This window comes from Phacochoerus africanus, chromosome 1 (assembly GCF_016906955.1).
Source record: "Phacochoerus africanus isolate WHEZ1 chromosome 1, ROS_Pafr_v1, whole genome shotgun sequence".
Lineage (NCBI taxonomy): Eukaryota > Metazoa > Chordata > Mammalia > Artiodactyla > Suidae > Phacochoerus > Phacochoerus africanus.
In genome coordinates this window covers 186,868,450-187,156,807 of record NC_062544.1, presented here as the reverse complement: position 1 = coordinate 187,156,807, position 288,358 = coordinate 186,868,450, and the positions used below count along the sequence as shown (strand labels likewise).

Sequence of the window (288,358 nt, the reverse complement as noted above, 5' to 3'; positions counted from 1 at the left end):
GCTAGGAGTCAAATTGGAACTGCAGCTGCAGACCTACACCACACCAGGGCAACATGTATCTGTGACCTACACCAAAGCTTGCAGCAATGTTGGATCCTTAACCCAATGATCAAGGCCAGAGATTGAGTCTGCATCCTTATGGACACTATGTTAGGTTCTAAACCTGCTGAGCCACAACAGGAACTCTGACAATTTTTTTTTTCTTAATGGTAAATGGAATAATAATGCATTTTATAATCTTTGAGATCTCAAAGTCAATGGAATATAGTAATGCAATATAATTTCATATAGAGTCAAGGAAAGCAACCTCCCTGTAATCAACAAAATGTCATCACATAATTCAGAAGTTAGAAAGTTCAACTAGGAGTTACCATTGTAGCTCAGTAGTTAATGAATCCGACTAGTATCCATGAGGACGCAGGTTTGATCCCTGACTTCACTCAGTGGGTTAAGGATCCAGTGTTGCCATGAGCTGTGGTGTAGGTCACAGACATGGCTTAGATCTGTCATTGCTGTGGCTCTGGTGTAGGCTGGCAGCTGTAGCTCTGATTAGACCCCTAGCCTGGGAACCTCCATATGATGCGGATGTGGCCCTAAAAAGACAATCATTATTGCATTACTCATCTAGATAAACACTCTGGTCCCTTCATTGATGTTTTACTTCCCTGGATCAACACTGTAGTCCCTCAGGAGTTTGTACATATTTTACTGAACAAATATTGTACACTTTTCAAATATGTATTATTAGTTTTGGGACACGATTCTCCGTGAATCTCTCATGCTCCTCCACATCTTGAAAAGTAAGGCAACAACTGCCATTTGTTTCACTTATCTTTTCAAGAGTGTTTGCATTGCAAACAGCTTTGGAGGATAGTGATAGTGTTCCCCTCCAGAGCAAAGGGCAGGCATGCTTACTGCACAGTATATCAGAATTAACAGCTCCATCTGAAACAAAGGACAGGCATTTTCTTGCCCATTATAAAAGATTCAGATTCCCTACACTCAGAGTTCCTCTCCTATAACACATCCTGCTGCATGTTCAGGTATCATCTGACCCCCTTTGCATTGCCCTTTGGGCTTAGGGAACCATCACAAAAGATGTTGATACTCTTTTGCTGCTACTACTGTGGCTATGAATAATAAATTATTTTTATTATAAAAAAAATTAAAAACAGCTAAAATGCCAAGGACTGGAGAATGATTAGGTAAATTTCTGCACCTCAGACTTTTTAATCTAAGTATTCAAGCATGTGACTTCTCACCATGGCTTTGCCAGAGCTATCCTTTTACAAACTAAAATGTGTAATATAAGTCTAGTGTGGACACATGAAAGCACTTCCAGAGATGTAAGCTGCTTGACCCTCAGAGATAAATAGTAGGTCAATTTAAATTCAAATATAGTTGAGAGTAGGAAAGAAGAATTATAGTGGTTTTATTGTGTAATTTGTCACAGGATATCATGCAAAAATAAATCTATTGTGTTTCTCACAATACTATTATTATAAAAAATTAAAAACAGCTAAAATGCCAAGGACAGGAGAATAATTAGGCAAATTGCTGCACTTCAGACTTTGGGATACTGTGTAGTAGTTTACACCAGTGTTTAGAAAAAATATTCGTGTTATATATATTTTTTATTATATATATTTCTATACATACGTGTATATAGTAGGTACATAATAAATTATTACCATCAACATACTAATGATAGTTAAAAAACCAAAAATATTAACCATTTATTCATTCTACAAATAGTTTATTGAGAATACAGTGCCTAGGCACTAAATGTCAATTTAACATCCATGACAGTGAAACTTTTCTTCTTTATTTCCATATTCTCAAAGCCTAGAATAGTGCTTGGCATGTTTTTTAGGAGCTCAGTAAGTATTTATTAAGTGATTTCAGTCAATCCACATGACAGTATATGAGATAACTGTTTTTGTCGTTGTTGTTGTTGTTTTGTCTTTCTAGGGCCGCACCTGTGGCATGTGGAGGTTCCCAGGCTAGGAGACTAATTGGAGCTGTAGCTGCTGGCATACACCACAACCACAGCAATGCAGGATCTGAGCCACATCTGCGACCTATACCACAGCTCACGGCTTAACCCACTGAGCGAGACCAGGGATCGAACCCTCAACCTCATGGTTCCTAGTTGGATTCGTTAACCATTAAGCCAAGAAGAGAACTCTTGAGATAACTTTAAATTGTCCATAATTTTATTTAAAATACTTTATCATAGGCATTGAACTATAAGCATGTGTACATTAGTTTTTATTTCTAATCCAAACAAACTTGATCAGCAGTTCAATATTCAAAGCAGAAATACACATTCCATAAGTGATTGATAGTAGTTGAAAGGTATTGATCAGGAATCTATACTCCAGGGTTATCCATACCAGTTTTCATATATCACTGTATGATTTTTTAAATTAGAGAGTTCGTTAGTTAACATAAGAAGTGTTAGTGGTAATTTCTCATGAGTGAAATGAATGATGTTCCAACTATGTTGATCTGTTATATATACTTTAGAGACACCTGTAAGTTTGCCTGAATGATGTATGATATCTGGAAAGCCCTGCAGCCTAACATCTCTGGAATAGTGTTTTAGATATCATTATTTATTCCAACTAGAGGAATGGTTGATCTTCATCTTAGAAGAGTGTTAACATCTTTGCCTTGGAGTTTAACTTCCAGGAAAACTGCTGAGAGGTTACCTAAAGAGATAGAGAACTAGTGTTCCTGATCGTCATGAAATATTCGTATGTTTGACAGACACCAGTCTGAGCCATGCTCTCATTGCTACCCATCCCCTGACAGCCAGGTAGTTGGAGAGGAGTCCTGATTATGGCAGATCACCAATATTCACCCAAAAGAACCTAACAATTGTGAGGATACACATTCAGTTAGGTCAGATCACAACAGACAAATGCCAGTATTACCCCCATTTTATAGATGAGAACCTAAGGCTTAGAGAAGCAAGCCTTGACAAAAATAAGCCAGAGGCAGAGCTGAGATGGGAGTTTAAATATCATTCTAACATCCTTTTACTTGCACTTAAGGCTAGTGAAGAAAAAAAAAAAGGTGATACCAAATTGTATTATTTTGTGGGAGAGAAATAACACCAAACCAAAAGTTATGCATTAAAAACCCAGAAGGAATTATGCCAAATTAGTGCTAATAGTAGTTTTATGAGCAATTATTTTTCTACTTTTCCATATGATACAAAATTTTTTGCAGCTAGTAATTTTACAATTATAAAGAGAAAAAAACAACACCTAGACTTTATTTGTTTTCTTTAGAAACATTTCTGGCTGGAGCAAACTGTTCTATCAATATTCCTCAAAATAGAACATGTAGAGATAAAAATACATACATAGGCCAGATAAAACTCTTCTTATGTAATAGTCCCAAAATATATTTATGCTATTGACAGAATTTTTGAAATTCACCCAGAATCCCAATGTGTTATTTTTTCTTTTGTTAGTCTTTTTTCATTTTCTAAAATTAATTTCTTAAAAACAGAATATTGATTTTATTGACTAAAATATAGTGTTACTCATTATTATTTCCAACTCACATCAGAAGACAGTGTTGAAAAGGAATAAAAATAAATCAGACCTCCACGTTCTATGTTAAATTTCCTTTTGCATAGTTTATGTGAATAGGATAATAAAAAACAATGCAAATCTTTCTAAGGACACCCAGGATGAAAAAGGAGGTTATATTTATGTTTTCTGTTGTTGTTAATAATGTGAGAGCTCTAGTGTGTTTCATTTAAATGCTGTTTGGATTTTCTAAGCTGATGAATTGGAACATTATAAATATGTATGTGACTGACACTATGGATGAAAAATGCCAGTATAGTAACAATCATTATCCAAAATTGTTTTTAGTGGAGCAGTTGCTCACTAAGTTTTGCATTAAGTACCTTTGCAATATGTAAGATATTTTTAAATGTAGGCTTTTGGTTAGGCTAAGCAAAAAAAAAAAAGTAAGCCAATATGATAGTAGGATTTTGTTCATACAGTAAGGGATGGGTGGAATAACACCCTTTCTTTTTCTCATTCTTCTTTCCCTCTCTCTCTCTCTCTGTGTGCTTGAACCACATTTTTGTATTATTTTGATTTACTCTGTATGCTTACTCTCTAATGTTTGAGACGTGCTCTGATCTTGGTAACAAAAAGCAACTACAAAAATGTTACAATTCCAATTTCTAGAAACACACTATGTTAACTAGACAGTGCCATTTGGACTGTTGCTATTTCTTCAATAAAAAAGTAAATCAGTACATTAATTATTGTTATTAACCTAATATAATAACAGGTTCATAATAATGAAGATCTATTTTTTTGGGTGTGGTAGTGGTGGATATAAAATATGGAGGAACTCATTTGAGACAGACAAAGAAAGGAATAAAGTTGCCTATAGCACTGCCAGGGAAGGAGACTCTAGCCTTGGTGAGGTTCAACAGATTGGTAGGCACGTACCTCTGGGCAAGATGGGTCACTGAAGTCTCTAGCATTGCTTAGATTCCAAAGATTTTAAAGCTGCATGTTCTAGAATGTGAGAATATAAGCCAGGGGACATTATAAGCCAATCTTTGGCCTGTTAGAGTTAAAAACATCAACTGGACTGCCTGGGATGCTAACTACCTTCTCACTATTTTATTGTGCTGTTCCCCTTTGAAGCTCTTCCACATAAAGCAAGCATTTTGCTATAAATATTGTCAGAGCACTTGGGTTCCATTAAAAAGCTGCTAAAGGAGCCATCATGATTCAGCCATAACAAATCTAACTAGTATCCATGAGGATATGGGTTTGATCCCTGGCTTTGCTCAGTGGGTAGGGGATCTGGCGTTGCCATGAGTTATGGTATAGGTCACAGATGCGGCTCAGATCTGGCGTTGCTATGGCTGTGGTGTAGGCTTGCATCTGTACCTCTCATTTGACCCCTAGCCATATACCTCAGGTGTGGCCCTAAAGAAGCTTAAAAAAAAAATGCTGCTTAATATTTACCAAACCTAAAAAAGGAAATAATTATTATACCATAAATGAAAATTACACTGTTTTTTGCTTAAATAATATAGAGGAAAGGTACTTTATCTTTTAGATATAAATGTATTTGAGTAGTTTTTAAACTAACAATAGCAATGGACTTGCTTTCTGTTTTATTAAAATTGGAAGAAGCTTCAAATTATAACTAATTTGTATCTTGGGTCCTCTTAGGAGAACTAACAACAATTTTTAAATGTTTTATAAGTTTCTTTAACTTATTTTTAAGATAGCTTTTGTGTGTATTGCATTATTTGTTTTCAAAGAAGATGACTTTCCATTTCCCCAAACATGTCTTAAACTGTATTGTGCCATAATTAGTTTTTGCATATTTCTGTCTGAGTACACCGTTAAATTCCTTGATGGGAGAGATGATTTCTGAATTTTTTAATCTTATAATACCAATAATAGAGTCCTGTATCTAGCTGGACTTCAACAAATACTTGCTAAATTTAATTGAATTTACAGATTTAAAAAGAAAGGAAGGACAGAGAGAAGGAGGAGAGGAAGGAAGGAGAAGATAGGGAGGGAGGGAACGAGATTGAGAAAGACAGTATTTAAGAAGGAGAGGTAAGTAAAGAAGTTGGAGAGAGCCAGACAAAGGCAACCATGATAGTAAGAGGGAGAAAATGCCCTTTTAAAAAAGGTCAAACAAACTGGGATTATTTTGCTTATAAAATAACCTCATTATTAGTTTCACATGTGAAAAATTAAGATGGGCTTCCAGGGTAACAGGCGAAATTGACCTGAGATGATGAGGAATTATTTAACCAGAAACATTGTTAGAATGATAGCACAAAATAAATGAAATGGCAGTGATTCCTATGCTTTTGTCATCCATTAGCATTTAGAGAAAAAATTAAACCAGATGCAAGAAAGATTACTTCCTGTATGGGGAGAGCAGAGAACAGGGAAGGATTCCCAGAGAAGTGACAGTGAAAAGGGTCTTGAAGAATATTAAAGATTGGGGTCCTCAAAGTAGAAAGGGATGGAGATGGTACTGAAGGCAGAAGGTTCAGCATGAGCAGAGGCACAGGATGGTGTTGGTGGAGGCAGTGAGTGCAGGTAGGGGGTGTTGAGAAGGGTACAGCTGATAGACAGGAGTTGCCAGGGTTTGAACCCAGCTCCAAATGTTAATTCTTGTCTGTAACTTCAAACCTTAACCTTATATGCCCAGAGCTCATTTTTTCCTGAGTCTTGTAGCACCAGAATATGAAGTTAATAGGGAGTTTTTGTTTTTGTTTTTGTGGGTTTTTTGGTGTAGAATTTCTTTTTTTTTTTGTCTTTTGTCTTTTTTTGTTGTTGTTGATGTTGTTGTTGTTGCTATTTCTTGGGCCGCTCCCGCAGCATATGGAGGTTCCCAGGCTAGGGGTCGAATTGGAGCTGTAGCCACCGGCCTACGCCAGAGCCACAGCAACACAGGATCCGAGCCGCGTCTGCAACCTATACCACAGCTCACGGCAACGCCGGATCGTTAACCCACTGAGCAAGGGCAGGGACCGAACCCGCAACCTCATGGTTCCTAGTCGGATTCGTTAACCACTGCGCCACGACGGGAACTCCATGGTGTAGAATTTCTAATGTGAGAGAAGGAATGGAGTGAGAAAGCTGGGTGGCAGAACCTCCTGGGGTTGTCAGTATTTGTAGAGACTGTCTGGTTTCCTCTCTCTTTTCAAAACTGTGCCAGTTAAAGCTCAGAGAGATTAGACAACTGGGACAAAACAAACAGCTGGTTAATGCCAGACCCCAGTGGTCGGCCATGGGCTCTGGGGATCTTTCTTTAGGGAGGACACAGTGGTGCCATGGGAAGAGCCCAGGAAGGCAGGGCTAGTTTCAAACCCTGTCTCCATTACTCATTACTGTGTGAACTAGGGAATTTCACTGAAAGATAGGGATAAACTTATTTGTCTTTTGGGTTTGTTTGGTGATGAAATACCATATCATAATGGCTTAGAATGTGATAAATTTCTTCAGCACTCTGTGCCTTGATACCTGCTCTAGACTAAATGTTTATGCCCATCCCACTTCCCATATAAGGACACAATGAAAACACCTCCCTCTATGAACCAAGAAACAAACTCTCGCTATACTCCAAATCTGCCTGCACTTTGATCTTGGATGTCCCAGCCTCTAGAACTCTGAGAAATTAATGTTTAAGCTACCTGGTCTCTGGTGTTATGTTATAGCAGCCAGCAGTGACTATGCTAATAACCCTCGTATCTAATGGGAGGATACCGCCTCATAGAATTGGTATAAGGATTAATTTGGCTAATTCCTCAAAAATCATTAATCCATGGAAAAATTTTAGAACAGGGTCTGACACCTAATTATTGCTCAGTAGATACTAGTTATCATAACCATTCTTATTATTAGAGCAGGATCTGTGATTTGAATCATCCTTTCAGCGCTTCTTAACCATGTGACCTTGGTGAACATCTTGTGCCTCAATTTCCTCATCTGTACTTGATTAATAGGGTTATATGATAATATAATCATCCAACCAAACAAATATAGTGAAGAGCCTAGAGCATGCTCTGTATATGTTAAGCAGCCTATAAAACTGAGAGCTGCTTTTAATTGTCTGAGAACCACCAAAAGATTGCCTCTGGTTGTCATTTTATATTCAAGTGATACAATTTTATGCAACCTACAAAAACTGTAGAATGACAGGTTTAGAATGAGTTTTACTGTAAATATTGAGATGAACTAAAGAGAAACAACACACAAAGGTCTGAGTAAAGAATGATGCAAATCCCAACTCTTGGCTGTACATAGGAGATGGTATTTTTTTAAACATTAAACTGGTATCAGTAAGTGCTTATTCTGAGGAATTAATAATTGCTTCTCTTTGCCCCAAGGCTCTGCTCTCATTAAAACTGAAGCAATCGTAGCTTCAGGGGAAGGTAGATATTCTAAAATAATTACTCAGCTTGGAGCAACTTTTTGTATTATTATATAATTTTTATAAACTTCTTTTTAGGAAAAATGACATATTTCAAAATTAACAAATGTTTTTGAAGATAAACGTGTGTAGATATTATAGGCTTCATAGTCACATGGTTCAGAATTCAAGAAGTATAAAAGAACATCTGGTAAAAATTTTCCTTCCCTCCTCTGAATGTTATTCTCCCACTTACTTTCTTCACAATCAGTATTATTGGTTTTGGTGTCACCCTCCAGATATATCTTGGAGATTTCACAAGTCAGTATATAAAAAGCCACTTCTTTGTTTTTCATACTTTCATTATATTCCATTGCATGAATTTACTATAATTTTTTATTTAACCAGTGTCATATTGAGAGTTATTTAGGTTGTTTCCAGTCTTTCACTAACACAGACAATCCCATAATGACTAACTTCATAAAAAAGTCATTTTCTGAGAGCGTGATTGTGTCTGTAGTATAAATTCCTAAGGCTAAGTTGCCATTCAAGGTCATGTGTATTTAAAATTTGTTTAATATTGCCAAATTTGTCCTCCAAGAAGTGGTATTCATTTATATGCCAACTAGAAATGTATGAGAATTTTTCAAACTACACTCCTTATAAAGTCTACATCAAACATCAGTTTTTGGCTTCCCCAGCTTGATTTGGAATTCTAGAAAAGGGAGGAGGACAATGGAATTATTCAAACAGAATGCCCAGTCTGTTGCCTGGTGCTCTGTTGCCTGGACATTTCCTGGGGTGGTGACCAGCCTTCAGAGAGTTCCCAGTGCCTGTGGCTCTGGGCTGCACATGGCATTCTGGCAGTAGCTGGACAGAGGTTCCAGGACTCTGGGTCTGAGAGCAACCTTGAAGGAACCTCCTCACACCAGCGTGGTATGGAAGGAGCACCTGAGAGTTCCTGGGACCCACACAAGGCTCAGAAATGCTGAGAAGAGGAGGGAAAGAGAAGAGGAGTGATCAGGGACCAGGGAGCTTCAGAGGACAGATGGCCAATCTGTTATCAGTAGCAAATGAAGAAGGACACCTGAGAGATAGCCTTGTAGACCATGTCCTCTTGGACCAAGTGTGTGGGATGGAGGACATAGAGGATGAGATAGCCAGCCAGAGACCAAGTAGGACCAGATACCTACCCCTCCCTGATGACAGAATAGTATGTGAACTTGAATCTCACCTGGTGATGGGACAGGCATTCTAGATTTCCTGCCTCACTTTCTCCTCTCAGATATTGCTTTCCCAATTTGCCCAGTGCCCTACTTGGATCTCTTATTTTACTGTTTCCTTGGGTAATTATACTCCTAGACCAGGATCTACTTCAACTAATTTAAATATAAAGAGACTCATACAACACTCCTGGGAAACTCACAGAACGCCAGAATTCCTGGAAATTAGGTCGAGATGTAAAGAGGCAATGAAGCTGGCCAAAACAAAACAAAACAAAAAAAAAAACAGTAGAAAGCACAGTTACTGTTCTCATTACTCAAACCACAGGAAGCTGGTGAATGGGTGCCAGAAACTGGGCTGCAGCTGTTCTAGAGGACCAGGGACCTTTCGACCAGGCCTGCTTGGAGGAAAACAATTTCTTCCCGTGATTGGCAGGTCCCCTTCATTGCTCGCCTGTCACAGACTTGCTGTAACCAAGAGAATGCCTAGTCTACAGAACAAGTCATGCAAGGCAGTTATCAGAATGGGTTTTGTGCAAACAAGAGATTCTTGCTGACATTAATGTTGAAGTGTTCCATATCCATATGTATCTGTGCTTAAGATCTGCATTTCTAACTTCCTGCTAGATAGAGAAAACAACCGCTCACCTCCTTTGAAGTACACTATTTTTTTTTTTTTAGTGTTTCTTTCTTCTAAATCTAGCCTTGTCCCCTTAAAACTTAGCATTTTTGGATGAGGTCTTTGAAGACATGTTCTTACCACCCCATTTCTGAGTTTTCACTTTGAACAGGTCCTCGGAAAGGGCAGTCTTACCCCTGAATGCCAGTATCATGGTTACTGTGCTTCAGCTGGAAATGACTGGAAAAAAATGAACAATTAAAAAAAGTGAAAAAAGACATTTGAATTCTGAACCAATACCTGAAACAGAAGATGTTAACCATTAATGTTCTCCTCCCTCACTAACCTCAGACTTATTCCTTGTGGATTTTCTGCAAAGGTGAGTTTACAGCCTGCAGGTCCCTTGATAGCATGCAGAGCAGTGGTTCCCCCTGGATCTGAACCACCTTTCTAGAATATTCTATTCATAGTCTCTTTCTACCAATCATTTCCTTATTTACCAGGTGATTTAGCTTTTCTGTTTTCTTCTCACTCCTTTCTCTTTATTCACATGTGTTCAAACATTTCTTCTCTCCATTGTTACCATTCTTCTGTCTTATCGGGTGAGAAGAATGTCTGCCTATATATTTATATGCACATGTATACACACATATATACATACATTCATATGCACATATACATACATACATACACAGGCATACCTCTGAAATAGTGCAAGTTCAGTTCTAGGCCAAGGAGATAAAATAAGCAAGTCGCACGAATATTTTGGTTTCCCAAATGCATATAAAATTTGTTTGCATTATATTGCACTCTACTAAGTGTGCAATAGCATTGTGTCTGAAAATACAATGTACATACCTTAATTAAAGAATAATTTACTGCTAAAAAAATGCCACCGATTATCTGAGCCTTCAGCAAGTGGTAGAGTAACATCAGTGATCACAGATCACCATAACACATATAATAATAAAGTTCAAAATATTGCAAGAATTAGCAAAATATGACAGACACTAAGTGGGCAAATGATGGAGAAATGGCACCGATAGACTTGCTCAGTGCAGGGTTGCTACAACCTTCAATTCCTAAACAGCACAACTTCATCATGCAAAAACTGTGACTATGGAATTGCTTGTGGGAGGGAGACAGCTGGATGGCCATATCTGGGCTCTTCTGTGTGCCCACCTGTAAATGACACAGCAGTTGTTCACTACTCATTGACCAGATCTAGGCCATGGCTCCAGCCTAGCATGAGAGCTGGGACATGGAGGTGGGGAATGCTTGGGGAGCCTCATTGTTTAAGCCTCAGCTCATGTCAGAGGGGAGGGAGGAAATCAGTAGTCCTTGCCATGCCTTTCAGCCCCATCCTTCTCCCTTTCACATTCCTGCACAAACATAAATCAGAGACTATAGAGTATCATGTCTAGACAGCCTTCCCTAGTTTTCAGATGGGGGAAACAAAGTTAAGAGAGGGTTGAAGACAGGCTCAGGGTGCTCAGGAGGCGCCCCACTAGGCTGCCTTTGCCACCTGCTTTCTAATGTAGCAGTGACCCTCCACCATTCCCCTTGGTCTCTCCTGGTCTGTTCACTGGCTCTTTTTCCCCTGTAATTTTTATTATTCTCCCCTCATTCTGCCTCACCACAGATTTTAACTGTGATGTTTAAGACTTCCATGAATGTGTATCTGAGCCTCATATGTACATTTTCAGCTCCCTGCTTCTAAACTTCTTTCACTGGTTCAGACGCTCCAAATTAATTTTCATAAATACATTTTTTATACATAGAAGGCCAAAAGTGAACACACGTTGTAATAAAAGCAATCTTGTGAGCTACATGCGTAAAGGGGACCTTTGTCCCTGGGGGCTGAACCTTAGTTTTCCAGAGCCACTGTGCCAAAAATCATGGTTATAAGAACCAACAGAGAGGTTTTCATTCAAGCATATATGCAGGTGCCTTCGGGTACAGGGAATGTAGCAGCTTATATTAGCTGATGCTGTGAGCATTATCATCTCCTTTTTCTTTTTAATAGATAGTGCAGACTTCCAGAATACCTAATGTGGTAGAATCAGAGCTTTAGGGAACACAACCTAAAGGCTACTGGTAATTATGAAATGTTGACTTCTTCCACCTTGCATGCACTTTTATTTCATTTAAAGAAAATATTGTTTATCTTTTCTTTGGTTACCTACCTGTAGCTTTTGAAAAGCTTATTTTAACAACTGCATTGGCATTTTCCCTGCTTGAGGTCTTCAGATTACATAATACTTTATGAAGTGTTCTCTCGCTCTCATTTTATTTTATTTATTTATTTATTTTTGGCTAACATGCACTTCAGTCTTCACTACTTAGTAAATTTCATGAAGATTATTTAAGACTTTGGGTATTAGGAATGGTGCATTAATTATTTTGCTTTCAAGAAACAAGCTTTTCATAAGAATGGAACATGAGTAATTTCCACTTCTCATTATTTTTTAAAGCTTTTCTAGAAAATGCCCTTTTCTCCCTAGGCATAGAAGCTTGTTGTTTAAAGCTACAAGGGTGAGTGATTTTATTTTCACTATAGGGTTGCTCCTGCAAAAGCCAGATATTGATTCTGTTGTTAGATGTACAGTAAAGTCATTTAAAAAACTTGTTCGTTTTCATTCTTTAAAGATGAGCATTTTAATGTGTGTCTCTGCTCTTTCTGATAAATCACTGCCTAACTTAAATTCTCTACATCATTTCATACGTGTGTGTGTGTGTGTGTGGCAATAACAAAATGGAAAAGGAATTTGGAGAAGTGGATACAAAAAAGATTTCTCTTGTATCAAATCTTATGTTTTTTTCCCCCTAGGGTTTGAGTGAAGCCATTTTTCTCAAATCCCTACCAGTGAAAATAAAGAAGTTGTAGAAGAGATTTTGTCAAGAAGGCTTTTAGTTAATGAACTATAGCATTGTGTATCTATCCTGAAATTATTAAAGAATAATGGAAAACAATACTTCTCTCTAACAAAGAACAGAACCTTTATATGACTATATGATAGAAAGGTTATGCATTTTAAATAAAAATGTTTACTTCAGACATCACTCAGGGGAGTGCAGTTTGAAACATTTGTGAAAGTAGATTTAGCATTCTCCATCAAATTTAAGATACACATGCCTGTAGATGCAGAATGTTGGCTTAAGTAAAATTTTTGGTTCACCCATAGAATAGGTTACCTTGCGGGCACAAAAAGAATAGAAACACTGTCTGCGCCACTACACTATGATTCCAGTGTATTTTGCTAAGTGAAAAATCAAGGGGCAGAACAGCATGAAGGAAATGTTACTGGATGTGTTACAAAGAGAGAAATAAGTAAATATATATATTTATTACATGTAATATATTATTGCTATGCTCAGAATACATTTGGAAAGACATCTCAATAATCCCAAAGAGGCTCCTGGGGAGAATTAAGCAGCTGCGTGGAAAATGAAGGAATAAGGGAGAACTTTTACCTTGGTGTTGTGGTGAATGTTCAACAACTAGGTGGGGTTAAGGACTTTGATTTATAGTGTTTGCCAATTTCTGTAGTGTAAATATTCCTACTGCGTCCACTCCAATATGTCAACATGATGTTCATACATGGAGAGTTGGAAAGGGATACTCGTAGTAGCCCTGTGAGCTAGTGTGAGTCATCTCAGCAAAACCCACCTGTAACTCTTTACCATGTTGTACCTTCTGAATTTTGAACTATGTGAATTTATCATCTGTTCAAAAAAATAAGTAGAATCTAAAAATCTAAATGTTCAAGGTGAACTATTTGTTATCTAGTAGCCAGATATTTTAAACATCTAGCCAAGCCTTTGTAATAGCAAGAACAAGGAAATAGACTTAAGAATTATAAGAAAAATATATTTTTTCACCAAAGTTCAAATATTAGTGTTAGTGCTGGGAAAAATAAAGGTAAATCTGAACAGCATTTTGAAAAAGTTCTGATATTCCAAGTTTTTAATCTTTAATATCTTTACTGAATTACCTAAGTATTCGTCCCTGTTTGTTTGAAAAGTAAACAATCCCTGCCAAAATGGAGAGAATTATCTTAGTGTGTCTATCACTAAGCAGCCCCCTGCTGTTCATTTCCTAATCCATTTCTAGGCCCAAGATTGACCCTTCTTGGTACTGGATTACTATTTCCTCTGCCCAGAGTTATTAATTCTCATCCCAAATGGAGGGAGAAACAGAAATTTAGAGGGTGTCTTTTGCACCTTATCCATAACTAACTCCTTGAAGGCCCACACTTTGTAAGCACTGTTCTCTAGCTTAAGGGCACAAGTATGGTCATGCCTTTTCTTTGAACAAATCACGTCTTCCAAACCTCTCATGTAATAAATTTTCAGAGATCTTATTATCTCTCTTTGTTTCCCAAATGAATCAAGAACCCCAGGAACTTACTCTGCCTAAGGAGGCCAGCTGTGCTTCCAGAGGTCTCAAGGAGAGACAATCTTAGAAACTGATCAAACTGGTTACCCCAGTTTGGGGGTACCATCTCTTCTATTGTTGCCACACTGTGTTAAAACCCAGTTAAAACTAGTTCTGCCCCATACATCTTTGCACACTCCTGCAACAATGTTTATGTTAGTCACTCCCCTTTCTACCCAGAAGTGGACCATGTGGGGGCCTCCAAATTATAAATCTTTCATTTATACCTTGTCTTAGTGTCCCATGGACATTTACAAGGCTGGTGTGTCCATCGCACAGCTGTTGTGAGTTTTGGCTGCCAAGCATTCACAACTGCACCTTCTCTAAATTACTTACCTTGAAGAAACAGGAGCATCTTATCTCAGAGGTTACACTTGAGCCTTCCAACCCTGGGCAATCCATAGCCAGTCACTGAGTGATACCAGAATACAGAAGGCTGGTCCCCTTGCCTCAAGATGAATTGACTCTGAAGCTGGCACATGGCCTAGAACACAGTAGAGATTCAATAAATCTAAGTTGATGAATGAATATATAACGAGATACCAAAAATATACTGCAGAATATATTCGAAGCAAATATTTTGCTAAGACAATGTGTCAATATTTTCTTCATTGGTTTCTTTTATTCTTTTTCCTTTTTTTTTTTTTTTTTTTTTTTAAGGCTGCACCTGCAGCATACGAAAGTTCCCAGTGAGGGGTTGAATTGGATCTACAGCTGCTGGCCTACACCACAGCCACAGCCACACCAGATCCAAGATACATCTGCAACTTACACCACAGCTTGTGGCAACACTGGATCCTTAACCCAGTGAGTGAGACCAGGGAACGAACCTTCCTCCTCATGGATACTAGTTGAGTTTGTATCAGCTGAGCCACAGTGGAAACTCTTTCTTTGGTTTCTAAGTTACCAAACATGGTAAGGCATATATTCCCACTAAAATCATAGTAAAAGATTTTGTTCGTGTTTTCTTTAAGTACTTCTAAGACTTATTTTTTTAACAATCTCTCTGCACCTCAGTTTTTCATTGTGTGGCTAACTTGGGTCACTGCACCACCATAGCTTTATATTTAAAGCTATGTTCAAAGTGTCCTCCCAATTTGAACTCAACTTGAGCAAAGCTTAAACTGAGAGCACTTCTTTCCTGGAGGTGGAGTGGGGTAGTGGTGGGCAGATGGGAGTTGCTATGTGGCCTTGCATCCATAACTCCTACAGAAGAGGATAGAATTTGAGCAAAGGTAGGTTAAAATCTAATACTATCCAACCAAGAAAACGTGAGAGAGACCAAAGTAGTAATTTTTCAGGTAGAGGGAATATCATTACATGGATTCTGAATTTGGGAGGAAGAATATTTTAGAAGTCAGAAAAAGACCAGAGCTCTTATGAGTGTAGATAAGAGGCTTGAGATGAAACGTATGAGACAAGCAGGGGTCAAATCATCCAAGGTCAAAGCATGAAAGGCTAAAATATAAAAGTGACGTGGCAGCATCATGTACAATAGCCAAAACATGGAGACAACCTATAGGTCCATTGACAATGAATGAATAAAGAAAACGTGGTATATATAAACAATGGAATATTATTCAGCATAAAGGAAGGAAATCCTGCCGTTCCTGACAACATGGGTGAAGTTTAAGGGCAGTATACCAAATGGAATAAGACAAAGATAAATATTGTATGGTATCACTTATATGTGGAATTTAAAAATTTAAACTCATAGAAACAAAAAGTTGGTGGTTGCAAGGGATAAGGGGTTGGGGAAATGGGTGAAGGCCAGAAGGTACAAACTTCCAGTTATAAGATGAACAGGTCCTAGGGATGTAATGTACAGCAGGGTGCCTCTAGTAAACAATACTGTGTTAACAGTTGCCAAGAAAGTAGATTTAAAAAATTCTCACCACACACACATCAGATTGTAACTGTGTGAGGTGATGGGTGTGTGGATTAACCTTATTGTGGTAGTCATTTTCCATAAATACAAATGTCAAAATCATTATATTGTACACCTTAAAATTACAAACTGTTTTGTGTCAACTGCATCTCAATAAAGCTGGAGGAGAATTGACATGGGCTTATTTGAATCTAGCAAATGATCTAGCTACTTTGTAAAGAATGAACTGGAGTAAGAAATAAAAGCCTAAATCAGGGAAGTTGCAGTGGAAATAAAGGATGAAAGAAGAGAGATATTGTGAAGAGTTGAAATCTTTTGGTTGTCAAGAATAAGAAAGAAGGAAAAGGTAAGCAAGATTTTGAGCCTGAGCTGATTGTAAAGGAAGGAGGAAGGAAGAGCTGTGAGAGCAAAGTTGATGAGGACATCTGGGGCCCAGGATGTCTCTGGGGCTTGTGGCTATTGTAGACAATTTGGAATGTGTGGCTGTAGTTCAGAAAAGAGGATAAAAAAGGAGATAGACATTTGGGATCCATCCTGTGGGTAGCAGTAAGTTTTGAGGGGTTCTCTCAGAGAGAATGAATGTTAAGAAATGGGAGAAAAACTTCAGACTCCTAGGGATCTTTAATGTGCAATTATATCTTGGAGTTTCTGTGCCTTATTTCTACTATGAGAGACTGATAAAGTCTGAATATTTATTTCTCAGCTTTCCAGTTTAAGCAAAAAGGAGAAATAATTATTTTAGGATGCTTGCAGCTTGCAATATGATTAGAAATTTAGTAGTATATTTATGAGATGTGGATGTTTTGTTTTGAGAAATGCAGAAAGCAGTTCAGACAATAAATACTGCTATAAATAAACATATACAATAGGCAATCCCAAAGCATCCTGATTTTGGAAATCAAACCAACAACCATCTAATACTTTTGGCAAGAAGAGAGGAGGCTAAGGCCAAATGAGAATTGGAAAGAACAGATGGCTGTCCTTAGGTGATAAATATTTAACATGAACCATAGCAGGCATTTCTCAGTAGGATGACAAGAACTTAATGACCTAAAATTTATTTTCACTTTCTTTGCTTCAATGAAAGGAAACACCCACCTCCTCAGACAGTGTATTGTGATAGGAAAGCCTTTGAAGATAAAATATTGACCTGAGCTCTGTTGACAAGGTGGAAGAGGACTGCAAGTCATAGGTACCAAACCTTTTGTGTTTATGGGGCTCTCAATGTCTCAGCATTTTTTTTTGTCTTTTTGTCTTTTGTCTGTTGTTGTTGTTGTTGTTGTTGCTATTTCTTGGGCGCTCCCGCGGCATATGGAGATTCCCAGGCTAGGGGTCGAATCGGAGCTGTAGCCACCGGCCTACGCCAGAGCCACAGCAACGCGGGATCCGAGTCGCGTCTGCAACCTACACCACAGTTCACGGCAACGCCGGATCGTTAACCCACTGAGCAAGGGCAGGGACCGAACCCGCAACCTCATGGTTCCTAGTCAGATTCGTTAACCACTGCGCCACGACGGGAACTCCTCAGCATTTTTTTCCCCACAGCATCTTTAGGCCAAAATAAATACTTGACAGTTCACTGTTTAAGTAGTTAGAGCCAAACAGCTTCATAGATATTTATGTCCTAGTAACTGAGTAGCCATTTGAAAACTAATACACAGGAATTTAAAGAAAAAAAAAAAATTCTATTCTTTTTTTTTTTTTTTGTCTTTTTAGGCCCACACCTACGGCATACGAAAGTTCCCAGGCTACAGGTCGAATCAGAGGTATAGCTGCTAACCTGTGCCATAGCCACAGCAATGCCAGATCCAAGCCGCATCTGCTACCTACACCACATTTCACTGCAGCACCAGATCCTTAAACCCACTGAGCCAGGGATGGAACCTGTGTCCTCATGGTTACCAGTCAGATTTGTTTCCGCTGAGCCACAATGAGAACTCCCTGTATGTTGTTCTTGCATAACCACAATCACCTCCTGATGTGACCTGGGCCTCTGTTGGGCACTGCACAACTTCTCAAACCTTGGAATCAGACTGGGTCCATCTATCCTCACTGCCTGTTCCTTGTATTAATTTTTGTGCAGTGCTTTCTGCATAAAACCGAACTTCTAGAAGATGATGTCATCCAAAGGAATGTTGTATGGCCTGAAAATTAACTCAACCTTGTAATTCATGGGCTATGTGACAGATGCTAAGTCTCACTGTGTTTCCTTTAAAAATGTAAAAATTCCACAGCTTCCCTGTGAATTTTCTGCATTGTCTTGAGATGGCACAGAGTTGGGACACTGTAGCTTTAGAGAATTAGGAGGTACTCAAAACTCAGAATGGGATCAGAGAACAGAACATTTAGATCATCTCTTTGGATAATCAAGTGATTTCTTCACTGTAAGAAGCTAAGATTCATTGAGTTCATAAGAGGCCTCATAATTTGTTCCCAGTTATGCATCAACATGAGTTTGCATAACTCCTTTTCTAAAGAATATAATTAGTTTTCAAAATAAAACAATAACCTCTTATCTTAAGACCCCAGGAGAATTCTTGAGTAAATTAAGGCCAGATTATGTCAGTGCTTTGATGGGCAGAATTCAGGAATCATGTTAGGTCTGACAAGGTGTGATTTGTTCCTCTTGGAGTATATTGAGCTTGTTCCTTTGGCACTTTGTTAAAGGACACAGTGTCACAGCTATTATCTATTAGAGGGGAAAGGAAATGACTCTGCATCTAATCACTACCAAGCCTGGAGATATTTTATTAGATGAATGAAATATTAGGCTTCTACATCACCTTAATTGTGTTCCAAATTGGATCCCAAAATTAAATCCTTGTTTCCTGCCTCTTATTGCTTAACTTGCTTTTTTTTCCCCACTGCTGTGACAACAAATTCATTGTAAGCTATAATTTATCAATTGTCTAATGTGATCATTAGGTAGAAAGACAAGATTACCTCTAGCTTCTAGAACAATTATGAAACTTATTTTCCTTTTCCCATTTTCCCTGAAATCAACCTGATTCTAGAATGTGTCATCTGCAAAAGGAAGAATAAAAGGAAGTAATTATTTTTTGAGTGTCTGCCTATTCTGAACTATGCACTTTTGCTACCTCAGTGAATTTAGAATTTACAAGAACCCTTGAAATACACAGAACTGTCTCTTCTTTACTGGTGAGGAAAACCCTTTTAAGAATTAGTGAGTGCTTGTGTGTGAATTCAAATATCAACATCTATGTCTTTTTACTATATACTGTCTCCCCTTTCTAGGACACTTGAACAATGCCACCAAATGATGCAAACCCCATGTCTGAACTTTGTCCTCCTATCCTACTCTCACAAGCCCAGTGTCAAGCTAAGTTAGGGTTTGGATAGGGTTACAGGTTGAGACCGTCCCAATAGCCAGTGTGCCAAAGTTGTTCCTCTTGTGTTCCATCATTTTCCTGAGTTGAAATCATAAGGGAACCAACACTTAGAACCTTTGCCAAAGAATCCAAAGAAACCTGAACCCAGGGAAGATTGAGTTTGGTACTGGGAGAGGCCGTAGAGATCACCTAACGCGGTTCTGTGATATTATTGTAAGAGAATGAGAACCAGGGTAGTTAAGCTATTGTCTCAAGTTAGTGAGGATATGGGGTTAAAAACCCAGGTCCCATGACATCCAATCTAGAGGTCTTTCTACTGTGTCACAAAGTCTTTTGTCTGTAATGGACTTCTTTTTAACAACACAGCAATACATGTCCATTATAGAAAAATGAATATAAATATGTAGTAGGTAATAAAAATAGAATTTACTCAGATTCCTACCACTCAAGACAACCACTTTTGTTGACTTCTTTCTATGTGCATATGTTCACATATATTTTTTAAATGTAAGTCTGCCATGTATGGCAGCTAGTAATCATTTTTATCTTAATATTTTGTAAGTGCCTTTCATGTAAATAAGCAATATCATAATTTTTTATATCATAGTATAGTATGATACATGAAACCTTTTTGTGGGTTTTAGTTTCTTTCTAACTCATTGCTGTTTAATAATATTTCCATAAACCTTGTTATGTAAAAGATATATATCTATCTACCTATCTATCTACTCTGTGATTAATTTCTCAAGATATATTTGTAGAAGTACAACTCCAAGGACAATGCATATTTATTAGAGTTCTCCAGAGGAACAGAACCCATAGAATTTACATATAGAGAGAAAGAGATTTATTATAAAAAATTGACTCACAAGGTTAGACTGAGAATTCTCAAAATATGCTGGTTGATTCCACAAGTGGAAGATCCAAGAGAGCCAACATTGCATTTCCAGTCAGAATTCCAGCAGACTCAAGACCCAGAAGAGTCAATGTTTTAATTTGAGTCTGAGGGCAGGAAAAAAAACTGATGTCCAAGTTCAAAGGCCATCAGGTAGGAAGAATTCTCTCTTCTCGGAGAAAGGTCAGCCTTTTTGTTCTGTTCAGGCTGCCAATCTGGCTAACACATAAAATTATCCCAAAGTGTGAACAGCTTTAAAATTTCTGCTTTGTATTTCCAAGTTGAGCTCAGAAAATTCTGTCCTAATTCAGAAGGCAAACACTAGCAGTAGAACATTCCACTGTCACCCATCCTTGCCAATACTAGTCTTATCATTCTTTTGAAATCTTTGTCAGTATACAGTCAATCTTTATTACTCATGAATTCTGTATTTACAGTTTGCTTACTCAGTAAACTTTATTTGTAAGTTTAAAATCAATATGCATGGTACTTTCCTGGTGATTTGTGGACATGTGCAGAGTGGTGAAAAACTTGAGTCACATAGTCCCAGTTGAGGTCAAACAAGGTCATGCTCTGCTTTCTTGTTTCAACTTTCATGCTGTAAACAAGTGTCTTTTTCGCAGTCAATTTAGTGCCACAATTTTCACATTTTTGTGATTTTGTTGGTAATTTTGCTATTTAAATGGTTCCCTCATGTTTTGCTGAAGTGTTGTTTAGAGTTCCCATGTGTAAGAAAACTGTGATGTGCCTTCCAGAGAAAATATACTTGTTAGACAAGCTGCATTCAGGCATGAGTTATAGCGCTGTTGGCTGTGAGTTCAATGTTAATGAATCAATGGTATGATATATCCAGAAAAAAGGGAGAGGAAATTCACTGATCTGTGTGTGAGGCTGCTCTGGACAATGGAAAAGTAATGTCTGCAGTTCATGATGAGGCTATGGGAAAAAAATGGAAAGACAGCTAAATTTGTGGATTCATGAGATGGTGACTGATATATTTTTTTTGGCCACACCCGTGACACGCAGAATTTCCTGGACTAGGAACTGAATCTGCACAACAGCAGTGGTGCGAACACCTGTAGTGATAACACCAGATCCTTAAACCACTGTGCCACAAGAGAACTCCAATGGTGAATGATTTTAAAAAGCATAATAGACAGCATTGTCGTGAGACTGAAGAACAAAGAAATTTATGGTTATGTTATCCAATGTCAGGATAATGTTCTCAGCTAGTGTTTTATTATAAAGAAACACTGCATATGATTAAACAAAAGTATACATTTATTAGTTGAAGAAAAGATTGTGACCAAAAGCTTTCAGGAACCTAATCCTGTATTTCCCCTAGGAGTGGTGGTGCAGTATTATTCATTTATTATGTTCAGTTATTGTGACTTTATAACTGTGAATTGTGATTTCCTGTTATTTTAATTTACATATCTTTTATTATAACTGAAATTGGCCTTTTTATGTGTAACAACTATATATTTCTTCTTTGTCAAGAGGTATATGTTGTAGTACAATGTGGAATGATATCCTGGCTCTGTGCTAACTTAATATCAAGATATCTGGGTTCTAAAATATTTTCTTCCATCATACATGTATGATTGCTATTACTTTCTGAGCTTTTCTTGTCATATAAAATGAAGGTATGAATGTTTTCCAATTCTAAGATTTTTGGCTTTATAGTCTATAAAACGAAGGTGTTATATATTCCACAACAACTCTAAATTTACTTCCACCATATGCATTTGGGGATCAATGACTATTAGAATCTTTCTGGAGGTAGAGAATAAGTGCTTGGATAGTATCTACATTCTACAATTCTATCTTGAAGGGCTGATGTGTCTGAAGAATTTTAGAGTGATACTATTCCTGGGAGTTGTTTTATATGTATAATTTCGGATGATTGGGCTAGCCTAATTTCTTGGCACTTGTTGACTCAAATTAGTGAACAAGATCTGGATTCTCATTTCATCAAATAGAAAATCCAATTTTTATTTTATATTATTATAATATCCATTAGATTATATTTTTATTTATATTGTCACTGTCTCTAATTGTGCATTATTACCCAGAAGACAAATATGTTTACTTCTTAATATAGTTGATTTATCACATAATGGCTGCTAATAAGTGAAGTAATTTATGCTAATTTCAGCTAAAGAAAAATACAATCACCAAAACTTATGCTTCAGATGCTTAATTTCCAACCAAAGTAAAAATAATCTTAAATGTGTAGTATGTAGAAAACAGCAGAAATCCATTCTTATGATAAAATTTGTATCTGTTCCCCAAGATACCAAATTTTTTAATCTGATCTTCTGTATCTTTCCATATAACCAAATGTTTCTTACCTCCCCTTAGCTGCCTGTTCAAACTTGCTTTCTTACAATCAGGCCCAGAATCTATACATTCTTTGTATAGATTTTACTTGGGTATATCTAGTCTACCAGGACACATAATAAGTTTTCAGAAGCTGCCACTCCACAATTATAGTTTTTTCTTAGCTTTTTTTTTCCAGAATTTTCAGTGATGCTTATATTCAAATGGTCTGATATTAATGAAGAAAATTATATATTCTAGGAAATGAATTGATTTATATAGGTATAACATTGCTGTTTGAGGGCTGTCTGGTAGCTTTTGAATACCTTCTCTATATTTTGATAATTTCCCACACTTTGAGTTTTGCTTCTCTATTGGGGAATCCATTTAGAGACTCTTTTGCCCCAGAATCCAGATTCTGCCATAAACACTCTGGAAGACATTCAAAGGTAAGGAACCCAAGTATGTCAAATCCATTTCTTTCTAGAATGGTAGCTGGAATTGCCACTTTTGACAATATAAGTCTCTTTATTGGCCTAAGCCCTGTGTGTTCCTGAGTGCTTAACCTTCACCCTGTTTCAGCAACCTCTTTCATGAACCTATGAGTTACCCAATATCCTTTCACAAACTATTTCTCTACTTAGATTAGGCAGAATGTATTCTGTTATTTGCAAATTAATTAAAAATATTTACAGATTTTTATCAAAACACTATACATGTAGTTGTTTAAAATAAAAGTATTATATAAACATGAGCCCTTTTCCATCTTTCTTCATTTCCAGTCCCATTACCCAGAGACATTCACTTTCAACAACTTAGTTGACTAGTCCAGTATTTTCCACTTCCCCATATATAAATTATATGTATATATAACTTTTTATTTATCACATTTAGATATCTGTTGACTATGGATTTCCCTTTTTTATATTCACCTCTCTTCCCTTCCTCTATCTTCTTCATATCTTTATAAAATATTGCTTCAATTATTGGTCAGTGTTTACTATGTAGATATGTTTATTAGTAAGCCAATTAGTATACTATTATTATAATTTTTTTAGCTTTTGCTTTTCCTGGAGTTAATGATTGCCTTGCTTCCCACCTTGTTTTATTTGATTTTTAATATATGTATTTTCAAATTCACTGTCGGAACACTCAAATACTCATTACTGCTATTTGTTCAAATAGATCTGATAATTTGGAGACCTTAGTCCTCTTCACTGCTTTAGTCTGTGCTGGTTCCTTTCTAGTCTGAGGCAGGCTGCCCTGGGGGGGTGCCGTTTTGTAGCTTCCTTGTGTTGGATCATCTATTTTCTAGGCACCAGTCTGCCTCTTTCCTGTTTTAGGGCAACATTTTGCTAGAGTACCTTACAGTATCTTCCTGAAAATGGATATATGAGATTTTGAGTCCTTGCATTTTTACAAATTCTCTACACACTGCTCACACTTGATCATTTGTGTATAAAATTGAGTGTTTTTTCCATAGCATTTTTGTATGAGTAGCACTTCCCTTTTTAATAAGAATCGATTTCCTTAATTGCTTTAAATTATCATTTTATGCAAATTAATTATTAACTCATGGCCATTATTGAAGAGATTATAGCTGGTGTTTGGAGTTTTAGGTGGGCATTTTCATATTTGAATATATTTTCCCACATTTAAAAAGAGCTAAATATTGTGCAGTGTCAAGTTTGTGAAATATTTTGCATATCATCAAAATAATGTGAACAATGTTAATTTGCATCTTCAAGACCCAAGAAAATTTAGTGAACTGTAATAACAATTGGATTTGTGACTTGATATCTGTTGTTCGTTTGGGAGGATTAAAACTCTGGTTTGGATATTGTCATTTCTAACAAAAACTCCCAGATAAATACTGAGATTTATAGGTGTTACGATGACTCTTTGTGCTTCTACTTACTGCCCAAAGTGCTGTCCTCTTCCATTAATCCAAAGACTTTTTGAAATGGAAAGTTCAAAAACTAAAACTTTAATATTTAAATATTAAGATTAAAAAAAAAGATGTAAAAAGTGTTAAGTAAAATATAACAGGTAGTTTCTGTGAAAGTAAGCTTAGATCCTGTAGAAAATTTTGGGTCAAGCTATATAAGCATCTCTATGAAAATAGTAATTTTAAGTCTAATATTTTATTTTCATATATTACATCACTCTGTATTCTAATATATCCTTATGCAGTATTGTTCACACAGGAGGCACTCAATAAACAATAGTATGTAGAACAAATGAATGAATGAGAGATGTAGTAAATGTTTAAATAAGAAAGTTTAAAGAAGTTTATTTTTGTTTTTGTTTTTCGCAGTGGAACTCATGTAAATTATGTTAAATTTGCACCAGTGGTAAATTAGAAACTTTCAGTATATAAAGATTTCACTCTCTCCTTTTTTTCCCTCAGCATCTTACCTAGGCACTGAATTATATGTCTTGTCGCCATCTCTGCCACTTGATTGTGAACTTTAGGAGAATTAGGTCTGTGATTAATTCATCTTTCTATTTATCTCAGCAGCTACCATTTTACTCTGCACACAGAAGGTGTTCAATCAATGTCTGTAGAGTTAAGGCACTAATGGATCTTTGGTTGACTGTCTACCAAGCTCAACAATGTGATAGTACCTCTCTAATAAAGCAATGAGAAATGGAAGCTGCATGGGAAAAGATATTAAGGTAAATGAGGAGACAGTATTGTACAGAAAGCATGGATAAACATAAGGACATATCTTTTAAGAATTCACTTAAAAATTTCACAATAGCTTAATGCCCTGAAGACACTTTTAAATAATACAAGGGGGATATTGATTTTAACCAAAGAGGAACTTGATTAGTGTCCTGCTTTTATTAGGATTAAACAATACCATTCAAAGAATGTTCTTTCACAAAAGCCTTTTTAAAGAAACATTTAGGCCTTTTGAAACATATCCATGCAAATACTTTAGATTCGGAAGCATTAGAAAGTTTAAAAGGTAACTTTCTCTCCATGAAAAAGTGAAAAAATGAATTAATAGAATCTGAATAAAAGTAAATATGTTAATTTGAGGAGAAAGTTAAAAATCAGAATGCCAAAGGTTGACATAGGTCTTGGACCTCTATGTTAGGGAATTTAATATCTACGAAACCTATTTGAGATTTGCCAGCTCTTTTATCATCTCAGTGTGTTTATTCTAAATGAGTACTGGCTCATTCTAATTTCTTGTAATAACACTGATATGAGGCACCATAAAATTCACCTCTAGAAATAATACCTACTCAAACTGCCATCTTTTCTTGCTTACCTCTTCCTCTCAATCTCCTTGGCTGCTAGGCAAAATGCAGATTCCTTGAGGGCAGGGTTTGCTTACTTTATACAAACCCCATATCATGCGAAATGCATAGGGCACTAGGAAGTATTCTTTAATGTCGATTGAAGTGGGACCTTTTAATATTCCTATTCTATTTGATTACTTACAAGTTTTTCTTTTACAAATCAGAAGTTCAGTGGTTATGAGTTTTGTCAGCGACTTAGCTGTTTAGGACACTTTGAATGACCCCTGGATCATTGAATTCAAAGAGAGGACAGAAGCCATGATGAAGGGTCCACTGACATCAGTTTGTTTTCTCCTCACACAGGGAATGTTCGTACCCTGACATAAACTGTACCCTGTTTCCAAGTAGGTGGGATGCAGATGTATGTGAATAGTTCAGAGCAAGTTATCTGCAAGTCCGAATAAGCAACTCCAATTTCATGACTCTGAGTTAATAGGGTAATTTTCGTAGAAGGATAAGACCTTACCAAACCTTTAGTCACACTTACTGAGCAATAGGGTAAAGTTCAAAACTGAATAAAAAATTACCACCTCCTTTAATCTATTGAGTGCTTATAAATGTTTCGAATCTAGAAACAAATATATTTTTGTACTCTTAAAATTTTAACATGGTTCTTTTCTTCCTGGACTTCTGCTAAAAGGGTTAAATGAGAGGAAAATATGTTTATGTATTAATAACTTAAAATGAATAAAAGCTACTTATAAAAAGCATTCCTCTTCATGCTGTTCTTTGCAAATTATAAAACACCGACTTTGGAAAATTAGTTAAGCCTTTTTATCTAATTTCTCTGCTCCAGTAAGCATGTTCTAAAGTATCTATTTAGTAGCAAATTTTAAAAATTAAATACTGGAGTAATTTAAATGAGTGAAAAGAATAGTAGTATAGTTCAAGTGATATCTGTCATTTTCAAGTTTTAGACTGTTAAATTATTTTTCTGGGATGATCAAGAAAATAAAGTTAATTTTCTTTTCAATAATGCTTTCTTCTGATTAAGAAAATAAATATTAAGTATAAAAAATTAGAAAAGCAGAAAGTCATAAAGAATAAATCTCAATAGCTTGCTCATATCCTGTGATAAGAATGTAACTTAAACATTTTTGGAGAGCAATTTGGATTATCTATTTTTAAAAGCATGTAATCTATATAACCTAGCAATTACCTTCTAGGAATTTAAGAAACATCTGTTTCAGCAAGTGAAGAAATATCTGTAATGAAACATTTCTCTTAATAGCAAAGAATGCAAAGCAAAAAAATGTTCATTAACAAAAACATAGCAAAACAAGTTATGGGTGTACATTATTTAGAACTTGAATCATTTAACAAATATTCATTGAGAGCCTACTCTATTATGTTAGCACTGTCCTGTGCTCTTGGATATAGCAGTAAACAAATAAATTCTTACCCAATGTAGTTTATGTTCTAGGGAAGAAACAGACAGTAAATATAATTAATTAGTAAATTGAATAGACTAGTAGGAAGTGAGCAGTTATGTAATGAATAAAAAGAATGAGGTAGATATAGGTGTATAGACCTGAATATATGTCCACAATGTATTTATAATTAAAAAATAAAAATGTTTGTTCCTGTATATCACAGCCCTTTTTTATAAAAAAAATAAAAAATATATCTGTGGATGTGTGTGTAAATATTCAGAAATATATCTGTGTAAACTTAGGAAAACACTGGCAAAGACATACCCCAAACTGCTCGTATAACCTAATAACTCCAGTGTGAGATGTGAAAGGGGAGAGTACACAGCAATATTTATACATATGGTAGTAGACTTGTAAGTAATTTCTTTTTTCTTTCCATATTTTTAGTATTTCTCAAATAAAAGTAAAATTATTTTTATCACTGCTCTGATAAAATAAGTTTTAACCTTTGATGGTCCTGTTTTCAATATTTATTTGAATCTCTGATGACAAAGAAATAATCTCATGGTTCTGATAGTTTTAGGTACTCAATAATACTGAGTTTTGAAATAAAGCAGGAAGCCTACACACACCAGAAAGAATTTACAGGGAATTGATTATCTGAAATATATCTGGTTTAGAAGTAATGCTATGGAGTAGTGAAGCTAATTTTCCTTTTAAAATCAGACTAACAAATTCCAGAACTTTTCTATTTATGTTATATTAAGGCCACTTAAAATAGTATTTTATAATAAAAGTATACAAGTCAAATTTATATATTTTTTTCTCTGTATTTGGGAATTATACTCTCAAATATCTACTCATGTCTTAAAAGTTTACTAAATCTTGGGAGTTCCTGTTGTGGCTCAGCTGGTTACAAACCCAACTAATATCCACAAAGATGCAGGTTCGATCCCTGGCCTTGCTCAGTGGGTTAAGGATCCGGCATTGCCGTGAGCTGTGGTGTAGATCACAGATCAGATCGGATCCTGCGTGGCTATAGCTGTGGCATAGGCCAGCAGCTGTAGCTCCAATTCAATCCCTAAAAAAAGTTTATTAACTCTTGACTAAATATATGAAAATACCATTTAGGTCATTTTGAGTCTTTTAAAGTAGAAAATCACGTCCCCCTGCTCTTTTGGTATGTAGAAATGAGCCCTGTATCATCATTCAAATATCAGGATTCAGTTTGGATTTCATTTATTGATATGCCATCCTGTTTAACTAGCAATGAATTTTGAATGTGATGTGCATATAATCAATCTACAAATTATGTATAAGTAAAATAACCAAGTCAGCAAAGTGTTTTGTAAAAATAATGAATAGTCTTTCCTTCCAAAAATTACTAATGTTTCAAGAATGATTAAGAAAGTTGTTAGAATTCAAAATATAAAGACAATGTGAATGACTACATTGAATTAGAATAGATTTGTGTCTGTGGTGAGGGGAGTCGAGTAAGTCTTTAAATAAATTTAAAAATTAATTTCCAAGCTGGAAATGTCAATTATCAAAAGTTGTTTATCATTAGAAGTTACTTAATGACTCTTGATTAATGATTTTCTCAAAATTAACTCAATCTCAAAAGCAGTCATACAGTTTAATGACAGCCTCACTTTGCTGAGAAGATATGTTCCAATTTCATTTCTCTAGTGTTTTTATATTTTGTAGTTTATTGTAGATCCATGCATCGCCTTATGAGCTATGACATTCTCTATTGATCTGTTTATTCAATGGTGCATTTCTGTTAATTCTAGAGATCTTAAAATACTGGTATAGTTCTAAATTTGATAGGAAGTGAAAACAAAGGAGTTCATGCAGCCCCTACTCAGTAATGAGGATAAATCCATGACAACTCTGGTAATATTATGAAACATAAATGGAAATTATGGAGTGTTTGAGGTAAGGTTAGCCTGCCCTAATATGATATGGGTTAGCAATAGTTCTGCATCATTCTAAAGACGAATACTACATGCGAATAAGTAAAGTTTTGTTTTGCAAATGCACAGATGCACAATTTACAATCAGTTAATTTTAGAATACGGATATTAGCCACACTGAGCATTAGCCCATAGCTGGGACTAGGTAACACAAAACTATTCAGCCCCTTTTACCAGTGTGACTTTATTCAGGTAGTTTGGCTTGTATGTTTAATGAATACCACCTTGGGGCTGTTAGTTGGCAGAGGTATTTCAGCTTTACAGATAACATATAAAATTTTAAATGCCATATTCAGGGGACATTTATAAGAGTGTTCTCTGCTGTCTCTATCATTTCCCACCCATCATCAAAATTTGACAGGTAGCCTTATGATGAATACTTTAAAGGACTGAGAAAGTTATCTTTCACTAAGAAATGCCATCTTGGGGATGAATCAGATTTTGGATTAAAGCCAAAGCTTTAATTATGGATGATATTAGGAATACTATTCATATCCTGGGTATGCCAAAATACCTTAGTTGGCACATTAATGAGTAAATTAAGTTTATTATGGGTTTACTAGAGAAGATTCTGATTTCACTTTGATATTTTGCTTTACCTGATGTCAGTAATGACAGTAATGGTAATGAAAGCTACCCTAAGCATGTGCTATATGAAAGATCGCTAAATGTTTTATATGATTATTTTTTTGACAAGAATATACTGTGTTGTGAGGTAGATACTGCTATTATTTTCATTTTATACGTGAGGAAATGGATACTCTTTGTAATAGTTTTCTCCTGCTTCGTAACATATCACCACAAATTTAGCAACTTAAAACAACATCCATTTATTAGCTCACAGTCCTGTGAAGCAGAAGTCCAGACATGGGATGACTTGGTTCTCTGCTTACAATGCCAAAATCAAGGTGTCAGCTGGACTGCTTTCTCATTCAGAGTCTCTGGGGAAGAATCCAGTTCCAATCTCAATCAGGCTATTGGCAGAATGCAGTTCCTTGAGAATGCTGAACTAAGTGAGGTCCCAGTTTCTTTGCTGGCTGTCAGCTGGGGTCACTCTCAGCTCTCAGAGGCTTCCCATACTCCTTGCCATGTGACCTCCTATCTTTAAAGAAGGGATTGGGAATGTCCCTGTCAAATTGCAGGCTTCTTTCTCTCTGACTTCAAGACTCCTTTTTGAAAGGAGTCAGGTAGTCAGGTCAAGTCGAGCCTTTCTTTCTTTCTTTTTTTTTTAATTACTCAATGATTTTTTATTACATTTACAGTTGTACAACAATTGGCACTACTGTAATATCACAATGACTCAGCTCTCGTTTAATACCCTCCCCCTTGAGTGGGAGTGTGGATTGTGAATACCAGAGGATAGTCACTGCCATGATTGGATTGTCATATGGCATAGTTAGCTTAAAGAAAGTCTAGTCTTTTTATTTTTTTAAATTAAACATAATTTAGTGTTATATGACATAAAGGAACATTTGACTAGGTGGACAACTGTATCACATGTCTCCATGGGAAGATTCTTTTTTTTTAACAGTTCAAATAACTACTGATTTTTTTTTCAGTTGTACAATGATCATCACAATCCAATTTTATAGGATTTCTATCCCACACCCCCAGCACATCCCCCCACCAAACTGTCTCCTTTGGAAACCATAAGTTTTTCAAAGTCTGTGAGTCAGTATCTATTCTGCAAAGAACTTCATTGTGCCTTTTTTTCAGATTCCACATGTCAGTGATAGCATTTGATGTTGGTGTCTCATTGTATGGCTGACTTCACTTAGTGTGATAATTTCTAGGTCCATCCATGTTGCTAAAAATGCCGTTATTTCATTCCTTTTAACGGCTGAGTAATATTCCATTGTGTATATGTACCACATCTTCTTAATCCACTCCTCTGTCGATGGACATTTAGGTTGCTTCCATGTCTTGGCTATTGCAAATACTGCTGCAGTGAATGTTGGAGTACATGTGTCTTTTCGAGTCATGGTTTTCTCTGGATAGACGCCCAGGAGTGGGATTGCTGGATCAAATGGTAGTTCTAGTTTTAGTTTTCTGAGGCATCTCCACACTGTTTTTTCCACAGTGCTTGAACCAATTTACAATCCCACCAACAGTGTACTAGGGTTCCTTTTTCTCCACACCCTCTCCAGCACTTATTATTTGTAGACTTTTTGATGATGACCATTCTGGCTGGTGTAAGGTGGTACCTCATAGTGGTTTTGATTTGCATTTCTCTAATAATAAGTGATCTTGAACATCTTTTCATGTGTTTTTTGGCCATCTGTATGTCTTCTTTGGAGAACTGTCTGTTTAGATCTTCTACCCATTTTTTGATGGGGTTGTTTGTTTTTTTGGTATGGAGCTTCAGAAGGTGTTCATAAATTTTGGAGATTAATCCCTTGTCAGTTGATTCATTTGCAAATGTTTTCTCCCACTCTGTGGGTTGTCTTTTCGTTTTGTTTAGGGTTTCCGTGGCTGCATAGAAACTTTTAAGTTTAATCAAGTCCCATTTATTTATTTTTGTTTTTACTGTCATTAAGAGGTAGATCTGAGAAGACAATGCTGTAGTGTATGTCAGAGAGTGTTTGGCCTATGTTTTCCTCTACGAGTTTTATAGTGTCTGGTCTTATATCTAGTCTTTAACCCATTTTCAGTTTATTTTTGTGTATGATGTTAGGGAGTGCTCTGATTTCATTCTTTTCCATGTGGCTGTCCAGTTTTCCCAGCACAACTTATTGAAGGGGCTGTCTTTTCTCCATTGTATATTGTTGCCTCCCTTGCCATAGATTAATTGGCTGTAGGTGCGTGGGTTTAATTCTGGGCTTTCTATCCTGTTCCACTGATCTCTATTTCTGTTTTTGTGGCAGTACCCTACAGTTTTGATGACTGTTGCTTTGTGGTATAGTCTGGACACAGGGAAGAAGTAGGGTGTTATACAAGAGCTGAGTCATTGCAATATTACAGTAGTGCCTACTGCACCCCAATGATGTAAATAACTGTCCTGGGTAAAAAGTGGTGGCACCAGGATATGAACTCATGGCTGTTCAATTCTAGAGCTTTCCCATTTTGCCATATAGATCCTGACAATTAAATTTAAAGCTACAGATTAGTGGGGATTATCTGGCCACTGTACTGTTGTTGAATAGTGCCCCTTGGAGTTCTGGAGTGGTCCTGGCTAGGTCATATTATTTCTTGCCTCATTCTGAACTCCTATCTGTTTTATAATTTTTAAATTTTATCACTGTGGTACATGCACTTAATTTTAAAAGTGAGAGGGTACCATAACCTTTATATTTTATCTAAAGATAAATATAATTTACAGAAAAGCTGCAAAATTTAGAATCCTGTATATATATCACCAAAGTTCCCTAATTGTTCATGTTTTACTGTATGTTTACCTTATCAGTCTGTCTGTATACATGCACATGGCTTATTAATAGCTTTATTGGGATGTAACTCACATGTTAAAAGTATACTAAAATTCAATGATTTTTAGTCTACTTACAGAGTGGTGTTATTTTAGAATCCTTCCATTATCCCTCAAAGAATCCTTATATTCATTGTCAGTCATTCTTCTCCTTTTCACACTTAGCCCCAACCCACCACTAATCTTCTTTCGGTCTCTGCAGAGTTGCTGATTCTGGCCATTTCATATAGATGGAATGTGCCACTGCTGACTAATTTATCATGTCATTGGTTCAGGGGCAAAACTAAACCAAAAGTGGTCCAAGTCCCAGTTTAACAAATAATGGCAACGTTAAAATCTTTTATAAAGCTTTGTGTCCAAATCCTTTGATATATAATTCCTAGAACTACTGGGTTTCTAGAGTTGACATATTAAGATTTTTTTTTTTTCTTTCTAGGGCCATACCCGCAGCATATGGAGGTTCCCAGGCTAGGGGTCAAATTGGAGCTACAGCTGCTGGCCTATACCACAGCCTCAGCAACACCAGATCCAAGCCATGTCTGCAACCTACACCACAGTTCACTGCAACACCAGATCCTTAACCCACTGAGCAAGGCCAGGGATGGAACTTTCAACCTCATGGTTCCTAGTCAGATTTGTTTCCACTGTGCCACAATGGGAACTCCTGACATATTAGGAATTTACCTATTTCCTTGACTTCAATAAATTGTTCAAATATCTTCAAAGTTTTAATAAATTATACCTGTATTTATTTTTTAAAAAAACTTGGTTTTCCTTGGGATTCAATAACAATACTCATTACCATTGAGCAATATTCAATAACAGTAATCTTTATTGTTCTTAGATGTAATTTGGATTCATGACAATTTTTTAATTTTCTCTGTAAATATGTACCATAGAAAAATTCTTTATTTTAAATATTTAATCAAAATAAAGCTCCAAAGAAATGTGGCCTTCAGTGATTGGCTTCTTCCATTTAGTATATTTTTGAGGTTCATCCATGTTGTAGTACCTACCCATACTTAATTTCTTTTTATGGCCAAATAATATTCTACATTTACATTTTGTTTATCCACTCCTTAGTTGATGGATGGCTAGGTTTTTTTCTACTTTTGATTATTATGAATAATGCTTCTGTAAGTGTTTGTGTACAAGTTTTGTATGGACATATGCTTTCTTTTGGGGGTATATACGTAGAAGTGGAATTTCGGGGTCATATCTAACTCTAGATTTAACATTTTGAGGAGCTGAAAATACGTTTTCCCAAGCAGCTGTACTATTTTACTTTTCCATTAGGCGATGTATGAGAATTCCAGTTTTTCCACATCCTAGTCAACACTAGGTGTTATCTACCTCTTGAACTATAATTTTCCTAGGGTGTTTGAGGTGATATTTCATTGGGTTTGATTTGCGTTTTCCTCATGACCCGTGATATTTAGCACCTTTTCATGTTCTTATTGACAGTTTGTTATCTTTGTAGAATTGTCTATTCAAGTTCTTTGCCCATTTTTAATCAAGTTGTCTTTGAGCTGTAAGTTCTTATGTATCCAAGACTTTATATATCAATAGTGTCTTTTGAAGTACAACATTTAAAATTTTTGATGAAGTCCAATTTATCTTTTTCTTGGTGCTTTGTGCTTTAGGAAAAGCACCTAGTTGTATCTAGGAAAACATTACCTACTTCAAGGTCATGAAGATGTACACTTTCAAGGTGTATTATAGTTTAGTTCCTATATTTAGGTCTTTTGTGTTAATTTTCCTCATGTAAGGTAGAAATCCAACTTAATTCTTTCACATGTGGATGTTTAGTTGTTCTACCACTATATGTTGAAAAAGCTATTTTTTTTCCTCCAATAAATTACTTGGCATTCTTATTGAAAATCAATTGTTCATAAATGTTATGATTTCCGGACTCTAAATTCTATTCCATGGAGCTATGCCTCTCTTTATGTCAATACACGCATTCTTTTTTTAAATTTTAAATGATTATTTTTTTCCATTGTAGCTAGTTTACAGTGTTCTGTAAATTTTCCACTGTACAGCAAGGTGACCCAGTCACACATACATGTATACATTCTTTTTTCTCACATTATCATGCTCCATCATAAGTGACTAGATATAGTTCCCAGTGTTATACAGCAGAATCTCATTGCTTATCCATTCCAAAGGCAATAGTGTGCATCTATTAACCCCAAATTCCCAGTCCATCCCACTCCCTGCCCCCCCCCCACCTTGGCAACCACAAATCTATTCTCCATGTCCACACGCATTCTTAATTGCATTCTTGATTACTATAGTCTTGTAGTAAGTTTTCAAACTGGGAAGTGTGAATCTTCCAACTTTTTTCTTTTTCAAAATTGTATTGTCTGAGTCTGTTATATTTTTACATGAAATTTTAAGATCAGCTTGTCAATTTCTACAAAAAAAAAAAAAAAGCACCAGCTGGGATTTTGAAAGGGATTGCATTGATTCTGTATATCAATTAGGAGAGTTTTGCCATCATCATATGAAGTATTTCAATTTACAAACATGGATGTCTTTCCATTTATTTAAGTGCTTTTCGATACTTTGCAACAATGTTTTGTAGTTTTTGATGTATGTGTCTTGCATTTCTTTAGTTATATTTACTCCTAAGTATTTTATTCTTTTTGATGTTATATTGTTTTCTTAACTTCATTTTCAGTTTGTTCATTGCTAGTGTATAGAAATTCAGTTAATTTTTGTACATCGGCCTTGTATACTGTAACCTTGCTAAATTCATGTATTGTTTCAATATATTTTGGTGGATTCTTTAGGATTTTCTACATAAAAGATGATTTCATATGCAAATAGAGAAAGTTTTACTTCTTAGTTTCCATCTGGAAAAGCACAATTTACCTAGCTAGAAACTTCCAATAATGCTTTTACATCAAACATTTTTTTCTTCTGGTCCAAGATTCAGTCAAGGATTATGTGCGCTACTTGCCTAGAGCAGTTCATTAGTTAATCTCCAATCTTAAAGTTTTCCTCAGTGTTTTCTTTTCTTTTGTTGCCTTGATATTTTTAAAGAGTACAGGCTAGTCATTTGATAAAATGTTTCTCAATGTGGATTTGTCTGATATTTCCTCATGATCAGATCCAGGTACTGAGTTTAGGTAGGGAATCTACAAAAATGGTTCTGTGTTCTCAGTGAGATGTATGATGTTACTTTGCCCCATTTCTCATGATGTTAAATTTGAACAGTTTGGTGGAGTGATATCTATCCAAATTTTCCACTGTGAAGTTAATAAATATCCTGTCATGTAAGATCTTGCCTTTCAACAAACTTTCATCCATTTGGTTTAGCATCCATTAGTGATTCATTCTTTTTTTTTTTTTCACTTGAAAATTTGGGTTTTAATCTTTCCTTACAAAATGGGAAGATCTGGCCACACCGTACCCTGTGCTGGCAGGGCAAGTGATTCCTCCTTGAATCAATTATTATTACGATAGCTGCTAAATGATACTGATTGCAGATCTTGAAACTTCTCAGCCTCCATAATCATATAAGCCAATTCCTCATGATAAATATATATTTATAAGCATATGATATAATATATATATTTTATATATGTATATCCTATTGGTTGTATTTCTCTGGAGAACCTTGACTAATACAAATATATTAATTTCTAAAGATATTTTGTTATTCTCTCAATATCTCTTTAAAATAACTTCTGGCTCATTTTATAAATATTGTGTCTTATTTTATATCTCTGGAGAATTAATTCCTTTTTTTTCTTTTACATTTTCTTCTGTTCTCTAATTTGTCTCACTTTCCTAGAGTTTCCTTGTTTGTTTTGGCTTCTTTATTTTTTCTCAGAGGCCCAAATGGCTGTTAATTCTTTCATTTCTGTTCATATTTAAGACAAAATTCACTAGAATACTGACTCCACATGCATAGTTGAAACTTATCTACTGGTGAGCTTACTACAAGGTGATCTTAATGAGTTCTCCAAATGTGAGTGTCTATCTATAGATATTTTTTCTTAGGATATGTCAGTTTCCCCAGAAGAGAATCTACCTTATTTCCTCTTGAGGATGAGGTCTACTGCTGGTATTCTGAGAGACAAGCTATGAAAGGGGTTAGAGGGTGTTATAAACTGAACATTTATGTTCCTTCAGAATTCATGTTGAAACATCAATCCTCAATGTGACTGTACTTAGAGATAAGGCATTTACGGAGGTAATTAAGGTTAAATGAAGTCATAAGTGTTGGGCTCTGATATAATAAGACTAGTTTCTTTATAGGACAAGATACCAAAGAGCTCTCTCTCTGCCATTTAAGGATATAGTAAGAAGGCAATTGTAAGACAAGAAGAGATATCTTACCAGAAAGCAGCCCTGACAGAATCTGATCTTGGACTTCCACTCTACAAAACTGTGAGATGATAAATTTCTGTCATCTAAGCTGTCAGGCTATAGTGTTTTCTACCAAAGCAGACTAATATAGAGTGTGTCTCTCTATTAACACCTGTTTTTAATATGATGCTTTCATGCTTCCTGTGTCGCCTTGACTATATCTGATTCTCTTGAATTTACTGTCTTATCTCTGCAAGACTGAACCTTGAGCTCTCTGTCAAGGAAGGGGAGGTATATATGCCCAGCCGTGCAGGGTGTGGGAATAGATGTGGAGAGTTAAGTGCCACATTTAAACACTTTTGACAAATCCTCATGTTTTCAGCCCCACTTTGCACCCCTCTAATCAGAGTGACAACTCAAATTTGTGCTTGTTTGGGGTTTTGCAGCTTGAATTGTCTTTTTTCTAGAAATATTTTTTGCCTTTATCTACTGCCATTTCCTGTCTTGCTCCCCTTTCCTTGGAAATATGCATCTCTTAAAATTTCCTAATCGTTGTCTTCTAATCGTCATTTTCTAACAGTCATGTTAATGGAGTCCCTTGTAGCGATTGTACACCAAAAGATCAATCCTTTTTACCAGTTCCCTCAACCTACAGAGCCATTTATTGGCACCCCCAACAGCAGGCTGCAGGATGAACACTGCAGAAACTGAGAAAGAGATCAAACCCAGGCCAGACTTCTGCACCAGAGAAGGGAAGGAGGAAACATGTGTCCCATGATAAAGCCAGTATTTAGACCTTGGCATCTTGTGGGAAATAGTTGGCCAGATAGTGTTAAGAAACAGTGATAAAGAACAAAAGAGGGTTGCTATCTGGCTCTGAGATATCATTCATACCCTCCCCTAACTTTCCTCCTCCCCAACAGCAGAGGGAAAAACTCACAGGAGGTAGAGGGAGGAAATGTGGAAAGAGCAGATTATAGCTCTTCTTGAAACTGCATGAGAAATAGCCTGCCTGCAAAAGGGAAAAGGAAAAAGGCATTTAACTAGATAATGAGGCTCAATTTTAAGAATAACGGACTCTTTAAATGCCAAAATGAGACTATTTAAATAATAAAAAGGGACTAAAAGATTAGGGACTCTGAACAAAAATACATTCCAGAGAGTCATTGTTTAGCAGAAAAGGGATGTCCCACATGGCTTCATTGGAGGCAATTGTTTTTTTAAATATTATGTTTATATACAAATAAGTTGAAACTAATAAACAGGTTAGTTTGTTTGTTTTTGGCCCCCAAGCCACAGCAGTGACAACCGTAGATCCTTAACCACTAGGTCACCAGGGAACTCCCTAACAAACAGGTTATATGGTGAAATATAGCTTCTCTAGAGTTTACATATATTCAAATCAAGTAAAGAGAATATATTGAATAGATTTTCAAAGCACTCTAAATTTGTTTTAAATACTTGGGGCAAAGGAATTGAGTCAGGAATAGACTGGCTTAGGCCAGGTATCTGCCCAAAATCCAATTAGATGGAGTGGGAAGATGAGGAGAGAGGGCAGAGTTAGGGTCCCAGAGGAGAAATATTATTCTGGGGCCGTATTTATCCATGGTTCTTGGAGTAGGTGAAACAGGCCTGGGAAGACATCCTCAAAATTAGCGCTGCAGCTAAGTGTCCATCAGCATGTTGGCAGTGATGGCATCAGAGGTAAAGTATCAGGTCCACCAGAAACCAAATATTTTCCTTCTCTGTGCAAATAATTGTGTAATCAAACAAAAATAACTTAGCGATTTGCTCCAGGAAATAGTTGCAGTGAGCTAAGTTGAGGAACCAACTAAAATAACTTACTTATCAAGACTGATACTTCATTCACCTCATTGTGCCGTGCAACCCAGAGCTATCATGTCATAAACTTTTCTCCAACTCAATCAGTCCTCTTCTTTGGCATTATCCACCTAAAATCTCCCAGCCTAAGTCACAAAATGATTCAAATATTTTCTTCTGGCTTCCCTCTTCTAAGGACACTATCAGGTTTCTATGAAGGTGATTCTCTCTTTCATTGCAGTAAGTCTGATAAAACAAGCTTTGCTTTAGCAGTTGGTTCTTCTGGGGATCTTTTTGGATGTCAGCAGCTGACATAGAGAACTATCATCTCTGGTTTTCTCCTGTTTTAAATTAATTTCCACATTTTATTACCACTTTCTTCCTTGAGGAGTTATATGTGGTTGATATTTGCAAAGCAAAAATCACTTTTTTTGCAGAAAAGCTTACTGAACAAAGATTAATTGATGATCAGGTCACTTTGCTGTGTAGCAGAAATTGACAGAACATTGTAAATCAACTATAATAAAAAATAAAAATCTTAAAAATAATTTGTGACAAATTGTATCTTAAAAAAGATAAGACATTTTGAAATAAGTTTGTCTGGAACTAAACATCAGACAATAGTCAAGTCTACTCAAAATATTAATCATCTTTTTAGTTGAAATGTAGGTTGAATATTCAGAAAAATAACAAATGAGCAGAGATAATGATTAAAGAGTCACCCATGAGAAATTTTACAGCATTAATATCAAGAGTTAAAAAACAGTAGGAATCAAAAGCATTGTTAATACTGCCAGTTTTGTCTAATTTCCCATTCAAATAATTTTTGAGTACATTTTTTCCTGATGTATTTTTCTCTTCCTCCTAATCATTGACTTCCTACCTGGCGAATATTAGTGAAGGGTAAATAAAGTTTCTGCAGTTAACAAATTTTGGCCATGGCCCTTTTTGTTTTCTTCATATTCCAATATCTATATAGCAACATTGAATACAATGTTCAGTAATGTGTCACTACCTCCATCATAGTATCTTTATTTTTACTAAACATTAAAGTATACTCATGAGCATATTTAAAAGCTGATGCCAAATGAGTACAAACAGGGTTGGCTCCAGCAACCTGGGGCAGTATTTCATGTGCAAGTTGTTCTTGGGCATATTCAGTGGAGAGAGCTGATAGTATTGTTTCCCCTTCATGTGGGCCATTATCAGTAAGAACACAGGAAACTGTGTGGGGGTTGGTTTTCAAAACATCTTTGCAAAGCATTAACTAAGCCACAAAATTTCACTCTTTCTTTCTAACCATAGCTGTGTTGTAACAGCATCATACGTTATTGCATTAGATATCACTGACACACAGGGATCAGGAGATAGCACAAACTTTTTTAACCTCAATTTACAGTCCCTGGTTGGGTGACTTTGAGCAAATACGTAAAGTTACTTTTTCAGCCATAATTACTTCAGTTGCTGTATGTGAAGAATATCTGATAGTAATGAAGATTGGAAGAAATATCTTTATAACCATGCCTAGCTCTTAATAAATGGTAGTTGTTGATAATCTATTCAATTCAATGTACAGGCACACAAAGACCGGAAGGGGGTAACTCATTTGCCAGTGAAGAATTTGAGAAATGTATAATAAATCTGGAAAAGCCAACTTATCACAAATGGAGCATCTGTAATGAAAAGGCAAGATTTTAGGAGCTAGCTCAAACCAGAGAGGAGGCTAGCCTGTCACACCTCTCCTGAATCATTCATTAGAAGATTCTGTAGTAGAAACAGATTTTGCATTGTGTAAAGGAAAGGGAGATATCAAGTTTGAAACTTTTCTTTTTGTTTTGGCCTTCAAATAATCTCATATAAATATTTGAATGACTCATTGGAAGATGACAAAGGAAATTCTAGAAATGTAACTTTTCAATTTTAGTCACATAGAATGCACAGCAAAAACTTTTCACAGAGGAGCTTTTTCAAATCAAGAACTTTGGGGAATTGAAGTCCTCAAATGGAACCAACTTGTCAGATCCTTCATGACTCACAAGACAATTTTTTACTGAGATGGCAAGATATCGAACACACTCGTCTTAAAACCTCAGGGAGGGCAAACAAGTCTGTTATTTTATTGATTTGTTCAGGGAGGCGGTAGTTTAGATTCAAACTGATTCTGTGTGTAGTTGGGATGCCAGTTTGATCTGCGGCTGTGTGCACTCCTGAAGCTAAAACATGACCAGGCATGTCTGAGGGACAAGTGACACTAGTTCACCAGGAATCTATTTATATTAGGAATGAAGCATCTCTTAGGAAATAAATCATCCTAAGGGGAAGAAGAGTCAGATGCCTGAGACTAGTCCAATGGCAAAGACTCATCACCCAACAGGCAATTTTGTATATAACATGGTTTATGTTGCTTAGGCTCTCAGCTTCCTTCCCAACCTCCCCCAATTCCCTGGGATTCATATAAGGTTAAGGAACTATAATTTTTTTCTAAAAAGCCACAAATATGTTTGTCTTAGCAGCTCATTAAGTACAAGTAGCCTTTTTTGTTTACACATGTGTCATCATGTAACACCAAAGGCTGAGAAGAGAGGGCTCAAGCCCCATCCACCACCTCTGTTTCTGCATGAAATATAGACTATCTTCATGGAGGTGAGGACTCCAGGGAACCAAGATCCCTTTGGCCTCTTTTCAGGGCACTAGACAGTGGTGGCATACCTTGTGAGGGTGAAGCAGTGACCCTCAAGAGCTGAATCACCTGTGAGTTATGAGCTGTGAGTCACTTTCACCTGACTACACAGATACAACACAGGCCCCAGAAGTGAGAGAGGAAGAAAATGGTTGATATTCACTCACTTAAGTAATTGTTGACTGATTGACTATGTTCTTGGAATCATTGGACAGTGTAGGGTGGGACAACTTTTTAAGAACCTGGAGGTCCTTCGGTAGACATTGGAAATCCAGTGTCTATGAACTATGGAATATACTTCCTAATATTGACTCCAGGAGACTGAGGTCTTGTTTGTTTTAATTACTAATGTATCCTCAGAATCGGCACTGGGAAGAGATACTTAATAAGAATTAATAAATATTTATCATATTTGTTGAATAAATCTCATTTACTATCCTGGGCAGATTGTTTGATAAGACATGGTGTAATTGTTAATTTTACATGTCAACTTGACTGAGCCACTGGAGTGCCCAGATATTTGATATTTGATCAAACATTTTTCTGTGTATGTTCCTGTATCTGGATGAGAAGAATGCTTGAATCAGTGAACTGAGTAAAACAAATTGCCTTCCTCAATGTGGGTGGGCCTTGTCCAACTTGTTGGATCCCCGAGAGAATAAGGGTTGAGCAGGAGAGAATTTACTCTCTGCCTGATGGTCTTCAAGCTGGGACACTGGTCTTCTCCTGCCTTAGGACTGGGGCTGGAACTGTATCACTGGCTCTCCTGGGACACCAGCTTGCCAACCACAGATGATGGAATTCTCACCTCCATAATTACACAAGCAATTTCCTTACAATAAATCTCTTTATATTTGTAAAGAGATTGGTTCAGTTTCTCTGGAGAAACTAGACTAATAGTCACAGATTATATGCAGATTATGCAAATAGCTGCTGCAGAGGAACTCCATTTCTGTTCTAGGTATTTTCACGATAGGAATCTATCTTGCAAACAGTTTCCTGCAGTTTCTTTGCACCATTAATTGGTCAGAAGACAATTTTGCCGTAAAATATACAATAACGAAAGTAAAATAAAAGAGGGACATTAGAAGGGACATAATGAAACATTAAGAATAATAAAATTTTAAAGGATTTTATTGTTAAAAATGAAAATACAAAAAAAATGATTAATTTAAAATGGGTGTAGATTCATGGTTATAGTTGTAGTCAGTTATATCTTAGAGCAAATTATGATACATCCTTTCTCCAAGTCAGTCATTAAGGACTCAGGATCTAAAGTCAGAAATAAATAAAAAAAATCTGCTGTAAGAGTATTCAGATGGACCCATAAATCTGAAGTAAAACCAACAGAGGAGATTGCTGCTGTTTCTTATCAATATATATAATGTATGTAATTGGCAGTATATACCTGGACTACATTTAAAAGTTCCATCACGTGGAGTTCCTGTCACGGCTCAGTGGTTAACGAATCCAACTAGGAACCATGAGGTTGTGGGTTCGATCCCTGGCCTCACTCAGTGGGTTAAGGATCCGGTGTTGCCGTGAGCTGTGGTGTAAGTCGCAGACATGGCTTGGATCCCACGTTGCTGTGGCTGTGGTGTAGGCCTGCAGCTACAGCTCCGATTAGACCCCTAGCCTGGGAACCTCCATATGCTGCAGGTGTGGCCCTAGAAAAGACAAAAAAAAAAGTTCCATCGAGTGCCCAGTCCTTATGTTTCACCAAATCATCTAAGCCAGAATCCATGCCAAATACCAAAATTCTGTCTACATCAGAATCAAGATACAGCTTATAATATTGTGTGATAAATTTGGTAAAGACTTCATTAGAGAATGACCTGTTGTTGAATGTTGTAGCTAAAGAATGGATAATTAACTCTCTCAAAGACTGTTGTGAATCAATAGTGGCATCTTTTATATTTGCCATAGCTTGGTAAACTTTTTTTTTTTCATGCTTGGGAAGGATGACCAAAGTAGTTGCAAACTGATATGTTATTTTTTGGTATGGTATGCAGTCTGGCTCTACATCCTCTTATTTCACATTGCTAGTTAGCTTATTTATCACTGTATTTTTTATCAAGTCTATTTACATAGTTGTATCTACTCATCCCTGTATAGATCATTATGAGGCTAAGACTTATGTAACAAAAATAGGAATACTGCAACAATAGGGAAATTAAAAGACTTATCAACCATTTGAAACAAAATTGTCAGATGAAATTGTCAACTGTTATTTTATCTTTAACAAAAAATTTGCCATTCAGCCAATTAGTTGTGCAGTAAAACTGCCTTTGGCAAAGATGTTTACTGCAAAAATACTGGACTCATCTCATTTCCTATTATGGAATTCCTTGAATCAAAGGAAACAGAATCCAAATAATTAAAGTGTAATTTCAAAAGAGATTCACAGATTTGATGACTATGTTTTGAGCTACTATCGCTGTTCTAGCTAGTCTACAAGTTGTATTGAGTGTCACTCCGTTTCAAGAAGTAACTAGTGAATACACAGAAATTATATCCACCCAGATGATACATTAATATCATTGAAATTTGGAAACCTCTTCCCTCTGTGGAAGTGTATTTTCTTTCATGACATTAATGAAATCAATGGCCTTTGGAGAGGCATTTATGTCCTAGGTAGTGATTAGTCCCTAAGCCAAAATTGAGATTTATCCTGACTGAGAAGTCCCCACACTGAGTAGAATGCTTTTTCCTCCTCTTTCTTCAGAGAGTTTGTGAAGGAATGACATTATTTCTTCCTTAAATATTTGATGGAATTCACCAGTAAAGCCATCTGGGCTTGCTATTTTCTTTGTGAGAAAAATTTTGAGTTACTGTTTTAATTTCTTACTCGTTACAGACTTATTCTGATACTCTATTTCTTCTCGAATATATTTTAGTAATTTGTGTCTCTTTAAGAATTTGCCCATTTCATCTAAATTGTCTAATTTAGTGCATACAGTTGTTCATAATGTTCCTTTATACTGTATTTTAATTTTTTAGTTCTGTAGTAATGTGTTTCTTTCACTCTCAATTTTGTCAATTTACTTCTTTCCACTTTCATTCTTGGTAAATCTAGCTAAAGATTTACCAATGTTTTAAACATTTCAAGGAACCAGCTTTTTGGTTCCCTTGTTTCTCTTTATTGCTTTTTCTGTTTTTTATATTATTGATTTCTGCTCTGATTTTGATTGTTTCCTTTTTTCTATTTGCCTTGTATTTAATTTTCTCTCGTTTTCCTAGCTCATTGGGAAGCTTAGGTTATTGATTTTAGATCTTTCTTCCTTTTTAATAAGTGCACTTAAAGTAATACATTTCCCTTTAGCTGGCTCCCACACACAATTTGAGAAATTTTATTGTGATATACAATTTATAAATTAAATACCTACATGTGTGACTCCACTTTCAATAAGAGAGAAAGGGGGGAAGGGAAATTCCAGATTTATTTTAGTAATTTGATGCTTTTAGTTAGTAAATTTACTGTTCACTTAAAAGGGGAGAAATGAGTGAACAATACCCTCATACATCAGTGGATGCTAATAGCTCTGAGAACTTGAAGTACATTTTCTTCCAGGACATTGTCCCACAGTGCCAGTTCTTTCAGAGCCAAGTCACTGAAAAACCAATTAAAGAGTGCAAATATAGTTGCTTTTTAGGAAGCCTTCCATTATTCACTCCTGTCAACAACACAGATTATGACTTTTGTATCTGCTAATAATGACAGTGTGAGTGGATCAGACAGGAAGAAGAAAGAATTTAATATGCAAAGGAAGAAAGGGAATTAAATAGTGCAACTTCCTTTCATCATGCTATTACTTCATCTTAAATACTAATCCATACAACTGGATTTCGCTGGGAAAAAAATCTTTTTTGCAGTCACTAGAGTGACCCTTTAAGTGTATGTCAAATCATGTCACTTCTCCAGGCAGATCCCTCCAGTCACTCCCATCTCACTCAGAGTGAAAGCCAAAATCTTTATATTGTCTTACAAGGCCCCATAAGATCTGGGCCTTTTGGGTTTTATCTTTGGTTTCTCTTTCCTTATTCACTCTGCTCCAGTCACAGTGGTGTCTTTGCATTTCCTCCAACATGGCAGGCATCCTCCCAAATGTGAGATTTATATGTGTTATTCCCTTGGCCTGGATTGCTTCCCCTTCTCATATCCATATTGCTCTCCTTACCTCCTTCAGGGCTTTGATCCAGTGTCTCCTTCTAAGAGAGTTCTTCCCTGATTACCCCTTTTAAAATTGAGCTTACACCCAACCTGGTCCCCCTTTAGCACTTTGTTTTTCTCCTTCGGACTTATTACTCTAAAGTACTACAGGTTACTCTTATTTAGTTTATTGTCTAAATGGCTAAAAAGAAGGTCCTTGGGCACAGCAGCTATCGTCTGTTTTGTTCCCAGCTATATCCATGGCACCTAGAACAGTTTCTAATACATAGAAGAAATTCAATATACTTTGGTGAATAAACAATTGAATGAAACCTATGAATTAAGCGTGTTGAAATTGTAGCAAAGCCAATAACACTAAAAAACTGTTATAAATCTCCTGAATATGACATTTGCCTGCTTGTTATTCTATAGAAATTTGAATGTATGATGGGTGTTAATTTGCAAATTCTATAGCTCTTCATTTCTCTAAGTCACCCAATTTCTGCTCTAAACCCCTGTCTGGCCAAAATAGTAGGAAACCTACTATTCATCATCCACCTTCCTTCTCCTTTGCCAGAATGTGTGAAGTCCTGGGAATCTAATGAGGTCTGGAAAATTTGGCAAGGGCTCTCTGGTTTCTTCTAGTGCTGCCTTGGAGGCAGTCTGCTAGGCTACCTCTCTGCCAAGCTTTAACAGCATAGGCTTTGCCAAGTTTAGAGTCTTGATGTCTTGGATCTTGGCTCCCTAGCTTCACGTTTTGCATCATGCCTCTTGCAGTTTTGCTACCTTCCATGGTTGCTGCGAGGGAATGAGGCAAGTGCTAATTCTCTTAAAACCCCCAAATACCTTCTCCTTGGAAATCCTGGGCTGCTAGTACCTTTTCTTCTTCCCTCTAGAAGAACCCTGTGTGATCTCTCTTTAAAAGCCTTTAAGAAGGTAATTTTGGTTTCTCTCAGGCAGGGTGAGAATGGGAGATGCTAAAATAGTCAGATTTTCTATTTAAAAAAACCATTTTGTAATAAATGATTTCCTTAGTTTTACCAAAGAAACGTTCTGAGGTGAGATTAGGGGCTTTGCCAAGAGTTAACTGAAAAATCACACGAGGACCCACCTCCTGAAATAAAAGAGAACATTGGTGGTTGAATGGCTAAACAAATCTAATTCATACCAAGTTGTTTTATAAAACATATAATGAGAGGTAATAATAGTACAAATTATAGATTTAAAATAAATCTTTCAATCTCTCTTTCTAGATAGATAGATAGATAGATAGATAGATAGATAATTATGCTAAGTGTCAAGGTGAGTTCCACATTCAGTGCCAGTGTGTAAACTGTTCATTCTGTCAATTTCTGGTTTATAACAAAAAATACAAAGAAAGTATAGAAGTGGGAGTATGTAGAAACCATTTCAGCATTGGTATATTATGGTATCCAGGTTCAAGATCAGCAAGCTCATCTTGTTTAGTAGGATATATAGATCAGTACAGATGCTGTTGAACATGGGTGATGATTTGCTTGTGGTTCAGTTGAGTACTAGAAACACATAGTATTTTAAAGATAGTTTATCAACCATAATCCAAAAGTATACAGAAATCTGAGAAAAGGTAAGTATTAAATAGTCATAACTTATTATTTTTAGTTATTTTAATTCAGAATTTAAAGATTTACAGTTTAACATTGTAAGCAAAGTTGGATAAGTAAAATTTATATTATTTATACTTAACCCTAATTTATAGATGGACTTTTCTAAACCTAGTTCACTGAATTTATTACCTTTTTTTTTTCGATTAGAGAAAAGGCTTGTTTTTCCTGAATGTGGTAATTACATATACGTGATTACTAAGAAAGGAAGATAAAAAATACTTCTACTTTTAATTGGAAAAAATGATGTCTCATGTATGGAGTTTAGTTTTGTGATCATTATTTATGGAGAAGTACTAAAACGTCAATGCATTACTTGTGATATACTGGCTAATGAAATAACAAAATCATAAACATGTAAGCAGGTTTTGCATTCATGGCGTAAAGAAATATGGTCAAACCAAAAAGAATTACTTGAAAGAAAAAATATTGAAATGAAAAGCTGACAGAAGTATATTTCAGTATTTCCCACATATACATTATGTTTCACAAATGAAGGTTAGTTCTTTATGAGCTGCCTATAATACAGCACTACATACAATTGCTGAGACTTGGGCAAAAGACTGTAGTAAAGATTTTTGCTTGGAAATTTTGGGTGACTCTGCCACAAAGAAGGTAGTTGACATACTTCCCAGTGACACTGCAGCCTATTCAGGAAGGGGAGAAAGATGTAGAAAACCAAGTCAGAACAAATAAAGCTGGCAAAGTATTTTTCACTACAACTTGATAAATGAACAGATATTGCCAACTCTCAGGGCAATTTTTTAAATGTATGTGATTTGAACATAGTGGTGCTTATTCTGTCAGCAAATATGGCTCAGGGTTTAATTTTAGTTTGGGAATAAATTCTGATGACATAGTTGCAATGACAGGAGAATAATCTGGAGTAGTTGCCCAAATTAAGGGGTTTGTGTCAGAATGCAAGTCAACTCACTGTTTCCAACATTAATAAAGTCTTACCTCAAGGGGAAATAAAATCAGTTGCATTAAACAGCAAGCTAATTAGTAAAAATGTGAATAACACAAACACAAATACGTTAGATTCCAAACTATTCCATTTATGATATGATAAGGAAGCTTATTGTAAACAACTATACATGTTTCATGGTTATCCAGGAGGAAAGTTCTACCTAGAATGCTTGAGTTATGAAACAAACTCTTAATGTTTCTGCAATGTAAGAAACCAGTTTGGTCTCAGTGTTTTATAGATCTTCATCAAGATGCCAGTCTTGTTTCTTTGATATCTGAGATATTTTTAATGATATTTAATTTTTCCACTCAAGGAATGAATGAAACATGTTTTCACATAGAAAATGAGACTAAAGCCCAAAATGGAAACTAGAAGCTTAGAACAACAGAGTTTCTATAGATTGTTACAGCGTGTCTTGTAATTGAACAGTTTTCTCTGAATTAAGCAAATAAACTTGATGAAGCCCATCAGCTAAATGAAATTTATGTAGGTTATTTTTAGAAGTGGAAAATGAGGAACTGGGCATGTTTGTTCTAGGATATGTATATACATCAATCACATAAGAAATTACTATTATTCTATTCACCTTGGCCTTTCATTCTCTCTTGCTTGGCTCTGCTCTGTTTAATTTCTAGAAAGATTAAAATAGCATAAATAAATAATATGTCACTTAGTATTTATTACTTTTCTTTGTTAAAAGCATTTCGCCTTTATAATTTTTTTTTTTTGGTAAATCCAATTTTCTTCCTCTTTGCCATATGTGCCTAGATAGTCTTTGAAGATAATGGTGATGATAATGGTAGTAGTGATGATGATGCTGCTGGTTAATGATACTGCTGTAGATGGACTAAAAAAGCCTGAAATATGTATCTTTTTTGTTCTCTTCCTAGAATAGCAAATTTTACATTCAAGTGTACCATTTGACTGTCACAAAAAGTGACACATTTAGTCTTTTTAGCTACCCTGTATAATGCCACAAAAGCTCTTAAAAGTGGCATTTTACTTACTATCCCTTTTTGCTTTTGCTTCTCTGTAAATTTCTCTGCAGTTAAAAAAAGTCTGATTCATTTATTCATTTAACAAACTCTTATAACCTGTGAAGGCTTATTATGCCAACAGATGTGGCTCTCTCTAATCCTTACTCCCTTGAAAAAAGGAATACTTGGAGTTCCCTTCATGGCTCAGCAGTTAACGAACCCGACTAGGATCCATGAGGTTGAGGGTTTGATCCCTGGCCTTGCTCAGTGGGTTAAGGATCTGGCCTTGCCATGAGCTGTGGTGTGGGTCACAGACATGGCTCAGATCCTGCGTTGGTGTGGCTATGGGATGGGCTGGCACTTGTAGCTCCAATTCAACCCCTAGCCTGGGAACCTCCATATTCTGCAAATGCGGTTCTAAAAAGAAAAAAAAAAAAAAAGGAATATTGATGCTGTCCTGCTGATGAATGCAGATACATGGTACCATATCCTAGCTTAATGACCCATATTAGAACAGAAATATTGATGGTTAGAGATTCTGAAACAAATCCTAGTTCTAATTTTTGTCTAGTTCTATAGATCAGTGAATTACAAGATCTGTTCCCCTATATTTAGTCTTGAGTCAACACCAACACGACATACACCTTTCTCTCCTGCCTCCCTCTAGTCACTCTAATATGAATGTATCTTTTCAGATACTTAACTTTTATAGATTTGAAAGACTTGTGCGGAGTTCCCGTCGTGGCTCAGTGGTTAACGAATCCGACTAGGAACCATGAGGTTGCAGATTTGATCCCTGGCCTCGCTCAGTGGGTTAAGGATCTGGCATTGCCATGAGCTGTGGTGTAGGTTGCAGACACAGCTTGGATCCCACGTTGCTGTGGCTCTGGGGTAGGCCGGCAGCTACAGCTCCGATTAGACCCCTAGCCTAGGAACCTCCATATGCTGCGGGAACAGCCCTAGAAATGGCACAAAAAAAAAAAAAAGAAAAAGTAAGGAAGAAAGACCTGTGCTGTTGAGATGATTTTCCAGTTGGGAATGGAGGTGTCTGGACTTTACATACATTGGGATGAGGAAGATGAATTTAGGGTGTAGATCCCAAAGTGATTGCCCTGCCTGCAGCATATGATCAGTTTTTTGTTAGGCCTATTGTGAAGTCCATTGTCATTGATGGACATGTTGGGCTCCAGAGAATGTCTGTAAAATGAGATTCTGGTAGACTTATATGAAAAGCTGTGCAGACTGAAGGTGATGTAGCAAGATCATTGGTTTGATGGTCATAAAATTTAGGATTGAGCCAGCAACAATACTTACTAGCTGGGTGAACTCAAGGAAGTCACTAACCTCTCTGAGTCTCAGTTTGCTGAGCCATGGACAACTTATGAAGATTATATGTAATAATATAGGAAGAGATGTTTTACACAGTATGCACAAGAAGTACTGCTTCATACTCATAGGTACTCTAAATTTCCCTCATGAGTTCATTTTGCAGTTTACCCCTAAGGCTGCTGCATCAGCCAATAGCTTTCAATGAGAAATAACCTTCCATGAACCTTGTATAATCTAGTTATTCTTGACATTTTTAGTATTTTTGAATCTCTTTTTTGGGTTCCTCAAAAAGACTCATTTCAAATTCTATTTGAATGCTTTCTGGTGCATGTGCTTTTCCTCCGCTCAGGGATCTGCTCTTGCTGTCAGCTAGTTGCTTAGCACAGAGCTCCAGGCTGCCTGGCTGTGGCTTTACTCGGGGCTCTCATCACAGAGCTGATCCCTGCTTGACCTCTGATGTCTCTGGATAATCTGTCCTCTCCTCCATTTCCCCACCAAGTCCAGGGGTCTGATTTACCTTTCTCTCCAGTTGGTTAGAAAATACTATTCTCTTTAAAAAAATTAAAAATTAAAAAATTAAAAATAATTTTAAAATTTAAAATTTTTAAAAATGTAAAAGTTAATTTTTTAATTTAAAATTTTTGAAAAGACTAAAAAGGAAAATGCTATACTCTTAAATGTTAAAAAAATGAAAATTTTAAAAAATAAAAAAATTTCCAGTGGTTAGAAAATACTGTAATCTTAAAAATAGTAAATAATGAATAATAAATTTTTTATAATGAAAACATAAAAAAATTAATTTTTTAAAAGTTTTATTGAAGTATAGTTAATTTACAAGGTTGTGATAATTTCTGCTGTACAACAAAGTGACCCAGTGATACATTATACACATATCCATTCTCTCTCAGACTAAAAAAGACTAAAAAAAAAAAGGAAAGAAAATACTCTTTACTTTCTTCTTTGAAAGAAGAGTGTAAAGTCACCTAGTGGAGAAGTTTCAATTGATCTCTACTGAGAGCATTGTTATAGACTTTCCGCACAGAGCCATCTTTTAGCTACTTCACTCTCACTTTTAGCCTGCTTCAGTTTTCCCTAGTACAGACTATACTGCTGAATCTGATCTATCAGGCCAGGTTCTTATTTATAGGGATTATTTTTTCAGAGACCCCACTGGCGTTCTCTCCATCTAGGGTCTCTTGTCCCTAAGTATAGATTAGCTGCAGTTTGTCTTCTGCTAGCATCCTGGGCTATATGCAGACTAGAGGATATGCTTAGATACTGGTGGGTATACCAATAAACATCCTTGGACCAAAGTACCAGAACCTTACCTAAGACCCCCATTCACTAAAAATAATTTGAGTGAAAATAATGGACTTGATTGGAAAGTAAACATTGCATATAACTATGTAGACAGTATCAGAACATGTTATCTCTTCAAAAAAACCCCAAAACTCCTTTCATGCTAACACAGGTCCTGATGGATTGACTCTATTGTTATTATAAAAAGTTATTCTGTTTTTTGTATCTAATAGTTCTTGCCTTAAAGTCTGTTTTTTTCTGGTATTAGTATAGTCATTCCAATCATCTTTTCGTTATTGCTTGCACATTAATCTTTTCCTGTACCCTTACTTTCCACCTATTTTTGTGGTTTTGAATCTAAAGTATGTCTCATATAAACTAATCTAGTTGGATCCTTTAAAAAATTATCTGCCTTTTGACTGAATATTTAATTTATTAATAATTAATGTAATTACTGATAAGGTAGAATAGTAACACATGACCAATCACATCTGTTATTCATCCAATTGTAAAAGGTACTGTCATCTCCAACTTTACATGCAACCAATGACAAAATAAAATATTTCAACTCCCAAATAGCATAACCTTGGTAATTTCCCTTTTTCCCCTTTAAACACTTGTAATTTTTATTTGATCAGCCAGTCCAATTAAGGTCTGACTCTCAGGCATCTTTTCCCAAGTAAATGTTTTCTCAATAATTTCATCTGAATATTTACATGAAAGTGAAGTGGTATAAAGTGACTTTAAAAGAAAGTTTTATAGCTGTTTAAATAGAAATCTATCCACTATATATATATATATATATATATATATATATGATGAGTTCTCTATGTGAGTCTGTTTCTATTGTGTGGATAGGTTCATTTGTGCCATATTTTAGATTCCATATATATATATATAAAACATCTTAGAATGAAAATACAGCCTTTACTACTGTTAGCTAAATACTGTTTCCTACATGAAACTTTGAGCCTGAAATTTACCATCTCTTTCTTAAAATACACTTACAAGTATTAGCTATGTAATAAAGATATCCTAGTATAAACTAAGTTTTTTTCCTTTTTTTCAGTTTTGCAAGTGACCTTTTAAAAATTAAATTATAGTTGATTTAAAATGCTGTGCCAAATTCTGCTCTGTTATACATATATATATATATTTTTCTTTTTCATATTCTTTGTCATCATGGTATATCCCAGGAGATTGGCTATAGTTCCCTGTGCTATTCAGTAGGACCTTATTGTTTATCCATTCTGAATGTAATAGTTTGCATCTACTAACCTCAAACTCCCTGTCAGTGTCTCTCCCTCTCCCCTCTTCTAGGCAACCACAAGTGTGTTCTCTATGTGAGTCTGTTTCTATTGTGTGGATAGGTTCATTTGTGCCATATTTTAGATTCCACATGTAATTTATATCACACGGTATTTGTCTTTCTCTTCTTGACTGACTTAATTTAGTATGATAATCCCTAGTTGCATCCATGTTGCTGTGAATGGCATTATTTCATTCTTTTTTATGGCTGATTAGTATTCTATCATGTATATGTACCACATCATCTTAATCCATTCATCTGTCAATGGAAATTTAGGTTGTTTCCTTGTCTTGGCTATTGTGAATAGTGCTGCTATGAACATAGGGGTAAAGATATTTTTTTGAATTATAGTTTTGTCCAGATATATGCCCAGGAGTGGGATTGCTGAAGCCTATCTGCTGGCAGAATGGGAGGTGGTGGTGGGAGGAGGAGAGTAGAGGAGGTGGTCTTTTGTTCCATTCAGCTCTTCAACCAATTGGATGAGGCCCCCCGCATTATAGCCAGCATTCTGCTTTACTTAAAGTCCACTGATTTAAATATTAATTTCACAAAAAACCTTCACAGAAACACCTAAAATAATGTTTGGCCAAATATCTGGACACCATGACCCAGTTAAGGTGACACATAAAATTAACCATCACACCGAGTATATGTCCAATTGTGCTTATACTACAGTTACCTCTTTCTCTCTCATTTCCACTCTGCCCCAGTCAAGACTTAGGGGAGAAGATTATCTGTTCCCAGGTGGATTTGAAGGTCCAAATATGAAAAAGAAAAAGGAAAAATCTAGGAGAGAATTTGTAAATTGAAGGGCCAGAATGAGAATCCTTAAATCCCAAAACCTCATCTACTGCTAGAATTGCACTTTAAAAATAGGATCAGGTAGAAGTTACATGTGTGATAGCATGGGATATGAAAATTCTGGCATAGAATCTTGAATATTGTGGCAAGTGGCAGCTAAGTAAATGTTAGCTGCCCTAAAAATATACAAAATATTGGATTTCTATCTAATGAAACACCCACTGTTACGGTTTTTAAATCAGACCTAGATAACATATGCTTATTTTTGTGTAGATTAAAGAGCTGTGGAGAGTTAAGTATGAAAGGAACAGGGCCAGGGATTGTGCATATACCTTCCCCCCAAATTTAGAGTATTAGAACAACAATGCATGATAAAATTCATTTGCTTTTTGTAAATTTATTTCCTCTCACCATTTTCACTAGTGGGCCATTTTCTTTGTTTATCCATGATAATTTACTGAGAGAAAAAGACACACAGCTTTTTAAAAATGTGTTTTAGACAGATAATGGTTTTAAAAGCAAGGAAAATATATCTAGTCATTGAATAGGTGTGTGCTTGCAAAAGGGAAATAAATGAACCTTTTAAAACACAATTTTTCATCAAAATGAGTTTTACTTCTAAAAAATGATGGCAATATACCCTGTGGATACTTAATATAAATTCATTTGAAAGGCATCCTAGATCTTTTTACCCAGTGATCAATTGCTTTGTCTTTATTTTTATTTTAGAAAGCCAGAGAGAGAAGCCATAATTCTTCTGAATAATACAGACCAATATTCAGCTATTTGCTTGGATTTCACAGTTCTGTGTGAGATAAATATATATTCATATTGGTTCCTTATTTTAATCCTTAATTTGCACAACAAAGCTTTGCTATGTTACTAGCTTTCTCTGTTATACAATTGGCAAAGAGAATATCATTAACTAACTCTGACCATATTGGCAATAGATTGAGAAGCTATAAAAGTGGGATCTATAGAACTTAATTAAGATATTGTTTTCATTGTTTATATATTTTTATCTAGGTAAAATTCAATTTAATGTTTAATACAAAGTCTACCAGCATATTTGTATGTATATATACAAACATATCCTCTAATACTGAGAATAGAGCAAGATCGGCATGTTGTTAACATGGTATTTTGGCCATAGGACTCTGGAATTGCACAATCATTCCCCAGAAAAATATCTGGAAGGTGATAAATGAATAGAGCAGTAACTAGTTAAACAAAATAACATCTTTTTATAAATTGAGTTTCTCTGCCCTAAAAAACATTGGCAACGTCTAGTAAATTGAGCTGGGATTTAGGAGAAGTTACACCCCAGCTAGATACGTGAGTAGGTGCCATCCTACTGCACACAGATTTGAAATTAGGAAATAACCATTCCTATAAAACAAAAAGGCACACCTGCCAGCTCAGGAAAATGTGGAGACAAGAAGCAGAGAAGAACACTTGCTCCTTTTGGCCAGAACTGGGTAAGTCTAGACCACTGGACAGGCAGACCTCCCAGACCAGGGCACAGTCTCCTGAGCAGGAAAGTAACAGAGGCAGTGTGTGTGTGTGTGTGAGTGGTGTGTGTGTGTGTGTGTGTGTGTGTGTGAGAGAGAGAGAGAGAGAGAGAAAGAGAGAGAGGTAAGGGGGAGGGCGGAGAAGGGAGGAGAGAAAGCTGGTGCCCTTACCACTTTCCACATATGTAAGGAGGAGAATTAGGAAAAGTAAAATCAAAGCCTCCTTGAAACCTCCACCCATAAAAAATGCAGTGGAGGCAGTAACCAGCATCTTTGTGGTTCAGCCCTCTTTCTTGGAGCTGGAGGAAGAGGGAGGGCAGAACTGCTGGCTCAAAGTCTGGTTTGGTCAGGGGAAGGAGTGAGGAAGTAGGCAGAAAAGAAGCCTAGAGCAATCCTAAGACTAACCTCTGTCCCATTGAAGAGTTCTTCCCTCAGTGAGATTTTTTTTTTTTTTTTGGTATTCATGAAACATTTTTTCAGTCCAATAATGTTACTTTTGTATTCGAAGCTTTTTAAAGTTTTTTTTTTTCCATCCGTAGAGACTTAATCTCAAGGAGTATATACTCAAATTTCACACTCATCCACTTAATACTCATTGAGAACAAAATTTTGTTTTCGAGGAGTATAAAGAGGAATTAAGACGAATCCTACTCTTGGAGCAACTTGCATTCTAGCCATTGTCAAAAACAACAAGAATGTAAACAATAAAATGAAGTATCTTAAAATATTTATAGCTCAAGGACACTGAGAGCTTGGAGAAAGTGTTTAAAAATTTTAGCTATAGTTGGAGTTCCTGTCGTGGCGCAGTGGTTAACGAATCCGACTAGGAACCATGAGGTTGCGGGTTCGGTCCCTGCCCTTGCTCAGTGGGTTAACGATCCGGCGTTGCCTTGAGCTGTGGTGTAGGTTGCAGACGCGGCTCGGATCCTGTGTTGCTGTGGCTCTGGCGTAGGCCGGCGGCTACGGCTCCGATTCGACCCCTAGCCGGGGAACCTCCATATGCCGCGGGAGCGGCCCAAGAAACACCACCAACACCACCACCAACACCATTTTAGCTATAGTGGACATCACTCTAATATTTATATTTTAAGTTTTGGAGTAACCTTTTAGAAATTCTGAACAGAACGTAGAGTACTTCTTTTGAAGAGGAAAAAAAACAGATAAGCAAATATACACCTGCATGGTTCAAATATTGATGCATCTGCTCCAAAACTCTAAAACTAATTAGAAATTTTGTTTCATGACTGCAATTAGCCTTTAAAAGATGGGCATCCATTAACACAGTTTGGTAGTATGATGACAAGCAATTAGTTATAATTGTTCTATTCTGGAAAGAAATAATAATTGGAAACAGATGACGTCTAAAAGAATTGAAAATAAGCTTGTGAACTCAATTTTTAAAATTTGGTACAGAGAATTCATTTTAGGAATCTTCCTCTTTAGATGTATGTAAGACAAGATAATTCTTTTCTTGCTTTGGGGCTTTCTAGGTAGCTTTTTTCTACCCTTTTTTCATCATCCTTACTCCACAGAATCTCAATATAACCATTTACATTTCCATTGTAATGTAAAAAAAACCAGCGAAGCTGAGAAAAATTCTCTAGAAGATGGAATTAATTATATTTATTTGAAAGATTTGAACAATTAGTTGGACATTACAGAAGGCAGATAGCAGTTCATTATAAAAAAGATGTTCCTGAAGACCAGGATGGGTCAAAAAGTTTTTGCAAATGTTTCTAATCCCTCAATTTGTGAAATGTAAACTGGAAAATCCTTTATTGGATAATGTAGAGTTGATAGAAGCATTCGTTGGTTGCTGCTGAGGAGCCAGACTAGTTGCTATGTAAGGTTTCTTCACTCACTGAATGAGCTCCTGTCCTTGAAATTATTATCTAACAAAGGAATTATTTCCACTGTGCTCTCTCTCAGAAAGTTGTAGTACCTATACAATTAACTTCTTCTGCTTTGTTGAACTAAGCCATCCAGGTAATCATGAACCTATACACATGCGCTATTCAGTGGAAGAATGAAATTGGGACACAAACTTAAATGTGAAATAGTAAGTGCCATTAGGAAATCCTTTTATACCAATTACCTCCAGTGTACTGAAAAAGAACTGAATGTTGTTTCACAAGGGTGGATGCACCTAAATTTTTTTAGAATGCGAGCTTGGTATGGTTCTGTTGAGTTAAAGTGTGGCCAGAAGTTAGCCATTTTTGGCATATGTGCACAAAATTCCCACAAACATAGCTCTATTGATGATTTAAAAAAAAAATCCTTGCATACTTCCTATACTTCCTAACATAGTACGTCTGCTAGAATGTTTAGGTCATGGGAGAGAGTGGCTCAGCTCTCTGGGGATTATATAAGAGGCAAGGAAGTATCACACAGGTCAAGTGAATATATTTATGAGAAAAAATAGCAATACCACTATTAGACATATCATTGCTAATAGCTATTACAGCTGTTGCCGCCATAGTAAGTAGGTAGTCCCAATTTTGTGTTTAACTCATTATTCCATTGTCAATTCAGATTCCCTCTGGCATAGGTAACCAATATCAACTTAGGTAAACCCCCTCTGGCCACACTGCCCATAAAACCTGTACCTCTTAAGATCAGAAAATCAGATTGCAATTCAAAATAGGCTATCTCTTAGAAATATTATGATACATATCTTGAGATCCTTACTTACAGTACATTTAGCCATTATTCCTCATAGCTACCCAGTATCCAGTATTCTTATGAAACCCATGATTTTCCTTCGTTAGAATGTTTTTGCCTGCAAAACATTGATTCAAACTAGTCTAAACAATAAAACAATTTATTAACTGTCATAACTCCCCAGGTTTTCATTCCCTTATAACTTGTGTCCATTTCCAGCACTCTTGCTCTAATTAAAGTTTTTAATACATTTCACCTAGACTGTTGTAATTGCATCCCACCTAGTAATTCTGTCACCACATTTGTGGTTTCTCATAATAGGCATTTATCCATTCACTTGAAATTCTGCATGCCTACTATGCTTTCTTGGGGCAGGGGGAACACATCATTGAATAAGTTAAGTTGCAATCCCTAAATTTAAGGAGCTGTATTAGTTGGGACAAGCTAGGCTATGGTACAGCATCAAATGGAATCCCATAGTTTGATGATATAAGTCTATTCTCTCTTGCTATATACATTCTCTTTAGGGTGACTGTAGCTCTGCCCCACATCATACTTACCCCAGGACCTAGGCTGATGCAGCAGCCTTTATCTGGGAATTTGCCTGCTGGTGCGGCACAAAGAAAGAAAATGTAATGAAGCACAAACTGGTTCTCAAAGTTTTTGGCTACAAGCAACACATATTAGACTCACTTATATTTCATTGGCCAAATCAAGGTGCTTGACACATCTGACTACAAGGAGTAGCAGAAGTATACATCTCTTCCAGGGAAGGCAATGAAGACTGATAAAGAGTAAAGCAGTCAACCACATGATCTTAAAATTTAGACAGGGGTTAGTAAACTATAGCCTGCCACATACTTCTGTAAACAAAAGTTTTATTGGGACACAGTCACACCCGTTCATTTACATGTGATCTATGCTGCTTTCAAATGGATTTACTCTCTGGTCCTTTACTCAAAACATTTTCCCACTCTGATTTTGAGAGGCAGAAGCTTACATCTTTCAACTTCTAAAGTGCAATGTATCCTACTCTCTTTATTTCATGATTTCATGATTTATTTCATGATTAAAGCCCCCCTTTTTTGGAAGCAGACAAAGTTGGAATTTTTTAAAAAATTCAAGTTGAAGCATTATTAAGAAAACATGTCCTAAACCAGTATTATTTTTAAAGTACTTTGCAACTACAGAGGAAACAGGTCTGATTGAAAAGATGAGGAAAGATTTTTAGAGGAAATGCTACCCAAAGTGAGCATTGCAAGGAGAAAAGATTTTTCTCAGAGCTGCCTTCAAGGAAAAAGTATTGCAAAACGAAGGAAAAATTTGAACTAGGAAAGGAAAGTTTCGGGTATGTTCAACGAATAGTGAATCCTTGATTATGGTTAAATCCTAGGATTGTGAAGATGAAGCTGCCCCTGGAAACACAAAAATATCATCTTGAATTTTAAAATTAGAACCAAATTAATAGAAGAGGCAGCAAGGGTGTTGAAAGGTGTTCAGAGTTTGAATCTTGGCTTTGCCACATAATAGTTGTGTGACCTACCTTGTGCCACCAACTGTAAGCAAATTACTTGACTTCCCTAAGCCTCAGATATTCCTGCCCCTGAATAAGAATAACTGGAACGTCATTGTTTTTTGTGGATTTAAATAAGGGATATATATATTATCTGTCCTGTGCCTGATACATAGTAGATATTCAAAAATTATAGCTATTTTGTTTACTAATATTACTCTTTTTAAGCCATTGTCAATATACTTCTTCAACTTCTTTCATATGCCATGGGTGTGACCAGTGACCCCAAAAAGTAGACCATCAGTGGAAACTGATGAAACTATCTGCTTTTCCACTGCAAACTAAGACACTTGGTGAAAGCATCTCAGAGATTGCTGCATCTTCCAGACAAGCCTTTGAGAACCATCTGCTTTGGTGCCTCTAACAAAGATCTTCAGTATCAATCTCTCTTACCTCTAGCAGAAACTCATCTGATATTTTTTCTTCTCATTCTTTCAACAATTCTAAGAGCCCCAAATTCTGTATTAAAACATTGAATTGGAGTTCTCATTGTGGCTTAAAGGAAACAAATCTGACTAGCATTCAGGAGGACAGAGGCCTTGCTCAGTGGGTTAAGGATCTGGCTTTTCCGTGAGCTGTGGTGTAGGTTGCAGACATGGCTCAGGTCCCGCATTGCTGTGGCTGTGGCACAGGCCAGCAGCTACAGTTCCGATTCAACCCCTAGCCTGGGATCCTCCATATGCCATGGGTGTGGTCCTAAAAAAAAATTTGAATCAGGGGAAAAAAAAACCTCAAAAAACTACAGATCACTGGTTTAATAGAAAGCAATATATAAATATATAATATGTGTATGTGTGTATATATATATATGAAGTCATAATATTTAGTCATGAATTTCCTGTTTATTAACTTTTAAAGACAATGGTGATTCTTTCTATAGAGAGTACATTAGGATATAATACAGACTTTTGAAAAAATATTGGTTTCTGGTGGTGGAGAGTCTTCTGGTAACTTCAGGATCCCATCCAGCATTTTTAAGTTTGGCAAACAGGAGAATACTCTAAAGCAAAAGTTAAAGAAAAAAGAAAATAACTGTATTGAACAAAAGCATTGTATTTTACTTACTCTCTTTATAAAGGAGTGAGTGGACTTTGCCTATTATTACAAGAAAGATGAGTAGCTGTCAGCTTATTCTGTTATCCTTATCCTTGCAATGAAGTTACAATAAAATATTATGCACATTCATCGAGTATCTCAGGGAGCTACTAGATAGTTCAGCAGATTCTGAGTATTGAGCAGAGGAATGGAACTACAGAGTCTGTTTTTATAAGAGAATTTCATCCCAGTTTTTACAAAGTCCTATAAAGAAAAAAAATCAATGAGTGGATTTAGCCAACTAACCACAACAGAAAGAATGAGGTCATGGTGTGTACACATTATAAAGTTTTTTTAAAGAAGTAAAGCAAGTTCATGTTGTTTAGTGATAGTTAAAGAAGAATTCTGGCTGACAGGTATAAGAGGGGGTGGGAAATATTTTTGTGCTGTGTTATTTTTCTTGACAGAGGGCTTTTTGAAGCTCACATTTCAAATTCAGTCACTTCCAGGTTCAAGAAGCAATCTTTCATGTCAACTCAGTTAAACAGTGGTTGTATGCCTAGCAGTTTTATAAAGCAGTGTGTTCCTTCCAGTGGACAGCCTTCCTGACTAGGGGCTCAGGCCAGAGGAAAAGTACAGCACCACTGTTTGACTAGGATGAAAAATACTGAAACCTCTCAGACGTGCCAAGTCAGCTAATGATGGTGCCAACCTCCTTGACTGTTCCTATTGGCTGAATGATTTTCTTAGCTCTGAATGCTTTCTTCACCTTATCTCATCCTCACAATAATTCTGTCAGTTTGGTATTTGTTCCCCATTTTAAGTAACTTACACAAGATCATGAAGCCTATAAGTGACACAACAAAGATTAAACTCTAAGTCTTTTGGCTCCTAGCTGGCAGGCACTCCTAGTCACTATTTCTTTTTTAAACGTCAAACTGTGGTGCACAAAGATGGCACTGACTGAGAATGGTGGAAAAGTTTGCCTTTGGGTGTCCCAGGCAGTGGGGGTGCCCTCTACCTACTGGGACTTACACTATTAGCTCTATCATTAAGTCCTTTCTCTTTTGAACTGTGCTGTCTTATTGGAGGATCTGAAACAAAGGAGGAAGGGAAAGAGTCACAATTCTAGGAGTCACTGATCAAGAAAAGCTTATACTTAAATAATTCCAACCATGATGTAAAGGGTCATTGAAAGTCTGGCCTACATCCTCAACACAGAGATGCCCAGTGACAAAATCAATGCTGTTGTAATCCTTGTGTGGATATTTGGCTAGATGACTAAGCCCAAATGTGGATGAACATGGAACTTCAGCTTAGTACCTCAGCAGGAGTGGATACTTAAAAATTCTTTCCCCATACTTTAAAATGACCAAGTCTTCCTTTGCAAAGTTACCTTATACTACCTCAGTCAATACAACCTGGCCTTTTATAGCCTGAGTGACAGTATAGACCCACCTTGGACTCAATCCAATAAAGTTAATACTAGAAAAATAGAACCTCATTATATCCCTCATCCCCACATAATTTTATACCACATCATGAATTTTGAAGACGGATTTATAGTGAGACGTCAGGGCATATCAGATTTCAGACAATTAATCTAATACTATTGTCATAAGGCATTCTTTGAAGGGAGGCAAGTTGACTGTATTGGGACCAAAGTATTTTCTAAAATCCCACATATAAATTAACCAAACTGAAATATAATACTAATACATTATCTTTATGACTAGAAATGTGCTTTTTTTAGGAATGATGTTGAAATGTCCAGCTAAACTTCCTCTGACTGTAGGAAATAGAATTTTAGACTTTAAAACATTATTATGGTTAAATATTAGCTCAATAGTAAAGCAGCTGTGCTGCTAGTTTTTGCTGATTGTAAAAGAAATTTTAGAATGTTTTGTCACAGAACATGAAATTTTGCTTTCAGACTACAGAGGGAAGACAACTGCAGTAATGAGATTTATGTAGTACCAATGGGGTTTAGAATTTTTATTTTGACAATTTTCATTGTACATCACAAATTGAAGAATCTAATATTATACAGGCCTCTGGAATATATTTGCTGTCATGGGAAAATGGCAGCGTCAGAAAGGGAGGTAGTGAGAACTGTCTTTTATTGAAATTGGATGTGTGGAGGAAGGACTGTAATCATAGAACAGGCACAGAGCCTAGAGATGATCTAACCCTTTGTCTGACAGATTCAGACTGAGAGATGAGATGACTTGTGGTCATCTGGGGGCAAATACAGATTCTAGAACTCAGTTGCTGGTTTTTACCCTTTTAATTCCCCTAAGTACACTAATAGTGGTGCTGGGAATTAGCTGGAGATAAATCGGTGGGCATATTACTTGGTGCACACTCCAAGGTTGTTTAGATTCCATTATTACCATTAAGAATGTGCCCAATAGTGACAAAGAAATAAAAATGGTTTATTTATTCTTGGCAGGTTTTCCAGCTCTTTCAACCGCTAGAGTAGAGCGAATCAATTACTTTTTTGTATTCACTTAATTGATGGTGCCCTTGTGGTCCAAAGGGACGAAAACAAAACCAGAGAATAAGCAATTTATAAGATGGGCACATGGACCTTGATAGGAACCTGTACTTAAAAAATTTTTTAAAGACATAATGTCTATTAAACATTATGAGAAAAAAATGCATAGGATTTGAAAGTCTAAAATGAAGCGTCTATGGAAAGTCACATTACAGGAGGAACCTAAAATTTGTACAGAAATCATAAGTTAACCGAGAAAAGAGTGTTTGAAGCTTAAACACACCCACACACACACCCACACCCACACACACACACACACACACACACCCACCCACCCACAAAGAGCACTTCAGAGCTCTTTAGGTGAGATTAGAAGCATGAAATGTACAGCACACAGTAGATAAAATTAAAATTTGCTAAGCAAATTTAAACAAAAGGGAGCAGTTGTTAAAAGTATAATTTTCAATGAAATACAAAAAGTGACTGAAGGCCTTACTGTTTCCGGTAGTTTTGGTGAAACTCACAAGGGTTCCTCTTGAGCGTGAGGGATTCTAGTGGTGTGCACTGTAAACTGGAAAGCCCGGTCAGAGTCTCAATATGGTTTTCAGCCAAGAATAAATGCTGTATCTGTGGTATCTTTGGCAATTGTTTGAAAGATGTGAGATGATTTTTGTTCATATTTAAAACTCTGCAGCTGAATATAAGATATAATCATCTTGTTATCTGTCTCCTAAAGAGGATGGATAGCTCCCAAATCTTGCAAAACACTAGCATGCCTCACCTATGCCATAACCCTCAAAGGTGTGACAATGGTAGTTTCTACAAATGTGGTAGGGATGAAAAGAGAAATACTTATATTAAAATATTCAGAAAAAAATCAGCAGGCTATATAAAATCATAAGCTTGCATAGGGCAGGAATCTGTTATCTTTTCCAATGTATACACTCAGTACCTGGCATAGTGTTTGGTCCATGGTGGATTCTCAATAAATCCTGAATGAGTTACTGGCTGCATGTAATTTCAGCAAATGAAAGTTCCCCCGAAGAAACATAATGACTTGTGAAGAGTATTGCCCCTAAGTAGTGAGATTATAGTCATTTTCCCTTCTTTCTACTTTTCTATACTTAAATTCTGTATTGAGAAAATAGCATTTTAAACTAGGGGGGGAAAAAGCCTTTTTTATATAAAAGAAAACGAAAAACTATCCTTTTGAAAAGAAAGATGCATTAGGCATTTAGGTTGCATACATTTTCCTGACAGATAATGTTTCTTAATATTTTTGCCTTAAAACCATAATTGTATAAAACTGTGCAAATAGAGAAAATAATTCCAAATCTATCACTGACACCTCGCCTTTATGCATAAGCTGGAATTTAATACCCTGAGAGAGACACAGGATATTTATGAACCTCATTCTCCACAAAGACACTTGGTAAATAATTATTGCTAATGGTAAAGATGGTGCTAAACAGAGGATAGCCACGGCAGCATGAAAAACACAAATGCAACTTGAACCCACCGAGATTTGATTATAATTTTTCACATCCATTATTTTCATTTATCTTGTTTTCTTCCATTCCCTCTCCATTTGAATATTTTACAGTCTTAATCATATTTTTGATGACTTTAGGTTTGCACTCTTTGCCAGGTTACACACAATCTTTAGATGCACCACAGTACTATTGCAATCTCTAATTGAAAACCCAGTCCAAGCAGTTCCCTGTCTCTCTGCCCTCCTCTGAAATCTGTTCTTTTCTCATCTGCTAGTCATTCTCTCATTTTCAGTGTACTTACTGCTACTCTCTCAACCTCTCAGATTCCCCCCTCACAGATCCTCAGTAGGATAATGTTAGAGGAGAGACAGGAGTGGCAAACCAAGTATGGCTTTTTCCCTGGGGCAGAAGGGAAGGAGGCTATGAATATACATGCATCAGTGTTCTTCTCTCTTGATACACTGATTGGCAGTTGTAAAGTTTGAATTGCAATTATATAATTTTATATTATACATCCGATTTCTTAAAGAAAGGCCAAAAGAATACATTTAGAGAACACGGAATCTGAATCAACTCTTTTCTTTAATAACTGGAATTTCTCTCTCTGTCTTTCTATTCCCCCCCCCCCCCGTGTCTCTCTCTCTCTTTCTCTCTCTCTCTCTTTTCTTCTTTTTATATAGGATAGCAAAGATTTGGAAGTTTATTGATCTGGATCAACTCTAGTTCAGATTCTCCAAATTAATGATCTTCTAGTTCAGTGTTTCTAAAGTACTCTATGTGACTATTAAATTTTTTTTGCTGTTTTATTTAAATGTGTATTTGAAAAACATAACTAATTCATCACTATTTTATCCTTAGAAGAGAGTTTGGGGGGGGGGGGTGCTGGACGCATTAACATCAGGTAACTGAATAAGTTAACATGGCAGCGATATTAAGTTTCCTCTGAAAATTTGTATTTAGGTATTTTTAAATTTGCCAATCAAAAAGAATGCAAGTCAAATCAAATGCTCTGCAAGTCTGTCTAAAGCTGGGAAGGGGCTTTGAACGTTACCAAAGAAACCCAGGGCACATTGCCTATTCTGACACTTCCTCTGGCTGGCTGCCTGACTGTTTCCGTCTCCAGAGCAGCTCTGATGATCTCTGTTTGTTGCCCTGCTTTAGCCTAGGCTGAGAGGTGTATCTTAACCTGCTCAAGGATTTACCCTTCCTTCCTTGCTCAAGTTCCTTCATCTCCTAATTCTCTTCTGAGAACCTCTCTCTGCCCCTCTGATGGCTACCAAAGTTCACTCCACCTACCCATCCGCCTAGTGGAGTAAAGGGCAACTCTCCACAAAGAGTTCTCAAGCAATCCTGAGCAAAGAGGCAGATTGTCTTTAACATCAAGAGCTTGGAGTCCTTGGGAAATCAAGGAGTTCATACAAATTTTAAATTTTTTAGTTTGTTTCTGTCACTGCTCTGATGGGCAACCTCTACTCCTCCTCCACCGGAATGTGACCCTGAAGCCAAGACTCTCATCAACTACCTGTAGAGTCTTTCCTCATAAGTGTTCAATAAGTATAACTGAAAATCACTATCTTACAATGATAATGTATGTATTGTTTAATTGTATTTCCAGTTTACAACCCAAGGAACATGGCAAGCAGCTTTCCTGCCAATATGTTCTGTGATTATAAATTACTCCCCTGAAAATTGATAATAACTATTCATTTGAAAAAGAATAGATTTTTTTCCCTTTAAAGTGTGACATTTTAATTTATAAATTTCTTTTTTGCCTTGCCCAGGCATCATTTAGCACTCTCATTTTTAAGATTTGACCGCTTGAAAGGAGCCACAATTGTACAGACAATGGTCACATGTACCCAAATAACAGACTTGACTTTAACTTAGTAACTGGACATGCTAGGGAACAGATACCTTGGCAATCTTATGGCACTTAAATCCACCAGTGAATTATCCACTAACCAGAGGGTTTCAACTCGAATGAGTCTTCTAAGAATCCTGTTAAAATTTGCAACTTGATAAGGGTCCCCCAAATCCTGAAATGAAATGTTCAAATTCTGAAGGGAAAAACAAATAAAAAGAAAAAGCAAGTGCTTTGTCAACTTTTAAAATACTTATTAATTTAAAACGTTTTGTGTATGTTATTTAAACGAGCAGTTTTCACTTTTTTTTTTTTTGGTCTTTTAAAATACTCACACATCTGAACACAATTATTGCAGAGATTCTCTGGGTAAGGAGAGAGGACAAAGATCCTGATAGGATCCTGATTAGAATTATATACAAGGTGGGGGTGGGGAGGGAAGGATTCTCAAACAGATTCTGAAATTCTCTAGGGGTGAAAAGTAGAGAGGGTAGAAAGCTCTGTTTGGGAATGACCAGTTTAAATGGTTAGTTATCTTTAGGCTCCTTGGAAATATTCATATATCATATTTATTAAAATTTCAGAGTAAGAGGCCATCATTCAAAAGATGAAAACTATGATTTTGTTTAAAAATAACTAGGGAGATGTACATAAAAAATGACTTTACATAGTTCAGAGATAGTGAATATATATTTTTTATATGTAATGTTTTTATTTTTTCCCATTATAGCTGGTTTACAGTGTTCTATAAATTTTTCACTGTACAGCATGGTGACCCAGTCACACATACATGTATACATTCTTTTTTCTCACATTATCATGCTCCATCATAAGTGACCAAACATAGTTCCCAGTGCTACACAGCAGGATCTCGTTGCTAATCCACTCCAAAGGCAATAGTCTGCATCTGTTAACCCCAAACTCCCAATCCATCCCACTCCCTCCCCTCCCCCTTGGCAACCACAAGTCTGTTCTCCATGTCCATGATTTTCTTTTCTATGGAAAGGTTCATTTGTGCCGAATATTGGATTCCAGATATAAGTGATATCATATGGCATTTGCCTTTCTCTTTCTGACTTAACATCAGTCAACTCCGATGTTAAGGAAATTGAAACCATTCTCACTGGAAACATTGCTCTTGTAAACTCTATTACTAAATGTCAATTTATCTTTCTTGTTTCCAAGATTTTATCATCAATTTCTGTCAATGGAAATTATTGAATAAAATGACAATCTTTTTAAAAAATTTTTTGAAGCAAAATAATTTACTACTTTTAAGTAACTACAAATATCTCTCTTTTAAGTAAACAATTAGTTCTAATATTTTTAGACATTATAAAATTTGAGTTCTATTTTCCCAAAGTAAAAAAAAGGTCTTAATTTAAAATAAAACCAAATAAATAATATGAGATTATTATTTCAACATTAAATATCACCTTCTCTAAAAGGATTTTTTGGACTACTATTTCCCAATAAGTTTTTCTGTGATATTTTAGAGTTTATTTAGCCAGTCTCTCACAGTATGGTTATCTAAAGGCCAATTAAACTTTCTATGATAGTTTGTTAGCAAGGCTACATTGGCCTTTATAATGTATCCATGGTTTAAACAGCAGCTGTAAAGAACAAATGCATATATACACTGAAATGATTACCTCTAAAGAGAATCCTGGGAGGGGAGGGCAGAGTCTTGGTGTACTGTTTAAATTTTTCAAGTAGATACATAGGTACATTGTTTAAATTTTTTTAAGAGTAGAATATATTCATACACTATAAATATGAATAGCTCAAATTAATTTTGAAAAGAAAAGAAGGCAGTATTCTATTTCTCTGTCTTCTGCTAATAAGTTGTGTAAGTTTGGACCAGACCTTCTCTGAAGCACCTTCCTGCTCCCTAATTCTATAATTCTATAACATACAAGATCAACCTGTGAAATAAAAGAGGCATCAGGAGACCCCAGTAAGCAGGTTTTAAACTCAGTCTCAGTTTTGGAAGATTTCCTAAAATCCTCATATACAGTTTGATCACCATGAAAAACAAAAATATTGGTACCTTACTCTGTTATAATGAAGTTGGCTTACTCTTATTGCTACCAACACATATCCTTCCCAGTTAAATCTTCAGGTTCCTAAACATGACTTACTCAAATTGGAATTTGAAGCTTGAAGAATGGCAGGCCCATAGATTGGTAGTGATCAGGCAGGGACTAATGGCAGGGGCTGTTTCAATGCTAGTGGCTCATCAGCTGGGTCATGTTCAGCCTTAAGAAATCACAGCTCGTATCCTTCATTGGTGAAAGTTTCATTTGTTCCCAGATAGCTCTGTTAGACCCAACTGGCTGCCCCAGATTATCAAAACTTTTGGCTTACTGCATTGTTCAAAGGATTCTAGATCCCATCATAAACTCATTGATAAGGATTATTGTTCAACATTTGACTTTCTTATTGTCAAAAAAAAAAAAACCCAATCTCATTCTCAACTCTTTTAAATTTTATCCAGAGTTCAGCAAGAGCAAGATAAAATAAAGGTTAGAAAATAAATAACATGTCATGATAAAGAAAAGGGATGAGAAAAGATGTGGGGAGCCCAAACATCATGAGTTTCAGAGAAAGTTCTGTAGATGTGCTTTAAGTTTTGATGTTTCTGCTGATATTTGCCCTTTAAAAAAAAAAGCCATAGTTTAATCAACGTGAGAAGGAGGCTTTTTTTTTTTCTCCTATTTTTTAAGCTCTCACCGTGCAGTCCTCCCAGTTTTCTTGCAGCCATGTTTCCCATTCATTTTTTTCGAGGACTCTTTTCCGTGGAGGCAGTGTACACGCCTCCTGTCTGAAGACCAGCCCTTCTGCAGAGGGTCCTGTGCAGAAATCACAAGATGAGAACAGGAAGTAGGTTTAGGAGGATAGAACTGATACTTGGCCAGTTGTTTTCAACTTTCACCCGTGGAAGGATTGAGGGAGGAGACAGCATAGGACTCTTATGCCCAATAGTGTGCTCAGTAACGAAATGTGATTTGATTTACCACACTCCTGCCTGCTTAACCAGGTTGGGGGAGAGACAGGGACAGAAAAGGAACCAGGAGTTTACCACTTTGTACACGTCCTAATTGTTGAAAATAATTTTTCCTGAAATTTCCTGAATAACTTTCCTCTCATGTTTTACAAACAAAATAAAGCTAAACCTCTGATTTGAAAACATTAAATTATTATGACAATAATAAATTAATCAAGAGATGATTATTAAATATTTAAACCATCCAGTTCCTTTGTTTCTCTTCCTGCTGCAGGAAGCCTGTGGCCATCTCTGATGGGCTTACTTCCTAGGCCCTCTCTTCACGAGATGAGTTATACAAGAGAGAGGGAACAGCAAACAAATCAGCAACTTTATTTCTTTTTTACCTTTTTTTTTTAAGTTTACAGTAAAGTGAATACAGTTATCAGAAAAATAAATAGAGTAGGGTTGTGGATTCTTTTAATTTAAATTGTTCATGATTTTGCTACCTGTGGTCTAGGTTTCTACAGATGATCAAAAGTCAGCTTTAGCTTAAATTCTCACCTATCAGTTTCTTTTCAAATGCAATTTAACACATTACTAGGGGAAATGTGACAGCTAAAGTATATCATATCTGCAGACTTTTTTTTATTCTGGGCAAATATTTTGAGGTTCAGAGATAATTTGATGATTTTCTAGAGTAATTAAAAGGGATGCATGACCTCTATTAACTGTTAGAAAAAGTCAACATGTAGAGCTAACTTTTAATCCAACATAAATTACTTCTAGCCCAGCCAAGTGAGAAAAATCACCGTATAGTGACTTTAATCTTCATATAATTTTCCCTATAAGGACATGAAGTCACTTCTAACTTCCTTTCTCTTTTGTCTCTCAATTAAATTGCCACCTAGTCCTATCAGTTTTCCCCTTGAGACTCTGTCCCTTCCTTTTCAGCGTCCAGACCCTCACAGCTTCCTACCTGAACTATAACTGCTTTCTCTTGGATCTGTTGTTCTGCAGTCTTCTCTCCTTCAACACAAATGACAAATTGCCATCCAGCTCTCCTAAAACACAGTTTTACCGTACTGTTTTGAATACTGACATATTCAAAACATTTCAGAAATTACTCAACTGCTTACCAAATAAAGATGGAAAAGCCTAGCTTGTCAGGTGAGGTTTTCTACAATCTTATCCCAATTTCCATTTCCAAACTAAAGTCCCACTATTTTTGAACCTTATTGTCCTCCAAATCAGGTTTGCATAAAAATTCCAAGTTTAGGGAAAGGATATCTTGTTTCCAGTCTGGAATTAAGTAGTAGGTAATTGTGTGACACCAGATGATTAATTTTAATTTTCTGAGCTTGTTTTCTGCAAAAATATGGGGAAGACCAGACTCAAGAACCCAGCAAGGGCTAAATTTGGTGAGAAATTATGTTTGAAGTTCATAATGCTTTATAAAAATACTGATTTCTAATATTTTTGGCCAGTATATATATGCTTTCTTATCACCATAGATCCCTACCTTTTTTTTTTTTTTTTTTTGGCCACGCCTTTAGCGTGTAGAAGTTCCTAGGCCAGGGATCAAACTCATGCCACTGCAGTGACAACACTGACTCCTTAATCTGCTGCACCACCAGGGAACTCCTAACCCCCTGCACTCTTATGCTACCCCAGGCAAACCTCACTCTTTTCTGATGCCAACAAAGCCCCTTTCAGCAATCTTAAACTAAATGGTTTCAATTCCCTCCCAACTAATATATTGCTATTGCATTTCTATGAGTCACACCTGGCACCATTTGTATCTACTTCCCCCACTCCACTTTTCTGGAATACGTAATTGCCCTCATTTCAAAGGTGAAAACAATAACAACAACAACACAGAAAAGATACCAAAGGCATTAGGAACAAACTTTGCTTTTGTGGCAAGTTTGTTTGGACTGTGATGAGATAACGAGTCCCTTTGTGCAGGATTTATGGAAGGCAGAAGGCAATAAAAGAAGAGTCCAATATTTCATTAATTTGACAAAAACATCAGTTCTTTCATCAGGCTCAGGTGGACACCAAGAATCTAATCTGACTTTTCCAGCATTTCTCTCATAACAAACTGCAGTGTTGCCACCCAGAAAATCCCCTACCCCTGAAGGTGTAATATCCCGACCACTTTACAAATAAAATATTCTTGTGCTGGAAAATGATCCTTCTTCATTGATTAGGATGACTGGAGTTAAAAGTTATAGAACTGGAAAAACTGCAGCCATCACCTAATTGAATAGGGAGACCTCAGGCTCTATTGTCTTTAATACACCCCCAAATTTGGTAGCTTTCTTTGTGCAGTAGATATCCAAGTTATTAAACTCTGCCCTGTATTGTTTAAGTTCTATTGATCTTCTGCTCTTTCAATCATTTCTTTTTAAATCAGCTTTCAAAGATTCCTTTGAAGTTGGAAGCCAAAGGTCACTTCCACTGTGAGGAGTTGTATTAAATTGGATTCTTTTTTTAAGCTCAGACCTGGTTGGTAATTGAAGATCTATTTTAGCAGCTGAGAGCTAAAGTCTGGAATATCTGACAGCCCAGGGATGTTGGCTCTCACCTGCCATCTCTGAGCTTGTTCTTTGTCCCCTCACTGGATTTGTGACTCCTAACAACAGTGACTGAATTCACTTGCTAGGGGATTTTTAAACAGAAAGAATCTATTCTTTAAAAGAATTCTGCCAACAGTTTGTTCTTTTGCTTCATTTAATTGGGAGGAGTTAAGTCAATCTTGATCTGGCAATCAAAGCCTTGGGAAATTGCTGTTTATCTCACACCAGCTAACCTTTCTTTTCTTAGAAATTCTTCCTGGATGTACAATTGGGGCAACTGAAGTCAACAGAAGGAGTTTTAATGGGCATTTCAAGATCTAATCTAGAAAAAGGGTCATTCTTATCAGAAAGCTTTTGAAATGCACTTGTTCTCCATCTCACAAAAAAATACTTAAACAACATTTAGGACAACAACAAGGGATGTCTGTTTTCGTCATGGTTTGAGGTGATGGCATTTTCCACTGTTCCTCCTCCCCTAGATCATGCTCCATTCCTCTTAAGACTGGTCAGTTGCGAGAGATTGGGTATTGTTAATGACCCATGAAAGCAAAATAGGCTTTATCTCTGCAGAGCAATGATATCCTCTGCATGAATGGCCACTGTGGTCATCATGAGGCCTCAGGTTTGCTGATTGATGATCTCAGTGCATGACTAGGATGCTGACCTCATGGAAGCATGGAAGCCCCTGGACTCTTTACAAATGCTCATTTTCAGTTTACTCCTAGATTTTATTTGCCTATCATCTCCTCCAATTCCTTCAGCTCTGCAGTTCTCTCTTAACCTCAGTTCTCCACCTATGCTCTGAATATGATTTCTTCTTACTTCATTGTAGCTGCCCCAATTATCAGCCCCCCTCCCCCATGCACATACACAAGATACATGCACATAAATGCCAATACACTTATTCACATTTACAAATCAAACATTATGTAGATCAGGGACTGCTATCAATTTTTTCACTTCCTATTCAAATTTCTTCCTTCTCTGCCTCTCCCCAAGCCTCCCTAAACCAGTGTTTATCATAGTATGGCCCTCAGATCATCTGCAACAGAATTGCCTATGATAATTTTAACAAATGCAGATTCCAGGGCCCCACCCCATACTAACTATATCCGATTCTTTGGGCCTGGTGCCCATGAATCTTTGTTTTCCACATACTTCTAGATAATTTGCCCACACATTAAAGTTTAAGAACCACCTAAACCCTCCCTTCTTTAGCCCTTGACGTAACCCTTTCTTTCTATGGGTGATGAACTCTATACATGTGACACACATGGCCTCCCTGGCCTCTGGTCTCTTTCCTTTCTAATTCTTCATAATATCTTGCTCTTCTAAAAGTATTCTAAGGTCTCCAAAGGGAAGTTGTAATATACCTGCAACAGTACTATCTGATAATATTTTACTATTGTAAAATAATATAATAGGTAATACAAATTATGTAATAAAATGATACTTTATTATATCTCAATGCTTAGCTGCAAATAAATTTGACAGAGTTAAAATGTAATATGTTTAACTCAGTGTTTCAGGGAATGATGTTATTTTAATCACTCTTGGTCAGGTGAGTTCGAGAGAAAGAAGAAAGCATTGTGTGGGTAAAGTAATGCACTTGAAAGGAGGAAATGGGAAGGTGAATATATCTGAAGCAACTTTTCTTAAATCAATAGTATAGTTGTACAATAGACAATATAACTGCAAGTCTGCAAGTACAAAGGTAAGGTAGCCAAGATACTTGATGTTTTATAAAGACTAAATACTGCGACAGAAACTATGTCTCATAATATTTCATCAGCAATGGAGAATGCAAAAGAGACATAAGAAATGCAGTCTCTGTTCTTACAGAATTTATAATCTATTTAAGCTGCTTATAGAAATCAAACATTATGTATATCAGGGACTGCTGATTAAAAATTCTGCATATTGGAGTTTGACTGTGGTGCAGTGGGTTAAAAATGCAACTGCAGCTGCTCAGATTGCTGTGGAGGTGCAGATTCAATCCTTAGCCTGGCACAGTGTGGTAAAGGATCCAGTGTTGCTATAGCATAGGTCACAGCTACAGCTCAGATTCGATCTCTGGCCCAGGAACTACCATATGCCACCAAGTGTGGCCCTAAAAAAAAAAAAATTAAGTTCTTCATATTGTCACATCAATATGCTTGTAAAATCTGATGTGATGAAAAAGGAATAGTAAAATATTGGTTGTTCTCTCAAATTTAAAATGCTTAGTGAAAATACAAAATGAGACTACTTGGTTTATTTAGATTCTCTTTTATGCTTTTTAAAAAAATCACTGTAGGATTAATCAGCTAATAGTCATCCATTGAAGTGACAGTGTTATTCATGATTATAAAATTCTAACAAAGAACATTGGTAAATATATTTAATAATACCCTTATGGTGGAAAGATACACAACTTTTTAAAAATTTGTTTGGGGTGATGTTTAATAGCATGGAAAGGCTCACAATGTCAAGATAAGTAAAAAAAACTCAAGAAACAAAGTTGTTCAAATAATTTTCTAAAGAAGTGTATATATGCTTTTCAAAGAAGACTAAATGGAAATGAAAATCACAGTGACTATTTCTGGATAATTGAATTACACAGTCTATTTTTCAATATTTAATACTGAACATTTATTATTTATATAATCAGCCATAAGAATAAGCTTTTAAAGGTGGCTTCACTATATTAACAGCTCTATGGTCTTAAAAAAGATAATTTTTCTATCTCCAAGTAATATGTTTTTTTTTTTTTTCCCCAAGAAATGTCTTTTAATCCACACACACAAAGTCTACATGTACACAAAGACCATACATTTCTGTTACCTTACCTTCTCTTACTCTTGGGCAACGCAGTTGACTTCCTCGGATGTCATTTTGTTCTATCTTGTGCCAAGTCAGGTACTTAAAATAATCTGATGGAAGCTTTAAAATGAGAGAAAAGAGAAATATCATCTGGCAATATATAGTTCTCTTTTAAGTGTACAAATAATGTGAACTCATACCAAACATTCAACCATATTGAACTGCAGGTATCTAATGGTGTGGCCGTCATCTTAGTCCAATCTAAATTATGTATTTTCATTCAGCTTTGCATCTCCAACACCTGCAACTGATTTACATTTGATGGCAAATGACAGCAGAAATAAGTTTATATACCATTCGTGGACCACTTTATCCCCACCTCTGATAAACTGTCCTTTAATATTTATTGAACAGCTCATGAGGAGTCTTGTTCCATTTTAAAATAGTGGTAACTATCAAATGCTCTTCATAATATAAGCCCCAAGTAATCCCTCTAACTTGCTCCAATTGTACAAACTTTGCCTTTGAGGCTACACAGAAGAATCTCTCCGCATGTGACTACTATTTTAAGTGTCTGATAATAGTTGTCACCTTCTTTGTCATTTAATTATTACTCACAGATCATGATTTACAAATTATTGAATATCCAGGAAAAATGTAGTTCTCCTTGCAAAGAATTCCAGTTTATTGACATTGCTCTTAAATGTGTATCCAGTATTGAATGAAGTATTTCAGGTCTGGTCATCTTCCTTGTTCTGAACAGTATATTACTGATTAGATCACATGTGGGGCAATTTTATGTTGTTTACATTACTTAGGTTGTAGTGAATCAAAACTCCTGTTATTTTACATAGTTTATGATAGTTTCAAGATTAATACAAACAAAAAGGCATATTACTCAGAAAAGAATATTATGTTAAATGCATACACCATATATTCATTCTTCTGTTAGCTGGTGTTATACAGACCTATAAACAAACCCAGCGTACTTGATTTGAAGAACATTATAGTATTGGAAACAACTGCATTCATCTCAGAAAGAAGCATTTTGCATAGTTTATGCTTTGCTTGAGCTGTACATTTGTGTGACCAATACTAATATAAAAATTATTTCCACCATTATATGAACATAGGAAGCTCTAGACTAAGCCAGACTAAGAATTTCTCTTTACTACAGAACTTCTCCAAGGCTTTAGTATCCTAGCATGTATTGTGAGTCTGTACTGCAAGGTGTTCCCCTGGACTATTAAACCATAGAATCTTTTATTCTTAGAGCACCATGTGGGACTAATGCATCCTGTAAAGGAGAGTTTGGTAAAACGAGCCTCAAAAATAAATTGGGAGGAGATGACTTTTTAATAATCACTTGTCTTTGATCTTTTACCTTCATTACTACTCACTGAATAATCATGGTTGTTCCATAAATATTTCAATATCTTCATTATAAAAATAACAAAAGCACTCTACCTTATTAACAGCAACACTAAAAAGTGAATGCCTGAGCAATTCATTGAGATAATCTGCGGATTTGCTAACATACTTTCAAAGAATTCACTCATTCTTCAGAACTATTCTTTTAAAAAACAAGAGGCACAAATACATTTTAGGTTATTGAAAAATGTCATCCCTGGGCTAGTCTTAGTTGTTCTGTATACATATCTCTGGGAGCATCTTCCCCAACCTGTTATATGCCCTTGTAATTTTTTTGCTTGCTTCTCTGATAGGATAAAAATTTATTAGAAGTCAAATTCCCTGGAGTTGCCACACCCCATTGCTTTTTTTGTGCTGTTTCATGAGGCTCTTGCTGGGAAAAAAAAAGTATCTAAGCTCAGGATGAGTTTGAGAATAAAGTTTCCATTTTTCAACTGACATCTAATGTATAAAAACCTGCCTGTTGGTTTTTTTTAAAGGGTTATATGGTTGATTTTGGCATTTCTAACATTGTAGGAAATCGAGCCATTGCATTTCTTTGTTCTTTGTAAGGCTATTAATGTGTTACAGTCGTATGACTGTAGTTTCTTCTTAAAGGAATGGTGAACATTTGTGACCCTGTCCTTTTTTATTTTTTAATTCTGATGGACCAATTAACTAATCTGTTGGTTCAATAAATATTTTCAAAATTAGTAGGCTTCATTTCCATTTGTTTATTTATTCAAAAATATATACTCTGTCAGACACTAAGGACAAGAAGTTAAATAAAATATGGCACTTGTGCTTGAAAAATTTATTTTCTGTAATTTTGGAGTCAGACATATAAATAACTCATCTTGATCCAATGGGTTAAGTGGGAAAAAATTCTGAACAAAGGAAAGGGATAGAAAGCACATATGATTCCATTTAGGTGGGTTAGAGGAAAGCCTTGGAAGCAGTGAGTTTCAGAGGAGAAAGTTTTATCTTGTGGACACAGGACATTCAGAAAGAAAGGAGATAAATCTTAGACTAGAGACAGAATTTGAACCTAGTGGGGGAAAGGAAGGGATTTTTGTTCCTCTGATCATTATCTTTTCTACTCATCTCTGTCTCCATCTCTTTTGTCTTCCTTCCTCTACCCTAGCTTCTTTCTCTTTCCTCTGAGTTGGGACTGAGCATATCAACCTTTCATTTTCCCCCCAATTACAAGGATAGGTTTAAGAAATCTCCACACTTATTAAAAAGTGTTAAATGTAAAATACATTTTTAAACTTATCATTAGATAAATAGCTAATTAAAAATATTTACCAGGGATGATATTCCAGAATCTGAACGTGAATATAATGTTCTGTTCCTCGAGAGAGCTGACCCAGGGTGTGAGTCACTCACATGGGAGCTATAGGATGAATTAGATGGACAGATCTCCTGACTGCTTGCATTTTGACCTGAGGAGCTGAGTGAAAGAAAATGCTTATAAAGTCTTTAAATATAAGTATCTTTGTATGAAACAACAAATTTCAAGAACCAACTTTTCCACTTAGAGAAGAGAACAATGATACACTGAGAATTCTGTCATAGTCCTAAGCATATTTTTATGGCTAATAGTCACTTTGGGGGATTCGGATTCTCCCCAAAGGTAGAGGTGCCCATATAGAATGCATGTCTTAGAAAAGTAAATCTAACAGGACACGCAGATACATACATGCTTACAGGATATGAACAAGGAAGTCAGCCCTAATATTGTCTATCACTCCTGGTAGAACTACCACTGGAGACTTGGCACAAACAAGCATCCTTAAACTCCCTACTGGTTTTCACATTAATTTGGACCTTAAATTTTTCCTGAAATTTCCTCCAAACCTCATATTTTCTCAGATTGGTGGCAAACATATTAAAAAGTCAGGGTCTTTCATCAGTTTTAAGCACTTTGAAATACTACTCAAACTTTTCACTTAAGAACCATCAAGCTCTCTCCATATTCCCATTGTTATGCCTGAGATACAAAATGTCTTTTTTGCTCTCCCACACTAATTCTCAAGTTTATTATTCATTGTTATTCTCACATTTTTCCCTTTCTCCTCAGCAGTGGTTATGAGTTTCTCTTTCTGTAGTTGGTGCTGTACATTATTTTAAGCCAACTTAAAAATGATTATCTAAATATACTTTTCCATGTTAAGTAAAACTAGAAGTCATATCTATTTCTAGCCTCTTTCTACTCTTGATCATTTTTCAGGCTCCAAGAATCTTAAGAGACAGCATTCTATGTTTTATGGCACAGTTATTATGTAGTTCTGTAGCAATTTTGCTTACAAGAAACTGACACATCTCTTGTATATTGAGGTTGCCTTCAAGACAATACAGAAATGTCTTTCATTTTTCATTTATTAGCTGCCATGCTACAGAAGAAGAGCTTAGCCATTACATCATATTCTAAAAAGAGCATAACCATGCCATTAAGAAAATAACACAACTCTGCCTTGTTATCAAGGAGAAAATTATTCCTCCATCTGCCACTAAGTAATAAATCAAGGATTTGGTCTTAATTATGTAAAAAAGTCAGAAAATATATGCCTCTCAGATTGTTCCCACTTGAGCAATGCTTTAATAATTTGAATATTGTTTCTTCAAACTAACAAACATTAGAAGGATAACATTGCATTGTGTAAAATTTATTATTCCTGAAACAGGTAAATCTTTCTATCTATAGCCAGAATTTTGGCCAACAATCAGGGAGGGAAAAAAAATGGGGCAGAATGGAATAGAATTTGAGGGGATAAACAGAGGCTGAAAGTTTAACTGACTTTTTTTGTTTCACCTATCTTTATGTCTATATGCTAGCCATTTCTGCCAAAATGAAATCAGAAAAATAAGGATAATGAACACGACTGAATACTTCTCCAATGATGTGTGTTTTGTGTTTCTAAGCTCCAGTGATGGTTACGTGAGAGACTGACTCAATTTAAAAAAAAAAAAAAACCTGGAAGTCTCCCTCTCTCTTTATTTTTAAACCTAAGATGTGAGAAATGATCTTATTTTGCTTAAAGCAGAGCACATGGGAAAAATAAGTACATATAACTAGAAGATCTGATAAGAAAGATCCAGTCAATAGAGTTTTCACTGTACGCTTCTTACATGGTTCTGTAAGGCCAGGCACAACAACCTCCAGGTAAAATCAGGTTTACAAGTGAGTGAAAATTATCTTAGATTACATTGGATGATTGCAGTGTTTAAACTAGAAGAACTAGTTGTACCATTATCCTGACTGCTATTAGATATTTATTAATAATAGAAGGTGATTAAAACCTTGGTAACACAGGAGTTCCCATCGTGGCATGGCAGAAACAAATCCAACTAGGAACCATGAGGTTGCATGTTCAATCCCTGGCCTCACTCAGTGGGTTAAGGATCCAGCGTTGTTGTTGCAGACATGGCTCAGATCTGGCGTTGCTGTGACTGTGGCTTAGTCTGGCAGCTATGGCTCCGATTAGACCCCTAGCTTTCGTAATACAAGTAAATAGGCAACTAACATCCCCACTAACTCTTCTTTCTTTTTTTTTTTTCTTCATAGAATGGAATGAATTGGATGTGGTTTTGAGTTTCAGCTAAGGACAGATTATCTGAGAAGATACTAACCAGTAAATGACTAGTCTGACTCTCTTTCAGTGTGATTTCTCTTTTGGGGCTCCAAAGTCTGGAATCTTCTCCTGACATTTTGATATTCCTCTCCGGCATCACACCAGAGGGCAGTGGGGAAGGGCAGCATGCTGCGATCTTGGAGTAAAAACCTTTGGGGCATTCTGAAAATCTTTGTCCCACTACTTCTATCTTAAGTTCCATGTGGAAGTTTTCTTTGGTCTGCTATTTTGGGAGAAATATCAGCAAAGTAAGATAATTTCCAATCCTTTAGTTTAAAAAAAGAAAAGATGGAGCATCTTTTCAGGTTATGTAACTAACACAGACTTCTATTCCATCTGCCTTAAGGTGCTCATGGCTGAATCCAAGAAGGCAAGACCTCTGAGTCCCTAGGAATCTAAGATAGCTACTGCTGTGGCCTCGGGTCACTCAGCACCTCTAGTGTTCCTCATCTTTAATATTCAGAAGATAAAGTGGATTCTGCCCAAGTGCAAATGTTTTCTGCTTTGTTTTGTAACATTCTTGTCCTGATAACAACTGTTACTAATATAATAATTTTATAATTAACATTTCTTGAGCATCTGTTATGTGCTAAGCATTGTACTAAGAACTTGACATAGCTTAACTCATTTAGTCATTACAATCACCAAAAAAAGTGGGTAACATTATTATTTTGATTCTATCGATTGAAAAACTGAGGCACAAAACTGACATAACTTGCCCAAGTCATATAAATAAATGACCAAATGTTCTTAATTACTAGGATTCAAACAATATTCAGATAAGCTGCTCTGATTCTTTAAATAACTGTAAATCCATATCATTTATTAGGGTGCATTTGTTATTAAGGAAACATTTATATTGATTTTTCTTATTCTAATTGCTCAACTTAACTACATATAAATAATTGCACTGGTTAATAGAACATGTAACTATGAGCAGTGACTACTTACTGAAAACAAAAGGTAAGCCTTAAGTAGTAGAACCTATGAAAACACTATTCCCGATAACATCAAGTTGTTTTTAAAACTCTCTCCTATCTCCCCTTCCCAAGGGAAAAAAACCAGACTTGCAGGTTAGTTGGTATATTGGTTTACTCATTTTTAATCTTTCTGCCTGCAGTGAACAAGCAGTTATCATAAATTACAACTCTAAACCCTTATGAAAGAGAAATTAATTTTATTAATGCTGTAATATAAAGCTGCCACAGAGGAGGTGCCAAGGCTAAAACTGTACAGCATTTGTCATAAGTGATTTATACTATCTTTAAAATAGGTGGCATTATCTGAATTGGCCATCTATTCTTAGTTTTTAAAAGTGTAGACTGGCCAACAAGAAGTCAGGTGAGCTGAGACTGCAGGATGGAAAACAACAATAATATAACTTATCAATTCATGAGCCCCTTTCATCAGAAGATTGCAGTGTCCTTTACAATCACGAGTTTATAAGCCTCATAAATTGTTGGCTGCAATGGGTGCTATCTGTTTAATTAAAATGTCAAGTTGGTGATTATGTAGCTTTGTAAGCAGAGTGAAGGAGGAGGTGGCAGATGGCTTAGTTTCTGGGGTGAAGCCCAGCTCTTGAGGTAAAGAAGGCAGTGTTGGACATACACCATCCAGGGCCAGGGACTCCTTTCAGAATGCAGTGTTATAAGAATTGCATTGCCTGTGACTCCATTTCTAAATGTCCCATTTATATCACTATTAAATGATCAGTGTTGCATCATTATAGCATTGTATTTAGGAAGGAAGGAAAGGCTCAGTCATATTTTCAGGTAGCAAAGGACACTCCCCAAATCCTCAAACTCCTTCTCTCTCCTCCCAAAATATTAAGCCAGGTTCTCAAATCTGGTGGGATCTTGCTAAAGCCAGGCACTTCTGAGGTTATTGGCTGGAGGAAAATTACCAGGGACCTAGAGCAGTAAATCCAGTGAAAGGGGAGTTCCTGTCGTAGCTCAGTGGTTAACGAATCCGACTAGGAACCATGAGGTTTCCGGTTTGATCCCTGGCCTTGCTCAGTGGGTTAAGGATCTGGCATTGCTGTGAGCTGTGATGTAGGTTGCAGGTGTGGCTCAGATCCCACGTTGAGTCAAGAATAATAGAGTAATGAACTGTCCTGGAAAACTGTATGTTTTACAGATATCCCAAAATTTTCAGTACCCAAATCCTAGGAGTGTTAAAATGTATCTAAGATATATCTAAAATTATTTAGATTGTTGATTCTAAAAACACAGAAAGACAAATCATAATTTTGAAAAATACAGAGTTGTCATCTCTCTATTTCTATATGAATGGGTCAGATGTTCATTTTATGATGGCCTTGTAGTCTTATAAATTTTGCTTGTCCCTGTTGTTCCAGTCCCATGTGCATTCTTATAAACACAAATAGACCCCTAAATTAAGGTACAACAAAAGTAAAAGAACCAACAAGTATCAAAGTTCTCTAGAGGGAAAACTTGTAAACTTAGTACCTATTAGTGGGTTTGTTGATGTTTATAGAAGAGATATATTCAGATACCAGAAACAGCAAAGATAGACTGGGATACCTCTATGTTCTCTTTCAAAATTATATTTAGAAGTTTTTAGAACTTTCTGTAACCACATGTATAGCTGCTATTTATAAGGTTTTCAGTACTTGAGGAATGTTTTACTACTGCCTATGATGAAACAATTTTGAAAATTCAACTACAGAACAACACTACAAGGGAGAAGAATATAGACACTAAAGGACAATATGTGATTATTGTCCTTTGCTAACTGAAAAATATGACTGAGCCTTTCCTTAGATCTTGTGAATAGAGATAAAACTATGAAATTCTGAATGAAATTGACTATATTAGGAAAGTAGATGGCTATGACTCTTGTTTCATGATGTGAAGAAATGTGATTAAACAAATACTGGCACTAAGGAAACCTCTTTTCCCTTTTTTTGGTTTTCTTTCTCCCATCCTCTCTTTCCTTCCTTCTCCTTTCCTTTCCTTTCCTCCCTCCCTTCCTTTATCCTTCAAAATTTGAAGACCGAAGTTTACATTTTAGCCTGAGAATCACTTTTATACTGTCTCTAAAATAATTTTATAAAAATATACTCATTTTAAAATAATAATGCTGATTGTAAAGATCATTTTTTAATGGAACTCATAAATAAGTTTCCTCTTGGTATAGCATATTAAAGGATGTTAGTAAGTAGAGGAAAATAAAGTTTAAAATTGTTCACAGAACTTCTACCCATTTAAAAACTATTGTTTCATATGCCCACTTCTAATTGTGACACAGGTTTTAACATTAAAATCAACATAACATTTAGACACTGCTTGAGATGTACACAGTTTGCAGACAAAAATAAGATGTGTAATAGAACTGTTTCAGCCTCTGAACCCCTCCCTAAGCACAATTCCTATCTTAACTGTAGGCAGTAAATTCAGGAAGCTATAAGTAGTTTTCACACACTCATAAAATCACAATGTGATTGGGGGTAAAAACCTCACTTTTTTAAAAATGGGAGCCAACTTAAACACCAATATAAGGCAAAAACATTCAAGAAACTTTCAACCCCCCAACTCTGTACTGTCTAATTATCAGCTTGCTTTGAGAAACATTTATGAACCAGCCATAAAATTTAGGAGTGAGGAAACAATGATTGGGTTTGCCTCTTATTTAATCTGATTTGTGGCTTTATTGCTCTAGTAAATTTTGGTAGTAATTTCATTTAAATGTAACTAATAGATACAAACTAGTGGAAACTAGTAGCTAATAGATGCTAACTAACAGATATTTTCTTTTGGCTGTCTTATCTATTTTCCCCTGAAATTCACACATGCTCTCTTAAAGAGCCCTGTGTAGCTGAAAACATACCACTGTTAGACAGCAGGTCCAGCTCTCTGTGACACCAATGATCTCCTGAATTGTACTTGTAGCCAGTTGCCTGGTATAGAGGAAAAGATGGTTTCCTTCTCCAAACAACCATCATCAGTAACATAGGTTGCATGAGTTTCCATTTTTCAATGAGATTTAATCCAGCAACACTACCTATGTTTGTTTTCTCTTAAGGAATGACTAAGGCTACTTTTAATAACATTTTTTTTTTTTGGCTTACCTTTCAGACATGTCTTGCTGGGACATAAAGTTCTCTGGCCTTCATAAAGCTATTTTTCTGTAGACATTTTTCATCCTGCTCCCAGGAGGGGCTATGAGAGCTGTCCACCAAGAATCTGCAGCCTCTTTTGGGGGTCTTCCATGTATTCACCGTGACCAAGGAAACAAGCTGTTACCTAGCAACCTAACCCTTTAGGAGGTATTGTTATCAATCTCTTAGCACTCATCAAATGAATCCCTATGCTCCTGGAGCAGTGTAAGGGTGAGCGTCGTTTCCAGGGAGTTGCGTAAACTGTGGCAGAATTGAACTTTGACTACAGAAACATAAATTATAGCAGAGGGAACAAAGGGCCCTAGCATCCCTGAAAAGTTTTCTGTCTTCAGCTCCATTATTTCTTGAATTGTTTGCATCTGGCTTGAGTTTAGTTGAAGTGGTTTTCATGCAATGTATCCTCAGTATTTGGTTTCTTCTCTTCTGTAGTTTCAGAACAAGCAGAGAGAGCAAAAGGGAAGTTATCAAATTCCAGCTTGTATCTTGCTCAAATAAAACACCTTTGAGTTGAAGATAGGCAATTCTGCCTTGTTGAGCACAAGAAAAAAAAATAGTAGATTTTTGTTTCAAGACAAAATTTTATAACCTATCACAGAAAAGGAGGAGAATATCATAGTATATTGTATGCTCATTGATCCAAAAAATCTGCTCAGAATGCCTACTATTTGTATAGATAGAACTATGATTTTTTTTTTTGTCTTTTGTCTTTTTAGGGCCGCACTTGTGGCATACGGAGGTTCCCAGGCTAGAGATCAAATTGGAGCTGTAGTTGCCGACCTACACCACAGTCACAGCAATGCCAGATCCAAGCTATGTCTGCGACCTACACCACAGCTCAGGCAACACCGGATCCTTAACCCACTGAGTGAAGCCAGGGATCAAACCTGCAACCTCATGGTTCCTAGTTGGATTCCCTTCTGCCGCAGCATGAAAGGAACTCCAGCACTGTGCATTTTTAACTTCACGAACTGATAAAACAGAAGTTCTCTAAACCTGCTATTTGCATACCTCCTTCCCCCTAAATAGAAAAACATTAGCTGTACTTTTGAGGACTGAGAGTTTGTCGTTTGCCAAAAGCACAGTAAACAATTTCATGGCCTTTACTGCTTCAAAACGTAAGACATTTGGGAAACCATTTTATTCAAAAACCTCATTTCAAAACAAGGTATTTTGGCATTTCTTGGAAAAAGCGTTATGTTTCCTTTTTTCCTTGCAATGGTAATCTATCCAAAGACTAAAAAATTTTCAGTAACCTTATAGATGTGTTTCATACAGAAAAAGTGAAAAACATGTTCTCCTCTACATTAAGTTTCTGTTAGAACTTTATTTTACACACAAAATGCTTCAGGCTGAAACTTAGCTTAAACACCTCCTATGCTAAAAAATGTTAACGACATACTTGATAAAGACTCACAAATTTATTTGTTTCTGTCCAAGTAAGTATATTTTTTCGAAACTGTTAAATATCTGAAATATTGCACCTCAAATTTTCTAGGTATTTTTCCCATGATAAGGATAGTGATGCCAAATGTTAGACGTTTCTTGTACCTTTGTCTTTTCTAAGCATCCTTGGAATTTACCCAAGTCCAAATGTTATAGACCAGTATTATCCCAAAAATGAATTAGATAAGTTGAATAAAATCACAATTATATCTTTTTAGCTTTATAGCTCAAAACAACTACCCCATACCTCCACTGCCTCAAGCAAAAGCTGTCCATATGTCAGTGTCTCAATTCTGACTTGTCCAAAATCCTCAGATCCAGTCTCTTCCCTAGTCCCCCAGTTTATTCTCACACCTTCTCTCTCTTCTAACTTCCAAGATCTCTGCTCCCCTCCTGCTCTCACTTAGCATCAGAAAATAATTTCTACGGGGTACCATCATCCATTGATCTACCTATTCTCATCTACCTGCCTCTTTGCTCTGCTTTCTCCTTATTAACAAGTGTGACATCAACACCTCTATTTTCATTTCTGGGCTAGATTCTATCCCTTCATCTCACTCAAGACCACTGATTTAGGAATTCTTCAGCATCATCAGTTTCTCCCCTCTATTGAATCATTCCCACAGAGGTATAATCATGCTATAATTTTGCTCATTAAAAGCAGAAACAAAACCAATCCACTGTTTGGTCCACTTCTCCCTCCAGCTTCTCCCATTGCTTCTCATCTGTTACAGCATAGGGGAAAAACTTTGCAAGTGTTGTCTATGCTTGCTGCATCCAATTTTCTTCCCTGTCTCTCTTGAACTCACTCAAGTAATGTTTTCACTCCACTGTTCCAGTGAAACTACATTTGGCAAGGCCACTGATGACCTTCAAGTCACTAAATTCAGTGGGCAGTTGCTAGTTCTTATTTTCTTGATCTATCCTCTGCATTTGAAACATGAAGTTACTCTCTCCTCCCTGAAGCACTCTCTTCATTTGGCTTCTAGGACCCCACACTCCACTAATTTTCTTTCTGCTTTTACTACTCCCTACTCATCCTCCCAATCGCTTAATAAACTGGTGCGCCCAGAGCTCAGTCTTTAGACTTCTTTCTTTAACTCACTCCATTAATGAGCCTCATGGATTTCAAAACAATTTATATGCTAATGATGCCAATATTTATAACTCCATCCTAGACTCCTCTCTCTCTCATGAATTCCAGACCTATATATTTACTTGCCTACTTGAAACTCTTCCGAAAGTTTTATAGTCACCTCAATCTTCATATTACAAAAATAAATCTAAATCTCCCATCCAGATCAATCCCTTTCATTCCCTCCAGCTATTCAAGCTAAAAATCATGAAATTGCCCTAACTACTCTTTCTTCCAAAAATCACATCTAATCCAAATAAAATCTTATAAACTCTACCTTCAGAATGTTTTTAGAATCTGACCACCTCTCACCTACTCCATGGCAACTATGAGATCCCATATTTCCTTTTTTTTTTTTTTGCTTTTTAGGGCCACACTCATGGCATATGGAAGTTCCCAGGCTAGGGGTCTAATTGGAGCTACAGCTGCCAGCCTATGTCACAGCCATGCCAGATCCAAGCCACGTCTATGACATATACCACAGCTCATGGCAATGTCAGATCCTTAACCCAGTGACCAAGGCCTGGGATTGAACCCCAAACCTCATGGTTCCTAGTCGGATTCATGTCCACTGTGCCACAATGGGAACTCCAAGCCCCATATTTCTTATTTATCTATTTATTGAACCATATTTGATTTAGAATATCATGTTAGTTTCAGGTATACAGAAAAGTGATTCAGTTTTATATATGTGTGTGTATATATTCTATTTCATATATACATTAAAATCCAGATACAAAAGACTCTGAAAAAGAATGTATATAAACATGATTATAATTAATATTATTATATATAATGTATATATACACGTTCTTTTTCAGATTATTTTCCATTGTAGATTATTACAAGATTCTAAATATAGTTCCCTGTGCTATATAGTAAATTCTTGTCATTTGTCTGATTTATATATAGTGGTGTATATCTGTTAATCCCATACTCCTAAACTATTCCTCCCCCTACCCCTTTCCCCTTTGGTAACCATGAGTTTGTATTCTGTGTTTGTGAGTCTATTTCTCTTTTGCAAATAAGTTCATTTATATAATTTTTTTATATTCCACATATAAGTGATATCATATATTTGTCTGTCTTTGTCTGACTCACTTCGTATAATAATGTCTAGATCCATCTATGTTGCTGCAAATAGCATTCTTTCTATAGCTGAGTAATATTCCATTGTATATATGTACCACACCTTCTTTATGCATTCATCTGTTGGTGGGCACTTAGGTTGCTTCCATGTCTTGGCTATTATAAATATTCCTGCTATGATCATTGGTGTGAGATCCCATATTTCTTAGCAGTATTATTCCAGCAGACACTTTACTGGTCTCCTGCTCAGGCCATATCTCCCACATTTTCTCCTCAAACACAACACCCAGAGTGATTCTGTTAATGTACAAGTCATTCTTCTGATCAGACACTTTCGTGGTTAGTCATCTCACAAAGTAACATCAGCATCCTTACAAGAAACTACAAGGCATTGATGTATCTTATGTTAAAAAAAATAAGTAATCTCGGAATTAAAAATACTTTGGAAATGTCTTCTAAACAATCAAGATTCAAACTAAGATTTCTTGATAACTTCCAAGTTGACTAATATCAGTTAAGAACAGTGAAATGGTTTTTACATACTGTTAGACAATTAATTTCGAAAATCCTTCTACTCTTCTCTTAAGCTTCAGTTAAAAGAAGAAGTATCCTGGAGTTCCCTGGTGCCTCAGTGGGCTAAGGATTCAGTGTTGTCACTGTAGCAGCTTAGACCATTCCTTTGGTGCAGGTTCCATCCCTGGCCAAGGAACTTTCTCATGCCACTGGGACAGCAGAACAAAAACAAAACCAAAATCAAACAAAAAAACCCCAGAAGCATCCTAGATTTGGAATGCGAACTGTTTTTTTTTTTTTTTTTTTTAAAGGCTACCATTTATAAGTACTTCTCTGATGGAATATTTTCTCAGTATTATGAATTCAAAACAAAAGGTAGAATTTGTGGAATGTGAACTGTTTTTTTTTTTAAAAGGCTACCATTTATAAGTACTTCTCTGATGGAGTATTTTCTCAGTATTATGAATTCAAAACAAAAGGTAGAATTTGTGGTACCTTAAGACAGTGGCAGCAGGCTAGTCATCAGATCCCTGATATTTCTTCTAAAAATGATACAAAACAAAAAGAAGGGAAAAGTGTATCTACCCACCCATACAAAAAGCATGTCTTCAGCAGATTTTGAGAACAGAGAATATTAAAACCTCAAAATAACTATGAATTTAAAAAGTTGAGTGTGTCCCTTATGTCCTAGCCCCAGCCTCATTGCACTGAACACTTTAGGCCAAGTAAAGGCAGACCTAGAAAAATTGTGGGAATGATAGAAAAAGGATGGAGTCTAAAGTAGATCTAAAATAATCACCAAAAAGATTAAGTCCAGTCTAAACAGAAAATATTATGAAAGCAACTGGGAACACCAGAGCAGGGACTGCAGGGAAGAGACTTCAGTGTATGCAAGATGTGAGAGCACAGGTGTGTTGTAAAGGGGACATCTTTGAAACATACAGCTTTCGGAAGAAAAAAAGGCAAAATGGAAGTTAAAACTTCCCTTTCACAACTGGGAGGTGGAGAGGAAAAGAAGAGAAAAGGGGAAATCATAAGGTCTTATAAAACAAAGTAGAATCACTAAATGAGAGGATTCATAATCCCTCCTGTGATAGATAGAACACTATCCCCCCAAAAGAGGTCACCTAATACCTGTAACCTGGGACTATGTTAATTTATGTGGCAAAACAGAAGTAAGGTAGCAGATGGAATTAAGATTGCTAACCAGCTGACCTCAAAACAGGGAGGTTTTTTTGGATAATCCAGGTGGACCCAATGTAATCACGGGTGTCCTTAAACATATGAAAGAGGTAAGAGCTAGTGTCAGAGAAAGACTCAGCCAGCCATTACTTGTTTTGTGGATGTAAAGAGTCCACATGCCAAGGAATGCAGGCAAAAGCATTATCTATAAAAGAAAAAAAATTGATACACTGATAAGAAAAAGAATATATGTATACACACACACACACACACATACATAGACACACACATACATACATACATATGTACATGAGTGGTTCACTTTGCTGTATAGCAGAAACTGGCACAACATTGTAAATCAACTATACTTTAATTTTAAAAATGTCGAAAATAATATCTTACACTCTTCAAGAGACACTTGTAAAAGAACAAAAAGACAAATCACTTGGCAAAAATACTTGCAAATGACACATATATCCAGAATTTATAAAGAACTCTCAAATTCAATAATAATAAAGTGGGAAGGAACTTAAAAAAATGGGCAAAATGTTTGACCAGAAATTTAACCAAAGTGCATATGTGGAAGGTGAATAAGCACATGAAAAAAATGCTCACCTTCATCAGTCATTAGGGAATGCACACTAAAACCAAAACAAGGTACCATTACACACACACTAGAATGGTTAAAATTAAAAATACCAAGTATAGGGAAATTGAAACTCTCTTATACTTCAGATGGGAATGCAAAATAACTTTCGAAGACAGTTTGACAGTTTCTTTAAAAGTTAAATGTACATCTACCCTTAGATCCATTCTTTCCACAACTAGCTATTTACCCAAGAGAAATAAAAGCATATGCTATAGAAATATTTGTGCATTAAAGTCCAATTAGCTTTATTTGTGATCATCAAAAACTGGAAACAAACCAAATATCTAAACAAAAGAAGGGAATGAATTAAAATTATGTTGTATCATACTATGGAATATTACTCAGTAATAAAAAGGAATTCACTAATGATGAAAATGAAATCTAATCTATACTAACAGAAAGCAGATTGATGTTCGGGAATAGGGTAAAGGGTAGGGAATATGATATCAGCTACCTAGTAGTAGGCAAAGACTACTATGCAGAAAGAATAGAGGAAGGATAGTTAGCTAGCAATTTGTACATGTTTTTAAGATTTTGGTGGAAGTATTTAAGGCTATCATGCCAAACACAGTGACTGCAACATCATGGGCATGAAATAAGTGTTGGTTAAGTGAATGAGCAACAGTACAAGGATCTCAAGTCATTCTAGTTGTAGGGAAGATGGAGACAGCCCATAGCTGAAAGGTGGCCATTAAATTGGGACATACTTCATATGTTACCATTGGGAAATGTTTCTGTGTTTATATAGGCATTGCTTATAGAAAACATTTCAAGAGCCTTCTTTCAGTAGAAATTCACTTTAGTTACCAACAGATTCATCTGGAATCTTCAGAAAAGGAAGTGTATATTTTCCTATAGTACTGTGAAGAATAACTGATTGAGAAACAAAGGAAAATCTGGGGGAAAAAAAAAAAAAAAAACCTCCATGACCTGTTTATAACATAGGTGTATGGATCCTGCCTCACGTTCTATTCTTTGGGGAGAAAATAATCATGGGATATGCATTCATTTCCTTCCTGGAATGTTAAACTGGAAACAAATTAAGGTTTTGCCCTTTCTTTCTTGTGTGGAGTGAAGAGTTATGTGCTCAGTGTATCAAAATTTTGAGCACCTGGCCACAGTGTGGCACATACTGGTATACATACTACCTAGGTACTCATTGGTGAGGTGAAACCAATGAATTAGAAGTTCTTTGACATATGACTTTTCTAATTAGGAGAGAACAAGATCTTACCTCCAGAAAAAATAGGCAGACCAAGGACTTTAGTTGCATCCATTAAAAAGCAAACTAAGAGAGTTCTAAACTTAAACTGAAAAAAAATGTTATGAGTCAGTAATGATTAATAGAAAGTATGATATGGGTCAGGTTTCTGTCATTTTAGATCTTTTTAAATCTTGCTTCATGAATTTTCCATTAGTTATATGAGTGGGTCACTTTGCTATACAGATTGACAAAGGCTTATATATTTGCATGTGTATTTTATATATGCATAAAATATAAATTTTTAATCTAAAATTTAATTTACATTTATTTAAAAATAGCTCATATTACAAAGTTATGGTTTCCATTTCTGAGGATTTTATAATATTTATATGCAAAAATTTTTAAATTAATTAATTGGGCAGTTCCCATTGTGGCTCACTGGGTTAAAGACCCAGTGTTGCCTCTATGAGGATACAGATTTGATCCCTGGCCTCATTCAGTGGGTTAAGGGTCCACCATTGCGAAAGCTATGGCAAAGGTCACAGATGTGGCTCTGATCCATTGTTGCCATGACTGTGGTGTAGGCCAGCAGCTGCAGCCCCAGTTCAACTCCTGGCCCCGGAAACTTCCATATGCCACAGGTATAGCTGTGGAAAAAGATTAATTTATTAATTAATTGTCATTGAATTGACAATTTTTTTTCCCAAATAATGTAACTGAAACCAACAAAAATACTGTATACTTCTCATCATTTCTAAAATTAAAATCTCTTAAGTAATCTAAATAGGGAAAACACTATCTTAAAATAAAGAATATTCCTTTAAATTAACAAAATGTCTCTTTATAAAGTTCTACTGTGTTTTCTTTTTTTTCCCTGTTTGCCCTTGGCTTTGCTGATACTAACTTGTGGACCTGTGGTCTTTGTGAGTCACTGCTCTGGAGTCCATTCTATGAAGGAAACAGGCTGCTAAAGTATACATAGAATAGGAATTCTATTTATTTAGCAGATTTATCATCCTGAAACTCACAGAGGGCCACAGGGCATGTCATGCTAATATAACTCATGTGTTATGATATGATAATATCATGTGTACACAAGGGATTTATGTGAAATATGAAGAAAGACTTTCTTGCTTTCAGATAAATAATGGGATGAGTTAACAGCTCACCTCTGGAGACCTAAAATGTGAGTACAGGATGGTTCTGATAAGAGGTGAAAGAGAATAAACTAAATAGTATTCGGGGTTGTCTCAAATCTGATGCTATAGCACTGCTGATTCTTGGAATATTAAAAATTCTCACATATGTATATTATCTTTTTTTAGCCTAATGCATGCTAACTGGTAAGTTCTAAAGATTATACCCCCTACAGTAGAAATGGCAGAGCCAAATGCCAATGAAACTCACTTGAAAAATTTTTCATTTGCAAAAAATATGACATAATATGTGCCACAAGTTCTACTTAGTTTTGCCAATGCTTGTTAAAATTACTGATGTTTCCCAGTCATAATGAGTTACTTTTTTAGGGGAAAGGAGATTAATAAATTTTCAACATTTAATGAAGCATCTGTATATTCTATACTTTTACTGCTCTCTAGTTTTTAACCTCCAAATTTTGTTTCATATACTGATGTTGGCATATATCACATTAACTTTAAAAAAAAAGGCTTATTCCTAAAAACACATAATGTTTTCATTACTTTCCTTTTTGAATTCAATTATCCCGTCATTACACTAAAATCACTGTTAAGTACCTATTGACAGTCTGTAATACAAAGACTCCATTTCTGGCTTTATCGTGTTGAACACCTTGCTTTATGTGTTAATGTGAGATATCTGGTCTGTACAAGTAAGTCTAAAGGCATCAGATAATTTCATTGAATTTGAAATCCTTTTAATTAAGTGAAACCACTCTGTAGCTTGACAGCTGTGAGAGAAGTGACTACATGCAATTAATATGATAAATACCAAAGAAAAATCAAATTATATTTATATTTTAAATCATTTATATTTGTAAGCAGGATTCATTGTTCACTCCATTTTCCAATGCCAAAATTTGACAGCATAAACATGGTGAATAAGGCCAAAATGCTGAATGGTCATTGATCATTAAATCATAGGATGAATCAGTTTTTATGAAGAGCTTTTATCTCAAACTATTTTTCAAATTAATTAAAAATTCTATCATGGTTTATTAATAAAAGGCATTTAGCTTCTACTCTGTAAGCTAGGCACTGTGCTAGGTGACAGAAGTACAATAATAAACAAGTCATATTTCTTTAAAGAAACGTACATTATAAAGGTAAAAGAAGTAGCAAGAAATTATATTAATTAGCATGAAAAGAGCTACAATGAAAGTAACCATAGAATAATATAGAGTCACTTAGAAGGAACACTTAATGCTTTTGGAAGGAGAAATGTCAGAGACAACTTACTTGAGGCTAGGCTGACACTGGGAGTTAAGCAGCAGTCAGGTAGCAGGAAAGAGAGGTGTGTTTCCAGAGAAGAGAAAGCACAGGTAAGAGGCTGGAGGTGAGAAAGCACTGTAATTTGGACATCTTTGGTAATTTAGTGTGATTGAAAATGAAACCAAAATTGAAAAAAATTTAAAAAAATTAAAATGAAACCAAAGTCTTGTTCTTTGAAAAGATTAATAAACTCCGTAAGCCTTTATCTAGTAACTAAGTGAAAAAAAGAGAGGACACAGATTACTAATATCCAAATTAGGGAAGGGACATCATTACAGATGCCATAGATGTTAAAAGGGTTTGAACAACTCTATGCCCACAAATTTGATAGCCTAGATAAAATAGGCCAATTCCTTGAAAGACATAATCTGCCAGAAATTGCACATGAAGAAATAGACCATTTGAATAGGACTAAATTTATTAAAGAAATTTAATCAGTAATTAATAGCCTTCCAAAACAGCATCAGGCCTGGATGGTTCACTGGTGAATTCTACCAAACATTTAAAGAAAAACTTATACTAATTCTGTACTATCTCTTTCAGAAGATAGAAGCAGAGAGAATACTTCCTAATCCATTTTAAAATGCTGGGCATTGACCCTAATGTCAAAACCAAAGACATTACCAAAAAATAAAAAAACCTACAGGCCAATATTTCTCATGAATATAGATGCACAATTTCTCAAAATATTAGCATATTGACTCCAACAATGGTACATATAAAAAGAATTATCTACCACAACCAAGTGGAACTTATGCCAGGTAGGCAAAGGTAATTCAACATTCAAAAATCAATTAATGTAGTCCATTACATTAGCAGAGAAGAAAAATTACGTGATTAAATCAGTAGACACAGAAAAAAACATTTGACAAAATCCAACATCATTTGTAATAAAAACTCTCAGTAAACTTAGGAAAAAGGCAGTAAAAGTCTATCTTATAGCTATAATTTAAAATTTAAATCAGTTTAAATTGTATTATACTTTCGTGTCAAGTCACGTGTTTAGATATTGTTTTCCTACTTAATTAAATCTTCAAACTTTTCAACAAAGTAAATATATAGATGATGATAATAGCTAGCTAGCTAGAGAGAGAGATAGGTGGTAGATTTTTAGTCAGGTTTATCAAGGTATAATATATATATAATAGCTTCATATTTTTTACTGTTCTATTATATAAATTTTTAAAAAACACATATAGTCATATAACCACTACCACAATCAAGAGGAAAGCGGTTCTAAAAAAAAGAGACCTGCTTTGTAGCACTGGAAACTATATCTAGTCACTTATGATGGAGCATGATGGAGGATAATGTGAGAAAAAGAATGTATGTATGTATGTGTGACTGGGTCACTTTGTTGTACAGTAAAAAATTGACAGAACACTGTAAACCAACAATAATGGAGAAAAATCATTAAAAAAAAAAAAAAAGAGGAGAGCACTTCTATTATTCCCCAGTTTTTTCTTGTGTACATTCTAGTCAATCCTTTCTCCTCATCTCTATTTTCTGGCAACTATTGATCTGTTTTCTATCCCTACAGTTTTTCATTTCCCGAAATGTCATGAAAATGTAACCATACAGTGTATAACTTTTGAATCTGGATTCTTTCTCTTACTATAAAGCATTTGAAGTTTACCCATATTGATGCATATACTGCCAGTTGTTCCCTTTTATTTCTGAATAATAGTCCATATGTATACGTGCATTTAAGTCGTTACATAAATCCAGGGGTAGGATTATTCACTTCCCAAGTCAGCATGGGCCCTAAGTTCAATTTTCTTTCACAGCCAAGATTTTTGAAAATTGTCTTGATAATCTTTGCCTTGTCAAAGTTAAAATCTATGAGTAAGATTATGCATATACACAAAAGAGAAGACCATATCAAATCAAAGATTAAAAGGAGATGGCTTTTCCAACAGTTTGGTTTGAGGAGGGATATGTAGAAGAGTGACCAGGTATCAGGGAAGAAGGTATCATGGAACAGATGGGGCTGTAAAAGGTCCAGTTCAAGCTAGTGGGCAAGATCCACTCTGCCTCTGAGGTCTCCAGTGGAAGCCTGGGAGATGTTATGGGAAATAAAGTGATATGCCAGTGTTCAAAGGATAATTTTTTAAAAAAATTTAAAATTATGATTCTCATTCAGATTTAAAATTAACACATGCTAATAGTGTTTTAACTCATCAATGCGTTTCAACTCATTAACTGGTAAGATGTTCCAGTCAGTTCAAAGGGAAATCCAAAGAATATATTTATAAATCAGAAATGTTAAAATGAATGTGCAAATAGAAGAAAACCTAGCTTCTTCCACAGTGAGGGAAGTCAGTTGGTCCACTCTGGGACAGAATTTGCATGTCATGTCTATAGACAAAAACTATTCTGCATTTTATCAGTGTTGCAAAATATCTCCCATCAAATTGGAATCAGGTAAGACAGAAAGATGTGCTGTTGACAAGAGCCGGGCAAACTCCTGCCCACTGGTCAAATCTGGCCCACAGTTACTTTTTGTAAGGCCTGTATGGAAGAGTTGTTTTTGCATTTTTAAAGTGTTGTGAAAAAGAAACAATAACAACAAAAAGAATAAACTACAGAGGCATGTAGATGAAGTTTGCTGACCTCATCTGTTGACTCTTGCTATCATGCAGAGATCAGCAAAATATGCCAGTGGGCCAATCCAGATGGCTGCCTGTTTTGTAAGTAAAGTTTTATGGAAACATAGACACACACACACATGCATTTTTTAATTTGCTGTCTATGGCTGCTTTAGTACTACAATGGCAGAATTTAAAAATCACAATGAAAATATTGACTTTCTGGTCCTTGATAAGAAAAATTAGGCTATGCCTCCTTAGGCAACATACATGGTTCTACAATGAAACACAAATTTATTCCTTTTTGAAAGATCTTTTACTTTTCTTGTCTCCATTCTTCTGTTTCTTTTGCTTGATTAACCCTATTTTTCCTTCCTGTCATCCATAATTCTTTCTCATATTTTCCTCCTCCTTTAACTCTTTCTCCATTAAATAAAGTGGAACTAAAATATATTTTAAAAATAATTTATTAAATGAGTTTTTAGATTCCTTCTTAAATCCGAAGTAAAAATAGATCTTTTTTTCTCACCACCACCTCCAATGCCCTGAGTATTGGAAGTTACTTTTCACTATGTTATAAACGAGTGTATGAGTCAGTGACCCTTAAAGAAAAGGACCTGTTATCTGAGAAACAAGAATCAGGGGGCCAGTCACTTGCCTTCTCTAGGCAAAACGAGGAGTATTTGTTCACATTTTAGTAGGTGAGAATTGAGAGAGTGACTTAATCTTTTTTTTTTGCTCTTGAGGGGCCACACGTGCAGCACATGGAGGTTCCCAGGCTAGGGATTGAATTGGAGCTACAGCTGCCAGCCTGTGCCACAGCCAACACCAGATCAGAGCCACGTCTGCAGCATACACCACAGCTCACTGCAATGCCGGATCCTTAACCCACTGAGCAAGGCCAGGTACCAAACCTGCAACCTCATTGTTCCCAGTCAAATTCATTTCCACTGCTCCACAACAGGAACTCCTGATATCATCTCCTTTGAATGGCTCTTTACTCCCACTGTTATGTACACAAAGCAGTGTGAAGTTGAGACCGACTACTAAAAACACATCAGCATTTTAAAATAAAAGTATGTAAATATGATATAGATTATACCATAAATAAATAAAGAGCAATGTCAGAATTTTTAAAAGCCACTATATTCACAAGCAGTGAGGAGATTTACAAAGAAATGTTTTCTGTCCCTCTTCCCTCTGCGGATTCTCTTTTGTCTCCCTAATCCCTGCCTAGTCTCCTGTACATGTCTTAAATGTCATTTTTCTCAAAATATCATCCTTGATCCTCTTCTCTTCTATTTCTACATTCTATGCTTGTTATCCTCATCTGCTCCTCTCATTTTCACTACCAACTATTAATTCCCAGTCCATATCTTTAACTGGGGAATAGAACTAGAGCTATAGGTGTTACACATACATATGTATAACACATGTATTAAATTGCCATCTCTAGTTCAATGTTATTGGGTTGAACTCAGCACAACATCTCCCATCTCCGCATAACTTTTATTTCTACATTCTTCCTCATCAAGCATAAACTTAAGGAACAACCCATACTCCTTTAACCCCATTTTCAATCAATCTTAAATTGTTTTTATTGCAGGGGAATATACTGATATCTGCAACTGACACTGAAATACATTTTTAAAAATGGATAAATTTATAGAGAGATAGATGAATAGGTATGTGATAAAGCAAGTATAATAAAACATAAATTGTGGAATTAGGTAGTTGGTATGTGGGTATTCACTATAAAAGACTTTAAGCTTTTTTTTTAATGTTTCAATTTTTTTCATAAATGTGTTAGGGAAAAAAACTCTTTCAGTTTGCCCCCAAAATATCTTTAGTCACTGCTATGGCTTTAACCTAGACCCTCATTATCTCTCATCTAAATGATCCTGTTTGCTCTTCTTGGGTACTCCTAAAGGAAAGTTCCCTAAAATGTTGCTATTTCAAAATGTGGTACACAGACCAGTAAGCAGCCAGCACATAACCTGGGAGCTTGAAGGAAATGCAGGTCCCACCAGATATATTAAATCAGAATTCACAGTTAAGAAGATCCCCAAGTAATTTGTATAAACACTGAAGTGTTAAAAAGCTCAGGTATATATGATAACTCTATCCTATATCATTCCCATGCCTCAAAGCTTTCAGTGACTCCCCTAAAGGGGATATCTAGGACCCTGAGTGTGGTTGCCTTGTTTTGGCCTTTCGAATATTTCCAAGGCACATGTATCTTGTCTCATTCTGTTTCCTCTTTCTGTAACACTCTTCCCATTTCTTAACTCTTCACCTAATTCTGTCCTACTTGTCCTTCAAGATAATGTAGTCCACATTTGCTTTCTTATTATTTTGGAAATGTCTTTATTGTATTCCTGTATTGTAATTTTTTTGAAATAAGAAGGTATTTGTTAGTTTTCCCAGTAGGCTGTGAACTTCAAAAAACAAAAAAATGTTATCTTATTCATGATTATATTTCCAAGCATTAGCACAGTTCTTGCTGGTACAAGTGCTTATTCGACTTAACCCAAAAGGAGATGACTCTTCCTGAAGGCGTATAATTCAATATGGAGTGGTTGTTCAGAAAAAGATAACTATAAGATAAACAGACAAATAAAAACAAGGTATTATAACTATACTTATTTAGCTAGATCTATCTACTTCAAGTTCTTATATCTACTTTCCAGATCTCTGAATGTATTCATAATAAAACAGCCATTTCATTAAATGTGTGTATTCTGAATTACAAATAAAAAACCCATACAAAATCATTATATATAGCATCTATTAGAACAGGGCTGGGTTTTTTTTTGTTGTTTTTTGGTTTTTTTTTTTTTGCTTTTTAGGGTCTCACCCAAGGCATATGGAAGTTCCCAGGCTAGGGGTCAAATCGGAGCTACAGCTGCCAGCCTGTGGTGCAGCCACAGCAACTCGGGATCTGAGCCACGTTAACAACCTACAGAGACGGTGGGTCAGATATTCCACAGCAACGCCAGATCCCTGACCACTGAACAAAGCTGTTGTTCAGTGGATACTGCATCCTCATGGATACTAGGCAGATTCATTTCCACTCAGCCATGGAGCCAAGACGGGAACTCCAGAACAGGGCTAGTCTCATTGAGATGTGATATTGCTTTTGTTACATTTAAAGAGATCTTCTAAGTGCTTGTTTTCCAAAGGTGATAGCAATCATATTTTATCAGTTTTCATGCATGATAGATGAATGTACGGTGTCATATTTATCAACAAAGACAATGAAATGTCATTTAGATACTCATTGAGCAATCAGTCATCCATCAACAAAGCATAATTCAAATCTCATTTTGACTTTTGCCAGTGAGATTATTACAACTAAATGGAAAATTAAATATTTTGTCTATGTATCTTTTTAGTAAGGTAGATCAGAGCTGAAAGTAAAAGAACAGCAAAACTAACTTTTTTTTTTTTTGTCTTTTTTCCTTTTCTAGGGCCGCTTCCCCTGGCATATGGAGGTTCCCAGGCTAGGGGTCGAATCGAAACTGTAGCTGCCGGCCACGGCCATAGCCACAGCCACAGCAACGCAGGATCTGAGCCACATCTGCGACCTACACCACAGCTCACGGCAACGCCAGGTCCTTAACCCACTGAGCAAGGCCAGGGACCAAACCCGCAACCTCATGGCTCCTAGTTGGATTCGTTAACAACCTCGCCATGACGGGAACTCTGAAACTAACAATTCTTATTACAGACCATGAAAAAAATTTCTTGATTTAAGCCCTAATCCCATTCACCCACCAATAAAAAGCAGTTTTTGGCCATGTTAATAGAATAAAATATACATATATTTTAATTTAAATATAAGTATGTTGGCAGAATTCATCTAACTTGGAAATAATATTTTAGATTCCAATCACATAGAACTAAATATGCTCATTATTATTTTATATAGAACTAATAAACTAATAACACTGAGAAATGAAGATTCTTCCTTCCAACCTCCTTCCTCTCACCATATTTATTGAGCAGTTATATTGAGCAAAACATTGTGCTATGCTGGGTTCCAGGGAGACAAAGATAAAGCATCTCTTTGTTCATTCCACAAATATTCAGCACCTTCTATGTGCCAGGCACTGGTTTAAGCCTTGGAGATATAGCAGTTAATGGACAAAGTTCTTTGAGTTTATATTCTAGTGGATGAAACAGACAGGTAAACAAATGGGTGAAGCATACAATTACAAAAAGGTCCTCTGAAAAGTTTAAGACAGGGTAATGGTATGGCATATATGAGGCCAGGGAGCAGGGCAAGGATGCTATTTTAGGTAGAGTGGCCGGGAAAGTCCTCTCTGAGAAGATAGTATTTGAACAGAGAACTGAAAGAACCGAAAAGGTGAATAATCAGAAGATTGAGAGTGGAGAGAGGTAGTCCTGGCAGAGAGAATGGCAAATGTAAAGACTCTAAGATGAGACTGAGCTTGGGGTGTCTTCAGCAGAGAAAAAGGCAAAGCTAGTGGAATGCGGCAGGCCACAAAGAGTGTGCTAGGACATAAAGTTGGGTAGGTAGACTTGATCTGAGGATCGTATAATGAGTTTCAATTTTATTTAAAATGTGCTGGGAAGACACTCAAGATATTTAAGCAGGGAAATTTTGTGAAATGATTCTTTTCTTGGAATGATCCTTCCAACTACTGTATAGAGGAAGAACCATAGAGAACCCAATGGAAGAAAGGCATTTGGTTAAGAGGCCATTACAGCAGTTCAGGAAAGAAAACAGCTATGTCTTAGATTTCTCTCCATGTAGGAAGAGAGAAATAGTTAACTTGGAGATATATTGTAAAGGTAAATTGATAGGATTTGTGTTTGATTTAGATTTAAGGGAATCGAAGGAGAATAATGAAAGAAGACACCTGTGTTTAAGTGATGACATGAATAATGAGCTAAAATGGCAAGAGGAGGCAGAAATTTTTGGGGAAACTGAGATGATATAAGATGTCCCTTACACACCAAAGTGGAAGGGGCAGGCAGGCGATTTGATTTGTACAACTGGAGCTCAGAGGACAGGTCAGGGCTGGAAGTACAATTTGGGAGTTATTCGCATATAGATGATATTTGAAGCCTAGAGGCTAAATAACATCACCTAAGGAAGAAATAAATGAAAGTAGAGCTTAGTGCTGACCCCATTCAAAATATCTATAGCCAATGAGGAAGACTGAGATGGTGCAGCCAGTGATATGGAGGAAACCCAGGAGGCAGACCAGGTTTCATGGGCTAGTGACCCATGCAGCCCACATTGCTTCATGCTCAGAAAGTCCCCATACTTGGTTGCTCAGCTGCCACCAATTCTTAATAATTTTATCTTTGAACTTGAGTTTTGTAGGTGAAGTTTAGTGGGACAATGGAGCGTACAGGTGGGAAGAGAAGATACACACAATATGTGTATTCACTGTTCCTTGACGCCTCATCCATATTCCTGATGCCCCATGAGCAGAGTTCCAGGGGACCCAGGATGCTTGGATGTTCAGTGAGACTCAGACTAGTACAGGTAAGCATTTTACACTTAGAACAAACAGAGCAGGTGCTGGTGTTGGCTTCCTCAGCCTCCAGAGGCTGTGCTTTCTGTTCAGAATTTGCTTTTAGAGCAGACAGAAGCAGTGGCATCTAAGAGACATGAACAAGCAAAGAACCTTATTCTATCCTTTCTTACTTATGTTACTTCTCTGTACTAGACAACCACTTACACTGAAAATGGTAATGTAGAAGGAAAGGGAAAGATAGAGGGAGCCACAGAGCCTTTTCCTTTCAGTACTTCCTTTCTCATCCATAAGCCAAAGATGGAGAGTATTAATGCATGCATCTCAAGAAGTGAAATAAAAATAATTAAGTTAGTCTTGTGTAGCATTTCCATTGTTCTGGGAAGAGTACAATATATATGCATGCATAGGCTACAGAATATGAATTGTATAATTCATACAAGTTAAATGCTCTCATATTTTCATTAAAATACATAATATAAAGTTGAACAGTAAAATTCATGTGGATATTTATTTAAATGCTAAATTTTTCTTTATTTATGAAAAACATTGAAGACAAATTTTAAAAAAAAAAGCACACCATGAGAAGTTGAAGTAGAGACCGTGGAAGAAAAGAAGAAGCTTTATGGTTTGCTACCTTGGGCACTTTTTTCCTTGCTTTTTTGAACAAAAAAGCCCAAGTTTTCATCTTGCTCTGGGCCCACAAATTATGTAGCTGGCGCTGCAGGGAGAATGGTATCTTGGAATCCAAGTGAAGAAAGTGCTTCCAGGAGGACGGAGGGATCTGTCAACTATGTCAAATGCTGCTGTGAATTGAGTGAGATAAGGACAGAAAATTGATCATTACCTTTAGCATGAAGTCTATCCAATTATAGTCAATTCTATCAGAGATGTTGAAGTATATATGTTTATAATAGTTTAACAGTAGTGAAAATAAAGGAGGCGATTTATACATTCATTTTTATTTGTGATGTTTTCATTTAAATATATTAGTTTTATTTATTCTAATTATGTTTCAAGAATAAATTACCATGTATTCAATGATAAAATGGAATCACCCTAGAAGTTAAACTATTTAAGAAATATAACTAAATTATGTACTGTTTATATCTTCTGTTGGGGCAGATTTAAAGTGCTATTTATTTTTCTTTCTCTTTTGAAAATTTTCTTTCTGTTTTTATTTTTCTCCTTTACTTTGATGGTACCTACACGGGAGGGAGTAAATTTTTATTAGATCAAATTTGGCACTAAAAAATAGTTTGTTAAATAAAAATATGTTTCCTGCTTTGCTAGCAACATAAAAACAAGTAGATGAAATACAATGACCAAAACTTTGCCCTCCTCCATATTATTATTTACATAAAAATAAAATTTTCCAGTTCATTATATAGTACCTTAAGTCAGCCACTAGATGGCAGATGTTACCATATTCAACAAATACTTTCTTGAAAGGAAACCAGTTATAAGCACTTAAAAACTGAGTTGCAGAAACATGAAGCCCTACTGACTGATTCTCTCCATCCTTCCTGCTCTTGAAGAACAGATTCTGGGGGCTTGATTTCTATGACAGTTTTCCTTGCGTAGAGATGGAAGGATTAAGGCTTTCCCCTATGCATGTACAAGATGGATGATTCAGAAAGCAATTCTGGAATCCTGTCAACTCCATAAAATATAAAATTAAATCACAAAACTGAGTAACAAATTGCATTTATATTACTATGAAGATGAATGGAGATGTTGTGTGGAATATCTTCAACTAAAGCCAAATGGATAACCACACTGATCTTGAGCTTATATCTGACAAAGAAGGATCTGACATAAATATCACAAAGCAATGCTAACATATTTGTTACTATGTTAACCTAATTAAATAGCATTTTTAAAAAATCCTTTGATAAATTATTTATTTGATCACTATGTTGGTTATTTATTCCTTATATGGCAGTTCCAATTGAGGAGTACAGTGAGGAGGAAGAAACCTGAGCTGTCAGAATAATGTCATACCGCAGCATTTAATGTTGTCCCCAAGTATAAAAATTGTATCTGGTAGAACTATAACTCTAATTAACCAATTTCCTTTGGTGAAATTGCATATTACTTGTATTTTGACTGATGCCTTGAAGTATATTTGAGCAAATTAAAACCTTTTTAAGTTTATAACTTTCCTAAGGTAACATTTCATTAAGATAGCTGTGAATATCCTGCAGTATTTCACACCAGGTATCTGTTTTGGGTAAATATTGGAAAAATAGTAATTGATTAACATGATAGGAAACTTTGGAACTTAAAAAATAAAGAATCAGGGTCTGAAAATAAACCATATTCCCTACTGATACCCTCTGTCACTCCTAATACCCTTTTTTTCTCTAATTCCCTGATATATGCTTTCTCCTTGATTTTTCCTCCCACCTCTCTGCCTGTCCCTTCTCAGTCTTTTCCCTGGGTTTCTCTTCTGCCTGTTTTTTTAATTCTTTTGTTCTCAGCATTTTTCTTATTCTTCTTCTCTATTGCTCTATATAATCTTGAGCATTTAATTCATTTCCAGTGTTTCAGCAGCAATGAATACGTAATATCTTTCCAAATCCTGTGAATCAGTATCATATAGGGGTTATATTTAAGTTCTACTATTATGTTGCCTGGGTTCAAATACTAGTTTGACCACCTAACAGTTAGGTGATGTTGATAAATTACTTAACCTCATTGTCTTAGTTTTATGATTTGGAATTTGAGAATGATAATAACCCTAATGTTGTATTGTCAGGTTAGAATGAAGCAATTCATGTAATGCACTTAGCACAGTATCTGGTAAAAAGTGAGGACCTAGTAAATAGTCCATCTAGGGCTGTTTCTCAGAAAATAGAGCAATATCCATTATAGAGATCCTCACTCTGATATCTTACAGAAACCCTAACATGAGAGATCCAAATCTAAGAAATCAATATATTGCCATCCCTAAATCAGTTTCTCCCAAAGCTGGGAAACTTGAGGGTTTAATATTTAATGTTGTAGCGGTTTTCCTCTAAAGTCAAGACCAGAGTACCTACCTTATCCATAACATTTAGCACTACGTTGCAGATACTAACCAATGCAATTAGACATGAGAAAGCAGTTACTAGAATGTGAATGGGAAACAGATAAAACTATATTTATTAAGAGAAGTTATGATTATATATCTAGAAAGTATTAAAGAATTCATGGAAAAATATTATCGGTAAGAGAATTTGAATAAAGTAACAGGTTATAAAATAAGGATGTAAAAATTAATAGCATATACATGTATGTATACCTGTTTAGAAAACTATACATAAACGTGTATGGATAAACAAAGACAGACTACGTAATTAAAGAGAAGAACCCATTTATGATTTTAAAAAGTAAAGAGAAAAAAATAACATGAACTTAACAAGAATATCCAAAACCTAACATAAACAAAATTGGAAATTGCTTTTGAAAAAACTAGATCTTAACAAATGGAAAGACATCAATTCTGGGAAAGAAGGAGAAAAGCCAACATCGTAAAGATGTAAAGTTCTCCCTAACCTAAGGGCTGAGAGAAAAAGCCATTATCAGATTTTTTTTCACAATATTATAAAGCCTCTGTTATTCAAACAATTCGATATTACCACATGAATAGGCAGGCAAACCAGAGGAAAAAATAGAAAATCCAGAAATAGATTCAATTTCACATGGAAATTAATATACATTATAGGTGGCATCACACATTACAGAGTAAAAGATGGACTTTTAAATAAATGTTGTGATTACTGGGTAGCCATATGGAGAAAAATTAAATTGGATCCATTTCTTATACCATAAGCCAGGATAAATTCCCAACAGATCAGATATTTAAATCAAAGGTATAAAAAAGAACCATGCATATATTTGAAAAAGCACTTGTGAATCCTTTTATAATCAGGGGATGAGAAAATACTCCTAAATATAATTCAAATCTAGAAGCAAAGAGAGAAAAGATTGACAAATTTTATCATGTAAAAATTTTACGGTAAAAATAAAGCATACCTTGCACAAAGTAAAAATATACAAGTGACAACCTGAGAAAAAAATTTACAGAGTATACAATAAAAGGTAGACTAATGTGTAATGCAAAGGTATCTCTAATGCATAAAAAGCTTCTAAAAATTGAGTTGAAAAAGGCCAGGGACCCATCTGCAGACATTTCATAGAAAAAGAAGTGCAGATTTCCCTTAGCTGTATGAAAAATTGCCCAACCTCACCTACAAATTGATATAATTATTCACTAGGCGATGGGTACAGGAGTGTTCATTACATCCATGTATATCCAGTAGAACTTCAGATGCCTACTCATATCCTATAGGATAAAGTCCAACTCCTTAGCATGGCATTTAAGACTTTTTAGAATTAGAGGTCTGCCTAATTGTTTAACTGAATCCCTTATCATTACACAACACCGTAACATTATGTTGTGGTTGCATCAAAGGTTTTACTATTCCACAAACATGGTATTTAGTTTTTCATACATCCATGACCTTGCAGCATGCTGTCTCTTCTGTCCACCATGCCCTTTTCTCTGTTCTCTGCTTGACAAAATTCTACCCTACTTCAAAATAGTTAAAGTTCAAGTATTTGAATTTGCTTCCTCCTTTGAATTCCCATCACACTTCCCACAGGCATCTATCTATTAAAGCCCTTCTTACACAGTTCTACAGTAACTGGCCTCTGCCACAGACATAGGGTACTTTCTTGCCCCAGTTTCCTTAGTATTTCCAGTACTTAGCATGATGCCTGGCCCCAAAGAGGCATGTAATACATTTTCTGAATAATATATTTTTTTATGCACTTCCCACAAAGACTTCAACATTTCCTATATAAATCTTTCAGGACAGATGTCAAGGGGGAATAGAAGCTAAAAAACCAGATGTCTTGCAGATTTTGTTAACTTAGCACCCCTGAGTTTTGGCTATTAGTCAGGACTCTTTTAGTTAAATGACAAAGATTCAGCTTGAGCTAGCTCCACAAATAGGCAGTTTATTTGCTCTGAAAGGCAAACCTTGGAAAATACATTTAGCCTCAGAACCTGAGTCTCTCTCTCCCTCTCTCTCTCTTTCTGGCACACACACACACTTCTTCCCATTTCTGTTTGCTGTCTTCATCATAGGTCACATCTTAGGTCTGTGAACTCCTTGAAGCAGGAACTGGTAGCAGATAACTCTGGATTTATTTTCATTTTTTTGGCCACACCTATGGCATGTGGAAATTTCCAGGCAAGGGATCGAACAAACCTGTACCACAGCAGTGAACCTGAGCTATTGCAGTGACAATGCCAGATCCTTAACTTCCTGTACCACAGGGGAACTCCTGGGCTTATATTCTCATAGCCTTGTAACTAGCAAGGGACAAAGCTATTTCTTCCCAGCTTCAGTAACAAAAGTTCCATGAGGAGTTCCCATCGTGGCGCAGTGGTTAACGAATCCGACTAGGAACCATGAGGTTGCGGATTCGCTCCCTGCCCTTGCTCAGTGGGTTAACGATCCGGGTTAACGATCCGGCGTTGCCGTGAGCTGTGGTGTAGGTTGCAGACGCGGCTCGGATCCCGCGTTGCCGCGGCTCTGGCGTAGGCCAGTGGCTGCGGCTCCAATTCGACCCCTAGCCTGGGAACCTCCATATGCCGCGGGAGCAGCCCAAGAAATAGCAACAACAACAACAAAAAAAGACAAAAGACAAAAAAAAAAGTTCCATGAAAGTACTTCAGTTGGTCTGGGTCCTTCATCTGTCCTTCAGCTAATTTCGGTGACTGGAAAGGTGAAGTATGTGATTGATCCCAGTCTGGCACCCACGCCCCATCCTGGGGGTGGGATAATGTGATTAGCACATGAGGACCATATTTTGGAACATGAGAGGATCAGCTTCCAAGACAACAAAGTTCTTGTCTGGTCATATAAAGGGAATGACTCTCCACAATCCATGTGAAGATAAGATCCAATGTTGGAAGGAATGTTATATAATTTTATGATTAAAATCTCTCATTCCTGATTACTAAATATTGTAGCTCAAATACATGATAAAATATATCAACCAAAAGAAACACCTGCTCAGGAATCTTATTTGGATACTTTCATCTTTTGCTTCTCCTAATTATTTTTTAAATAAGGCTCCACCTAAAGAGTAAAATTTCCTAACCTAAACTTTCTAAGTTTGCTATGTTTTATTATTTTATTCTTTTTCAATCATATTTGTCCTTTCTTTCTCTGAGCATATTTCCCCCAAAACTAACTATGGTGTTCAAAAAGAGAAGAAAAAAATTGAGGGGAAAAAAAAATGTTCTCACCTGTGAACAAGTTAGTGCTCAAAGATGTTTTGAGAGTAGAAAAAAATGGAATGAGAGTTCCCACTGTGGCACAGTGGAAACAAATCCAACTAGTATCCATGAGGATGCAGGTTCAGTCCTCGCTTAGTGGGTCAGGGATCCAGAGTTGCCATGAGCAACTGTAGTTCGCAGAGGCACCTCAGATGCCATGTTGCTGTGGCTATGGTGTAGGCCGGCAGCTGTAGCTCTAGTTCACCCCCTAACCTGGGAACTTCCATATACCACAGGTGTGGTCCTAAAAAGCAAAAAGAAAAGAAAAGAAAAAATCAAGCAAGATAAGTTAGGAACATGATATTCACTCTTAACCAAATTTCGTGATAACACGTGATGCTGTTACAGCATCACAATGTCCTGTATCCAAAAAATTCCGATGGCCAGGCAAGTATTACCACACACCCAATTCTGGGAACAACTCTGGAAGCAACTCTGGAAACTACAGTTAGAAATGTCATCTCATGCCAGTGTGGTAACCCCAACAAATAGCTTTCTCTTTGATTTATTTAGTCCATATACATTTGATTGCCCATAATGAGCAAAGAACTGCCCTAGCAATAGTGGCTGGACAAAGGATAATCCTCAAAAGTTAACTAACTCTCCATAGGAAAAGAAGTGTGCAGAATTGCTAAGTAAGATTTTGAAACAAATAAACAAACCCTTTAAAGCAAAGATATATTTATTTTCCTTATCTGTATTTTTTATTACAATGAGCATGCATTTCAAATATAATAAAACAAAAAGAAAAGTTATTGTAAAATATAAAAGGGTATGCTCACCATTAAATATAACATCAAATAGATACAAAACCCATTTCTGCCAGTCACCAGCTGTGTGAATTTGAGCAAGTTAATTAATCTCTCTAAGCTTCAGTTTCTTGGGCTATAAAATGTAGTTAATAATTCCACTTGCCCAATAAGGTTGTGAGTATTAAATAAGATAAACTGTAATAAAGTGGTAAACGCTATGCCTGGAATATAGAAGTTGCACAAAGTGGATTTTGTTCATTATTCTTGTTTTGAATATGAAAGAAAATCTCATTTGAGGGTTGAACAAACATAAAATCTGGGAACAAGTAGTATCTAACCCAGTTTATTATTTCTCAGTGATTACTTAAATATGAATTCTCTAGACTCTTCCAACTTTATACTGAACCCTCTCAGAAGCCACCCTAGGGTGTTCCCAGGGCTTGGTCTCAGTCTACTATTGCCACATCTTGTACTTCTACTAGCAAGAGCTGGCTAAAATTTCGGAGTGCCATAGGACCACGTGAAGCTTGCCACCAAGACAACCCAACCCGGAGTTAATGCAATCTGCATGTTTTCCTCTGTTTGAATCTCAAGGGAGAAATAAAGTGGTACCTTTTTCTCTTTGTTCCTACAACTTTATTTTTCAAAGGTATTTGGGGTAGAAGTGGTAAATGGTGACAGTCTCTTGTTTGCCTCTCCTTTAGTCTTCTCTCCACCCCCCTCTCCTGACCCCCAATTCTGGATGGGCTTTTTATGTTTCTTCCACACAATAAGAAAGTTAGTTGCTGAGTCTCCTTCTAACTAAGCTGTCCTGAAAGTATTCTCATTGCCAAACTAAGCTTTCTTCTAAAGAGGAGCCTCTTGATTTCCTTCTCTTGTCCAAAATTGATTTAAATAGCAACAAAAAAGCACATGCAGTTCTGTCTTCCTTAGAGGTTCTCAGGCAAATCAGACAGTCAAACTTATGACTTAAGTTTATTTTCCCCTGACTCACTATTTGAATAATTTTAAAGATGAAAGGTACATTCGTGTATATATAGCAATGCAACTATGACAAAACAAAATGTAATTCTCACTAACAGAATTCTTGGAAAACAGAATTGATAGCTCTGTAAATATGGTAGCTACTACTGCTTCTTCTATTAATGAACATTTAATGAGCCCTTACTATATGTCAGACAGGGCAGAGGCATCATTTATTTAATCCTTTTAATAACCTTATAAGTTACGATTTTCCCCCATTTTATAGTTGAGGAAATTGTGGCTTAGAGTGGTTAAGTAATTGGACCAAGACCACTCAGTTGGTGAGTGATGGAGTTTGGGACATACTAATTAAATCGTTAAGCTTAATGGATTCTGTGATTTACTCAGATAAGAATATAACTGTTGAATTAAATATTTTAATGTGTACAAAAGTCCATTCACAAAAGCATGAATTTGGCTCTAAAAGTTGTTTGCATTGGATAAACAGCAATAGCCATTTATCAATGAAGTACATACAGTATATTACTCTTTAAGCTTGATCTTTATTACCTACTGTTACACATTTGAGGGCTTAGACCACTCTCCCACTGTAGCACTGAAAAGGAATTTAGAATCTATTTTAGTGTTTTTCCAACAATTCTCTGAGGCTGTCCAGCCCCTCGGGGACTATCTTGAAAGAAGGAGCAGGTTTTTCTGGCACACCTGGTGTCTGGCTGCATGATTACTCGATCCTCTGCAGAATAATGATGTATAGATCATTTTAAACTATGACTTTTCTATAACTTGTTGTTAAGTAACTGGTAATTCAGCAAATTTGGCAAAGCCAAACCAATTCAGACTGATTAAATGCTTAAATTTTAAGTCAGTTTCGGTGGTAGTGTGACTTTGTTGCATGACTTGACACAGAGAAAATATGTCACTCTTTGTGAGATATATTTCAAGAATGTACGAAAACCATGGATTTTTCTCAGGTATTTTCAGTTTCAGATATTCAGTTTGGGATTTTTCCTTATTCTATGCAGTGCCCCTAAATCCTCATTTATAGAAAATAATACCTGACTGAATTAAGTCAGTAAACATTACAAAATGAACTGGTCATAAAATATGGTGCAACACAAAAGATCTGGAACCAAAAACCTGGTGCTTTGTTGCTGCATTAAAAAAAATTATAATTACTCATGAAAATGTCTGAATGTATAGCATATACGAGGCACAACTCTTTATGAATGCAGTATTTTTCCAGTCATAAAATTTTGTAAAACCGTGGTAGTAAAAGAGCAGTGTAATTGAGGTTGAAAACAAAACAAAACAAAACAAAATCTGATGCAGTACAAGGTGTGTAATGGGATAATCATTATGTCCATTATGGGCCATCACTTTGTCTATGGTCAGATATAGCTTGAATCATAGTCAAAGGATTTATTTATAATTGAATATATTATGCATCCAGGCAGAAATACATTTTCATTTGTTTATGCAATAAATATACACACATAGGGGAATTCCCTGGTTGTTCAGTGGGTTAAGGATCCAGCATTGTCACTGCTGTGTCTCAGGTCACTGCTGTGTTGTGGGTTCAATCCCTGGCCCAGAATTTCCATATGCAGTAGGTGTGGCTAAACACACACACACACACACACACACACACACACACACACACACACACACACAGATACATAATCACTAGAGGTAACAGCTGGATGGAGTGTGAGTGGTAGGACTGACTGCCTGAGTTCAAATCTTGATTCTGCTACTTACTAGCCCCTAAGCTTGGGCAAATGACATCACTTTTCTATTCTTTAATTTACCCACCTGTAAGTGGAGATAGCAATAGACCCTAAGTCATATGGCATACTCACAAGAGCCCCTGGCATGTATTGTAGTACAAATACTTTCTGAGTATCTGCTCTGTGTCAGTCACTGTTCTTTATTCTGGGAACATCAAAGTGAACAAGACAGAGAAGGCCTCTGTCCCAGTCTTTACATTCTAGTGCAGGAGAGGGAAAACTCAGAAGCATATGCCATAAATAAATCAGACAACTGAAGACTATGATTAAATTTTAAGACGACAAGAGCATTTTTTGACAGTGGCTGAACTCACAATAAAGCTTGAAAATTATACTTTGTTTTAATACAGGTGATATAAACATGCATGTTTACAAGTATATAGATAGATTGACAGTGGTTTTGGGTGCTCCTTCACTGAAGAACTAGTGATAATACTTTGCTAGACTTACCCAATTAATATATTGACCTCTGTTCAACCCAGGCTGATCTCTTTGTGTTCTTTGTGCTCTCTAAGTTCTGTTGCACCTTCCCTTTTGTGAGCACCCCATTTATTTCCAGAGCTGTTACTTTCCTAATCTCTTGCCCTCACTGTGAACTGCCACACACTGACTGCTGTGAGGGCAGCAGAATGGTGCTCAGGAAGCTTTGCTTCTCTCCTGGTCTGTAATGTACTAAATGCCTAAGGTTAAGAGCTTTTATTAACAGAACTATCTTTTCTCAGTGTTTGCATGATGCTGCAGCTCTTACAGTCTCTCTCTGTTGGTAGTACTGCCTTTCTTTTTCAGGCTTCCTCTGAGTCTTTATCCATTGTCTTCTGTGCTGTCGTGATGGGTTATTTAGCCTAGTTGATCTGGAAGAGTAGCTTTCTTATTGGGGTTTGAACTGAAAGCAGATTTCCCTCACTGAGCAGAAATGAGAATGCCATGACACTTCATCTAACATCATTAGCCTCACCTAGGCTGGCCCAGCATAGAAGTCTTACTGTTTAACCCTTTCATGCCCAACATTATATAGTCAATGTGAACTGGAAAAAAAAAAAAAAAGCATAACTTAAAAGTTACAAGTTAAGTTTTGTTCCGGCATCATACTGAGGACTATAGCCCAGGAGACAGCCTCTCAGTAGCTCTGAGACACTACTCCAAAGAGGTAAGGGAGAAGCCAGGATAAAGAGGGTTTTGTTTTGTTTCTGTTTTTTTCCTTTTTTGGCCACCTTGCAGCATATGGAGTTCCCAGGCCAGGGATCAGATCTGAGCCACAATTATGACCTAAGCCACAGCTGCAGCAACACCAGATTCTTAATCCACTGTGCAGGGCCAGGATCGAACCTGAGTCCCAGCATTCCCATGGTGCCACCAATCCCGTGGTGCCACAGTTCACAAACTGAACTCCATACAGTTTGACTCCAAACATGTAGTGAAATATCAAAAGATTATTGCTAATCACAAAGAATAGACATCTCAGGTTAATGAATTTAGTGCTTTTTTGTACATGAGAATATGCAAGAATATGGGCTGGTTGAAATTATTCCTTAGATAGGCATCTTAATCCTCTAGAGCCAGTATACAAAGCACAGGATTCTTCCTGTTTTTCTTCATCCTCAGTTCCTCTCAGTGTACACACTGAGGGGGGGTTGGGGATGTGTACAGTGGCTGATGGTTTGATACTAGTAGAATCGAATGGCAGGCAACATTCTTCATTTACTGGAATGGCGGGAAACATTCCTTGTTCACAGCAACAATAAAATATAGTGTAGTTGCTAGTGTAGCATGGGGGCAACAGATCAGACCATAATGTCTATAATTTGAAAAATAACTCTTCGTTATATCCTTAATGTTGAATTGGGGTCGAAAATATTTTGCTCAGGGGGTAGCAGTCTCTGATATTGAAATATTATTATGCGTGTAGCCAGTGTAATAAGAACTGTCTGCTAAAATAACTTCTAAGTATTTTTCTAGACTCTGGTGAATTGTAAAGATTGGATCAATGAAAATGGAAGTAGGTTTGCTAGCCCTGTTTTAATGTTAACAGTATTGAAGCATCAGACATGTGGAGGGGGTAGCAGTCAGAATCTGATCTTTGTGGGCAACCCCTCTCAAGAGGACAGTTCATCGCAGCTTCCTCATCAATGTAAGTTAGACCTTCAAAGAGGTAGACTTTTTTTTTTTTTCTTTTTAGGGCCATACCCGAAGCATATGGAAGTTCCAGGGCTAGGGATCAAATCAGAGCTACAGTTGCTAGCCTTCACCACAGCCACAGCAACACTGGGTTCCCCAACCCACGGAGCAAGGCCAGGGATGGAACCCACGTCCTCATGGATATTAGTTGGATTCGTTTCCGCTGCACCACAGTGGAAACTCCTGAGGTGTATTTCTTAAAGTTTGTTTTTCCCTGTTGTTTTCAACGTTAACACATTATTATAAAGATGATTGTCTGTGAGAGTGCAGTATGGAAACTTTCTCAAAAGGGGGTATTAAATACCTATTCATACAAATTTTTGAGAACTAAAGGCAAATTTCATAGCAAATAAAATATTTTTCAATTAGTTATAATACAGTATCACAAATAGTACCTCCAAGTCATGATTTAAAATTAGCTAGTATTTATTTTGCCACTCTCCATTGTTAAAAAACAAAACTCAGCTGAAAAGTAAATTTGAGGACATAATTGGCTTTATTCAATGACCATGAATTGGGCAGCATCCCATCTAGCAAGGAGAGAGGAGTTCCAAGGACCTGTATATAATGGAAGGCTTTTATAGGAAGAAGGGTGTGAAAAAAAGGACGTTTCTAACAAAGAATGGATTGTTTCAGGCAAGGTCACCTTCCTTTAGGGGAAAAGCATTACCTCACTGGTGCTGATCAGGAAATTCCAGATTGTCTGGTTAAAGGGCACATTCCTGGGAAAGGCTGAAATTGCAGTTATATTAGATGTTAAGTCTAGGTTTGAGGGTTTGCTGTCCTGGGGCAAGTGACTCCACTTGGGGCCTGTTGTTCCTGTTTTGTTTTGTTTTGTTTTTTTAACTCATATTAGCTGTATTATTTTATTTTCACAATCCCTATGAACTAGAACTAGGTATTACATCATATCAATTATTGTGTCAATTTAATTGAGGCCTGGCAAAAGTAACCAAAAACAATTCTTAAACACTACGTCCATCGTTGGGATCACATGGATTTCTAAAGGGATAAAATTCAGGGAAAAAAAATGTAGGTTGAATTAATAATTTTGTATATGAGGTTTCAGTGTAATTAGAATTATCTTCAATGTCAGGTAATGCAGTTTAAAATAGAGCCTCCTAACTTTGTAAAGACATAATTGAGTGGGAAAGATATTTGTCATTTGGATAAGAGAATACTGCAGCTGTTCTGATATCGTGAATGAATAATTGCAATGAAAAACATCTTTATTGACAGTCACCACAGTCTTCTTTAATATATTCTTTTTCATTTTGGATCAGTGGTGTTGGTAAAGGATATTTGTTCCACTTCAAAGACAGATGATGTATTAGCGTTCTCTGCCCACCTTGACAGGGAAGAAGCTTTTCAGCTCTGACTGGCAAGTGAGAAACCACCAAGGAGACTGAGACAAAACACATAGCTGGAACTTGAAAAACTATTTGTTTTGAACCTAATCTCAGTGATGTCTTTATTTCACATTATGAATTCAGCTCTTCAGTTTGAATCATTGCTCCTTTTCTCCATGGTTTGTTGTATCCAACCTTCTTGAAATAAAGGGAAAGGGATGCAAGAAGCCACGTCAGGAAGGCAAAGAAGCTTGAGGACAACCATTGATTGCAGGAGTTTGCCAGAGAAAAATAACATGTGGGCTTAGGGAAAAAAGACACTTGAAAAGTTTGCATAAATCTTTCTGAACTAGAGTGAGTAATTAGCAATTACTGGTAACTGCCTATATAAAGTTTTTTAAATTACTTTAAATTTTCCTAAATTGGAAATTTTGAAAACTTCATCTTAATTGAGCTTCATCTTTCCCACTAACTATATTCAAGAATTTAGGAAGGTGTCATTCAGAAGATTTGTTAAAGTTTAATTTGGGTAGATACATTCAATATCTAGTCCCCATGCTCATCAAAAATATTTCTGCTCTCTAGTGACAAGGAAGTTTATATCATATCTACTTGTCTCGATTGCTAAAATACCACATTTGAATAATTCTATGCTGTGCAGTCACCACGGAATATAAATCAAAATACAGCTTTGTCATTTACTAAATATCAGCTTTTAGGGACAGAGTGAGTGAGAGTCCTACCACCTGAAGCTTGGCCACCCTCACATCTCATTTCCTTCAAGCATCTTAATGACCAACAGTTTTCTTGTGACCTTGGAGAAGGGGTGAGTGTTGTAAGACACAGACAGTGGTTGTGGTACTCTGGCTAGAGAGAGGAAACTTTCTTTTATAGAGCAGGAAGGGGGAGAAGGACCTTATATTTATAAAAGAGCAAACTTCAAAAATGCTATTTCCTTCAAAAATGTATGCTGGGAGCATACATTTGAAAGAGGTTCCATTTTGGGTTTTGGTCCAGTGGAATATTAAGGATCTGTCATCTTATTGAGAGCCTAACACTTTTTCTCTAACCAGCTGGGTATATGAAGCATTTTCCATCTAATATTTTGTGTCCTCTTAATCATTAACCTGTTCTAAAACTTAAGAGTTCATGTGTACTCAATAATGCTGAGAAAAGTTTGTCGCTAATACTTTCATTTATTAATAATCTCAAAAATAAAACTTAATTATATCCTGAATGTTAGTTTAGGAGAAAGGAAGATATATGTAAAATGAATAATTTACATGTGAATAAATAAGAATAAATGCAAAGAGTTGGGAAAATACCAGAAGTTTTACCAAGATGTACCCGGTACATCTTACTTATTAGTGTATACCTAAGTCAATCCTATGTATAGCTAAAAAAAATGGAAAGAGATTCACTTACAATGTCAGAAATATGTATAAGTTTAATGCTGCTTTCTCTTTCTGAGAGTTTCCCTCGTATCCACACCTGCTGGCCACCCCCTCCACACACACAAACACACTCCTAGCTGGAAAGAGTTCATATATTAGAGCACTATTTCATAATTTGTCATTTACATCATTTTACTTTTTGAGAATTTTAGCAATGAAATGTGCTAAAATTTTTGACCACGTTAATGTAAAATCCAGTCTTGATTATAACATGTTGGCTTAGAAAACTTACTGGATTTTATTTTTGATTACAAGAGCAATATATAATTTTACCAAAAATGTTGCATGATAGTAGCAATAGCAGATATCCTTGTCTTATTGCTATTTAAATGGAAATGAATGTAAAACTTTAGCATTTAATAAAGTCAATGACTTTTTTCTTTTTTTAAAAAAGTAAAATAAGGTGCCTACCTTATCTACATTTTTATAAACTGTAAGATGGCTTTCCCATCTTTTTCATATTTATACTATTTTAATTCCTTCTCTCATTGGAATATCTTGTTCCTTTCAAATGATTCAATAGATCAATGCCAGTAATAGAGAAAAGTGAGGAAGAGAAATTAATGAAGAGGAAAAGAAGAAGCAGGAAAAGGAGGAAGAATACTTACAGCCATTCATAAAGAAATGTCCACAGCATAACTAATATGGTCATCTTGTTGGGCTTCACGTCCCATTTAAGGAGATTAAACTCAAAGCCTCTGGCCAAGACAAGAATTACCAGACCCTTATCATCACCCCTTCTATCTCATTATAATGCCCTTTCCCCCACCTTGAACAACCTGGCCTACTCCTTCCTACTGCCTATTAGGAAAGGTATGTGGCCCACTCCTCATCCTGCCTCTATAGGGACAATATACACACGTTCAGGTTCATTAACGGGACTTTCCAGGAAACTTCCCTATATCCCATCCCCCATGCAAATGAGGTATCCTGCCTGAAACCAATCAGAAGATCAAATATGCCCCATGCAAGAGACCAATCAACCCTCAGTCTCCCCCTCCACACACACACACACAGTGGGCCAGGGCAGAGAAGAATTAGGGCCTCACTCCAGTCCTTCTGCAGGGAATATAAAGGGAAACCCAGTTATAAGACGGGGGCCAGCCCCTACTCTCAGGGTGGCCTGCTGTCCCTCTGAGACTGTACTTTTGCTTTAATAAATTTGCTGTAACGCTTTTGCTTTGGCGAACCTGTTTGTGCTTCCTAAAAGAGCTGTAATGCTTAGGAGCTGCAATATGTTCTTTTTTTTAAATTTTTTTTTATTATAGTTGATTTACAGTGTTCTGTTAATTTCTGCTGTACAGCAAAGGAACCCAGTTATACATGTATATACATTCTTTTTCTTACATTATCCTCCATCATGTTCTATCACAAGTGATTCGCTTTAAGAGCTAGCTCACACTTTCCAACATGTCTGCTGCTACAATTCTTTGCTGAGACAAAGAAATGAGAAAACAATGCAGCCTTAATGTTCAGACAATGTGGCTATAACATTCTATTCCCCACTCCTACAAATAAACACCACCAATAGGTTTCAGACCATGGCCTTCCAGATATTTTTCCATGTATTCATAAATATATATGTAGATATTCTCTAATTGGACATAGGGATATTTATCTGTACATTTATGCTTTTTCACTTAATATATTATGGTCATTATTTAATGTCATATATAGAGCTCTAAATGATTATTTTAAATACTGAATGTATGAATATGCAATACATTAACTAGGTCCTTCTTAAAAGATGTTTGTAAATTTTTTAAGTTTTTTTCTATGGAGAACAGTATATGAAGCTACTTTTACATACATTTTTGCCCAATTGCCTAAGTATTTTCTAATAGTGAATTTCAATAAAATCAAATTTTTAAAAGTGTATGCACTTAAAAAAAAATACAAAGAAACAAGTACATGTGGTCCCTGATTTACAGTGGTTTAACATAACAATTTGTTTTTGTCTTTTTAGGGCCACGCCCATGGTATATGGAAGTTCCCAGACTAGGGGTCAAATCAGAGCTGTAGGCCATGGCCCACATCACAGCCCCAGCCACTCGGCATCCAAACCTCCTCTGTGACCTATAGCATAGCTCACAGAAACGCCAGATCCTTAACCCACTGAGCAAACCCAGGGATCAAACCCACGTCCTCATGGATGCTAGTCCGGTTTGTTACCGCTGAGGCACAGCGGAACTGCCACCTAACAATTTTTTGACTTTACAATGGTACAAGAGCTACACACATTAAGTAAAACTGCACTTTGAAACTGTACTTTTGAATTTTGGTCTTTTCCTGGGTTGGCAACATGCAGCATGATACTCTCTCTTGATGCCAGGTAGCAGCAGCAGCAAGCCACAGCTCCCAGTCAGCTGTGTGATCAGGAGTAAACAACCAATACACTTACAACCATTTTGTACCTGCACAGCCATTCTATTTTTCACTTTTAGTACAGTATTCATTAAATTACATGAACTATTCATCATTTTATTATAAAATGGGCTTTGTTAGAAGATTTTGCATAATGGTAGGCTAATGCAAGTGGTATGAGCATGTTTAAGTTAGGGTAGGCTATGCTGTTCAGAGGGTTAGATGTAGTAAATGTATTTTCAACTTACAATACATTTAGTAACTTAACAATGGGTTTATGAGGATGTAACCTTATGATAAGTTGAGAAAAATCTGTATTTACATTCAAAGTGTCTTCCCAAAAGTTTATACCAATTTTACCCTTACTATTAGGGAACAGAATTTGTCTGTAAATACCTTCAGCATCACTAAATGGTATCTACCTTTTCATTACTCCTAGCAAATCTCTTTGATAGAAGTCTGGGAAAGTAGAAAGAAAAGAAAAGAAAAATGTCCACAGAACTGCTATGATCCTTTAGTCTATGTAGGACTGAACTCATGGCTTACATCAATTTTCAGTTTATACATTTAATATATCCTGGGGAAGTTCTTCAGCCTCTTTTGCAAACTTCAATTTTAATTTATATTTGTCTACATCCTTTCATATGTGATTTGGACAGATGTAGGCTGTTGAATATAATGGAAGAAACTTTCTCAGTGCTTCCCTTGAGCAATTTCATAGTTTCTGCTTTAATAGGCAGGGGGTAGTCAGGAAATAATGATTCAGCTATTTCCTACAGATTTTTACAATTCTACATCCAATAAAGAAAATGTAAATTTGTAGAAGATATGGCATTTGTGAGGTATTTAATATCAGCTCCCACAGAGTGCTTGGACTCATCCACACCCTAAAGCTCATAGGATTCTATGTTGCAGAATCTGCTAGTTTGATGAATTACCAAATGAGATTTGAGCATCACTGTGTGAGTTGCAGGTTCCTTTAGTATCAGAATATTTTAAGGTTTAACTGTTGACTGAAATGGCAGCAGTCTTTTTTCAGTTTGGAAGAGTAATGAAGGGGAGCCTTGATGGGTAAAATCTTGCTTATCTCATGATCTGGATTATGAATGTGCAAGGATATTACTAAAACCAAAAGCATAAAAAGGATATGATGTTCTATCTCTAATTTGTTTATTTAATGAATCATAGTGATGAATTTACTAATGGTCAACCATGAGATGGATTTCAAAATATACAGATAAAATAAATAGGTAAGATGATATGAATGGAATATATTTAAATTTTGATTACTTATTCCTAAACAGAAAAAAAAATGCTGCCTCGGAGTTCCCATCGTGGCTCAGAGGAAACGAACCTGACTAGCATCCATGATGATGCAGGTTCCATCCTGGCCTCGCTCAGGGGGTTAAGGATCCGGAATTGCTGTGAGCTGTGGTATAGATTGCAGACACGACTCAGATCTGCTGTTGATGTGGCTGTGGCTGTGGCCGGCAGCTACAGCTCTGGTTCAACCCTTAGCCACGAGTGCAACCCTAAAAAGGCCAAAAAAAAAAATGCTGTCTCAGAATATTTAGCCAGGATATGAAATATTAAAAATATGAAACTGTTGCTGCAAAACCCAAGTATCAGCTGTTGACAAGGGTGGGGATTTCACTCAGAATGGAGGGGCAGGGGCAGGTGGAAATATTTCCTGTTCAAGGGAGTGAGAGGGGAAAGGAAGGGGCTGGAGATGATGGGCAAATAAAATATTAATTTGTATGTATTACTTAAGATACATAGATTATAATATCATTCTTATAATAGTAAGGTAATATTTAGAAGCATAGGGAATCATAAAATAACAATTTAAAAGTAGAATCAAAGCTTAAGAGGTCTAGCAAAGGGCTTACTATGATGAGTGAGAACATAAGGAGAGGTAAAAATAGAAAAATTAGTAAATAGCAGATATTAAATATGATGAGACTAAAACAAAATATTAATCTTAATGATAAATTCAAATGAACCAAATTTCCCTATCATGAACACTGAATATCAAATTGAATTTAAAAATATACACTGGTTGTATGTCGTCAATCAGAAATGCACCCGAAAGAAAATAAAGGCAAAAGTTGAGAAGAAAACAATGTGCAGAATCACAAAGGCAAGTGCAAATAAAAATGGAAAAAACCATGACAATATCAATATAAAAGCAAGATACACAAGTACATTAAATGAGACAAAGGGGTTATTTTATCATAGTAAAAGCTAAAGTCCAAAGCAAAGTTTATGTCTTTATTCGCCAGGAACACAACATCAAAAATACATAAAACAAGATCCTGCAGAAATACAAAGATAATTTAATCCAGTAAAGATGCAATGCATGAAAAATAAGGTCACCAGACTCCTTTTCAAATATTTACAGACACATATTTAAAATATTTGTATTTTAATGTCAGAATATGCATTATTTTCTCATATTTTAGAACACATACAATTATGAATCATATACTTCATCTCACAGAGAGCAATAGAGTCTATATTCGTTAGTCAATCTAATAAAACTAGGAATTTTTTAAAAATTATAAATCTACTTTTTATTTATTTATTATAAATAAAAAATAAATAAACCAAACTAGGAATAAACAACAAAATTGTGAATAAATAACCAAAAATATTCTGAACAACCACCAGACCAGAGTAGAAATCAGATGGCAATTAATGGCAAATTAATTATTTTGAGAGCACTTCACTTCAAAATCTGTAGAATTGTGGCCTTAAACATTTTTACATCAGCAAAGAAAGCCTGAAATAGAACAATTAAGAATTCAACTTAAGGAAGGAGAAGAAGACAAAATTCTATTATTCTAAGAGTTGAGCTATTTTAGGCTTCTGGCTTCTGTAGTATATTAAGGTCATACACACAGTATGGTGAAGACAGTCTGGCAAGGATTCAGGCCTATTTTTGATTATTTTTCTGACACAGGCAGCAGAATGAGTCAGGCTGCTCGTTCCAGGGAGGATTTCCCACAAGGAATGCAGAAGAGGCATCTCAGTCTGCTGTGAAGACTCTTAAGTGGCTTCTCCTGAACCACCTGCATCTCAGCTTCTTTCCCGGATCTCTTCAAGCGTTCCTGCAAACCTTGCAGGGAGGTAGGCAGGCAGGATTCTGAAAGAACCAGATGTAGAGCCCCACACAAGCCATGAAGAGCTAGATGCTTCCAGGGTTCGGGAATGAAATCACTTGGGAGGAGCTCCAAGCGCTTTTGTCTGCAAGTCATCATCTATTTACTGGCAACTGGACACACACTCAGGGTGGTTCTCAGCAAGCTGCTAGAGGGATGATGGCACTGAGGCAGTGGTACAGGCTGTGCCTTGCTCATATGCCTGCCAGGGGCCAGCTAGATCTTCAACCCAGCCCTGCTCCACCTGCCAAGTCATACCTGGATTCACCCACACCTTCATCCCCACATGAAGAGTCACCTTCTGACTTGCACAAAGGTGTCTTGGGCCAAGAACTGCAACCATGTGGTGATAGTCAGAAACTGCAGTACAGGTGAGTCTGTGCTGGTCCCAGAGAGGATTGTGAAGCAATGCAGATGGTGCAGTGATGAACAGAGGCCATAATCTGGCTCAACCTTCTGCAAGGAGGTGGGGACAGAAGGAAAGTTGGGACACACTGTCTCCTGGAAAGCTAGTGTCTGAGAATCCACAACGGCAGGGACTAAGCATTCCCTCCTGCAATCTACCTTGCTTCCTCTAAAAAAGGGCATAGTCTTTTATATCCCGATGAAATGGAGCAGGACCCTAGGGTCCTTCCCACATCCTACCTTAGCCCTGGGTCTTCCACCTGCCTTTTGTCCATAGAAAAAATTTAGCCAAAGCATAAATTTAATTAAAGAAGAGAGAAATTGCAGAAGCAAAGGGAAGCAGTCAAACAGGACAAAAATAATAATAATTTAGTCATTAAGCAAAGTCAAGGACCTTTAGTTCATCCTCAAGGGCAATAGATAATATTCTGAGCAATATCAGTTGAGCTGTCTTGGATATGCTGAACCCCCCCAGCCGGTGGAAGAAGTTAACCACAAGATGACCAGACTGTAAACATGACGTAAGCTGTCACAATTCTGAGAACGGCCTCAAAGAAATGAGAACAAACCAGCCTTGGAACTGAGGGTTAACTATACCTAAAACAATCAAGATGACTCTGGTCAGATTACCACATGACCAATTTCTTTTTTTTTCTTTTTTTCTTTTTTTGTCTTTTTGTCTCTTGAGGGCTGCACCCATGGCATATGGAGGTTCCCAGGCTAGGGGTCGAATCGGGGCTGTAACCTCCGGCCTACACCACAGCTACAGCAATGCATGATCTGAGCCACACCTGCAACCTACATCACAGCTCTTGGCAACGCCAGATCTTTAACCCACTGAGTGAGGCCAAGGATCAAACCTGAGTCCTTATGGATGCTAGTCGCATTCATTAACCCCTGAGCCACAATGGGAACTCCCACATGACCAATCTCAAGATGACTGTCAGAGCTGTCTGTGCTGTTCCTGCATGTAGCTGCCTCCCTCCACCTATAAAAGCTTTTGCTTAGTGATTGCCTGGGTGGGGGTGGGAGAGTTGGCTTTTGGACACTAGTCTGCCTTCCCCTGCTACCTCCCTGATTGCTAGCCTCTGAAATAGAGCAAACTTTCCTTTCTACCAACCTTGCCTTTTTATTGGCTTTAGAACAGCCAGCAGCTGGGCCCCACTTTGGGTGAAAACAGTGCTATGCTGGCAGGTATGGAGATGGCCTCCTCTCTCTGAGCTATGCTCCTGGGAACTGTCAGCTTCCAGCCACGGAGGGAATGCAGCTGGCCTCTCCTTGAGCATCACATGCATCAGATACGGGCTGAGCATGTGACAGGTACCCACCAACAGGGCAGAGCCCAGGTGGGCCTGGAGCTTCCCATCACAACAGGGACTGCACACACATACCCAGTGCCTCCTTGCACTAGTTTAAACATCCAGGTTTGAAAAAATATGGAGCTGTTCCAGTCCTTTGAAACCCAACAGATTCAGTGTACCACGCAGGGCTCTGTGGTGTTCCAGGCGCTTGTTTCCCAGGCTCAAGTCCAGGGCCTCCAGCAACCCCTGGGAGACGACCCCCAGGTGACCACTGTGCACATTCAGATTTGAGAATTGCTGCCTCCCACACCACTCCTTTCTAAGTTAGAATTAGGCCAAGACAAAGTATGAAATTGTTTTAAAGCTAAGATCTTTGATGACCAGCTGTCTACTTTTCCTGAAAAAGTCTTGAACATGGGGTCCAGTGGATGACTAAGAAGTACAGTCAGCATTTGTGGCTTGTCTCATTCCTCCCTGGAGCCCTGAATCTAATTCTAATGGCTGTAGTTCTCAAGGTTCTCCCGGGCCCTGCTGTTTGAAGACTGTAATGTAAATACCACTTGGTTGGACAGTGAAGGACTTGCTCCTGATGAGTTTTCATCTTACAAAATGTCATAGCATCATATTCTGAATTCATTAGGAAACACTACCTTACACTTAGTACTTCTGTTTCCTACACAGCAAGGACCTGTCAGATATGTGACCTGTTCATCTACCTTCTTTCCCAGGTAACAATCTTCTGTAAACAAGCCAAGATTTAACAAAACCGCAGAAATTAATGGCTCAGGAAGGGGCAATTTTATACATTTTCTTGTATTTCTAGGTTTCATTTAGATAGTATATTTCTATGGCATGATTTCAACAATAACAATGTATATTTTAATCATCATTTTGTTTACAATGAAGTATAAATTGGTAAAGAGTCCATTCATCTTGAGGAAGATTTCCAAATATTTATTATAGACATGTGCTTGGTGAGGCCGTTTTGAAAAAGCACCAAAAAAGTATCTTTTTAAAATATTTGTTTGTTTATTTATTTTTAAGTATAGTTGATTTATTGAAGCATAGTTACGTTACTTTTTGCTATAGAGCAAAGCAATTCAGTAATCCATAAATACACATTTTTACATTATTTTTCATTATGGGTTATCAAAGGATGTTGAAGGGTGTTCCCTGTGCCATACAGTAGGACCTTGTGTTTTTCCATTCTGTATACTAGAACTGCTAACCCCAAACTCCCACTCCATTCCTTCCCCAACCCCTTCCCCCTTGGCAACCACAAGTCTGTTCTCTATGTGAGTCTGTTTCTATTTTGTGTCATATTTGAGATTCCACATATAAGTGATATCATATGATATTTGTCTTTCTCTTTTGATTTATTTGATTAGTATGGTAATCTCTAGCTGCATTCATATTGCTGCAAAAGGCCCAGGAAAGTATTTTTTTAAATGTCGCATTTTCAAATTCTCCAGAGCCCTCAGCTTTCTCACCAGAATACTGAAGGAGTGAGTAGGGTGTTCTCCTTCACCAGCTTCAGTCTCATCTCTGTGGAGTTACAAAAAGGAAAAACAAGTCCTCTCTCAAAGTGTTTACACTCTAGAGTCACATCACAAAATAGAGAAAATTGAATATTATCTCATAGTTGTACTGTGTATCTTGAACGTCAAAGGAGAGAGAACCCATCACTTGCTGTAGGAATCTGCATACATAACATATGACTTGAACATCCCCCATAAACAAAGTCAGGCTTTTCAGTGAATGTGGGCATGGGAGTGAAAAATTAGATGTCAGCCAGCCTTTGTGTGCAGATAAACTCCAAAATGCCTTTTGCAGCATTTCTAATTTCAAATATCATCTTTCTCTTCTAGCTTCAAATTTTCATAAGGATGTCCTACTCATGACAAATACACTGGTTAGAGGCTGGGGTCCAAGTCATGGGCCTGGGGATGGAGAGAAACTCGCAGGCTGTATGAGGTTGCCTATCACATACACACAAAATAAGAGAAGCTAGGATTCAAATTTTAGTAATATAGTAGCTCTTCTGATTACCAGTGTAATACATTTCCACTGCCCCTCAAAAAAGAAAATGCTGAAAAATAATAAGCCATTTGATTCTAACATGTTAATCAGAGATAATTGCTGTAAGTATTTAGGACTCTATTTACCAGGATTTGGTATACATTCACATTCAAATATAAACACATGTGTTGGTATCCTGCTGTGAATTCCTGAGACTGACTATGGAGGAGAGAGAGGAGGGATAAGGAAGCTACAGTTCAACCAGTCTCTTTTGGTTGACACTGCTTTGTCTTGCATCAGTTTTCAATGCTATTACTTTGATGTATGGTATGAAAAATTATCTTCTTTAGCACCAGTCAGTACTTGCTTGTGCTGTTTGCCCTGTTCTAGTTGAGGTGTGACAAATGTGCATGCTCTACGGAATGGGAACGATTCCCTAAGAGTTGTTCCATGGCCTTTGATTTAGTAAACAAATGAAAATTTGGAGTTACTCAGTTATTTTTTAAGAGGTTTCAAATGTCTGTATCTGCTTCAATATGAGAAAAATGTCCAGTCCTGCAAGATGTAATTCTGATGTAATTAATATAAACCTTATCATTGGGCTTGTACATCTCTTCACCTGTCGACTGCAGAAATAGAACTGCTTGAGTGAGAATTTATGTCTTCAAGACATTATTCAAGACCCTGTGAAAGAGAGAAAATTGTGCCAAATTTGAATCTTGACTCATAGAACTCACTCTCCAGAATGGGAGCATGGAGCATATGGAATGTACTGCTGATGAACTTCGTGACGGGTATAAATTCCAGAAAAAGGCAGAGGCGATTTGCCATCATGCCTCACTGGGGAGTCCCAGTTGCTCTTTTTTGATTCTCTTGGGCATCAGGTTCCCCAGGAAACCTCTCTGAGTCCTAGGCTAGGCTAGAGACCCTTTCATGATAACTTTCATTAGATTATGCATGTCTCTATCACTACACTTAATACTTCACTTCGTTCTTTTGTTCTTGTATCTCTCTTCTTTCCAGACTCTAAGTATATTGAGAGCTGGTAGTAAAATACTCATTTTTACATCCCTGGGAAATAGCATCTGGCACATGAGATCACTGAATGAATATTATTGGGGTGTTTGAAATCAAGAGAAAATTCAGGAAGGAAACTTGAAGGTGTCGTTTTGATTTTGAGGTACCAGCAGATTCTTTAAGCCAAAATTTGTAAAAACAGTTATAATACAGAGTGGAACTATGGAGATGACCCAAAGGCTCAGAATATCATGGCCCTGAGGGCATCCATCACCTGCAAGAGAGATGCCCTGACTTGCCTCAGTACACAGCAAAACTTGATTGGTGGTTTAAACGATAATGGATTTAATTTTCTTAAAGTTGTGATACAAATTTCAAAGACAAGTTAATTTGAGAAACTAGCCTTTAGTTAAATAAAGTAGGGAGACTGGAACAATGACATGTCTTTCAGAAATTTAAGAGAAAATGATTAAAAAAATTTTTTTTGAATAATTGAATGGTCTCTAACTATTTAGGAAATTGTCTTTCTCCACTTCTTTTTTGTCTCCCACATTGCCATCCCTCTCTACCACCTTTTACGTCAACCCCTTAAAACACAAATACATTTGTAATAGGCATTCCAGAGTAATGTGGACAAGATTTCAAAAACGAACTTATGGTTACCAAAGGGGAAGAGTGGGGGGAGGAGGGGTGGACCGGGGGTTGGGGATGGCAAATGCACACTATGGTATATGGAGTGGATGATCAACCAGGACCTGCTATATAGCACAAGGAAATCTACTCAATGTTCTGTGATAACCTATATGGGAATGGATATGTGCATATGTCTGGCTGAATCATGTTGCTGTACAGCATAAATTAACACAACATTATAAAGCAACTATACTTCAATACAATTTTTTAATATTTAAAAATTAAACTTTTCAAAAAGAATGATGTGAAGAGTTCAGCTGTGAGAGGCTTTCAGGTGAAGGGAAAAGGTCATATTCAAGAGATCGAGAGTATTTGTGAAATGTGCATATGGGATTTATAGAGAAACAATCAAATTTTAATTAGTCTGAGAAACATTTCAGAACAATTCTGGAAGAGTTGAGGTTAATATATCTGAATATAAAATGGAGCAGTTCTAGTTTACCATATAATTTCTGTCATCTTAATCAAATTTATGAAGGTAATATTATACTGCACTTTTATGCTCAAATTTTTCATAAACTCCCCCTGTAAAAACCCTAGGAACAGGTTGTTTTCTCAGTATTATCTTTAGCCTTATTATCTTTATTTTCAAATAGACACCCACATTTCTTGAGATTGTATTTAGATTACAATATTTTATTGTAGAGCTAGGGAAGAGTTGGAAGGGATTTTGCAGCTTTCTTAACCTAATCCTGAACACATTGAATAGAAAGACAAGTACTTGTCACAATGCATGAAAAGAACATAAATTTTATAGTCAAATAATCTGGGCTGTTGTCCTGTTCTACTACCTACCTTTTGGATTTTCTATGAAGTAGGAATGAATTAAGATATTAAATACTTAAAATAGTTGATAAGATTAAGTGTTTTAAATATTATAGGAGTTACTGCGTGGCTCAGTGGTAACAAGCTGGCTAGTATCCATGAGGATGCAGGGTCTGATTCCTAGCCTCACTCAGTGGGTTAAGGATCTAGTGTTGCCTCAAGCTATGGTGTTGGTTGCAGACCCGGCTCAGATCTGGTGTTGCTGTGGCTGTGGTGTAGGCCAGTGGCTGAAGCTCTGATTGGACCTCTAGCCTGGGAACTTCTTTATGCTTCGGGTGTAGCCCTAAAAAGACAAAAAAAAAAAAAATCTTTTTAACTGAGTACTATTGAATTAAATATTCCCATAGATTGTAACCTTGCTTAAAGCAGGAATTTTTATCTGTTTTCCAGATCTGGAAACAATCAATGCCTGGAATATAATAGGTGCTCTATAAGATCTTTTAAAATCAACAAGTTTAATAAATTAATAGCTTTGGAGAAATGAACCCTTTTAGCATTAAAACTATACTGAATGTAATTTGGTGCTGAATAATTTGAAGTCAGTATTATATTGACTTCCACATATCCTGATATCATTAAAGTGTTTTGATTTTGAGGTGCCAGAAAACCATTTGAGGGATTCTGGTTTTATGGGTTGATGGAAATGGAGTCTATTGGGCTTTAACCTCTACTTTAAAATTTTTAGAGACAGAGAGCTTACTCTGTATTCGTTCAGACTTAGGCTTTTATTAATATAAGTGAGATTATTCTCCTTGGATTCATGGGAGAAGACCAGGAAATATGATTTAATTATAGGTAGCAAAATTTTGGCAGCAAACTGTCAAATAAATTCTCTCATTAATCCAAACAACCACCCATGTATTCATAATGGTTCTGCACTGGAAGCTGGCACGATGGATGAACTGGAACAGTGTAGAGTGGCTCAATAAAGTCTTCCTGTTTAATATTTATTGGGCACCCTCGGTGCGCTAAGGAACCCATAGAATACAGATTAGATCACAGTTCTCACCTTCAAAAACTTAAAACATAAGCACCTCGTAAAGTCTCTGTGGCAGGAGGCAACCTGCCAAACCAAAAAAAAAAATAATAATAATAATCTAAAAAGTAATTACTTCAGTTTTACTCTTGATTCTTTCTTGCTCAGTCTAAAGAAATAAATCTGAGACAAAGCAGATGGGGCATATCCAGCCTGTGTTCAGTCACCAGGCCATTGAAGTAGACTCATCCATCTGCAAAGAGCTATATTGAATTGCCTTTATGGAAGAAAAGCTTGATTTGTGTTTTAAGAGATAAATTTCATAATGAAAAATAACCCACGTTTTATCACTGTATAATCTTGTTAAAAACTGACCAGCTTAATTTTAGTGTATTCAAATGATTTAAAAAAATCAGAATTCTGAATTCAAAAAGGATTTTTCACCCTGAAGAATTCTAACAAATATCATTTTCTAGGAGATGTCCTTGAATTAGTATAATTTGCCATAAAATGATACATTCCAATTTCCTAAGCAGTAAATACCTTAATATGATAAACTCCAAAACTAATAGTTTGTTGAAATGTTTGGTTTTAATTGTTTCATGCTATATCCCTGTTTTCTGCTTACGTGAGACATTATTTTCCCCAAATTAAAAAAACACCAGAGTTCCTATTGTGGCTCAATGGAAACAAATCTGATTAGCATCATGAGGATGCAGGTTCAATCCCTGGCCTTGTTCAGTGGGTGAAGGACCTGGCATTGCCATGAGCTGTGGTGTAGGCCATAGACACAGCTCGGATCTGGCATCACTGTAGCTGCAGTGTAGGCCAGCAGCTACAGCTCAGATTCAACCCCTAGCCCAGGAGACTCCATGTGCCACAAGTGTCGCCCTAAAAAGACCAAAACCAAACAAACAAACAAACAAAAACCCTAAAAAAAGAGGTAATAAATTTCATCAATTTTTTTAAAAGTTATAATGCATAGTCCAAAGAAAAGTTATTCTGAATAGTTGTCTCTATTTAATTAGGAATTAACCTGAGTTAGGAAAAGATTCCTTTTTTAAGGACATTTGAAAACAACCATGTTTGTAAATAATTGATTCATAGGTCAAGATGTATCATGAGGGTGAAATCACCAAGCCTGTGGTGAGAGAAGTTGCCCTCCCCTTTACCCTTCAGGACGATCCTGTAAAACACAAACATATTTGTAATAGAAAGTTAGACTGATTCTGTGAGCAATAAGGAGCTATTGTTAGTTTTTGCCACAAAATAATCTATGACAGCATTATGGCTCCTGGGCACTTGAAATGAGTCTAGGCTAAATTGAGGTGTACTCTAATTGTAAAATACATAGTAGATCTTGAAGACAGTGTGAAAAAAAGAAATGAAAATTATCTAACTGATAATTTTTATATTGCTCACATGTTGAAATATATTTTGGATAAGTTGGAATGAAGTATGTTATAACATTAATTCCAAACTCTTATTTTTCCTTTTTAACGTGGCTGCTAGAAAAATTTAAAACTACATAAGATGGCTTACATTGTATTTCTTTTGGAAACTAGTATTGAATTGTTGAATGAAACTTTTCCTGTTGCCCTACAGTTGGCTTCTAGGTCCTCAGACAAGGACAAGAAGTGCTAATTAGCCCAGCATTCCAAAGAGAGCAGCCAGAAATTGGGCTAAACAACCCTCTTAACTAAGACATGGGGGAACTACTTCTTCTACCATCCCAACTTCAACCAAGCAATACACTCCCAAGCGCAACATTTGTGGAGAGAGGCTTTTCCCCCTCTCCTTCCTGTGAACACATTTCATCCACCTTCAAGCCAAGTGATGAGATTTAGAGGTAGGAGTTGGAAATAAAGACTTGAGGGTCACTGCAAGAACTGGAGCTATGCATTTAGTTCCCATCCCTGACTGACTGCTTGATCAGTGGAGGGATCTTGGGACCAGCGTGCAGTGAGGAGCATGGTGAGAGACTCATTAGGAAAGCTTGAAGGTGCCTCTTGAACGGGAACATGGAGACTGATCTCTCCTTCTAGGCTAGAAATGCATGAAAGCAGGAGGCTAGCAGTAATGGTTTGCCCAGCAGAAGGGACTGTTCTGTAATTTTCTTGTAAAGAAAATCAGAAGGAGGGAGGGGGAATCATCGTTCTCAAGTGCTGTGTCCCTCAGAAAGAATGGAAAGGGACCACTTTGATTCCCATGGTTTCCTATGAAGAGGCATAGAAGTTAGAGGAAGTCGTGGAGGCTATAGGGTAGTCCAGGCACCCTAGACAAGGGAGAAGACTTACACCTCATCAAGAATACTGAAATGCAAGGAGTTCCTACTGTGGCTCAGCAGGTTAAGAACCCAACTAGTATCTGTGAGGATGCTGGTTCAGTCCCCGGCCTCGCACAGGGGGTTAAGGGATCATAGCCATTAAAAAAAAAAAAAAAATAGAATGCTCAAAATCCCTCTTTCCATTTTCCCAAGGCTGCGTGTATGTGGGTGATGGTCGAAGGAGATCAAGGTAAGGCCTGTTGCCTGAATAATTGCCTGTTCTTTCTGGAATATGAAGTGTTCTCACCTTTGAGCTCTAGTCTCAAGCACTTAGCCCTAGTTCTAACATGGTACTACATACTCATTTGTGCCAGTGAAAGGCTATTAATGGTTTCCCATTGTCTGAAAAACAAAATTATAATTCCTTAGAAGATCGTAGTTATGGTGTTTGTTCTGTACCCAGCTTTCTAGCCTCACCTGTCCTTTAACCAGAATCCTAGTCTTTCTGTGCTTTAACCAGATAGAACCAGCAAGAACTTCTTATTTTTGCTTGAAATTGTGCTTTAATTCACTCAAAAAATACATATACTATCTCTTATGCATCCAGGCTCTCTTCGAGGCATTAAGGATATAATAGATTAATCAAACATTCTTCCTTTCAACACAGGCAACAGTCTAATAAACAGGATTTTTTTTTGTCTTGGTAAAATTCTGTCCCTACTTCTTGAATATGTGTCACTTCCACCACAGCTTAAATGTTACCTTCAATGTGAAGCTTTCTTCAGCTAGGATAAAGACTATCCAGCTCTGTACTTTGTTTTTATTGTTTATAGAACCTTATGTTACTTGATTCTCTTTCCACCTAAGTCTGAGATCTCACTCTCATGAACTCTGTTCAATCTATCTTTGGACCTACAACATCTGGCATGATATGACTGCTTAAAAAAACACACGCTGAAATGTCCCAACCTTATTGCCTTTTATTTAATTCTCACTTTATTTCTTACTTTGTATTTTCTCAGAGGTTATATAACAGCCAGAGACTTGGCAAGCAAAGTTTAGTTTAGAACAGTTACACAATCAAAATATGCTTTGAAGAAGTCTATTCCAAGTAGCATTGGTTGAATGATTTAACATATTTCTTTCTGCATCTAAACAGTGAAGTCATTCCTGTCTTTTGGGCAAAAAGTAGAGAGAGTACACTGCTCCCCAAATTATTCTCAAAATTAAGGATAAACAGCTGCTATCATTTGTAAAATATAAAACTATTTTGACCACCAGAGGCTCATTTCAATGCATACAAAAATAGAGCTATATATAGTTAACACAGACTTGCATGTTGCTAAGTTATAATCACTGAGTCACTGATTAAGGAGTGGCTTACATCTGGGACTTGTCTTGAAAACAAGATTTTTCACCATCAAAATGGTTATTTTCCTTTCTTCAGTATTTGGTAAAAGCTAAAGTAGTACAAGTTCTCAAATGGAGGTCTGTGAAACTTTCAAAACTGGCAGTTGAACTTTATTAATCTACTCTATTAGTGGAATTCAGATAAGTAGTTATGTAGTTGATTAGAGCCCTAGGAACCCTCAGAATTTGTAAGACACAAAGACATCAGAATGATCCCCAGCAACTGAAAGTGGAATCCAAGGAGTGAGGGGCTTAGCCTCCCAGAGTGTCTGGCATCCCAGCATGGTTTGGAGGTTGTAGAACCAGCAGGCAGGATTGGACTTGTACAAGAAAGAAATCTTGCGATAAGGTAGCAGCAGTCTGTATTAAAAATCTACGAAGTACCAGCAGAATGATGGCCAAGTCAGGAGATGAGAGCATGGATGGTTTATGACATCAAGCCCACTATCTATGCATATCCCAACCCCTCTGCTTTGTGCATGCCTCCTGGTTTTCAGATGCAACTCCAGAAAAATGTCAGGGAGTGAATCCTGAAAGAAGTTAGATTTATTTTACCACCTGGTGCAATGGGCTTGACATAGAAATCAAGGTGACTTATAGGGGAAAAAAAACACATTTCTTGCCTACTTGAGTTTAGGAGCTACTGTGCAGATATGTTACACTATATTCCTGTGCATGTATGTGTTTTTCTGAAGGATATATTTCTAAAAATAAAATGCTGGGTCAAAAGATATGTATCTTTCACACTTTTGTAGCTACTACCAAATCACCCTCTAAAGTAGTGTATTTTTATTTTTCTCCTAACAATGTACAGGAGTGCCTTTTGTCTGATGCCTTTGCCAATATTTATTAATAGCTTCTAAAGATTCATTTACTTAAAATATCTCCTTGGGTTTAATTCCACAGAAATATTTCTTGGTTTGCTTCCAGAAAGGTCTTGCCCAAATATAACTGTATTTAGCTCAATTTCATTCAAATCAAATGTTATTAATTCATTTTAATCGTCTATTTCCTTTGCTTTGAGGACATGTAGAATAGAGGTGGAGGACAGGAGACTAACATTCACCAGGTGGTTACTTCGGTTTTTTTGTTTGGTTTGGTTTGGTTTTGCCTTTTTTAGGGATGCACCTGAGGCATATGTAAGTTCCCAGGCTAGGGGTCAAATCAGAGCTACAGCTATTTGCCTGCCCCACAGCCACATCATTGCCAGATCTGAGCCACATCTGTGAACTTACACCACAGCTCATGGCAATGCCAGATCTTTAACCCACTGAGCAAGGCCAGGGATCAAACCCTCATCATTGTGGATCCCAGTCAAGTTCATTTCCACTGAGCCACAGTGGGAACTTGACCAGGTGGTTGCTTTGAATCAGGCACTTTATAAGTAGTATTTCTCAACCTAATGACATTATATTAGTGGTTCTCAAAGTCTGGCCTCTAGACAAGCAGCATCAACACCACCTGGAACTTTTTTGGAAATGCATATAATGAGGATCTGTCCTAGACCCACTGAGTCTGAACAAGACAAGGATGCCCACTCTCACCACTTTTATTCAACATAGTATTGGAAGTCCTAGCCACAGCAATAAGACAAACAAAAGAAATAAAAATGTATCTAAATTGGAAAAGAAGAGGTAAAATTGTCACTATAGGCAGATGACATGATACTATATATAGAAAACCCTACAGATTCCATATAAAAACTACTCCAACAATCAATGAATACAGCAAAGTAGTAGGATACAGATTAACATGCAAAAATCAGTTGCATTTATGTATACTAACAGTGAAATATTAGAAAAGGAGTACAAAAATGCAATACATTTTAAAATTACACCCCAAAAAATCAAATACCTAGGAATAAACCTGACCAAGGAGGTGAAAGACATATGCTGGGAACTATAAGTCATTAACTGAGGAAATTAAAGAGGACTCCAAGAAATTGAAAGATATCCCATGCTCCTGGATTGGAAAAATTAGTGTTGTAAAAATGGCCATACTACCCAAAGCAATCTACAGATTCAATGCAATCCCTGTCAAATTACCCATGACATTTTTCATAGAATCACAGAACTAGAACAAATAATCCAAAAACTTATATGGAACCACAAAAGACCCAGAATTGCCAAAGCAATCCTGAGGAACAAAAACCAAGCAGGAGGTATAATTCTCTCAGATTTCAGGCAATGTTACAAAGCTACAGTAATCAAGACGGTGTGGTACCAGTACCAAAACAGACATACAGACCAATGGAACAGAATAGAGAACCCAGAAATAAACACAAGCATCTATGGTCAATTAATCTTTGACAAGGGAGGAAAGAATATAAAATGTGAAAAAGACAATCTTTTCAGCAAGATGTGCTGGGAAAACTGGACAGCCACAAGTAAATCAATGAAACCGGAACACACCTTCACACCACACAAAAAAATAAACTCAAAATAATTGCTTAAAGATTTAAAAGTTAGACAAGACACCATGGAACTCCTAGAAGAGAACATAGGCATAACATTATCTGACATCAACTGTACAAAAGTTTTCTTCGGTCAGTCTTCCAAGTCAACAGAAATAAAAGCAAAAATAAACCAATGGGACCCAATCAAACTGACAAGCTTTTGCACAACAAATAAAACCTTAAAAAAAAAAAAAGACAGCCTATAGAATGGGAGAAAATAGTATCAAACGATTCAAATGACAAGAGACTTAATCTCTAAAATATACAAACAACTTATACAACTCAACAGCAAAAAAACCAACAACCCAACTGAAAAATGGGCAAAAGACCTGAATAGACATTTCTCCAAAGAAGATATACAGGTGGCCAATAAGCACGTGAAACAATACTCAACATCACTAATTATTAGAGAAATGCAAATCAAAACTACTCTGGTCAGAATGGCGATCATTAAGTCAACAAATAACAAATGCTGGAGTTGGTGTGGAGAAAAGGGAACTCGCCCTCACTGTTGGTGGGAATGTAAATTGGTACAATCACTATGCAAAACAGTATGGAGGTACCTCAGAAACTAAATATAGAACTACCATACGACCCAGCAGTCTCACTCTTGGGCATATATCCAGACAAACTTTCATTGAAAAAGACACATGCACCCGTATGTTCATTGCAGCACTATTCACAACAGCCAAGACATGGAAACAACCTAAATGTCCATCGACTGATGAATGGATTAGGAAGATAGGGTACATATACACAATGGAATACTACTCAGCCATAAACGGAACAAAAAGGAACAAAATAATGCCGTTAGCAGCAACATGGATGGAACTAGAGACTCTCATACTAAGTGAAGCAAGTCAGGAAGAGACAAATATCATATTATATCACTTATGCCTGGAATCTAATAAATGGTACAAATGAACCTATCTACGGAAAAGAAACAAACTCATGGACATGGAGAACAGACTTGTGGTTGCCAAGGGGAGGGGGAGGGAGTGGGATGGACTGGGAGTCTTGGGTTAATAGATGCAAACTATGGCATTTGGAGTGGCTAAGCAATGAGATCCTGCTGTATAGCATGGGGAACTATATCCAATCACTTGTGATGGAACATGATGGAGGATAATGTGAGAAATAGGATGTGTGTGTGTGTGTGTGTGTGTGTGTGTGTGTGTGTGTATAAGTGGGTCACTTTGCTATGCAGCAAAAATTGACAGAACATTGTAAATCAACTAAAATAAAAAATAAATTAAAAAATAAGTAAATACATTAATATTTTCTCACATGTTGTGAATATTTCCTCCATGTTGTGTTTTCCCTTTTATTTTGGTTTAATTTTTAATGCCTTGAATTTTATAAAGTTAAATCTATCAATATTTCTTTTTATGTTTTATGCCTATGTACATATATATATATACATATACACACACATATATAATCACTTGTGTATTCTTTAGCATTTCTGTTTCATTTTGCATTTGGATATTCAATCCACATGGAGTTTATTTTAGTATGTTTGGTCATATGGAACTAGGAATTTAATTCTATTTTATTTTAGATTATTACAAATCATTGATGAGCTATTTCAAAAGCATTCATTGAATAATCCAGACTTAACCTGCTAACTTAAACTTTTTTCAATACTTAATTCTTATATATCCTGTTTGTCAATTCTATATTTTCTCCCCATATTCAAATAAAATATTTCTCCACAAAAAGATATATATCTAGTACATTTTTGCAAGAACTTTACGAATAAATTTTCCTATAGTTCATATTGTGTTGAAGATTTTAACCCAATGTATGTAACTTGAACTATTGTTTTTTTCTTACTTTCAGTGCTCTTAGAATTATAGTCTTACTCATGCCTAAAGAAAAAAAAATTTTTGAAACATGATCTATGGATTACTGACATTTTAGAACCATTACACTCAAAATCCCAGAGTTTTAATAATCAAAATAATTACGATATACCAAGCACAAAGACAGACAATACATGATGGCTACAATGTGTGTAACAGGAAATCATGAAGCTGGAATATTATTACCTTTTATTTAAGCTATTGCATATTATTATCCAAGACACTGAAATTTAAGTTTTACATCTCTGTGTGGTGTTCTTCTTCTGGGTCAGTGAAAGAAATGAGAATTTAAAGGACATGATCTGAGCTTTTTTTTTTTCCCCGAGGGCCGCCTCCTGCGGCATGGAGGTTCCCAGGCTAGGGGTCAAATCGGAGCTGTAGTCACCGGCCTACGCCAGAGCCACAGCAACGCAGGATCTGAGCTGCGTCTGCAACCTGCACCACAGCTCACGGCAATGCCGGATCCTTAACACACTGAGCAAGGCCAGGGATCGAACCAGCAACCTCATGGTTCCTAGTTGGATTCGTTAACCACTGCGCCACGACAGGAACTCCTTTTTTTTTTTTTTTTTGTCTGATCTGAGCTTTTTTATTCTTAATCCTCTTTCTCACCCACATACAATGAGTCCTTGAATTTTTTACATTACCCTTTCTCAAATTACATGCAATTACACTGCTTTGACCATGGAAAAGAGAATAGATGTAAAATATTTCTTCATTGGACAAGCATCCCTGAGCCTTAAGATCTACATCTGTTTGCTTTTTCATTAACTAAACTGTAAATGGGTACAATTTAACTCTGATAGAAGTATATAGATGATCAGGCTGAATCCACCCAAAAGAACACATTTTGGCCCTTATCTTCCTACATCTCCAGAAAACTCAATAGCAATTTTGCATTATAGAAAATTTTAAATACACAAATATAGAAAGAATAGTAATAATGACCATGTGTCCATCACTGGGTTTCAGAAATTATCAACATTCTGTGATTTTCGTTTCAATAGTCTTTGATATGGTGACATCTCCCTCCCTTCCTTTTGATAACACGCTCTCATAATTTGTCTCCAATTCCTCTGGTGGTTACTTCTCAGTATTCTCTTTTATTTAAAAATTAGTTTTCCCTCGAAATCAACCATTCCCATGACTTCATTTACCATCTTTGACCACCTCCTAAATTCATATGCCCAGCTCCGGTATCTTTTTGGGGGAGAACACTGAAATCAGTGTGACAATGTAACACATCATCTTTCATATTCTCTTCAATCCAGCTTGTCTTTCCATATCTGAAGAAATGATGTATCTGTTCAATTATTTATTCCAGAAACAGAGATATGATAATCCTTGATAATCCTCTCTTCCAGAGTAAATCATCTGTCAATTTAATCTCCTAAATGCTTTTCAAATATGTCTAATTCTTTCCATTTCCACTGTCAATAAAATGATCGGCACTCTCTGATGGAATATAATGTAACCCGTGCATGCAAGTCACACTTATAATTTTATATTGTCTAATAGCCACATTAAAAAGTAAAAAATAGGTGAAGTTAAATTTAATAAAATATATTATTTAACTAAATATATCCAAAATATTGTCATTTTAACATGTAATCCATATAAAAAACTTTTAAATCAGTATATACATTCCTCTTTCTTACTAAGTCTCTGGAATCTGGTTGTAATTTACACTTACAGCACATGTAATTTGGACAAACTGCATTTTCAGGTGCTCACATGTGGCTATTGTCCACCATATTGAATTGAGCAGCTCTAGTTCAAGCTCTGATGATCTCTTTCTGCAGTAGCTGTTAAGGGGTTCACATATGCCCACTTCGTCCCTTTAAGTTCATTCTTTGTGGACAGCCAGAGTAATTTTTTTTCTCAATGCAAAACTGTTTTTATGATTGGGAGCTAAAAATCCTTCAATGACTTCTCATTTTTCCCTTTGGCTAAAGTCTGAAACTCCCAATACAAACTACAACACTTTCTATGATCTGACTCTATTTGATACCTCCAATCTGTGTAACGTGCAAAGCTTCTTTCCATCTCACAGGCTTTATACAACCTTGAAATATTTTTGTTCCTATCCATCCTTAATTCTTAAAGTACTACTCACAGAAATTTTCCGTGACACCTCTTTTTTCTCACTTCCTCCAAAACAGGTTAGAATTCCAATTATATAGTCTTACTTCACATAGTACTTTTATTTCATGGCAGAAATTACTTGTTCCATGTAGGCCTCCTACATGGCACTATTAGTCTTGTTTGTCTTTTTATTCTGGTACCAAGAACAATACTTGGCACTGGATAGATATATGTTGAATGTATAAAGTTGACCCTCTCAGCATTAGTCACATGAAAAAAACCAAGGTTGTCAAGATGGGCTCAGACCAATCATGATTCACATCTTTAGGCTAGGGAAGATGAGCAAAACTACCCCATCCTTGAACAAAAGTAATGTTCTGTTAATAAGACAAGAGGGGAAAAGAGGTGGCTACTGGGTAGGCTACCAAAACTATCTACAAGAATTTCCAATTTATCATTGTGATAGACTGCTCAACTACTCTGGCTAACATCAGCCCTGAGAAAAGTCAGGGAGAGCCATCTGGAGATAAATTTGTGGTTGGAGGAGTTTTGTTTTGTTTTGAACTGTAAAAATAAAAAGGAAGAAACACACTGTATTTGTCAGGGTTCTCCAGAGAAACAGAACTGATAGCATACATGTAAGAGGAGATTTATCACAGGAGTTGGTTCATGTGGCACACTGCCTTTTCCTAGAGATCAACCCAGGAGCTCTTGGTATGGACATTCAGGTTCATAAGATGCAAAGTTGTATTTACCCTATTTCCAGATTCAAAGGTCTCCTGAAATTAAGAATTCACCCAAAGGACCTCATTTCCCAAGTTACATTCTGAATTACTCCCTGTGTGTGTGTGTGTGTGTGTGTGTGTGTGTGTGTGTGTGTGTGTGTGTGTGTATCTATCTATGAAAAAAATACATATATTTATGGCTATTCCTGAAGCATGGGGAAGTTCCTGGGCCAGGGATCCAACCCATGCCACAGCAGAACCTGAGACATAGCAGTGACAGCACCAGATCCCTAACCAGTAGGCCACCAAGGAACCCTTCAAGTTCTATTTTCTATGATTACTAGGTCCTCTACTTGGAATTATTAGTCACTGTTGTTCATCTCTGTATTCCAATGCCAAGAACAATGCTTGGCACTGGATACAATATGTTGAATGTATAAATTTGACCTTCTTAGCATTAGTCACATGAAAAAAGCAGACAAGGAGAGCTAGGGAAAATCTCTATCTCATAGAATTTTCTTCTCTTTAACAATGAATTACATTGAACTCTGTCCTTTGTCAAAACAAAAGCCCTTTACTTTGTGGTTCCCAGATACTTCTGTGACCCAAACGTTTTATTACACAACCTGTGATATTTTCTGCTTCTAAAGAAAAATATTTTCATTGACAAAAATGACTTAATTCTAGCACAAGATAAATTTGTTTTCTTCCAACTTTGTCTCTGTCTTTTGCTATATTTTAGGACTGTAGTAACTCTAATCCATAAATCATGGGCTTATGCCCTACATATTATCTATTTATACATTTCTGGCATATTTGTGAGGACATATTATCTACTTATACATTTCTGGCATATTTGTGAGAATACAAGGAATCATAGACCCATGGTCAATTTCAGGCCCTACTTATATATTGACAGAGTCTGTTTCCCTCTCCTAGTTGTGGAGCCCTAATTACTCTCTCAAAAATCACCTGACCATGATGTTTATTCACATTTATTTTTTTATGATTTTTATTTTTTCCATTAAGTTGGATTACAGTGTTCTGTCACTTTATACTATACAGAAATGTGACCCAGTCATATATACATATAAGTTCTTTTTCTCGCATTATCCTCCATCATGTTCCATCACAAGTGATTGGATATAGTTCCCCATGCTATACAGCAGGATCTCATTGCTTAGCCACTCCAAATGCCATAGTTTGCATCTATTAACCCAAGACTCCCAGTCCATCCCACTCCCTCCCCCTCCCCTTGGCAACCACAAGTCTGTTCTCCATGTCCATGAGTTTGTTTCTTTTCCGTAGATAGGTTCATTTGTACCATTTATTAGATTCCAGGCATAAGTGATATAATATGATATTTGTCTCTTCCTGACTTGCTTCACTTAGTATGAGAGTCTCTAGTTCCATCCATGTTGCTGCTAACGGCATTATTTTGTTCCTTTTTGTTCCGTTTATGGCTGAGTAGTATTCCATTGTGTATATGTACCCTATCTTCCTAATCCATTCATCAGTCGATGGACATTTAGGTTGTTTCCATGTCTTGGCTGTTGTGAATAGTGCTGCAATGAACATACGGGTGCATGTGTCTTTTTCAATGAAAGTTTGTCTGGATATATGCCCAAGAGTGAGACTGCTGGGTCGTATGGTAGTTCTATATTTAGTTTCTGAGGTACCTCCATACTGTTTTGCATAGTGATTGTACCAATTTACATTCCCACCAACAGTGAGGGCGAGTTCCCTTTTCTCCACACCAACTCCAGCATTTGTTATTTGTTGACTTAATGATCGCCATTCTGACCAGAGTAGTTTTGATTTGCATTTCTCTAATAATTAGTGATGTTGAGTATTGTTTCACGTGCTTATTGGCCACCTGTATATCTTCTTTGGAGAAATGTCTATTCAGGTCTTTTGCCCATTTTTCAGTTGGGTTGTTGGTTTTTTTGCTGTTGAGTTGTATAAGTTGTTTGTATATTTTAGAGATTAAGCCCTTGTCAGTTGCACTATTTGAAACTATTGAGAAAATATAAATGTATTTAGTATAAAAATCTTACAAAATTATAAGAAAACAGATCAATACCTAAAGATATAGACAAAGGCATGAGTTTTTTTTCTAAAGTAAAAAGTAAAATTCCATTTCATATACCTGTTAAAGATTTTTTTAAATAATAAATGCTACTCTGAAAGCATGGGCCATCTCTGTTGATATAACTTCATATGATGTTTTTGGAGGACAATTTCAAAATATGGTTAAACCTAAAAAACTGTACAGTTTTGATCCAGAAATTTTCCTTATAAGACTGTCTTTCAAGGATATTATCATCATTATATATAAAAAGTACTGTGTACAAGAACATTCATTAAAACATTATTTAAAATTACGTAAATTAAAACAGCCTATATTTCCAGGAAGGGAGGATTTATTAAATAAAGGATGTTGCAGATATAAAATAAAATGTCATTCAGGAAGCTGTAAGGATAAATATTTAATATTCTGAAATATGTGTATAATATTTTAAATGTTAACAAAAAGTATGGTGTCATTTCCCACACGTATATATGTAGAATACACAACAAAATATAGACATGGTTATTTCCATTTGGTCATAGAATAATGAAAATATTTTTTTTCTTCTTGGCTTATAATTTTTTTAACATTCTCTTATTTCTGTCTTCAATAATTTGTAAAATTATGACATACTTCACACATGTAGAAAAGTAAAGAGTATAGCATTAACAGAACTGAAAACTCAATGTGTGAAGTCTCAACATTTTACTATGTCAGTTTCAGAGGTTTTTTTTTCCTTCTCTTCCCCTCCCTTGCTTCCGTCCTTCCTCCCTCCCTCTCTTCTCTCTCTCTCTCATTATTTTTCAAAATTAAATAATATTTGCACTTCAAACCATAAGAAAGAAGAGGCTTAAACAACTTAAAGAATTGAATTATAGGAAACAACAACATTCTCACCTTGGCCTAAAGACATTGAGCACCAGGACTCATGAGGAGGAGCAAGTTCATCCTCAAGCCACCTATACTTGCTGCCTAGAGGTAATCTGTACATGCATTTGATGTCTTCCTCCCTTGGAAATCCCTCCTTGATTTCATTTCTAATCTTTTCTCTCCATCTCCATTATCTTGAATGTGTTTATCAATCCACACAGGCTTTTATATTTTTACTATGCACATCCGTTTGGTACTGTATGGTACAATATTGTGTGGCTTAAAATTTTATAGAAATAGTATCATATTATGTATATTTTTTTGTTCAAGCCTATGTTTTTGAGATTTTTTTCACATTAGTTCCTGAAACTCTAGTTTATTTTCTTTAACTGATACATAGTGTTCAGTTGTATGACTCTTCAATAATTTCTTCATCCATTCCTGATTTGATGAACATTTAGTTCATGTCTTATACAATAAGTACATATTACTTTTACAAAATCACTAAAGTCATGTGGTTATTGAGCAGTGGTGAAAAATATTACACAGTGGGATTCAAATAATACATTTGGCTGCAATATCTTGTGGGGATTATCTGACTTTGCCACTAAAAATGCAAATATTCTTGGATAAGTCTCCCTTATATAGAGATAAATTCTGTTTAAACTCATAATAACTTAAATTTTTTTCATCTTTAATTTAAAAAAAAGTTACTCTCTAAAATACTAAGAATATAAAAGAAAAAACAAAAACCTATTTTAGCTTCTTTGTAATGGAAGTTTCCTAGGCAATCACACATCTAGCAGAAAGAGACCGTTTTAGCCTTTTTTAAAGGTCAACTGAATTTTAATGTACAATTCACGATCAAGTTGACATAGAGCTACATGATTTTCTGAACCTAAAGATAGGAATAATGCTCACTCCTTTATTCTAGGGGCCTGGTTTATAACAGAAAACCAGTAAATATTTGTTAAATAAATTGATATTGAATATATTGATTTTTGACTTTAGGAGAAAGTCTGGGAAAGAGCATGTTCGTGTCAAAATGTGGAAATTTCAGAAACACTTGGGTGTTTTATAATAAGGAGCATAGACAGAATATCTCCTTTAAATTGGTATTTTCCTAGAAAATCTGAGACCTGTGATTATGGTAGATTACAATAGATTCTTGTCTGCTTTGCTGTCTCCTTCACTTAGTATTTGCTAGATGATGTTAAAGCTTCAATAAAGAAGTATCAGATGGCAATATACTGGCATATAAATCAACCTTTATTTAAAGAAATATGGATATGTTTATATGCATATATTATATTTGATATAGATCATCTTTCTATTAGAAATTTTAAAAAGTTGATGTTATATTAATTCTTTAAAAAGCTGTAGTTTTAGTTTTATCATTATTTCTTTGCTGTTTATATTTATTCTTATTTTCTTCACTATACACTCATATCCCAGCCATGTTCTCAGATTACAGCTTCTTTACAGATAATATATGTTTTCCCTCACTGAACTGCCTTTTATTTTCTGTCAACACAGTGATTGTAATGTAGAGGTAATTTTTTTTGTTTGTTTTTTTGTTTTGTCTTTTTGTCTTTTCTAGGGCTGCACCCACAGCCAATGGAGGTGCCCAGGCTAGGGGTCCAATTGGAGCTGTAGCTGCTGGCCTATGCCAGAGCCACAGCAATGCCAGATTTGAACTGCTCCTGCGACCTACACCATAGCTCAGGCAACGCCGGATCCTTAACCCACTGAGCGAGCCCAGGGATCGAACCCAAAACCTCATGGTTCCTAGTCGGATTCATTAACCACTGAGCCACGACGGGAACTCTGAAATGTAGAGATAATTTTGAAAGGTGGTTTTGGAACTGATGTCTAATTGACTATGTGGATGGAGCTACTCTTTCAAATGTGTCGTGACTACTTGCTGCAGATAAATCTGTGAAGACAAAGCATTATGTTTTGTGCATTTCATTTCCTTCTTTCCTTCCTTCGTTCCTTCTTTCCTTTCCTCTGTCCTTCCTTTCGTTTTGTCTTTTTAGAACCAGCACCCATGGCATATGAAAATTCCCAAGCTAGGAGTTGAGTCAGAGCTACAGCTGCCAGCCTATGCCACAGCCACAGGAATGCCAGATCCAAGCCATGTTTGCAAGATACACCACAGCTCATAGCAACACCGGATCCTTAACCCACTGAGCAAGCCCAGGGATCAAACCTGCCTCCTCATGGGTAGTAGTTGGATTCATTATCACTGAGCCATAACAGGAACTCCTGTGAATTTCATTTTCATCATTTGTTTGCTCAGTGGTATCCTTGAGTTCCTAAGATGTGACAAGTTGTTTAATAATCTACCGACTATACTTGTTGGTCCTGAGGGCCTGTGTTCCAACTATGCCTCCACAGCCAACAAGTAGCTTGGTGCAGGCATTCAGAATGCTGGATCTGAAGAAGAAACCCCCACAACTGAAATTTTAGCTGAGCACAGTACACAACTGCTCCATCCATCAGTTACCTCATTAATAAATGGAAATGAAAATAGCACCCAGGAGGGAGTTCCCATCATGACTCAGCAGTAATGAACCCAACTAGTATTCATGAGGATGTGGGTTCGATCCCTGGCCTCACTCAGTGGGTTAGGGATCCAGCATTGCCATGAGCTGTGGTGTAGTTCTCAGATGCAGCTCAGATCCTGCGTTGCTGTGGCTATGGTGTAGGCTGACATCTGTAGCTCCTATTCAGTCCCTAGCCTGGGAACTTCCATATGCCACAGGTATGGCCCTAAAAGAAAAAGACAAAAAAAGAAAAGAAAATAGCACCCAAGATATATTGCAACATATAAAACACAAGGGTCAGGAGTTCCCATCATGACTCAGCAGATTAAGAACCCGACATAGTGTTCGTGAGGATGCAGCTTTGATCGGGATGCAGGTTTGATCACTGGTCTCATTTAGTGGATTAAGGATACAGAGTTACAATGAACTGTGATGTAGGTCCAGATTCAGCTCAGATCCTGTGTTGCTGTGGTTGTGGCATAGGCTGGAAGCTGCAGCTCTGATTCGACCCCTATCATGGGAACTTCCATATGCTGCAGGTGTAGCCTTAAAAAGGAAAAAATAAAAATAAAAGTAAAATACAGGGGCCGGCATACAGAGAGTACACAGGAAGTGAGAACATGATGACAAAATTGATAAAAATGGTTATGTTGGGCAAGAGCCGCACTTCTTTGGGTCTTGATAAGGATTAGGGTGCCTGCATTCTTCTCCCTCCATAGACTATTTCAAAGTCATTGAGGCCGGAGTCCGGTGGTCTGGTGACAGCTTCTGGTAGTCTTTGGGTCATCACTTCTCTCTGCAGTTAAGATTGCTCACAAAAGGAAAGGGGTGTTAGGGAGTGTTTCAAAGGGAAAGAAAACACCATGTGCCCAATATAACTCAAACTAGAAAGTAACCATTAGTAAAAGAAAGCAATTAAACAAGGAGGAAATCCTTTGTGAAAAGCTGGTTAGAGTAAGTTAGTAGGCCAAGTAGGGCATAATATATTGAAGACTGTTTTAACTAGTTTTTAGCTATAACCGTATTTCCTCATCATTAACTCTTGAGTCAGCCTTTTGAGACTGAGGGAAGATCTGCAAGGCTAAAGGAAAAGCCCTTTACTTCAAAACACAAGGACACAGGGGCTTGTACACAGTTTCAGTCTCTGTTTCCTCAACTAAAGAATGAAGGATTGGAGTTCCCGTCGTGGCTCAGTGGTTAACAAATCTGACTAGGAACCCTGAGGTTAAGGGTTCGATCCCTGGCCTTGCTCAGTGGGTTAAGGATCCAGCATTGCCATGAACTGTGGTGTAGGTCGCAGACGTGGCTCGGATCCCGAGTTGCTGTGGCCTTGGCGTAGGCCGGGGGCTACAGCTCCAATTCGACCCCTAGCCTGGGAACCTCCATATGTCGCAGGAGCAGCCCAAGAAATGGCAAAAAAGACAAAAAAAAAAAAAAGAATGAAGGATTGAACCCGGTTCTCTTTAAATACAAGTAATTGATTATTTGGGGGCTAGTGGGAGCGTCTAACAGAAAACTTTTGTCCCACCATTGCTTTGGAATAAATTAGGCATCCTAGGAGGTCTTTAAGAGTTAGTCTGAAGTGCAAAATAAATACAGAAATTCTGTTCCTGAGATGTGCACAAGTTCAGGTTTCCATAGTTTTACGTTGCAACATCTGTGATTTATGCCAAATCCTAGCAATGGTCATACTTTCTTTAAAATAGTGAAATAAAAAGTCATCTTGGGAGTTCCCATTGTGGCTCAGCAGATTAAGGACCCAGCTTTGTCTCTGTGAGGATGGAGGTTTGATCCCTGGCCTCAATCAGTGGGTTAAAGATCCAGCATTGCCACAAGCGTAATCAGCAGCTCAGATCCAGTATTGCCATAGCTGTGGTGTAGGCCAGCAGCTGCAGCTCTGATTCAACCGCTGACCTGAGAACTTTCATATGCTGCATATGTGGCCATAAAAAGGAAAAAAAGTCATCTTAGTCAAAGTCAAAGCTGAATAGTCGCTATTAGAGGAACCACTGATTCTGTTTTTTCCCATTTAAAAAAATTTTGTCTGCCGTGTAGAGACCAGCAGCATTAGTACTTGATGTGTTATTCAGGGTATTTACTGAATGTGTCAGGACTTTGACACTTAAAAAAATAGGACTATTTCTTTTTGGAAATCAATTTTTTTTCTCTTTTTTTGGCTGTGCCTGCAACATATGGAAGTTCCCAACCAGGGATCAAATCTGACTGGAGCTTCAACCTACACCCCAGCTTTAGCAACACGGGATCCTTAACCCACTATGCCAGACTGGAGATCTAAACTTCGCTGCCTCAAAGACAATGACGGATTCTTAACCAGCTGTGCCACAGCAGGAACTCCTGAAAATCAATTTTAAAATATATGTTTCAGAGTTCCTGTTGTGGCTCAGAGGTTAAGAACCCAATAAAATGTCCTTGAGTATGCAGGTTTGATCCCTGGCCTCTCTCAGTGATTAAGAGAGAGGCATTGCTGCAAGCTGCAGCATAGGTCATAGATGTAGCTAAGATCTGGTGTTGCTGTGGCTGTGGTGAAGGCCTCAGATGCAGCTTCTATTTGACCCCTGTCCTGGTAACTTCCATATGCTGCAGGTGCAGCCATAGCGGCCGTAAAAATGAAATAAAAATAAAATAAAATAAGTTTCAATGATCATATTTGATGATCTGTGATTTTCCTGTACTTCTTTAAAAACTGTTCTATTTTTATCATTGCTGTTATAGTATTTAGGGCAGATTGTTTTAGCCTATTGCTTTCACTTGTTTGTTTTTGCCTGACATTTTGAGTTTTGGATTTTTATCAGTTCTGTTTTGATTTTGAAACTTATTCTGAGAGCTGTTCTTATACTGACGGCTTCAACTCTGTGTCTCAGTGAAGAAATGCACACAAAATAGCTAAACTGCCTGAAGGTCTTTCCTCATCTTCTCTGTTATCATTTAGAACTTCCATTGCATGCTGTATTTTCAAAGTATATTAGCACCGTTTTAATTGTGTTATGCCTGTGAAGTGAGGATTCCATAAATACCCCCAAAGTAGGTTAGTTTATAAAGAATCCGTAAATATCTTGATTTTCAAGAGAAAATGAAGACCAAACTAAAAATCAGAATAACAAGTAAATTTATTTAGATAAATGCAGTATGAAAATGAGTCAGTGTTCCTTGCAACAGAGGAATGGGAAAGCTAATAACAACTTTTTTTTTGTCTTTTTTAGGGCTGTACCCGAGGCACATGGAGGTTCCCAAGCCAGGGGTCCAGTCAGAACTATAGCTGCTAGCCTACACAACAGCTCACAGCAACGCTGGATCCTTAACCCACTGAGTGAGGCCAGGGATCAAACCCAAATCCTCATGGATCCTAGTCAGATTAGTTTCCACTGAGCCATGATGGGAATTCCCACAACTGTTATTTTTAAAAATGCTTTAATAGATTCCTTTATTAACAATATTTTAGGAGTTCCCGTCATGGCTCAGTGGTTAACAAATCTGACTAGGAACCATGAGGTTGTGGGTTTGATCCCTGACCTCGCTCAGTGGGGTAAGGATCTGACGTTGTCGTGAGCTGTGGTATAGGTCGCAGTCACAGCTCGGATCCCGCATTTCTGTGGCTGTGGTGTGGGCCAGCAGCTGTAGCTCCGATTAGACACCTGGCCTGGGAACCTCCATATGCCACAGATGTGGCCCTAAAAAGACAATAAATAAATAAACAAACAAACAAATAAATAAATAAATAAAAGTGGGCAAAGGGAGTTCCTGTCGTGGCTCAGCAGTTAATGAGGATGTGGGTTTGATCCCTGGCCCCCCTCAGTGGGTCAGGGACCCGGCATTGCCGTGAGCTGTTGTGTAGGTCACAAATGCAGCTCAGATCAAGAAAAAAAAAAAAAGCTATTTTAAATGTATTATATTGCATACCATAAAATGCACAAATCTTAAGTATGCATGGCTCAATCAATATTGACAGGTACCCACCTTGGGCTTCCCTCTCTCATATACCTCACGCAGGATTCTAACTGCTTTAGTACATGTGTGTCTCTCTCCCCACCTCTTTCTAGAAGAGTGTGAGCTGTCTAAGGGTGGGGGCTGAGCCAAGCTCTCTGACTTCTCTGTGACCTCACGGAGCCTGTTAGGTGCTCAGTCAGTGGTGAATAAATTAATAAATGAATAAACATTCATTATTAGAGTATCTTATTATCCTGCTTGGCTCCTCTTCTTGATGGCTCTGGGAGGAGATGATGGTAATAAGGGCTGTCAGTACCCAAGGCAGACTCAGTCTGAGGGCGTTGCAGGGCAATCCATAAGTCAGCTCTCTTCTTAAGTGCAGTTCAAAGTTCCTGAGAGAGATAATCAAGTAGAAGATGCAATATCCCAGGGCTGACTGGTCCAGGAAACAAAGAGCTGTTTCAAGTATTTGGTTCTTGGAGTCAGAAGCAGAGAAGTGGTAAAAACCCTAATAATATCTATTAGTTGACACAGTAGGCCTGTGCAAGGAGGCTACGTAGGTTCGACACTTGAAAATCCTTCCTGAAATAATATCCTGCATTATTTAACAGTTTCTAATAAAAGCAACTTCACAAAGATCTAGAATTGATGTAAAATAAATGTGCCTTGATGACTGGAGACCACCTTGTTATCTGGGATAAGTATATTACATAGTGTGTTATTTTGATAAAATGTCAAGGAAAAGAAAAATGGGTAAAAGTGAAAAAATACGCAGCGTTCTTAGAATAAATCAGTCACATGCTTGGAAAAGTCATAGTAGGCTAACTACTATAGGGAACTCAGCTTTAGTGGCTTAATTATTCATGTTTTAGTTTTTGCTCAGGTTCAGGTCAAATGAGGCTTCCTGGAGCCATGGCTCTTGAGGACATCTCTTTTTTTATTTTTTATTTTTTCTCTTCTTTTTTTTAATTTTTTTTTTTTATTTTTTAGGGCTGCACCTACGGCATATGGAGGTTCCCAGGCTAGGGATTGAATCAGAGCTGCAGCTACCAGCCTACACCACAGCCACAGCAACTTGGGATCCATGCGGCACCTGTGACCTACACCACAGCTCACGGCCATGCTGGATCCTTAACCCACTGAGCGAGGCCAGGGATTGAACCTGAGTCCTCATGGATACTAGTTGGGTTCTTTTCCACTCAAGCCACAACAGAAACTCCCTGGACATCTCTTCTACAAGTGGCAGCTCAGGGAATCAGTCTCCTTCCCCCTTGGGGTTCTTCCAGCTCCTAGTACTTGAGCCCCTCTACAGATATTGTACAGGTAGTCAGCAGGTGAGGAGAAAGAGCTGAAATGACATACATATCTTTGGCCAGAATGTAGTTACTTGGGGGCACACAACTGCAAGGCAAGCTGGGATATACTGTGCCCAGGAGAAAAAAAGGAACTAGTGCTGAAAAATTAGACTTTTTTTTTCCCCCCACCGGGCTAGTCCTATCTTTACCTTCTATGAACTGTTAGGTTGGGGGTTTTTGGTTCCTTTTGACCACTTTCACTCCCCACCCCCACCCCTGACCTCTGCAGTCACCAATCTGTTCTTTGTTTCTATGAATTCATTTTTTTTATGATCCCACACATAAGTGAGATCATACTGTATCCCACTTAGCATAATGAGGTCAGCGTCTACCCATGTTGTAACAAATGGCAGAATTTTCTGGGTTTTTTTATGGCTGAGTATTATTCCACTGTATACACCACGTTTTCTTTATGCATTTATCCATCCATGGGTATGTAGGTTGTTTACATGTTTTGGCTGTTACCAATAAGGCTTCAGTGAACATGGTTATGCAGATATTCATTTCTTTTGGATATATACTCAGAAGTGGAATTGCTAAAACATGTGATAATTCTAGTTTTAATTTTTTGAGGAATCTCCATATTGTTTTCCATAGTGGTTGCACCAATTTACATTCATACCAAGTGTTCCCTTTTTTCCACATCTTTGCTAATACTTCATATTGCCTGTCATTTTGATGACAGCCATCTTAAAAGATTTTGATTTGCATTTCCCTGATGTTCAGTAATGTTAAGCACTTTTTTTTTGTGCCCATTGGTCATCTGAATGTCTTCTTTGGAAAAATATCTATTCAGTTCCTCTGCTTATTTTATAATCAGATCATTTGGATTTTTTTGCCCTTGAGGCTTTTCATCTTGGAAATTGTTTTAAGTTTTTAAAAATCTAATTCTCTGAAAAAAAAAAAAGATCTTCTGTTTGATGGTAGCAAACATTTTTACTTTAAAATGAAGCCATAACAGGTGCTAGGTCAGACCAAAGAAGATGGCTGGGATTGCAGGGTGGGTATGGAAGTGACTCAGACCTAGTTTAGGTTGCCAGTATTTGAGTTTATTCTCCAAATAGCAAAGAAGCAGTTCAAAAGAGTCAAAAAAAAAAAAAACACCAGATGTGGGTAGGTGGGCTCAATACTCCATGCCTGTCCTATAGAGGTTGCCCAGCAATTGGTGGTCCTGGTGACATTCTGGAAAAGAGATCTTCCCAAGGTTGGAAGACCACGAGGACTTTGAATTTGTTCTTGTCTACTTCCAGCCAAGTCATTGCCCAGAAACAGCCTATATGTCTGTCCATGGCTATAAATCTACCACTTAAGAACTCTGTTGCCTTGTACTAATGTACAATCTCTGGCCACAGATATTCGTTCTGTGCCAGCTTTGGAGTGATCTCTGTTACCTGGGCCTGAATGTCAGGGCCAAGGAGTTTGGCATTTATGTCTATGCTGGGACATTCCCCGGGTAAGTCTACCTGTGGTCTATCACAGGGAAGAAGTCATTTTCCTAACTCTAGGGATGAGGTTTGGGGATCAAAAAATGCTTTACTCATGGGAAGAGAACTTCTAGATGACAAGATAAACTCAGGCTTTGCTTTATCTTTACTCTCCATTAATTTTTTTTTCACGTTTTCTTTTTTTACAGACCAGTGGATCAATAGATAAGCACACTTTTTTTGCAATAAGTTATGTGCAGGAGCAAACAAGTGTAGAATTCAATTTGATTATGCAGCCACATGAGCATTACTTCAGAGAGTATGTTTTTAGAAATGTTTTCTACCTCCAAGTAAACAATTCCTTACATTTCTTTCACGTTAACAATGAAATGATTGGTTTGATTAGTTTAGTAAATTTACCAAACTAAAAAGAAAACTGAAATCATGCATTCTGGCATTAAAAAGGGAAATAAATCAGTATATCAAGTGAAAAAACAGTCATGTGAAGGTCTTTGTTGCCTCAGGTTTGAGATTTATCCAGACTGGACCTCTTTACCCCATCTCCCGGGGAACTCACCATTTCACCTATGCCTCAGCTGCATCCAGTATGAGCTTCTTTCCTAACATCATCTGCTCATAGAGTTGCCTCTTTCAACTGGATTTCAAGAGCCTTAAGAGTCTGTTGGCTCAATGTCTAATTCATCTTTGTAGCTCTTTGTAGCATGATACATTAGTAATTAAGTGAATAAATATGGAAAAAAACTTCAGTAGAAAGAAAAGTGATCACCAAAGTTATTAGTGACAAAGGAATACGTATAGTTAGTTATAGGGATTTGCTTTTTCAAAAATTTTTTTTTAATTGAAGTATAGTTATTTACAATATCAGATTAGTTTCAGGTGTACAGTAGGATTTGCTTTTTGAAATGTTTTCAATGAGACATTCCTTTTAAAAACTAGGAACAGCTTTTGTTTAAAAAAAAAAAAAAGAGTTCCCTTTGTGGCTCAGAGGTTAAGGAACCCGACTAGTATCCATGAGGATGCCGGTTCCATCCCTGGCCTTGCTCAGTGGGTTGGGGATCTGGCATTGCCAGGAGCTGTGCTGTAGGTCACAGACACAGCTTGGATCCCGCGTTGCTGTGGCTGTGGCTGTGGTATAGGCCAGCAGCTATAGCTCCTACTGGACCCCTAGCCTGGGAACTTCCACATGCCTCAAGAGTGGCCCTCAAAAGACAAAAGACAAAAAAATTAATTAATTAATTATTTTAAAAAGCCTTCAAATCCCTGTATGGAAACAGTCCCTTGTAACTAAAACCTAAAACTTCTGAATATATTTATTTTACATATTCAAAGACATAGAAAAGCTTTCTTTAATAAGTGATGTGTGACTCTCTCTGCCAGTCATGGTAAAAGCGATCTTATTATTATTATTATTACTTTTTTTGTCTTTTTCCCATTTCTTGGGCTGCTCCTGCGGCATATGGAGGTTCCCAGGCTAGGGGTCTAATCGGAGCTGTGCCAGAGCCACAGCAACGCGGGATCCGAGCCATGTCTGCAACCTACACCACAGCTCACTGCAATGCCAGATCCTTAACCCACTGAGCAAGGCCAGTGATCAAACCCACAACCTCATGGTTCCTAGTCGGATTCGTTAACCACTGCGCCACGAAGGGAACTCCAAAGCGATCTTATTTTTAAGGCCGCACTCACAGCATATGGAAGATCCCAGCCCTGGGATGGAATCCGAGCCTTCTTTAACCCACTATGCCTGGCCAGGAATTGATCCTGTGCCTTCACGGCAACCTGAGCTGCTGCCTTCAGATTCTTAACCAGGTTCTGGGCTACTTTGGGAACTCCAGTAAAGGCGATCTTGAAAGAACCAACTAAACTCACCTTTCCCCATGAATTCGTCACTGTAGTTGAAACACTGGTTTGTAGATTCCCCTTTAATCTGTGTGCTTTGACTATAAGATGTGAATCAGAAGGAGACTTTTAACAGGGAAGTTAACAAGAATTGGTAGTTCATTTATGATTTTTGTCTTGAGTACATTACCAATAGAGGATTTTTTTTCTTTCCATTCTTTATTTTTTCCTTTTATTTTTTTTTAATAGCCATAGCTCTGTTTTCCTTACAATTTTATCTCCATTCTGGTGGCAATGGAGTCTTCCATAGACATCAAAGACATCATAGAATGGGTATAAAAAGTTTTTACTGGATCTTTAATCTGGAGTTTTTTTTTTTTTTCCAATGAGTCCAAAGTATTATTCCCCACTTCAGATCTGAATCAAAAATGGGCTAGGTAGAATTGTCATAAAAATGAAGATGGTTTTATTCCAAAAGAGTGAGCGATTCTTATTGTAGTTGATGAAAGCTGCCTTTGAATGACAGAGGTTCATTCCAGGGTGTACTTTTTATAGTTATGTGTAAATTCGAAAAAATAGACCACAAGCGTTACCAACTGTTTGATGCCTGCTCTGTGAGGATTTTTTCCTCACCTAACCTCTTTAAATGTTGAAATAAAAGCAGTTACTACCCTTACCAGTTTATTAGGATTATAGTGACATCTTGTGGCATGTCATTTTCCCTTTTAAAACTTGCCCAGGTAAAAACCCAACACTTGATTTCTTGTTAAACAATTTTAGCCTTATTAATATAATAGGTACTAATGAAAAAACTCAGAAACTACTATTTAAAATAGAAGCCAAATGAACAAAATGCATTCGGCCTTATTTGGTTTAAATAAATATTTCTGAATAATCTCAATTAGAAAAATACTTTTTTTCTTCCGCTTTTTAGGGCCACACCCACAGAATGTGGAGGTTCCCAGGTTAGGGGTCTAATTAGAGCTACAGCCTACACCACAGCTGCAGCAACGCCAAATCCAGGCCACATCTTTGACCTACACCACAGCTCACAGCAACTCTGTATCCTTAACCCGCTCAGCAAGACTAGGGCTTGAATCCGCAACCTCATGGTCCCTGGTCAGATTCATTTCCACTGCGCCACAATGGGAACTCCAGAAAAATACTTTCTTTCAAAAATATCAAGATCTAGTATTTATTTTAAATTTCTTCCATTGGCATCATTATGATGGAGGAAATGCCCTAGAGATTGGTTTCAATTTGATCCATGTAATGACAATGAAGTTGAGAATTCAAAGTGTGTTGTTAAGGAAGTATTGTGTGATTATAGCTTCTGTGAATTGTTAAGACTAGCTAATTAAAAAAAAATCTTATTGGAGGAAAGATTTTTATTGAAAGAAAAAAGTTTTTCAGGGCAAAGTTAAACCTCTGCCATTTAACCTAATAATTATCAGCCTCCTCATGGGCTGCCTCTAATTAGCATGTATAGTATGTACAGTGAGAATGTTATTAAGTTACATTAAAAGATGTAAATTCTTTAAAAAGGATTAACTAGATAATACTTCCACTCTCCCACTCTTCCCTCCTCACGCGCATCCCAGTCATTAACATTCACTTCTACATGATGAATGTCAGAAAAATTCTTCTTTCAGATGTTTTTTTTTAAATTTAATAATGATTTTTTATTTTTTTCCAGTATAGCTGGTTTACAGTGTTCTGTCAAGAACATAGGCAAAACATTCTCTGATATCAATGTTACAAATGTTTTCTCAGGTCAGTCTCCCAAAGCAACAGAAATAAAAGCAAAAATAAACCAATGGGACCTAATCAAACTGACAAGCTTTTGCATAGCAAAAATAATTTGACAAAAATAATTACGATTTACAGTTAGCTTGTGAGTTATTTGCAATTCCATCTTTTTTTTCCTTTCTTATCTCACACATTCCCTCCCTCCCCTCTTTTTGTATTTGAACTTTTCTTTTTGGCTGCACCATGTGGAATTTCCAGAACCAGGAATCAAACCCACACCACAGCAGCAACCCGAGCTACAGCAGTGACAATGCCGGATACTTAACCCACTGAGCCACCAGAGAACTGAATTTGAACTTCTAAATAACTTTTCTGATAGCCAGTGAAAGCAGTCTCATTTGGAAATGATACGTGACATTTCCACTTGCTGGGTACTTTAATAAATATGATTCTTTCTCGTGTCTTGCTGTGAATAATATGCTGTTTCATCCAACTCAAGACATCAATTTTAAGACAGTTCTTTGTACAGTTTAGAAAGAAAAATCACTTGCAGTTAAACTATGACGAGTTAAATAGAATGTTTATTTCAAACATTTGAAACATTGAGTTTGCCTTTAAGACTTATTTAAATACATTTTATTATAAACCATACTTATATTTATTTTAAAATGAAAATATAAGCAAAATGCAATGTTTCTAAAATACAGAATCCAGCTGCAAGTCACTTACTGTACAATGACTGATGTCCATGTTTGCCCACACCATTGTCCTCTATGCCACTAAAAGCACTGGTGACACAGTCATGCAAGGGCACAACTTCTGTCTCCATGACTTTCTTCTAAGTTATTGACACCTATTCCACAAGTTTTGAAACTGGCACTTCATCTGACACCGAAATCAATGAAAGGTTTTCAGATAATAACCAGGATTCGCAATGATTCCTCAGATGGCTTGTTGACAGAGAAGCCAAGAAGTTACATTTAGGCAGCCAGCATGCAGCAAGATACTGCATGCACAGGCAATGCCATCTAAGTCGTGACTGTTAGGTTTACCAGCAATTGTAAGACTCCATTGATCGATCACTCCATTCTCATAAATGTTCAAAGTGGGAAAAATGATGTGCCTTAGAAGAGCTGAAGTATGGTAAGGTTAATGCTAATAACTAGCCTTTCATGATGGACTGTTACGTGTGAAGTACTTATTATATTCCTCATACACATTATATCATTTAATCCTCATAATCCCATGAAGTAGGTGTTATTATTTGAATATATCGAAAATTAAACAACTTCTTCCAAGGAGAGACATCTAGTAAGTGGCAGATCTGGTGTTTCAGTGTGGTTCTCTGTCATTCCATAGCCTATGTTTTCTCATAGGTATCTGGTCATAAATATTTAAGTAGAAAATACTTGAAGAGGGGTTCACTCAGTCATATGGAAAAGGATAATCTCTCCATCAGCAATTTTCCTTGAATAACAAAAAGCAATTGTGTGAAAAAGTGTCAGATTTATGTATTTGTGAATTATCACAAAACTTTCAGAAGAGATGAAACATTTTCTCCTATTTGAGGAAGAGAAAAGACTGCTGTATCAGCTAGAAGCTGTGGTGACTACTAAAGAAACATTTTCTGGAACATGCCATGTCACAAATAACCACTTGATTTTTCCCCCAAAACTGAAATTTTCAGAGAGGAAATTTTTATCTATACTTAATATATGATAAAAGGTGAATCTGGACAAAAGGCAGTACATGTTTTATTTGCACTGTTTCTTTCTTCATTAATTAAACACTTTTTTCATAAATCTGTGGATCTTTGTCTCATCAAATTCAGAAGTCAGTATATATATATATATATATATGATGTACCTTTAGCTTTTGGCTTATTAAACTATCTTCTATAATTATACTGATTCTTTTGTGGAAATACCTGTCCCAGTTTTCATAAGACATAGATTTTTTTTCCCCAAAAGCTATTTTTATATTCATGTAGAGGCTTCAGAATTCCCTCAAGAATAACTTAGTTGGCAGACATGAAACAATGAAGCTAAAGTTTCACATTCTCTATGTTTGCCTTGCTAAATGAAAAAAATAGGGAAAAAGATGTTGTTCTTGGCAGTAATTTTTTAAATATGACACCAAAAGCACAGATAACAAAAGCAAGAGCAACAGTAAGATTACCTCAAACTAAAAACTTCTGTATAGCAAAAGTCACCATCAACAAAATGAAAAGGAAACCTATAGAATGTGAGAAAATATTTGCAAACCACATATATGAGCAGGGATTAATATCTAAAATATATATCCCAAAGAAAAGAAAACAGTATCTTGAAAAGATATCTATACTCCCATGTTTACTGCAGCATTATTCATAATAGGCTTAAAACAACCTAAGTGTCCATTGATGTATGAATGGATAAAGAAATATAATATGCATATTCCTGTATAATATAGGTATATATACACAAATGTATACACACACACACAAAGGAATATTATTGAGACATAAAAGATGGAAATTCTGACATTTGCAACAACATGGATGAATCTGAAGAACACTGTGTTAAATGAAATAAGCCAGAAAGAGAAAAACAAATATTGTATGATCTCACTCATAATTGGAATCTAAAAACAAAATAAAATAAAAAGTAGACACAGAATAGAATGGTGGTTGCCAGGGGTCGGGGGGAGTTATTTGTAATAAGAGAGAGAAAACTGGAGGGCCTTTTGCTATGAGAAATAAGCCCAGACAGTGGAAGACAAATACTGTATGATTTCAGTTGTATTTGGAACCAAAAAAAAAAAAAAGTCAAACTCATAGAAACAGATTAGAATGGTGGTTTCTAGGGGCTGGAGGTGGGGAAAATAGATATTTGTCAAAGGGTACAAACCTCAAATCATAAGGTTAATAAGTTCTGGCAATCTAATGTACACCATGGTGACTATAGTTAATATTTTCTAAAGCTGTCTATTTGAGGTGACAGATTTGTGAATCAACTTGAGTGTGGTAAGCATTTCATAATGTATACGTACATCAAATTACAACATTGTAAACTTTAAGTATATATAATTTCATTTGTCAATTATATCTCAATGAAGCTGGAAAAATGATTTAATTAAAAAGCAGATGTATAATTGTTAATTTCCTCCCTCAAAATATGAGAAAAATAGAAAAATTTTTGTAAGCTGCCTATGCACATTGCATGTGTGTGTGTGTGTACTAACATACTTTTTAAGGGAAATGGAACTGAATTATACTTTTCAGTTTTTCTCCTCAAAAAACTAAAAACATAACTACCATATGATCCAGTAATTCATGCCTGGGTATATATTTGAAGAAAACGAAAACACTAATTTGAAAAGATACAGGTACCCCAATGTCCATAGCAGCAATATTTGCAATAGCCAAGATATGGAAGCAATCTAAGTGCCCATCAATAGATGAATCAATAAAGAAGATGTGGTATATGTACATGTATGGAATATTACTCAGCTATTTAAAAAAAGAACGTTTGCCATTTGCCACAACATGGATGGATCTAAATAGTATTCTGCTGAGTGAAATAAGAGAAAGACAAATACTGAATATTATCCCTTATATATTGGATCTAAAAAGTAAAACAAGTGAATGAATATAACAAAAAAGAAACAGACTCATATATAGAGAACAAACTATGGTTACTAATGAGGAGAGCTGCGGAGGGAGGCAAGAAAGGGGTAGGGAACAAAAAAATTCAAACTACTATGTACAAAATAAATAAGCTACAAGGAATCTTGTACAACACAGGAAGTACAGCCAATATTTTATAACTTTAAATGGAATATAATCTATAAAAAATTTGAATCACTATGTTGTATACTTGAAATGAATGTAATGTTGTAAGTCAACTATGACCTCAATTTAAAAAAAAAACTAAAAAAGATTTATTTATTCAATAGAAAGGAAAATATTGAGATTATAAACAAAATCAAGTGAAAGGAAAAGCCGGATACTCTCAAATATTCTGTTTTTAAGCACACCCAAAACATGCTAATAACAAGGCAGAATCATTTTTCATTGAAGGGACATCTTACTGAAATATTTAAGGTAAACATTCTGAATGGTACAGCTTAATCTTATATCAGCTAACAAAATTGCCTTTTTGGTTTTATAAAATCCATGTGCTTGTCTAATAATGTTTACACTTCCGTATAGGTAACTCATTTAGTTGACTGATGGCTACACAGGTATAGCAATATCAGTAATGCTTAAGAAGTAGTGATACAGTAATGAAGAACATCAAAAACTCAGAATATCAAAAACTCAGAATATTAACACTGAATCAATATTAGTTAGCCCAATCCGTGTACATTATAAATGAAAACAAGAACACTATGCTACAATAACCTCAGCTTTATGAGTAAACTAAAGTCCTCTGAAAGTATAAGCTGTAAAAGATTTGGTGTTAAGTACTGTGTCCTGAGGTACTCATAAACTCTTTTGTGGGCATTGCCTATAAATGTCTCTATATTTTTAAAGACTATATTTCAAGTGTTCTAATATGCAGAGGAAGTTTGCATTTTTCCATAGTGTGTAACAGAAAAAAAGAGCTTTAGAGTAAAACCATTTTTTTCCTTTTTGTGTAAATTCATTGTACTCTTAATGTAAACTCCATCCCTTTCTCCTGAATCTCTCCAATTTGTATGGAAACTATACAATTTTTCTTTTCCATATGTAAACATATCAGACATGTAAACCTATGTTAAGTGTTTTGCTCCCAAGCTGAGTTCATGACCAATAGCAGTGGCATCACCTGGAACTTGTTCTCAGGTCCCACCTGGTATCTACTACCTGAGAATCTGCATTTTTAATAAGATCCCTAGGTGATTCCACTACATGTAAGTTTGAGAAGCACTAATTTAGGATAGTTCATTAATTGATTGAATTTTCTATAAATTTACGATATTTAAACAAGTAGAATCTAAGCAAGTGTTCCACATGTATCCTGTATTTTAGCAATATTCAAGATGTGTAAAACAATCACCAAAGGAAATTACTTGAATATGCAGATTTTCAAGTTTCTCCTCAGTGTTTAGAATTTAGTATGTCTAGGGTCAGGCTTGGTTGCTCCAAACCACAATTCTCCTGAACAGAATTAAAGTTGATAATAAGATCAATTCTTCCTAATAGTTCCAAATCACAGCAAAATACACCACATACAAGAAAATCACATACAAACTGTTTCTGTTAAATTCTGAAACATTTAGAACTTTCTCTGAAACCATTAATCATAGAATCAAAAATCTGGCATTAAATGGACCTGGTTCCATTCATGGAAGGTGATGAAACCATTCTTTTTTGCCCCCCCCCCCAAAAGGAGTACCATTATTTCAGCCACAGAATGACAAAATAATTTACTGGAGAACTTAAAAATGTTGACACTATCCACATAGGAATCAACTATTTCTTGTACTAGAAAATAAGACCAAAATATTATGCAAAGTACTTATTTTAACTCTCAAGAAGTTTAAAACACAAGTGCATCCTGGAGTCATCATAAGTAACCAAGGGGAGAAACAAGGAATGGGATATTCCAATTACAGACATTCAATTTCAAAAGTGAAAATCTCTCACATAGAACAAACAAGAACACCCCTATGGGCAGCTTTCAGACCATGACCTGCTGGTTTCCAGGATCTTTACTAGCACAGTTTTTCTAATTAATTTTCTGGTGACATACCAGAGGACATTTTTTTTTTGTCTTTTTTTTGCCATTTCTTGGGCCGCTCCTGTGGCATATGGAGGTTCCTGGGCTAGGGGTCAAATCGGAGCTGTAGCTGCCAGCCTACGCCAGAGCCGCAGCAACGCAGGATCCGAGCCGCATCTGCGACCTACACCACAGCTCACGGCAACACCGGAACCTTGACCCACTGAGCAAGGGCAGCGATCGAACCCGCAACCTCATGGTTCCTAGTCGGACTCGTTAACCACTGCGCCACGACAGGAACTCCCAGAGGGCATATTTTTATTGTTAATTTGCTCATATGGCTTATTTTGGGACTTTGGGGAACTATGCCATGGTTCAGATTTTACAATGCAGCAGCAACACCAAAGCTCATAACCGCCATCCCCCTTTTGAAGCCAAGTGAACTTTTAAAGACATAGTAAATAAGCTATAGCTAAAATCTGTGGGTTGGCATTCCCCTATTTTTTTTTTTCCTTATAGGTTTTGTAATGAAGCCACATCACAGATGTTCAGTTTGCATGTTTTTACATTACACTATACACTGTCTTCAGAGAAACAGCCATTAAAATTTTCATGGAGTACCTGTCTTCACATCTCTTCTTGTTGCTTGTTATGTACAGGTGCATAATGTTAACTGACTTTCGTGCTTTGATTCTGAATGATTATGAAAGATTTAAGATGTCCAGAAACATCATTGTTTTCAAATTTCCCCTAGAAGTATTTTTGTGTTACAACTTGTAAAATGAAAAGCAGAGCTGTTCACATGTTCACTATGGACTTTTATTTTAAATACTAGCACAACAAACACAATGACATGATGGGACTATTACTTCAATAATACTGATAACATTCCTTGACAAGTTGGCCTACAATTTACATACATTGTTTTTATCTAAGCTATTTTAAATATTATCTTAAGATACATTGTAAAACACGTCTCAAATATATACTAGTTGCAAACATAATGTGCTTAGATACTATCTTCCTTGTTATTCAACTAAAATAATTTAAAGTTCCTCAAAATCATGTCCACTTGTGTTCATGGTTTCAGGATGCATGACTCGTCCCATGAATAGAATTGTACCTGCATTGGGTTGGAATTGGACAAAACAGGAGTTGAACAAAGATAACTATTACCCTTTTTTGCTCACACTTAGCAATGTTCTAAAGATAAAAATGTAAATAAATTATTTTCATTTAAAAATCATTTGAACATTAGAAATTATCTGATAATGTGGAAAATATTTTTAGTTTAAAAAAAATGCTTTCTTTTTGGCCTCTTAAAGTTCTGTTCTCATAACAGACTTACCTGATCTCCTGTTCCTGATGAGAAAGAAAAATGGATGATCAACAATAACTTGAGGATACAGCACAGCCATCCTGCTAATTGCAATCATTCCTGTAGTGCAGAGAGAAAGTAATTACAAGTCCATGGATGTGCAGAGACTAATGAATAATTTCTCCAAACCATTTATGTTCAGTGCAAAGGTAATGATTTATATGAAGCAAGATTTTTTTTTTTACTTTTTTTTTACAAAGCAAGATTTTAAAGACTTATAGAAAAATTGTAAATGTGTTAACATTTCTACTTGATCTAAAAAAAAATACAAACACACACACACACACACACACACACACACACACACACGGAGTTTCCTATCATCCCACCAAAAATACAGGACAGTATATTCTGCCTATTTCAAATTTTTATTCTCAGTCTCAGATAAATACTTATGGCTTTACTAAAATGCCCTTTGAGTTAAGGGAAGGGGGAAAAAAAAACCCAAACAAAAAAAGAAATATAGTTTCTTTATATTCTCAAATCATTATTTCTTTTGTCTGAAATGGGGATTTTTACATTAGCAAGTCACCAGGCTTCTAGCAAGTAGCTAGGACAGCAGTGATTAAACAGAAAATAACAGCAGTGAGAGATGCAACGGTGTTTCCTACAGCTGGGAAACTGAATTCCCCTGAGATCCTTATTGTGGGATAATCATGTTAAACTTGCTGCAGGGTGATTCATTGTCAGGAAAAGGCCAAGATTAAATTATGTAAGATTTTAAGCTTTCTTGATGCTCGAGACTATTGCATTTCTATTTCTTTCTCAATGCACCATTTTAACTGATGAGATCCTTTTAATGGACAAATGTATGTAGAAGTTAAAAATCATGTGTGCAAATATGATATGTTACATTTTACCAGAGAAGGGAAAAATACTACTAAAATTTCAAGATGGCCTTTGGACTTGATATTGAAAGAAATCCAAATAAATAAATGAAAGAAAAAGTCAACAGGAAAATCCTTTTCACTTAACTAGGGAAGTCGGAATGTTCAAAAATAATCAAGGATATTTACCATTTTGCTTTGTGTGCATGACTCAGGTCAATTTCTTTTAAATTTTTTATTTAAAATTATTTTATTATTAACTTTAAATTTTCTATTGCCTGCTATCATACATTTTGTTTGTGCATGTCTTTTAAAACATCAAAGCTGTTCACTGACAAAATTAAAAACAAACTTCCACAAATAATTAGATAGAATGAAAAATGTTTAACTGGGCAGCAGGGAAATATTTAAAATATTTAAACAGACAGTACAGCAGGAAAATCTATTCTGCAGAGCTGACAATCTTTTCCCGCCTCTCAATAAAGATGGGAGTTCCTCTGGATGGGATATCCAAGTGAGTCCATGCTTCATATCCTATTTGGAAAATTCTAGCTGGCTCATCACTGGCTTAACTTCTAAGTTAGAGCAACGTCAGTTTTTTTGTTTCGAAAAATGACTCCCATTTCGCACCCAAGACTGCTTTTAAAAATACAAATCTAGAAAAAGTGAGAAGATATTAGAAAAATCTGGCACCTGAAGCGGCAGCAGCTTCTGATCCTTCTTCATTAACCTCTATGAAGGACTTGTGAATTGCTTTGGAAAGGAAAATCTCTTTGTTATCTGCAAAATAAGAAATAACAGAAGAATTTCTTTTCTTTTCTTTTTTTTTTTTGTCTTTTTGCCATTTCTTGGGCCACTCCCACGGCATATGGATGTTCCCAGGCTAGGAGTCGAATTGGAGCTGTAGCCACCGGCCTACGCCAGAGCCACAGCAACACAGGATCCGAGCTATGTCTGCAACCTGCACCACAGCTCACGGCAACGCTGGATCCTTAACCCACTGAGCAAGGGCAGGGACCGAACCCCCAACCTCATGGTTCCTATTCGGATTCATTAACCACTGAGCCACGACGACGGGAACTCCAAGAATTTCTTCCATATAGAGATAGGGAGGCATTTTACTCTTTAAACAGATTTGAGAAATAGAAGTGACACGAGATGCTGATTTAAAACGTAAGAGATAATGTTGTAAGAGTACATTTATGATTTGAGAGAACCCTTGAGGATGCATTTTCTGTTTTGTCCCTATTTTATATTCTCTTGTTAATTTTCCCTTTCATTTTTATTGGTAATTGTCTCATTGTTTATATCTTATATTGCCAGAAAAAGCAGAAACGTGACTCTTTTTAAGAGCAACTCCAAATTAATTCATAACTCAAGATGAAAACATCTTACAAGTTGCTCTCTAATTTGAAATTTAAAAACACAAAATAAAAACATGTAGAAATCTAAGTATAACCAGAAGATTTTTTAAATCTAATTTCTAATTACTATGATAATATAAATATCCTTGGTAAAGGAAAACACAACTGACTTCTAGGTTGTAGAAATGTAAATACATAAAAAATTTACTTCTTATTCTGGTTAACTGGTTCACCTAAGGATTCAAATACCTGCTTTATCTTAAGGTTAGAAGAAATAACACATTTTTAGCAATGGAGGACTGCTTTGAATTGTCTTCTAGTTATGCTTACTTTTAAATTAATGACAGTTATAGGCTGAATTTGTTAAATAAAATTCATATATTGAAGCTCTAACCCCTAAGACTTCAGAATGTGACTGTATTTGTAGATAGATTCTTAAGTTAAAATAAGTCATTAGGATAGGCTCTAATCCTATATGACTAGTCTCCTTGTAAGAAAGAAGAAACCTCTACACAGATAGGTACAGAGGGAAGACCATGCATGGCAGTTAATTTTATGTCAGCTTGACCTGACCATGGTGCCCAGATATTTAGTCAAACATTATTGTGTATGTTTCTGCAAAGATGTTTTTGGATGAGATTAACATTAAAATTGGTGGACTTTGAGTAAAGCAGTTTATCTTCATGATGTGGGTGGGCCTCATCTAACCAGCTGAAGACTTGATTAGAACAAAGACTGGGCCCTAAGTCTCTGGCTTGCTGGTCTACCCTGCAGATTTTAGATTTCCAAAGTCTACACAATTGTGCAAGACAATTCCTTTAAATAAAGCCCTTTCCATAGATAGATAGAGATGTACAGAAATGCATATATCCATATCTGTCTAGACAGATAGATAGATATGGACACATATATGTATGTATATCCATTCATCCATTGGTTCTGTTTATCTGGAGAACCCTGAGTAATACAACATGTGAAGACATAGGAGAAATGGGCATCTATAAGCCAAGGAGAGAGGCCTCAGAAGAAACTAACCCTGAAGATGCCTTAGTCTTGGACTTTGAGCTCCCAGAACTGTGACAAAATAAGTGTCTGTTGTTTAAGCCACTCAGCCTGTGATACGTTGTTATGGCAGCCCTAGTAAACTATGCAATAGCTTTCAGTCTTGGGTTTTCAACTTTTCCCTAGGATTAAAACAAAATGAACAGGAAATACCTCAAATTCAGAAAAAAAAGAAAGGAAACAGATAAAGGATTACTCAAATTTGTACTTTTTTTTTTCTAATTCTAGGAGGTCTACTTCATATGTAGGATAAGTAATGTCATTACTGATGCCCAGCAACATTCAGTAAAAGCACAATTGATTTCCCATTAAATTGCTTAGTAATACTTTCAAAAACATATAATTACCCCATATGGATATAATATGATGTTCAACAATATTTTTGGTACATATGTTGCAAAGTACCTGCTTATTTTGAATAAGCCCCAAGACAAACTGGTGGGCATTTCTGATTATACTTTTAATAGGGATATTCCTTCTTCAACTCATATTTAGCATTAAGATATAAGCATTGCATTAGGAAACAGTCTGTCTCACATATTACATTTTCTTCTATACTGTGTTTGATGACTAGAAGAAAAATAAAAAGCAACACAATTTTTACTTTATACAATTAAGTACAATTAGCTCCTTCAAATCCAGACAACTTGGTTTTTTCTTAACAAATGAAAAGAAAAATATAAATTGCATTAAGTAACCTGTCAAAGATTCCAAGCGTAGATGATTTTCTAAGGTATTTTAAACAAACTTTCTAGGAATAAATAGAACTTTCAGTTACAAAACTATTCCAGACTCTAGAAAGAGAATAAAAGTCATCTAGGTCTTCTCCAGGTAGTCTTAACTTGCTGTTAAAATTAAACACGGACTGTCTAAGAAAATAAAATCATAGATGAAACTCACCTATTAACAAGCACGTAAAAGTTCCTTAAAATCAGAAAATTAAATTTGGCAACACATACAAATAGTTTTTCAAAAAGAGTTTGTAGAGATGTCAGTGTATCTAGACATAGTGGTTAAAGCTGCTGTAACTGGAGTTCTGTCATGGCGCAGCAGAAACAAATCTGATTAGGATCCATGAGGATGCAGATTCGATCCCTGGCCTTGTTCAGTGGGTTAAGGATCTGGTGTTGCCATGAGCCCTGGTGTAGGTCACAGATGTGGCTCGGATCCTGTGTTCCTGTGGCTGTGGTGTAGGCCGGCAGCTACAGCTCCAATTAGACCCTTAGCCTGGGAACCTCTATATGCCACGGGTGCAGCCTTCAAAGGACAAAAGCAAACCAAGAAAAATTGCTCTAACTGCTTCTGCTTCACACTAAAGACTCCTCTGGGATGATCTTATCAAATATTCCACTCCCTTACTTTATCCCCTCCCCTGCCATTTCTTGCTCCCACCTCCCACCTCCCCTCCAGGATATTACACATCTGCATACCTGCCTAGAATACAGTATGAGGACCTCCAGGAGGCTGCCTGTGTCTTTCACCTAGCTTTGTTTTTGTTTGTTTGTTTGTTTGTTTTTTGGCTGGGGGGCACAGGGTGGTGGGCTATAGCATGCTGCAGCTTTACGTGGGATCTCAGTTCCCAGACCTGGAACTGAACCCACGCCACTGTGGGAAAAGCACCGAATTCTAATCTCTAGGCCACTAAGGAACTCCCTAGCATCCTTCACTCCACACACTGTGCTCCAGATTATTTGAATTGCAAAGTTCTGATCATACCTTACTTTACCACTTCTGTGTCTTTGCTTCCCCAGAAACTCTCTGAACCTTTCTACAGTTAGAGACACCTAATCTACTTTTAAGGTTCCACTCCAAACCCTATCAGGACTTTTCTGTTCTCCCCCAAGTTCCTAACCCCCACTAAAGTAGAACAGATGACTCTTTGCCTCTGAACCCAGGATCTAATTCTATTTAAGCCTTTATAATACATCATATTTACATTGCTATCTCTCTCTTTCTGGACTGCCTGCTTCCTTTAGGCCAGGATTGTGGCCTTCCCTGTAGTGTCCCTGGCTTCTAGCATTTAGTGAGCCTAAAGAATGAACTAACCTAAGTAGAGGGAGTTTCCTGGTAATGTGTAATTTTCCAGTATTTCTCCCAACATTTAGTAACCATTGAATGAAAGAGGTTAGTTATTTCACAACTAATAAATAACTAAGGGGTTAGTTATTTCATATAAAACTGTGTGTTTTATATTTCACATAAAACTCTATGGACACTATGACCACATTCTGTTTATAATCATGGCTATAATGTTTATTCTTGTAATAAATAAAACATATGACACTAATCCAAAGTACATGGTCTAGGAAAATTGATGGAGAATAGCCACAGGGAGGAAGAAAATACAAAGACCACAAGCACACCCTTAAAGGTAAAAATCTAATTGAATAAAAGAACAAAGGGAGTGGGATCCAACAGACCAATGTCATCATATGTATTTCAAAGACAGCAAAATAAAGATCAAATCCAATGTTCCAACTCCCAAGGGTAACTAAATGCTACACCATGGACAGCAAATGTCTGCCATTGTTATAGAGACTTCAGGACACTTAGCCTTCAGAAAAACACCACCCCACTGGATATACAAGTAGGAGAAATGTAACAAGTAAGAAGTGACATCATGAATCTTACAGGAACAAAAGAAAATGAAACTTTTTTTCTCTTGGGACAAACTTCAAGCAGTCACATTAAAATATAATCCGAAAGTGGCTTAGGCAAGAATGCATACTGCCACTACATCTTAGAACAGCCTTACTCTCTGAGCACCTATCCTATTCATCTCATAGCCACAATTCCCTGTACACCTTCAGCCACCAAGTACGCACTCAGATATTTGAGGAATCATGTGACCGAAAGTAAAGAGATTTGCACAGATGAATTTGTCTTCCTGGTTAGAGAAAAGTTAACTGTTCTCTAAAAATGAAAATAAATAAATCAATGGCAAAAAGAATTCCAAAAAAAAAAAAAAAAAAATCCCAGACACCGGCCTCAAGCAGTCTTCTCATTCTGGCACAGCAGACATTGCTGCCAAGTGACTGATCCTACTTTTCTCTGGGCAGCATGGAACAAGGCTTTTCACAATGGATAAGATGGGAACAGGGCCAGCAAACCCTGGGTTCCCCAGAGAAGAGGTGGGCAGTAAGTCAAGCTCTTCTGCAAAAGCAGGGCAAAATATTCAAGCACTCATTCAGTCACTGAACAAATATTTTTCAAGTACTCCGCTCGTCTGAGGTATTGCACAGGGCACCAAAGGCTCTAAGTGTCTGCGGTTGACATAATGCTAGCAGGATGGCCATCATGCAAGAAGATGCCACTGCTTCTTTTGTGGCACTGTTCCAAAACAGCCAATTTAAATAGAGTTCTGCGTCACCAAGGACATGCTTAAAATAACAAAATGAACAGAGTTCCATAACAGAACCCTAGGACACCAAAATGTCTCTGTACTTGAGTTGCTAATATATTTTTAGCTTCAGCCCCACCCATGAACTTTAGAAAGGTTTTTAGAATTTGAGCTCCTTCAAGGTAGGAATAGCATTTGTTTTTCCGGAGAGATTTTGTTATAGACCAGCACATCTTCATTTATCTATTCACGCATTCATTTATTCATGTACTGAGCACCTTCTATATGCCTTCCAAGGTTGGTGCACCGTGTATACTATAGTGAACTAAATAGTTCCTCCCGGAGTTCCCGTCGTGGCGCAGTGGTTAACGAATCCGACTAGGAACCATGAGGTTTTGGGTTTGATCCCTGGCCTTGCTCAGTGGGTTAAGGATCCAGCGTTGCCGTGAGCTGTGGTGTAAGCTGAAGACGCAGCTCGGATCTCGAGTTGCTGTGGCTCTGGCGTAGGCTGGTGGCTACAGCTCCAATTCAACCCCTAGCCTGGGAACCTCCATATGCCGTGAGAGCAGCCCAAGAAATGGCAAAAAAAAAAGACAAAAAAAAAAAGTTCCCCCCTAATAGGGAAAGCAGACATTAAATAACAAAGACAATAAAAAAGCAAATAAGCAAATGACCCCAATTTCAGAGTATGGTGAGTATAAGAAATTACATACAGTGATGTGCTGGTAGGTGACTAGGGCAAGAAAGAGCTACTTCACGTTGGATGTTAGGAAAGGCATGTCTGAGAAGGTTAATCTGAGCTGAAACCTAGACTACAGAGGAGCCAGCCCCAAGCGGAACTGCAGGGACAGTGTCCATTGGAAAGACTAGTGCAGAGGCAGAAAGAAGCCAGGTGTGTTCAAGGACCCATAAAGGTCGGCATGGCTAGAATGTGGGGAGTGAGGAGGCCAGAGGCTTGAGAGAAGCCCCCAGCTCATTTCCTCACAGCACACACCGCCTAGCATCTATCCTGATCCCCGCACCGTTCGAGGCTCTCAGGACAGAAAAATGTCTATGACACAGTCTGGGCTTCTGAGGAGCTCTGAGCTCAGTGACAGGCATGAGAACAAGCCATCTCAGGAAAAGATTAAAAACATGTGATTGCACTTTGCACAGAGTCCTGATAAGGGAGAGTAAACCATCCAAGAAGAGAAAGATGTCAAAGGAAGCTGCTCAGGGATGGTGATATTTGGACTGGTTCCTGAAGAATAACCAGAAGAGTGAAAGTTAGAGAAGGAAGGAGACAAGGGCAGAGAATTACATTTGCAAAGTGATAAAAGCAGAAGCAATGACCTGAAGGTCCAACTGAAGGAGGCTAGTGATGTGGAGGTATCTGATTTCAAGAGCTTGGACCATGATGCTAGAGAGCCCGGACTTTGTCCAAAAGTAGCAGGACACAACTGCTTTGATTTTGGAAGATATCTGTGGCAGTAGCCGTAAGCATAAATCAGATGAGCAAATAGCTCGGGGCAGGAAAATCAACTTTTTTAGCTGTTGCAGCAGTCCAAGCAAGAAAGTAGAGGGGAGAGCTGGAATTAGGGCACTAGAGGAGAAAGACAGCCCTCTGGCTTACAGGAAGAAGGAGAAAGAGAACAAACAAGTGCCAGATGTAAGAGTCAGCCCAGCATAAATCTAAGGACTTGAATCTGACCTGAATATGGCTTTTGCTGTGTCTTCTTAATTCCTTTATTTTATCGGCTCCATTATTAAAGCTCATACTTTGTGCTGAAGGATTTAGTACTCTCTTTCTCCTTCCCCTTACACCTTCCAAGAGGATTACTATTAATCCGAATGCTGATGGTCATTCATTTCCATTACAAAAATAGCCTTTACTCTATAACAGGATCCTCACTGCAACTAGATGAGCATTTTAAATAGAGCCAGAGAAGAAAATGATTCTCAGCACTCTCTAGTTTCTGTGTGTATTATACCAGTCTTTTTATGTTAATGGAATTTAGTGTCAAAAGCAATGGACATCAAATTAAGGTGAAAAAATAAACACAATACAGAGTATCTCATCTTGTCCCTTCATTCAATGAGTAGAAAGCAGAAAGCACGGTGCTGAGTACTTCTTAAACACACATAGGGATCAATTTGGAGGAGGTTTAAATTCTGGCGGGCCATATCTAATGCATAGAGATGTGAGATCAGACATGGTATGTGGCATAAGGAAAATAATAGAATATTGTAATACTTTAAAAGGAGTGATTACTTCAGGTTGGTGTAATCATGGTGGCTTAATAAAGTTGGGTCTATTTGACCTGAGGCTTGATTCAAATGGTATTTCATAAAGATGGGGAGTTGGGCGGATGGCTGGTGCAATGTGAGTGTTGGGTCTGGCTGGAGCATGCAGTGTGTGTCAGGAATCAGCCAGAGCTATGGCTAGAGGGAGCTGAGGTCTGAATGCTCTGCCGAGCAGTGTAAGATGCACAGCAGACTGAAGGGAGGCTTTGAACAGGAACTGGAATGATCTGAGAGCCAGTTTTAAGGTGATTACTCTTGGCACTGGTAGATAAAACAGATTAGATGGAAGAGAGATTGCAACAGTTTAGGAGGATATTGAAATAGTTGAGGGCAGCAGTAATCAGAGTCTGAAGCGAAAGTATATGCTACAGAACAGAAAATGAAAGAGTGGATTCAAGAGGTCTTAGCAAAGGACTCTCAAGTCACTCAGTTTCTCCAGAAGCAAGAGAATGTAAGGCAGGGTATTTTTTCACCCACTGCTAAAACACATTTACTATTTTTGAAAAAAAAATTTTCATTGCCTAATTTAAGAATGTAGCAGTGTTCCAATAGTACTGAGTGATTTTAAATTTACAAATTCTACTGAGTAATGTTATTTTTTTAAAACTTTTCCTTTTTTTTTTTTTTTTTTTTTTGCTTTTTAGGGCCACCCCCATGGCATATGGAGGTTCCCAGGCTAGGGGTGGAATTGGAGCTCTAGCCACTGGCCTACACCACAGCCACAGCAACGCAGGATCGGAACCTCATCTGCAACCTCTACCACAGCTCACGGCAACTCAGGATCCTTAACCCACTGAGCAAAGCCAGGGATTGAACTCATAACCTCATGGTTACTAGCCAGATTCATTTCCACTGCCACAACAGGAACTCCAACCTTTTCCCAGTTTTTAAGTAAGAGTTTTAATTAAACTTTTTAATTAGAGAAGTAATACATACACAGAGTAAAGCTCCAAAGAGTACACAATGGTCTATGAAACAAAAACTCCCCTCTCATCTAAGAGCCTCTGTCCAATATTCTCAAGGTAATTTTCCAAGATGTTCAAAAATGTTTTACACATTTTAAAGCTTAAATACGTACTTAGGAGGGGCACCTGAGATGGTGGTGTGGGAGGATCCCGAGCTCAGCTCCTCCCACAAACACACCAAATCTAAATCTAAACAACTGCTGAACAAGAACTAATCATTGGCTGACCAACTGGAGCACAAGGGGTAAAAGGGCCACAGGTATACAGGGAGGCAAGGCACAGAGTCAGTCTCACCAAAACCCCTGTGCCCCAGTGCAGAGACCCCACCAAGGAGGGATCTTGCAGGTCCAGAACTCCCTGAGGAACGAGGTTTGTGCCCCACCTTGGGAACCCCAATCCTGGGGACTCTAGCTGGAAAGACGAGGCCCTCTAAACATCTGGCTTTGGAAACCAAAGGGGCTTGTGTCCAGGGGCCCCAGGAGACTGTGGAGACCTGAAATACTCCTTTCAAACGGCTTGTACATGGTCTCTCTTGTCCCAGGACCCAGCACAAAGGCAGCAGTTAGAGGAGTCTGGACTATACATGAAAGTGACTCATTTGTTAATCTTAAGCATCTGCTGGAGGGGCAAGGACAAGTTGGGACTTTCTTTGGCGACAGAGACATGAGTGAGTGCCATTTTGTACTCACCCTATACCTTGCTGGAGCAGGTGGGCACACACAGGCACAGCCTTGCTAAAGCCTTGAGTGTGCCCCATTCCCAGCGCTCTTCCCCCACCTTGCTAAAGGCAGGGTGTGCCCTCCCCCCAGTGCCCTTCACCAGCATCGCTGAAGCTGGAGGGAGTGCAGAGCACACAAGGGATGCCCCTTGATTGCCTGGCCCTGATGGCCAAAGGAGCTTGTCCCAAAGGACTGTAACAATCAGAAAAACAGTTCTGTGCAGGCTGCCACCCCCAGGACACTGTACAGACTTGGAACTAAAACCATTCCCAGTCTCTCTGTGAAAAGGGCTCCTGTCTTTGTCCTAGAGCTTCAACCTGAGACACAAGCTACAGGTTTCTGACACATCTAGAGGCTATAGAGGAGCTCCCGGGGAATAGAGGCAAGAAAGACACCTTTTTTGAGCACTCTCTTGGCCTTGCCACAACTTGGTGGTACCTCCCCCAGAAAGAGTTTATTCACTCATCTGAAACCCTGGGTTTTGCAACTATCACCCAGGGACAGTCTGGTCTGGAGGTCAGCAGGCTTTATAATACATAGTCACACAGGGCTTCATATATTTGCATATTTTAAAAACTCCTGCCTGAAGAGCTGGCTTCCAGTCAACCTAAAAGTAGGTGCTGACTGAGATCCCTCTTGTTGGAACATTGACAGGTCTTCACACAGTGCCAACAACTAGGATTTATCAAGTATAAACCAGGATTTTTTAGACAATCCCAAGGGTTTAAGAGTCAAACAAGAGCTAAGGAAGGCTGAACAATAAGCTTCCTCTCCTACATGTGGCCACTCTGTCAAGACTGGGAGAGATACCTGTTTTGCTTATTAATTCATAGAACAAACACAGAGAGTCAAGCAAAATGAGGGAGGAGAGGGGAGTTCCCAATGGAAGAACAAGGCAAAACCTCAGAAAAAGACCCACTGAAATGGAGATACAGAGAACATATCAGGGGTTCCCAGAAACGAAGTTTATAAGAGGAAGGGAGTGGGAAATATTGGTGAAGTAGGTCAACTGCATAGTGACGGGGAGTAACTAGACTCATTGTGGTCATCACTTTGTAGTGTACACAAATATCAAATTATGTTGTACACCTGAAACTAACGTAATGTCATATACCAATTTTACTTTAATTAAAAAAATGAGGAGTTCCCGTCGTGGCTCAGTGGAAATGAATCTGACTGGTATCCATGAGGATGCAGGTTCGATCCCTGGCCTCTCTCAGTGGGGTAAGGATCCTTCATTGCTGTGAGCTGTGGTGTAGGTCACAGACGCGGCTTGGACCCCAAGTTGCTGTGACTGTGCCGTAGGCCAGCGGCTAGAGCTCTGATTCAGCCCCTAGCCTGGGAACCTCTATATGCAGTGGGTGTGGCCCTCAAGGAGAAGAAAAAAAAAAAAGACAAAAGAATACCTGTAGTCTCCTCCTCCATCTTTTCACCCAATATGCTCCCACCCTGCCCTTGGGTATCTTTTCCTTCTCTGCTTGCACAATGTTTTCTCTAGTACAGAGCTTCTCAATCCATCAAAATAGACATTTTTAGACTGTCTGTTGTCTACAACAATTCTTTGTTGTAGCTGCTGTCGTATGTAGGGTGTAGAAGCATTCCTGGTCTCCACCAACTAGATGACAGTAACTCCCTAATTGTGACAATCAAAAAGGTATCCAACTATTGTTCAAATACTCCCTAAAGGGCAGTATTGTCCTGGTTAAGGACCACTGCTACAATAAAACATGTCTATCACTCCTCCTTTTATTAAATCCAGCTGTTTATGTCTTTCTCCCCACAAGTCTATGTCTTTCTTCAGAGCAGGTGCGCTATCTTAATCATTTCTTCATTTTTTATGACATAGTACTTGGTTCATATTATCTCCTCAAAAAGTTGTTACATAAAATAATATAATGAATTTGTGTCTTAAACATATGAGCTTCTCATTAAAGCAGAAAGTAATAGCCAAATACATCCTAATAATTCTCCTGGGTACTTGTGGGGGTTACTAAGTGTCATAGACACTCTAGTCATCATATTTGGGGGAGGCAAAGAACTGTACATGTGAAAAACTGTACATGTAAGGCAAAGCATATAGTGCCCCCAAATGATGCAGGGAATAAATGCTATTGAATATAGCGGCAGCAAAGAGGCAAGCTTTATAGTTGTGTCACTAGAAAGTTTTTGAATAAATGGTTCATAAAGTAATGTATATATTTGTGTGTGAGAGAGAGAGCGAGTAAGAGAGAAAAAGACTGAAGAATGCATTGGTTGGGGTAGTTGCCATTCTGGGACTCTCAAGACTCTGGCAAAACTTGGAATTTTAAGAATGAAAGAATTCTAGAAGTTCCCATTGTGGCTCAGCGGCAATGAGCCCAACTAGTATCCATGAGGATTTGGGTTCAATCCCTGGCCTCTCTCAGTGAGGTAAGGATCCAGCGTTACCTTGAGCTGTGGTGTAGGTCGCAGATATGGCTTGGATCCTGAGTTGCCGTAGCTGTGTAGGCCAGCACCTGTAGCTCCCCTAGGCTGGGAACTTCCATATGCAGCTCCAAAAAGTGAAGGAAAAAAAAAAAGGCAAGAGAGAACCATGTGGCAGGAGGTACCCAGCATACTGTAGGTACACAGTAAATGTGAAAGTCCTTCCTTTCTTTTAGCATTAATAAAAAAAAAATTCTCATTAAACACTTGAGAGGTTGGCATTAAATCAGTTATCCCAAAGACCTGAACTGGGCAATATTTGAGGATGAGCATGCCTAGATTTCTTTCCGATATTTTAAGGAGTTAAATATTCCAAGAAATACAATGTACAAGGTGGTCCCAGATAAACCTCTTCTCTCCTTCCCTTACTCCCTCATTTTATCCTCTAGCAGACATCTACTGTGTGTCAACTATGTGTCAGCCCTGGGCCAGGTAGTGGGATGCAACTGAGAGTAGGATGCTGAGATAAATTCAGTTCTGATGGAGGTGTGATCAAAGAGCAGAGACTTTCCATTACAGATTACACGAACTGTGAAAGAGCCTAGTGTGATTTCAAATCGCCAAGGCATTGGCATTCATAATGTAACTTATGCTCTATTGTCTCTGTGCATGGTAAAGGCAATTAAATACTACTTTATTAAGCTACACTGGCCACAATAATTGACTTGCCACTGCAGTGATACTCCCTTGGGGCTGAAAAGCAGTGAACATTCTATGTGTGTGAAATAACTGCCTAGATGTTTGGGTAAGACAGTGAGGAATCTCTTAATCAAACCAAAAATAGAGCCATGGTAAGAAAGCAAAATATAATTATCCAGTTGGAATTTGGCCAGTATAGTACATAGAGTCTCTGAATTCCTAAGGAAAGAAGCAGAAGAATTTTAAATCATCCTATGCTTGAGCCACAATTTATTTCTGACTCAAGCATAATGTACCCATTACTTTTTGACTCTCCACCAATCCCATCTTCTTGACAATTCCACTCAAGACTCTGGAGCCCGCTTGGATGCAGGCCATGAAGAACGTGAGCCTCAGGGAACATTCATTTCCCTTGGGTGGACAGGAACATTGATATAGTAAACGTGTAGAAAAGCTCTATTAGTGTTTTGGGATGTAAGCTCTCTAAATGAGGGGTAGAAGTTGTGCTATCAAATACATCAACATCATCTCATTGCTAGAAGCTGAATGCTGATGAGAAAACCATCTTCTCAACCCTAACTCTTAGAAGGCAAAGCCTTTTTCTTTTTCTTTTTTTTTTTTCTTTTTTTTTTTTTTTGCCTGCATCCACATCATATGGAAGTTCCTGGGCCAGGTATCAAACCCAGGCCACAGCAGCAACCTGAGCCACTGCAGCAACCTGAGCCACTGCAGTGACAATGCCAGGTCCTTAATCTGCTGTGCCCCAAAGCTTTTTTTGATTGTTAATCCTTAAGAAATTCTTGAAAACTATACCTCTACCATTTCCATCCTCTCTTTCCTTCTCTCTTTTGTATACACACACACACACACACACACACACACACACACAAACACACACACACACACACACACACCCCTATATGCAATTTTGGGGGTAGAGGCATCCACTTCCATAAATGGGACCCATAGGAGCTCACGGTCCGGATTTAGAAGCTATTATTCAGTCAGCATAATTTTTCCATAGGCTGCCATTTCAGGAGAGGACACCTAAATTCTTTCCTGTGAACACATGAATAGCTAAGGAATCTTCTATCACCTCTGCTCTCTCTAGTTGAAAACTGGATTCAATAAGTTACATACAAAGAGTTTCTTTTATCTTTATATACATCTGTCTTTATCTCTCAATGGATTGTTTCATTTCCCATGTTCTATAGAAATGATAGAAAATAATCATTATCTAGGCTAACTAAAAAATCTTACATTCACAGGTGCCTTATTTCAAGTGTCTTGGGCTTAGCTGCCTAGAAATATTTCCAAAATGATTTTACATATAAGTACTTTAATGTTATCAATATGTTAACATTTTTGCCCTGACCATACTAGGCCATTTGAATTAAATAATTCAACTGGATATTTTTCCCTTGGGGAATTTAAAATAAATTGCTCAACATCCAATACACCAAATATATTTTGAAGTTACTTCTTCAAAACCACTGTGTTTTTTTTTTATTGAAGACTTACTATAATATTCATATTATCTCACAGGTGTTCTTTTTTTTATTATTTCTCTCTCTCTCTCTTTTTTTTGATTTTGTTTTTGTCTTTTTGCCTTTTCTAGGGCTGCTCCCGCAGCATATGGAGGTTCCCAGGCTAGGGGTCTAATTGGAGCTGTAGCCTCCATCGGCCTGCACCAGAGCCACAGCAACACGGGATCCGAGCTGCATCTGCGACCCACACCACAGCTCACGGCAATGCCGGATCCTTAACCCACTGAGCAAGGCCAGGGATTGAACCTGAAACCTCATGGTTCCTAGTTGGATTTGTTAACCACTGAGCCACGGCGGGAAATCCCAGGTATTCTTTTTAAAAGTATCTAATTCTAGGCAATTTCCTGGTGGCCTAGCAGTTAAGAATTCAGTATTGTTACTGCTATGGCTCGGGTTCAATACCTGGCCTTGGAACTTTCACATGCTGCAGGTGTAGCCAAAAGAAAAAAGAAAAGCACCTAGTGCCACATTTTAGATTCCACATATAAGTGATATCATATAGTATTTGTCTTTCTCTTTCTGACTTTACTCAGTATGAGAATCTCTAGTTGGTAGGTGCAAACTATTACATTTGGAATGGACAGGCAATAGGATCCTACTGTACAGCACAGGGAACTATGTTCAGTCTCTTGGGTTAGAACATGATGGGGGATAGTATGAAAAAAAATGTGTATATATATATGAGTGACTGGGTCACTTTGCTGTACAGCAGAAATTGAAGGAACATTGTAAATCAACTATACTTTAATACATTTTTTTAAAAATGCATCTAGTTCCCACAGTAGGAACTCATTATTTATCCTCTCTTTCTTCTTCCTTTCCTATATGATTTATTATAACTGGGCATATTGAGATATTCAATCAACATGTTTATTGATTATCTACTTTACAAGACATTGTGTTAAATGTGATGGGAGAATTCACAGATATATAAGATAGATTTTCTGGAGAATATAATATACAGTCAAAGATAACGCATGGACCAGAATAATATAAACTTAATGTTATGACTGTATTTACATTTGCTTGTAGAAGTTAAATACTTCTATATTTATCTGGCAATAGATAACTATATTTTACCTCCATAATAAACAGAGAATTGGAGTTCCCATTGTGGCACAGCAGAAACAAATCCAACTAGGAACCATGAGGTTGTGGGTTCGAGCCCTGGCCTCACTCAGCGGGTTAAGGATCCGGTGTTGCCGTGAGCTGTGGTGTAGGTTGCAGACGAGGTTTGGATCTGGTGTTGCTGTGGCTCTGGCATAGGCCAGTGGCTATAGCTGTGATTAGACCCTTAGCCTGGGAACCTCCACATGCCGCAGGTGCAGCCCTAGAAAAAGACAGAAAGAAAAAAAAATAGAGAATTCACCATCATCACTTTAAGAAAGCATTTATGGAATAATATTTTTGTTTATTTCCTACCAGACAAGGCCGTCAAGTTTGCATTTTTGATGAAAACTTCAGTTATTCCAAGGGCCTTCAAAACATTTTTTAAATCAACTTCTTGTTCCACTGTGAACCTGGAGAACACAGAAGGGGAAAGTATTTAGTTACAATATCTTGTTACATGGGACAAGAATAAAATGTTAGATATGATGATTTTAAAAGTCTGTTTTCTTATGGTTACCAAGGGGGGAAGGTTGGGGGGAGGAATGGACTGGAGGTTTGGGATTGGCCTATGCACACTGTGGTATATGGAATGGTTGGCCAATGGGAACCTGCACAGCAAACTCTACCCAATGTTCTGTGATGGTCTATGTAGGAAAAGAATCTGAAAAAGAATGACTGTGTGTATATGTATAACTGAATCACTTTGTTGTATAGCAGATATTACCACAACATTGTAAATCAAATATACTTCTATAAAACTTGGGAGTTCCCGTCGTGGCGCAGTGGTTAACGAATCCAACTAGGAACCATGAGGTTGCGGGTTCGATCCCTGCCCTTGCTCAGTGGGTTAAGGATCCGGAGTTGCCATGAGCTGTGGTGTAGGTTGCAGACGCAACTTGGATCCCATGTTGCTATGGTTCTGGCGTAGGCTGGCAGCTGCGGCTCCAATTGGACCCCTAGCCTGGGAACCTCCATATGCCATGGGAGTGGCCCAAGAAATGGCAAAAAAAAAAAATATATATATATATATATGTATATATACTTCTATAAAACTTAAAAAAATAAAAATCTGTCTTAAAGAGGGTAAATTACACTAATATCGGCTTTTGATTACAAGTAGCACTTGATTGTTATTATAGAAAGAGAGGGCATCAAAAAGAGAAACATAACAGAATAGTATTAAATTAGGAAGCCAGAGTAATCTTAATATGGAATCTCTCCCAAACCAATGAATGATGTCACTCATCTCTCCAATGAAAAGTGTGGACCAAATCTGGTGGCATTAACAAACAAACGCATTTTTTAAAAAAGCAAAGGCTTTATCTTTTTATAAAAAGTGAAAACAACTGGTTAGAACTAAATATTTTCTTTTTAAAAAAGCTGTTGCCTCCTAATCAATACAGATCATAAATATAAGTCTTTAGCCAGTGGGTTGTGTCCTTAAAAGAGCTAGGTCTCTAATAGTCACTAAACATTACAGTAACAACATATCTGATGTCTGGTTTTAAGAAGAATGACAAGGGAATGGTTACTATAAGCAAGATCCAGACACCAAGAGGAATGATCGGAGAAAATAGTTTTAGCAGGTCTGCGTTTACAGGAAAATATAACTAACAGATGAGCAAATTATAGGAAACATATTAAACTAAATATCCTCCACTTAACACTGTTTATTTTGTTTTCCACAAAGAGCAGATATTGACTGTGAAAGTAGAAAAGAGGGATGAGTTGGAAAATATGTAATGTCTTGGAGAATATATTCAATGACTTGAATGAATTCTTAATGAATTTATTAAATTGAATGAATTTCTGTGTGTGCTTTGTTATTTATTTATTTGTTTATTTATTGGTCACTTATATAGAGTTTTCTACATACCAGGAACTCTTCCAAATGTATAAAACAGATTAATTTAATAAAAACAGATAAATTGAAATATTACTTCAGCCCATCGAGGTAGGTATTATCCTTAGTTAATATTAGAAGAAGCTGAGGGGTAGAGAGATGCAATAACTTGACCAAGGTCATACAGCTAATAAGTGGCAGAGTTGGGATATGGAGCCAGGTAATATTATCTACATCCTGATCTGCCTAAAATAGGAGGGCAAAGGGATTGAACCCACGTCTCAGCAGTGACCGGAGCCTCAGCAGTGACAACCCAAGGTTCTTAACCCACTGAGCCACGTAAGAACTCTTATTATTTCTTAAAAGAAGTTTGGATTAATCACACTTTTGGGGCTAGCTATTCAGGTGAGGATGGTAGCCAGATTGAATTTGGGCAAATTCCCTAATTCCTGAGCCTCGGGTTTGGCATGTGGAAAATGCAATAATAATGCTTACCTCATAGTTTTTTGAGGGGATTATATAAGTTTTCTAAAAGTTAGGATGGTGCTGGCATGTAGGAGATGTGTAATAAAGGGCAGATGTTCATAGTTCTTACTGTGTTGCAGTTGTGTGTAACATTCACAGTATTATTGATGTCAAGGTGTTGAATATTTGCATTTTATTTTATTTTTTATTTTATTTTATTTATTTTTTGTCTTTTTGCCTTTTCTAGGGCCGCTCCCACGGCATATGGAGGTTCCCAGGCTAGGGGTCTAATCGGAGCTATAGCCGCCAGCCTATGCCAGAGCCACAGCAACATGGGATCCAAGTCACGTCTGCAACCTACACCACAGCTCATGGCAACGCCGGATCCTTAACCCACTGAGCAAGGGCAGGGATCGAACCCACAACCTCATGGTTCCTAGTCGGATTCGTTTCTGCTGCGCCACGACGGGAACTGAATATTTGCATTTTAGTGGTAGTAGCTACTCTGATTAAATAGCTGTACTAATCTCTGCTACTTTAACTGTAAAGTAGTCTTTTTCATTTTAATATTTGTAGTATATAGCATAGGACAAAATGCATAGGTCGAAGTGAAATAAAATCTAAGTGTCCATGAGATTATTCGTTTAAAATAAAAGACAAGATGTAAATAATTTTCATTTATCCATTCCTTGTCTTTGTTCCTTATCAAACTATTGAAAATTAGCTATTATCCATTTACTCTCTTCCTCTTTATATAGACTAATATTAATACAAATAATCATTATCATTTCCCATATACTGAGTGTCTACAATGTCCCAGGCACTAGGCAAATCCTTTCATGTATCATCTCTCATTTAATTACCCCATGATAATCTCACACAATCCTGTAAAATAGGTATTGTTATCTCTATTCCACAGAAGAACAAACTGAAGTCCAAGAAAGCTAAGCAATTTGCCCTAATCACATAGTTAGGAGATGGTAGAATGAAGATACAAACTATGATCATTCTGATTACAAAGCCCCCCCCCCCGCCCCCCGACACCCACCGCCAATCACCATAATTCCAACAATAGTTTATTTAAAGGCAGACAAACAAACTATAGGAGATTTTACATTTTACCCACCAAATTTGAAAATAAAAAGCCACAACACTGCTTTTTGAAAACCAAACAGCTTGGCTATTTTTGTAAAGGCATTTGATATACTATTGCATTTTCAGCTTTCTATCTGAATGAATTAAAGAGGTTTGTGGAGGGCAGAGCATTGGAGACAGTACACGTGTGGAGCAAGTATTACGAAAGAACAAAAATATGTTACATGTAGAGATTTATAAAACATATAAGCAAACCCTTTGTAGAAAAACCTGATGAAAAGCACTCATGTTAAAGAACAAAATAGATGGCTTATGCACTAGTTTTTTTTACAAACATGAAACTGAAGTGCCTTATTAGTAGACAGTCATTTCAAAATAGCAGGATGGTTTCTGGTTACAAAATAGAGAACCACTTATCCTTTGATTTCTAGCACTCTGATCATAAATGACAAGTCTGAGACTACACATTTCAGAGTGGAAAGATACTAAAGCCAGGTCCATCTGTATTCTAAGTGTTAGGAGATTTGATTTTGATTTTAGAAAAATCTTTTTATACCTAAACAGTATCATTAAAGACTGAAAAGTAAGAATAGACAATGCAGAGAGCTATTTTATTAGAGCCATATTTAAAACAAACTTACTTAGAAAAAAGTATATATAAAGCTATCTGTAGATTAACAAAAGATAAATACTAAGACTTAATAATAGTAATAATTATTATTAATAATAATTATTATTAAATAGTAATAATTATATGCTGCTTACTCCATGGCAGGTGTTATTCTAAAGTACATTTTAGATATTTTGCATATATCATATATAAATAATATATAATGTATTTCTATATTAGCCAAGATATTTTGTCTGCTATGGATAAATTGGAAGAATATTCGGCAATCTCATTTAAATCTTAGAGATATATGACTACGCATAAACCTTGTGGTATTTCACTGGATTTGCTGATATTACATAGAAATCTCACCCTCTTCTACATTTTCAGAGTAATATCTCTATGTGAATAAAACTATATAAACCCTTTAAGACAGACACTTGAGTAAATCTGGACCACAACTTTTGGAAAGTTTTTACCTTTGCTAAAACTGAGTCATTTAAATCATTACCTTGTATTTTGGATAAAAATACTATTTCAATTTAGCATCTGATCCTTATAGGATTTATTGTTCAGGGGAAAAAATAGCAATACAAAAGTACTTGTCTCCCCCAAATACCCCCATCCCTAAATACCCTATGCCTCTTAAGGAAAGCATTTTAAAGCAATTTGTATAAAATCTGGTATAATAGAAAGAAAAGTACCTGTCAAATAGGACAAGAATGTGGTCAAACTCAGAAATGCAAAGCTGCATTTTCAGAGTAATATCTTCATGTGAATAAAACTCTATAAACCTTTTAAGACAGACACGAGTAAATCTGGGCCACAACTATTGCAAAGTTTTTGCCTATAAATCATTACCTTCACTTAACAGTTAGTGGGTCCTAATGTTGTAAAACGGAGGGGCAGACAGTTTTCCATTGATTATTACTGACGCATTGCTATTTGGAAACAGTTAATCTCTTAAAAACAGAAACTGAATGTGTCTAGCTATTTAGCCTCTCACTCTATGCTTTAGACATGCAAAGGGAGAATTCATGGAACTCCTGGAGAAATGTATACATGGTAATTAACTGTGCCTAGTATAGTAACAGGCATTAATATGAGCAAGCAAGCAACACTATTTCACAATTAAAGAGTATCTCTTAGAAAATAAAAATTAATTTTCTTCTGCTGCCACATTCAATTTCTCGGTGGACAGGACCCGGAGGTCACATTCTTTAGTGAATATGGTTGAATTATAATATGTGATATTTATTAAACTTTCATTTAGAATTCTTTAAAAATACCCCTAAATAACTTTACATCTTCACAGAACTAAGGCATTTGGAGATGCTGCAGTTATTTCATAGAATTTAATGAGAGGCATTAACTAGGTGCCGAATTTCTCATATTACCAAAAGGAATGCCTTACAAAATGCAAGGAAAAAAATACAAAATTAATGATAAAAGGTCACTAGATGAGAGTTTAAATCTGATATAGTTATTTAAATTTAAATATTAATATTCAAAAGTAAACCGTTCTTTTAGAGTTGATACATTGTTCATATTAAATATGTAGATATAAATGATCATTTATTAAAAAAAAAGCCCTTGGGTATGTTTGTTAGATATTTATTGGCTACCTCTCCTTGAGAACAGACATGGTGAAATCTTTCTACATAAATGTATCATCATAAAGTTGTGCAACCTATCTTATTCAAAAAGAAAAAATAATATTTGGGTTATGATTACCTTAACTTTTATATGTAGACTAAGAAATATATAGCCATATATATATATATATATATAATGTTTTATATATGTAACATGTATATATATATACACATATGTGTATATATGTACTATATATACATATATGTATACATGTTATATGTGTTATAAATATGGCTATATACTATGAACATATAATACTAACATAATGTGTTTACATCTTTCTAGTCAAAAATGTCTACAATTCCAAATAGCTGTCCTTCATTAACATAAACAAACATCAGCAAAGTTTTTGGAAAAATAAACATTTATATAAGATGTTACTTTTGTTTATTTATTTATTTTTGTCTTTTGTCTTTTTAGGGCCACACCCTTGACATATGGAAGTTCCCAGGCTAGGGGTCAAACCAGAGCTGCAGTCAGCCTATACCACAACCACGGCAACGCCAGATCAGAGCCATGTCTGTGACCTAAACCACAGCTCACGGATCCTTAACCCACTGAGCGAGGCCAGGGATCAAACCCAAGTCCTTGTGGGTACTAGTCGGGTTCGTTAACTGCTGAACCACAGGCACTCCCAACATGGAACTTTTAAATGACAATTCATAAAATTAGAATAAATATGAGTTAATAAGATTTTAGTAATTCAATTTTAATACTAATATCTTATTTATCACCCTTCAATATTCACAGCAATTAATCACATTTATACAATTTTCTTAATATGGAATGAAGAGTGGAACTGTACTTCTGCACATGTACATGTTTATTGGCTATTTATTCATGTGTCTTGCTTTGTAGCCTAGAATTTACACCTTAGGTTTATAAATTTGTTGTTTGTGTTTACTGGTGTAGCTCCCCTATTAGATTTTATGGTGTTCAAGGACAGAATAATGTCTTCAATTGAGTTTGATTTTGCAAAGACTTATTGTGTCTGTGGGGTAGGAGAGAGAACTGACTTTACCCTAGAAGAACTTCCAGAAAGAAAGCAAGACCCACAAAAAAACGTATTATTTATTGTGGGTGGTAACATAAATGTATTGTAATTAGAGGGAAGTGCATAACTGAAGCAAACTGAGGGTCACCTGCTCCATCATGGGGTTCGTGAAAGGCCTCCTTGAAGAACTGATGCTAGAGCTGTACCCTGAAGGCTAAGTAAACATCTGGCAAACACACATGAGGAGGGCATTTTAGGCCGATGCAAAACATACAGAGACTCAGAGGCATAAAAGAGCATGGTGTCTGTGGCATAATTACAAGCACCTGGACAGTACCTGTTACAACATATTTGATGTGGTGAGTGGATAGAGATAGGGTTGAGGAAGTGGATGGTAGTCAGAACATCGAGGCCCTGCATCAATTTTGTTCTTTCAGCCACCCAGAGAATTTTAAGCTTCTTCCTGCCTATTTATGGTTGTATCTTGGCACCTAGCACCTGCCTTGCTTGCACTTCTGCCAACGATGTTGAAGATTATTTTCTCTCCAGCTATTATCAACTTTAAATATTAATGAAATACAGAAGACTGTCAAGGCAAGTGGTATTCAGAGACAATTTACTGAAAAATCTTCTAAAAAGAAGCTAAGAATATTGACTCATATCTGAAACTAGGTCGTCATAAGTAGTATTGAATGAATCAAGAAGTGAGCCTACATCTCTGGGCAGGACTGAATGAGTATGAAAGAAGACTTTTTAAAAAGATGGAGGAGTTCCAGTCGTGGCTCAGGGGTTAACGAATCCAACTAGGAACCATGGGGTTGCGGGTTCGATCTCTGGCCTGGCTCAGTGGGTTAAGTATCCGGCGTTGCTGGGAGCTGTGGTGTAGGTCTCAGACACGGCTCGGATCCCACATTGCTGTGGCTCTGGCGTAGGCCAGGGGCTACAGCTCAGATTCGACCCCTAGCCTGGGAACCTCCATATGCCGCAGGAGCGGCCCTAGAAAAAGGCAAAAAGAAAAAAAAAGATGGAAAGGAGTTCCCTGCTGGCTCAGTGGCTTAGGCCCTGGCATTGGTTATTGCTATGGCTCTGGTCACTCCTGTAGCATGGGTTCAGTCCCTGGCTCAGGAACTTCCACAAGCTGCAGGGGCAGCCAAAAAGAAAAAAGAAAAAAAGAAAAAAAGATGGAGAAAGAGGAATAAGGAAGGGGAGAAGGAATAGGAGAGCAACACAAGACAAAATTAATTCAAAAGCAGAGGCAAAAGTTTCTCTGAGTCAGAACCCCACTGATACCCTTACCTCTGTGCCGTCAGAGGGAGTCACACAGGAGCCTCTTACCTGGGCAGGTACACTTCCACTTTTTGCTTCTTCACAGAGTTGGCCCATTCTTCAATGAGCTGTGCTTTGACCAAGGGCTCCAGGGTGGCCAGTGGAACTTCCTGTCTGGACAATACCAGCATCATACTTATCTCATCTCCCTCATAGGGTATTTCCAGGACTTGGTAGATACCACCAGCTTCATTGGAACCATCACTAAATTCCCCTAAAGAAGGAAAGAAGGAAGGAAGGAAGGAAGGAAGGAAGGAAGGAAGGAAGGAAGGAAGGAAGGAAGGAAAGAAAGAAAGAAAGAAAGAAAGAAAGAAAGAAAGAAAGAAAGAAAGAAAGAAAGAAAGAAAGAAAAAGAAAGAGGAAGGAAGGGAGAGAGAGAGAGAGAGAAAGGAAGGAAGGAAGGAAGGAAGGAAGGAAGGAAGGAAGGAAGAAAGAAAGAAAGAAAGAAAGAAAGAGAGAAAGAAAGAGAAAAAAGGCCCATGTCAAAGCTTAAATGAAATGTTTAAATTTGTTATAACTATTCCAAAACAGCAAAATATAAGAATTTCAGGTATCTGGGAAGAAGAGGATTTAATTTAAAGTTGGTCCTGAAATTCAGGTGAATCTTCAGCTCTACATAATTTATTTTAGGATTCCTCAGAATTGTTTCACATTTGTCATAACATGTTCTCTAGACTTACCTTTTTTTTTTTTTTTTTTTGGCTTTTCAGGGCCACACCTGTGGCACATGGAGGTTCCCAGGCTAGGGGTTGAATCAGAGCTGCAGCTGCCAGCCCACACCACAGATAGCAACTTGGGATTCTTAACCCACTGAGTGAGGCCAGGGATCCCTTCGTCCTCATGGATACTAGTCAGGTTCATAACCCACTGACCCACAATGGGAACTCCTAGACTTACTTATTTTTAAATGAGGTATCTCAAATGGATATATATTTAAAGGATATCATCAGGAAAAAATAAAAAGTCCTGATTAGAAAGTTGGATGTAAATCACATTTACCAATATCCAGGTTATTTCTAAGAAGGGAAAAATTGACCACATAATACACAGTATTATTATTATTATTACCACAGCTAAAATTTTTGAGGGCAAGGTAGCAAAGCCAAAATGCAATCTATGGAACATACCTGCGGTGGTTTAAACCTCCAAATTAAGTAATTAGGTAAGTTATGTAATCGACTTTGTGTTCTGTGATCTAAGCTAAATTGACCAGGCTTCTATTTTAAAAAAGTAAATAAATGTCTTTAAAACAAATGATTCTGCCACTACTTTAAAATCTTCCTGGGGTTCCCGTCATGGCTCGGTGGTAATGAACCTGATTAGTATCCATGAGGACAAAGTTTGATCCCTGGCCTTGCTTAGTGGGTTATGGATCTTGCAATTTCATGAACTGTGGTATAGGTTGCAGGCGCACCGCGGCTCTGGCATTGCTGTGGCTGTGGCACAAACCAGCATCTGCAGCTCCAATTCAACCCCTAGCCTGAGAACTTCCATATGACATGGGTGTGACCCTAAAAAAGCAAAAGAATAAAAATAAATAAATAAAATAAAAATTTCCCCATTTTAAAAAAAATGCTTTCATTCTAAATATTTTCATGTAACTGATCTAGGTCCTTTAGCCATCACATTAAATATTCTGGTTCTCAAATAAATGGGTGTTTCCCTTTCTTATTTTGACTGTCAATTTGATTAACTGATTATGATCTTTGTTTAGCTGATTATAATCTTTTAATTTTACAGTATACCTTTAAATAGAATAAAAGATTAGTTCTAACATATACTTAGCTTACAATTATATTTCTGCTTATGATAATAAATTAATAAGTTCAACATGGTGTATAGAAAGGATCCATATCCTAAACTGAAAAGTCCAGTGAAATATCCTTGAAAATAATGCTAACAGTGCTGTCTTGGTATGACAAATTATAGACTCTCAATAAGTGAACCTATGAATAAATAAATATGTCTGATCATATACACACAAGTATGAAAGCAAAATTTTAAAAGAATGCTAATAATTCAAAAAGTGGTGAGGTGTCCAAATCGAGAGTTGGGTGAAACATATGGTTTGCGAAGAACCACCTCAAAGTGAATGACTTTCCAAAGTAACTCAAAACATTGTAACACAAGGTCAGATGTTTTCATATGAATAAAGCAACTCAGCAGGTGTGATCAATTTTATAAATTAAGAAACATATTGGAAAACTGTCAAACCATATAGTATTCACCCAGGATCTAATTAGAGGTCTTTCAAATGGAGCCAATAAAATTGAATTGAGGCCAAACTAGATTGACAAGAAATCTGAATAGTGAATATTTCATGTTCTTTCTTAGAAATCTGTTGATATGCTGAAAGAAGAGAGAAATAAAAGCCAAAATGTCTTACCATAATAAAATTCTCCTTGTTGATACATCATTGGAATTTGGACTTCACTTTCATCATCTTTAGTGAAGGAAAACGTCCTGGTATTTTCAGGTCTGAATTGTGACTTCCAGTTTCCCTTAAAATAGACAGCATTGATGAGGGCCAGATGAGTGACAGCATCAAAATCCGTTGGGGATACCAAATCTTTCAAAAGACCTATTCAGGGAAAAAAAAAAAAAAAAAAGGATGAAAATGCATATTAAATTGAAGGTGAAAGGAAACCAAAAGGTTATCAAACTACCTTCTGATAGAGTGATTGAGAAGAACTTTATACCCTTACCAAACTTACAATAAAAATTAAAAGTATCTAACTTTTAAAGGAAAAAAATGTTACACACACACACACACACACACAAACACATTCTTACAGACTAAGGGCATCTAAAACACCCGCCCTACCTAAAATAACACTAGTAGCCTTGACATTTGCATAAACTACAGGAGAACATACAACAGAATTTCAGGCTTCATTGCTTTCTAGTTGCAATGATGCATATAAAACTCTTAACACAGGATAAGCATTCAAGAAATATTTCAAAGTTTATTCTTGAACAATATACATGATTAAAATGTCATCCAAATCAAGCTTTTCCCCAATGGATATCTTTCTACCAAATATAACAACTGTTTTTGATTAGGTGAAATAGATGAGTAAAAGGCAATTTATCTCATTGTGCCTTATTTTTTATCGCTTGAAACATTTCTTTCTAAGTCCGTTGTGAAAAACACTGGGACTTTGTTGATTGCTGAAATTGTTTAAAAATAATTTGGAAACAAACATCTTTTAATAATTCAAACTAATGCAGGTGAATTATGGTTCTTAACTTACTCTTTGAATGTTAAAAAACAAGCATGTGGGAGTTCCTGCTGTGGCTCAGAGGGTTACAAACCCAACTATAAGGATGCAGATTCAATCCCTGGCCTTGCTCAGTGGGTTAAGGATCTGGTGTTGCCATGAACTGTGGTGTAAGTCCTAGGTGTAGCTCAGATCTGTTGTTGCTGTGGCTGTGGTGTAGGCTGGCAGCTGCAATTCCGATTTGACCCCTAGCCTGAGAACTTCCATGTGACACAGGTGTTCCCCCCCCTCCAAAAAAAAGTAGCAGGAGAAGTTCCTGCTGTGGCACAACGGGATCAGCGGCATCTCTGGAGGGCTGGAAGGCAGGTTTGCTCCCCAGCCCAGGGCAGTGGATTGAGGATCTGGCATTGCCACAGATGTAGCTCAGATCTGAAACTCCATATGCCACGGGGTAACCAAAAAAGAAAAAATAGAAAACAAAACAAAACAAAACAAAACAAAAAAAGTGTAAAGGAAATGAGAAGAGGAATAATTTCAGAAGTGAAAAGAGTTTAAATTAAGCTCTTAGAGATAGAGAGGAACCAAATGACTTACTATTTGTGTTATTCTCCACCCATTTATTGATATAGTTGGCCACAGCTACATTTTGGCTGAAGTCCACATGATTTACTTCTGCATTAAAGTACTTTTTCAGCATTTGCAAAAACTCATCATTGACATGAAATCCATTTTGCACAAAGAGGGAATTGGCAATTTTCATCACATACTGGCTTTCTTCAGCAGTTACCATGTGAGAAAGATCCTTCAGGAAAGAAAATTCTTCACCTGCAAAATGACAAAGAAAAGGTATATGAGTGAAACAAACACAGTGGAAGATACTAGAGAGTAGAGGAGTCCTAAGACACAGCCAGGAGGATTGATAGAACAGGGACCCAAAAGAAAAACACTGGCCTATTCCCCACATGGACATGGAAAGGAGGTTCCAGTATATTTGTGCTATGTCTAGATGTTCAAGGTAACTGTTCACAGTTTAGGATTATCAACTGATACTATTTTTCATTTTAATTGATTACCTTGGTAGAATCTACAGTGATATTTAGGTTGTTTTCTTTCAAAGTAATTAGGTTACTTTAATTAAATTAGTCTTATGTTATAATTATCAGAATTAAGAATTAAATTAATTATCTGGTTTAAAAATCAAAATAATCCTTTAAATTTTACATTGAGTAGATTTTAAAAAAGCTTCTAACTGGAACATCCAACGGCAACTGTTTTTGCTCTCAACTTCTTAATGAGTTAATACACACGTATATTGGAAACATTAAAACAGAAGTTCTAGGAGTTCCCGTCATGGCGCAGTGGTTAACAAATCTGACTAGGAACCATGAGGTTGCAGGTTTGATCAGTGGGTTAAGGATCCGGTGTTGCCGTGAGCTGTGGTGTAGGTTGCAGATGCGGCTTGGATCCCGCGTTGCTGTGGCTCTGGTATAGGCCGGAGGCTGCAGCTCCGATTGGACCCCTAGCCTGGGAACCTCCATATGCTGTGGGAGCAGCCCTAGAAAAGGCAAAAAGACAAAAAACAAACAAACAAACAAACAAAAAAAAAAAACAAAAAAACCCAGAAATTCTACATCTTGTCAAAGTGATTATGAAATAAGTTTTGGCTAGAAATTTTCTTCAAAACAAAAATTTTTCATGATGATACAACGTTTCAAAAAAATTCTTGGATTCTATTTAAACAATGAAGATACAGTTTAAGTAAAAATTTCTGATATTCTTAAAGAATAATGTTTTTCTTTACAGCACTCATCACAGTTGTAATTTCTCATTTATTTATATGATAATTGATTACTATATGCCTCTCTAAAATGGAAACTCCTTCAGAGCAAGATCATTGTTTGCTTTAGGAGTTCCCGTCCTGGCACAGTGAAAACAAATCCGACTAGGAACCATGAGGTTGTGGATTCAACCCCTGGCCTCTCAGTGGGTCAAGGATCTGGCGTTGTCGTGAGCTGTTGTGTAGGTCGAAGATGCAGCTCAGATCCTACGTTGCTGTGGCTTTGGCATAGGCTGGCGGCTATAGCTTCGATTGGACCCCTATCCTGGGAACCTCCATGTGCCAAGGGTGTGGCTCTAAAAAGCAAAAAAAAGATCATTGTTTGCTTTAGTTTATCACAGTGAGGTTTATTTAAATAACAATAATTATCATAGATATAATTTCCTTAGATTAAATGAGGCAGGGTTGCAGCTAGGAATTAAGAACTTTCTTGGGTTTCCTATGTTTCTTTTACCCATACCATCTCAGTGAAACCACTTTCTTATCCTTTGTAAATCCTGCTGCCTCAGGCATAAGGCAACGTAACTGAGTTGAAAGTTAAAAATTGAACCATCTTAAAAAATTAAACCTAAGCACACTTACCACTTTTCAGACTCTCATATCCCATTGAATGACGGATTTCTTTCAGGGTAGACCCTTGGGCCCCAAGTTCCAGCATTCCCATTGCAAGGGTGACACTCAATGGAGAGAAGAGAATATTTTCATCTTCCCCAGTGGCTCGAAGATGGTTGTACATATTCACTGAAAACTCAGTAATAGTTTCATCTGTGAAAGTGGTCCCTAAGGCCAAACTTTGCAGCACCAGCAAAGAGAAGAATCCAAGGAAAGCCATGTTGGAATAGTTTCAAGCCTGGAGAACAATAATTTACATATTAATTATTAATTATCTCAGAGAAATGAAGTGAAAGGTAAAAAAAAAGAATAATTTCTTGGCAAAGTTGTAAAGCAAACTAAAAGTTTTTAAACATATGCAGTTAGTGTCTCTGAAACAAGAGCCCCATTAAAGGATTTGCTGGGAGATCTTGTTAAGTCAATTAATAGTCACATTAGCAAATAACAGTGCTAAGTTCTGAAGATTCTCCCAGAAACAAGATAGCCTTGGTCCTACCTTCATGGGGTTGAGTGTTTAATGAGGCTAATTTATCAATTTTCATAGTTTCTCCATATACATTTTGGTTTCACAATATACATTTTGGTCAGACTTTGAAACAATTTACTCTAGCTTACACTAAATTACATAGGTCCAGGACAACTAAAATGAAAACCAAAATATATTTGCAGAGTTTAAGACGATTTAGTGAAGTCAGGCATTTGAAAATGCTCCTTGACCCATTTACTACAGTTTATAGAAACAATGCACCATGCAAGTGGGTTACCAACTAGTGGAGAGAGATGAGACACACACCTTCCAGGAGCCCCAGTTTATTCAGCCCAGGCTGCAAAACGCACAGGAAGTGGTAACCCAGAGAGAAAGCAGATTCGGTACATCCTTGTGTGGTTTTCCTTATAATTTGGTTCCCTACGAGGCTGCTGTCCTCAGTGACAATCTCTGTTCAGGGAGGGGCCTCCCTCCTATAACATTGTCCTTTCACACTCAGGCTATGTTATCATTTCAGCTTATACCAATAAACTGGTGCTTCTATTCAATGACTATTTCTAAATATCAAGCTCATCCAATTCTTGAATCAATTTTTCTTGGGAAGAGAAAGCAGCATTAGTGCCCAGATATCTTGGAACAATATGCCCACCTCTTGGCACACCAGCTCCCCACCCACCCTGTCTCCCCATAAATAGTCTGATTGGTGCACACTGGGGACAGGTGTCCTCCCCTCTTTCCTGGTATTCTCACACATTGTCACTGTAGACATCTCAAAGCTAAACTGCCTATTCAAAAAAGTAATCCTTGCTCTTGATCTTTCAAGTAATCCTTGCTCTCGATCATTAAAACAACAGGAAAAGTGATGTTGAGCAAACACATTTGGAAAGTTGTGTTTCAATTAGTATGAAGCATTAACAGCCCCCACTACTCAGTTAACAGAGTGCAAACACACTTAACCTAAGAGCAGCGTGTTTCCAACAGGCTTTTGAGTCAGAATGTCCTAAGTAGTCTTGCAATTCTTGTGATTTCAATTTCAGGGAACTTTGTCTGGTCCCTTTGCAAGTCCATTTTGAGTTACATTTCAGGTGTCAGTTTTTCGTTCCAAGTCCCCCCACATCCTTCCCCCTGCTTTAGTATGAAGGTTTCAATAATTCCTGCTTGTTGAGGAAGGTAAAGCTCAGCTTTATATAAACTCTCACAACCCAGGATGTGAGGAAGATGAGAATGGATCTTGGTGGGAGATGAAGGGCACTGCTTCAGAATAGCATTAGCATTTGGAGAGAAGCCAGGTATAGGAGCACAGCTGTGCTGCTGGTCCACCAACTTTGAACATGGATGGGAGACTGCTGTAGCATTCTCTCTTCCTCTGTCTTTTCCAGAGAAAAGTAGAAGAGATGAGTTTTCTCTCTCTAGTTTCAGATGGAAGAAATTTAGCAAGTGCTCTTCTAAGTTGAAAGAGAACTGAAAACACATCTGGTATTTAATACTTAAGATGTAAGATTGTTTAGGGGAACTTTGAAATCCAAGTCAGGTCCAAAAACCCATGTCTTCATCACAACACTATACTGCTATCTGATGTGCCACTTTCATGTTTACCCAGCAAAGACCCAAACCTGGGCCTCCTTCCTTTCCTTTAATGTTATCTAAAACAGGACCAAGAAATTAAAGTCACCAGATGATAGCAGTATCTGTCATTCATTAACACAGCTATTGGTAAAGCACTGCATTTAACATGAGTATTGCATTGTAAACTAGTAAGAAGGTTTCATTCATATAAAAAAAAACCCACCTATTGCCAACCAATAAGCATTTCATAAAGTAAGGCCAAGTCTACTGTGTTTATGGGCATTTTTATTTACCATAAAAAATATGATAATAAGATGACAGTAATAGCCGATATACGTTGCATGACTTATAACAAGTCACGTGCATTCTCTCAGTTTTGGATTCCTCATTCTTGAAATGAAGATACCCATCCCTATTCTGCACAGTTATTTAAAGAAGCAAGTGAAAGAGTGAGCATGTTTGAAGCTCTCATTTTAAGCTACAAGTTACACTGGTAAAGGACATTATCATTAGAAAATATTTCCTAGGTTTGTGCACCTGCTAAGAGGATAGAGAGCCAAAAGGAGTATTTTATCATTTGTGTCAGCCCATCCAGTGTAGCACCATCAGGCTGACAGAGGTATCATGAAGATACCAAAATTTATAAGGACAGGCTCTCGGCTTCAAGGAACTCACATCATTGTGGAACAGTATGAACTGTTACAGTGATTCTTTCTTTTTAAGAAAAGAGATACTTTTAAGAAGCAGGTGAAAGGTAAATTACCTCCTCAAAAAATGTAGGCTCGTGGCACAGAACATTACATTCACTAACAAGGATATTTCCTGACCTCAGGTTAGGACACCCTGGTCTATAGCATTTGGTCAATGCAGAAAGAAGCAGTGTTTGATGGACCCACAGCTCTGCAACCTCCCCTTAATGGTGAAAAGAGATGTCAAAATCACTAATGTCCCACCCAGCTTCCACAGAATTCCTGGAAAGAGCACCTCTGTGTTTGTGAGTGGGCTCATCCTAGGGTCATGAGCAGCAGGACACCAATTTACATGTGTTGCTAGAAATGCGAGGCAATATGGCTGTGAATGGTGGAGGTGGCTCATAGAGGGAAAATCCTTAATGAAGACTTAAAGAACTTTGTTCTGAGAGTTCCTGCTGTGGTGCAAGGGGATCAGTGGTATCTTATGAGCACTGGGATGCAGGTTCAACCCCCAACCCAGCCCAGTCTATTAAGGATCTGGTGTTGATGTGGCTGCAGCTTAGGTAGCAACTGTGGCTTGGATCTGATCCCTGGCTCAGGAACTCCTTATGCCACAGGGTGGCCAAAAATAGTAATAAAATAAAATGTCAAATAAATAAGAAAAAACTAAAGAACTCTGCTCTGGAAATACACATTTGATCCATAGATCAGTGATCTTTCCTTCTTCTGAAGGCAAGATTTCCAGAGTGCAAACAAAATGACCTCTGTTAGACTGATCCGGCCTTTCTAATCCCACCTACTCAGCCCTTCGTGCCTGGCCCCCTTCATCTCTGCTGCCTCTGACTCCTTATGAGTGTTTTTTTGTTTTTTTTTCCCAGAGAAGAGGAGATATCCTTTTCCCCTTCCATCTTCTAAGTGCAGGTCTTCTCCATGGACCTATTCCTGGCCCTCCTCTGGTGAACTTCTCTCAAAATAAAAAGATACTTCAACTATTATTTCTATTCAAATTATTCCCAAATAACTAAAACTCTAGCTCTGGCTTTATTTTTATCTTCATTTCTGATGTGCATTGCAAATTGTTCTTGGGATATTGAGTCTTTGATTTTTGCCAGCACTTCAAATTCGAGTGGCTCAAACAGGAATCTTTGTCTTATCAATCAAACCCAGTCTTTTTTTTTATTTCCTTCAAACATCAAAGTCTTTGACTCTTCCCCATCTCTTTTTCCCTTTTGTTCAATGAATGGTCAACACTCTGCACTGCATCACTGACACCTCTCCTAGCCATTGTCCCATGGCCATTCCCATGGCCATAGTGGCTATTCTTCCTTTTAATGCAGTCTCAGGGACTCCATCAATGACTCTCAGCCATTCTCTGAACTTCAGATTCCCTCCATCCTCCATCCAACATTTGTAGATCCTCCAGGTGAACTGTCTTGATGTTCTGCCATGAGCAGGTATTCCTCTACTTACAGAACCTTACATTCCCCCTTAGGCCCGAGAAGAGAGCCCCAAACTTTTAATCTTGAACACAACCCACTGCACTGTGATCTAGCATTACTTTCTACCCACTCCTCTCCTTCATGGATCCTACAATTCTAGCCAGAATCCCTTTTGCAACACATATCCCAGAATTTCCCTTTCCTATTGCTGACTTGCATAGTTTTCTTTCCGGAACTACTTCAACCTGGTTCCATATGTTCAAATCCTAATCATTTCTCAAGGTTCTGCTCCACTTCCTTTTCCTTTATAAATACCTTCCTGGTTCTTCAATTAAAACAGCTATTTCCAGAGTTCCCATCATGGCTCAGTGGTAACAAAACTGACTAGTATCCATGAGGACCTGGCCTTTCTCCATGGTTTAGGGATCTGGCATTGCTGTGAGCTGCAGTGTAGGTTGCAGATGCGGCTCAGATCCTACATTCCTGTGGCTGTGGCTGTAGCTGTGGCACAGACCAGCAGTGGCAGCTCTTATTCAACTCCTAACCTGGGAACTTCATATGCCACAGGTGTGGCCCTTAAAAAAAAAAAAAAAGAAAAGAGCTATTCCCCCTTCTGAAATTTGGGTACATTTTATCTCTACCTTTCCAACAGCACACACCACTGCTTTCTTCTATTACAAATAATTCCCAGGAATTGCCATTGTGCTCAGCCTTAATGAACCCGACTAGTAATCATGAGGATGCAGGTTGGATCCCTGGGCTTGCTTAGTGGGTTAAGGATCCGACATTGCCGTGAGCTGTGGTATAGGTCACAGATGCAGCTTGGATCCCACGTTGATGTGGCTATTGTGTAGGCTGGCAGCTGCAGGTCCAATTGAACCCCTAGCCTGGGAACTTCCATATGCTGCAGGTGAACCCTAAAACGCAAAAAAAAAAAAAAATTCCTACCTACCTGTGTCATTTCTTTTCCTAGGCTTTTTGAAGGCACAAAGGGAAGTGATTCATTATTTATATCTTAGAATAATAAAAATAAGTACCTAATGCATTACATATAGTAGGTCCCAAAGATTTGTTGAATGACTGTAGCATGAGGTGTAAAGGCCCACAATGCTGCACTAGAAGGAAGAGCAAGAGTAGATTTTGCTTCTAAATTCTCCAGGCTAATTTAATTTGAGCCCACAGGTAGCTCATTTGCATTTTTTAACTCCCTTTGATAAAGTGTTTCCTTATTGAGTCTGAGACTGTCTTTCCAGCCTGATGAAGTACTGTCACCAATGCTGGCATACTGCAATGGCAGGACACAGGTTGCATTAACAAACAAGTACACCATCTTGAAAAATCACAGAAGGTGGTACTCAAATGCTACTGTATTAACATTAGTCTGCAAAATGTCAGGGCCCCAACGTTAATCATGATAATCAACACATTCTAGAATGTGTGACTCTCACATCGTGCATTATTTTGTAGATTCATCATTTTTCAATCTACTGAATTAAAGGCCTTTACACAAAAATAAGAGGCTGTAGTACCAGAATAGTAGTAGAGAGGGCTGTTGTGCTAGAAAAGGCAAAGGCAGTTGAACTATGAATAAACTACCATTAATTCTTGCAATTCTCCTCTTGCTGCCAGTGGTAGGATAGGTTGTGGGCTTGCATATAAGTATTGTGCTTCAGAAAACACTTTTTCATTGAAAAATGTGAGAGAACTAAATCTTATAACTGAGGTATGAGGAATGACAGAACTATAAAATACGAAAGATAATTTTTTAAAACTTCCTTAGTAGTCTTATTTATAGAGGTTGACTTTCCATAAATGCAACTTTTTGCTTTTTGATAACCAATTATTTGAAATTTCTAAAAAATGGTTTCATAATTTTGAGTTGAGAAAACAAGGGAGGCACTCTTTTTAAAATTTATTAAAAATTTTAAATTATAGTTGACTTACAATGTTGTGCCAATTTCTGCTGTGCAGCAAAGTGACCTAGTCATACATATATATGCATTCCCTTTTGTATATTATCTTCCATCATGGTCTATGCCAAGAGACTGGATATATTTCCTTGTGCTGTACAGTAGGACTGCATTCCTTATCCATTCTAAATATAATAGTTTGCAGGTACTAACCCCAAATTCCCAGTCTATCCCACTCCCAGGAGGTGCCCTTTAGAGGGTGAGATAAATGGTTGAAGAAGGTCTTTCTCCAACATGAAACCACCGTAAGAAATAACTAGGAAAAAAATGTTTAATGCAAAGAACACTGTCTTGAAGGCCTCTGGTCTATTAAGTCTAAGATTTTTGCATGTAAAGGACTAGTAACTTTTAAAATCAATTTCTAGTTTACCCCTCCCTCTCTCCCTCACACACCCGCAGCATATGGAAGTTCCCAGGCTGGGGATGAAATGGGCACCACCACAGAGATAAACCAGATTATTAATATTAACCCTCTGAGCCACAGTGGGAATTCCAGTAATTTTTTTTTAATTAAAGGAAGATATAGGGTTGCTAAATTTTCATTTTACTAAGTAAATACATTGGGTTGGGGGCAAAAAAATTAACAAGAATAATGCTTTATAATCACATAAAATAATGAAAAGTTCAATATGAAATTAAGACAGTCCTTTAAAGTGGGTATATTTGAATTCATGAGGGCCCCCCTCACCCATGCATAGGCACTGGGTATTTGGAAACTGCTACCCTAACTTTGGTTAATACTAGTTCACTTGACGGAATCTGTAACAAGCTGAAGTTCCCAGGTCTGTGTTTCCTGATTTATTAAGAGAAAGGATTAACCTACATCAGCATAATAGAACTGAAAAAATTTTCAAAGAATTTGTCACATACAAAAAGAGAGTCATTACTCTGTGAAACAATATGTATTTAAGCAACCTATAATTTAGCCAATTTCCTCATCTGTAACATAATTAATGTTCCTCTCCACCTTCAATTTTAACTTTTTTGAAATTGGAATAAGTCTTAGAATCAATGTCCAATGAAACCAGCTGGTCCTCAGACAGAGAAGCAAGTTGTGACACTGTCACCCTTGCCTGCGTAAGTGTCAGAGCCTGAAAAGTGCACTTTAGGCTGTTTAGTCTTATTCTCTCAGCTGACTTATTTCCACTGATGCTGGCTCCCATAATCAAGTTTTTTGCTTCAACTTGGCTCTAGAATTGTGCCCGATAGGACCATACTATGATGACAGTACTAAAAAGAAAGAGGACCACATATGCAGAAGAGAACAGAAAGGAGGATGTAACCTGCTATAAGTGATGGAAGCATTCATCACTTGAGAAATGAACCAACTGATTTTCTTATAAGACAACAACCAAATTGTTTACAAAGCATCCAAGAATAGAAGACACATGCAAGGAGTTAATTTGTGCTAGTAGATAAATCTTTTGTCCTTGGGATACATACAAAGAACTGTCTGTTGAATGCCAAGTTGTACCATTAAAGGCAGAAGAGTTTGCCAAATCTCTCAGGATAAGTCACAGTGTTTTCAAAGCAAGAAAAGGTGAATTACCTTTTTGAAGCACTAGTGCTCGGAGAGCTAGGCTGTCAAAAGCTTCCTGATAACTTTCAAAGTTAGCTATGGGTGAAGGGTAGGGGTATGGGAATGGACTAATCAAATGGAAATGTAGAGAACACACTAGCATTCTATGAAATGCCTTAAGATTACATTTTCCAATCACGAAAATGCTAAAAAGTTTTGATCAGAAAATGCATTATGAAAAGTTATGTCATACACATGGTAAATAATGGCCCAATGTAATTCAGAAGAACAATAAGAAGGCTTAGATTTAAACTCTGGTTATTAAGGGAATAATATGCTATAGCATAAATAAAATGTTTTAAAATGTTCTTTCTCCCAAAAAAAAGCTGTTATTAAATTGAGATTCAGAGTTCCCATGGTGGTTCAGTGGTTAACGAATCCAAGGAATTCATTCCTAACGATTCTAGGAACCATGAGGTTGAGGATTCAATCCCTGGCCTTGCTTAGTGGGTTAAGGATCTGGCATTGCCGTGAACTGTGGTGTAGGTTCAGACGCAGCTCGGATCCTGTGTTGCTGTGGCTCTGGCGTAGGCTGGCAGCTATAGCTCTGATTTGACCCCTAGCCTGGGAACCTCCATATGCCTCAGGAGTGGCCCTAGAAAAGGCAAAAAGACGAAAAGACCAAAAAAAAAAAAAAATTGAGATGCATCTTAAAACCAAGAGGTCAGAACTAAGGAAATAAGAGAAACAAAGAGGTTTAATTCTACCATTGCAACTATTAAATTATGATATCAATGACTTCATCTCTTCATCTTTTTATTTTGCTTCTCCTTTCAGCTATTCAGCCAACTATGACCCTTTTCTGTAGTCTCTTAGGAGTTTTCAATAAGGTACATCTTTATGTTTTTTAAACTGTTCCATTGAATCAAGCAAAAAAGAAAGCTCATCAAATATCTCTTAAACAAGGAGGAAATGGCCAGGCAAATCAAAGGAGCAGAACTGTGGGGAGAGAAACTGATAAAGGCTTAATTTGCCATAAAAAAAGTATAAAAGGCTTGGAAATGGACCAAGATGATTACTGGGTGTCTTCAGTGACAAACTATGCAAGATCTAGAACATACCCCTCTAGGTTATCTGGCTTTACGGGCTTGGGCCCTTCATTGTCTTTGAACAATTTTACAAGGCTCTAAATTGCAGAGAATTGAGAGTGATGCAAATGATTGTTGTCTATAAAAATGCACAGTGTACATGTGTAGTGGAATGTAATTGATTATTGCCCTGTGGCTATTGACCAGTTTTGCATCTATTAGACAAATGTATTTCAGTATTACTGATAGGTTTATGTATGCATCTGCTTTCTGGATTCTCTCATGATTTGTTTGTATCATTTTACTGGATTGCTCATTAATTAATCAGCTAAATAAAATCTTTGACATCTGTTCATTTTGTATTTTTGTGAAAATCAAGACTATAATCTCCTAAAAATAATTTCCTTTAATGTTTTAAAAGCTTAAAGTTAGAATTTTTCTTTTAAAGAGTATTCACTTTATTATTGGTTACCCCAATAATCAGAATAGCTGCAGTATTAGCCTTTTCACAATCACTGAATATTTCCTAATTATTGGTTGTATTAGTCCTGCACCAGTAGTACCCCAAAGTGATTTGATAGAACTTTGTGGCTCAAAATTACTGATCACCTGCTACAAGTCTGAAGTTCTTGAGTATTCTGCACTCATCCAAGAGGAAGGCTAGGCCTGAAAGAACCTATGGTGGCCTGCTCATGTAAGGACTAACTAGCCCTAGAAATGTTGAAAAATAATCAAAGGAAGCTATGAGGCCTAAACTTCCCAGAATTCCTAAAGTGCTTTGGTATACGTTAATCTAATTAATATGAAGTCCTCAGCTAGTTGATTAGAATGAAAATGAACTGAGACGGAGAAGATTCCCTCCCTTTGGCAATACCCAAGGCTTCCAAGGAGCCTTAGATTTTTCCCAGTAACCTCCCTGGGTCACTACATCATCTATTTAGGAGGGGGTAGGGGTTAAAAACCTTCAAGAATACTTCACAACAAAGATAACCTCTTGGGAAATTGTTTTGGCAAAATAAATATATGCCAAATAAATAAATCTCTGGCCAAAACTTCTGCCTTAAGCCATAAGAATCTTCTAAAACTAAAAGCCTAAATACTTGATTACTCTGTATCCTCACAAAGTTAGAAAGATATGGTCCAACAGAACTCTCTGCGATGATAAAAATATTATTTATGTGTTCTTGTCTGATAAGGTAGCCACCCACCACTTTTGATTTTTGGGTCTTTTTTTTTTTTCATTTTTTAAAGTTTTACTGAGGTATTGTGATTTACAATGTTGTGATAATTTCTTCTGTACAACAAAATGACTTGGTTATACATGTACACACAGCCATTCTTTTCCAGATTCTCTTCCCTCATAGACCATTACAGAATACTGAGTAGAGTTCCCTGTGCAGATCACTCTTGGCCAATCATCCCTAATTATTGGGGTTCCTGTAATGTGGCTAGTGTATCTGAAGAACAATAATTTTAATTTTAATTAATTTAAATAGCTATATGTAGCTAATGGCTACCATATTTGTGCAAAGCTAGCAGGAGACTAAATAGATCTGGTCTCCGTAACATTGTTTTTTGACCATAAAAGTGTTTAAAACCAAAACAGAAAAATTAGTAGCATGACCTCACAAAACATTTCTATTTTTAAAAACATACACCCTTTCTTTGGGAGAGCTCAACTGATAAAGAGGCTCCATTTGGAATTTCAAAGGCTTTTGGTTAATGCTGGTGACCAGTGAGGAAAGCAAAGTCAGTGCCAACAAGAACCAGTGAGCTGGCAGATCCTTAGCCCTCCTGGAAATATGATTTGGGCATTCCAAAAAATGGTAATGAATAATTCTGTTTGGCACAAATGGGGAGATTTCGTACTTGCCAGCGAATGACTTCCTTTGGAATACTGTCAGGAAAGCTAGACAAGTGACATGCAAGCCCTAAGGCAAAATTCAGTGACTTGTTTCAGAAAGATGGGTTACAAAGTCATCAATCAATCAAGGTCATATGTGGCCCAAGGCCATTGTGGAACAACGCCAGACATTAATGGTCTTAGCTTACCCATTAATGTTTGAAGAAATCCCTATGCTAACTTTCTGTCCCAGCCTGAAGGTTTTAGTTGTTTACAAGATTGTAGGGAGTTCCCGTCGTGGCACAGCAGAAATGAATCTGACTAGGAATCATGAGGTTGTGGGTGCGATCCTTGGTCTCACTCAGTGGGTTAAGGATCCAGCTCTGCTGTGAGCTGTGGTGTAGGTCGCAGACATGGCTTGGATCCTGCATTGCTGTGGCTATGGTGTAGGCCAGTAGCTGTAGTTCAGATTTGACCCCTAGCCTGGGAACTTCCTTATGCCACAGCTGCGGACCTAAAAAAAAAAAGGTTGTAGAATATTTCTGCTGGAAATATACTCTCCAGACCCCTCATTTTAAAGATGAGGGAACAAAGTCATTTGTACTGAACACCTTCTTATACACAAAGGATATTTAGTTACTCTATATACTTAAAAAAAAAAAACCCACAAAAACTTCAAATGTGAATAAGGAATTTCATTCACTCATTCAATAAATTCTCGTCCTTAACAACTTCATGTGACAACCTGTATGCATTACTAGGGACATATTGGAGAACAGGGTAACACAAGAGATGCCTTCATGGTATTTTTCCTCCTATGTTAAGTGCACGTTGCATAAAGAGGTAGTCAGCTTTTTATTCAGGGCTTTAAAAATGTTGGATTCTCTAATTTTTTAATATTAAAATGTTGCTTGCATAACAAAGTTTTAAAAATTGGATGTGTCCCAGATTTCCCCTCATGGCTCAGTGATTAATGAACTGGAATAGCATCCATGAGGGCGAGGGTTCAATCCCTGGCCTCGCTCAGTGGGTTAAGGATTCAGTGTGGCCGTGAGCTGTGGTGTAGGTTGCAGATGCGGCTCGGATCCCAAGTGTCCGTGGCTCGGGTGTAGGCCTGTGGCTACACCTCTGATTGAACCCCTAGTCTGGGAACTTCCATGTGCTGTAGGTGTGGTCCTAAAAAGACCAAAACAAACAAACAAACAAACAAACAAACAAACAAAGTTGGATGTGTCCCTAAAAATCGAAAAATACTCAAGATGTAAGGTTGCTTCTCAGTTATTTGCCAATGGAGGGAATAGTAGTATATTGACGCATCTTGAGATCATTCACTAACACTTGAGTATACCCTGAGAGGCTGAGAAATGAGGTAAAACATCCAGAGAAGTTATTTAGTGCACCAACCTAATGAAAAATTCTCATAGAAAGACACTCAGAGCATTCAAAGCCAGTTTTGAACTTGTCTTAATAATGCGGCATCAGAAATGTAAATACGTTATTGTAATGTGATGATATCCTAATAGTGGGCAGTAGAGGCTAGAGCTGCTGGCCAGACACATCAAAGTATCCCAGATACTTGTATTTATATTTGCATTTTTATTAAATGATATTTTGGTTATAATTATAGTGTTTCCGTCTCTTTCTCCCTCCCTTCCTTCCTCTCTCCCTTCCTTTTCTTTCCTTCTTTCTGTTTCAAATTTTCTTTTTCCCTACTATTATGTAGCTCTTACAGCTGCTATTATTTTGCTCCTTTAGCTTTACCCTCTTATTGTATAAGATGAGGCATGAGTGTTTGAGGACATCTAAGTTCTCCTGTGCTGAAATATGCAGGTTCACCATGCCTCAGTGTCTATTAAGACCACAGAAATCTACTTCCTTATCTTAGCTAATAGCTGTAATATTCCCAGGATCAGCTTGCTCTTTTAGTAAGATGGTTTAGGCTCATGGGCTTCTGACAAGGGAAATAAGAAAGAATAGTAATATTAGGTTGAATCTTATGAAATTATTACCATTTTTGTAAGTCAAAGTGGTCAGATAGCAGCAACTTCATATGCTTCAACCTCCTACTTACTGAGCATCTATGGTGTGCCAGGCTGAGGATCAGAACATTCGTAGGCTGTTTATTACCTAATATTTCATGCAGTTGTCTCATTGTTTTGAAAGGTCACAATATCTCATATTTCAAAAATGGATCCTTGTTAAGAAATCTGGAAAAAAAATGATTATGATTTCATCTTACAATTCTTTTCTCTTTACCCTGTGGTAGAAATGCTAGAAACTGACAGAAGGAACTCTCCAACTGATACAAACACCAACCTAAATTAGGTAGCTCTTTCTTTAAACGAAAAAATACAAAATCCTCATGGCTCACACTGTCTGTATCCTGTGCAAATTAACGTATATAGATTACTTTTAATATGGTCTTTTGCTGGACTACAGGCTGTGGGGAAAATGAAAATGAGAAAAAACATGTCAAAAAATAATTTCACTGTTTTGTTTTTCAATACCCTTATAAACTCAAAATACAAAATTTCCCTGATATTGACTAACATTGTATTAATGCTATGTGAAACTATCCACATGTTGACTCTATTTAAAAACCTGCCACAATACACCATAACAGGGGATTTCTAAAAGTACTTTGGTTTCCTCTTCCTGTTCATCACTGTGATGACTGAAAAAGCAACTAGTAATTTTTATTGCCGAGTGTGAGCAAACAAGTAAAACATAAGTATGTAGTCATAAGGGGTCTATGAAAGTAGGCTGGTTATAGAATTGTAACTGTAATTTTCCTGTAATTTTCAGAACAATATTTACAACATAGTAACAGTTTTAGGAAGTGTGTAGAAAGATGAATCGAGGAAATCATTCAATGTCAATGTTATATAGGCAAAAATAAATAAAATAAAAATAAGAATTAGGAGTTCCTGTTGTGGCTCAGCGGGTTGAGAACCTGATATAGTGTCTATGAGGATGCGGGTTTGATCCCTGGCTTCACTCAGTGGGTTAAGGATCAGGTGTTGCTGTGGCTGTGGCATAGGCCAGCAGCTGCAATTCCGATTCAACCTCTGGCTGGGGAACTTCTATATGCCATGGGTGCAGCCCTAAAAAGAAAAAAAAAGAATAATAAAAAGGAATTATAGGAGATAGTTTATTTCTTTTCCACAAGGCAGAGTTAAACCATTCCATATGGTAATCAATGACTCTTATTCTCAGAGATCTGCAGAGAGATAGGTTTAATTGTTCTCTTTGTCTTCCCAGTTTAATAGTCCTCACTGATAGGAAATTTTCCCTTATCAAGTTCCTACCATAGAAGTCTAAGGCTTTCCCATCATTGGACAGGTAAGATGGGAGGGGTGTCTCATGGGTCTTATATCCTGAGCACCAGTGCTCACTGCCCTGGTATCCTGTTAGAGCACAGCTCTCTTCCTCTGAATTAACAACCAAAGGATCCGGAAGAGTCTGGTGAAAAGGCAAGGATACGGATTTTTTGTTTTGTTAACTTGTGGGCTGCTTCTTACTTGTCTTAAGGATTATTGAAAAGTTAAAACTACTTGTTTCAGAAAAATTTCAGAGAAAAGTTAAAGCTATTTGTCTCAGAAAATTTTTATGACTCCAAGATACATGTCAGGATCTTACCTTGTGGGTAAGGGTTGTCGGTAAGTAAACTGAAATAAAATGAAATAGTTCTGTTACTTAGCTTTTTTAAAAAAAAAATTACAGATAATGGGAGTTCCCTGGTGACCTAGCAGGTTAAGGATCTGGCAATGTCACTGCTGTGGTGCAGGTTCTATCCCCGGCCCAGGAATTTGCACACGCCACGGGTGAAGGCAAAACAAATAAAGAGGAGTGAAAAAGGGAGCTGAACTTTTGCCTGAAAGCTTTAAATCCCTTATTATTTTTACAACGCCAGGCTGCTGGTGTTGGGCAGGAATTCACCTTACAAGGCTGACTCTGCTTGAATTCTGTATGCCAAATAATGCTACAACAGGCTTTAAACATAAATATCTTAACTGGATCTTAACCTATTACCTATTATATAATACAATACTTAAGCTTTTTAAACTAAAAAACGTTAAATAGGTAAAACATTCTCAGAGTACAAACACAAAATATGATAAGGCACATAATGAAGACTGTTTCCCACACTCTCGTGCCCCTTAACCAGCCAATTTCTCTTTGTGGAACCGACCAATGTTATCTTCCAGAGATACCTTACATATATACAGTATATCTATTTCCTCTTTTCCTATGGAAGTAATAGCAATATACATACAATGCTTTGCAACCACATTTTTTCATTTAGTAACATATCTTTTGAAAATGTTTCCTATCGTTACATAAAGAACTTTCTCACTTTTTTTAATCAGCTTCACAGGATTTAACTGCATGGGCATGCCATAATTTACTTAATTAGTCTCTTACCAATGGGAATTTAGATTATTGCAATCTTTTGCTATTACAAATAATGAGGCAATGAGTAATTTCAGAAATACATCATTTCACAGGTGTACAATTATCTCTGCAGGATAAATTCCTAGAAGTTAAATTGCTAGGTCAAAAGACACAAGTACTTGTAATTTAGATAAATGTTGCCAAACTGCTCTCCATAGAAGTTATATCATTAAAAATCCTAGGAATACACTCAGAAAGAAACAAGGAAGATATACACAAAAGAAAAACTGAAATGTAACTGAGACATAGATACAAAAAAGGCTAGAATATCTCATCTCCTATGTAGTATTCTTCCTAAAATAGGGACAGATGAACATGTTAAGCAATACCATGGGGGTATAATCAGCAAGATCCAGATGGCAGGAAACTCCAGAGAACAACCAATTCAGTTTTAAGAAATAAAATGTAGAGGAGTTCCTGTAGTGGCACAGCAGAAACGAATCCAACTAGGAACCATGAGGTTGTGGTTTCGATCTCTGGCCTCGCTCAGTGGGTTGGGGATCCGGCATTGCCGTGAGCTGTGGTGTGCTCGGATCCTGAGTTGCTGTGGCTCTGGTGTAGGCTGGCAGCAACAGCTCCGATTAAACCCCTAGCCTGGGAACCTCCATATGCCATATGCTGCAGGTGTGGCCCTAAAAAGACAAAAAAGACAAAAAACAACAACAACAACAACAAAAAAACAAAACCCATGAAATAAGATGTAGAAATAAAAGGCAGTGAGAGTCAGTAAGGCCAGGAGGCAGATGGTTTTTAAAAAGATTTGAGGAGTTCCCATTGTGGCACAGCAGAAACACATCCAACTAGGAACCATGAGGTTTCATGTTTGATCCTTGGTCTTGCTCAGTGGTTTAAGGATCTGGCATTGCTGTAGCTGTGGCACAAGCGGCAGCTGTAGCTGTGATTCGACCCCTAGCCTGGGAACCTCTGTATGCCACGAGTGCAGCCCTAAAAAGCAAAAAAAAAAAAAAAAAATTGAGAGACACATCAACAAATTGCATTGTTTGGGCTTTATTTGAGTGCTGGTTGAAGCAAATAAACTTTAAAAATCATTTATGGTATTATGGGATAATTGAGGGAAAAGATTATGATATGTGGAAATTGATATTATTAAATAGGAATATTCAATATTATAAAGATGTCAGTTCTGCCTATATTACTCTATACTTCTAATGCAATTTCCATGAAAATAACAACTTTAAATAATTAGATAAGCTGTTTTAAAGTTTATGTAGCAAAAATTACAAAGCAGGAATAGCAAGAAAAATTCTGGGGAAAAAACAACAGTGATGAAATACTAAGATGCATTAAAAAGCTATAATGGGGAGTTCCTGTCGTGGCGCAGTGGTTAACGAATCCGACTAGGAACCATGAGGTTGTGGGTTCAGTCCCTGCCCTTGCTCAGTGGACTAACCATTCGGCGTTGCCGTGAGCTGTGGTGTAGGTTGCAGACGCGGCTCGGATCCCACGTTGCTGTGGCTCTGGCATAGGCCAGGGGCTACAGCTCCGATTCGACCCCTGGCCTGGGAACCTCCATATGCCGTGGCAGTGGCCCAAAGAAATAGCAAAAAGACAGGAAAAAAAAAAAAAAGCTATAATGATTAGAATAGGGTGGTGAGAAATAGAATTTGGTATATGACAAAACTTAGCATGTCAAATCAATGGGGTAAGAGAGACTATTCCAGAAGTGATAACTGGTGTTAGGAGATCAGAATATCTATGTATTAAAAATTAAGGAGATGAATACTTTTTACTTTAAATAAAAGCAAGTTCCAAATGGATTAAACTTTAAAAGTGAAAACTGAAACTTCAAAGTTCCAGGGAGAAATCATAGGGACTTTAAAATATATATTCATAAGTAAATAATATACTTATTTGCATAAATATGATTCATACATATAAACATGTGTATATTTGCATATTTATATATTATAAATATATGTTACATATATTTATATTGTATTATGTATTATTTATATACTTTTTATATATGTATTATACACACATATGTATTACATACACACTATTGAAAAGAAGAAGGCTTAAGTGTAACAAAAACCCAGGAGATATTGAAGAAAAATAATAATAAATTTACCATATTAGAATTAAAGATCTGTAGAAAAATCATATAAGTAAAATCAAAAGAAAAGTGACAAACTAAAACATCTTAAGTTACAGACTAAGGGATAATTTCTTTATTCTACACAAGATCTCCACAAATCAATAAACCCAACAAAAATCCTACAGAAAGTTAGGCAAAAGATATGGATAGACATTTTACCAAAAAGGATTGTAAATAACTCTTAAACACATAAAAAATATATGTGAGATATACACATAAATCAAACTTTTCTATAATTAATAATTACATTAAAATTACACTGAAGTACAATTAGTTACTTATCAGATCGATAAAAGTAATATTAAGACCTAAACTATGCAGATCTCTGCAGACATAAGGCCTTAAAGTCTAGGACCACTTACCACAGACATTTCTTATCAGGGTCAGGGTATTACTATAGGGCCCACTGTTGGATATTCATGGTGATACCCTTGAACCACCTAAAAAATATTAACTTATTCTGTTTGGTAAACTGTGGAGGGATTATGTACTTACTATACACTAGATAAGCTACCATAAGCCATCTGAAACAAAGTATTGGAATATTTACCGGGATACATTTCAATTGTCTTTTCCCAGACATACAGGAAAACAAATTATTCCTTGGACGCAGATAACTATGATATTACTATAGGTTAAGAGATAACTATGGAGTTCCCATTGTGGCTCAGTGGGTTAAGAACCTGACTAATTATTCATGAGGATGCAGGTCCCATACCTGGCCTCATTCAATGGGTTAAGGATCCAGGGTTGCCATGAGTTGTGGTCACAGACATGGTTCGGATCCTGTGTTGCTGTAGTATAGGCTGGCACCTGCAGCTCTGATTCAACCCTTAGCCCAGAAGCTTACATATGCCATAGGTGTAGCCTTAAAAAAAAAGAAAAAAAAAAAGATAACTAACAAACTGTCATTAGTGTGCTTTTGTTTTTAACCCGAGTCAGGTTTTCCAGCCTTCAATCATTCTGAATTGAGTAATATCTAACACTACATTATGATTATTTACAAAGGAAAAGTGTCGTGGGTTTATGACCTTATCATAGAACATGGCCACATGTTATACTTCAAAATTACTTGCCTTAGCATAATTACATTAACGGAGTGAAATTATGTTCATATTTGAATCTGCATGGCTTAATAATGGCAGCGGTCAGCACCACCTGTTGATGGCTTTCCCTAGTGTCTGTGGTAGGAAAGCTCTCTGAGTGAGGTCAATTTTCTTTTTGGCCATGGCCCTCTTTGCTATCCTGTACTTTTTAGCCATGTAAATGGATGACATTTTAAAACTCTTTGTGCTTTTTGCAATAAACCTACTAGGCAACAAAAGGTGTCCTCGGGGGGGGTGAGTTGTCTTAAGACTGAGACTCTAGTATGATTAGACAGCTTGTGTGTAGCCTCTAAGGATCATTAATATCATTAATGTGAGGCAAAAGTCCTGGAATAAATGGCTTCTGGGAGAGCATAATTTATTCAGAATGACATGACTTTAAAATGTTTTTATAACCTATTATTAAAAAGGAAAAAAGAAAGATGATAAAATTATTTCTCTAAGTCAGCACTTCTCAGTGTGTGGTCTGCAACAGAATGTCCTAGGAAGTGAAAATGCAGGTTGTGGGGCTCATGCCAACCTCTTCAATCGCAAATTCTAAACAGGGGCCCCAGTTGCTGGTATTTTTGAGATATTTCAACCCAGTGTGAAAACCAAGTTGGTGAGGCACCAAGTAGGCTATGCCTGTCAGGAAAACTGAAGTTAAAACAAGACAGTGGTGGCAGCAGAGTTCTTGTCATGGCTCAGCAGTTAAAGGATCCGACTAGAATCCTTGAGGACGTCGGTTCAAACCCTAGCCTTGCTCAGTGGGTTAAGGATCTGGCATTGTCATGTGCTGTGGTGTAGGTCACAGACATGGCTCAGATCCCACATCGCTGTAGCTGTGGCTGCAGCTCTGATTCAACCCCTAGCCTGGGGACCTCCATATGCCACAAGTGCAGCCCTAAAAAAGCAAAAAATAATAAATAAATAAATAAGGCAGTGGGAGCAGGAAGGGAACAGGCACGGAACACTAATTACAGACAAGGCATGTTACAAGCCAGCTAATTTATCCCTTTACAGTCTAGTAGCCATAATTTTCATACTTGTCTCTAGGACTATTGTTTAATATTTCCTTCCTCCCTACAAGCCCCTTGAGGGCAGGAATCACATCTATCTTGTTCAGGATTATCTGGGATGAGCCCATTGCTTGACCTGACTGCCCTCAACATTTGCTGAGTGATTGATTTAGGGATGTTGTACCCACTTACAGAGGAGCAAACTGAGGTTGGAGAGAGTAGACAGCCCAAGGCCACTCAGATGACACTGAATGCAAAGTACTTCAGAGCTGGCTCCAAACTCAGGCCCCTTCTTTGTCATGGGACATTAAATTTGGTGGTAGTGGGGATCTATATCAACTTTGCCTGCTAAACATTCAAATTCTCAAATGAAGTTTATTTAGAAAATAAGTTTCATAGTGTGTTAGAATGTGTTAATATCCTGGTGGGGGGCGGGGGGAAACCTCAGTATAAGAGGATAAGAGATTGAGGGGATGAGAAAGACTATCATAATTTTAAATAAAATGATTAGAAAGGCTTCACTGGACAGGTGATTTTTTTTGAACAAAGGCTTAAGGAAGAAGCAAGCTACTGATAATGGGGGTCAGAGACCAGGGACCAGCAAGAGCAAATAGCAAATCCCTGAGGAAGGAATATGTCTGTTTAGTCCAAAGATCAGCAAAGCAGTCAACACAGATGGAAGGAGAGGTGAGGAAGAGAGTGGGTGGAATCTGGTTAGAGTGAGTAAGGGAAGGTGGGAAGAGAGGATTCAGAAACAGAGCAAAGACAACTCGTAGCAAGAACAGAGAAATTGGGCGGTAGGTTGGGTGGAGAAGGGGTTAATCAAGAGACTATGTTCTTGGTTTGCTTATTTGCTTAAGGAAGGATAGAAAAACAGGATGTTTGTTTTCTGGTAACAATGCTCCAGAGGAGAGGGGGATTGAGGACTCTGGAGAGAAGGACGTTGCAAGAGAAGGCTGAGAACCCTGCACAGTAAGAGGGAGGCCTTAGAAGCACAGACAATTCATCTATGGAAACAGGAGAAAAGGCAAGATATGTGGGCACAGATGCTATTAGGTTGGGACCTGTGGTAGTAGGGAGCAGTGCAAGTCTTTTGATGGGTTCCCTTTTCTCCCTGAAATAGGATGCAGGGTCATCAGCTCAGAACAAGGCTGGGAACAGGTGCTAAAGAACCTACCTTAAGAAGATTTTTCACTACATTCTACTCATATATAAGCACTATAGTCAGTATTTCGGCTTAAACATATGGAAATATCTTATGCACATACTTTTGCCAAAGCAGTGCTACTTGTCCTTGGTTGGAATTAGCTTGGAAAGTAAACTGTACAAGGAATAAATTTTGAAAAATAAACTAATACAGATTGAAAACCTTCTCCTCTGCTCACATTTGTATTGCAAATTTATTCTCTCAAAATTATTTCATGTTCTGAATGTCACTGAGAAATTTAGTAGATCGCTAAGCTACACCCCAGAAGGGGGTTTCCAACCATAATTTAATTGGAAGGGTCGTAAGTAAGTTTCACCATATGGGACTGCCAGATGTAATCAATGCAATATAAGTTTGAAGAAGACATTATTGAGTGTGTCGAAGCACATTTTATAAGCAATGAAAGCTATCATTTATGCAACAGAAATCATCTAATGTCTTATGAAATTAGGACATCAGTAGAATATATAAGTGTTAGAGAGTTGATGTAGAATGAGTAATTTTGGTTGAAAGATAGCACACTATTTAAAGACATATATAAGTCATATAACAAAAGTATTACTTACCATTCTTCCACCTGACCATATCAGTCAAATCTGTAAGGCTGACATGGTTTGAAGATTTTATACCAATACAAGTGATGACACAGTTGGAAACATACAATTTGGAATTTAGTTTTATTAACAGAGAATCTGGTCAAATTCTTCAGTCATAAAGTAGAGGCCCATAAAGTTTGTGACCTGGGCCAATGATGTTTTAATAAATTAAAATGGGCATCACTGAATTTTCAGCTTGTTATTTGATTCTTAAAGTCTCAAAATTCTTTAAGTAGCTAGACTGGCAAAAACCTATGATCCCAAAAGTCTATCATGGCAATGTCAGAACACAGATCACAACTGAGTAAAGCATAAAAAAGGCATGGTCTTCTCCCCCTCCAGGTCAGGTTCAAGAGGTTCTTGGACAAGCAAAGAGTTCATTTACCTAATTAAGCTTCAGTAGTAGCTATCATATTAGTATTAAATCCTTTTCAAATACAGGTGCATATATTACGAACGCCACTGAAACAATGGCACTTCAGAGCTAAAGATCCAAGAACACCCACCATGCAGAGAATAATCATCTGGTCTTATTCCCCCTGAACTTGGCTACAGTTATTTACAGAATTGTGATGAATGAACCTCAGAGTTTAATGCCTTACATCCCCACAATGTGGAATTCATCCTGCTCACAGACTAATCTGTACACATGCGTGAAACCAGTGAAAGAAAGGCAAACACAGAACATTTGAATTGTGTAATGTGTGACTGGCTTAGATAAATTCAGGAGAAATATTCCATTAAAAGGTTTAGCAGGTTAAGGGATGTAAAGCAGCCAAGTCCCTCCCACCCCCTCTCCCCCACAATTGGGAGCCAGGTTACCAGAACTGAAGAATATCCCGTTGTCAGCTGGAGAATTTAAGCCAAGACAGTATGTTCAACCAGGGGACACAGTGTGAGAGGACTGGAGGCCACAATGGTTCTCTGGTTAGTTGTTTTCCTGGTGCCAGAAAAGCCAGGTAGGCACATCTTTCCTTGACATTAGTTATCCAGCCACCCTTCTCTGGTACCATTTTAATTCTGGTAAGATCCAACTGATGACACGACACAGAGGAACTGATGAGGTCAGCCAGCTGGACCACAGAGATATATGGGCAACAGGACTCATTTAGGCTTGCCAGTGAAGCAGAATGCAAGTAAATTCTAAAATAATTCCCAAAGCAAAGTTATTGTGAAGAAAATAAAGTTTACTTTTAAACAGTAATCTTTGAGTGCTCTCTCATGGGTGGATGGGCACTAAATGTTTACAGAGAAGTAAATAAAAAGTGCTTCCATGATGTGGAGCTTAAACTCTAATTCTGTTGTACTCTTGTTGCCATATTTAGAGGCCAAGTTACCACCTCTCCTGGTCAGAATGATGTCCCTAGCATTTTTTTTTTAATCTGGCTAACTTCTATTTCTCCTTCAAACCTCACTTTTTGAAGGTGGCCTCTAAAAAGTAATTTTCATTTTTGTATGCATAGTGATCAGTGCAGTGCGTTGACTAGCAAATTCTAAACAGATGTTTGCTGAATAAAAGAGAGACATAACTATATTTATGGAATGTGAATGAAAAAAAGGAAATTGGATTGAGAGTGAGAAGACTTGAACTTGAGCACTCTGTAATTCACTAATGGTAAATCTTTTACTTTTGCTGGAACTCTGTTTTCAAGTCTATAAGATGGGAATCATTACACCTTCTCCTTCTTTGTAAAGTAGCTATGAGAATGATATTGCTGTGGTGAGGACAATAGCATCTAGCAGAACACATGGCTCTCTAATAGGTAGCTCTGGGCAAATCACAGAAATGATGAGCACCTATTTCCTGTGTCAAAGAAGGGTCATAAAAACTTCCCTATTTCTTAGCATTTCTTATAAAGGGCAGAAAATGTTAGAGCATTTCATTTATTTTTTAAGCTTAAATTTTTGATATTAGTATTGAAATATTAGCATTAGGGATATAATTTCAGAAAGAAGTTGAAAAAGTACAAAGTATTCTCTTCACTTAGTTTCCCCAAATGTTAACATCTTACCTATAACTGATGCACAATGATCAAAACCAGGAAATTGACATCAATGCAATACAATTAACTGATCTATAGACTTTATTCAAATATTTCCAATTATTTGGCTAATGTTCTTTTCCTGGTCTTGGAATCTATCCAGGTTTTCACACTGCATTTTGTTGTCATGTCCTCTTAGTATCCTACAATGTTTAAAAAAGTATCTTGTAGATGGATACATTCAGATTATGTAAATATCCTATTTCTGGCCTATATTTTTGGCCACTAATTTTAATATACATTAATTATTCTTATCTGCAAAAATTAACATAGTGTTGGCCAAATGGTGATTTTTCTACTTCGTCTTCTTTACATTCATTGATTGGACTTCTACTGTAAAGAAGAGCTATCTATCCCTCCTCTTCTTTTTTATTAATGTATTCAAGTTATTTATTTGTATGAGTATGGACTCATAGGTATTTATTTTATTCTATGCATTACAGTCCATTGCTATCATTATTTTACTTCTCAAATTATCCCAGATTTGCCATGGCCTTTTTAGATGGTTCAACTCACATAGATTAATGCCTTGCTAAAAATCAATCCACCCCAAAAAATGCCTATTCAGAGATGTGGCATAGGAGAAGATATTAAAATATATTGCTGGAGAGGAGAAATGTCAGAGATATGAAGGACAAATGATACCGAATCCAGATCCTGGCAGCTCCAAGAATAAAAGACAAAAGACCTATAAGGAAAGGGATCCTCCCAACACATATACACTGGCCAGAGATTTGACCATCTGGCAACTGGCAAGAAGAGGGTTAAGAGACTTTATATCTTCTGATCATCCTAATATAGAGATGCCGGCCAGAGCCTTAATTTCAAGTTCAATAACTATATCTCGTGTGTGTGTGTGTGTGTGTGTGTGTGTGTGTGTGTGTGTGTGTGTGTGCATGCAGACGAGTCTGAGAGGGTGGGGTGCAGAGTGCAGGGTGAGATTAATATGTCACCAGTTTGAGCTAATGTAATGAGAGAGAACTTTTTGAAAACAGATAAAATAGACCTTGAGAATGATTTGCATAACACAAATCCCTGTGCAACAGACAGGTGATCATGTTTGTCCATAAAATTACTTATTAATTCATCACACAGGCTCATACTCTGAATGTTTAATATGTTCCTAGCACTGTGAAAACACCACTGATATAAGCAAAAATTAAACACTGTCTTCAGTGACCTTGCTGTTCAGTGGAACTGAGGTCCTTTCAAAAAGCTGGAACGTTCTAGGTGGTCCTAGAGAAAGCTTTGGGCTTCATCAGTAAAATGGGAAAGCTGGTCTTTGTTCTTTAAGATTATTTTCAGCACTAAATTCATTCAATATGGTAATTCACAAAGTTTACTATTTAAAAATTACTGCCTAATGTGCCTTTCTCTCAAAATATCCTAATCAGTAATAGATGTACTTTTCTCTTTAATAAATCCTTGGTAGCTGTTTAAATCCTGAATCTCACAGAGCTGATTCCCTATGGGTAGGAAACCTCATTTACATACAGTCACCAACTCATTTTTCACACAGTAGCTTAGACTTGTGACATAGTGAAGAGTCAGCTGAGACTAAGAATACATTATTTTTAAAGTTGGAGGCAGGCATTTGGTTGCATATTGCAGTTACTTAGTTTTCTTGTCATCTTTTGATTAATGGAAATCAAATAGCTAATCTAAATCATTTTGGTGGTGGATAGAAATTGCTTTCTTGACTACGACTGCCATAGAGTTACAAGGGACACACAATTATCTACATCTTCCAAAAAAAAGAAAGATGCCTTATCTTATAACTGATGGCCAGATGTGCTTATTTGGAAGTTTAATTAAGTAAACAATTTTGGAAAATTAGCAACGCATACTTGTTTCAATAGCTAATAATAGAGGCTTTAAATGTGTTAACGTAAATCTCAACTTTGACCTTAGGACTAGAATCTGAGAGAATACAGAGACAAAAAAAAAAAGATTAAACCAAGTAATTTTTTAAAAGACTACTTATGCCATAATATCAAATTTGCATTTTACATTTACCGCAGTTCCAAGTACGAACAGTCAGTGATATTGGTCTGCATTGTACAGGCTTCTTATGGTTCTCTCTCCCCCAACTTCTTAATGTAAACTAACAAATCTTTTCACAAAGCATAGTAATACCACAATGGGCTCATTTGAAGGCGTCTAAGGTCGTCATTGTACTTTTTTAACACAAGAACTGATTTTCACTTGTAAACTGATTTTAAAATGTTGATTCTACTAGGATCCTTGGTTTCTTGCTTAATCTAAATCAGAGGTGAAGGCGTGTTGCAGATAAAAATCTGAACTTTTGAATAAGGGAGGTCAGGTTAGAGGGATCATTTTAATACTGTGTGCCTTCTTTCAGCTTCTTAATTGAGAAGAAACCTTCAAACTATCATCCTGAAATGTATCATGGATTAAAATGTACCATTTCCCCATCTACAGATAAATTTATGAAATGTAGGCATGGGGTTATATATGTAATGCTTCTAGTGTGAGATGTGACCCAGTAACTGCTGGATGAGATGAAAGACTAAAAGTAAAAGTGAGGGGGAGGAGTTCCCGTCGTGGCGCAGTGGTTAACGAATCCGACTAGGAACCATGAGGTTTCGGGTTCGGTCCCTGCCCTTGCTCAGTGGGTTAACGATCCGGCGTTGCTGTGAGCTGTAGTGTAGGTTGCAGACGCGGCTCAGATCCCGAGTTGCTGTGGCTCTGGCGTAGGCCGGCGGCTATGGCTCCGATTTGACCCCTAGCCTGGGAACCTCCATATGCCGCGGGAGCGGCCCAAGAAATGACAAAAAGACAAAAAAAAAAAAAAAAAGTGAAGGGGGAATTGGATTTATTGAATAAATAATTTGGGGAATATCAGTTCAGACAACAAAATGGGCTCATTGCTACCAGAGGCTACAGGAAAGGCTTTTCAAAGATGCTTGTGAGCAGCAGGAAAGGAAGAAAAGAAGTAACTCAGGGAGGCCATCTGGGTGTCAGTAAGAAGGAAAAAAAGTGCTGGGTGAGAACCTAGGAAGCAAGCAGCTAATGGGGCTGCAGAGGACATAGCCAAGGTCAGTTTAGCCCTGAACTAAACTGGCCCATGGACCAGCAATAGAAGATTGAGAAATCCCAAAATGGAACAAAGTGGAACGATTTAGCTGATCACATCTAAGAGCACTATGGAGTAGCAGCTAGAAAATGAAGTGTATGCTATGACTAAATGTTCAAATAACAGGGTGTATTCAATTAACTTCTCTTCTTGAATACAGCTCTACCAGAAGTAGTTTTCTTTCCTTCCTTCCTCCCTCCCTCCCACTCTCTCTCTCCCTCTTTCTTTCTTTCTTTTGGCTAGGGGTTGAACTGGAGCTACAGCTGCTGGCCTACACCACAGCCACAGCAACACAGGATCTGAGCCGAGTCTGCGACCTACATCACAGCTCATAGCAATGCCAGATTCTTAACCCACTGAGCAAGGCCAGGGATCAAACCCTCAACCTCACGGTTACTAGTCAAATTCGTTTCCACTTCGCCACAACAGGAACTCTGAGGTAGTTTTATTTCTAATGGCCTAATCTGGTTAGTAACACTTCCAGGGTGTCCCAAAGAAATGAAAAATCAGATTTGGCACTGTAGATTTCCTTAAAGCCAGATCATAAACTTTAATGTTATTCTATTTTGACATTTAAAATATTCAAATTTGAACAGGTACCATATACCACAGAAAGCACAGCTTTTTGCTAGAAACTACGACTTAGGAAAATATACTCCCCATAGAAGTAGGGTACTTAGAATTGTTTAATATTTCAATTGCATAAACAATCAAAATGCTTTTAAACCAGTAGAGGGCTTTAAGAGATACTTTCATCTCTTCTGACTACTCAAGTTGCCTCTCTGCAGCCCAAGGTCTGGCTGTAATATGTGGTTCTATTGGTTAATAAATTCTCACTTCCACTATTTCTGAGATTTGTGGATATCCTGTGGTGATTCTAACCCCCATTTCTCTCTCCCTCCTGGATTTCATGCCTAATTAACTGATATAAAGATGATTGCAGAGCTCACCAGTTCTTAAACTGAAATAACACAAAGGTAAATGTGGCATGACTGAGTCTCTTCCAACCAGTTTTTGTGAATATAAATATTTCCCTCAAAAAAGGAGCTTGAAATAAGGTTAGTACATGATTTTGGAAAGTCAAGAAATCTATTGTCTCCTCATCCTCTTAATTAAGGGCTAGCAACTGTTTTTAGAATTAAATTCAAAGTAATAGAGCCAGAGGAACACTCTATCAAGCATACATTCTGACATGTCTTATCTACCTCAGAAAGAGTAGCATCACTATGCACATTGCACAGTTTCTTTAATTTTTTTAAAAAAAAAATTTCCCTAAAATTGATATAGTCCTCTGACACAGAACCTTCATATATCAGTTATTATTCCACTGACACTGGTTCTAGGAAAGATTTAGACATGTTCTCAACCTTTGCCTCAACATATCTGAGGAATATAATATACTCAAAGATAGCCACTCTGTGTTCTAGTAGGCACTGGAGGTTACGTGCAAGTGTAAAGAGTTTGAAAAAAGCTACAGAGATTATTGTAATCCACCTACTTCACTGCCCCCCATTCTCAGTCTTCACGGGGGCCCAGGGCTTTTGAGACTCGCTGGTGTAAAACAATTAAAACTACATTTTGAAAAAGGCATTAGGGTTTTTGGCATTTATTGCTACTAGCTGTGAACTATGCACTTCCTATGGTTACTTTTTTATTTATTTATTTTTTTAACCCCCTCAGAGTATCACTGAAAAGAAACTCTGTAAAAGAAGAAACAAAGTTTATTCACTAAACACCTATGATACAACAGGCACTTTTCTAGATGTTGGAGATATAATAGTAGACAAAGTATCTGCTTTAAAAGCTTACAATCCAAGGGCTCAGAGAAACTGAGTTAATTCACCCCCAAATGAAGATGAGATTTGAGACCTGCCAGTTTCACATACTATATAATATACTTCCAGAGATCCCTCATTACTGTATTCTCTTCTGAACAAGCTGGTTTTCTTCAAGCACCAACATCCAAGATAGACTATTTTTCACTTCTAGCAGATAGTATCTACCATGCATTGGGCCCTGGACACGGTCACGATATACAAGGTGCCTGCCTTATGGAGTGAAATCCTTATATCAATGAAATAAACAAATGTATGAATACCTAATTGCTAACTGTGTTAAGTGCAATGAAAAAAAAAATCACAATGTGCTATATGAAAGAACTGTGGGGGCCTACTTTAGACTGGGAAGAGGACCAGGAAATGCCTTTCTGAGCAAGTGTCATTTAAGCTGAGAGTTGAAGAATAAGTAAGAGTATTCCAGACAGAGGGAATGACATGAAGGCATGAGGTCAGGAAAAAGTTCTGTGACTGTGAGGGACCAAAAGAAATCACTGAACAAAAGGGAGAGAAGAGGAGGGCTTAAGTAGTTAGAGGTCTTGTAGGCAGCAAGGATGTTGCATTTTTCTCCTAAATGCAGAACACTTTAAGAAGCTAATATTTATCAAATGGATTTCAAGGGAGTCTAGAGTAGAAGTTTAAGGACAAACTGGGTGGTTACTGCAACAATCTAGGTGAAAGGAGACAGTGACTGGATTAAGGTGACTATGATGGAAGTAAACAATGGAAAGAAAGAAGTAGAGAGATCCTGAATACTCTTACTTAAGTGTTCAGATAGACTGAATGGGAAATAAATAATGGAAAGTAAGGATGACTCCTTAGTTTCTCCTGGACCAACTGGGTGGGTTGAGATGCCCTTCACTGAGGGAGAAGGTTAGATTAACAACAGAGAGGGATGAGACAGGAGATCAGAAATTTGGGGAGTCCCTATTGCAGCTCATCAGGTTAAGGAGCCGAAATTATTTCTATTAGGATGCAGATTTGATCCCTGACCTCACTCAGTGGGTTAAGGATCTGGCATTGCCATGAGCTGCAATGTGGATTGCAGATGCAGCTCAGATCTGGCATTGCTGTAGCTGTGGTATAGGCTGGCAGCTGCAGCTCCAATTCAACCCCTAGCCCAGGAATTGCCACATGCTGTAGGTGCAGCCATTCAAGACAGACAGACAGACAGACAAAGGAGAGGAGGAAGAAAGAAAGGAAGGGAAGAAGGGAGGGAGGAAGGGAAGGAGGGAGGGAGGAAGAGAAGGAGGGAGGGAGGAAGGAAAGGAGGGAGGAAGGAGAAAAGAAAGGAGGAAAGAAAGCAAAGAAAAAAGAAATTTCGTTTTGGATAGCTAAGCCTGAGATGCCTGAAATATTCATGAGGTGAGAGTTCAGAGTTCAAGACTGGGATAGAGAGACATTTGGGAGTTCAGCACATTTAAACTTCTCAAGATGGATGAGGTTTCCTGGGGAGTGTGGTGAAGAGCCCATCTATGGCCAAGCTGTGGAAAATTTCAATATTTTCAAGAACTAGGAGAATGAAGAGAGAAAAGGATCATCCATGTGAGAACAGGGCCTGGCAGAAAGCAGGGATGAAATGGGATGTTTATTATTAACCTAGAAACAAAATTATATTTTAGTTTCACTTGAAAAACGGTTTCCCAGTTCAAAACAATACTATCTAGGTTGGGATGGCTGATATACTACAATAAACCATGTGAATAGTCTTTTTCTTTTTTTGTAGGCCAAAAATAGTCACATGTTGGCATTTGCATAACGTTCAGTCTGATACAAACACAACTTGGAAGAAAATTCGTTTATGTTGTGGGACAGTACACAGTTCTAAAATGCTGCCCTTTCACATATGTACAGTAATCTTTTGCTAACATTAAATGCTTATTACCTTAGACATTGTAAAAAATATCAAAACAAATCATACACGGTAATGCTACATACCACTTACCATTAATTTTACGCTGGCAATCAAGCTGCCAGCCTGAAAATGCCATTGACAACTTATCACCATATTCTGACTATTGAAAATCCAAATAATACTATTCCCTGGTAAATCTATACATCCAGCAGGGTAAGCACTTGCAATTTCACACATCTCAAAATTTTCTGTCTGGTTTAAGAAAAATCTCTGATTTCCTCCTTCTTTCTACAGGGAGAACATATTTTAAGGAAATTAATAGGCATAGTTGACTGTTCTATTATCTAATCTTAGTCTGTAGAGTCTATGTTTTGAAAGGCTATTCTCATATAGTTTGAGTGACTTTGTATAATCACAGGTCTACCTCATTTTATCAAACAGACACATCCCAAAATATTATGCTAATAATTCACTATATTTTAAATTTACCAAGGACTCATTATTTAAAGCTAGGATTACAAATTTAGATGTCAGATACATGAATCAGGCCAGTGTAATATAAAGGAGTGGTGTCTGTGGCAAATAAAGAAGGTACCCCTCACCTAAATGAAATCTTTTTTTCTAAAACATAAACTCTGCAAAAATAATTCAGTAGGGATGGTGTATAAGGTAGAAAGATTTCAGCAGGCCCAGCTGACAGTTTGGGACATCTGATCTAAAGTAAACTCACATGGATTTCCTGGGTATTATTACTAGATATGCTCTAGATTTATCTAAAGTTAGAATTTTAAGATACTGATTTTATTATTTTTAAAAGGGTAAGAGCTATAATTGTAAACATCCTTCTTCTTCTTTTTTTTTTTTTTTTTAAGAATGTGGAAGACTTTATAGTTCTAGAATGGAACGTGCATTACACAAATGGTGTATAGTAACTATGGACCATTCTATAGAAATACTCAGAGGATTGTGGTTACTTTTGAAGTAATGAATATAAGCCATGTTTAGACTAGAAACAAATAAAAACTTGGTCCTATGTGGTGATACCCAAGGTAACCTACATAATTTTCTATACTTTATTTTCCTCATCTGTGAAATGGGGATTAAAAAAGTACTTATAGGATTATTATGGAAATTAAGGGGGATAATGTATGTTTACAAAAATACTAGCACAATGCTTAGGTCAAGGCAAAAGTCTAGTCGCAAAAAAAAATAGTACAGGAGTTCCTGTTGTGGCTCAGCAGAAACCAACCCAACTAGAGTTCATGAGGATGTGGGTTCAATGCCTGGTCTCGCTCAGTGGGTTAAAGGATCCAGTATTGCTGTGAGCTGTGGCATAGGTTGCAAACGTGGCTCAGATCTGGCATTACTGTGGTGGTGTAGGCTGGCAGCTGTGGGTCTGATTCTACCCCCAGCCTAGGAACTTCCATATGGAACTGGTGTGCTGAAAAACAAAAAACAAAAAAAACAAACAGTACCATACTCTGGTCTTCCCTCTGTACCACACTCCTTGCCTCCTTAAAATCTTTCCCTTTATCTTCATGTACTAATAATAGTCTCTACAGGATATACAAACAAGTATCAGAAACACATGCTTATAAACCCACTGCTCAATGTCCCCTTTCAATTTCATTAATTTCAATATGCAATTATCCTGCTCTTATTTTCCTACACTAAACTGTGCTGATGAAATATACTTCTTGGAGAGCTTCCTAAACTCAACCAGGAAAAGAAAAAGCCTCCATAATGTATAATTAGTCATTTCATATGCACATCTCTAAAGTAAACATAGCAACATTAACAACCATTATTTTAGATATTTAGGTAAATGCATGTAGGTTATCATATATGAAAAAAGTAAAACTTTGGTTTTCTTTATTTCTCTTAAAATAAGTCATCCTGGCTGCGTGTTCTGCCAAGAGCTGTGAATTTACTACTTAAGTGCCAAAATATCTACTGCCATTTGAATAAAACAAAGAATATGTGTAATCTACTTTTTTTTATTCTCAGAAAACTGGAAATGTAACTATCTTCTTTGTCATGTCTGAGGATCGTCATTCTGAACGTGACTGTTCTTCACTCATCCAGCTAATCCCTACTGAGCACCCCCACAACTGTCCTAGGGCACATGTGTCACTGGACTTCACAGAGGTGTAGACATGTCCCTTTCAGATAACTACATTATTTTTTAAATTTCATAGTTTCTCCCCTCATTTATATTCAGAGGGTTTATATTATTGAATCATTATTAATTTGTCTAAACATATAAATTAAACAGTAAATTAAACAGTTTCTTAAAAGTAAACAGGCTCTAAATAAGGACTTAAGGGCTTATGAATGCATAAAGTGAATTTTACAGCAAGAAACTTGGCTGGATTGGAAAGCTGGGTTCTATGGTATGTTTTGGTGAGAATTCTGGATCCATTTGATAAATGAGATCTCTTTGTTAAAGGTTTTTATTTGCAAGTTATTCTAATGGAGAAAAAAACATTTCTTAAAACATTAGCTGGTACATTATTATATTCAAAGTGAAACCAGGTTTTTGGTTTTAAGTTGTCAGCCATATAATCAAATGACTGTCTTTACTTGTATAAAGACAGCAATTACTATGGTTAATGATTCTTAGCGATGGATTATTCATGCTGTTTAGCTAGCTGAACATTACGTTTCTATAATAGTAAAAAAAAAACATAATTAATATGTTTTGTGGCAGTTAAGAAGCAGGTGTCAAACCAAAAACTAAAATTTTCCAATTAGGGTGACATAAAAAGGAAGGTGATATGAGAGTAGACGAGAGCAAAAACAAAATTTTAAGACTTAAGAGAGGAAATGAGACAGTATTCTAATTAAAGTTGACTTCCTTAATCTAAAAGCAAGGGAACAATTTTTACATGGTGATGTATCAATGTCTCAATAAGCCATTATTTTTTATAAAATGAAGCAAGCTGAATGCAGTGAATAAACACAAGCCTCAGGAAAAACAATTTAAATGCTTCAGCTGATTTATACTTGTTACAACAAAACTTTAGGTTTCTAAACTTATTTTTGTATTATAGAAAAAATTTTTAATTTCATTTAACTTTTTTTTTGTCTTTTTGCCTTTTTCTAGGGCCACTCCCAAGGCACATGGAGGTTACCAGGCTAGGGGTCTAATCAGAGCTGTAGCCGCCAGCCTACGCCAGAGCCACAGAAACATGGGATCCGCGCCGCATCTGCAACCTACACCACAGCTCATGGCAACGCCGGATCCCCAACCCACTGAGCAAGGTCAGGGATCGAACCCACAACCTCATGGTTCCTAGTTGGATTCGTTAACTACTGTGCCATGACGGGAACTCCTCATTTAACATTTTTAAGTGTATATCATTGTTACTTTTTGAACTATTACAATTGTTCATTCTCTTAACATTCAGACTCACAACTTAGTCATTCTTCCTTAGATGTCTCCCTTACTTCATCCCAGGGGTCACACACTGAAATGCCTACAGAAGCCGTGGGAGGCTGGAGGGCAGGTAAATGGCTCCAACTAGCTCAGTGTAAGACAGCAAAGAGTGCTGGTGATTGTAGAGAACTGCCATTTAAACACACACACACACACACACACACACACACCTGTGGGCTGACTTCTGACTTGTTTTACAATCCTTGCACTGTAGCTAATAAGGGGATAAAAACTGTTGATTCTGTATCCGAAATTTTCCTGGAATCTATAACATCATTGCTACCACCTCTGGGCCACTGCCATCATTTCTGTTTCTTCCCAAGTTTACTTGTGTCCTTTCCTTATTTTTCATATATTCATTTACTTGTTTCCCTAGAATCCAGACCCAAGCGGAGGCCATGTTTCTTTTTTCAGATTGTTTTATGTATTTAAAATCTGTATAACCAGTATAAATAGATTCACGGCTATTAAAGTGTGGATTACATCTTTACCAGTATAACTTACCCAATTACCCTTCTTGACCAGATTAAAGCTTTTTACTTTAAATTCTGTCATCTTACAAATACAGCCATGTTATACTATTAAATTTATTTTTTTTGTCTATTATTACATTGTCATCCTTTTACTTTAAAATGATATTATTTTGCTTAGCTTTGTCTTTTTAAAAAACTAAATAGTTTTTGTTTTCCAACCAGTATGGCAGATTCTACCTTTCCATAAGAAACCAGATCTATTGATAATCGTAATATATTTGTTAAGCATTTTGCTATGATTCTTATTCTTTTTGCTTTGATCACATTTATTTCCTTTGTTCTTGAATATATACTTTCTATGAAAATAAGGCAGTTGATGTTTTTTTCTTATACATCCTTGTGTGTTTGAAGTAATCTGGGGTATTTGATCCAGAACATTATTATTTTTTTCTGCTATATGGCATCTTATAAGAATTATTTTTACCATCTGAGTTGCTCTGAAACAAAATAATTTGCTTAAATGTCATTTGTTTAATCATTTTATAGTTCTAATCTTGAATTCTTGATTCTGATTATTTAGCCAGCAAAGTATGGTGTTTTTTTGTTGTTGTTGTTGTTTGGTTTTGTTTTTTATTTTTTTTGGTGGTTGTGGTGCCAGTGGTGGTGGTGTGTATGCTTCTGCTTTTGTATTACTGAGATCATTCTTTTGTTTTTATGCACACTCAATGTTAGCTCAGCTGGATAAGCAATTTTGAATCACAAACATATTTAACTGCAATACCGTATACATTATTCCATTACTTTCTATAATTAAATACCACAGAAAAGAAGTCTAATCACAAGCTAATATTTTCACTCCCTTTATTTTTATCTGTTTGGAGTAATTAAGGTTTTTTCTTCTTTCATTTTAAAATTAAAAAAGAAAAACATATTTTTACCAAAGTGTGGCTAGTTTGGTCTTCGTTAATTTTGCCTAGTGTTCTGAGGTCAAATGATAGAAAATGAGAGTATTATCTTTTATTTTTGTCTGCGAGTCTGGGTTTCTTATAATTCAATCTATAATTTTTGTTTGTTTGTTTTTGCCCTTTTAGGGCCGCACCTGCGGTTCACAGCTAGGAGTTGAATCAGAGCTACAGCTGCCAGCCTACACCACAGCCACAGCAACACAGGATTCGAGCTGTGTCAGCAACCTACACCACAGCTCACAGCAATGCCAAATCCTTAACCCACTGAGAGAGGCCAGGAATAGAACCTGTGTCCTCATGGATACTAGTCAGGTTCATTACCACTGAGCCATGGCAGGAACTGCTCTTATGTTTTTTAAAAAATCATTTTTTATTATATTCACAGTACTATGAACATTTGTGTACAAGATTTTGTTTGGACATATTTTTTCCAATTCTTATAGGCTTATGACCAGATTTGAACTGCTGGATCATATGCTAAATATATGGTTAACATTTTGAGGATGAGCCAAACTGTTTTTGAATGTGGCTGCAGCATTTTACAATCCCACAAAGAATTTATAAGTGTTCAATTTTCTCCACATCCTCATTAGTACTTGTTATTGTCTGTCTTTTTTATTTTAGCCATCTACTGGATGTGAAGTAGTATTTCATCATACTTTTGATTTGTATTTTCCTAGTGACTAATATGTATCTTTTGTTTATTGGGCATTTGTAAATCTTGTTTGGAGAAAGAAATGTCTATTCAAATCATTTGTCTATATTAATTGGGCTATATTTTAATTTCTGAATTATAAGAGTTATTTATGTCCTGTGAATTTGTCTCTTGTCAGGAAGAGATTTGTAAATATTTCCCCCCATTCTGTAGTTTGTCTTTTCATTTTCTTCATTGTATCATTTGAAATCAAGTTTTAAATTTGATGTCCAATTTTCTCGTATTTTATTTTGTCACTTGTGTTCTCAGTATCATACCTAAGACACCACTGACTAACGCAAGATGATGACAATTTATTCCTCTTTACTTCTAAGAATTTTATAGTTTTACCTCTTACGTTTAGGCTTGTGATGCATTTTGAGTTATATTTTTGTATACGGTATGAGGTAGCATCTAATTTCATTCTTTTGCATGTGATTATCATTGCCTTAGTGAAGACTATCCTTTCTCTTGTTGGAAATCAATTGATCACAAATGCAAGGGTTTGTTTCTGAACTCTCAGTTCTATTGTACTGATACATGTTATGTCCGGGTCCTTTGTATTTTCAAATAAATTTTAAGATCAGCTTGTAAATTTTTGCAAAAAAAAAGGCAGCTGATAATTTGATGCATTAAATCTGTAGAATTATTTGGGGAATACTGCCATCTTAACAATATTAAATGTTCTAATCCATGCACATGAACTATTTCCCAATTTATTTATGTTTCTTTAATCTCTTTTAGTGGTGTTTTGAATCTCATTTGTGTTTTTGGTGGACAAGTTTTATATTATTCCTAAATATTTCATTCTTTTAGATGATAATGTAAATGGATTGTTTTTCATTTTGTTTTTAGATGTTCACTGCTAGTGTATAAAAATACAACTGATATCTTTAGCTCAATCTTATGTCTTAAAACTTTGCTAAACTTCAGTTCTAACAGCATTTGCGTGTGCGTGTGTGTGTGTGTGTGTGTGTGTACTCCTTTGAATTTTCTAATAAAGGATGAGTTCATCTTTGAATAAGGATAGATTTACTTCTTTTCCAATCTGCCTGCTTTTTATTCCTTTTTCTTGCCAATTGCCCTGGAGAAATATTCAGTCTTTCACTATTAAGAAAGATGTTATAGTTATGGGGATTTTGCAGATGTCCTTTATTAGTTGAGGACGTTCCCTTCTATTCCTAGTTTGTTGAGTATTTTCATCATGAAAATGTGTTGGATTTTGTCAAGTGATTTTCTACATCTATAGAGATGACCATGTGTCTTTTGTTCTATTGATATGTTTATATTACACCAACTGATTTTCATATTATATTGGCCTTGCATTTCTGGTCTAGCTCCCACTTGATCATGCTGTATAATTTTTATTTATTGCCAGATTTGATATAGGATATTTGAGTTTACATTCAGGTTTTCTATTTCTTCGTGTTTTGGTAGTTCGTGTTTTGTAGTCATTTGTCCATTTCATCTAGGTCATCTAATTTGTTATGCAATTGTTCATAGCATTCCTTAATAATATCTTTTATTTCTGTAAGACTTATAGTAATGTCTCCTCTTTATTATATTCTTTTAAATATCATTTTCTTCAAAAATTTAATAAGGTATCTTAATTTCTCATTCAATTAACTGGCATGGCTTCTCACAGTATTTAATATGCTATTCAGTCTTTATTAATTGTACTAAAATCTGGGATTTACTATTCTGTGCATTTATGTTCTTTGGCTCTTATATCAATATTATTGTCCCTATATGATAATTTGTGTAACTCTTGAAAATTTTTACAAATTAGATGATACCCTTCCCAATTTCCTGAACTTTCATTTTAGGGATAGACAGTACTTTGAGATTCAAATCCTCATTTGAATAAAAAGTTATTGTTCAATTAAAATAATAAATCATAATAAAAAATCTAATATTTAATAAAATAGCAATCAGCAGCTACCACATGCCAGGTATTACACAATGCACTTTATGTGACATCTCATTATACCAACATAAACATTCTTTGAGTCAAGTTAGATTAAAAAATCAAATTTGACCCCAGTTTTGTATGACTACAGAGCCCACATTTTTAACCTGTGGTTGACAAATTTTTTTTAAAGGGCCAGATAGGAAATATTTTCAGTTTGTGGGTCATATGGTCTTTGCCACAATGTCTCAACTCTGCTATTGTAGCAAGAGAGCAGCCTTAACAATAGGTAAATGAATGGGTGTAGCTGTGTTCTAAGAAGTTTGATTTACAAAAATCTAGTAGTTGCCTAGAAGTAATAGCTTGTGGTCCCCTGTTATTCACAAGCACACCACACTGGCCTACTTCTTTCTTAAATCCCTCCCTGTTTATTTACCACATAAATCAATTTCTTCTGCTTGTGGACATCTACCATAGTAAATATTGTAACATCATCATCCTAAATCATATATCCTTGTTTATACAAATAGGACTTGGAATGTCTTCTTGTGTTAACCATATTGACAAAAGATTGTGTCAAAGAATAAGTGATTTTATATATTTTATTGCATCTCTCTGTAACACCTGACCCCATGCTACAGATTGTAGTAGTTTAGAAATTTAAACGACTTTATCAGGAGAGTTTTGTTCCAATAAAGCCACTCACTTAAGTTCACATAATAGAAATGTAAAAATTGGACAATTAAGATATTGATATGGAAATGCAGACAACTGCAGTATAACAAGGTTCTACTGTCAACATCTCTGAGTATGAAGTTTCTAAATGTAGAAAAATATTTTCTTCCATTCTTTTGGTTTCAATTTTCTCCTCAGACTTTCCTATCTCAAGGAATCATAATTTATTAAAACTCTAAGTCCATGATGTATTATTGTAAGAATAGGTAATCATCCAGGTACTAATCAATGTATAGATATTGATAATATTTTTCATATTTTAGAAATGGGTAATAACACCATTTTCCAGGTTTAAAAATTTTTAGCATGAGTTCCTCTCTATGAAGCAATGTTTTTTTTTTTTTTTGCTTTTTCAGGCAGATAGCATTCATTTTAAGATTTGTTTAGTATTCAGTTGTTCTTTCATTAACATTAAACCTTTTTTTTTTCTGCCCCTCAGCATATGGAGTTCCCAGGTCAGGGATCAGATGTGAGCCACAATTAGCAGCAATGTGGATACTTTAATGCTGGATCCTTTAACCCACTGTGCCAGGCTAAGGGTCAAACCTGCATCCCAGTGCTCTAGAGATGCTGCCAATCCTTTTGTGCCACAGTAAGAACTCCTATACCCATATTTTTTAAGCAGCCTATATGAAGATTGATACTTTAAGGCTTAAGGTAGACTTAAAACAGAATCATTCTTTCAACTGTTAGTGAAATATATCTGTAATGAAAAGTTTCAGGACAAGTATTATATGTGGTATGGGCTAGAGATACCATCTATAGCCTTTGCCCAGAGACTTGTAATTTGGTAGTCACAGAAGTGAAAACTTGGTGTAAGAATGTTCGAGTTTTCTAACCTGGGGAAAAAATAAATGAACAGGAAATACTGAGTCAGTCAGAACGAGAAGGAATACAATTTAAAGTCTGCATGGTTTTAATTACTAGACTATGGCTGAAACTATTGACTGGTTACCCCCAAATCAAACTCAAACCACTGTTGCCCTGCTTCATTTACCCTAAAGACCTAAAGTCCTTTATCTCTCAACATCTCTTAAAGCTAGAGCAGCTACATGCCATGGGCCAGTAAGTCCACAGTGGATATCTGCTAGTGGTTGTTGGGAAAGCTTTTATTTCCCAACTAAAAGAAAAAGACTCAATAGGCACATGTCATTCCTCATTTTTCCTGCCCTAACTAGAATATTATATCTGAAGCTGCAGAGGCATTCATCTTGCATTAGGCACAAGAGAAAGCATGAAGACAAAACCCTGAAACTGAGCCTCTACACAAAAAGGATACAACTACTTTCCTTCAGACTTCCTGTCTTGGAAAAAATAAATCCGTATAGCTTTACGTCATTGCGCATAATTTTCAATTACTTTTGGGCCACATAACGTAGGTAAAAACTGTTTTTTAGGATAACGTTGAATAATAAATAAGATTTATTTCTCTTTCAAAATGTTTAATTTCATATTACTAATTATTAGCTGAATCTGCTATAATGTTAAAAATGAATAGTTATTATTATTAGGGCTTTAAATTTTTGTTACTGACATTTTATTTTTGAAAGAACAAATCAAAAACTTTGAAATACAGAAAATAACACTTTTTTACTTCAATTTAATGTACCTTGTGCTCCATAACTCAATATAATTTTAAAAACTTCCATGACTGGACAAAAACAAAAATTACACCACTGTTACACAGCTGTGAGAATCCTGGTATTGTACAAATTTCATTTAGTATTAGATATCAAATGACATATGATAAAAAATATATCTTAATCTGCCTTAGACACAGAACAAGTGATTTAGAATACTCTGTAGAGATTTCTTAACTATAAGGCTGAATGCATCTAAAAAACATTAATTTTGGAGTTCCCATCATGGCTCAGTGGTTAACGAATCCGACTAGGAACCATGAGGTTGTGGGTTCGATCCCTGGCCTTGCTCAGTGGGTTAAGGATCTGGCATTGCCATGAGCTGTGGTGTAGATTGCAGACATGGCTCAGATCCCATGTTGCTGTGGCTCTGGCGTAGGCCAGCAGCTACAGCTCTGATTCGACCCCTAGCCTGGCAACCTCCGTATATGGCGGGAGTGGTCCAAGAAATGGCAAAAAGACAAAAAAAAAAATTAATTTCTTCAATGATTTTAAATTGCTTTGTGAGGTACACAACAATTAAATGCTCCAATAACTGATTTAATTCAAGTGAATGGCAAAAATTATACATCATAATACAGCACCTATTGCATACTACTCAAAGGTGAAAAAACAGTCAAAATAACTCTTCAAGTTACATAGCATTAGAAGACCTCAAAGATAGCTTAGGTTTCAGAACAAAATTTAGTTATCAAGAAAATGACAGAATCAATCCAATGTGGCCAAAATATCAAAAGTATCCCAGTGAGTTCTTCTGGGTCCATTCAAAAGAGGCCAAGACACTAAGAGGGGAAATGGACTACAAGTTGATAGGTACTCAATGAATTGCTAGATTGTGCTACTGAAATCACTTTCTGACACTTGAGTTACTGTTACTGGGAACTTTGGTATATCTGGGAAAAACAATACACTTAGGAAAATGAGGTTATTAAATCAAAGTAAATTCCATCTGCCTTCCTTCCCACACTAAATTATGAGCTGTGAGCTCAGGAGGCTCCTTTTCTAGGATGAACCCATATGGGGGCCTTGATGCAGTGGCTGGAGCTGGAGTTACCATGCATTCTTTAGCAGCTAAGCTGTACAGAAGGCCGGCACTGAGTATTGTCAATGCCAAATCTCAGAACTCATCCCTTCCCCATGCTGACTCAAAGATGGCAAATACCTGTATAATTTAGATTTAACAAGCTTGAGTAAGGTCTCCCACTGAAACCCTTTCACTGAAAATAGAACATTCAAGAGGAGTTAAGTTTTAATTAAGATAAAGCCTCAAATTACATTTAGATATTTTTCTCTAAGTCTCTATTTCCATGTGATAAGGAAAAAAAAAAGTCATAGATATATATGTGTGTATATATGTGTAGCAGAGACTATGACTTAAAAGTTCATCTTTAAGTTGGCAAAGTTCTAGACACCAGGAGAGACCAATAAATTTCAAGCAGCATGGAATTAATAAATTCATATCTGAAGTATACATGCATATGCAAGGTTGCAGTTAATAGCAACAATTTGCTCTATTCATTCAGAAATCCAACAAAAGGCAGTGATATTTCTATTTAGCTCAATATAAGCAGCTGTTGTGGGGAGAGGGCTGAATTCAGTAATAAAACAGATGTTTAAAAAATTTATTTTTCTAGTTGTACCTGTTTGTGAAAAATGTAAAATGATGCTTCATTATATGTTGTCAAATATTTCAATAAACTGATGCCAAATACAGACTTTCAAAGTAAATATCAAGGTAAATGAAATTTAGTCTTAGTTATTAAGATACTAAGCATTTGGTGAGGAAGACAGGAACTCAGCTAACTCTACACAAAGCATCATTCTAAGCATTAAGAGTAATGCCAATGAAAGGAAGATTAATCAATCATCAGTTCTAAGCCAATGTGTATCTATCAGTATGCTAGTAAAGGTGTATTAAAAAGCAAACACAAGAACAGTTAAATATTTGCTATTATTAAATTTACTACTAAAGAACTTCATTATTAACTAGAATTCTCTAGGTCTTATAATACTAAATGAAAAGTCACATTTGAATTCTTTTTTTTTTTTTTTCTTTTTAGGGCCGCACTTGTGGCATTTGGAAGTTCCCAGATATCACATCAGAGCTACAGCTGCTGGCCTGCGCCATGGCCACAGCCACAGAGGATCTGAGGCATGTCAGCAACCTACACCACAGCTCACTGAGGGAGGCCAGGGATGCAACCCACATCTTCATGGATACTAGTCGGATTCATTTCCACTATGCCACAGTGGGAACTCTCACATTTGAATTCTTAATTCTATCACTAATCAGATTAATTTGTTTCTGGAAGGTGAAATACAAAAACAATAAATGCTCAATTACGCATGTGCTTAAACACAATCACTTTTTTTAAGAATGATTAGAAAAATGGAAGAGGAAATTAAATTTTTATAGAATGAAATATGCTTTCAATAGTTGAGCTTCAACAAAGGTATTTTACATGAGGTAAACGGCGGTGAGCCATAGGCTTCCCTGGCTGTAAAACGTAGACCTTGAGTGCCACTGCTGGGAGAGCCCTTTTCCTTACCCACAGTTCCCTGTCTCTGGGATGAATTTAGAAATGGCACACAAGGGTTGTAGGTAAATCTCTGCAGCCCACACAGTCTGAATCAAACTGGGCTCAGGTAACATATTTGCTAAGGCTAACCAGCACAAAGACATTCTCAGTGGGTCTAATGTATAATAATTATTCTCTGAGGTCAACTGACTCAGACGTGCAAGATGTCTCAATGCATACAACATTAAAGAAAGTATTGGTCAACAGTTCTAATTCAGTAAGTGGCTATAGGGCAACTTCCTGAGGCTGAACATGATATAAGGTGCTGAGAACAAGCAGGAGATGGGAAAGATGTATACAGTCTCCAGGAGCAAATAATTGTTACTTAAAACACACTGAACCAAATTTTAAGGATTAAATTCTGAAAACATTAGATGTAGATTGAAAATAAAACAAAAACAAATTTTTACCTTTGTATAACAATTAACCTTGATCCCAAAGCAGTGTTTAATCTTAGGAGTTTGCTTTAGAAGGTGGGTGAAGAGGGGGTTCTTGCTCATATTTAGTGTCTTATTCAAGTATCTCTGTTATTAAGGGGGAAAATATTAGTTTTTACTTTTTAAAATTATGTCCAAATAATACTAAGTTTCATTTAAAAGTGAATGTATCCATGCAGGATATTTTCTATTTTGCTTCAATCACCCATGATTATTCAAAACCTAATGAATTAATGTCATTCTGACTCCAGCTAAAATGATAATATAGGAAAATACTGTCTCCCACTATGGGTATAGGCCTCTAGAAATTAATAATGGGGGGGAAGGTCATGAAATCACGCATTCAATGACAACAACAAAAAAGATCAAATCTCTTTTCTTTCTTGCTAAGGGTATGCTTCTCAAATAGTTTTCTTCATATCTTTCCCATTTTGTATGCCACCTCCCACTTTGCACCAAAACCATTTGAACTTGAACCTTTAAATCTCAGTCTTTTGTGCTGCATGCATCAGTGAATCCTCCTGTTAGAATGAGAAATCCATGCTACTCAATTATTTTCACTCAACAGGCTTAGAGTTAGAATTTTAAATTAAAAAAAAAGTCCATAGTATATTGTAATTTGAAATTAACCAAGTTTTTGGGCTAAATGACATTAATTCCATGAGCATCTTCAACTCAAGAGACATTCTGCACTCCACTGGTTTTTCTTTCTCATCACATATATACTCTGATAGCCATACACAAATAGTAAAAATCAAGAGGAGAATAACATGTTTTAACCAAGATAGTGCTTCACATAAAATTATAAACTCATCTGATGAGACTTCTCAACACCAGTCACATACAAGAAGTCTTCAGATTATCTGAGATTTAATGTGAACAATTTGAAATGTGTCAAGAATTCAAGGTAACAAACACTCAAGTGCCACATATTGCCAATGATTTTCTTCCTTATAAAAACATGATTTGCTTACTCCCAAATGACATAGGAACACAGTCTCTTTCACCTCTTTCACCAATCTTGGAAACAGGTGAAAAATCCAGTACTTTAACATCATAGACTCATTAATTTAGTGAGATTCTACTGTTTTTGATACTTCAAAGCAAAAGACCTTAAATAGTTGGGATCCAAAGTACATCTGAATTTTGATATCTATTTTCCATCTTATGTACTTGATTATTAACTGATTCTCAACCAAGTCCTTTCAAAAACATCTTTTGATACAGGCTCTGAAAGAACTTCATTGCCAGTATTACTCTTTATTATTATTATTATTACATGGGGGAAATAACCCAGTGACAGCAATTATTCAATTTCATAAAATGAATCAATAGCAGAGCCTGAGAGAGAATCTAAGACTCTGATTCAGGATAATCTACATAATCAGAAATAACAGCAAACACAATCTTTTCCAAGCCTAACTACCCCCTAATACCCATTTTCCTCCCTAAAATCACTTTCAAGGGGTCATATCAGCTACACGGATTAAGAAACTCTCTTGTGATGTAGCAAATCCTTACCATGGCTGCTAAGTTTTGTGGCTACTGTTGCTTTTCCTTTTCTTAAACTCTTTCCTGCTTCTAATACTTACCTGATCTACTTGAGTGCAATCTAAAAGCAGCTGTTTTTCTAAGATTTGTCCCTTTATATATTTCTCTGGTGTGTGAGAGCATGGGAGGTGATGTTGGAGCATACAAATTCACATGTCAGGCTATATCAGTAGTAGCACTCAGTAGGATTGAACTTTAAGCTATGAAGAGAATTCTTTCCAGCTATTTCTTTTCAAAGAGGAATTTTGTATGCATTACAGAAATAAAATCCAAAAGTCATGAGCAAATCAGTAAACATGAAAACAAAAAAAGACAGTAATTACTCCATTTTATTGACCCTAGTTCAAAGAAACCCAGATTAACATGTTCGGGCAGACTCTGAAATATACAACTGTCACAATGAAAGCATTTCAGAGCAAAATGTGCTGCAATATGCTACTATGATTAAAAGCCATGTAATCTGGGGAACCTCTGTAACAAAAAGAAAAAGAAAATGAACTAGGCAAATAGCTTTTCAGACTTTTCTAAAAAGATAGGCTGTAATTTTGTCATAGTTACACAAGGGTAGATGGGACTTTCATCTTTACGTAATATTAAAACATATTTTCATCTACGTATTTAATTATATTCAAAGAAATCACACATGGTTTAATACTGAGAATAAACTATTATTCTGATACTATTACATGTGTTTTAAGTCTGAACCCATAGTAACACACACTTAAGGAAATCATTTAGCACATAGTCTCTAAATAGAAAAGATCCTTGCAGCTTTTCTTGTACTTTTAGCTTTTTTTTTTTTATGTACAAATATCACCAGACACAAATGAGAGAATAAGGAGCAGCAATGAAGTACATACACCATATGTTCCCACTGTAGGCTGAGTCCCGGTCTTTGTTCCGATATTCTAGAGCCACTAGATGGAAAGCTAAGTACCCCTTTATTAAAACACATTTTTACATTATCGCTGGCAAAAGTTATACTTCTGCTAGGTTCCGTCGTCTTGATTATTCCTGACGATATTTGCTTCTTTAACAGAGATCTCTTTCAATTCTAGGAACCTGCAGTATAACCGCCCTGGAAAACAGGTCGGTAGCAGGACAATCTGATAAAACAATGTAAGGGGTAGATAGTGAAGAAGAATGCAAAGTTATTTTCCTAGTGAAAGAGTTCTGAAGTAATTTTATATCAATGACATTTTTTTTAAACCGGCTACGCACCTATCTAAATATCACCCTGTCCTAAATTAGTAGGGTTTCCTCAATCTTAAAATCTTCCAGAACAGTTTTAACGGTACAACTGAAACCAAAAACACTAACCACGCCCTTTATACCCAGAGTCAAACCACCTTTTGCTTTTTCTCCTCTCTCGAAGTCCAAACATGTACATCTTTCACCTAAAAGGGTTTGCACCAGTTTCCTAACCCGAGTGAGAGACTCTTAGCTGTGCCTTGATATTATTCCTATTGGGAGACGCTTTCTCCCAGGCAGAGCAGACGCCCAGAAGTGGCACCCACGCTTACCTCCCACACACCTGCAACCCCTGGCGGGATGCTGGAGCTGAGGCTCCGAGGACTGCGCTCCGCTCCTGTTCCTGCTCTCCTCTCTCCCGGGAAACTACAGTCCAGGCTGCGCCTTCGGCTGCTACAGGGACCCAAGCTCCGCCTCTCTCTCCTCTAGTTGGCGAATTCAGCAGCTGTTGCTCCTCCCCCGGCTGTTCTGGCTGCTGCCCGGCTGGAGGCGGCGGGAAGCTGCTGCTCTGGTACCTTCGCGCTCCCAGCACTTCTGCAGCTGTCCTATCGCTTTCCTTCCCCGGGGACCCTTCTCCCTTCACTCAGTGGCTTGACACCTGGCACAGGGCTTCCCGCCCCGTCCCGACACCTACGCGAGGAGCCCGGGCTCGACCTATCCCTGACCAGCAGATCTGGCCGCCCAGTGTGCCTGGTTCTTGGCCGCTTTGGGGGAAACTGCTCCTCTAGCCAGGGCGCATCCTCACACCGCGCCCTCGCTCCACCAGGGCGATTTCTTCCCCCCCCCTCCGGCTTCCTCTCAGGTTCCACAGCTCAGGCGCCCCATATTCCCCATTCGGAGCTCTTCCCCCGCCCCCGTCCCTTCCTGGGCTCCGCTAGCCCGCCCCCACAATGGGTGAGTTGCCTGCGGGGCCGACCCTGCATCCTGATTGGCGCAGGTGAGAGCTGACCCCTCCCTTCCTCTTCTTTCAGTTCACCCTCTCTCTTCTTCGCACCTCCTCCAGCAAAGGCAGGGAACTCTATTACTATTGGCTGAAACTGTCTCCACCCATCACCTTAGGCTCTACCGCAGGGCCTGACGGGAGTTGTAGTCTCTTATGTGCAGGAACTGCCGACGAAGCCCGCGAGTGGGACTACGAGTCCCCACAAACCCCTGCGCGACTCCGGCTGGGCAGGATTCCGGACAACGCCTGGTTCCTCTCGGGTCCTTCCGGCGTCGCCGGAGTGAATTGATCCGGGAGTTGAAGAGGGCTCCAAAGGTGGGAAGTGAAGTCAGTGCCTCAGTTGCCGGTAAGGTGAGGTTGTTCTGTCCCAGTCCCCATAGCGCCGCGCGGAGCAGAAGAGGTCTAGGGTCACACGGGGGCCGTGGCTGAGGCCCTTGGGCTTGGTTCTGGCAGGCGGAGCGGACGGGGCTGGGAACGGGGCCCTATGGGCGTAAGCGAGGTTACCCTACGCGAGTGGCGTAAAGCGGGTTTGTAAATGCCGCCTGCCCTGCTCGGGCCCGAGCGCCTCCAGGAAGTCTTCTCTAGGTGGGGGCGGGAGGGGAAGGGCGAAGTTGGCCTCTGGTGCCCCGGGAGAAGGGAGAAGGCGGATGTGCCTGGGGTGGGGTCCTCTGAAGATGTGGCTTGGGGTGAGGAGGTAAGGGTTTTCCCCCTGCTTTAGAAGTAGGATAGAGAAAAGAGCAGAGAAAGGAAGGGGCGCTTGGAGTCTGCTTTTGAGGTGACTCGGCTTGTGTCCTTCGAGGGAAGAGAACTGTAGAAGGAAGAGTCAGATGTTGACAGAGATCTACTGATTCAGTTCCAGTTTCATGATGTCCCTCTAAGGAGGTAATTTTGCCCCATATAGAAAAGATTAACGCTATTACACCTTTACTGTTTTCAAAGGCCATTCACAGTGCTAATGAGGAAACTGAGGGGATAAATGACGTGCCCAAGGACGCACAAGTAGGGACTGATCTTCTGAATCTAATCCAGTTGTAATCCAGCTTCTGAATCAGAGCCACCGCACCAGGCTGAAAGTGTAGGGAGGTTGTGTTTTTTGAAGAGGGTGGAGGAAGTTGCAAAGTAATGCATTTTAGGTATGTCTAAGAACCTCTCTGTGAGGTGAAGAAGGTTTTTTGTTTTTGTTTTTGTTTTTTTGAGCTGGGAAGAAATTTCTCAATAAAAAAAGCATGCACTCTGACCTTTAGGAAAAATAAGGAGAATCAGTTTCAACTTACCTAGTTTTGCTTGTTTTTTGGTTTTTTTTTTAGGGGTTTATTAAGTGACTCTGCTACCATTTTAAAGGATAGATAAATGGGATAGGGGAAAGTCAGATAACAGTATGTCTCATCCTTACAGGTGAAAGACACTCCTTTCCCTTCCTACCATAGGACCGTTTTTACTGTTTTGTTGAGAACAATGGGATTGGAATTCTTTCATGAAACTTATTTTACATTTTTACAAATAATACAGCACCGAGAAAGATTTTAGTGAGCTTATTACTAGGAAAGAAGATACATTGCTTTTTTGGAGGTAACATCACATTTTGTTGTGTTGATTTTGATTTCTCCCTCATTTTCTTGACTAGTGTGTGTTTATAATAACACCAGGCTCTTGTGTATTTTAATTTTCTTAGCATCATCTATAACTTTTAACTCATTCTTATTTTACGTTAGAGAATGGAAAAATAAGGCATTTGTGTTTTATTTTGAACAGAAAGCAGTGTGCTTGTTCCAGTCTATCCTTTATAACTGTTAGGACCAGTTACAGTTATAGTTCCAAATATTAATATTATACAGTTCTTTAATAGAATTTCAGGATTATGTTCATTGACATCATGATTTCTTCATGATAAGTTTCTGTCTAAGAATCAGGTATCTACTGATGGCAGATAATCAGTCATCGTTTACTATTGTATAACTGATGATTGAACTATGTTGTATTTTAAATATACTCTGCATTTATTTAACTTGTACACAATGTGTTTAACTTTTGAATCCAAAGACACTGTCTAGGATCAGAAGTACTAATACATTCCCCTAGGATTGAAGTGAAGATGGTCTGGAAATTAATATGACTTAAAATTAGAAGAGAGGTGTGATACTATAGAATGAAGTAAAATCAGGAATAATTAGCACCACGAGTAAGTAATGCAGTACACAAGGAAGGAAGACCAACTAAACAAATGGAAAATTATGTGGGGATAACTGGCTCAGTGCTGTGTTAGAAGGGTGCGGTAGTTTAAGTAGACCATAAACTGAATATGAGTCAGTGATAGTAAAACAAGAATGTTAATCTATTCTCTGTATGGCAGTGTAGGCATTTGTTTTTTGTTGGAGGAAGTGAGAAATGAGTTCTTCTGACTTTTGGCATAGAGCTGGGAGCTTGTGGAATGAGCTTTTGAACCAAAAGTCAGGAAAATTTGGAAATCAGTAATATAGGGCAGTTTGTCTAGTATGTGTTAGTTTTTGTCCTTGGTTAATTCTACCACTAACTTCTCTTCATCTCTGAGGTCCCTTGTAGTTTTGCTCTTTCACCTATGGTGAATGGTGGAATAATGTTTCTGTTGTATTTGTCATCTTTCAGTTCACATGCTGGAATACAGTGGTCATTTTGGATCTCAGTGCATTGAATAATTTAGGGTTCACAAAATGATGTGTACCTTTGTATTTTTACAGTAATTTACAGTTCACCAATGTCCACATGTGTTCCTATTTTGGGTTGTAGGAGCCCTGTGTCAGCTTTTGGATATCATCTAATACAGGGCTTGGGATGTGTACCACATACATCTATCTTTAAAGACATAAGATCTTTAAGAACAGGATGATCATCATTGTGTTCCTGGTAGGTCACATAATTGAGTAGCTGTTTACACAGAGAATAAAGAGGTTCAGATTGGTTAAGAGGAAGGTGATGTAACTAGTAACTTGGTGGGACCAAGACATAATCCAGATGTTATGACTATAGATCTTTAATATTGTGGAATAAAGACTCAGGTTTAGATTATTTATTTTACATGAGAAAAAGACTTAAAATGATGTAAAATATTTAAGTACTGTTACCCTCTTACTCTGTTTAATCTTCACAATTTATCTTTTGTGTCCTATCTAGCTCTCCATCTTCATCCCCAGCCTTTCTCCTTTACTGTGCCTTTCATTTACTACCTACAAAAACTCTTTTTTGACTTGGAGGCCTTTATACATGATCTGTCCTCCTCCCTGGATGCCCCCCCCCCCTTCCTAAGTCTGACCAACTCCTAAATAATTTTCAAGTATGAGTTTAAGTGTCATTCCTCAGGGGAACGTTCTCTGACCCTGGACCCCTCCTTTCCCAGACTAGAGTAAGATCCCACTACATCATCTGCATACCCTGTACATCTTTGTAGCATCATCACAATAGGAACTTAATTATTTCTGTGTTTCTCTGATAAATGTCTGTCTCCCTCACTAGACCCTAAGCTACCTGGGCAGGGCCTTCTGATTTGTCATGTGCCTTAGCTCACTACCTAAACAGTATCTGACACAAAGTAAGTGCTCAGTAATTATTTGCTGAATTTATGAACAAAGGATTGAGTAAGTGCATTCATGCATAGTGTCTCCAGCACTCTGCTAGTGACAGAAATACAGAATTGAATAAAAGAGAAATGTTTCCTACCCTTGAATCAAAAAGAATTATTGGCAGAAGTTTAATATAAATTTTAGAAAGATATTTGTTCTTTTTTGGAGGTCTGTAAAATCTGGATAGTTTCCTATGTGGAAATGGCAAAAGAATCATTTTCTATTACAGCAGAATTTCTGTATAACAGAGCATTTTGGAGACCTTATCACAATCCTGCTTTTGCAGGCAACATTCATTCTAACAAAATATAGACATGGAAGAAACTAACTTTCAGTGGATTCTATTCATCCCTAATGTTATCTCATTTTATCCTTAAAGTTCATGCTTTTCCTGTTTTTCTTATAGTTTGAGCTTCGTGAAATTTTTAATGTTTCAGTGGTTCCTAAGGTAATACCTTATTTGCTTTAAACATAGACATTTATCAGAGTAAAAATATTATTTTCAAAACATGGAAACTGAATTTCAGAAATAAATTGTGTTAGGTTTTGGTTCTGAAAACAAATTCTCTAATCCTTCACAGTACTGTCATAATGGCATAGAATAAAGTCAACAGTTCTGAGTGGCTATAGCCTTATATACCTTCATGAATTTATCAGTTCACTCTCCAACAAGGTATTGTCAAAAAGTGACTGCTTATATTTGGCTTTAAAACTTAGCAATGCTCCTAGTTTTTTATTATTAAATATAAGTCTTTATTAAGTCCTAAACTTACTTTTTAAAATGTCATTCCCTATGTTATTTGAATCTTAGATAAAAAATTCATATTGACCTAGCATACCAATATGTGAAGGATAAAACTGAAGTGCTACTTCTTATATCTTGTTGGATTATTAAGGTTATTATGATTGGTAATATTACTGAGAATTTTAAGCTAAAAACACGATAAACAATTTTTTCTTCATAAAATAAGCTGCAGAAGTGATTTAGAAGTTAGTGTGATTGATGGTGTATATTATTGCATTTGAAATAGAAAGTTGCAGTCTTAGAGATTTATCTTTTAGCGATACATACATGATGTAAAAAGTGAAAAAACCTTTATTGTAGCAACTAGAAATAATTTATTTGCAGAAAGGTAAACAGTATAGTTTTGTAGTCCATTTTTGTCTGTATGAAGATGAAGAACTCAGTTTTCTCATTTTTGTTACACAATTAATTGTACCTCAGATATAGTGTAATATTACAATCTTGTTTTTCAAGGTCACTCTCATATTTTTGGTATGCGTAATCTTTTTTTAACCACCCCAAAAGTGAATTGGATCTATTCAATCTCAGTCTCAATTGACTAGACTCAAGTGCTACTCTTTTAAAAAAAAGCAAGAGAGGATGTTTTATCAGCAAGCTTAAGAATTGTTAGGTAACAGCAGTGGAACATATTAAGTGGTAGTCCTGTTCACTCAGACCAGCCCCTTGGAAATAAGTTTACCAGAGGTAAGTTATATTGCATAATAATGATGCTTTGGTTCATTCATTTTTATCAAATATTTATTGAATATATGTTATGTGTAAAATTACCTTAAATTGTCTTTGTTCCAACCATATGATGTAGAGGCACTATTATCCCCAATTTAAATGAGAAAACTAAAGTACTGGGAGGTTAGGTAACTTCCCCAAGGTCACACAACAATTTACTGTTTGAAATTAGGATTTGAATCCTTGCTGGCCGACTTGAGACCATATTTTTAATTGAGCGCTATTGGAGAGCAGTTAGATTAGTTAGAGTTGCTGTTAAAGAGAAATTGTGTCTTAGATGCTAAGGTTAGTGTGGCAGGCAGAAATTACTTATATTAACACAGCTCATTTTTCATCTAGTATTGGAATAGATTTGACTTGTTATTCAGAGATCATGTTGGAATATGTACATTATAATACAGGAATCACAGTGTGGGGAGCTGCTCATCATGAGAGACAGCCATGGCTCTTGAGTCTGGTGAGGGTGGGTAGCAGAACCATGTCTTTTATCTCTTTCATTTTGGGGCTTATATGCATAGAATGAAATTATGATCACCTACTTGTTTCAGTAGCTATTTCTTTCTTTTTTGTTTTCTTCAAAAAGAAATCTTAAGCATGCCCATTGAATTTGTGTAGGATAAGTGTATGTATAGTGTGATACAGGTATGCTCCCTGGAGTTATGTGAAGTGGCAGCTTGGCATGTATTTCTTTATTGTCTCTCTTCCCTGCAAGACTGCACACCCTCAAGGCCATGGACTATATCTGACTTCATCATTACATCTCCAACACTGCTGTTAACTTTGAATACAGAGTATTGAGCTAGGTACTAGGAAATAGAGAAAGGAATAAAACTTCTCTACAGTGTTTATAATTTGGTGGATAGTAGGGGATGGAAAGACCTTTCTGATATATCAAGTAATTGCCCATGCATCAGTTCATTTGGTAATTTTGGATTAGAGTTAATTGGAAGAGGAAAGAATGATAGTTTCTCCAAAGTACCTTCTGGTCCCTGACACTGAAACATGCCCTTCTGCCTTAATCAACCATTGTGTCTTCAGGATAAACTGGAACACCTTTGAAGTTTGGAGTTGAGAAAGGACAAAACTCTAAGATGTTACAACCCTGTTGCCTTCTTAGACTTCCTAAGGTTGCTGCAACCAAAGGCGGTTGGGAATGGTAAATGAGTCAGACGTGGCCTTGAAACTGCAGCTGCTCCCTATACCAGTTCATGATGCTGCAAGGCTTTCTAATTTAATTCCAAAGGATTTGGAATAGTACTATGGTCTTTTATTCAGAATTGGATGCTTGTGGATGCCTTTGTCCATAATAAAATTGGCATTTCAGCAATATTGTCAAAACTTGAGAGATTTCTGAGATTCTACCTTAATTTTGGTGTGCTTCCTTGAAAAATGAATTACAGTTTTGCAAGTGAAGGTTATGGGAGGAATTACATGTGCAATATAAGTAAATACCATTCTCTCTCTCTCTCATTTCTTGTGACTAATAGCATTTCTATTTGAGATCTGTTGGGAGCTAAAGATGAAGTTAAATGTCATCATCAAGATAGATCCTTGTCCTTAATCACGCGTACTGTCAAACAAATGAGCTAGAGTCCTTTATTATCTGGAGCTAATAATTTTTATCAACATTTAAGTGCCTTGTGGTAGTGTTTTAGTGCAAAGAAATTTGGTAATGTAAAGAAAATATTCACTGCATACTGTAAAGGATCTTAGGCTATAAGGACTCATGAAGTTAGATAGTAGATGTCTAAGGTTATAAGTGATGTAGAACAGGTAAGCCTGACCATGTGGTACAGACCCCTTCCATTGTACTTCCAAGGGTAGAAAACATAGAGACAGATTGGGAGCTTAAGTTTAATTGAATTTCTGAGGGGTTTTAAAGGAAAGCTTCAGCACTATATTGGAGAAAATAAAACATCGCAATTACTACTGAAAAGGAAAATACAAAAATGTACCTCAACTAAGCCTAAATAACTGTTCGGTTTGGCAGTAATTAATTCATTTACTACTAGGTGAAGAACTTTATGGGCAAAAGATGAACACATTAAAGGGGACAGTTTTATTTCCTGCCTTCCAGCAAATGTTTTCATTTAAATTTTGTTCAGACCAGAATTTAACACAAATTTAGGCATTCAAATAGGAAAAACAAATTGAGGATTTTCACAACTAAAGTTGTGTGGGTATTCCTTCCCCGAACCTGTTGTGCTATTTTTATTGTTCCCATTTCTCATCAGCTAATTTAGAGGTAGCAGCCTTTATCCTATATAGATTATCCCCCTTTATGGATTATCTTGAGAAAGTCTTTGGTTACATCTTGATTTCACTCTGCTACCAGCCTGCTTCTGGGCCACAGCTTTCTTTATCAAACTGATCCGTGTACCTTATAGAATAAAAAGTAATTTTAACACGGGCTTGGCAAGTATTTTTAAAATGTGTTTGATGATCAAATTCTTTTAAGTATTCCTAAACTATTAATTTGCTTTGGATGATAATATGTAACTTTTTTGGGTGGCCCAAGTAATTATGTCTCTATTTTGGCCGTTGGGGTAGAAAAGCTTTTAAAAAATATGTTATGGAAGTGGCCTTTATGGCATTGTGATATTAGTATTAGGCTATGTGTGTGTTATGCAGATTATGTGTGTGCTATGCAGGGGTAGAACTACAATGAGGCAAGTGAAGGGTCTAGGGACAAAATTTAAGAGGCACTCATTCTAAGTCACGCAAGTAAGAGCTAAATTTTGTGCTCTAGGCATCTGGTTTGTCTTACCCTTGTTCCTGATGCCATGTCAGGTTCATAGAATCTTGGATAAAATGTCAATAACCAATAATATGGATTGAATGTTTATTGTGTGTCAGACACTGTAATAAGTACATGAATTTTGTACTCTTAAAAACCCTGTGAGATGAGCACCTCAATCAGTATTTCCAGTCATATCTCACTGAGTTTAGAAAGATTAGATAACTTAAATGATTTACCCACTGGAGCAAAATATAAACTTAGATCTTTGTTTCAAATCTAAGTACTTACCTACCGCTCTATATTATCCATCTGTATGCAGAAAAAATTACTTCTTGTCTGTTTCATGATTTTGGTATTTAAAAGCTACTCAAAGTATACAAGTCTTACACTGACATGATGCAGGTAAGTTTTAAGGGAGTGATTCAGAGATCTCAGCAGCACCAAATGGAAGATCCACAAACTTGTGTTGCTGAATACCCTGGGGCAACCTTGAATCAGAGCCACTATCTTACTGGCTTCAGTCTCCAAACACTATGTGGAGTCTTGGGTTCTGGGCTCTTAGCTGAGTGACCTGTGAAGGACACAGAGCAGGGCAGGTGAACCTAGAAGTAGGTCAGTTTGGCAAACTAACAAACATGTCCTGTAAATATGTTGTTGTAGTTCAATAGCATATTTTTTTTTAAAATATCTATTGCCATTTAGTTTCTTAGTGTGAATTTCTGTGGATTCTTATTTATAAATTTTGAAATTTGGAGATTGGACTAGATAATACATAGTAATGTATAGTAATGGCTGTTTTTGCTTTAACATTTTAGGCTTTTAACATTTAGATTCTGTAAATGCATAAGCATGTGACAATGTTAGGGATAAATTTACTGGTCAAGATTGAGATCTGGAACTATCAGAATTATGGAAAAAATCTGGGTCCAGATGTCTTTTGCTAGCCCTTACCCTTATTATTCAGACCACTCACCTTTGTTCTCATAATGCTTTGTTCATGCTTGTGTAGTGGTTGTCCTAAAGCAATGGTTTTCAAATTGTGAAGAGGTGTTTAAGGGCTCCTGTGAGAGGAAGGGCTGGTAGACTAGTAGTTATTAATACATTTATTGGATGAGTAAACGGTTTCATGTGTTTTATCTCATATTTAGAATTTGATAAACAAATTTATTTAAAAAGCAAAGAGTACTGTTGTTTTAAGTAGGTTTATAATCATTTATCTTCCCCCATTTATTTGGTTTTCAGGAGTCCTTGACTCCTCTGGCTAGACGATTGTACAGAGGACTTGACTTCCAGAAAGTGACCTTGTCATCCTAGATTAAAGTGTACTTGATCATAATAGCTAGTATTAAATAATTACTATGTGCCATGTACTGTTTTAAACCACTTTGCAATAACTTGTTTAATCTTCACAACCTTAAGAGACAGATACTATTATTATTCTCATTTCATAGATGAGAAAACTGTAGCATAGAGAAGTTATATAACTTGCCCCAAGTGTCACAACTACTAAGTGGTAGATCCAGGATTGCATCCAAGCAGTACTAGCAGTTGTAGAATCACTCTTACTCACCTCTCTAATGACAGTGCTGTCCATGTTGGCTAAGTACAGTAGTCCACTCTTACTTGTGGGGATAGGTTCCAGGACCCCGAGTGGATGCTGGAAACACCAGATAGTACCAAACTCTCTATATACTATGGTTGGGTTTTTTTTCCCCCATACATTCATATCTTTTGTAAAGTTGAGTTTATAAATGAGCAAGAACTTAACAACAATACCTTATAGTAAAATAGAGCAATTATAACAATGCACTGTAATAAAGTTATGTGAATGTGATCTCTCTTGAAATATCTTATTTCACTATGTTTAACCTTCTTTGATGATGTCAGATTATAAAATGCCTGAGTGATAAGATGAAGTGAGGTGAATGACATAGGCATTGTGATGTAGTGTTGGGCTACCATTGACCTGATGATGATACATCAAAAGGAGGATCGTGTGCTTCCAATCCTGGATCATCAAGCCATAATGATGTCAATGATTGGATGTCAGGAGCAAATGATGTCTATAGTTGGGGATCTCAGACTGGAGGGTGTGAGATTACATCATGCTGCTCACAATGGTGAGCAGTTTAAAACTTATGAATTGTTTATTTCTGGAATTTTCCATTTCATATTTTTGGACCATGGTTGACCTTGAGTAAATGAAACTGGATAAAGCACTGTATAATTCAAACAGTCCTATTCCTGTATTCCTTTAGGTTTCTTCTTAGAATCTTTACTTAACCCTCTATAGGAAAATTACTAAGTCTTTTTAAAAATTTTTTTTTTCTGTTTTTTCAGGGTTTTTTTTTTGTTTTTTTTTTTTGCCTTTTAGGGTTGCACCTGCAGCATATGAAGTTCCCAGGCTAGGGCAGCTGCCAGCCTATGCCATAGCAACATGGAATCCAAGCTGAATCTGTGACCTATACCACAGCTCATAGCAACACCAGATCTTTAACCCACTGAGTGAGGCCAGGAATTGAACCTGCATCCTTGTGGGGACTAGTTGGATTCATAACCTGCTGAGCCACAACAGGAACTCCTTAAACTATCAGTTTTAAATGACTGATTTCTAAGTATATGTTTGGAACCAAGTCTGCTTATTAGTTAGGAAACACTTAATTTCTTACAGATATACAGAGTTTATCAAAGAATGATAAAGTAAATGGAGTTAAATTGCTAAATTTTACATTTAAGCATTTTTTTTTCCCTTCATGGGTCATTGTGCTCTAATATGCCAGTGTTATCTGTTTTCAAAAGTATCTTAACTTTCAAATGGTGTTTTAGTTAGAACCTCTGTTACTTCTTTTTTTTGTTTTTTTTTGTCTTTTTTTTTTTTTTTTTTTTTCTATTTCTTGGGCCGCTCCCGCGGCATATGGAGGTTCCCAGGCTAGGGGTCGAATCGGAGCTGAAGCCACCGGCCTACGCCAGAGCCACAGCAACGCGGGACCCGAGCCGCGTCTGCGACCTACACCACAGCTCGCGGCAACGCCGGATCGTTAACCCACTGAGCAAGGGCAGGGACCGAACCCGCAACCTCATGGTTCCCAGTCAGATTCGTTAACCACTGCGCCACTACAGGAACTCCTCTGTTACTTCTTAATAACTCAGCTGATGCTTGTTTGGTGAATCATGTTTACAGAGATTGAAGATTATATCTTTTTTATCTTGTTTTTAAAAACACCCCTTGGTACAGAGTTCCTGTTGTGGCTCAGCAGATTATAAACCTGATTAGTCTCCAGGAGGACTGAGGTTTGATCCCTGGCCTTACTCAGTGGGTTAAGGATCCGGCATTGCCATGAGCTGTGGTATAGGCTGCAGACATGGCTCAGATCCTGTGTTGCTGTGGCTGAAGAATAGGCTGGCAGCTGCAGCTCCAGTTCGACCCCCCCAGCCTGGGAATTTCCATATGCCATATGCCAAGGAGGCAGCCTTAAAAAAAAAAAAAAAACAAAACAACAAAAACAAAATAGCAGTTGGTGGTATCAGATTCCTGGAAATTCTGGTGTAACAGAGGAAGTGCCTTTACAATTTTGATTGAGGTCAGATCTTCCAGTGAAGTGATAATTCTTTGTGAAATGTGTACTTTCTTTGAATATTTAAAAGAACAGAAATACAGTGCTTAATAATTTAGTAAATTGAAGTCATTTAATATAGAGGCTTGGAGTTCCCGTTGTGGCTCAGTGGTTAATGAACCAGACTAGGAACCATGAGGTGCAGGTTCAATCCCTGGCCTTGCTCAGTGGGTTGAGGATCCAGCATTGCTGAGAGCTGTGGTGTAGATTGCAGAGGCGGCTCAGATCCTCCTTTGCTATGGCTCTGGTGTAGGCCGGCAGCTATTAGACCCCTAGCCTGGGAACCTACATGTGCTGTGGGTTCTACCCAAGAAAAGATAAAAACAATAACAACAAAATATAGAGGTTCTGTGCTTCTATTTAGAAATTACCTCATCTTTTAGTCTAATTATATTTCTTTCAAGAATACAGCTCAATTTTGGTCCATCTTAAAGAAGAAACTAAAGCATAGAGAGGTAAAGTGACTTGCTTAGAGACAGGATGGCTTTAGAGTTCCTTGGTGGCTTAGCTGTTAAGGGTCTGGCATTGTCACTGCTATGACTGGTGAGTACATTCTTCCCTCCCCCACCCCCTCACCCCAAGAAGTTCCGCATGCCACAGGGGCAGCCAAAAAAAAAGGGGGGGGGGGAGAGACAAGATGGTTTATAATAATGGTACCATGATTTGAGTCCACACTTTCAGACCTTAATTCTTATGCTCTTTTCATATATCTCTGCACAAATTGTTCAGTTATTATTTTGGAGAAGGCTAGAAAAAATTTGATATATATAAGCAAATACAGTGGCAAAGTGTAATATATTACATTTACCATTAAGAAGAGATTGTTTCTAGATGGCCCTAAGTGCAAAATTCTATCAGTTCCAAGCTGACGTAGTGCATGTTCAGGGAAAACTGTAGAATGGAGGACCTTGAATTATAGGAAAAATAATTTGCGGAGGAAGGAGGGAGCTGTAGATATACCCTGATGTGGGTACACCAAGCTCATTTTGGTCTAAGTAGGATCTTTTACTTAACCCTGTTCCTCTGCCAGCCTTTTTTCCTGGCTTCCTCCTCTAAATCTTTATCATCTGATGAGATCTTTTTCTTTTCTTTAAAATTTCCCATGAGATTACTTTGGACCCTATAGTAGATACCGGTAATAAAATTTTATTATCACTGAATTTTAGAGTACCATGGCTTTTAAGATGATAAAATTTTTACTCCCATTCTGTTGAGGGGACAAGGCCAGTGATTAAGTGAAACTTCCGCCAAGTCAGGACCCAAACTCCCTATCTCAGGTGCTTAGTTAGACTTAATTTTACCTTTGTCTCTGAGATTGGCCTTAGCAGCTTGTTTTTCTGACTCCTGCCAGTATTCTTTCCATATCAGTGATTTCCAACCTGTCCTGCTCTCAAGAATCATCTGAGCTGGCTGCTAAAAATACAGCTTCCTTAACCCTCTCTTGGAAATTCTGATTGAGTCATCTTGGGAATTTGTGTTTTTAATAGGCCCTGAAGTGATCCTGATGCCCTAGGTTGTCCCAGCATACGCAAACTGTGGCATTCTCCCACTCTTTCTCATAGACAGTGTTTTTTTTCTGCTAAAAGCCATATAACTTTTTGGATTTTGCTTACATGTAAAGCAAAGGTTAACAGTGTTGGAAATGCTTGCACTTTGAGAATTTTGTGAATTATTAAATTATACACTAATTGTGTCCATAGGATCATATCCTAGCAAACTTAATAAAATTGAGACTTTAGCAACCATAATCTGTTTTATTTTTCTTTGGTTTTCTTTGGGTTTTATGTAAATTTCCTTTGAAATTCTGATTTTATTTGCAGTTATTTGATCTTTATATTCTCTTATCTTACTGTAACAGGAAGAGCTAGGGATAGCAAAAATAAGTATAAACTGACAAATGTACCTGGGTCCAGAATGTTAATAAAATTGATTAGGTTCCTGGGTTTGTTTTTGTTTCACTAGGCTTAAAATTTGAAAAGCATTAGCAAGACTGTTTTGACTTATAAATTACCATGTCTTATCTCATTAATTCACTCATTCAGCAAATGTTTATTAAAGTCTGCTGTGTACCTACTGTGCTGACTGTACTTGTCTCTGTTGGGAAAAAGATTCTAGTTACTACTGAAATAAACTTCTTTCAGCTAAATATTATGGGACACTTTGAAGATCCAACATAAATAAATAAATAAATAAAACTTAACCTCTTTAAGGAGGAAAATTAAAGGAATTATAAGAACTTAGAATCATGTAAGAGGGCTAAGTACTAGATTTGACTGTAGGAAAAAAAAGTGACAAATGGACCTGCGTACAAACATTTTTTAAATGTAGAATTTGTTTTACTTAGGAATCTTCTGTTTCTCCCCAAGAAATGCCTCCATCAGTATCAAGAACTTTCATTTGTTCACTCATTTTATTTGTGAGTTAATAGCTTTGGTTCTGTTATGCTCCAGATGGAGTAAAGTGAGGCTGTTTGAGGAAATGCTCATTTGGAGCCTTGAGACATAGCCCAAATATAGTTCTTTAAATGAACAGGCTCCTGTTGGTTGGTTGGGTAGTGCAGGGTGGAAATTCCTAAGGCTAAGAGTTAGAATAGCTTGGAGTAATTGCAGATTGTCTATTGAACTGTTTCAAGTGAAGAAGCATGTAAAAGGAATGACAGCGTATTTTAACTTGAACTAAAATTGGCAGAACCCATGTGCCTATTTCTGCACATATAAAGGCAGATGAAGTTGAAGGGGTCAGTCAAATGGCCAGAGTCACTTTCAGAATTGCTGCTGCCATGTACCTATCTGGCCCACTAAACCTGCTCAAACTCTTAATTTTCACCCTTTTAAATACTGGTGTTATATATATATTTTTAATTTTGTTTTTAAGGAGTATTGTACCATGTCAGGATATTTTCACTTAAGATAGTTATGATTTAAATTCTCTCTCTCTCCCCCTCTCTTCCTCTGTTTCTTGCCTCTAAAACAAACTTTACAGTACTATCAGGTACTGCTTGTCATTAGAAAAAGATTATAGCAGCATTATGGGCTACACAGGTGGTTGGCCCACTCCACACTTAATCACATTTTAATATTGTTCCTATGGGAGAATGTTCCAAAGAACTGATTTACCTCTGAACCTTTCAGAACACATATTCACAAGTTGGGGCCAGTTTCATTAGTGTTTATATGAGATTAAAAATCAACAATTTCGATAAGGCTTTTTGGTTATTAAATTGTTATGCCAGTTTTAGTTCAACTTCAAATTGAATAGTGGAAGAGCATCCTGACTTCTCTTTTGTATGGTTTTTACAGTTGTTCATTTTCTGTCTTTGCTTTTATAGTATAAGCTCCACAAGGTCTTGCCTTGTTCCCTGCTCTGTGCTTAGTACCAGGCTTAATATTTGTTGGTTCTGTACTGCTATTTTTCACTTGCTTTTTTTTTTGTAGCTAATGATGCATTTTGTTACTGTTTATACTGTACATCCAGTATCCATCATTTGTTTGTTTGTTTGTTTTTGGGCTGCACCCAAGGCATATGGAGGTTCCCAAGCTAGGGGTGGAATCAAAGCTGCAGCCTCCAGCCTACGCCGCAGCCGCAGCCGCAGCCACAGCAACCCAGGATCTGAGCTGCATCTGCGACCTACACCACAGCTCATGGCAATGCCGGATCCTTAACCCACTGAGCAAGGCTAGGGATCGAACCTGCGTTCTCATAGTATCCATCATTTTAATTTTGACTACTATCACAGCATTTCAGCCCCTCTTCTTTATTCCAGGTTTATTCCGAGATGTATCTATAGTTTATTTCTAAGTGGAAAAGCATATTTACAGGAAGTCAAAGAGGAAGATCAGGACCACCATTGATATTTACCTTCTTCCTCTTGCTTATTATTCAGGTCCTATTGATCTTTTATTAGGTATACTAGGTCTCTTAAGTTTTCTCTGCCTTCACCTTCTGTTCTTCCATTCTATCCTTAATGCCGTGATCCAAGCAGTCTGCTTAAATATCAGCAGTCTCATTAGGTAATGATTTTCTCTTGTCCTAGCGAATAAAATTTAGGAATTGGTCTTTTCTTCCTTTTATTTATTTATTTATTTGGTTTTGTCAGAGAGCAGATTTAAGCTAGAAACAGGAAAAAACTTTCCATGTTTAGAACTATCAGAAATAGGACTTAATTGTTTCAGAGAAGGTGTTGAATTCCCCTTCACTGGTAGGGATATGGGAGAACAGTGAGCAATTCTCACGTGGGACAGGTTATTGGCGTTTTTGAAGCTATGAATACTGACCTTTGATTGTAATCCTTCAAACTATTTAGGTCTTCCACAATCTGGCTCAGATAATTTTGATTAGGACCTTATCTTTATACCTCTGCTGCATCTTGCATGTAGCAGATGTTAAACATACATACATTTGTTCAGTGAATGAATAACTTCTGGGTATTTTCTTGGGTAGATGAGATGAGGTTCTTTACTTTAACTTCAGACTTTGTTTTCTGATTTGGGAGTATCAAACTTGGATTCATACTAATGGAATCAAGTCTTAAGCCTCTGCATGTGTGATCTTGGGCAAGTGATTTATTTCTAAATCAGTTTTTTCATCTGTAAAATTAGAATGACAGTTACTGTAAGGTAAGTTATTGGGAGGACAAAAAGCATATGAAAAATGTTTTATAATCTGAAAATGCTTTGCAAATGATAGAAATTATTCAAAATTGATGGCTTTTTAACATATATTGATATATATCATTTAGTATATAGGTATGTTACTATTATTACTCTTTCACTTTGTAATTAGGCTCATTTTTCAGCCTAGCAAAGGAATTGGATACGGTTACTTTCCCTTAAAAAGCAACTTATTTCTTAAACTCCTCAAGGCAAAATTTCACTTATATTGTTGAATCCTTGATATTTTATTTCCAAACTGCCAGTGCCTGTGGATTTTTCTTCTTTGTATTTGTGTCAGATTTGGACAAAGATTCAAAAAAATGCCACAATGCCACTGTCAAATTTAAATGATATTCGATAAATTAATAAAATTAAGTAAAAAATTTTCCCCAAATAGATCACATTTTGGTAGGATTTTCTCAGTTTAAAAATTTACCTTAAATCTTTGATGCTTCTTATGTTTTTGTTGTTTTTTAGGTGACAAAATCAATAAACAATTTGGAAAATAATTTTAATGCAAATGTTCAGCATCTTATTTTTTTTAATTCTTAATTCTAATATAGTAAATCTCTGTTCTTTCTTCTCCTTTATCCAGGACAGTATATGTTTTGTGCAATATTCTTTTATCACAATAAAGAGAAGAAAGACTGCAGTGAATGAAGATTCCTCTGCATTTTAGCACTGCTTTTTCTACTGTAGTTGGCTTTTGAATGAGGATGACAATGGAAGAGATGAAGAATGAAGCTGAGACCACTTCCATGGTTTCTATGCCTCTCTATGCAGTCATGTATCCTGTGTTTAATGAGGTAAGGGGGTAAATGTTTTTTGATTTGATCTCTGTAATTCCTTAATGCCCGCTTCACTTATTCATTTGTTTGTTTGCTTATATAAGAAATACTTATATAAATGGGCTTCATCTATGTGTTAGGCATTGTGCCAGGCTGAACATAAAACAATGAGGGAAGAACACTGATGTTTTGCTCCCCCTTCTGGAAGTTTCACTAAAGTAGTAGAGACATTGAACAGAAGATTACAAGTAATTATATACATGAAGATTTATGATAAATGCTATGACGTTAAAAATAAAAAGTCTGTTACATAGCAGGTGAGACCTATCTTAGGGGCCCACTGAATTGAATGTTGGGGTTTAACACATTTTAGGCAGCCATAAGAGCAGGCACAAAAATGTCCTAATGAGTTGTAGTCAGTAGTGGCAAAACATAATTTTACTGATAAAAGGAAGATACCATTGCTTTGTATCTAAAGAAATTTTAGTTGCTTTTTTATTTAAGCAATTTTCTAGGACTTAATATTACCAGTGCATTTTAGGTTTTTCTTTTAAGTTAATATTAATATGCTACGGTATGTAGAGAATTTTAGAACTGGAAGTTCCTTAGAGATAATTACTTCTCTCCTTTTAATAATGAACTGAGGTCCTTATATATGAAATTATTTTTCTTTAAAATTTATTTCTGTATGTAAAAAATTCTGGAGGTAAGTGGTCCAGGACTAGCATTTATTATGAGTCAGTATCATCAGAAACTCAGGTTCCTGTCTTCTGTTTCAACATCTTAGTACTTATCTTCCATTGTCAAGGTCAGTTCAGCATGTAGGATGGATGCTGAAGTTCCATCCATCTTGTCCTGAGTTGTCGGGAAGGGGCAAAAAAAAAAAAAAGAACAGGAGGTGGTGTGTCACTTCCAGCTGATTCTGCTTCCTTAAAGTAACATTTTTGAAAGTCCTACACAAGACTTCCATTTACATCTCATTGGCAAGAACTTAGATTTATGACCACACCTAACTGGGAAGTTGGGAAATTTAGAAGTTTACTAAAGAGGAAGCAAGGAGGCATCTTTTGAAAAACCTGTCCCTGTTATCCTGCTACCATGGTAGCATTGGAGGCACTCTTCCAGGGCTGGTTATACCCATCTCTGGCAGCTATAACCAACACTCCAGTAATTAAGTCTACCATTTTGTTTTGCCACTTTACCCAGTCATTGCAAGACTGCATTTATTGTTGGAAGCAAGTGCTTCAGTGCTGTTCAGTAAATATTCATTAAATGCCAACCATTTATTTGTCAAGTGTTCTAGGGTCTGAAGATATGGAAAATAAAAAGTCAGCATACTTCTTAAGAGCTGTAGTCAACACAGATTCTTAACCAAACAAATTATTAACAATTTAATTATCCTCGTACCAGGTACGAGGTAAGGGGACAGTCCCTGAAGGGTAGGTGACTAACCAGTCTTGACACTTAGTATTTGAACTTCTCAGTTACTTCAAGAACCATTATGACATTTCTACCCAGAGGTCCTCCATCTTTTTTCATGTCTATATAGCTAACTGTTGACTATTGGACCTAGTCGTTTGGGGACATTTTCTATATTTATCTGGTATTTTGAGTCTTTACTTGCAGGGAAGGCAGTTTACATCACAAAACTTCAGTTTAGTCCTCTGGTTAATGAAAGAGGAATGAGAAAAGCTTTTTTTTCTAACAATTTGAGTGACTTTTCCCTACATAGAATAGAATGATTTTATTTGAATCTTGACTTTGGAAAACACTTATGTAGGATATGGGAGTCTGGTAAATTGTTGGGATTAATACAGACATGCCTTTTCTAATTTATCCATGTGTAAGGAAAATTAATTGGAAAGAAAAAGAAATGGCTGTGAATGAACTAATAAAACCCAGAAATCTGAGATCTGAAAATGTATGTAGGTTAATGTGTGCATAATTAAAACACATTGCCAGAGTGACTCATAGATGCTTCAAGAACTAAATATTAGAAGTGAAATATGAAAATGAAATGGCTGGATGTGGCTAACTGAGAGTTACCATGTCAAACTGTCAGGGTCTAATCAAATTGAATCTACTGATCTAAGGTCATGGTATCAAGCTTTTTTTTTTTTAAATAAAATATTAGCATTGTTCTCAACATTCCCAGCATATTAATGTAACATCTTAAATAAGATACCTCATCAGTTAAATGTTAATATTTAACTATAGTTGAAACACGGATTTTTCTATAAATCTAGTCATGGAAAAATTAGAGTTTAGTTTGGCTCTATTTTTCTGTGCTTTGCAGATTTAAAGATAAAACGGATGTCAAATTAATCTTACAAAATATAGCATCACAGTAGGGATGAAGTTTTACTCTGAAGCTAGATAATTGGCTAAATTTTGTCCACATTGTATTATAAGAGTTAAAAAGCTTATGCATTCTCACCTTAACATTACATCCACAGTAGTAACAATGGTAATCTAGAAGTCATTTTGCAGAACAGATTTTTAGATAGTAGGACATCCTTACACCTGGGGAAATTTTAGTACTGTTACTCCAGCTCACAGGGGAAAGTTATTTATGGCATTCTGAGAGCTAGATGCTTGCTAAACTTAATGAAGCTATGCCAAGACAGCTGAGAAGGAGTAAGCTTCTTGTTTAATCAGCTGCAGTAGAGTTCAGAGTCCAAGTATATTGCATGTGTTGTAAATGTACTGTGAAATAGGTCTCCTGGTTGCATTATGGGATAATGAGTTTATAGAAACCTCATGCCAAGTCTCAGACCAGGTTCTCATATACTGTATTATTTTTTGCTGATTCTTTGTGTATGAAAGAGGAAAGATGTATGGTTCAGTTCTTCATTCCAGAAAAAGACATACCATGGATCTTCTTTTTTCTGTGTCTTTTTAAAGAAATTTTTTGATGGTGAAATATAAATATAATTTTTCTTATTGAAAAAAACCAGACCTCATATTTTGAGCATAGTAAACATACTTCTCCACAGAGAAGTAATGGGCTTTACCTGCAGTCCTACCATCCAGAGATCATCATAATTAATATTTGGCATTTGAATTACTTCTCTGGCACTTACTATACTATATAATCTTGTCTTAGTTTCCTTATCTGCAAAATGAGGATAAACAATATTTTACTTAATTCTCACAACTCTGAAATAAGAGTTGATGTATTGTAGTGCTTAGAATAGTACCAGGCACCTAGTAAGTATTTGCTGTTATTATTAAGAATTCTTCCACATAATTTTCTGACAAAATTGTCATCACACATATATTTTTTTATCACACATATGTTTTACACATATATAGGCAATATTTTAATGGAGTACTTTATGCTAGTTAGGTGATTCTGCTTATCTTTTTGCCAGACAGCTTGGCAACCCCAGGACTGATTCTTTTCAGACTTAAGATTGGACTTAAGATGTACAAAATAGATGATTGTATTTTGCCTTGTCTGTGGCCTCACAAAGGTTAATGGGTGGCCTCCTCTTATTCCATCTACTGATGTTCTTCTGGCTTTTTTTTTTTTTTCCAGAGTTATGTCATTTGAATCATAGGTGTATATAAAGTTTTTATTCTTTTTACTATTAACTCAGTTTAATTCCTTTTAAAGAATATGATCAGTAATCTCTGTGGGGATGACCGGCAGGGTGGGAGGAAGGGAGAGGGATATCAGCCTCAGGGAAACATGCCTAATTTTAAGGAAGCAGGGTTTATAGATAATTTGGAACCAACTAACCTAATTATTTCAACCTAAAAAAACTTGTAAAAGATTTTATTCAAGACTTTAAAACTTGAGCAACCACAAGAGTTAAATGGATATGTATTTTTTAATTGTGAATTTAAGAAATTGGCTCGATACTAGAAAATAAAGTGTAGTAATGAACTGGTATTTCTGAAGGGAGCAGTATAATAAATGAGCACTCTGTAGAATCCAGATTATGTATAAGCTTTTATTTATTTATTTATTTTTGTCTTTTGTCTTTTTAGGGCTGCACCCACAGCATATGGAAGTTCCCAGCTACGGGTCTAATTGGAGCTGTTGCTGCTGGCCTACGCCACAGTCACAGCAACACCAGATCCAAGCCACGTCTGTGACCTACACCACAGCTCTCAGCAACACCGGATCCCTAACCCAGTAAGCAGGGCCAGGGATCGAACCCGCACCTCATTGTTCCTAGTCAGATTTATTTCCACTGTGCCATGACGGGAACTCCTGTAAGCTTTTAAAATATTTTTATAAATGACCCAAAAAGTTAAATTTGACAAGTTTGCAGTCAGTTAACAGTATGTGCTCTCAAAAGCTATGAAGAGTTAAGTTTCAGGAGGACCTCACACAACTGAGAGTAGGCAGAACGTGAGGTTGGGGTGAGACCTTGATATTAAACTCACCCAGCCTGTGGTTTCCCTCCAATTGCACTTCCTTCTCTTTTAGGGAAGATGAGATGTTAGGTGCCCTTTTCTCTCACTCTTATTTTCTTCTTTTTTTTGGTCTTTTTAGGGCTGCACATGGAAATGTAGCATGTGGAAGTTCCCAGGCCAGGGGTCGCATCGGAACTATAGCTGCCAGCCTATACCACAGCCACAGCAACACCAGATCCGAGTCTCATCTGCACCCTACACCACAGCTCATGGCAACGCCAGATCCTTAACCCAAAGAATGAGGCTAGGAATTGAACCCATGTCCACATGGATACTAGTCGGGTTCATTCCCACTGAGTCACAATGGGAACTCCTTCCCTTTTTTTTTTTTTCTTTTAAACTCTTATCCAGGATGTGGAAGTCTACATGACTGAGGCCCAGGAGTGTCTCCATGTCCTGGTATCCATTAATGCAGAGTGTCATATGTTCTCCCTTCTTTCTACTCAAAATATGGTATATGCACTATTAAGTACCACTGAAAAATGATTACATTGGCTTTTTAAGCATACCCTAACCAAAGACTCTTATCCCAAAAGCTAGAAAAATACTGGACTCAGTAAAAGTATTGGAAACAAAGTGGATACTATTATCTGTTCCAAACTGATGTAAAGTCATTACGCCCCCAGGTTTAACCAGCCCTGAAGAAACACTTAAGTGGGAGAGCTGTCAAGGAAGGTGATTTTAAGAAGTCCCCTCTTTACAAACCAGTTCAGATCTCATCTTCAGGCTTTATACTTTAGCCAACAGTGATACTATCTATTTCCACATAGCTACTTACTCTTTTGGGGTTCCAGGACTAGAGTCTGTTTCTTTTGTATCTCTCACACTGACTTCTCTTACATGGTGGAAACTCAGGACTTTGTTGGTCCTTCAGTAGTTGAAGTGATTCAGTGATAGGGTAGACTGCAGTCTGGAAAGGGTGAGTACAGGGAGACCAGATAGCATTGGTGGGTGGATTGAGTATGAGTTTTGGAGCCAGACAGATCTGGTATGAATCCTTTCTCTGTACTTAATTAGCTATTTAATTTTGGGTAAATTTATGGAAACTGAGTTTCTTCCTCTGTCAAATGGAGATGATAGCTATCAGATTTATTATTATGAGGATTAGAGATACCCTCTATAAAAACACTCTTGATTATATAAAGTCCATAATATGTGCTTAGTAAATGATAGCTTTTAACAGGATGTTACCAGAACCTGATACTGTTATGCAGGGTACAGATAAGATGAACATGATTTTATTATAAAATCACCTATCACATGTAAACAACCTAAAATAGCAGCACTTTTTAATAGGGAAGGTATGAACATAGCTTGCTACCTAAATATTAGGCTGAAATTATAAATAGATTCAAGAACAATTTAGATGAATTTATAGGTGAAAGATTAAGTTTCAGTCAAAAAATACATATGCACCTTATATGCCTAGTGCTTCCTGGGCAATGCAGATATCATATAAGTAATAAAAGCCTAGTGGGTTTATTTCAAGCTGTGTGGGTAAATAATGCATCCCAGAATGACTTCCAGCAGCATTCTGGTCAGGTGCTTCACAGCTCACAGATTTGATTTAGACAGTGAAGTCTGACCTTCCCCTTTCTTCCCTGAGGTACCTGTATATAAACTTAACCTAGAGATCTAGAGATGTTGATGTCTATCTTGGCTAATTTTATAGTTCTTCCATGACCTTTTGTACCTCTTCTACTTGCCTTGACCCTTTCACATACCAGTCAGGCAGTACAGAGTGAGTTAATAATGCTGATACTTGAAGGCACACACCTGACTCAGACCTTTGACTTGTCGAAAGAGGTCAGTGTGTGGTGTAAACCCCAACAAGGAAATGGGTTCCTATCAGGGAGGAAACATTCATCCTGTCTGTCTACCTTTGCCTCCCTTTCACAACAAGCACTTGAAACATTGAAAATAGAGCTGTACTGTTTTTTTCATCTTCGGTGGGATTCATTATAATTAAATGAATTAGGTAGAAAAAGAAAGTTTCAGATTTTGCAAGTAGACTTTCATTAATTCTATAAATTCCTTATTTGGTTGCTTCTTCACTAATTTGCCCACCCTGGGTCCACTTGTGTCTTCCCTTTTACCTGCTAAAAAAACATTAGATTTTACAAAATTTGTAGAAGCCAAGTTGAATGCTAAATTAAATGGTCCATTGTTTATTTTTGCAGACAAATTACTTTTCTGCACAGATTTTTTTTGCTTTTAGCTTAAGGTGAATAACTCGTATGGAGATAAGTTTCTTTGCATTTCTGTCTTGTTGAGAAAATAAATTGATTTAAATTGTTGGAGATTCATTAGATGTGTGCATGTGTGTGTATGTTATTTATAAAGGAAAACTTATATTTTCATTGTCTTAAGAGATTGAAAGATGTATTTACTGCTTAATGTGATGTTATAAGATTTTTGTAGAAATAGTTTACTGGCATAAAAATCTACAAAGGTTATAATATTTTTGAACATTTATTCTTTTGAAGATTTAATATTGTCCCAAATTAAAAATATAAACTTTGAGTTTTATTGAGTTAACTGGTCTAATTCTTAGGAACAAACTAAAGCTAGTTATTTTAAGCCTGGCAGTTAACTCTTCAACAAATGGAGTTATTTTTACAAAATTGTATGCCTTCTTTAGCTCACTGAAGAGCAGATTATATAGTGTCTAATAAGGACATATATCTTTCAGAATTACAAACCTTACACATTTGATATAAAAATTAAAAGAATTTAGATTGAACTTTTATTTCAGGATTTTATTAACTCTTTTTTTAAACAGGGCCAAAGGGGGGTGGGGGAAATAGGGCAGGACAGATATAGCATCTCTGAAATCCAGATGAATATCAAAGCTTTTATCAATATTATTTGCTAATTAATAAAAAAGACTAATCTCAGTTTAATTTGTGACTGAGGGGATTGAAAGGGAATTAAAAAGTAAGATAGTAAATACAAAGATTCTTAGAAATAGATATCTTTGTGTTGGTCATTTTACATTCAGTACACACATAGTTTGCCCTGTATTTGCAACAGATCAAATAATCTTGAACTCTCTGTTTTCAAAAATTTAAGTAAATATGTTTAGTATTTCTGTAGGGGATTATATTATTTTGTGTTTTGTGCTTATCTTAAAATAAATCCATCTTGGGGGTTCCCATTGTGGCGCAGCAGAAATGAATTCGACTAGTATCCATGAGGACACTGGTTTGGTCCTTGGCCTTGTTCAGTGGGTCAGGGATCTGGCGTTGCCTTGAACTGTGGCATAGGTCACAGACATGGCTCAGATCCCATATTGCTGTGGCTGTGGCATAGGTCAGCAGCTGCAGCATAAATTCAGCCCCTAACCTGGGAACTCCCACATGCTACAGGTGCGACCCTAAAAAGAAAAAAAAAAAAAAAGCTGTCTTTAAGGTAGAGCGTCTTTTTTTTTAAAAAAAAGGAATAAATAAAGAACTGATATACATACTTTAATTTTTCATGGTTTTTAATGAAAATTTTACATAGTCTGTCTATTTGAAGAATTATGGTGATTCAAAATCATTACCAAGTATTTTTGTAAATTGAATGATTGGTGTATCAGTGGATTACTATAGAATGGAATATCAGAGATGTGCTTTTTCCCAAAAAAAATGATATTAATAATGATTTAAAATTTTTATTGCAGCTAGAGCGAGTAAATCTGTCTGCAGCTCAGACACTGAGAGCAGCTTTCATTAAGGTAAGGCAAAGATAATTTATTGTGATAATTAAATGTATGTTATGTATAACTCTAAACACTGTGTGTTAATTGCCAGGTTATTTATTTATTTAGTGAAAACCTTTTCAGTCACCTTGTGCCTGTTTTTTGTTGTTGTTGTTGTTGTTGTTGTTGTTGTTGTTGTTGTTGTTGCTATTTCTTGGCCCGCTCCTGCGGCACATGGAGGTTCCCAGGCTAGGGGTCGAATCGGAGCTGTAGCCACCGGCCTACGCCAGAGCCACAGCAACGCAGGATCTGAGCCGCGTCTGCAACCTACACCACAGCTCGCGGCAACGCCGGATCGTTAACCCACTGAGCAAGGGCAGGGACCAAACCCGCAACCTCATGGTTCCTAGTCGGATTCGTTAACCACTGCGCCATGACGGGAACTCCTTGTGCCTGTTTTAGTATACTCTTTAAAGCTTAAAACATTTCCACAAAGTAAGCTGGGGCAGGTGCTGTTTCCTTAGCATTCAGCTTTTCATCACTTTGGGCTTTTGAAACTGACTTCTTCAGAAAGTTCTCTCTTTATCTTTAGAGTATATATTTTTGAATTCTTTTTTATTTGACTTATTAAAAATCTTTGTAAAATTATAAAACCTTTGTAAAATTATAGCTCAAAGATTTTTCTCATATTTAACAATTGAATGTAAGTATAAAAGTGGTTTTGAGTGGGAAAATAAGACCTATTATGTACATCAGATTTAAGGGTACTTTGAGACTATATAGCTGCTTCAACTAGAATGAATTTTTTTATTGTCTCTAGACCTGAAATGTTCTAATTGAGTTAAACTCCAGGTATAAAATGTGCACTAGATTTTGAAGATGAGTACCCCCCAAAAAGAATGTAAACAACTTAGTAATAAGTATTATGTTGATTAAATGTTGAAATTATAATATTTGGGATGTACTGTTAAAATAGTTTTGTGTTGACATCTTTTTTAATGTGGCTACCAGAAAGTTTAAAATTATATAGGCTTGTAATTGTTTCTTGCATTACGTTTTATTGGATAGCCCTGCTCTACACATTGGGTGCACTCTTTTGTATAAAACTTGATCCATACCATCCTAAATGCATACCAGGATGCTCCAAATTTTTATTTTTATATACTTTCTGTGTGTTTGCTCCCATTAATAGCTAAAAAACTTATATTTCATGTGAGCATGTGTACATTTTTTAATCTTTTTAGGGCTGCACCCGTGGCATATGGAGGTTCCCAGGCTAGGGGTGGAATCAGACCTCTAGCCACTGGCCTATACCACAGCCACAGCAACTTGGGATCCAAGCCCCATCTGTGACCTACATCATAGCTCATGGCAACGCTGGATCCTTAACAGATCCTTAACCTACTGAGGAGGCCAGGTATCAAACCTGCATCCTCATGGATGCTAGTCAGATTCGTTTCTGCTGAGCCACAAGACAGGAACTCCTCATGTAAAAGATTTTAGTGTTTTAAATCCAAAACAAATTTATAGCTGAGTTTCATTGGAGCTGAAACTATAAATCCATCCAGTTTGATTTCTTTTTATAGCAAAATTAGCTTATTAATACTACTCTTAACTGATAGCATAAATAATATCACTCGACATCTGTCTTGTTTCACCACAAGAAATTACATTGTGTGTGTTGGATTAGAGCTATTTTGATTTGTTTATTAGTACTCTAAAACGCAGTGCCTGTGTACACGTACATACTAATTTCATTAAAATACACCCTGCCAAATCATTGGGTTAGGGAAAAGAATCAGTGGAGCAACAGCATCATTAGTGTTTTTAACTTTTATTTTTTTCTGTCTTTGCATTACCTATCTGTGATTTGGAATGGTATATTTGGTCATTGAGGAGGCATAATGGAGACTTTTTTAAGCATCTTTGTGGTCAGAGAAAAGAAGGAAAAGTGATCTGTTGCCCAGGGTAATATCATTTAGGCAGAAGTCAGTTTTCTGGCTTTTCTGATGTCAAGAACAGAAAGAAATTTCTTCTGTGTATCCTCATAAGGAGAACCCTCTGTAGTAGAACATGGTATACTCAATGACATTCATAAAAGAGATAAAATAATGAATTTCATGAAGATTTTTCTTACAGATCTGGTTTAACACATGGATAAATTTTATCCACAGCACTGATTCTTAATTGGGGGGAGGGGAAATTATTTGGAGGAAACCATTAGTTTTGCACTAATTTATTCTTAATTACTATATTTAATTTGTTAAGTTTCAAATGATTTTAAAGGAGGACATACGTTAAAAATACAAAGATTTTTGTGATTTTTTAACTATAACATACTTGAAAAAGATTTTAAAAACCTTGACCAGCCATATAATATCCATATTTATATTCATATTTATAGATATCGATATCTATAAATATTTATATTTATAGATATTTCCAGTTCTTGGTCCACACAGCAGTGATGTTTATAAAGTTTTAATATCTATTTTTGTTTTTTGGAAAAAAAGTTAAAGTAGTATTTCCCAAGATAAAATAATACTAGGAGTTCTCTTGTGGTGCAGCAAGTTAAGGATCTGGAGTTGTCACTACAGTGGCTTGGGTTTGGTGATGCAGGCACAGCCTGATGATGATGATGATGATGATAAGTATTATATTTTATGCTGTCTGTTCTGCTGTTGAAGAATAGCATCCCTCCTTGACCTACTCTTTTCCTCTCCAGGAGGTTCTCATAGTGTTAAGAATCCTTGACCCACAAGAGTGGATGTTACTGCCCTCCCTTGGAGATAGTTTTCTCTCACTGTTCAATTCTTCATAAAAGTTGAATTGGATGTTCACAGAGTTTAAGGTTGTTTTTGAGGGAGAACTTGGAGGTATAAATAAGTCTCCGATTCAAGGGTAGTTATATTTGTTTTGTCAACTAGAGTTACTGGTTTAATTTAAGACTTTAAAAAAAAAAAAAAGGCTTAATTAAGACTTCAGCCAGAAGATGCTAAATACTACTTCCAAAAGTATGTGCCAAGGCACCCTGGTACCCCACGGCAAACTTGGAGGGGTGTCATGAGATAGTTTAAAAATTTGAAGGAACACATTGATACTTAACATCAGGTTCATGCTGTATCAGCTACTAGCTTGAGATAGTTTGCAGTTTCAACATATTAGATTGGGCTACATTTCTTCAAGCAATGCTATTTCTTTGGAGCTGGACTTCTGCAATTATTTTTAATAGAGAGCAAGTGTATGACAAGAAAATCAGTATACAACAGGAAATGAGGGTAGAGGGGTCCAGTCTAATTTCAACCTTTGAGAAGTTGTACAGTGTGCAACCAATGCACACATCTCATTAATAAGGAATCCTGGTTATTTAATAATGAAATAAGATGTTTTCCTTTCAGTTTATATATTTTTTAAGCCTACTAAGTTGTTAGAATATAAGTACTAGAACTTTACTTAATACACAGCACTGTTAGATATTTCTTTTGGCACTAAGAACACTGTGAACTGAGGAAAGTTAGGAACCTCTGAGATTTTTTAAAGTGTTCCATCTTTGGGATTTTGAGGTTCTGGACGAATTCGGTATTAAAAACTTGGTTCTCAGGCTTTCAGCATTTAATTCTTTCACTACTTTATTATAACTTAATCAGAGAGACATTTTTCTGTTGGCGTTCTCTGGGAAGCACATGGAAAATGCTTCCCTGCTTCCCAAGATAATTCATTATACTGGTAGATTTAATACTTAGGAGAGATAAACCACTGTTACCAAATACTGGCTTATGTAAATAGTGTACTATATGTAGTTTTGTGGCAATTTGCTGAATTAGTAATGTTGACACCGTCTTAAGCCATGTTTTTACAGCTGTTCTTTTAAAGGCAACACTTATTTATTAATAGAGTCTATATTAAACATATTCATGGAAAGAAAAATCAAACCATGTTATAAAAGAATTCAGTAGGACACACTTTATTTTTATTAATCATCTATCAAAATTATTTTCCCATATTGTATTTGACAGCAGTTAAAATGATCCCAAGATTGAGATAAATGTGTAGATTTTCTTTTCTCATCTCATTCCACAATCTTTTGGTTTTTGGTACTTGAAATCTAATTAGAAACAAGATGTTATAATAGAAAGAGCAATAGGAGCAGAAGAAAGCTGGATCTGCAGTGATGCCAGAATGGAATTGAAGTGGCAGAGGTTAAATATAAGGAAGCAAATAGATTGCCATCTGATATCTGATAAGACGTGTTTCTCTTTGCTATTTGATAACAGAGCGAAAAAGATATAAAATTATCAGCGTAAATGATAAAAATTGGCAGACATTCTAAAAGAAACAAAGAGTGTGATTACGGTTTTTTTTTAAATAGTAAAATGAGACAGAATTACTGGGAAAAACAAAAATCTTAAAAATTAACTTTGATAAACTCAGAACTCTTTATGCTCAGTCTTAGTGCCCTAGGGAGTGTATGTAACAGAGAGCCAATGCAAACTCATTAATGAAACAAGCTCAGGAGGTAGTAAAAGGATTAATGATATTCTGAAAGCTAGTGAAGAAAATAATTCTGCTGCAGATATAAATAGAAAGTGAAAAGTATCATGTGGGAATGTAGTAAAGGGATCGCATAACTTCAATAAAACCTCCAAAAGAATCTTTGTTATGTTTTTGTTTTTCTTGATGTTCTGTTAATTTAAATGCAAATTATCTGCAAAAAAACAAAAAAACAAAAACCTACTGGCAAGGTGAATTATTGCTTGATCCTCAGGTTGAAATATTACTTAATGGTAAAAAACTAAAAACCTTCAGTGTCTTTATGGAAAAAAATAATTGAGGAATTATACTTTACTTCCATCTTTACTGTTAGTTTGATTGCACAAGAGTATAAATGAGAAGTAGGAAATGGTAAGTACTTTATGTTCAAATGGAAAATAAGATGATGACCATAAGTTATGGATAGACAAGCTCTAACTAAATGTAAGTGAATGGATCACCTGCTTTGCAAAGATTTCTGCACTTTACTAATGAGGTTGATCTGTTTAAGAAGGACCCAACAGATTCTAAACAATTAAGTTTTGGTTTTAAAATGCTGATTTAGTTTCTGTATTTGAAAACTAGCTTCTCTTTCTTACAGGCTGAAAAAGAAAATCCAGGACTCACACAAGACATCATTATGAAAATTTTAGAGAAAAAAAGTGTAGAAGTCAACTTCACGGAGTCCCTTCTTCGAATGGCAGCTGATGATGTAGAAGGTGATCAGAAATTTATTTAGTTTTCTTAAAATTGTTCGAAAGGCTTTTCCTCCAAATCTTTATTTGATAAAAGAGCCTTCCTCCCCTTTCCCTTTTTCCCTCCTCTGCCTCTTCCTTCTTACTGTTATTGTCATTATTGTTTTGAAAGTGGGGAAGAAAACATAAAATAGAAATGTAGTTCTTTCTTTTTGTTTTATATTTGTCAGATTTAATTATTTGAAGTAAAGCATTCATATATGTTGCATGCTTTTGATTTTTCCCCCTATTAATATGTTTGATGAGACAAGCTTTATGGAATGGTTATTTTGTGTTGACCCTATGCAAATAGCCCTTTGAAGGTAATGAGTTTTTTTTTTTTTACAACTTTAATATGTATATATTTTTTTCAAACAGATTTGAGAGAACAATGTAATAATCATCCTTTTGGCCTCTCTTTACATTTTCACTTTTTTATGTAATTAGAAGTAGATTTCACTCAGTAGCCATTTTCCCACTAACTTAGAAAAACATAGAGGTGTAATTTTTAATGTTTATTAACAGAGAACAAAAGTAGATATTTTAATTGATCTCAGAACTTATAAGAATGTCCTCATCATTATTTTAGACTTGAGCATCTGTAACCTGTTAGGCCAAGTTATATTAATGAATTGATAGAGTTATACTGTTTCCAAGTCTACAGTGAATCTGATAGTGAACTTGTTGCCTTAGCTAGATCTGATTGAACATCCTTTCCAAAGTTGTTGTTCTGTAATTACAACCCTTGTGTTGGATTTATGGTGGTATTTTTGTTTGAAGTGAGATTTCAAGAATGTGCCAAAGATTTTAGTAAGTTGTTTTTGGGGGGAAGGGATGATGTAGAGCCATTGTATATTCAATACAGAGGTTTTTATTAAAGTGATATTCTTCATTGGCAGATGTACATTGCCGTTGTATTTGTTATGAATGACATTACTTAATTTAAGGTTTCCTTTTGAAATGTAGCTTGAGAGAGACCTGACAAACTTGATTAAGCCTCCCTTTTAAATTTTATTTATTTATTGAGCCCTGCTATAAATCCTGAACTAAGTTGAACTCTAATTAATTCTGCTTTGCAAACTTGTCTTTCCTAATTATCTGGCCTTTTGCTGCGTGCCCCTCCACCACCCTCCCACTCCCTTGACCAACACATTGGGAATTCTTAGACTTGAATTTTGTAGTGAATTGTGTGATGTTTTTTATTATGTATTTATTTTATCAGAGTATATGATTGAACGACCAGAGCCAGAATTCCAGGACCTAAACGAAAAAGCACGAGCACTTAAACAAATTCTCAGTAAGATCCCAGATGAGATCAATGACAGAGTGAGGTTTCTGCAGACAATCAAGTAAGAACTATTTGTTTTGCTTCTCTTTTTAAAGTACTTCAAAGGATCCACTTAATCTAGATGTTTTACTTTGGAATGAAACTAATATTAAATTGAAACATTAATTTGAAATGAATTTGAAAATTTTTAAATCCTTTGTTTTTATGAAGTTCTAAACTATGCATTCTAAGTTTTATTAAGTTCTAAACTATGCTTCAGAGTGTAGTAACATTTTTTCAAATGTTTCATTTAAAAAAGCAGTGAGTGAATGTACATAAACTGGAATGTAGACTTCATAAAAAAAGGAAATATGGAGTTCCCTGTTGCCCTAGTGGTTAAGGATCCAGTGTTGTCATTACTGTTGTGCTGGTTAGATCCCTCACCAGGAACTTCTGCATGCCACAGGTGCAGCCAAAAGAAATTTAAAGAGAAAGAAAGAAAAATGTGTCAGATTAAAATAAAGAGAGAAATTAGATAAATTATAGAGATTGATAACAAAGAATACCAGTATTATTTTTATTTCAGAAATGGTACTAGTCATTAGCATAATAATGTACTCCGAGGTACAAGTAGCACTGTCTAATGTTGACCAAATTGTGAATCTCCAAAAATCCTTGCCTTTGGGATATAGGTTAAAAAAGTCTGACAACTGTGTAAGGGCTGAGGCTGGCTGACGAGCAGCAGCAAGAAGGGTCTTTTTGGAGCAGGGGCTCTAGAGTCTCAAACCAGAGGCCCTCTCCTCAGAGGTGGGAGGTGGAGGAATGAGAGGGAAACTCCAAACCTAATTTCTAGATGAGTATTTTTAAACAAAAATGTGGTAATTTTCTTCCGCCTTGATGGGTAGAAAACCAAGAAAACTGGGAATAAATGTAGTGGCACCATCAATGCAGCCTTTTGGTGAAACAAGTAGAAGTTGCTAGAAACAAAGGCATTAGCACGGATCTTTTTTTTGGAAGAAATTGCTTCATACATTGTATCTTTAAAGAACTGAAGGCAGCTCATTTGAAATAAATAGTACTGTACGTCTCACAGGAATAGTATTCCTTGTAATTCACGTTCCAAAATTCTGTGTTAGCTATTTGGCTGCTATTTTGAGTGGGATAAAAGGAGGAGTATGACCCATTTTAGTAAATAGTGCTGGGTATCTAACCCTGCTGTCAAGGAGTGACCCTCCTCTTTTCGCTCCTCTAATTGAGGACCAGAAAGTACGGAAAGACTTCATTGGACTAGTCAAAATCCATGTCATAGGGGATGCATCCTAATGTGAATATTTTACCTTTATTGCAAGCCCCAGCTTTCTTTATTTTTAATGGAGATTTTTATTTTAGTTTAAATATGTTTGGCTCATAAAAAGATAAAACATCAGTGACCTCAAACACAGCTGTTTAAATACTTTTTTCTAGAAATTTCAAATAACTTTAAGTTTTAACTTTTGAGGATCATATGCTACATTTCTACAGCTTGGTTTGAACATAAGCAGACAGACTAACTGCGAGGACTTCTCTACTGCCTCTCAAACATAGATTTATGATGTTGATCTAATCTGGTGATTGGAAAAAAATAAAAGTTTTTGCTATATGGAAGAGGTGTGATAAAAGAATCCTACACAGGATGCCCATAGGTGGGAGGGAGAACAGTGTTGTAGTTGAAGCTGTGATACAGGTGATGAGCTCAGAGCCCTTATCCTGCTCTTTTGGTACCTTCTTTCCACCTTACGGAGTCTCTGAGGCATCTCTACTAAATCCAGTGTGGCTCTAGAATTTGAAAACCACTTCCTTAACAGCCACATTTTAATCATAAACTAATGGAGGTCAAGAGCCTCAGAGTCTTTTTCTTTTTTTTTTTCCAGGGCACACCCCAGGCATAGGGAAGTTCCCAGACTAGGGATCGAATTGGGCTACAGCTGCCGGCCTACACAGCCACAGAATCTGAGCCACGTCTGCAACCTACACCACAGCTCCCAGCAATGCCGGATCCTTAAACCCACTGAGCGAGGCCAAGGATCGAACCCGAATCCTCATGGATACTAGTCAGATTCGTTTCTGCTGTGCCACAGCAGGAGCTCCTAAGAGCCTAAGTGTCTTGTCCCTAGTCATTGACAGAAGCCGAATTAGGGTCTTTTCTCTCATTTATGGGGCAATAGTAATATTTCAGTTTTGTTTTCTGGAGTGACTCCAGGATTATTAAGATTATTGGCAGTTGAATTTTATTTCAGATCCATTTTAGGAGGGATAATTTGTGCTATGGAAAGTTCGTTGAGGGAGTTCTCATCGTGGCTCAGTGGTTGACGAATCCGACTAGGAACCATGGTGATGCAGGTTTGATCCCTGGCCTCACTCAGTGGGTTAAGGATCCAGCGTTGCTGTGAGTTGTGGTGTAAGCTGTGATGTAGGTCATTAATTTGGCTCGGATTTGGCATTGCTGTGGCTCTGGTGAAGGTAGGCGGCTACAGCTCCGATTAGACCCCTAGCCTGGGAACTTCCATATGCTGCAGGTGTGGCCCTAGAAAAGACAAAAAAAAAAAAAGTTTGTTGATAATGTATATTCTTTCTGAGACTGATTCTCAATCATGTGTGTGCCTTAGCATGGATGTCTAAAGTATAATTATTTGTATCACTGATATATATTGATACATTTTGATATATGTTGTTATCACTCTTAGTTATTTAACAAATCAGTGGATATTATTGTACCAAAATAAAAAGACTTACTATTCAAGCACAACATATTGGGTAGTTATTTTTTCCTTAAAATATATTACTTTCTTATATTTAAGGTTGACATCCTCTTCTTTTAACAGTACATTTTAACCAGCATGTAGAAAGTACCTACCATACCAAGCACTGTAATGTTATACAAGGAACAATTCCTAGCAACTAATAAATATCCAGGGTTTTTTTGTATTTATCAGCAGACCTAGGTTTGATTCTCATTCCAGCATTTAGCTCTGTGCCCTTGGATGAGTTGCTTAGCTTCTGTGATTCTGGTTTCTGCCTATGAAGATTAGGGTCATAGTTGTCAGCATTGAAATGTTCTATGTAGAGTGCCTGGCACAGAACCTAGTATATATACTCAGAGCACATAAAGCGTTGTGAAATCAGATTTTTTTCCTCTCTCTATAGAGTTGATTAGGAAAAAAGATCCAGCAAACAAATATTTTAAAAGGACTTTTTGATTAATGAATGTTTCTGCTTCACTACGTTTGAGCCTATACAAATATTTTATAAAATTAATTCGTAGGATACATTCCAATTAATGGATGATAGTTAAAACTAGTGATTTAATAGGCCAGAAAGCTGTGCATTTATCTGTTTACTCTTTATAATCTATATTTGCATATTCATAGGTGGAAATTTACCAGGGTTTGGTTTTAATGATGACCTCAAAATAGCTTTTTGTCAGGTCTAGTCCAGATTAAACATACAAGAGTATGTTCCTTTAGATTGTTTGTATAAACATACATTATACAAATTTAGGTGACACAGTGTGAAGCTCCAGTACTTCATGCAAATTTTTGATGCCTGTTGCCTTCTTCTTCAGCATATATTTCCCAAAGTTGCCTCACTAAATGCCTCCAGATTGCAAAAATTGTTTCCTCCTATACCCATCTTCTGTTCCTTAACACAGAATCCATTAAATTCAGACTCTGCATATAATTGCATAATTGTTTTACCCTCAGATTTTCCCTAGTTCTTTATTTAATTTTCTGAAGTTTTTTGTTTTGGGTTTTTTGTGTGTGTGCATGTGGTGTTTTCTCATGTAGCAAACAAACCCTCGGGTTGTTTACTAATATAATTTAGTTTCCCTGATGCAAACCTTAATGCCATAAATGAAAATGTTACTCTGTGTACATACAGATCACTTAATATTTGAGATAAATTGCTCTGGATTGTTTTAGAGATAAGACAATCTCTAAGCTTAGGATAAACAGCCTTGGTCTTTATAAAGTTCCTTGGCAAATAGTGGATGAAAGGTTAGCCCCTAGGCTCTGGGTTTCCACACAGTGGTTTCCAAACCTGGTTCATCAGCAGAATTACCTGGGGATTTTTTTTTTCCCTCTTTTAAAGTATAGGCATATTCCCAATATTCATCAAAGTACGTCTACAAAGTATGGTTGTGTATAAACAGCTGTCTGATCACTGTAATTTGCTTCATTGTATTCCTTTTCGATAAGCTTATTGTGGGTTTGAAGAACCTTCCATATTCAGAGACTTGACATTTTTTATTTATTGAAATTGTACTTTTTCTCACATAATAGGGTGGTCGTATGACACCATTTTATTAAGCATTAGGGGACTTAATGCACATCACAGTAATATGGAAGGATTCAACTTTTTTGAAAACATAGATGAAAGGAACAGTTAATATAACTTGAAGTTGCTATTACTAAAGTAGAGGCCAAAAAGCAAGAGTGGGCAGATGTTATTTCTCTGTAAATTCATTGTCCTATTTGAATATCTAATGTCTTAATGTTTCATCCTCATACCACTGTTTGAATACAAGAGGTAATACGGAAATATTTCTTGAAATATTTAATAAAATATCATTACCACTTCAGAATAGACTAAAATAATACTTTTTATACTGAAATCCTATGTATTTATAATTTTTAGAATTTAGAATTTTCCATATGCCTGTTTACTGGAAAGAAGTTAGGAAACAGACATACAAAAATCTGGACACAGCTTTTTTTGGTTTTCTTAAAATAGTATATGTTTTAGGTATGAAATAACTGAAACCTGACATTTGTGATTAAAAAGTACATAGTAAAAGATTATGTTTGGAGTGGCCCGGATTGATGTTTTACTAATTCATATCTTCACACATGCATTGCATTTGAGCAGTAAAAGTTTTTGTAGCAATTCACAAGAGAATGGGTATGAAAGGAAAGGTTTGCCTTAGAGAATAAGAGTCTCTATTTGTCACAGAGTCTCTATTTGAGACTACAGAACTACATTAAGTTCAGTTTGCCAAAAAATTGCTATGAAGTTAAAACATGGAAATTGAAAAAGGAAGGGCATAAATACAGAAGACAAGAAGAATTTTTTTTTTTAAGATGGTGCATGGATAGGAAGAATAGTCAACTCAAGAATTATTGATCTCTCCCTTTAGAAAGTGGAGAAGATGCTGATACATATATGGTCAAAGAATGATTGCTGGAAAGGTTAAGATAAAAGATTATTCTGATACTGTGTTTACTAGAAATTTAAATATATTTTTCAAAGGAAATAGTAACAGCAAAGGTTTGGAAGAGGATGTGTGGTTGTTAGAAAGTAAATACCCGGTGTCTTAGAAGAGCTACATCCTAGGAGGAAATATTGTAAACATCAAAATTGTTAGATCTATAACTTGGACTCTTTTAAATACAGAAATGAGTAACATGTAATAGCAAAATTTCATATAATTGTTGATGAGACAGCCAAAAGTAGATAATATGGTTGCTTGAATTCACCTATATAAGCTAGAGAGAGGAATAATCATAACAGAAAAAGATGAGAGGCATAGATATTTTCTTATAAATTTGAGTGAGAAATGCTTAATGAAATGTTACTGATTTTAAAAAGTTGATGTTAGTTGTACAGTGTTTTATTGGTAGAGCAAGAGAAATTGGAATCACAGTACAGGCTAAGACCACCCCCCTCCGCAACTCCCCCCCCCACCCCCCGCCCGCCACCCCAACCAGCCAGTTAAGTATTTGGGTTTGACAGTGTTCAGATGGTAGTTAACAATGTAGTAATTCTTTAAAATATATATGTACAAACTTCTTTCAAATGTAACCGATTTTAAGAAGATTCTTTTTTCTTGATCCAACAGGGATATAGCCAGTGCAATAAAAGAACTTCTTGATACAGTGAACAATGTCTTCAAGAAATACCAATACCAGAACCGCAGAGTAAGTTTAGTAGAAGCCTTACAAGCTGCCATCCTAGATGTTGGTTTATGCCTAGTTGTTATATATCATTAATGACTGAGTTTGTCAGTTTTTCCTTGAATTTAAATATACTGTTATATGTATTTAAATAAATACTTCTAAAAATGCTTATCCGTAACGTAAAACCCATTCATATTCTGTGTAATTTCCTGTCTTTGGTTTTTGTGTGATTTATCTTTTCTTACTTAGTATTATTTTCTTATTATTTTTGATGTCTGTAGGCACTTGAACACCAAAAGAAAGAATTTGTAAAATACTCCAAAAGTTTCAGTGATACTCTGAAAACCTATTTTAAAGATGGCAAGTAAGTATGGTTATTTATCATCTTTTTAAAAGTTTGATAAATTATGTGGTTTTATATGACACTAAAGCTAAATAAATTAAAAACGTTTTTTACTATATCATCAATATATAAGTCAACTACTAAAATAGATTGTGAAAAATAGAGTGAATGGTTGATAATCCAGCCATAACTCTAGTCTGGAACAGGAGTTGTAGACTTTTTCTAAGAAGGGCCAGATGGCATATATTTTGATTAGATGGTCTTGTTGCAACTACAGCACTTTACCTCTGCTATTGCAGTGCAGTAGCTTCTGTAAGACAATATGGAAACCCAAGTGGCCATTATTAAGGCTGTGTTCTAATAAAACCTTATTTATAGACACTGAATTATATAATTTTCAACTTTCATGTAATATTTTTTTTGTCTTTTTAGGGCTACACCACAGCATATGGAGGTTCCCAGGCTAGAGGTCAAATTGGAGTTGTAGCCACTGGCCTGCAACACAGCCACAGCAACCCCAGATCCAAGCCGCGTCTGCAACCTACACCACAGCTCATGGCAACATCTGATCCTTAAACCACTGAGCAAAGCCAGGGATCAAACCTACATCCTCATGGATCCTAGTCATATCCATTTCTGCTGAGCCATGATGGGAACTCCAATTTTTTTTTATTTTATTTTACTGTTTAATTTTTACTGTTTTTAAAATGTGAAAGCATTCTTAGCTTGCAAGCCATGATGCTGTGAGTGAGATTTGGCTTACTGGCCAGCTTTACCAACCCGTGAAGCTATGACTCTCAAACTTGAGTAGCATCTGAATCCTCTGGAGGACTTGTTAAGACAAATTGCCTTTGGGTCCCACTCAGAGTTCCTGATTCTGTAGGTCTAGGGTGGGCCCGAGAATTTGCATTTCTAAGAAGTTTCCAAACAATATATATTCAGCAGGTCTATTAGAACTGCTGCACTGAAGTTAAAGCAATGACTATCAGTCCTCTTTGCACATTCAGATCACTTGGATTTGATTTGTTTTTTGAAATCCCAGTGCCTCGATCCCATCTCCAGAGATTCTGATTCCTACCACTGGCTTGGAGTGGGGCCAGGGTCAGGTGTTTTGTAAAAGTGCTGCAAAAAGTTGTGAACCACTGTTGTGGAAAGAGGGAGGCTTTCTATATGACAGGAAGTGTACTAAAAAGGTAGATGTAATATTATTTTAAAATTTCTATACAATTGGCTACAGAACATTCTAGAAAACCAAGAAATTTTATATGTTTTTACATATAATACACATCCATATAATGTATAAGCTGATGCAGAGGTTTTTCCTCCAATGGAACACTAGGAATTTTGGGGACAAGACCATTGTCTTAACAGTGCTTGAAGTCAGAAGAGTAAATAGTGACTATTTCAGCTGTAATTGGCGGGGACTTTTATATCCTCTCCCACCATTGAAGTTTTAAGATTCTAATATTCATGTCAAACTCTTACAATGTTATTGTAGTAATAATAATAAAAAATGGTTTCTTTAGAGTTATTTTTCAAAGTTCAAACAGGTTGAAATATTTATGTTAATAATATAAAATAAATATATTGACCTAAATGTTATCAGTGGTTTTGTGTTGTTCCATACTATTATTCAGGTGGTCTAGGGGAAATGTACTTTGTTGAATTAGTTTAACAAGCTAGCAGGTGTGTTCTGAAAATAGACTTACATTTGTTTTTCCTTGGTCTCCTCTGCTCTCTGCTGAGCCTAAATAACAAAAAATACATTAAAAGAATAATTTACATGATGGAATTATTTATGATTCTCATTAATTAAGAACCATGAGCACATTGAAAGGTAGAAATTAATTTAGAGACTAATTTTCATTAATCTGAAATTATTTAGTCTCATTCCTGTTTGTACATTGGAATCACTTGGGTTCAGTTTTTAAAAATCTCAGTGCCTTAGTCTCACAGTTATTTTTAACAGTTTAAACAGGCCTATGGATTATTCAAGCTCCCTGCTGCTAACTTGTTCTTCAGCAGCTTCTTTAAATTTACCATTGTGTATGAATAATGTACCACAAGTTTTATACTGTTTCCTCAAAATTGAAAATTATTAATAGAGCCTGTTCTTTGAGCTATCTTTCAAAATGAGAATGAATTTGCATTGATTCAACTAATTCTTCCTAGTCCCCCACTTTTTAAGGAATATTTAGGATGTAGATACAGTTGGCCCTTTGTATCCACAGGTTACATGTTCCTGGATTCAACTAATAGAGGATTAAAAATGTTTTTTGGGGGGGAATTCCAGAAATTTCTGTAGCATTTATATTGTATTTATATTGCATTTACATTGTATTAGGCATTACAAGTAATCTAGAAATGATTTAAAGTATTTCAGATGATGCGCATAAAGTTATATGCCAATACTACACCATTTTATGTAAGAGACTTGAGCACCCACTGATTTTGGTACTAAAGGGGGTCTTGGATACCACACACCAGTCCCTCTTGGATACCTGTACAGGCTTTAGCTATGTTGCTAAGAAAGTGATAAAGCCTCTCAAGGAGACTAGGGGATCTAACTCTGAGCCCCAGGTCATGTGAAGATGGACTGATAGGAAGTATGTACAGTACAGCACAGAGTAATTTTTAAAAAATTATTTTTTTATGTATTGTTAAATCCTTAATGTTGAAACCACATGATTATTTTGTTTTAAAAGTAATTTAAAATTGTGTTTTTTGGTTTTGTTCTTTTGTTTGTTTGTTTGTTTTCAGGGTTTTTTTTTTTTTTTGAAGGAAGGTAAGAGAGATTGGGATGAATCAGATTTGAAATAATGAGCTTTTTTTTTTAAGTATTTATCATGCCCATTGATAATACTGATTTTGAGATTGAGTATATATTTTAGCAGATTTTATTTTGGTAACTTCTTTGAAACCACAGTTGGACGTTTAAATGCTCTTCTTTCGCCAGGAATTTGTTTGACCTATGAATGAACTCTGGTTCTTGGGGCACCACCCATCCATTAGCAGACCACCAAAACCTTATTGCCAGTCAGAACCACTAGGGGGCAGTAATTCCTAGATAGTTTCAAATGGTATAGGACCCTTTAATTCCAAGTTGGGATAAAAGTTATGATACTTGCCCATTTTTTTCCCTAAATTGATTTTATTGCTACTTCTAGATAGCATTTTAAGTGTAAATATTTTTAAAGGATGAATTCTTGGATAAAATTAATGCTTGTTCTTTTTTTTTTTAAACAGGGCAATAAATGTGTTCATAAGTGCCAACCGACTAATTCATCAAACCAACTTGATACTTCAGACCTTCAAAACTGTGGCCTGAAAGTTGTATATGTTAAGAGATGTACTTCTCAGTGGCAGTATTGGACTGCCTTTATCTGTAAATTTTAAAGTTTGACTGTATAAATTATCAGTCCCTCCTGAAGGGATCTAATAATCCAGGATGTTGAATGGGATTATTGCCATCTTACACCATATTTTTGTAAAATGTAGCTTAATCATAATCTCACACTGAAGATTTTGCATCACTTTTGCTATTATCATTCTTTTAAGAATTATAAGCCAAAAGAATTTACGCCTTAATGTGTCATTATATAACATTCCTTAAAAGAATTGTAAATATTGGTGTTTGTTTCTGACATTTTAACTTGAAAGCGATATGCTGCAAGATAATGTATTTAACAATATTTGGTGGCAAATATTCAATAAATAGTTTACATCTGTTAAACATTTCTTTACTTGAAAAAATGCATATATATATATGTGAATATATATATATATGATCAGAAGACCAAGACGACTTGGTGTAATGTCTAAGGAACTTCTAACAGGAGCTTATTAGCAGTTTATCAGATAATAAAGCAACAAGAATTCCTATTTTTTTGTCCTTAATCACTCTGGGCAAAAAGTAGAAATATTTTTGTTAGTTATTATTTTTGAGGTACTGAGAATTTTTCCAACCTTTGTTTTAAGAGACTTTTGAGAAGGACATGGCAGTTTATAGTGTCTTCACACTATCTTGCCACTTTTGAACTCTATGACAATGTAAGATTAAGACTTTCTGGTATGCTGGGCCCTAATAAGCTCTGCACCTTTTTCCCCTAAATAGCCACAGCTGATAGTAATTTGAAGCTATACCAATGCTAGTTGGTTTGAAATTGTCATGAGTGTTAATAATATTATATACACTCTTTAAATATGTACAGTTTTGTTTCACCATAGAGAAGTTTTAAGGAAATTATGTATCAAGTATTCATGTTAAGTGATTTCATTTTTCAATTATGATAAAATAAAGGAAAAAATCAGAATTTGTTTATCTTTTATGAAGATTTTAAATGTTAAACTAAACTTCTTTTGACAACAAATTTTTTTTTGCTATAATGTGATTTAATTTTTTTAATATTTTTTCTCCCATTTTTAGAAGTAGATTTTAAAAGAATTACTGTCATTGGCAACATAAAAGGAAATCATCCTGTTAGATAGAAACAGGAAATATGTGGAGAGAAGCAAAAAAACCCAATAGACAATTGGATGAAATCTCATAATTTATGGACATCTTACTGAGTTGATTTTTTTTTTCTTCAGAGGTACAGAGCTAATAAGACACAGAATTGGTGGTTTTAATACTGTTTATTTTTTACATAAGCTGTTTTTCACTCTTGGAGGTAGAAGGGTAGTCATTTGCAAAACAAACTTGTGAATATGTAAAGAAAAAATAGGGGGTTTTTTTGAGCAGCAGACTTTGCTCACATAAACCAGTACTATTTTTCTTCTTAAGGTACCCCCTTGGGAGAACCCATCAGTTACTAGCCACACCCCAACTCATCTGTTTTTATAAGTCTTCTATCCTTTTATTCTACTTTGCAATATCTCTTCTGAAATCTATCTCCAGAAGGGAGGTATTTATTCTCAGGATAATTGGTTTCTTACACGATCCTAAAAGGTTTGCTTTTTGGGGTCAAGGAGGAAAGGGCCAGTGGGGCCCCAGTCAGATACATCTCCAGAGAACAGAAAAGTTGGCTCTCAAAGAACAGAAAAGTTGGCTCTCAACAGAGGTGTTGAGCACCTCTGTGTCAAGCATTAGTCTAGATACATTAATTTATTTCTCTTAACAGTCATATGATTTAGCTGTCTGCCTTGCATTTGAGGAAGTTGGCTACGAGAGCTTAGAAAGCTTACAAAAACTGAAACTTGGTGGAGCTAGGATTTGAATTCAACATTTGTCTCCAGACTTCATGTTCTTTCCACTGAACTGTACTTCACCTGTTGACAAAAATGCGCCATTTAGACCAATTCCCTAACACTAAGCTGACATAGCTGCCCCTGGGTCCATAGGGAAATGACAAAAACTAGTATAACAGTGTGGTAAGTTTTTTCATATATTAAATTTATTCATTTTAAAGGACCATTCTTTTATTTAAGACCGTTGCTATGTTTTGGATATTTAAAGGCCCCCCCTCCCCACCCCTTTTTTTTTTTTTAACAAAGTGATTAGGTGGTGGGAGTTTGGGGTTTTTTCATGATTGTATTTTTATAGCCTTATTTGGCAAAACATAAGGTTGGTAACCCAATATAGTGCTTTTCTAATTGTTTTTTAAATTTTTCATATGGAAGTAATGTCATTTCAAATTTACCAAAAATTGGCAAGAATAAGAATAGTGCAAAGAATATCAACACATCTTTTATCTAGATTGACCTATTGTTATGATTTTACCATGTTTATTTTTGGTCTGTTTATTCTATTGCCTTCCCTTAATCTCCTTTAGCCTGGATCATTTCCATAGCTGCCATTGTCTTTTATGGCATAGGCCTGATATGTGTTTGAAGAATACAGTTTTTTGTCTCCTCCCTCCTCCTACCTTTTTAATAGAATGTTCCTTATTTTGGGTTTCCTCATGATTAGATTCAAGCTGTACATTCTTTTTTTTTTTTTTTTAATGATTAGCTGAGTGATTTTTTTTAATGATTTTTATTTTTTTCCTTTATAGCTGGTTTATAGTGTTCCGTGACCCAATCACACATATATGCATTCTTTTTTCTCACATTATCAGGCTCCATCATAAGTAACCAGACATAGTTCCCAGTGCTATACCTATACAGCAGGATCTCATTGCTTACCCATTCCAAAGGCAATAGTTTTCATGTATTAACCCCAAATTCCCAGTCCATCCCCCTCCCTCCCCCAAGCTGTGCATTCTTGATCAGAATACTCCATGGCATCCCAAGTGCTCCTCACTGATGATGTTAACTTTTGGTCACCTGGTCAAGGTGTTGCTCCATTTCTCCAATGTACAGTTACTATTTTGTACCTTGCACCTAATAAGCAGTTTGACGGAGGCTCTTTAAGTTCATGCTATCATCAACATCCCTGCTTCCATCCCAGTATTTAGCATCGATTGATGATGCTTGCTTATTCAGTCTTTAATTTGATAGTTCCAAAATGGTGATTTTCCAACACTAGCATTCCTTCCTCATGTACCTGTTGGCACTCAGCATTCTGTGTAAACATGAGCTCTCCTTTCTCCCCCATCCTTGCAGTCATCTATGCATACCCATCCATGTGAATTTATAGTTACTGCTGTTTTGTTGGACTCCTGATTTTATATTTTTTCAATGGCTTACTTTGGCACTTAAATTGTCTTAGATTTGGCCAGTAGGAGTATCATCAATCTGGTTTCTGTGTCCTTGTGGTTTCCACTGTTCTTTAGCTTAAATTTGTCCCAGGATCTAGAATCAGTAGTTTCTCCAAGGAATGCTGGGGAATAATAATAGGTACATGGATCTGGCTGCCGGGTGGTCTGGTTTCTACTGGGTGTCTGCTTCTAGGCCTTTCCAGCAGACAGAACTAGTGAATATCCATTATAGATGCCATATGCATGTACACATACATTTTACATGTCCTTATATGTATGTTTGATTTCAGAAATTATGAGTTCACATTTATATCTCCAATTACAACCCATTCTCATAGGGTCCTTTCTTGCCTTCTCCATTCCATGTTTCTTTGTTACGCTTTCTGAGAATCCTGGCTCCCTGAAAAATCAATTTACTCACTTGTTCAGTCCTACAGTATGTCTGAAATAGTTCTAGAATGTCTTTTGCCCATATCATTATAAAAAAGCATGCCTAAGGGATTCCCTGGTGGTGCAGTGGGTTAAGGATCTGTCATTGCCACTGCTGTGGCTCAGGTCCCTGCTGGCTTGAGTTTGATCCCTGTTCAGGAACTTTCACATGCCATGAGCACAGGCCAAAAAAAAAGTTCTTTCCCTCTCTGTGCCCTGCCCAAGACTAAGGCTATATAATTACATTCTGTGTTCATAAATTATGTGGATTAATTCCTTTTTTTCTCCTTCACTGTGATTATGTTGTTTGTTGAAATAAAATTGGGTTCATTTGTTTCATTTTTCTTCCAGGTTTAAGATTACTTCTCCCCCACCTACCCCCACACACTTTACATCCTTGTAAATTAAATTTTATTTATTTTAAAAGTATATAGAACATTACAACTATACCAAAAAGTATAGTGACTAGAGAAGTGTCACTCTTATCCCCTCTGCCGCATTCACCCTGCAATGTAAGTGTCCAGCTCCACAAATTTTTGGTGTTTATCCAGTGTTTCTTTTTTTTCTTTTTTTTTTCTTTTTTTTTTGTCTTTTTGCTATTTCTTTGGGCCGCTCCCGCAGCATATGGAGGTTCCCAGGCTAGGGATTGAATCGGAGCTGTAGCCACTGGCCTACGCCAGAGCCACAGCAACGCGGGATCCGAGCCGCGTCTGCAACCTACACCACAGCTCATGGCAACGCCGGATCCGTAACCCACTGAGCAGGGGCAGGGACCGAACCCGCAACCTCATGGTTCCTAGTCGGATTCGTTAACCACTGCGCCACGACGGGAACTTCCAGTGTTTCTTTTTAATGAAGAAAAGTAATAATGCGTTTTCTTATCCTACATTCATGTAGGGAAACCACTTTGCCTAGGACTGTGCAGTTTCTTGTGGTACAGGATTTTTCATGCTAAAACTGGGAGAATCAGACAAATTGGGAGGGTTGGTCACTCTATATACATGCTTTTTGAAAAAATGCAACTTTATTGATGCATGGTTTACATATGTCCCTTAAAAAAACCATTGAGGTATAATTTAATGACACAAAATTCACCCACTTTAAGAGTTGTGCAACCTGATCATAATCTAATTTTAGAATATTTTCACCATTACAATAAAATCCCTCATGCCTGGTTACTGGTTAATCCTTGTTTCCATGCCACCCTGTCTCTCCCCAGTTCCAAGCAACTGCTAGCCACTTCCTGTCTCTATAGGCTTTTCTTTTCTGGATGTTTCATATAAATAGAATCATACAGTGTTATCTTTTCAGTCTGGCTTCTTTTACTTAGTATTTTGTTTTTGAGGCCCATCCATGTCATTGCATGTATCAGCATTTCTATCGATATTCTTTTTTTTTTTTTTTTTTTGGTGGTCCTTTTAGGGCTAAAGCCGTGGCATATGTAGGTTCCCAAGCTAGGGGTTGAATTAGAGCTCTAGCTGCTGGCCTAACCCACAGCCACAGCAGATCCATACCAGATCCCACCCTCAACTGCAACCTACACCACAGCTCACAGCAACACCGGATCCTTAAGCCACTGAGCAAGGCCAGGGATCGAACCTGCATTCTCACGGGCAGTGGTCAAATTCACTTCCGCCAAGCCACGGCAGGAATTCCTCTATCAATATTCTTATTGCTGGCTAGTATTCCATTGTATGAATCTCCTATATTTTATTTATCTATCCATTAAATAGTTCATGGACATTTGAGTTGCTCCTTTCTCAGCTATGGTGCATAATTGCTGCTATGAACATTCATTCACCTCCAAGTTTTTTTATGGACATGGGTTTTCATTTCTCTTGAATAGATACTTAAGAATGGAAATGTTGGGTTGTACGATAAATTTATATTTAACTTTTTAAGAAAGTATCAGACTGTTTTCCAAGTGGCTATACCATTTCACTTTACCAATTTGGGAAGGTTCTCATTTCTCCACATCCTCACCTTCATTTGTTAATGAACTTTTTATTATAGGCATTCTTGTAAATACAAAGTGGTATGTTTTAAATTTGCATTTCCTTAATGACGAATGAAGTGGGCGTCTTTTCATTTATTAGTTTTTTGACATATTTGCTCTTTTTTCACCTAACGCCTTTAAAATTATTCCATGTAAGTTCATTAAGGTCTTTTTCTCTTTATTTATTTATGTATCAGTCTAGCATTCCAAGGTGTGTAGGTACCATAATTTATTAACCTGATGAATCTGCTATGCTTGGGCATTCAGATAGTTTTCAGTATTTTGCCAAATTACAAGTAATGCTACAATAAATGATCTTTTGTATGTATTTCTGGTTTGTTTGAAGTGTACTGTCAGAGTAGATTTCTAGAAGTGGGGTCACCACAAGTCAAATAACGTATGCAAATGTGTTTTGCCCAGATATTGACAAATTTCTTTCCATTAAGGGTGAGGCAATTTACACTTTGCCAGGAATATCTGCAATTGTTTGTTCCCCCAAGCTTCACTTGTAACTGTCAAGCATTTGAATTTTTGCCAGATGATGGGTGAGAAATGATATCTTTTTGTACCTTCGATTTCTAATTCTCCTACCATGAAGGTAAACATCTTTCATGTTTGAAGACCGTATTTGTATCTTTTTTTAATTTTGAATTTGCTTATGTTTTTATCATGCAAAATTAAAACATTTTTGTGTAGACAAATTCATCAATTTCCTCATGAAACTATCTGGGCTTGGTGCTTTTTATGGAGTAATTGCTTGATATATCTGGGCTTGGTGCTTTTTGTGGAGTAATTGCTTGATAACTTTATTTCTTCTACACAAAAAAAAAAATTTTAAGCTTTCTGTTTCTACAGGAGTCAGTTTGTTAAATTGTATTTTTCTAAGAAAGTGTCTATTTCCTCTAGGTTTTCACATATGTATTTCTACTGAAGTGAGTAAAATAATACTATGTTTTTAAAAAATGTTTCTCTGTATCAATAGCTATTTCATTTATTTGTTGTTATTTCTTATTGTGTGTATTTGCACTTTCTCCCCCTCCCTTTTTTTAAATTAAACTGGCTATTCATTTTTCTATGTTGTTTTGGTTTTTCCAGAATTTTATTCATTAATTTGATGTACTGTTTTTCTGTTCTCTACCTCTTTAATTTTAATTTCCACTCTTATATTTATTATTTTCCTCCTTGGGCTTTTGTTTTACTTTGTTGTTCTTATAGTTCTTTCAACTGGGAATATAATTAATCTTCATTTTTTAAGGATATAGGTATTTAGTGCTATGGAGTTTTCTCTTACCACTGTTTAGCATGTATCTGATAGTTGTATTTATTATCATTGTTTTTCAGAAATTCTGTAAATTTTGTTTATACATTCTATTTTGTCCAAGAGTTAAGTTTATTAGAGTATCTTTAATTTCCAAGTAGAGGATATTTTTCAGTTGCATTTTTTAAAAATTTCTATTATTCTGCATTGTGATCAATAAGTGCTGTTTGTAATAACTTTATAGTCTCTTCTGGAGCTTTCTTTGTGCCCTCATATATGATCACATATTTGTATATCCCTCTGAAGGTTTCATGTTTACTTGAGAAGATTGTATTTTCTCTATTGTTAGTATGTAGTATTCAATGTATACTCCCCCCCAATT

At 36.7% G+C, this 288,358-nt stretch overlaps 3 protein-coding genes across 9 annotated transcripts; 1 reads left to right on the top strand and 2 right to left on the bottom strand.

Annotated features, from left to right (window-relative positions):
* Positions 1-60,616: 60,616 nt before the first annotated feature.
* LOC125112763 (uncharacterized) lies at positions 60,617-84,306 on the bottom strand. Its single transcript, XM_047755169.1, has 8 exons — positions 84,191-84,306; positions 77,774-77,918; positions 75,082-75,175; positions 69,419-69,537; positions 66,739-66,881; positions 63,828-64,025; positions 61,870-61,928; positions 60,617-60,799 (listed from the first exon to the last, which is right to left on the bottom strand). The coding sequence occupies exons 1-7, from the start codon at positions 84,214-84,216 to the stop codon at positions 61,886-61,888; spliced, it is 768 nt and encodes a 255-aa protein (XP_047611125.1). The 5' UTR covers positions 84,217-84,306; the 3' UTR covers positions 60,617-60,799; positions 61,870-61,885.
* Positions 84,307-162,731: 78,425 nt separating this feature from the next.
* Positions 162,732-239,608, bottom strand: SERPINI1 (serpin family I member 1). Of its 4 annotated transcripts, none has more exons than XM_047785888.1 (10): positions 239,150-239,608; positions 205,966-206,101; positions 193,261-193,528; positions 191,436-191,666; positions 190,007-190,201; positions 187,630-187,834; positions 179,944-180,041; positions 164,833-164,919; positions 163,283-163,372; positions 162,732-163,057 (listed from the first exon to the last, which is right to left on the bottom strand). In XM_047785888.1, exons 3-10 carry the CDS (start codon positions 193,508-193,510, stop codon positions 162,981-162,983), a joined length of 1,233 nt encoding a protein of 410 aa, XP_047641844.1. In that variant the 5' UTR covers positions 193,511-193,528; positions 205,966-206,101; positions 239,150-239,608; the 3' UTR covers positions 162,732-162,980. The 4 variants fall into 4 exon arrangements, with proteins under 4 accessions (XP_047641844.1, XP_047641855.1, XP_047641833.1 ...); XM_047785899.1 differs by lacking the exon at positions 239,150-239,608 and adding an exon at positions 206,211-206,289; XM_047785877.1 differs by lacking the exon at positions 205,966-206,101 and having other exon boundaries at positions 239,150-239,606.
* A 406-nt stretch (positions 239,609-240,014) lies between these two features.
* Positions 240,015-281,388, top strand: PDCD10 (programmed cell death 10). 4 transcript variants are annotated; one of them, XM_047785949.1, is made up of 9 exons: positions 240,030-240,166; positions 243,820-243,861; positions 256,546-256,756; positions 264,831-264,884; positions 269,980-270,097; positions 271,335-271,461; positions 277,255-277,333; positions 277,594-277,676; positions 280,902-281,388. In XM_047785949.1, exons 3-9 carry the CDS (start codon positions 256,661-256,663, stop codon positions 280,981-280,983), a joined length of 639 nt encoding a protein of 212 aa, XP_047641905.1. In that variant the 5' UTR covers positions 240,030-240,166; positions 243,820-243,861; positions 256,546-256,660; the 3' UTR covers positions 280,984-281,388. The 4 variants fall into 4 exon arrangements, with proteins under 4 accessions (XP_047641878.1, XP_047641905.1, XP_047641896.1 ...); XM_047785922.1 differs by lacking the exon at positions 243,820-243,861 and having other exon boundaries at positions 240,015-240,166; XM_047785940.1 differs by lacking the exon at positions 243,820-243,861 and having other exon boundaries at positions 240,030-240,171.
* The last annotated feature ends 6,970 nt before the right edge of the window (positions 281,389-288,358 follow it).

Excerpts from the sequence above, each read along its gene's own strand:
- LOC125112763 (XM_047755169.1), bottom strand. The coding sequence starts at position 84,216 with ATGTCCCAGCAAGACATGTCTGAAAG. Across the intron at positions 69,538-75,081 it reads TTGCCCAAGAGTAAGAGAAG|GACCCTCTGCAGAAGGGCTG; the intron begins GTAAGGTAACAG and ends ATTTCTGCACAG. Across the intron at positions 64,026-66,738 it reads AGTGCCATAAGATTGCCAAG|CTGCAGAGTTTTAAATATGA; the intron begins GTATCTGTTCCC and ends TCTTATATTCAG.
- SERPINI1 (XM_047785888.1), bottom strand. The coding sequence starts at position 193,510 with ATGGCTTTCCTTGGATTCTTCTCTTTGCTGGTGCTGCAAAGTTTGGCC. Across the intron at positions 191,667-193,260 it reads ATATGAGAGTCTGAAAAGTG|GTGAAGAATTTTCTTTCCTG; the intron begins GTAAGTGTGCTT and ends GTCATTTTGCAG. Across the intron at positions 163,373-164,832 it reads AGAAGCTGCTGCCGCTTCAG|GAATGATTGCAATTAGCAGG; the intron begins GTGCCAGATTTT and ends TCTGCACTACAG.
- PDCD10 (XM_047785922.1), top strand. The coding sequence starts at position 256,661 with ATGAGGATGACAATGGAAGAGATGAAGAATGAAGCTGAGACCACTTCC. Across the intron at positions 271,462-277,254 it reads AGGTTTCTGCAGACAATCAA|GGATATAGCCAGTGCAATAA; the intron begins GTAAGAACTATT and ends TTGATCCAACAG. Across the intron at positions 277,334-277,593 it reads ACCAATACCAGAACCGCAGA|GCACTTGAACACCAAAAGAA; the intron begins GTAAGTTTAGTA and ends TGATGTCTGTAG.